The sequence below is a fragment of the Mauremys reevesii genome, linkage group 8 (assembly GCF_016161935.1).
Source record: "Mauremys reevesii isolate NIE-2019 linkage group 8, ASM1616193v1, whole genome shotgun sequence".
Taxonomy (NCBI): domain Eukaryota; kingdom Metazoa; phylum Chordata; order Testudines; family Geoemydidae; genus Mauremys; species Mauremys reevesii.
In genome coordinates this window covers 35,304,482-35,535,904 of record NC_052630.1, presented here as the reverse complement: position 1 = coordinate 35,535,904, position 231,423 = coordinate 35,304,482, and the positions used below count along the sequence as shown (strand labels likewise).

Sequence of the window (231,423 nt, the reverse complement as noted above, 5' to 3'; positions counted from 1 at the left end):
AATCCTTGCAGAGAGGCTAAAGACAGATGGGGCAATAGGGACTGAGCTCCTCCCTCACTCATGGAGCAGGGTTCACCCGCATGGTTCACTGCGCTACCACTGCCCAGAACCACCGAGTTAGCTCTACTCATCAGCATGAAGTTCTCTGCCTTCCATGCCAAAAGATCCCCAAACGCTTGGCCACCCACATAAACACAGCCAGCATTTAACTGCAGCCACCTCTGGGTTGCAACGTATCAGGTTCCTTTCCAGCCCTGACACCTGTGCATTGTGGAGAACCCCGTATTCCAAAACATACCTTCGACCTGAGCGCTTGGCATGGAGCTCACAGAATACATCACTAATCAAACATCCTTAGCCCAGCATTCCTGCAAAGTAACTCGGAATGGTTGAACCCACAATGGGGAAGTCCACAGCATCATTATCTCAGGGCCCCTGGTCTATGTAGGTCCAGAGAGAGGACAAGGCGAACGAATGGCTTGCCAATTACAGAACCAGTTTCTCCTCCCTTGGTTTTCACACCTCAGCTGCTGGAACAGGGCCTCATCCTCCCTGATTGATCTAACCTCGTTATCTCTAGCTTGCTTCTTGCTTGCTTATATATACACACCTGCCCCTGGAAATTTCCACTGCTTGCATCCGAAGAAGTGGGTATTCACCCACGAAAGCTCATGCTGCAAAACTTCTGTTAGTCTATAAGGTGCCACAGGATTCTTTGCTGCTTCTACAGAACCAGACTAACACGGCTACCCCTCTGATACAGATTACACTCTGCGTATTTTCCCATCCCAGCACTAGGTGTCAGTGCAGCACCCCTCTCCTGACATCCCCCTGTGACGATGCAGGAATTCCCTGCCATTCTCTGTGGCTAATTTCTCCTTTGACTCTTTTGAAATCCTCCTGCTCACTCATGGCACTAAGATGCCATCAGTCTGCAGACAGTTTAATTAAACAGCTTTCCGTTTGCAGTCATTACTACAGTCTGATAATTAAGCAGCACTTAATTGACACACCAAAGCTGTACTTCTCTTGCTCTGAAGTTGTGCTTAATTCCCAAGTGCCAGTAGCAGGTGAGAGGTTGTTTTGCTCTTTTCCCGTGCTCCTTCTCCATCTTGGGGTGTATGCCAGCTATCTCCCTGGCTTCTGCTCCACAACTTGTGTCCAAATCCACTGGTGTTTCCATCTTGCTCCTTGTTCTCTCAGCTTTCCTTGCTGCTGCTTGCTGGCAGGCTGTGGTTGGAGGTTCCCCACCTGGTTTGGATGTATCTCCCTAGAGCATTCCCCCTCCCACCTGATTCTGGCCTCCTGTTTCTGCCCAACCCTCAGTTGCTGCCCGAGTGTTTTACCTTTGCTGACTGTAGTGGGGCGGGGCTGAGAGGGGTTTTGCTGTGGTCTCAGCCATTGGTCCATGAACAGGCACCCACACCAAGCTGCCAGACTCCAGGGCGCCAGTCCAAAGAACGATCATTTCTAGCAATTGTGTTGTTAAGGCAACCCAGGGTCCTCCACAAACCACAGCTAGGCTCTGTCCCTGCTCCATGACCCCGCCTCCTGACTTGGCATGGCAGTGACAGGGACCTTCCCATCTCTCCCAGAGAGGCTGGGCCAGCAGCATGGGGCCTTTTTCCTCTCCTGGATGCAGAGTAGCAGCTGGGCCCCATTTCCTCAGGAGCAGTCAGGGTGGCAGCAGAGTCCTTTCCTCATCAGAAAGGCAGAGGTGGCTGCAGGGGGGCCCAGTACTTACACCTTGGCTGCTGTGCTATCTGCTTGAGTGGGTGGGCTGAGCATGCTATACTCTTTCTCTCTTGCCACACACACAGTCCTGAGCAGTGCCCCCAGAGCAGTGAGTCTTAGGCCTGGTCTACACTAGGGTGGGGGTCGAACTAAGGTACGCAACTTCAGCTACGCAAATAGCGTAGCTGAAGTCGAACTACCTTAGTTCGAGTTACTTACCCATCCTCACGGCGCGGGATCGAAGTCCGCGGCTCCCCCGTCGACTCCGCCACCGCTGTTCGCGGTGGTGGAGTTCCGGAGTCGACGGGAGCGCGTTCGGAGTTCGATATATCGCGTCTAGATGAGATGCGATATATCGAACTCCGAGAATTCGATTGCTACCCTTAGAGATAACATCCCACTGACATGCATGGGGGCAGTTCAGCCTCAGAACGATTGTCTCAGGCTTTCTGCAGACTCAGGCAGACGTTGCTGCATCAGTTATGCTTTGGTCACATTTTCAAGCTTTTCTTTGCAACCATGAGGAATAGAAATTTACTTTTTTTGAATGAAAACTGAGATTTGGTGTAATCACATGTCTGCAGGGGCTGGGGCCAGGGGGCCTGGGACAGTTGTGCTGAGGCTGCAATCCAGCTCTCTCTGTAGTTGCTGCTGGACCAAAGGTTCCCAGAGAATATCTATTATAAAACCCACCTTTCACATGCTCATAAATTTTCAAAACAGGCCTCTTTTGGGCTGAGAACCCAGCCTTTTGAGTACCTAGTTATTTGGGATTAAGGCTTTAAATTCAGTTCATAAAGGGCTGGACAGCCAGCAGAGTTCCAGGAGCATTGGCTTGATGTCCTCCTTGCCTGTATTTGCTGGCTAGCAGCTATGCTGCTGCATTCTGTGCGAGCTACAGCCCGGTGCTTAATTTGTAATGAAAGAAGTGCTGGGGCTCAAGCAATTTTTTTACGTTCATAACTGATGTGGCAACCCCGGGGCTCAGCCCTGGCAAGCCCCGGTGCAAATTAAGCCCTGGCTACAGCTGCCTGGAGCATGGCATTCGTCCTCAGATCGAGGGAGTTGCGGTCCCTAGTGAGACTAAATACCATAGCTGAAGTCGACATATCTTATTTTGACCTACCTCCCCTCCTCACGGCGCGGGATCGATGGTTGCGGCTACCGCCGCTCGCTCTGGTGGAGTTCTGGAGTCGATGGGGAGCACGTTCGGGTATCGATATATCGCGTCTAGATGAGACGTGATATATCGATCCCCAATAAATCGATCGCTACCTGCCGATCCGGCGGGTAGTCTGGATGTACCCTAACTATGCAGTTGGGCTCCAGTGCTGCAAAGATTGAAGCATGTGCTTGGAGGCAATGGGATCATTCATGAGTGTAAAGTTAAACCCATAGAAAAGTCTTTGCGGGTTCAGGGCCTCACTTGGTTAAAGGAACTTACAAGCTGTTATTCCTGAGGGAATTCTGCACCAAAAAATTAAAAATTCTGTGCAACCTCCTCCACCGCAAATTCTGCTCACAATATTTTAGAATTCTGCAAAATTTTATTTGTCAAAATAACACTACATAATCACACCATTTTCAATTATTTTGGTTATTTATTTCAAAATACCTGTCAGTAAGTATGTCTGTAACAATACAGACACACACAAAATTTCCCCCAGGAGTAGAGAGTTAAAAAAACCCCTATGACAACCCAGTTCCTGTTTCTCTGCCTCCTCCCCCCCAGAGCCCAGCTGGGAGCCCAGACACTCTCCCAACCCCAGGACCCAGCCCTAACCTCCGAGAGCCCAGCCACAGGCCCCTCCCCCCAACCCAGATACCCACACCCACTTCTCCACAGAGCCCAGCTGTGCCCTCCTCCTAGATACCCACACCCCCTCCCACTCCAGAGCCCAGGGATCCAGAGGGGGAAGCAGCCTGATAGTTGGGTCTGGGCTTGCAGGGAGTTTCCTCCTTGCCTCAGGGCGTGCTGAGAACTGCAGTTGCTGGAAATGCTCCGGCTCCAGCTCCAGCTACCTCCTCCTTTCCCCAGCAGTGTCGTCTATGTGTGCCCCAGGCTCTGCTGGGTCCAGCGGCACCTAGTGGTGACCAGCAGCACTGCAGCCCATTTCTGTGGGTGGAGGGGGGAAAGGAAATTCTGCGTGCACAATATTAATGTCTGCAAAATTCTGAATTGCACGGTAGCGCAGAATTCCCCCAGGAGTGAAGCTGTGCTGTGCAAAAGCTGGGGAACCTGTAAGGTTTGCAATCCAGTTAACCCTGGAGGCAGGAGCTTACAGTGGGGCCCCTTGACGATGAAAATACAAAAGGAGCGCTTAAAGCTGATAAAGTCATTGCGGAGAAACTAAATGGATTCTTTGCTTCAGTCTTCACGGCTGAGGATGTTAGGGAGATTCCCAAACCTGAGCTGGCTTTTGTAGGTGACAAATCTGAGGAACTGTCACAGATTGAAGTATCACTAGAGGAGGTTTTGGAATTAATTGATAAACTCAACATTAACAAGTCACCGGGACCAGATGGCATTCACCCAAGAGTTCTGAAAGAACTCAAATGTGAAGTTGCGGAACTATTAACTAAGGTTTGTAACCTGTCCTTTAAATCGGCTTCGGTACCCAATGACTGGAAGTTAGCTAATGTAAAGCCAATATTTAAAAAGGGCTCTAGGGGTGATCCCGGCAATTACAGACCGGTAAGTCTAACGTCGGTACCGGGCAAATTAGTTGAAACAATAGTAAAGAATAAAATTGTCAGACACATAGAAAAACATAAACTCTTGAGCAATAGTCAACATGGTTTCTGTAAAGGGAAATCGTGTCTTACTAATCTATTAGAGTTCTTTGAAGGGGTCAACAAACATGTGGATAAGGGGGATCCGTGGACATAGTGTACTTAGATTTCCAGAAAGCCTTTGACAAGGTCCTCACCAAAGGCTCTGACGAAAATTAAGCTGTCATGGGATAAAAGGAAAGGTCCTTTCATGGATTGAGAACTGGTTAAAGGACAGGGAACAAAGGGTAGGAATTAATGGTAAATTCTCAGAAAGGAGAGGGGTAACTAGTGGTGTTCCCCAAGGGTCAGTCCTGGGACCAATCCTATTCAATTTATTCATAAATGATCTGGAGAAAGGGGTAAACAGTGAGGTGGCAAAGTTTGCAGATGATACTAAACTACTCAAGATAGTTAAGACCAAAGCAGATTGTGAAGAACTTCAAAAGATCTCACAAAACTAAGTGATTGGGCAACAAAATGGCAAATGAAATTTAATGTGGATAAATGTAAAGTAATGCACATTGGAAAAAATAACCCCAACTATACATACAACATGATGGGGGCTAATTTAGCTACAACGAGTCAGGAAAAAGATCTTGGAGTTATCGTGATAGTTCTCTGAAGATGTCACGCAGTGTGCAGAGGCGGTCAAAAAGCAAACAGGATGTTAGGAATCATTAAAAAGGGGATAGAGAATAAGACTGAGAATATATTATTGCCCTTATATAAATCCATGGTGTGCCCACATCTCGAATACTGTGTACAGATGTGGTCTCCTCACCTCAAAAAAGATATTCTAGCACTAGAAAAGGTTCAGAAAAGAGCAACTAAAATGATTAGGGGTTTAGAGAGGGTCCCATATGAGGAAAGATTAAAGAGGCTAGGACTCTTCAGTTTGGAAAAGAGAAGACTAAGGGGGGACATGATAGAGGTATATAAAATCATGAGTGATGTTGAGAAAGTGGATAAGGAAAAGTTATTTACTTATTCCCATAATACAAGAACTAGGGGTCACCAAATGAAATTAATAGGCAGCAGGTTTAAAACAAATAAAAGGAAGTTCTTCTTCACGCAGCGCACAGTCAACTTGTGGAACTCCTTACCTGAGGAGGTTGTGAAGGCTAGGACTATAACAATGTTTAAAAGGGGACTGGATAAATTCATGGTGGCTAAGTCCATAAATGGCTATTAGCCAGGATGGGTAAGAATGGTGTCCCTAGCCTCTGTTCGTCAGAGGATGGAGATGGATGGCAAGAGAGAGATCACTTGATCATTGCCTGTTAGGTTCACTCCCTCAGGGGCACCTGGCATTGGCCACTGTCGGTAGACAGATACTGGGCTAGATGGACCTTTGGTCTGACCCGGTACGGCCTTTCTTATGTTCTTATTTTCTTATGTACAAACTCTGCTGGGCCACAAACAGAGAAGTCCCTGAGCAAGAGGACTTTGTTAGCTCAGCAGAGTGCACGCCTGCATGGCAAGGAATAGGAAGGCAAACAGAACAGCTCTGGCCATTTTTCTTTTCCCTTTTAAAAGCATCTTGCTGCATTGCCTTTGGTTTTGCTTTTTCACTTCTCCTTTAAAACAAAAACATTCTAGAAAATGAATTGCAAAGAGCTGTGTTAATACAACATTAGGGCTGCGCAGTTGTCACAGACTCACAGATCGTGCCCACTCTTGGCCCTGTGCGGTCCGAGGGGGGGGGTGCCCCTTTCAGTGAGACAGCCCTTCTCGGGGGTCCACTCTCTCCCAGGGTCAGGTCCTCCACCTCCTGGAGCCGCACCTCTCTGAGCCGTAGCACACCTGTTTCTCGCCGTGGGCCCCCTCAGGAAGTCCACGCGCTCTGGACCCCCTGGGCCTCCTCACCCCCGAAGGGGTTGATGCAACCCTGTTCTCTAGACCGGAGTGACTCTCAGCCAGCATAGAACAGGAGGGTTTATTGAGAGTTGAACACAGCACAGGAAACTCTCAGGGCCTCAGGCCTGGCCTCTCACAATAACAGCACATCCCAGTCTCCCTGCATCCAGGTGGACTCTGCCTGCTTCCCCTCGCCAGCCCCGAGGCCCCCTGCTTCCCAGCTGGGCCTCTGATATCCCTGGCCTCAAGCCCCGCCTCTGTCCATTGTCTTCTCTCCAGGTAAACAGGGTCGTAAACAGGAAGGCCTGGGTCTCCTCTCCTCTCAGCTCTCCTCTGGCTGGAACCGGCTGGTCAGGTCACCGGGGTCCTCTCTCGGCAGCCCATTGTCCTCCCACTGGCCAGAACCGGCTGTGTCTCCTGAGATGGGTCTCCAGGTCACCAGGTCACCGGGGTCTCCGTCCTCCAGGCCCTCGGCTGGGGTCCCGAGTCCCTCTCCGGTCCTCTGTAACAACAAACTCCCTCTCCCCTCACCTCGTTAAACCAGTAACACCCAGGGACATTGAGTCCCACCCCCCGTGCATGCAAACTACTGGAAAACACAGAAAACCCCAAGAAAACCCCCCACTTCGTCACAGCAGTCAACATCCCAAGGATCAGGAAATGCAAACGCTAAGGTTCCATCAGCAATTTAATGAGACCCCCCCCCCCTTGCACACGTGGAGTGTTTTCTAGTCCAATTAATTTTAAGCTCAATACCATATATTCCACTTTATGGCCTAGAATGCATACTGTAAAATACTAGGTGTTCATCACAACTGACCGAATGCGACTGTAACCACAGCTTTTGCATTATTTATTTTACCTGCATAATTTTATTATTATTTAAGTACAAACAGGGCTCATTATCAGAGTATTAATGTGATTTTTTTTGCATTTAATTTCTAGTGGACCAGATTTGCTCTTGGTGTAACTACACTGGAATTATACCCTGGATAAGCTGGACCCAGGATGGCTGCAAGCAGCCATGTTGCTAAGTGTGGCAGCCCTGTTGTCTCAGATATAACAGGTCTTTCAGTTCTGTCTGCTTTCTTTTATTTGATCAATAAGCACCAGCTGTGGCGTGGACACCTGACACCACCAGCTCATTTTAGAGAGGCTGCCAAGTGTGGTTATAACTTTTGATCACTGTCAGCTCAGGCTGGATTTGAATTGATGACTAGGAGGAGAAATATTCTAAATCTGAGCTCGGTGGACAACTGGGGGGCATATTGCCAGCTGCAAAACAAGCAAATAAGATGGCTGGATGTATAACAAGGGGTATCAAAAGTGATGATGCTAATAAATTCACTAGAGAAGGCCTTGAGATGTCTCCTTTGGTGCTGGGTACCGTGTTGGCCACTGAGCTTCAGGAGTATTAAAATTGTGATGGCTGAATGTATAGTAGGTACCTACTCTTTGAAATGTTTATTATGGGCTATTGCCTTTTTCTTTCACTGGAGGAGCAAGACCTGATTTTACTGTCTCCAATGAAAATGAAATGCCACCAGCTGCAGGTATAATTGAGCAGGCAAGGTTCAGCATCTTTTCTTGGGGAGGCTACCGGTTTGGTTGCTTTTGCAACCATTGTAAACCAACCAGGTTCACCAGGCAGCTTGTTGCTCTAGCAGTCTGCAGTGTGACTCTTGCTTTGGGCCTGGGAGGTGGTGGGTTCAAATTGTGAGAGAGAGCCTGGCGAGAACAAAATACCTTCAGGAGAGCTGAGGGCTAGTCTCAGCTTTGCCATGGCCTCACAACAGACTGGGTTCCTGACCATGTTATGTGCTGAGCCTACTGACCAATACTGTCCCAGTGCTTCTTTGGGCTCTGCTGTCTATCTCCATCTGTTGTCTCTTGTCTTGTACTTAGATTGGAAGCTGTTGAGGACCGGGTCTTTCTTTTTGTTCTACAACACCTAGCACAAGGGAGGCCTGCTCTGTGACTGGTGCTATGGTAATACAAGAAATAATGTGTAGTTCTGGTATTAATTAATTCGTTGTGTTATTGCCTTGGGATCCAGTCATAGATCAGTGTCCGATTGCATTGTACACACACCCACCAAAAAGAGCTGCCTCAAAAACCTACAGCTAGAGTACAAGACGAGAAACAAGAGGTAAGTACAGCAAACACGGGAAAACAAGGAAACAATACTGCTCCCGTTCCTCCTATCGACTTGTACCTTCTGGCATGGGTAGTGCCACTAACTGTGTGAGGGGGAAAGTACTACTCATTGTGAGTAAAGGGTCAGAATCTGGTCCCCTGACGTTCAGCTGCACTCTCTGTAAAATGGAGATATTGTCTCCTGGCTCATGCAGGGAGCGTGAGGGTTAATTCACTGAGGTTTGTAAGCGCTTGGAGATTCTTGGAGGGCTGTTACTGAAATCCAAAGGTAACAAAGCCTGGGATATTGACGTAAAATAATGTCACCAATGGTTTGTGTCCACCACAGTGTGTAATTGCATTATGACATGTTAATGAACACGACAGCAAGTTGCAGAATAGCCAAGGAACAAGATTAACAGGACTAGCAATAAGCGCTTGTTCTTCGCTTATGCAACAGTTTACCATTGTTTGTGCTAATTGGCATGTGTTCAAACATGATTCCAAACTGTAGTGTAGATGAGCCTTAGAGGGAAGATGGGTCAGAGGAAAGGATTTTCTACCAACGTCTCTTCTTGTTTTCCCACCCACCTCAGGTGTATGCAAATGACACGATCTGCATACATCTAGTGATGTCAGAAACCCCACTTTGTTGTGAGTCAAACCTGGGTATGACATCACCAAAAGATGCCCAGCTGACCTATCAGAAAATGGCTTTTGACAACCAGTTGGGAATAATGAAGGTTTACGAGTGCAAAAGGGAAGTGCATCAGGACCTGGAGAGGAAGCTGCCTGGTGAGGGTAAAACTCAGGGCACAGAACTGAGGTTGAAGAGAGGTCAGACCCGGCTTGAAATCAGAAAAGGGCTTTTTCACCAATGGCCTCATTCACAGGGTGCAGGTATAGCAATAGCAAGGGAATAGTGGGGGAGGAGTTACATGCTGGAATAGACACAAACCTGGCTACCCCTAACATGGGTAGACGTGGCAGGAAGCCAGAGGTGGGATGGGTGGCCCAATCAGTTTATGTACTTTGCCGTACAGACTGTGATGAGAACACATCTAGCATTTTTAAAACTAAGGTCATGATTAAAAGACCTGCTGCTTCTGGGGGTTTCTGCCATACAGGACTTGGAGCCTGAAGAGACGCAGTAGGCTATCTTTGCTATATTCTGCTCATTCACGCTTCTGGGCTGAGAGATTTTTTCTGGGTGTGTTGTTGATGGGCTCTGTTAACGTGATTTTTGTCATTACCCTGAGCTGTCATGCCGAAGGGCAGGCAAGCAGACAGGGTGCTGGAGGTGAGCCTTTTTCACGACAGCTTTGCAAGGCTGCCCTAGCAAATCTTAGTCTGTGTTGCAATGAGCTCCTTGTCTCAATCAATATACTTGGGCTACTAGATGGATTGGAACATAAATGCTGGAGCTGCTAGTGCAGGTGGGGAAACAGTGTGTTTCCTCAGGAAAACTGGTAGAAAATCGTTTCTCTTTGTCATTGGAATGTCAACATATTTTAAACCAAACCTTGTCTATGCCCTTTGCCCCACAATGTCTGCCCACCCTCCTGCCTCTTAGCACCTGCTTGACATTTGGGAAGGCGAACAGGAAAGCATTGTAACTTCAGCATTCACCCAGATTTCAGTAACTTGGTGTCATTTTCCCCAATTTCTCCTGAATTTGGCACAGACACTTCAGCAAGGTCTCCCAGACACGAGCAGGGGGATTGGCTTCTGCAGAGTCCCTGCCCCTAGCCTAACAGGATGTTATGATGAGGCTGTACTCCATGCTGATGCCGGGCTCATGGAATAGGGCATCAGTTTTCCGAGGGCTCTTTTCCCACAGGATTGGGATTTGAGTGCATTAGATGTGGCAGTGCCTTGAGCAGCCTGCAGGGATGATCCCAGTGCTGCTCAGGAGAGTTGTGATGAACCTCTCTTTAGCTCAGCATGCTGCACAGGGGAGCAGCAGCACTTTCTTCCAAACACAGCGGTCCTTTCTCAGTTTGGAATTTGTCCTGGCTCAGGCAGCAAACCCACTGAAAGCAATGGGAGTAAAAACTAGTCCTTTAGTAAACATGTTCCCTGATGGCTAGAGATCAAACAGTAGGTTAATGGGATTTATTGTAACTAGACCTAGTCAAGAAACATTGGCTCCAAAAAGAGTTTGCTGAAAAGCATTTTTCTCTTGGTTTGCATTTTTCAAGTTTTCGATGAACCCCTCCACCCCCCCAAAACTAGACATTTTTCAGTTGTCAAATTTGGGCTTTTTGACTGAAATGGGAAAAATGTCAAATTAAATGGCCACAGGAAATGTCCAGTTTGATGAAAAACCATTGAAAAAAGACAGAGAAATTTTTCAGCCAGCTGTAATTGTAACTCGCAGCCTGTATCGCTCTTGCAAGGCTTGTCAGTCTATCCTCGACGAGTGTAATAACTTACCCATCATGGATCCAAGGCCCAGAAAGGCACTGAGGTTAAACTGACTTCCTCAGCAACTGGTTTGGTCTCTGCGGCAGAACTCCATCCACTCTTGGCAACCAGCAGCCTTGTTGTTGGAAGCCTTATGTCCTCGCAGGACTGTGAGATGGCATCATCATCTGAAATATTTGAATGCTCTTTCTCATAAGCTCACACCTGCTTATGAAGGTAGCTTGTTTCCATGGCTTGCAATCCTTGTCTTATCGTGTTAGACATGCATGTGGGGTTTTCAGGAGCTTCCCTGTTTATTTTGAGCCCTTCTTATTCTTATCTCACTGTTTTATTTGGGATTTCTTTATGTTTTATTGGTTCACTGACTTTCCTGGGCATTGTTATAGTTGAGAATTGTGTGTTCTCAGTGAAAGGTGCTGGGTTCTTAGTCCTGGCGATTGTACTCCTCTCTCTGGCCACAGAACAATGGGCAAGCATCCTTACGTTGCCTTGCCAATGGGCCTCAACACTGACCTGGGCACACCACGTCTAGGGTTGAAATGTTCGGGGCCTCCTTTTGGGGTTGGGAGTGCTGAAAAGGATTCCAATTAGTTCCCATACTGTATCAGTAGCAAATTTGCTTTTTTGGGAAGCAAATACCTGCTCACCGGGGCCCTGATTCAGCAAAGCATGTCAGCATGTGCTTAACTTCAACTGGGTTAACTCTAAAGTATGTATGTGGGTTGGGGGCAAAGGTGACTTTAAGCCACCATTACACCCCTCAGATCCTGGATATAGCTTGGGGTTGGGTTGGTTGCAATATTATCTAAACACAGGCATAAGGAGGCAGTGTTTCCCTAGTGGTTCGAGATGCAAACTTGGATTCCAGACTCCTGGATTCTATTCCCACTCCTGTCACCAACTTACTGTCTGACCTTGGATCATTTACCCACCTCCCTATATCTTAGTTTACCCATGGGTAAAATAGGATTAATACTGGTTAATATTTTAGTGTTTGTCTTAAAATAATTAAAATTTCTACAGAGTTAGATGATCCTGAGATGAAAGAGGTAAAGTATTGTTATAATTTCAGCAGTATAAATGCTCAGAAATGACTAAGATCATCCCATGGAGCAACATTTCCTATGAAAATAATGATCTGCTGTTCAGCCAGGCCAGGGTAGAAATAGACTAGGTCTTGTCTCAGGAATATGCAGAACTGCTTGGCAGTGCCCCAGTCAGGAGAAAGCAGCAAAGAATCCTGTGGCACCTTATAGACTAACAGACGTTTTGCAGCATGAGCTTTCGTGGGTGAATACCCACTTCGTCAGATGCAGCTCATGCTGCAAAACGTCTGTTAGTCTATAAGGTGCCACAGGATTCTTTGCTGCTTTTACAGATCCAGACTAACACGGCTACCCCTGTGATACTTGACACCAGTCAGGAGAGAAAATTCTCTGATCTGTCCTGACTACAAGGGGTTAATATGATACTATGTGCTGTTATGGAGCAGCTTGCAGAATACAGTTAGCTCCTGTACTGACATATATAATAATAATAATCATGGACCTGTGATCAGGGCACCTTCCTTTCAGTCAAACACTGCGATTGCTGGTACCAGCCACAGGTTATAAACTCATTTTGGCAGAAGGCCATAAAACTCCTTCTCGCAGTGAGACATGGAGGCGTCTGGTGTCAGGCTGACACAAACCATTTGACGGGGGAAAGTTCCTCTCCCTGTGGGATTGTATAGGGCTGATCTCTTTAGCGGTATTAGGGGTACACAGAGGGGCTGATAACAGGCATTAATATTTATTGCTGTGGGGTTATTGGGCCTGCTGTTCACCCAAACTCCTTAGCCTGCTTTGGTTATTATCAGCTGAGTGCAACAGGTTTATCAGCAAGTTCAAGCATGTTTGAACTGCAAGGTCTTTCCTGGTGTGTGGAATGTGAAGTTGCTGCAATCTGCCTTTAGCATCATGCTCATCGCTCAAGGTACCGTTAGGCAAAATCCCTCTCTCTGTCCTACCCCTCTGCTTTGGTTTACTGGCTGTTCATGAGGCCCCAGTCCTCTCCCTCGCTCTGCTGGGGCAATGTTTCCACTGTGCAGCGATGGGAGGGGGGCAGGATAGCAGGAGTTCAAGGGGCCTCATGGTACAACCGTGTACAGTAGCTTTCTAGGAGTGGGCTGGGAATGGGCTAGGAGATCCAGCACTGTGGGAATTCTCTGGTACGTTGCTGGCCCATGGGAAACAGGCTGTGGAGTGGTGATAGTGCCATGGTGTGGCATGAGGGGAGCTGTCCTCCTCCTTCCCCTGTGGAGATCCTCAGTGGCCAAGGTTTGGTGTGCAGCATATTGCCACTATGTTCATTGCTCACTGTGTTCATTAGCTTCTCAATGAAGGCCAGGTAGCAACACACTGTGCTATGGAGGAGCAGAGCATGTGCCCCTCATGTATTCATTCCCTCTAGGGCACCAGGCATTGGCCACTGAGGGAAGACTGGATATTGGGCTGCATGGACCTTTGGTCTGACCCAATATGGCCGTTCTTATGTTCTTATGATCAGCCTCCCAGGGCCATCTGTGAGTTTTTGGCTCCTGATGGTTTATTACCACATGTTTCCAGCAGGCACATTCACACTGTTACTATTGCACAAACCACATAATCAAACAGGATAATAACTGCTATTCAGGTGGCTTGTTCTAATCACTTGGACAAAAGGAAATGAGGCAACAAAGTTGTTAGATTTTGTGATAAAGTTTTATTTTATTTTCTCCAGGCTCACTAGCACACACAACCAAAAACCAAACCAGAGACAAGGTGTTTGATACAAAAAAACAAGGCCAAACCAGTTGCTGATGAAGTTTCCTGTCTGAGCAAGGACATGCCTGCAACAGGACAACTGGAAAGGGTCTTCCTTCTTATTGTCACAGGAGATGATATTGTTGTTAATATCCATCCCAAGGTGAGTGTGCTGCTGGGGAGGTCTAGAAAAGCTTGTGAATGAGGTATCCCCTCATCAGGGGGTTGCTGCCTTTTTGAGAAGATCTCTGGCTCTCAAAGGATGCAAGGTGAACACTTCCAGATGGAGTCTCTAATCTGGTGGGAACAGGCTGAGCGTGTCAATAAATGATACAGCTCCGTGCAGAAAGAGTGGTGTTTGGATAATTATAGTAGGTAATTAATTGGATAATAACATGATAACAGAGACTGCTTGCATCCGAAGAAGTGGGTATTCACCCACGAAAGCTCATGCTGCAAAATGTCTGTTAGTCTATAAGGTGCCACAGGATTCTTTGATGATAACAGAGAGTACAAGATAAGCTGCCGTCATTTCCAGCGCACATCCATTATGTGAGGGATAATTACAGTGGTGTGTGCGAGACGCGCCAGTTAAAGGTGTGAGAAGCTGGTTTTCTGATGTTGATCGTTTTGCCAGGCTTAATTTCTCCAGGGGCCATACGGGGTCTTCGTCTTTAAAGAGCATTTGTTGGTAATTGTTTTTCCAGTTGTGTCAAACAATTTAGTTTGGCTCCTTTTTGACATGAAAGGGAAAACGTCTGTCCCGTGGGCTTTGGAAAAGATGTGACTTGGGAAGTTTGGTGGAATGCTAGCGTTTGTCTCAGGCCTGCTCTCAGAGACCCCATCACAAACCTCTTAAGCCTGGTGCTAGGTGGAAAACATTGCAGCTGACCCAAGTCCTCCTTGTCCTGCTCTTTCTCTCATGCCCTTCTCTGTAGTGTCTAGGTGCCACTCACACAGATAAAAGACCCACCCAAATTCTATGCTGGAAAGGGCCCAAAATATCTGCCCCTCACTTGGAATAGCCAGTCCCCAATGCGATCCAGTGAGGTGATTGCTTTGCAGAACTGGCAGTTGCTTGGCTGTTCTGTTGCTCTGCAGGGAATGAATGCACAAGATGGCCACAAGGCAGGTGGGCTACTGTCCCTTGGTCAGGCAAAATGGTCACCAGCTGTGGAGGTGGGGGGAGGAGGGGCCTTCTACTGGGAATGCCTAGTCACCAAGGGTTTCGGCTGGGGGCCGTTGCCTGCAGTGTTCCCTCGGCTGCAGCAGGGAGACACAAATAGAAAGGTGGTATCTGAGATAGCTTGGGTCTAGCCTATGAAAGCTCAGCGCTGTGAATCACACAGGGAGCCAATGGGGCGGCAGGCTGTCCTTGGGCCCTCCTGCTCCTGAACTAGTTACGGTTTCCGTGTCACCTTTTTGGTCAAACCCAAGTAGAACGTGTTGCAATAGTTTGCCCAAGTCACTGGTGCTGAGCAGCATCCATCCTGAGGAATAATTCAAGGCAGCTGGGTTTCCCTGGGACTGACAAGACTTGTTATTATGCTTGATTTTCTCTGTGGCCCAGGAGATAGCTGGGTCATTGTCTGGACAGAGGAAGTATGGGTTGGTCAGAGGGTCCACTGAGAGCAGTTCTGCTGGTGGGATCTAGCAGAGCCTGTTTCAGAGAGGAAGACAGGCCTCTTGGCCTCAGTCAGAGCTATGCCAGAGGAGTCTATGAGCTGCTTGTACCCTAGTCGGTCAGGCTCAGGTTGAGTGTCCCGCCACTGGTGCTCAAATTGTCTGTGCTTACACTTCATCAGACAGTCTAGGTGTCCTGTGGGAGTGATGTGGAGAAGGAAGACATCAGGGGCCCAGTGCCCCAGTTGGGGGGGTGGGTGGAAAATCACTCAGTCCTCATAGAAACAACCTGCTGACTAGGTAGATGCTCAGTGGGCTGGTGATGTCACTGGGGGGAGAATACCAGTGTAGGTGCTCATAGGGGTATCACTGCCTATGGACCATGCAGATTCAGCACTGACTGGAGATTGGCAGTGACAGGCAGCCCCCGGGGTGGTGGTAGCTCCAAAGGCCTCCCTGCCAGAGCATCTCTGATTTGTTGCTCAGCCCCAGGAGGTGTGAAAAGGGGGCAAACAGCCAACCAAAAGGCTCTATTTTGCTAGAGAGTGGGAGCTTCTCGCATCATTGCAAGGCTGGCCCCATCCATCCGGTCACTCACAAAGACGTCACTAGAGTCAGTGACACTGAAGTTGTGACTATGAAAATTGCTGTTTCACTGAATGTCTCAGTGTAAATGTGGACTGCACCATGGGTTGGCAGGGCAGTGTCACATCTGTCAGCCCAGGGACAATGGCAGGTTGTTAGAATTTAGTTCCTGCACAATAGGTATGCTAAAGAGGTTGCCTGAGCAGGGAAACTAGTTCTTCCCAACTTCCCTCAGCATGGGTCTGGGGGTTTGGAAAATGGAAAGTTACCAGCAGCAAAACAAAGAGGCGAAGGTTGTGATGCTAACCTTTTTAAGGACTCATGGGGGAAGACTCAAAGAGATACACAGGGAGTTTTGGACAGAATAGGGGAAGGGGATGGACTGGCGAAGGTCAGAGAAGGCTGGGGGAGAAGGCTCCATGTTTGAAGCCATGTAGTGCAGCCAAGATGCCTGATTCTAGACAACTCTGGTGCCAGCTAGGGTTGCAAACTCTGACTGATGCTATTCTGGGAGATTTTTTTCCCCAACATGATGTAATGTCATTTTTAAAAAATATCCTATTAAAATTTCCTAGATTGCTTTCAATAGTCATTGATGCTGACTCTGGGAGACTCCAGGCCAATCCTAGAGAGTTGGCAACTCTGGTCCCAGCCCAAAGAATGCTTGGGAGTGGTGAGGAAACTGAGGCAGGGAACTGTGAGTTGGGTTTATTATCATATGGATCTGTGTATTCCTTGTGCTTTTCAGGAAAGAGTGATAACACTATTCATGTGCCTGTTGACAAAACCTATGGGTCCAGCCCACCACACAGACAGAGCTCTGGGAGAGGCTCCATTTATGTTCCGGGGGAAGTCTGAGGGGTCAGCACTGATTCCAGGCAGTGGGTAGTGTGATCCATCCCTCACCAGGGGGTTGCCAGAAACAAGGTCTGTATACTGCAAATGTGACCAGGGGCCCTACGACAGCGGCAGTACCTAAACTCTGTTCACACCCTGGAGACTTAAAACACCTGGGAACTCAGCTGCGGGATCCCCTCAGAACAGCCTGGTGAGTGGCCAAGAGGAGGTGCCTGAGTGGAGCTGTGACATCCGGACATGAGTGTTGTGCTGGTTTCCAAGGGCCCTGCCTGACATGTCAGGGCTGTACTGGTTCCTGGGGCCCGGACACGTCAGCGTTCATTTCCAGAGGCAAAACACTCCCAACATTTTATTGTGTGCTGGGTAGATGTGGGAAATGTTATAGACAGGAAAGTGTCCAAATTTCCCCAGACTTGGGACCCTTAGCTCAGGCCAAACGAAGGGTGTTGCTTCCTGTAAAAAAAATCATTGCAGGAGAAGGGCCTCCAGGCAGAATTTTTATTCCCCTCCAAATAATGGGTCAAACCTGTAAAGAGAGTTTATTTGTACTGGGATCATGAATCAGCAGGAAAAATTGTGGGTGAGTTTGCCAAATGGAGGGCGACCAGAGGCAGTCTTGAGCACCAAATCGTTGCTGCCTTGAGCAAGCGGTACTCCGCCAACACCATAGGGACGGCCCCCGCGTACTTTGTACATTTAGTCCTGGGACACTGGGTACTTACTATGGGCACATAATATCACGCTCAGACTCATACCAAAGGCATTGCTAAGCCAGAACTCAATTGCCATCTCAAGCAGAGATGTTTATTCAACTGTACTCAGACAATATTGCTTGTGAAGTGTTTGCCATTTTCATCAATACCTAGTTTCTTCTAGTTACATGTTGTTCTTGTGCTGTTACTTGTTCTCCAAGGAGTGTCTTCCCGGAGAGTGAGAGCAAATGCATTGCACATGTGGAAAACATACAAATTTGGGTGGATAGCATCTTTACAGTTTTTGTGGGGGCCTTTCTGAGCACTGGCTACAAATGGCTAAACGTTTGGGCATTAAATGTTTCTCGGTGAAAGAAATATGTTAACTTGAAAAGTCGATGGTTCCTCATTGGCACAGTTAGATGATCTCCCAGTTAGAGTATCTGCGGGACACCACACGCAGGCCGGAATAAATACATTGAGGACATGTCAGGTAATATGCATTTGATTTTCTGAACAGGCGACATGTTAAAACAATGGACCAGATTCTGTTCCCAATGACACCCATGTGACTCACTGCAGAATTTAGCCTGATTGTTAATCGATATAATAAAATTCCAGGATTGTCATCCGTTTGTGCACCACTCTGAAGCCTAGACTGTTGGTTGAGTCAGGGTGAAGTGGTGGAGATACCTGCAAGCATTGCTGAGAGCTCTTTTTGTTCAGAATAGCCCCAGGTTCAATCACCACTGGGATTCACAGTTTGTTCCCATTGAATTTTTATGTTCTCAGCCATGTTGACTTTACAAGTTACACCATACAGTGTACAGCTGCAGTAAGACATGTATCTATACCATACAAAGTGTCACCATTGTGATATCAGAGGTAACGTGACCAATTGCCACCTTACTCTACAGCTAATTTGCATGCAATAATTTCATGGTTATTTGAGGGAAACTGAACAGATGGTGGATGCGATAGCACAGGCTTTCAGCTGCTAGGTACTTATTAAAAGGGATGATTTACCAGCGGTTACTCCTGTTCCCCTTCCTGGCATTGCTTCCACAGTCACACTGTAGGTATGCCGTGCCTAGCCACGAGGCCGCAGACCTGCTTTTGAGCAATATTTGCAAGCTAGTGAGTGCATACAGTTCTCCTGAGCCTGATGTTCCATGGTTTGATGGAGACAGGGAGAGGTCTGTTTGGTGGCCACTCCAGCTAGTGGATAGAGAGGAGCTGAGAGGCACTCAGAGGGCGTGGGCATCCTCGGTCTATGGCAAGCTGGGGCTGGGGGAGTTGTGTATGTTCCTTAATTGCCAACTACTGCAGAGGAATGGTGCCATGGCTGCGAATCCTCCAGCAGGACCCTATGGAGGCACTATCAGGAAAGAGAACATGAAGGTAGATGTGGTTTAGGGTGACCAGATGTCCGGATTTTATAGGGACAGTCCTGATATTTGGGGCTTTTTCTTATATAGGCTCCTCTTACCCCCCACCCCCGTCCCTATTTTTCACACTTGCTGTCTGGTCATCCTAGTGTGGTTTATAGTCTGAAATGCTGTGATCATTCTGTAGACATGATTCACTGCCTGGATCCAGAGCCAACCTTCTGCCACAAAGCCATGGCCCTCTCTGATTTAATGGACCCCTGAAAAACCCAGCTAGTCTCAGCTTTCACTTTCTCTTTTGGAAGGAAGGTTTCAGTCCATGTCCTGGTGCCAACAGGCTTGAAACAGAAAGCTGGTCACAGGGTTGAAAGTCTGAGCCTATGAATTCTCCTCAACGTTGCTAACACTCCCTGTACAGTAAGCGAGGGCTGGCCTCCAGGACCTGTAAAAAGACCCCACTGTTTTGGGGGTAAGGGGCACGCCATTGGCATGTCTGGAGTGCAGTGAAGCAAGGTTTCTGCTGATGGTATTAAGCTAGTTTGCTGCCTGGGTGTTCATTGTGAGAACTATGTAGCTAAAGTTTGCAAAGAGCCAGTTGCCCCAGAAAGCACTAAAGGTACAAACGGCTACACTGCAGTTAGACCCCCGTGGCGGGCCCCCGCCAGTTGACTCGGGCTCACATGGCTCCGACTAAAGTAGGGTGACCAGACAGCAAATGTGAAAAATTGTGATGGGGGTGGGGGGTAATAGGAGTCTATATAAGATAAAGACCCCAAAATCGGGACTGTCCCTATAAAATCGGGACATCTGGTCACCCTAGACTAAAGGGCTGTTTAATTGCAATGTAGATGTTCTGGCTTGGGAGGCAGCCCAAACTCTTGGACCTTCCCGCCTTGCAGGGTCCTAGAGCCCAGGCTCCAGCCCGAGCCTGAACGTCTACACTGCAGTTTAACAGCCCTGCAAGCCTGAGCCCCGCAAGCCCATGCCAGCTGGCAAGGGTCAGCCATTGGAGTCTAACTGCAGTGGAGCCCTGCCCTTAGAGATCAGACTCCAAGGCAGATGGAAGCTGTCCGTACCATGGAAGCTTTATCAGCCTCCAGAACTCATGTGTGTGTGGACAGTGGCTCCCAGACCCCTGCCCATCCTTTCATGTGAAAATCAGTTAAATTCTGGGGGGACCTGAAGGATTCTCACACTGAGCCTCCCTCAGGCTGGCTTAGTTGTGATCAGAGTGGGTGGGAGTCGATTACATTTGGAGATAACGGACTAAAAATAGCTTTGCAGGGCTGGGCCATATTCGCTTCAGTGAGCTAAGGATCAAAAAGTCACTAAAATAATAATTCTAAAAAAGACCCAGCCAGCTTTCTCCAGTGTTCTGGTATCCAGGAGCGTTTGAGGGCTGGCTCTGTGCGTTGCCCCTCTGCTGACTGTGTGGAGAGGAGCTGTAGAATGGTGGCTGGGACTATGAGATCAGCCCAGAGAAGGAAGCAGAAACAGCACGTGCTTCTGTCACTATACACTGACCTCCATCTTCTGCCTGTGTTGAGGTTACTTCATGAGGCAATATGGCAATGAGTCAATGCCTGTTAGGAGTGCCGTTCATCAGCTGATGATGCTGAGAGTTTTTATTTTTGTGACAGGGCAGACTTATGTCGCCATCGGTAATAATAATTTATATTTATGCCGTGCCTTTCATCTCTGCAGGTCCCAAAGCCCTTTAAAACCTGGAATGTGTGGAACCCCTTGACCAATAATGGTGTGGAATGTAGCAACTGTGATCACCAGGAAGTGAAGACAAAAACTGGATCAAAGCTAAAGAAGCAGGGGAGGGGGGTTAAGGAAACAGAACCAAAGATGGAATCTGGCCAGGGAACCTACACTAAGAGCCCCATTACTGCAAAAGTGCCCTGTTGATCTCTGACCGCACGTGATCCATGACCTTGGATTAATCTGTCAGGGGGAACACAGCAGAGTGCCCGCTAGTACCCGTTGGGGCATTACTTCAGCACTGAGAGGGCCACTTACTGGGTCGTCAGTACCAATTCTTGCAGCCCCCTGCAGGTCTCCCTGCAAGTGCCCAACCCTGGATAACCAGACAGTTTCCAAGACAAGATGACCTGTCTTTTTGCACCATGGTAACCACCTTAAAGCTGTTAAGAACCCGTGTGAGGCTTCTCTGCAAGGACACTGAGGGATGGTAGGAGAGGGACTGAACCTACCGCAGGGACCTGGTGTCACTGAAGGAACCAATGGCAGCAAGCGGGCACCGTGGTTTAAAGCTTGCCTTGGTAGCTGCTTCAAGAGGACAGCTCGAGTTACCCAACCTGGCAGCGAGTTGGCAGTACGTGGGCACTTGTCCTGCCCATCGGGTAGATCTAAGTGCGGAGCTACCCGCATGGCTCAGAATAGCCTTGATTGGCTTAATTGTTGTTGTTATAATTCCTGGTATGCCATGCACAGCAGCAGGGGGCTGGGAATGGGATGTTCATTTCTGATCCATGCTACACCTTAGAGCAAGAAATGACACCATGTGTTTGGCTGAATGTTTCTGGAAGACCGTCGTGTCCAGCTGGTTGGTTGGGCTTTGGGCTGCTAGCTGTAGCAGTGAAACTACAGGCTCTGCCTCCTCCAGCCACTAGCCAAGCAGCAAGACAGAGAATACAGGGAACAACAGGCGGCGCCATTTCACTGCTTCCTCCTCCGGTGTCTTGCAGCCATGATTACTCACTGATCCCCACATTAAACCCTTCCAGCCAGCCAAGACGATTCTAAGCTGCTTTATTTGGCCGATGCACAGACCAGCTCTTAGGTTTTCATGCCAGCACCTTCTATTGTTATTAATTGCTATATGTATTGTGGTAGTGCCTATGGGCCCCTCTCAGGAGCTGGGCCCCATTTTTCTGTCTGTGGGAAAAGTGAAGCAACTGTTTAAAGTGCTGCGAGCTCCTTAGATGGTGCATTGCCTGGTGTTTGGCAGTAGTGCCAGGGAATACACTGAACCTGAACAGCCTTCTGGCGCTGGCTGGCACTTACACACCTGCTCTTGGGAGCCTCTCCAGATTTCACTTCAAATACTAATTGCATCTGTGGTTCGGCCAAGCTTTGTGTTAACTCTTCCCGTGCAGTTTTTATGCATATGCATTCGCTGGTGCTAGACTGGCCCTGCTCCACTGAGCTGAACTGGCTCCTCAAAGAACCCGAGCAGGTAGGATGCAGAATGCTCTGTGACTTCCAAGGAGCTTTTCAGGGGCATGGGGTGGCCTGGTGCATGAGGACAGGGTGCACGCTGGAGAAGAGTAGCAAGGAGAGACGTGGTGGATAGATAGATAGATGGGTCTGTATGGGATGGATGGATAGATAGAATGCTTTTGAGGAAGAGGAGAACTCATTGTTAGGTCCCTCATGATGCGGAAGAGACTTCATTTCCCTTGGTGTTTCTCTGCATCTCAAAGCATAAAGTATAGCATATTGTACATTTAGATTCTAAACTCTTGGATCAAGGACCATTTCTTTGTTGTATGTTTGTACAGTGTATAGCAAAATGGGACTCTGGTCTCTAGTCCGTACAGTAAATAATAATATATTTTTATTGATAAATTATGTACGGTGTGGAGTTTGGCAAAATTTTTCTAATAGTTTTTCAGTCCCCATGAGCTGTAAATTAATGTAACAATGAATCCACTGAAATTCCCAGAAATGTGAAAAAAAGAGCAAAACTAATGGCAAATACATACAGTGGCTTTCTCCCCCCATCCGCCAAGGGTAACTGATAAATTCTCTGCTGCAGGAACTACAAGGAAAAACATAGTGACGTGGCTTCCAGCATTATCTTGGAGCATAACAGGGAACAGATTCTTGGCCTACATTTTGAGAGGGGGACTGGATCTCTCTCTCTGCAGGGTAACCTGTGAGGAATGCCCCTCTTAGCCTGGTTAAAGCCGTGTGCTTAAGGCCCCTATTTATATGGGGCTGAACAGGTCACTATGAGGATGAATTCCTTGCCCTAAAGAGCTCACAGTCTAAATGGATATATATATGGGCTTTATCTGCAGCAAGGCAGATTCAGGTTAGATATTAGGAAAAGCTTTCTAATTCTAAGGGTAGTTAAGCTCTGGAACAGGCTTCCAAGGGAGGTTGTGGAATCGCCATCTCTGGAGGTTTTTAAGAATAGGTTGGACAAATAACTGCCAGGGATAGTCTAGGCTTACTTGGTCCTGACTCAGTGCAGGGGGCTGGACTTGATGATCTCTCAAGCTCTCTTTCATAATTCTATAATATAGATGGATGCAACAACTATGGTTGGTGGGAGTGCTGAATGCCTCTCATAGCTTGGTTAATAAATAATAATAATAAATAAATAACTAGCTCTTATATAGCACTTTTCCTCCATAGATCTCAAATTGTTTTACAAAGGAGGTCCGAATTATTATCCCCATTTCACAGATGGGGAAACTGAGGCACAGAGGGGGACGTGCTCATTTCTTAAAGTGCTGGAACTGTGTTAAAGTCCTTTCCAGATCATCTGTAGGTGCGCTGGTGGGTGGGCTGCCCTTGACAGAAATACTTACAGATTAAAAAGAACACAGGTGTGAAGGCTCCTGAGAAATGCCGTAGGAAAGGCATAAAGGAAAGCAATTCTTCAGGGTGAAGGAAGAAAAAGAAACAGTGAGAGCTGCTTAAGGGCTTGAAAGGCAGAAAAAGGTAGTTCCTAGAAAGTGAAAAGTCCCTTCAGAAAGACTTGTCTCAGACTTCTTCCAAGTAACACGAGGGCGGCAAACTTAGAAACTTTATTTTGTTCAGTGTGCAGGACAAGACACCCCAGTGTGATGGGGCAGACGGGTCCCACACTGCCAAGGAGAGACTTAATGAGAATTGTGGCCTCAGCTGGCCTCACCCTGCTACCCGGGCAGCAGCTGTCAGGCAGAGAGAGAGGAGATAAAAGGAGGATAGCTGGCCCAGTTCAGGACTGGCCGGGAAGGAAAGCAGAGATCTGCTTCTCCTGGTGTGAGAGAAGCATGGTTTCAGCCCCGAGACAGACTTAGCTTGCTGGTTGAATAAGCCTCCTGGTGGAAGAGACGACCGGGCGCTGGGAGGCCAGCTGAAGTACTGTTCATTTGACAACCCTGTTTTGACTTGTGGATTTTCCTGATTTCTTTTGGACCTTAGCCTTCTGGAAGGGGTAGGACTGAAGTGCACCTTGGATGGAATGCAAAAGCTCAGCTACATTGGACCTCCAAGAGACAACCACCTACCAGTGGAGCCTTGTGATTGGCTGAATTGTGCCTGGTTGGGCCACAAGAGGGTGCTGCAGAAGCAAATCCTATCACACCTGGTCAAGAAGGAAGCCTGGATGGAGCTATGGCAAGCCCACTCCGGAGGGAGGAAAGGACACTCTAGTGATGGCTGAATTGTGTGATGAGAACCTTGACTGGCCTAAGGATAACAGAGAGCAGGGGAGGCCCAGAGAACTGAATGCTGAAGCTGATGTGGGGGAACTCTGCTCCAGTGCTATATGAAGGGCAGGTTGCTTGGATAAATCAATTACATGAGTTGCATCCCAGGGGAGAGGCCTTGATGCCGTGCCATTAGGTGGCATCTCCTCTGTTGCTTCCCAGAGATGTTTTTGCAGGGGCAAAGACAATATGCATGGAGAGCAGCTCAGTCATGGGAGGCGGGGTTCCCAGGATGGATGTATTGAGCCTAGAGGTGCTCCAGCTGATTTGTCACTCTAAGGGGTACCTTTCTCAGCCATGGCTCTAGCTTACCTCTAGATGTGCAGACCCCAGGCCACTGTTCTGGAGTTATTGATCCTACAGCTCTGGGTTGAGATGCTTTTTGTGGGATAGAGAACTGGAGTTAGGGTTAGATTCTAAGGGCAGAAGAGACACGCCATGGGATCTGAGCTCCTGTATCACATAGGCCATAGGACTTCCCTGAATTAATTCCTGTCTGAACTACAGCTATGCTTCAGACAAACATCCAATCTTGATTAAAAAATTGCCTATGATGTAGCTCCACCGTATTCCAACCGTGTTCCAATGGTTACTTATCCTCACTGTTAAAAATTTGTGCATATTTTCCAGTCTGAATTTGTCTAACAAACTTCCAGCCATTGGATCATGTTAGACCTTTTCCTGCTAGACTGACAAGCTCATCATCAAAAATTTGTTCCCCATGTAGGTACTTACAGGCTGTAATCAAGTCACCCCTTAACCTTCTCTTAGACTCAAGGAGCTCAATCACTCTAAGGAATGTTTTCTAATCATTCTCAGAGCTCTTCTCTGGTCCGTCTCCAGTTTATCCATGCCCTTCTTGAATTGTGGGCACCAGAACTAGACAGAGGATTCCAGCCATGGCCACACCATTGCCAAATGCAGAGGTACAATAACCTCTCTGCTTCTACTCGAGATTGCCCTGTTTATACATGCAAGGATCCCTGTAACAGGATAGTTTGTCCCATGAGCTGAAGAGCCTGGGGCTAAGCCAACCCGGTTTACATGGTGAGCCCCACCTCAGAGGAATGAGGGGCTTCTAGTACCAAAGGAGCATGAGGTGCAGTGAAGGGGGAAGCTCAGGGAATTGCAGCGATGCCTGTAGACACTGGCAGGGAGTAAGAAGTCTCCTGAATCAGCAGGGCCAAAGCAGAAGCAGGAGAGCGTGAGGAAAGCTCTCCAGGCAGGGCAGCCCGGGAGAGTCTGCAGTAGCCCTCCGGGAAAGGCCTGTGGAGAAGGACAAACTCCAGGCAGGAGGTGCCGGGGAGTAGGAAGTCCCTCGGGGAGGAGGGTCTGTGCCCAGCTGCAGCGTCAATGGAGATGGCTGCCCATGAGGCAGTTGGATTAACCCCTTTGACCCCGCCATCATACTGGGAGATCATGTTTAGCTGATTATCCTCCATGGCCCCAAGGTGGGTTCCCTTTCCACAGCCTTGCCATGGTGCCGTGAATGCTAATGTGGAGTAGGCTGGCCATCCTCATGATGCCTCGCTGACCACGGTGCTGTAGGTTTACTGATATTAGGAGCCCGTCTTGGGTCCATGCTGGAGAGTAGGCTGGGTTTGCTGCACTAAGGTGCGATATCTTTTGCCCTCCTTTCACACCTGAGCCATGTGGCAGACAAGCAGAGACCATGTGCTAAGAGAATGGTTCCCCTAGCAGTTTAAGTGTCTCCTCAGCAGCAGCAGGAAGCCTACCTCCTCCAAGTAGTCTTTTGGGCTGGGAGTTTCAAAGGAGCCTAGGGAAGTTTGATGCTCAGCTCCCATTGAGTGCCAATTAGATTTGGGCACCTAACTCCCCTAGGTTCCTTTGCAAACCCCAAGAAAGAGCCATGGATCAGTACCTCGAGAGCACCAGCAGCACTCAGTCCTGCTCTCTGAGGTGTTATCCCAGGAAGTGAGTTGGGTTCTCACAACATGATCCTAGGTAGAATTTCGAGGCTCTTATATTACAGCGTTCTGCAATCAGGACTGTTTCCCATCTGTGGGATTTTTCTTGTGTTCTTTGTTTTTTGCTCCCCCATTTGTGCCCCTGCAGCTACTCGGGATCCTTGTAGCCCTCTTGGGCACTGTGCCTTTGTCTTTTGGAGAGGGGCTCGAGAACCTTCCACAAAACATTTTCATGTGAAATTATGAATCATAGACCCGTCCCCAACAAACAGGCAGCAGCCCCCTTCCCTGCGTGCTAGGGCTCAGTGCATTCAGGCTGCAGCCCTGCAGGAGAGAGCTGTCAGACCACCATACCAGGGAGGGATGCGAGAGGCATGTTGTACGGAGCTTTGACTGTGGTCAGTCACTTTGGCCCAGATTTTTAAAGCTATTTAGGTGTTGCTGTGCGTAGCATCGCCAACACCTTACTGATTTAGGAGCTAAAATCTCATTTTCAAAAGGGATTTAGGCACTGTACCATGCCACTGCTGACTTAGGGCCTGATACAGCCTAGATGTTATGGCCCTGACAAAAAGCATGCAGCTGGCCTGCTCTGACAGGTTTCGTCAGTGCTGTGTTTTTATGCTTCTCCTGACCAAACCTTGCCCACTTTGTGGGGCTCTCCAGACACAAACGCAGACAAGATGTGGGTTTGGAGATCTGCCCATAGCTCCTGTTTGGTGCAGAGGCTGCAGTCAGGCTCTTTAGTTAATTAATGATGACAGATTCTGGAAATCAATCAGGTCAATCTGAGGAATTGTGCTCAGGTCTCAGGAAATCCTGTGGTTTTCATATTGGTAACTCTCAGGGGAAGATCGTGCATCCTACCTGATGTTGGGCAGTATTCAGGGGCGGCTCTAGACATTTCGCCGCCCCAAGCAGGGCAGCATGCCGCGGGGGGCGCTCTGCCGGTCACCGGGAGGGCAGCAGGCGGCTCCGGTGGACCTCCCGCAGGCGTGCCTGCGGAGGGTCCACTGGTCCCGCGGCTTTGGTGGAGCCGCCCCCAGCGGCATGCTGCCCCAAGCATGTGCTTGGCGTGCTGGGGCCTGGAGCCGCCCCTGGCAGTATTTTATTACTCTTACTATTGATTTCAGTGATACTTCTTGAGGAGTAAGGTGCTACTCAGCGTGAGTAAGGGTGGCACAATCCAGCCTTGGATGAGTAATGAATTGGTTTTCCAATGCACCTGTTAAAATGGCTCCGTAACGACTTTAGAATCGGTTTGTCTTTGTGTTTTAAATACCTCACCCACCCCACAAAAATCTATAAGAATGCTAAGCTACAAACCTATCATGAATGCTGATGAACTGAATGTGCCATAAAAGGGAAACATGCCCAGGTTAAAAGAGGCATTCTCTCCTCGATGCATCAGCATTGTATGCTAGCAGCTCCCATAAATGCCAATGCAGGAATCCCTGAGCGAAGGATTTGCTGGGTATTGAAAGGCTGTTTGTTCATTGGACAAAAGTGCATTAGTAGAGAGCTAACTGCAGTGGGAATGACTGGCAAATCCAGCTTGGAAATGCAGTTTGCAGAAAAGATTCAGGGAGCTACCTGTATGCTCTTCTGCATCAGTTTGGTTCCTGTGTGTGGATAATTGAAATATGAATGGAAGGAACATGAAACAAAAAATAGGTAAGGGAAAGAAAGGTCCCAGCGCATGAATAACCCATTTATTATAGCACTAAGTGGAGAGGAATGTTACTTGCTAATATCAATGCACAGATGGGGAATACATTCAGCAATATTCATTATTGTGCTGGGTCTGACACTTCATTGCTATTTGAGGACTTTCCAGTCCACTCAAACTTTTTGTTGCTATCAGCAATCTCAATGTGACTTTTAAAGGATAGATTTCCTGAGATAGGCAAGCACCAGGTCACCGTAATTTTATCACAGAGGAAACTGGAGATGAAAGGTTTTTCTCATTTCACGCTCCTGGATTTCTCTGCCTGAGGAGAAGCGCTCCATTGTCGTCAGTGCAGACATTTGACAAAGAGGTCAAGTTTACGGCTTTGGGGGGATGTCCGCCCCCCCGCCCCCAGCTCTGATAGCAGCTCTGGCTCCTCCTTTGCCTTAACTCCCCAATGCTAAGTGTTTTCTCTCTTCTAGCATCCTGTAACACTGCTTCTTGTGGTAGTAACAAGCCTTCAGCTTGGCTGTTTATGGCAAGAGGGGTCATTCAGTGTTTACTTTGTACATAATGATCAAGCAGAGTGAAGAGGCAGCTTCCTGACTCTTATTTACATTGCCCTGGCCACTGGGGGGAAATAAAAAGGCAAATCTCCGGAGAGGTTCTTTTCGGAAGGGCAACATTCCCAGACACAAAAGGCCCAATCCCGCAACAGGATGGGCTGAAAGTTGCGCCCTGGCCATGGCAAAGTGCACAGGCAGCAGCAGAGGGACACATACACTTTTCTGAGCGAGCAGGCAAACCGGATGGAACCTGTGCTGCTAGGCACAAGCTCCTGCTTGCTTTTTCTAGAGAAGGGAACACTTCTTTGATTTCACAGCCCTCCCCAGGCCCTGTCCTGCTGCCCCGCCCCCTTCCCAAGCAGCGAGTTTCACTCTAGGTGACCTGATGGGAGATGGCAATGGACTGGATTGTTTGAGCGTTAGCTGGCTAAGCGATCCCCTGGCAACCGGCTGCTTTTGTCTCTGAGGTTCAGAGAGGTAGCGTGAGTTGCGCACTCGGTCACTGACAGGTCTTGGTTGACAGCTCCCTTCTTGTTTTGTAAAAATTGGTTGCTAGTTGAGACATGACGAAGTTTTGAAAGAGGGAATTTTGTTTCTTGTACAGTTTCCTGCGAAAGGTCACAGTGCCGCCCACGGTGCCACTCCAGGAAAATAAACACACACAGCTGCTGCAGCTGCGACTGACGCACATCAGGCAGTTTGAAAGCATGCAGGGTCACCAAGGAGCTCCAGGGATGGGATCTACATAGAGCTCTGGGGGGATCTTTATAGAGCACTGACTCTATATGAGATCACTATGGTGTCAGGTCCAGACAGGATTGCTACATAGTGCCAGCTCTGTACGGGATAGGTGTAAGGTGCTGTTGCTAAGCGGGATCAGCTCTGTGAGAGATTGCTAGAGAGTGCCAGCTTTCTGCAATGCAAACTTCCATGAACACAGCCTCAGAGCTGAGAAATGCCCAAATCAGGGAGTTAAAAAGCTCTGCTCTTCCTGTCACTTGTACCAGTTTCACATCATCCTTGCACAGGGTTCAGCCCTAAATGTGCAACCTGTCTGAGTTAGCATTCGGCTAGGAACACTGGCTTTGGCTAGCACATATTTCAGCTTTAACATTGTGTTCATGAAATATTTTGTATTTAATTCCCCTAATTTTGGTTTAATGAAAGAAAGAGTGAGCAAGTAAAAGGGAATTGGGGTGTGTGTGGGGAAAAGAAATAGAAAAGAAAGGCCTGGGGCTTGCAGCCATAAACAGCTGCATCAGCATGGAGACTGTATCATCCCTCCATCCCTATAGTTCTGTGGGCCTGTTTCTCAACTTTTGCACTCTTTTACACCGGTGTAATACAATTGACTTCAGTGGAGTTACTGCTGGCTTATGCCACTGTAACGGAGAGCAGCATCAGGTCCTAGAGCACTCTGCTACTGCCGTTGTGCTACAGTCCTTGTGCTTCTGTTACAGTTTTGAGCCCACCTGGTACTTTTGTTGTTAAGCTTGGACAGGTTTGATTTTTGTTTGCTGTGGATTCCGGTGGGTAATATTGATGCTCATCTCCAAATAGTTCTTCTAGTTTTTTACTGATTCAGAGCAATGGTTCTCAGGCCCTAGTCTCACTGGAGTGTTGGCCAGTCATGTGGCACTGGCTCTCCTTGTTCTCAGCTGCTCCATTGCATTACAAGACAGCCAAAACGACACTCAGTGCTTTCCTAATTGTCCATTGGCTAGGTAAGGAATTGCTACAGTGGCCAATGAGATATTATGTGATGGTGAATGAAAGAGGAGGTGATCTGCTCCATTGAGGGTAGGTGGGGAAGTGTCTATTCTATGGAACAACCTTTGTAAGGTTCAAGTATTGCAAAGTTTGAGAATGCGTCACTGAAAGGTTTTCACAGTCAGAGAAGGAAAGAAAATACCAGTCCATGTTCCAATAGACTGTAGCAGCTGAGATGAATAACAGATTCAGAAATTACAGCATTAATCCTATTTCATTATATTTGTTTCTTGTAAATTGACAGACAGCAAAGCTAGCTCCAGTTGTTTGTGAGGGCAACGTGTCTTTAATTATCTCTCTCTGTAAATTTGTATCATAAAAGAAATAACTTTCCATGGTTAGTGGAGGGGGAAAAATGACTAAGTAACATCTGAGGCTTGGGCTGCAAGCAGATCCATGTGGGCAGAGCAGTATGCCCACGAAAAGCCTAACTGACTTTAATGAGGCTCTGTATAGGCATAAGGGTATGCCCATGCAGAACAGATGATTGGAGTCTCTGATTACAAGTGACAAAAAGTTAAGAAAATAGTCTCAGAGCCAGGCAAATATATTTTATACCAATTTCCTAGAACTGGAAAGACCTTGAAAGGTTATTGAGTCCAGCCCCCTGCCTTCACTAGCAGGACCAATTTTTGCCCCAAATCCCTAAGTGGCCTCCTCAAGGATTGAACTCACAACCCTGGGTTTAGCAGGCCAATACTCAAACCATTGAGCTATCCCTCCCCCCTCTCTTACTACAAACTGACCTGTGGGGCTGAGACCAAGCCTGTGATGTTCTGGCCAAAACAAGGGTTTTTTGTAGAAAGTCATGAGCAACGGCAAAGGTGATGGAATGTCACCAGCTGAGCTCCATGTTGGTGAAGCAATCTCTGTAGATTGTAAATTCTATGCAGTGTCACTATACTGCAAGTTCTGCTCTGAGTTACTCCCTTGAAAAATCCAGAGTAATTCTGTTGGCTGCACCAGTGTAAACGAGAACAGAATTTGAACTTGTGTCTCTTTGGATAAATACATATTGGAGTCCACAGGTAATTATATTCTATATCTGAACTTATACAACTAGACCTACTGAGTGGATTTTTACAGGGGTGTTACATATCCTTAAAAGCAGGCTTGTAATTGAAAGAATGATGAAACTGACTGTGGAGCAGCGAACTATTAAACTTAGCTTTTAAACAAAGTTTTATATTCTGAATACAAGAAGTTAAAAACATAGGGCCAAATTACTCAGTTTTTACACAGTCCTTACACTGGCAAAATGCCCAGTAAAGTCAGTAGGAGTTTTTCCTCAGTCAGAACCAAGTAAAGGCTTAATAATAAAATAATGGTAATAATAATAATTAATAATAATCTTTTCTGGATTCGGTCCATGGAAAAGAAACCTTTGCTTTGCTCTGCAGGTTTGACTAAGTTAAAACTCTTCCATATGTAAGGTGTTTGTTAACTGTTCAGTCTAAAGGGTTTTGCACCAATGTGAATCAGGGGTAACCCCACTGATGTTAAGAGTGATGTGGTATAAAGAAGTGCAAAATCAGGCTGAAAGGCCGGAATACAAGTTCACATTGTTGGCACTCAAGGCTAGATCTTCAAACTGCTGTGTGGTCGTTGCTCTGAGAATAGCCCGGAATAAATCACGTGCCCAAGTGCCCACATGAATTGCTGGGCACAGAATGGGGCCCATAGAATGTTTTCAGACCACATGGAAATAAGCTGGCTAGATTGACCATAGGAAGAGGTGGTGAGGGGGCAGGGCTCTGGGTATTGTTACTCAGGTGTAGTATTACAAGAATTGTGTGGGCATCTTACACTCAGGCTGGGCATGTTTAGACAAATGAAAACCTTCCATCTGATGACAAATGAAATTCCACAAGTGTGAATATGTTACAGCAAGAGCCTGATCAAATGAACACAACGGCAGTCAACAGAAATGGCCCTACATTTCCCAGGAACACTACTGTCTTTGTTTAAAACTACAATTTTAATGCGCAGTAATGACTGATGGCTTAAGGCGATCTTTATTGTTTGCATTACAGTAGTGCCAGTGGCCACAGCCATGTCAGAGCCATTGTGCTAGGCGCTGTACAGACACGACAGTCCCTGCCCCAGAGACCTTACGGTCTCACTAGCAAAGAGAGACAAAGGTGGGAAGGGAAGCAGCACCCCAGGTTATGCAGCAGGTCAGTGACAGAGATGGGAGGGACAATGTCAGATCATCTGACTCCCAGGCAAGCGTCTTACCCCCTGGCTCATACTGCCTCTTACAAAGCAATAGGTGTTTGCAGTATAATGACAGAACCAAACAGCCAGGAAAGATTGCTTTGGAAAGAAAAACCCTCTGAAACAAGATTGTTTGCTTTTGTTTCCAGAGCCGAGTAAACCATCTTATTAGCATGTAAACACACCTATCACAGGCCCACTGGCCCTTTGAGGCAAGTTGGCCTCAGCCTTGCCCATGATTTAGCAACTGTCCCTCAGCCTCACTGATGAGCTGGTGACACGGGCTAATCAGTGACCCCAGCCAGACATAATGGGGCTTAATTAGAACCAGTTCCAGCTGTGGCAGTGAAGCAGGGTGATAACTATTTAAGTAGAGCCGGGAGCTCAGGAGAGGGAGGAAGATTCTGGAGGCAGGAACAAAGGGGAAGTTCCCCTCGGAAGCGCCTGAGGAAGTCATGCTGGGAGACCTGCAGGGAGCAGAGTAGGCTCCTGGGGAGAGCTCTGAGCTAGGGCCTATGAGGGTAAGGAAGCTGCAGTCCAGCCCAGGAGAGGCAAAGGACCCTTTGTTTCGAGCCGAACCCTGGAAGGGGAATGATCTGTTCTGGGACTTGGCTGAAGGGCTGAGCTAGAGAAGACCCAGTGCGGGAGGCTCGGGAAGAGACTGGCTGGGAGAGGTTACTGTGGCCGAACAAGCGGCTGCCAGAAGGGCTATGAGAAGCACCCTGCCACGCCGTGCCCTGGCAAGAGGGGGCGCCCTAGAGGTGAAGAAGTGCACATACGGCACCTTATCGCATTGACTCCCATCAGGATAGACCAAGAAAAGGGAGCTGGGGAGGGGACAGGAGAGGGTGGGAGTGGACATTGCCATGTTTGATGTGGGTGGGAGACATGCTGGTGAAGATAGGGGGAGAAATTCAATTTAAGCCAAGAAGGCTGCAGGTGTGGCTAGGTTTGTGCACCTCTCTGCACAGGGCTAGATTTCATCCCATGTGATGTCCCAGCACACCAAGGAGCCTGGCTCCCTTTCAGGAACTGATTCTTGAGTCGGCGTCTCTGTTGCGGCATCTCCAAGGAGTCAGAGGGAAGGAATAGTTTGCCGCTCCTTTGCCAGGGTGACTCCCTCCATTAGGAGGATAGAGGCAAGTTCTGTTTTCTGGAGTGTGGGAGGGATGGGACCTTTCTGGGTTCTTCTGGGATCCTTTAGGGAAGGGTAAGGCAAGGGCTGTGAGCAAGCAGTATTTGGGGTAAGGTGTTATGAGATGGTGCTTTTCATGGCCAAGTCCTGCAGAGGGGCTGACAGGTGGCTCAGTGCATTTGCAGCTACTTTTTCCAAGTGGGGAAGATTTCCTGGCAGGGAGGTTTTCGTGGACCTTTCCAGCTGTTCACAGGCCTGGCCTTTTCATAAGGCCACCCATTATCGCTAGATTAGAAGAAGGACCCTTACTAGCTTCAGCAGGTTACATGCCACAGGTCATATTCACTCCCAGGAATGTGTTGGGTTTTCCTGTCCTGCAGTACAAACAAAGCATTGTACGGCAGCCCAAACAGGATCCAGGCTTTACCAGGTAATAGCAACAATGATGCTATTGTAAGGAGGAACAGGAGAGGTATTGGAAGGAGAACCGGTCCCGAAGGCACAACATCCCTTTCCTGCAAACAGCCGCCAGTATGCTCAGCAGGAACAGAGTCCTCCTATGCCCCCGTGCTATGGAGCACAGCTGAGCTGCCCTGTGGATGTAGGAGGCCAGCGCGTCACTGGGAATCATGCTGAGAATTTCACTGCATCCAGGTACTTACAGGTACTTGATCATGGCCCTGACCTGCCCATGCCCATCCCTCTGCACTTTACTAGACATTCCTAGATTATAAAGCCAGAAGGGATCACTGTGGTCTTCTAGTCTGACCTCCTGTATAACAGGCCAGAGACATGCCCAGAATTAATTCCTGTTTGTACCAGAGCAGATCTTTGATTTAAACATTGGCTGTGATGGAGAATCCACCACGACCCTTGGTAAATTGTTTGTTAAAAATGTGTGCCTTATTTCCAGTCTGAATTTGTCTAGTTTTACTGCCAGCCATGGGATCATGTTATACCTTTGTCAGTTACATAGACGAGCCCATTATCAAATGTCTGTTCTGCATGTCGATACTCATAAACTGTGGTCAAGTTACCCCTAACCTTCTCTTTGTTAAACTAAATAGATTGAGCTCTTTGAGCATATCACTGTAAGCCATGTTTTCCAATCCTTTAATCATTCTTGTGGTTCTCCTCTGGACCCTCTCCAACTTGTCATCATCCTTCTTGAACTGCGGACACCAGAACTGGACACAGGATTCCAGTAGTGGTCACACCAGAACCAAACACAGAGGCAAAATAATCTCTCTAATCCTACTGGAGATGGCTGTTTATGTATGCAAGGATCACATTAGCTCTTTTGGTCACAGTGTTGCACTAGAAGCTCATATTCAGCCAGGGCCGCCCAGAGGGGGGGGCAAAGGGGGCAATTTGCCCCGGGCCCCGGGCTCCGCAGGGGCCCCCAAGAGAACAGCGGAGCCTCAGCGCATCAAGCGCCGAGTCTCCGCCAGGGCCCCTGAGCCCCGCCCCGCTCCGAGCTGCGTGGGGAGGGGGCGGGGCTGGGAGCTCCGGGCTGAGCTCAGCTCCCTCCGCTCGGCGTGGAGCTCCCCGACCCTCCCCACGCGGCTCTGAGCGGGGCGGGGCTCAGGCCCCGCCGGCCGCACGCTGCGGCTGTTCCGGCGAGGCGCTGAGACTCCGGGTGAGGAGGGAGCCGGGGGTAAGAGGCTGGGGCCGGGCCGGGGGGGAAGCGGGACCCGCCGCCGAAGCGCAGCCCGGTCTTCGGCGGCGGGGGGCCCCTTCCGTTCCGGGACCCGCCGCCGAAGACCCCGGGCCCCCGGAATCCTCTGGGCGGCCCTGTATTCAGCTGATTATCCATCATGACCCCCACATCTTTTTCAGTCCCTGCTTCCCAGGATAGAGATCTCCCCGCCCCTGTAAATATGGCCTCCATTCTTTGTCCCTAGACTTAACTCATGTTTGCTTGTGGCCAGCTTACCAAGTGATCCAGATCACTCTGTGTCAGGGATTTATTATTTACTACTCCTCAATCTTTGATATTCTGAGACAGTTTGTGCCCTCCAAGTAGCAGAACTGTTCTACTCCCACTGTCACTTGGTGTCTGGGCAGGACGTGGGCCTGTAGCTGGATTGTTTTCACTGGACAGGTGTAGAAGCCAGCCAGTTTTATTTTACTAAGACCTGATCATGGTCTTTCAGGTCAAAGGAGTAGTAGCTTGGGTTGGACCCAGGTAGATATCTAGCTCACTCTTTCCATGAGCAGGCTAAGAAGTGATGACAAATTCAGGCCTTAAAAATGAAGGAAAGCTTCAGTTCGAATTGTCCTGCTTTGGCTATCCCCGCTGGGTTTCTGTTACCAGTCGTTCAAAAGAACCCTGACCATTTCAGAGGTATTGAGAGACAGATGTGCCGCACGCGTTCTCTCAAACAATGAAAGGCCCTGAGTGCCAGCACTGTTATGAACTACAGCTGGGTTTTCCATTCTCTCCTTTCCCCTGCCTAAATTCTCAGAGCAACAGATTTTCCTGTTCCCAGTGCTGCCGACCATCTCTCTCTCTTCACTGCACTCCTTACCCCGTTCCTCACTCTGATTCTCCAGAGGTGGAAAATCAGTATCCATGCAGTAGGCTTTCAGAGGAGTGCTCCTATGGCTTTCCCATCCCTGGAGAGAAGGATGCAGATTCTGGCTGACTTTAAAGGGGCTGATCTCCTATGAATGGCTGGCACTTCTTCACTGCACTCTAGGCCCCACAGCCCTGATGCTTAGTAAAGAACACAGTACAGCTTCAGGGCTATGCAGCTACACTTGGAGCTGGGCACATGGTTCCCAGTTCGCATGGATGTACCTCTGCTAGCTCTGCCAAGCTAGCTCCCTAAAAATAGCAATGTGGCTGTGGTGGCACAGGGGGCGGCTTGGGATGTACCCGTGAGCGTTCCCTGCATACGTATGCAGGTGGCTAGCCCCAGCCTCAGCCCATGCTGCCCCAGCTATGCTGGTACGTCTGAGTTAGGAATCACATCACTAGCTCCATGTGCAGATGGAGCCTATGGCAGGGGCACTGGAACAGGAGGCCATGGTCCTCCCACTTTTTGCCACAGGCCCCGCCCCTGCCCCACCTCTTCCTGCTGAGGCCACGGCCCCCAGCCATGCCAGCAGCTGGAGCCCAGCCAGGGAGCCCAGGCAGTTGCCCGGGTGGCTCTTACCATGGCCGGGCTGTGGCTCCGAGGCCCCGCCCCCCGGCTGGAGCCGAGTCGAGGTAAGAGCCATGCGGGCAGCTGTGGGGAGCCGTGGACGCTCCATCTGCCCTGGGACAGGAGCCTGGGGGGGTGGGAACATTGGCTGGGGGCTGCTCTCGGGCCCCCCCCCCCCACCATGGGGAGGTGGAGAGGTCCTGGCTCCCCGGTTCTGCTCTGGCTTCCAGCTTGGCTGGGGGTGGGGCCTCGGGGAAGAGGTGGGGCAGGAGTGGGTCCACAGAAGATGTGGGGGCCCCTAGCCCCCCCAGTTTGGGGAAGACTCCACTAACCATGGCTTCTGGCTGTCACCAGACTTCAGTTAGCAGCATTCAGTAAATGTGTTAGGTTCCTGCTCACCTCCGAGAAGGAGGTTTTCTACTAGGGAATGATTTCTGGTAAAGGTATCTGATCTGACGAGCTCTTCAGCATTCTCCTTTCCCAGGGTGTTAATGAGCATTGAGGGTGCACACAGTGCCAGGGTCATGCAGTACAGCACTAAGCACTCGGAGAGCACGCAACCCAACAGCCGCCATCCCACAAATATTTGAAAGTAGCCAGACAATTTGACAGCACCAGTCTCTGGACAAGCACTCGTGGCTGCAAATACAAACACATGTGCCCAGAAAACAATAGCTTCCAAACTCTTGTGCTGGCTCCTTACACGCTGAACATAAGGCCGTCCATCACTCAGCAGAGGCACATGGTGCCACATACCACCCTGACCAGATGACGTGCATTGAGAAAGATCAATCAAGCCCCTCAGAGCACAAATTCAAATGCAGATGAAGCGATGCGCAGAGGCAACTTTTCGGGGCTAGCTGGCTAAATGTCACACACTGCACCTGCACCTGGCACAGAACCCCATTACTGGCATGGGCAAACTCTCATTTAGGCAAACGTGTGGAATTTGTATCAGTAATTTAGGGAGCTAATATTGAAAGGCCTCCACGCCCCCCAATTCCCCATATCATTTTTACAGTGAACCCTGAAGTCCCCCCTGGCCCTCCCACTGCCTACCAGCTCTTCATTGTAATGGGTCACTAGAGTAAAGAGAGGCTATGCAGGTCAGCGACAAGGCAGTGGTGACACAGAAGAAGGACAGTGTTGACGTGAAACTCCAGACACAGCAGAAGATTTCAATACAAAAGGGTTTTTCAATTGTTCTAAATCGCTGAACTGGGACCCTCTGTAACCCCTGGATCCTACTCTAAATCTGCTACCTCGCACTGTTGTTTCAATGGCCTATGGTAGATCCAAAGTATAACCCTCAGTGCCCCCTTCACCCCATATGGTGTCATAGTCCTGATTGGCTCTAATTAATTTCCTGGTGTATCAGTCTCCTAGTGAGTATCTCTGGATGCCTGGGGGCTTTGCCCAGGGATCGGCCTGGCTTTGCTTCTCCTGCCTGTGATCAGCACTTCCCAAAAGGTGTGAGTTATCATGGGGAGTCATGCTCCCAAGGAGGATGCTTGGGTCAGATCTGCTGACAGGGGTTTCCTCCCAACATGCTTGGTATATAACCAAGCCTGACCCATCAGCAGGAGCACAGAGCTGCCTGGACACTCACAACTTCCTTCTCTTTCATTTTAAATAGGGAACTACATACTACAACGGGAGGTTTGAGGGAAGAGGGAGACAAGCACCATGAGAGGAGGAGGAGAGGAAGAAAGTGTGAGGAGATGGAGGTATGAGATCAGCGCAGTGTGCTCTGGTTAGCTGGTGTGAGATGTTTAGAGGTCATTGTAGTAGGTGCCTGTGGAACACTCTACCCAGCGAGCCAGGACACTCAGCCACACGGCAAGGGGGAATACGTAGAGATTCATTGCTACTTCCAGTGTGCAGCAAGCGGACCAAGTAAATCTAGCAATAGAGGAAGAAGTGCAGGTACACTAGAGTTCATACACTGCTCTTTCCAGAAAGAGACACTTTGTGAATTACAGGGAAATTCATGATAAATAGCTGCTTATCCTTCTCTCCAACAGCCCGATACATCCTCGTCTCAGACAGTCAGAGCCTTGACTTCACTGTGGTCCCTTTGCGCTTCTCTGGTGGAAGTCACAGATTAGCAATGCTGCCCCAGCATAAGGGAATATCTGGATGGCGTAAAGTCAGCGTAGCTCTTTGAGGCAGGGATGGTCATTTACTAGATGTTTGTACAGCACCCAGCATAATGGGGCCCAATCCAGTTGGCCTCCAGATGCTGCTGCAGTATCAATGCTCAGTAATACATCATCCTGGGCTGGCTCTGACTATCCCCCACTGACATATTGTGCCTTGGGGGCCACTGGCAGCCCGCAGAAGTTAGAGCAGCCTTGAGGCTACTCTAGGTAGCTGGGTGCCAGACCATAAAAGAGAGCCCTTTGTCCCACTTCACCCCCTGTGTTAGGTCCTGTGTTCAGCACAGCTCGGCCAGACACAGGGATCGAGGCCCGACAACCTTTCAGTCCACACAGTCCCCCGGCGCTGCGTCTACACAGATGATAGGAACACCTCAGTCAGCATTCCCCAGCGGTTTGCTTTACTGGCTGGCAGTGTGGAAATAAGTCAGTATTTCCAGGGTGGGGGGGCGAGGGGGGTTGGAGAGGTGTTGCAGAAGGATCTGTAGAGCCTGGGACTCCACACCCCCTTTCCTAGAAGCTTGCTAAACTGTCTAAGTTTTTCCCATGCACAGTTCTCACCCCCTCCTCCAACAGAGCTGGAGCTCACCCTGTGTGCTTTAGGCCAGGCTCCTGCTGAACTGTGTCAGTCAGTATCTGACAAAGATGCCTTTGGAATGGGCATTGCTGCTCTCCAGGATGGGGAGGGTGCCAGGGGCTGTCCCGTGTGCAAACCTCTGACACCACTGCAGTCCCTGTGAGCACCCTGAGGTTCAAGCCTCCCCAGCAGGGATGGAGGCAAAGCTACAGCCCTGCCACACACACCAGCCCACTGCAACGGGGTGCACACGGCACCTTCCTCATGGCAGGCCCAGTGCACAATCTCCCCACTCAGCAGTGTGTGAGGGAGACATGTCACCTGGACTGCTCTTCCTCCTCTCTCTGGGGCTGGGGCTGCGGGATGATCCCCTTTGCCCTGTCTCTGGGGCATAAGCTGGTTTCATTTTCCTGAAGTTTGGGAAGTGCAGTTATAACCGAACCCCACTGTGTTTGCAAAAATCTTTGCGAGGCAAGTGGAATTACATTTCCCCCCTCTCTGCATGTGGACTAATGGAGATGATTCATAAATGACTTCAATAATTCCAGTGGGCAAGCAGATTAGCATCATGTGTGAGAAGCAAAACTAGAAATTTGGACTTCTTAGCATGTCACCAAGAGACAAAATAAAATAAAGAAACCACTTGAACCTTGTGTTTGCTGGTTTTCAATTTCACCATCAGCAAACAGCAACTTTTAATACTATGTATTTCCTGTATATAGCTTTCTTCAGCTAACATAGCCTTTGAGCTAGGTAAGTATTCTCATACTCATCTTATAGATCAGTAAGCATAGGAAGCCTGAAGCCAATATTTTTCAAACTTGGGTGCCTAAAATGAGTCACCTAAATAAGTGACTTGATTTGCAGAAACACTGACTGCTGAGAACTCCCAGTGAAGAAACTGGGAATTGAGCACCTCTGAAAATCAGGTTGCTTGTACATAGGAATGTGGAGTTAGGTGCTGTCTTATGCAGCCTTGGTTGAATATTTTGGCCTAAATGATCTGCACATGGTTACACAGCACATCAGTGGCATAGCTGGGAATAGAATCCAGAAGTCCTGATTGCGAGGTTCGTGCTCTGGGTTATTGCCTCACCACAAAAATCAAAACAAAACAAAAAGTCTGTTTCTGGCTCTGGAAAGATCTTTACTTTTAAAGCTGCAAAGCCTGCACAATTTCGCTAATAAATATTGTTCTTGTGTACAGTGCAGAATGTCTGTCACGCCTGGAGTTTAGTTAATGGTGCTGTGGTCAGTTTCAGTGATTGGACTCATGCCTAGCACAATTGTAAGTAGACTGAGCCATCCCATACGTAGCTTTACATGTTTTTTGTTTGATTGTGTACCTGTATGAATTCCTGGCATTTAATTGTACTCTCTGATAGGGGCAGGTTTGCCGGCATTGGTTAGTGATAGATCATATCAATGCTGGGCTGCTTAATTTCACTTTCTGATCATCAGTCCCCCTTTAAGGTGTCTCACTTTGGGCACCCAACAATAGAGGACCCCAGGATCACTAGTTGCTATTAAATCTCAGCATATATGTGCAGCATGTCCAAGGGTACTAGTACTATGGGAACCTTAACTTGTGTATCTCAAGTTGTGGTGACTTTAAGGGGGACACTCTGGCCCAGGTGCAAGGGGTGCTGAAAACACCCCAGTTTCTCCGTCAAAGAGTTGACAAGGCCAGTGGGTGATCTGTGCTGGAGAGGCGTGTGGCGGTTAGGGCTTTGGGGAGGATCTGTGCTCTGGCCTGCGTAAGCATCCTCGTCGCATGTGCCCCAGCCAATCTGGGCTTGTGCTAATGCTGTCTTTTGCCTTTAATAAAGAAGGAGAACAGCATCCAAAGGGAATGAAACATCATGCTCCAGGGTGTAAGCTGATCAGCTGCTGGGGTCAGAAAGGAATTCAAGCCCCACCCTGCGCATTGTTTTCACTTTTTCCTGTACATTAGAATCTAAAGTATCAGGCATTGACTGCTGTCAGGGAAACAATACCAGATCATGTGCGTACGGACCCATGGCAGCCCAGGGCTCTGAGAGACTATAGTGCAGTTTGAGGCACTACTTAGTGTTTGAATATCTCCCATCCGTCAGGGTTAGCCATTTTCACTGACTCCATGATGGCAGAGCTTGGATGTAAATCACAGAGGTGGGCACTACTTGTCCGTGGAGCTCACTGCCATTAGTGTTTGTGGGGGAGCAGTGCAACACCCCATAGGGCCTTGAGGAGTGCTGCACAGTGTAGTGCAATCTGTGTGTGTGTGGGGGGGGAGGGGATGAGCAGTGCAGTGCAGTGCAGTGCAGTCTATGTGTGGGGGAGTGAGCAGTGCAACACCCCCCTGAGGAGTGCTGTGCAGTGTAGTGCAATCTGTGGGGGGAGGGGGGGAGGGGATGAGCCGTGCAGTGCAGTCTGTGTGTGTTGGGGGGTGAGCAGTGAAGTGCAGTCTATGTGGGGTGGGGGGAGCAGTGCAGTACCCCCATGGGGCTCTGAGGAGTGCAGTGTAGTGCAGTGTAGTCTGTGTGTGCTGTGTGGGGGGGTGAGCAGTGCAGTGCAGTCTATGTTTGGGGGGGAGCAGTGCAGCACCCCCATAGGGCTCTGAAAACTGCAGTGCAATGCCATCTGTATGTGTTGTGGGGATGAGCAGTGCGGTCTATGTGGGGGATGAGCAGTGTACCACCACCATAGGGCCCTGGGGAGTGCACTGTAGTGAAGTGCAGTCTGTGTCTGTTGGGGGAGGGGGAGATGAGCAGTGCAGTGCATTTTATGTGTTTGGGGGGGGGATCAGTGAAGCACTCCCATGGGTCTCTGAGGAGTGCAGTGTAATGCAGTGCGGTCTGTGTGCGTTGGGGGGGTGAGCAGTGCAGTGCAGTCTATGTTTGGGGGGGAGCAGTGCAGCACCCCCATAGGGATCTGAGGAGTGAAGTGCACTCTGTGGGTGTTGCGGAGGTTGGGGGTGAGCAGTGCAGCACCCCAGCACAGCCCTGTTGGAGGAACTGACTGTGGATGGTAAGAGGGGCTTGCACAATAGCTAGGTTCCAGGCGGGGAACTCGGAATCCCATTGCCTGGGGCTCTGTGCGTCCAGCTGTTTGTGACAGGCTCTCTCTGCTAGTGCACACCCCACGCCAGTGACAGGGGAGGCCCCATATCATCCCAGACTAGCTGTATTCATTGTGGGATACCAGTAGCTTTCCCTCAATGGCCACTTTGTTCAGTGCTGCCTGTCAGTGTGATAGGTCCCCTTGTGTAACCCCCAGCACACACCCTGCTTCCCTCTGCCTCTTGCCGTAGGAACAGAGAAAGGGTCCAGGACAATTTTCCGGATCACAGATGAAGCAAATGTTACGGGGCTGCACACAGAGGGCTCCAGAGCATCGTAGCTCTTGTCTCCTTTGCTACAGCGCCATCCATAATTCATTCCCTGTAGCAGCTGCAGAGAAGGGCAGTGAAAGAACCTGATAATGTCTCACTCAGGGAGGAAAATGAGAATTTGGGCTCCATCAATGGAGAGGCCAGACTTTGACAGTGTCGCCTGAGGACTTTTTATCGCAGGCTGTAGCTCGGCTAGACATGGGACCAAGCCCTTAAGTTCAGGGGCGACTGGCTCTGGGAGTTCGGTCTGAGCTGTTCTCTTGCACGAAAGCCCAAAATGCTGAAAGCAGAAGGTGAGCTGCGCTCTGGGAAGTGGCCAGTCTCAGGCATTGTGCAATGGGTTTGGGGGTAACTGCAGCCCTGTGCGGGAAGGAGAGGAAGTTGGTGGAGGTTCGGTTACTCTGGGAAAAGGAGCACATGGGAGGACGAAGAGTGTTTTCAGAGACTCCTTTATTCACTTTCCATGTACCATTTGCCCAGAGTGAAATCTGGAATGCACTGAGGGGTTACGTGTAGCATAGTGGAGGATCAGCGGGGAGGGCTTCTCTCTGGGCGGAAAATCCCCCCTTTGGCTGGGGTTGCTTATTAGCCTGAGTCAGTAGATTGTTTTCCTGGTTTATGATGTGCCAACTATTGTTTATCTTAATTGCCTGGAATATTAACAGGGCCAATATAATCCTACTAGATTAAGGAAAATGATTCCTTCCCTGGAAGGAAAAGACGCTTCAGTAGCAAGGTTGCAAGACAGTACGTCTGCCGTTAGATACTCTTACGAAGCTCAGACAGCTATGGGACTGGGTCAGATTTCTCATTCCTGCTTTGCCCCTGGGACCAGGGAGGGAGAGCACACACACATGCACACGCACGCAGGAGAGGCCAGAGTTCCAGACTCCATCGTAACAGCACTGGTTGGAACGATGAAGGCGGGATGCCGAGTACTTTTGAGCCTTAGCTAGAGAGCTCTTGGTTGTAACCACTGCCTCGGACAAATTCTGGCCGAGTCAACTAGTCTGCCTGCTGGGAAGTACAGGTAGGAGCGTCCACCCTACCAGCCTTTAAATGAGTGTGGTATGCCCAGTGCCCAGTCTCTATGGTCTCCTCACCCCGCTCTGCCTCCCTTTGGGTCCTAGCCAGGAACAGTGCCTCTGCTCACTGGCAGGATGCTGAGCTCCTAGTGGGCAGAGGGCACACCCTGCTAGCACCTGTGCGGAGCCAAGCATGATGGAATTTTATAGTAGGAACATAAGACTTGGAAGAATGCTGTTTGTTGCCTAGGCATCTCACCAGAGCATAATGAGTCCAGGGGTGCGCACAGCTTGCGTGGTTCAGAAATCACATCTGGATAACGGGTGAGTGATTTTCCCCACTGCCTGCTCCTCAGCAACAACGGGCAGGAAAACTGGCAAGCTGAAACTTGTGGATGGGTTTGAGTCATGCTGGAGATTCCAGCACAGCAAACGTGGAATAGAATTCAAACTTCCAAGAGTCTGGTTCTTTTGGGGGGCCAGAGGAGGGCAGGAGGACAGAGGTATTTAACCAGGCCTGTTCTCTCATGATTCCTTCTGCAAGACCCTTATATCTGCTGCTAGAAAAGCCACCAGGTTAGTGTTCAAATCCAACTAAGGTAGCCAAGACACCAGGTGTATCAAGCTAGGCACCCAAAATCAGCTTCCATTCTAGAAAATATTGGCTTTAATGACTGAACTGTGGGAGTGGAAGGAATTTTTATATCCAGATAAGAGCACAAATCCTAGGCACAGAAAAAGCCCATCTGGGCCAACATGCTGATTCTTTTATGGTTTCAACTTAATCCCACCATCCGGCTTTTTTCCCAGATGCCTTAATCCTCTCCCTCCCCAGAAACTAACCCAGGTGTCTCCTGAACACCACTGCGTCAGTTGCCTTCGTCAGCCCTTAGTCCACGTGTTCACTAACTAGAGTGAATGCGAATGGGCTTTGTATGCTGGGGTCTGTCTGATTTACATTTCCCAGCTCCTACCCTCGACTCCTCCTTGGCTTTGGTTACTCTCTGTGGGCTGTCGTTCTATTTCTCTGTTTCGCATTTGGGATAATTTTGCCCTCGTTACTCCCTGCTGGTTTCTGCTCTATTTTCCTAAGCAGCAACTGAGTGCCACTTTATTAGGGTTGGGAGACAGTTGTCAGGAAGCAATGTTCTCTAGCAGAAAGATCAGGCATCCAGGGGTTCTACTCCTTAATTCTGCTACTCTGCCCTTTGTCCTTCAGTCTCCTGACAGGGTATCACAGGTAGGGCCAGCCCTAGACCAAATGGTGCCCCAGGTGAGTAGCGTTTTTGGTGCCCCCCTCCATTTATTAGACTTTTGAATACCTTATTTTGTGTTGCATTTGTAGCCCATTTCACAATTTAGATGCACAATTTGCATGCATGACTTATCCCTGTCAGAGAAGATGAGTAATTTGCACTCTAGGATCTGTAAATCTGTATTTATTCATGCCATATATAAGCCCCGCCCCCTATATACTTGCGAGGGCGTGGCTGACAACATTCGAGGAGGTTCTCAGAAAGTCTGGAAGGTTCCGCGAGATTCTACAAAGGTCCAGAATATTCTAGGAGGTTAGAATCCACATATGGAATACCTGAAACATTTTACTTCAAACATTCTATTTTCCCATTTGTCGCTAACAAGAACAGCAGCAGCCTGAGCCTGGCACCCCCCTCCCCTCCAAGCCCAGCACACCAGGCAGTTGCCGGGATCGTCTGCCCCTGAATCCGGCCCTGATTGCGGGAGTATTGTATGTTGCAAGGCTCACACTGTAAAGTGAGTTAAGATCACAGGTGTCAGGCCTTTGAAAGTGCTGAGTATTATCATCACAAGTTTGTGACAGAGCAAATTCAGGGCTCGATTCCACTCCCGTTTAAGCCAAAGGCAAGGCACCCACTGAGCTCAGTGGGTTAAATTCGCCACAGTGCAGAGGGCCAGCACATGGTGTAATGGGTTCTGCTGGCCCTTGAAGGTCAGAGCTGAACTCTCTGGGGATAGGCTACCCAGTTCCAGGAGTTCTGGGGCTGGCAGGGTATGTCCACACTACAACTGGGAGCGAGCTCATGCTAGCAGAGTTCGAGCTAGCGTGCTGAAAAAGGCAGTGTGGATGTTGTGGCTCGGGCTGCCACTTGCATTTGCAAAGCCACCTGATGCCCAGCTTTGGTGCCCAAGCAGCAACCATCCACACTGCTAGCTTTCAGCGCACTCTCTCGAGCCCCACTAGCTCAAGGCTGTCTACCCAAGCTGGAGCCTGAACATGGCCACAGGCAGCCGGGAACAGCAGAGGAAGAGAGGAAGTGCTTTCCAGGATGACATTGGGGTCTGAAAACTTCAGGCTGGGCTCTCTTTGGTGATGTCTACACTGCAATAAAACACCCATGGCTGGCCTGGGTCATCTGACTGGGGCTTGGGGACAGGGAAAGGGACGTGAAGTCTTTCTTGCTAGTTCAGTATGTTGAGTTTTCCTGCATGTCTCGCTGGAGCCGAGTACAAGCAATTGTAATGGCCTCCTGGGAGAAGCCCACTCAGGGCTGTGGCCTACAGTCCAACGCTTCTGAACCATCTAAGTCTCACACTGCAATTTGACCTTCTAAGTGATGCACAGATATTGTGCTTCTCTGCCCTGGGGTGAATTTCAGCCATTACTTGGGCCCTGAGTTTTATATAGGCATTATTAACTTTACCACTTGTGCTAAATCCTTCTGCTTTTTGGGAAGCTTTGGGGGGTAATCGCTGCATGTCAGGGGCACATACTTAATTTCCCATCTTCAGAGAAGAAGGAAAAGAGAAGCAGAATGTTTCTGTTAAAAACAGAGAGCAGATTGAATGAGGGCCTTTGTTACCTAAATCTCTGGTTATTAAGGGTGAAATGAATGCCAGAGAAGGTCATTACAATTTCATTATAACACAAAAGGAGGAACAAACACTTTATTATGCTAAACAAAAGGGTTATGGGCAAGAGAATAAGGCAGGGAAGCTATTAGCTAGGTTAATTAAAATAGAACAAGATGGTTGAATAATTCCCTGCCTAAGAAAGAATAGAAGAGAAATAATTCATCACCCATGAGGAAAACAAATATGGGGGGGATTTTAGGCCTGTTGTGCTGGAAATTCTGCTCCCTCTGAGCATTTCTTTTTAGACAAGATTATATTCATGCCTATTGAAACATAATTGATTTTCCAGCAATCTCAAATGCAGAAGATGCTCTTTAGTCAGAATGAGTGGTGTAAGAAAGCTAGAAACAGAGGCATAGTTTTAAGGGTCTTAAGGCCAGAGAAGGGACCACCAGATCAGTGTGACCTCCTGTATCGCAAAGGCCACCAACAGCCCTCCCACAGCACCTGCTCACTAAGCCCAACAACCGATGTGAGACCAAAGTATATCAGCCCACAGGACTCTAGACGCTTATATGCCACAGGAGGGACCGAGGCCCCTGCAATGAATCCTGGTAAGTGCATCCATGGGGAGGATGCATGTGGGACTGAATTATTTACCGAGACATCACAAGTGACCCGCACCCACACGTTGCAGAGGAAGGTGAAATCCCCAAGGCCACAGTCTGACCTGGGGGACAATTCCTTCCTGATTCCACCTATGGAGACAGTTAGACCCTGAGCATGTGAGCAAGAACCAGCCAGCCAAGCACCTGAGAGAGACAGAGAGAGAGAATGCTCTGGCCTTCCCCATCCAATGTCCCGTGTCCAGCCATGGCCATTCCTGATGCTTCAGAAGAAGGAGACTAACCCTTCCCCCCCAATATATTGGGGGTGAGGGGGAGAATCCCTTCCTGACCCCTGCAGGTGGCCAGGTGAAACCCTAAAGCATGAGCTTTTTGGCGCACAAGACACAAACTTGAGAAGAGCCCCAGGGCTGTTGAGCTCTGCCTGCCCCGCCCCATCACAAGCAACCTGTCACCCATGTGGTGACTGTTAAATGTTGCAAAAATCCCATTCCCATGAAATCTGAACAATTTGGTGCCATCATATTTATGTCTCTTATCTTTCAGCCCTGTGCAGAATGCCAGCACCATGGCTAGGCATCACTCAATGCACCGATTTAGCCCTCTGGGGTGAATGTTACCCTACATGTCAACATTTGCTTGAACTAATGGCCGCTCTCCACTCTCCACTGTCCATTCTCTTCTCATGGCTAAACAGCTTCAGTCCGAGAGCAGAAACAATGCCATTGAATTGACAGGCTCGATTCTGCTGCCATTGAAGAAGATAGCAAATCTCGCATTGACTGGTGCAGGATCATGCCATCGGCAGCCAGTCTTACCCTGTGAAGACTGAATAATGAATAGGGGAAGTGAATGCTCTATAGGCTGACATTTTTCCACGTCAACTATTTGGCAAATGTTCGTGAGGACTGAATGCGTTTATAGAGACCAAGAGTGGTTCAGGAACATTTCGCAAACAGGAAGAAGACTTCAATTCCTCAGTTAATTTATTTGCAACTTATAATTAATTCATCCAGCTCTAGCTCTAGGCTGGGCAGCCAGGAACCAGTGGCTTTCTGATTGGCTTGAAGAAATGTGTTAGTCTATATAATTTTTATGTAGAATTCCAGAAGAACTCTTTGTGGTTTGCTACAGAAAAGATTTGTTTCAGTTTTGTTAAAATCTCCAGGAAAGAGTAACATATACCATTCTTGTTTTAATATCATCACTGTATGGATGGGGAAAGCTCTTTAAAATAAATACAAAGATCATTCCCTTTCCTTAAGTCTTGACCGAGATTTAGAATTGAATCAAGCAAGCGTTTTTTTTTAAAAGAGTCTGAAATGTTTCTTTCATTTCCTTCTTCTACCGATTTTTTTTAAGCGTCTGAACTTTTGAGTTTTGGCTATGACTGGAAATGGAAATGTCCAAATAAGTTGAGCAAAGCGTTTCATTTGCTATTTCTAGATTGCCAGAAGTCTCACAAGAGACCCCCTGCTTGTGAAATATTCCCTTATGGAAATATCTGCATAGACTTGAAGGAGAGAGGCAAGTCTGAGCTCTTGCACATTGCAGGCCACAGAACCTCACCCACCAACTCCTGCAACAGGTCTGAGAACCTCTGGCTGAGTTACTGAAGTCCTCAACTCTTGATTTAAATACTTCAAGTTCCAGAAAATCCACCACTTACTGTAGTTCAAACCAACAAGCAACCCCATGCCCCATGCTGCAGAATTTAACGTACAAAGATAACCTTTATAGAACAATTAATTCAGCCTATAGAAACTTACATCAGGGATCTCATTCCCTACTAAACCTTTTGAGATTTATTAACATTTCATTATCATATTATAATTATTAATTGTTACAGTTCTTTTTATAGTGCTATAAATGTACATGGCGCTTTATATAGGTTAAAGGTGGACTAGAAATTCTAAATGAAAACTGAGCTAAACCCACATTTTGGCGCTGAATGACTCAAGTAGCCAGACCATGTGGGCTACTCAATAAAGTCATAATCTCTAATTCTTTCAAGTCATAGATTTGTAGATTCCAAGAGTAGAAGGGACTACTGTGATCATCTAGTTTGCCCTCCTGTATAACACAGGCCAGAGAACAGCCTCCAAATAATTCTTAGAGCAGATTTTTTAGAAAAACATCCAAACTTGATTTAAAAACTGTCAGTGATGGCGAATCCACCATGACTCTTGGTAAATTGTTCCAGTGATTAATTACTCACTGTTACAGAATTACACCTTAAGAAGTTCTTTACCCTACATGAAATCCTTTCAAATCCCTTCCCCGGAGCAGTACAGCTATCACCAGGTGATGTATTCTGGGACAGCACAGCTAACTATGGATTGCATGGGTTACAGTGAAGCTTCTGGTAGTAGAGAGATTTCTTCAGTGATCCAGGAGTTACTGAAAGGTTATCAGAGGGGAAGAAATGCAGATGGGAGCTAGAATGTATTTCTGTGCTGAATGCCTCCTTAGCCTGGTTAGGACGAGGCCATTCACAGTTCATTGCAGTGCTAACACAGTTCATTGCAGTGCCAAGGGCCCCATGTTGGGTGCAGTTACATCTGCAGTGTCCCCCCCCCGCCCCCCGTGTATTTCTGCAGTGGGCAAGTTTAGAATATGTGGGCATGGAGTGGGCTGAGTGCAGATCGGATAGGGGCAGGTGTGATGTGTGTGTGTGGAGGGGGTGTTGTATGGGAGGGGTGGGTGGGTGTGAACTGAATCTGACTTGGGACGGGTGGAAAGAATGTGTGGTGTGGGCTAAGTGGGCAATAATTCGCCATACGAATGTGGGCAAAAGTGTGTAACTGCATTTAACACAACACACATTTGTGTTAATTAGCATCTCTGGGGGGGTTTGTTTGCAAATTTGCTGGTGAACCTCAGCTCTGGGGAATCTCATGCATCCAGGAGAGGCTGAGCTCACTTTGCTCTTTGCCACTGGGGGCTTTGACAAAAGATAATTGACTTCCCCAGCCTTACAGTGTATCTCCCATGATCCATGTGCGGATATTTCCCATCCATGCTCACAGGGCTTCTGGGAGGGGTTACACAACATCATATTTTAGGTAGTTGCCTCTAACTCGCATTGTCATGCTCTCTGGACATCTTATGTTTAATTTAAAATGAGCAATTCAACAAGCATGAATTGCCCACATGCCCCTTTGTGCCTCCCGTGCCTGGCTGTGATGGGGACAATGACGTTGTTTGTGGCAAAATTGTGGCTGTAGGTCACACACCCTCCCTGGGCTGCTGCAGAGTCACCTCACTTTGGGGGAGCTGCAGGACCCATCAAGCCTCAGAAAGCCAAAGTAGCTTCTGCAGCAACCTGGTGCCTGGAGGAGTCCTCTGACCATTTGGGATGGGGGGATACAAACCCCACACTGCCAAGGAAGAGGTTAAATAGCTCCTTTGGGCCCAGGTGGCCCCACCCTGCTGCACCTGCAAAGCCTGCACTGGCTGGAGGAGGAGCTTAAAAAGGGAGTGGAGTTGCTCAGTGGCAGGTAGACTTTGGAGGTGAGCTGTCCTGCATGCTGAGCTCCTGGCAAGCACCCCAGAAGCTCCTGCTGCCTGCAATGACCTGACCAAGCCCATACAGAAAGGACCTGTGCTTCTCAGAAGGTGAGAGACTTTGTCTTGGTGTTTAATTCTTTGCTGGACCTGTCTGGAAGAAGTGGTCCTGGGGAGCACCTGCATAGCACTCCAAGGTGCAGGAGGACTCAGCTGCCTACCACTGGACCCTGGATTGGAGCCCAGTGGAGAGGATGGACCTAGATTCCCCCACCACCCCCTAAAGAGCGACAGCTATGGAAGTCTGTCCCTTGGCAGGGAAACTAGTTGGAGAAGACCCTGAAGATACAAAGGTCTGAGACCCCGACCAAAAGGGGATGCCCTGAATCTCTCACGTAACCCCAAAGTCTTCTCCAGTATTGGACTTCTTATATATTCTCTGAAGGGGGTGGACTTGAACATGTGACCTTGCTGGAGGGCTGAGTCACTGAAAGGACGGACCACTGCAGGGCAAAGTGGTAGTAAGAAAGGGGAATGCTTGTGATGGAGACACATACCACACCACCACCTACTCACTAGGTGGCATTGGCTGTGACTGCTTCCCTTTGCTCCATTGCAGAGGATGGGATGGGGCTCTGGCCTCGCCCCCTCCCTTGTTGTGGTGGAGTGCACCCCAAAGAGCGCTAACAGGAAGCAGTACCAACGCTTAGGAGAGTGCAAGGATCTGCAATTGTGCCTGACCTGCGTGCAGAGTGGAGAGTGGGAAGGACCCTTACATCTTCCTCTCTCTACTGCACCCCCCTCCAAAGGACCCTGCGGAGTCTGACTCTAGAGTCATGGAGTCAGTCAGAAGGAACAAATTCCATGGGTTAGTCTCAGGAGCAAGGGCATCCTAGCAGATCTTCATTGCTATGACAGGATGGGGCTGGGGGGGTGGTGGTAAAATCAGACCAACAAGGAGGAGCTTGCTACAAATATGAATACAATATTTTGCAAGGATCTTAATAGCTGCTCTCCTGTTAATATACCTTTGTTCATGGAAACATAATGGTGAGCATATTTAGGGAGAACTTCTATAAGCACTTAGAGGATAATGGCATTGGAAGCAGGTGCCACAGGGTACATGAAAAATAGACCGCAGCAAGCAGCCTATTTCTGCATAATTAAACAATTAGTGGACATGGGGAAAGCAGCAGATAGAATATCACTGGCCTTTAGTGAATAGTGTGATATGGTATAACAGGGATCTTATTTGAGACATCAGTTCAAATTGGTTTGGATACACATCTTGTGACATGGGTCAGGGACTTCTTGATGGATAAATGGGCATAAATGACAGCTGTGTCTAGTAGGGGGCAGGGTGGCATGCAGGTAGAATCTTCCAGGGGGCTGTTCTGGGTCCTGTTTTGATTTATATCTCAGAAGCAATCTAGAGGAGGAAGTAGAAAACATCTTAATTACTTTCTTCAAAGAAATGTTGCAAATGCCTGGCAGAACAGAGAGAAAATTACAAGTGTAGGCAAAGAGGCTGGAGGATGTGCAGAAATTAATAATCTGGGTTTGAAATCTGTGAAGACACAGCTAATACCTTTGGGCAAGAATAATTATGAAAGTAATTCTGTAATGACAGGGAGCTGTTTAGAAAGCAATAGCACTGAGACACACACACCTGGGTGTGAGAGCAGATGACAAGTCAGATAGGAGGTTGTAATGTGTTGTGGTGCTTCTGAGCTGTGCATTCACAGGCATCAGATCATGGAGCCAGACACAGATGATTCCTCTTTACACACTGCTGCTGCGGCTATCCTTGGACCAGTGCTTGGTGAGTGAGCTGCTGAAATGAGACAAATGAGGGAGGGCCCAGAGAAGAAGAGCAAAGGGGATAAAGGGGATGAATGAAATGACTGACCAAGACAGGTGAAATGAGGGAACAGAACATGCACAGCTCAGTTAACAAGTCAAAGAGGCTTCATACTGTCTCTGCTGGTGTAACACCCCTGAAATCAATGGAGCTAGCACCAGAAGGATGTTTGGCCCTTACTATGTACAATTAGCTGAAGGGGAGTTAGGAGAAAGGAGGAAATAAAGAGCTGACGTGCCCATGGGGCTTCATCTCATTCAATGATGTGCTTTGTCGTTCTCACACCTGTTCATTCTGCAGACCGCCTTGTAGGAAGGAAATGTTGTGGATTATCCCTGGTCCCTCACTAATTCATATGACTTCCTGTCACCAACTCATCATCCCGGGATGCCACTCATGGCAGGACTTGGCATTTTGGTGACTCTGCCTCACTCTGCTCCTCAGGATGTCAGTGGTCTGCTACGGTGGTGGTTTGTTCTTCCAGCAGGGTCACACTGTGGTTCCACCTTTTCTGGGGTACCAGTGTCCCGTACAAACAGTGTGCAATACAATGGTGGTAGTGAACATGACTAGGTTCCTCTTTGGCATCACTCTTCTTCCACAGCAGTGGCTCTCAGGGCTGCTCCCTTGAGTCCCTCAGGAAAAACTCAAAAAAAGCCAGACAAAAATATAAACTTAAGAAACTTCCACCCAGGTTCTTCCTGGTGCTCTACTGTTCTGCAGAACGCTGACCCACAGGGCTGAAATCTTGACCCTGTTTCAAAGCCCATCACAGCAGCTAATTCCATTCCTGTCGCTTTTTCACAGTTCTCCCTCTATCTGACTTCTGCCAGGTCCTTCCAGTAGAGAGGGAACTCCAGACCACACTCAAGATATAACAAGGTGGAGCTACCCAGGTTTTGGTCAGTGTGAGGTTATACACCCCAGCATACTTCCTCACTGTGTTCTCGCTCTTCTGGTGAATTGAGGACCATGAGAAATGGCTCCATGGCTCCACTGAGAATCACCTCTCTGCTGTAGCTTCCTCTGAGCGAATAGTTGACCTTGATGTCCTAAATTGTAACTGCTTTGCAGGTGTTCAAGGGTAAAGCTTTTATGAATTTAGGGGAGAAGATGATAATGCTTTGAGGGGATTTTAAATGGGGCTGGATGTGGTCAGCTGTGGGCAAGGCAAGTAGATTTTGCAAGTCCATTTTGGATGGATTGGAGTAAGGGGTGAAGCAAGGGCATGGGCCTTCAGATAGGAGACTGTAACAGTGCCACGGAATGACCAAGGCCCACAGAGTGGAGAAGAATGGACTGATAGACCTTGGGGAGGTTATGGTAGGATTTAGGGACAGTCTCAATGTGGGGGATAAAGGGAAAGAGAGAACTGTCAAAAATGACATTGAGATTCAGGGAGGATGGCAGAGTTGTTGACAGTAATGGAGACGGGTGGAGAAATTGTGGGTGTGGAGGAAAGATGAGTTACGGTGTGAGTGCCCTTTGCATCATATGCAGCAAGTCAGTACAAAACCAATGACTCTGCAATGAATTAGCAAACCTTGTGCTACTGCAGGTATTGTCTTTCCGATAAGATATAAAACTGGTGACCTGGCCAATTTGCAGTCATTAAAGATTCCATGGCAGAGTTTGCATGAGTAGCAGGGTTGTTCATTCTACTGTCCTGGCAAATTCTGATTTGGATTACTATTGTCAACTGACCTAAAATTTCCCTTGTAGAATATTATTTTGTTTTACTCCAGAAATGGCTGCATTTCATGCGGCGATTCACTGTCTGTAGCTTGTTGAAATGGTTTTGGGGATGCATTGAAATGAAACACAAGAACTAGGGGGCACCAAATGAAATTAATAGGCAGCAGGTTTAAAACAAACAAAAAGAAGCATTTTTTCATACAACGCACAGTCAACGTGTGGAACTCCTTGCCAGAGGATGTTGTGAAGGCCAAGACTAACAGGGTTCAAAAAAGAACTAGATAAGTTCTTGTAGGATAGGTCCATCAATGGCTATTAGCCAGGATGGGCAGGGATGGTGTCCCTAGCCTCTGTTTGCCAGAAGCTGGGAATGGGCAACAGGGGATGGATCACTTGATGATTACCTGTTCTGTTCATTCCCTCTGGGGCACTGGCCACTGTCGGAAGACAGGATACTGGGCTAGATGGACCTTTGATCTGACCCAGTATGGCCGTTCTTATGTTCTTAAACAAGCTAGTTGCAAATGTTAAATATCTTTGAAACAAGAGGTGTTGGATAAGGAAAATGCCTTCTGCAAAATATTGTCTAGCCCATCCCCCCATGGCCAATGCAGAACTGTTCCTTCCAGTATTTTGTCCAGGTTTGCTTTAAATATCCCAAGCAACAGAGCTTCTGCCACTTCCCTTAGGGAGTCTGTTCCTGAGCTAATAAGCAGATAAAGGTGACGCACGTGATCTCAAATCGAAATCAAAGGTCAGTTTATGTACGTTTTTTTCCCTATAGCATGTCAGATTCTGTAGTGTGGAGCTAATATAAGACAGAACAGCATGTTACCCTTGACTAGCTGACTAACCCATCTAATCATTCTACATCCCCACAGTGGTGCAGACTCAGTCTTGTCTTTGCTCTTTACAGGCTGCCAGAGTTGTTGCGGGGGGAGATTCATTTTTTTTGCAAAAAATGAATCTTACAAGTTATAGTCTTGTTAGAAATTTAATTAAAAAAACCCAAAGCTCAAGCACTTAAGGTTATGTCACTGTGGAAACCTCCTAGACATTGTGATTTCTCTTCTGCATTTCTTTGCACTGGGCCAAATTCTCACTCATGTGAGCCAATGTTGCATAGCTCTGCAATAACAATGGGACTCGCTGAAATACAACAGGTAGCACCTGCATTCCAGGCTTCTGGCCCCAGAACCACAAGGTATGTGGAACCCATTGAAGTCAGAACCTGAAAATCTGTTTGCCACCCATGACCTAGGTTCTGAGGTGACCAACAGGCAGTCCCTTCTAGGCCTAACCTGTAGCCACCAGCGCATGGGGTCATTTGAAGGCAGAGGCTCTAGGTTGCAGGATGAACCCTCCTTCACCCAGTCCTGCCCACCCCCACTCCATCTCTGCCATTCCCCAGCTAGCTGGACTCAGTTGTCTTTATCCATGTTTGTGCATTGTGGGTACGCGTGCGGGGAGGGTCAGTATGCAGGAAATGAACCTGCTTTCTCTTTGGCTGTGCTGCTTGGTTGCAGTTTCTGACATGTGTCACCACTACAAGTAAGAGCTTCACAATAGCTTATGGGTTGGCGCAAGGCAGTGCACTGCAGAACTCGGCCCAGTAACTTTGGACTCCACCGCTCTGCCTCAAACCACGGCCCTCCTCAAGTGCATGTGAATGTGGGACTGGGCGGCGTGGTAAGAGTATGTTGTGGGGAAGCCAGCTCTGTGGGATGCAGCCACGGCCAGCCGTGTGACTTGCTGGACTCTAAGCAAGAGCGGAACTGCCCGCTGCAATGGAGCACTCAGCTGAGGGGTTGTTTCACTCCCAAGTGGGTCAAGCCTTGCAATGCGGCTGTTGCTTCAGAGTCTGCCCATGAGCCTACACAGGGCCTCAAGCAGCTGCTTACAGCACTCAGATTTAAGACTGGCCCCAAATGCAGGGGAAGGGCCGAGGGAGAGATGCCTTCTTGCTATCACTTAAGTATAAACACTGCTGAAGGTAACTTACCGCCTTCTCTGGAGGAGGCTGTAGCATGCTGGGGCCTTCAGCACTGAAACAGCAACTGCACTGACATATGAAGAAAACGTAAGAATGCATGGAATTTTTTCCAAATGAGAAGTAACCCCCTGGCTTTCAGTTCAGCCTGACTGGTTTTCAGGGTTCTGGGCCAGCAAGGGCTCTTTTTATTTGCTTCATTTAGAAGTAGTTCAGTAATTGCAACGGGGACTAAGTGGAAACACAAAACAAGCAAGATCATTCTGAAGGAAAGCACAAAGCTCTCTAAATGGTGTGAGAAATGAACATGGGAAACTAGAGGGCACACTGAGGGAGAGGAAGACTAAGCCAGTAAGAACTGAGTCCAACTAAATCAATATAAGGTGATTGTCCATGCACATGGGTTGCAACGATTTAACTGAAGCAGTTTCCAAACTGAATTAAACTTGTACAATTTTCACATGTAGACAAGGACTTACTCTCAGGCATTTAGCTTGGAAGAAGGGCCATGGAAAGACTGCCTGTGGCAAGCTGTCGCATAAAGATATAGAGTAAGAGCTACTCCCTGTTTGACACCATAGAGGAATACGGTCCGGCTCTGGTTTTCATACATTTCAGATTTCTACTATATGAGCAGTCCAATACTTGAGATAACAGGGGTTACATCATTCATTGGGCTTGCTGAATGCAGGATTAATGTGGAGAAGCTATTCTAAGGAGAGCTAGTCACACTATTTGTTTTCCTTTTGCTATACATCTGCGGTAGCAAGTACAGCAGGTTTTTAATGAGATTTGATAATATGCTCTCAGCCCTGTATGTTGTAGCACAGACATAGATGGGTATCTAGCTCTATCTCTGTAGAATAAATCATGTCAAGATGGTGGATCTTTTCATTCCTTAAAAATGAAAAGAAGATGCAATTTGAAGTGTCCCGCATCAGCTAGCTGAGCTAGGTTTCCATTATCAATCATCCAAAGGAACCGGCACGATTCTCATAGTTGTCTTTCCACATGTGGCAAGCTTTAGGTTAAGAGCTGCGAGGCATGCAGATGGCAGATATGAGGACGGCAAAATTCCATTTGTGTTCCAAATAGAGATCAGGTGCTTGTCAGATGGAAATTATCTGGGGCCTTACTGAAGAAAATCAATAGCCACATTTTTCTGAATACTCAGAATGGAACCAAAAGATGTGACAGGAGAGTGGGAAAAGTACAAGATTTGTTACTTTCAAATAGATTTCTCCCATTTGCCAGCTTCTATAAAGTAAGCTTAAAGTGTCACCTGCCACTGACAATCCAGCCAGCTACCATCCAGGATTGAGCCACCCATTCTTAGGTAAGATTATTGAGTGAGACAACTCTGAGTACCTAGGTGGCTCAGATCTCCTTGACCCTGGTCCTTCTGGGTTTGGCCTGGAGGCAGCTCTGTCTCAGTACTGCTGATCAGAAGGTGTTGTTCGCCATCTTGCAGATACCAGTGAAGGTTGCTCTTCAGTGGCTTGGCTGCAAGGGTTCTTGTCTGTGGAGTTCTGTAGCCAGGGGCGGCTCCAGGCACCAGCACACCAAGCGTGTGCCTGGGGCGGCCTGCTGGTCGCCGTGTGGGTGGCAATCAGGCTGCCTTCGGCGGTGTTTCTGTGGGAGGTCCGCTGGTCCCGCAGTTTCGGCAGCAATTCAGCCGCGGGTACGCCGAAGGCATGGGACTGGCAGACCTCCCGCAGGCATGCTGCCAAATCTGCGTTACCAGCGGACCTCCTGCAGGCATGTCGCCGAAAGCCGCCCCACTGCCGTGCTTGGGGCGGCAAAATACATAGAGCCGCCCCTGTGTAGAGCTCCAATTTGTCCCCGCTCTGCTTAATATGGAGAAGGAGACATGGGCTATGATATATACTGGTTATTACAGCTCCTTATTTTTCTCTCCTCCAGTCCCGCAGTGCTTGGTAGAGATTGGGTCGTGGATAAATGGTGGCTGGCTGAAGCTCAGTCTAGATAAACCAGAAGTGATGTGGTAGGATTCGGGAAGATATGGCCAGGAAGCATAGCATTGTGCACCTACAGGAAATCCTGCAGATATTTCCCACTGTTGCTAACTTAGGGTTATGCTCCTCAAAAGCCTCAACTGATGGCCCTAGTGTAGGCATGTCATGTAACCTTGCTTAGAGCAAGTTTATTGATATACAGGTGATTTAAGAGCTCAGTGTTGCCTAACTCTGCTCCCATTTAAGTCAATGGTAAAACTTCCACTGATTTCAAAGAGAGCAGAGTTAAGCCAGTGCTGAGCACTTTGGAAAATCCCACCTTCTCTGTTGGAAACACCGGTGGACTATTTACAGTTGCGCCTCCAACATTGCTACCATCAGTGGTGATGCAGTGTGGAGAGTTTGCAAACTGGGGGGAATTTTGGATCACCAGCTGCTTTTAGAAGGTCATAGAGCAGCAATGACCAGGGTCAGCTCTTTTTCATCTCCATCAGACCAGGAGGGTGAGATCACCTGGCAATTAGACGGCTGCAGTGCAGTGCCTTAGAGCAATTCAGGAAGTGAAGCTAGAACAGAATGCAGCAGCTTGAGTCTTAAGTACTCATAGTTTTTCTCCATGACCTGATCCAATGCCCATTGAAATCATCACTGTACAGCCACTGACTTGGGTGGGTGCTATTTCAGAAAGGTGTGTTCTTTCACATGTGAAATACAACACTGGTCCTGGCCACTTGTGGCCATTAAAGCCTGTTGTACTGACCAAATTCCAACTAGTATAATGACATTTTGCCTATAGTACCTACTGGTCAATTCGCCCTTCAGTTTCACTTGTGTAGTGTAGTGTTACAGTGCACTGGTACAGTTCACACCAGAAATGGCTGCATTATAGATATGGGTCAATCTCTCCCTTAGTTAAAGTTAAGATGGCTACAGTAAGTATCATAGACTAGAAAATAAGTACCAAGAACATGACAGGTTAAATAAAAAATCACAACAACTTTTACAAGTAATCATTAAATGACATTTAAACCTAACATTAAGTAACTTGTGAGAACGTAACTACCTTATCTTATCATCTGCATGTTTTAATAATGTACACAGAGACTTGAATTCCTTTGCAGTAAGTATGTTCCATAACACAAATCTAGCCATGTGAGTTCTGAAGTAATATAATGGATGTGTCATTTAGCTTCATTAGAAATGCATTAAGATTGTTCAGGAGGAAAGGTGTTTTATAAGTCCTGATCCTGAAACTGGATCTAGATATGCAGATCCCTGTGCCTGGAGCCCTGTACTGGGACAGGGAACAGCCCATGTGGATGTGATAGTCAGAACTGGTGCCTGAATGTAAGATCAATATCTGCCAAGATACAATTCATATGCATGAGCTATTTCTTATTCATGCCACAGAGTAGATCATTAATACTGCAAGAATGTTTACAAATCTATTTTGTTTTGTGCCACCGATGCTGTTCTTTCACATTTTGCATTTCCCATGGCTAGGACAGTGAGGCTAAGATGGTTACTTTCACTTTTGTTTTTTAGTCACTTTTGCTTTCTGATACCTTGGCTTTCCTGTGTGCTCAGGTGTTGGGTGTACGTTCACACTTGCAGGGCTATGTTAAAATTAAAAAATATCTGTGATTATTCACTGACTTGAAAAAAAATTCAGGAAAACATTTATTGACATAGTCTGCCATCCTCTTCATCAAAACCCCCCTAAAATTTTGCCATATACAGCCTAGATAGTGTCTCTTTAACTGTATTTTAGACCTTGATTTGTCTGAGAGGGACGGGGAAATAAGCACATGTAGCTTATTTTAGAAATTAGAAAAAGCAAAATAAAACAGCCTCTCAGTTCTTCTTTAAGCGATTGTCCACACAGATTCCTCTCTTGGTGCCTATGTGTATGAAGTTGGGTTTTATAACAGGATGGCCTGCCCCTTGAGAGTGTGTCTACAGCACAATGAAACACCCGTGGCTGGCCCATGTCAACTGACTCAGACTCGTGGGGTTCCAGCTGCGGGTCTGTTTAATTGCGGTGCAGACGTTTGGGCACAGAATTCATGGGAGGCAAGGCTTGAGACTTTTCTGCTTGATAAATCAATGTAAGACTTTTCGCACTCTGGGACTTATGGAGAACCCCCAACCCTCTGAGTTGAGACACCACGCTGACCCCACAGGCCACTTCTTATAAATCTCATTTGTCCACCACACCAGCATCAACCCCTGATAGAGGCAAGAAGGAGCACTGTTTCTGGGACCAGGGTAGACACAGATTTATTTCCCCATCTCCAAGCAAAAAGCGTAAGTCCTCTCTCCAGGCACCTTCCACCAAGAATCTGAAAACTGAGTCCCGTTCTGGTACCTCTGTACCGAAAGTGTAAGTCAGCATCAGTGGTTCCTACTGAGAATAAGGACCATGCTGCCACCAGAACCAATAATTCAGCACTGACCCTTGCTCCAGGAGCCTCAGCGCTGAGTGCTTTACATGTGGCACAATTGGCTGCTTTGGGAATGACCAGCTCGGTGGAGGAAGTGCCCCTGGAGTTCAGGACCAAGAGCTTCTTTCCCATGCTTAGTCCCAAAGAAGAGAGGAGGCTAGTGACTCATCCTCAATTTTGGCATCAACGCATTTATTCATCGTTTTGAGTTCTGCATGGTTACCCTGGCTTCTTTAACCCCTTCTTTGGATCCTATGGGCTGGTTCACAGCTCTGTACCTGCAAAATGCATATTTTCACATTTCGATACCTCCAGCACATAAAGTGTCTGATATTTCTGGGAGGAAGGTCAGTCACACTGCCAATACAGAGTCCTGCCCTTTGGCCTCTCCACAGCTCCATGGGCCTTCACCCAGGTTCTGGCCAAGCTCAACCGAAGAGACAAGGAATCTGGATATCCCCCTATCTTGACATCTGGCTAGTTCAGGCAGAAACCCCACAACAAATGACCAACTCACTTCCACTGATGCTAATTCCCTTTGCTTCAGTGACACTCAAGATCAACAGAGAGAGACCCACATGAACCCTCACCTGGAGCAGTGTTAGATTCCAGATCCCTGGTGGCATGCTTTCCTCAACAGAGATATCCGACAATGACAAATCTCATTAGGCAGCTCAAACACCTCCCAGAACACCAGTGAGGACATGCCTCATGCTCATAGTGCACATGGTGGCATGCAGTTAATGTCACACCACATGCCAGATTTCACCTTCGTTCTTTGCAAGGTTATGATCACTATACCGCATGGACCAGTTGGTCACAAATCCTCCAGAAGTCCTGTCTTTAAACTGGTGGACAGAATCTTTCCATGTTTGCAGTGCAATTCTCTTTTCCATGCCCTAGCTAGGAAGACTTTAGGAACAGATGCTTCCACTCAGGGCTGGGGAGTGCATCTCAACCAGCTAGGCTGTCCTACACATCAGCATTCTAGAACTCAGAGCTAAACAGCTGGTGTGCAAGGTTTTTCTGCCTTATCTTCAGGGCTTAACAACCCAAGTTCTGACAGACAAGAGCACACCAATGGACTATATTAACAGACAAGAGGGAGCAGGATCCTCCCTACTCTCTCAAGAAGCCATACATCATTGTGAATAGTGTATCCTTATCACACCACACTGGTAGTTCTCCACCTACCAGGCCTTCAGAACAGCCTGGCAGTCCAACTTAGTAGGGCCTTCTCTAAGAAGTGCCAGTGGTCCTTCAAGGATCCAGTCCTCCACAAAATCTTTTGCAGGTGTGGTTTGCAATGGTACATCTATTTGTGACATGCCACAATGACAACAAGAAATGTCAGAAGTTTAATTCCAGAGTGGGGTGCCAGTCCAGGCTCCCTGAGAGAGAGGCCTACTTTGTTCCTTGGACTCCAGAATTACTGGCTCCCCATTTTGCTCATGGCTGCCTGCTACCTTTGCCATCTATTAATGAAGATAGCCGTGGTGGCGGTGTTAATAGTAGTAACAATAATAACAGCAGCAATTACATATAGTGATGATAGTGCTTACCTCGCCTAGGAATATATGGGAAATCCAGGCCTTCATGGCAGGTCCCTTGTACATGGTCTTTACAAGGACAGAGTCATCTGTAGGCCTCACCTAGAGATTTTACCTCAGGTGGCTTCAGACTTCCCCAAAGATCCGTTTTTTCTCTCCTAAGCCACCCTCTTCCCCAGGTGAAACAAAGCTCTACACATTAGATGTGGGGAGAGCATTGTCCTTTTACTTAGATGGAACTACATTGTTCAAGAGAACACATAGACTGTTGCATTTGCTGAGAGGGTTCTCGGCAACCCGTGTCCACCCAGAGATTGTCCAAGTGGGTCTCAGACTGTATAAGATCTTGCTATGAGTTAGCTAGGAAAGATTTCCCCTGGTCATATATGGGCTCATTCCACTAGGGTTCAGGCAGCTTCAGCTTCCTGTTTGGGTAATGTGCCTGTATCAAAGACATGCTGAGCAGCACCATGGTGCTCGGATCACATGTCTACCACTTGGTATTCCCTAGTGTAAGCTTCCAGATCAGATGCTAGTTTCGGTAGGTCTGGTAGGTCAATATTTAAGTAGGAATCCTCTTGCCCCTGCTAAGCAAACAGGAGCTTTTGCTCAAAGAAGAGAGAACAGTTACTTACCTTATAGTGGCTGCCATCCTTCTCCCCTTTTCCAGAGTCCTGCAGCTATGGGACTTTTTACTGGTAAAGGAACTGAGAGATGGTTGAGGCCATGCCACCCTTTATGCCCTCAGCTATGGGGGACAGAAAAGAGGAAAGAGGGTGCCTACAGTGAAGGCGTTGCCACAACCACCACTGCTACTAAATAATAATCCAGACTGGCATACATGGGGCACAAGCAAACAACAAAAGGAATCCAGATGGACAACACATTGTGAAGAACCACACTTACAACAGGGTAAATAACCATTCTTTCACTTCAAACTACTTGTGGCAAAAGACATGCCAAGTGGAAAATGCAATAGTATTGTTGCTTTGCACTTACGCGGTACTCAAAGGACTTAAAAAGATGGAGAAGTGTCAGCATCACCAGTTTACAGATGTGGAAACCGAGGCAAAGAGAAGCTGACTGACTTTGCTCAGGGTCACATAACAGGCTAGTGCCAGAGCCTGGAATGGCAGAGGGGCTAAATTCTGGGCTGCACTGAGGCTGCTCTGATAGTACAAAGCCGATGCAAGCTGGACTGGAGAACGGTGAGGGCACTCTGCTGGGTGAGGCAAGTAGCCAATGGAAGTATGTGACTACAAGAACCAGGCAGAGGAAAAGACGGGCTAGTGAAGGAGAAATAGAGCTCAGGAACAGGTTTGTTGAGGTGGAAAAGGAAGAAGGGGCACAGCAGGCAGTAACAGAAGGTGGGAGGGCAAGGAAGAAGAGAAGAGCAGCTAGTCCTACAAGAAGAGGGGAAGAGTCAATGGAGATAGAGTTCAGAGCCCCAGGAGGACAAAACTTGCAGACGATTGCAAGTGAGAACACAAGCCAAGAGGACTTGCAGCCAGAAAAAACAGAAGGAGGAAGGCTGAAGAATCACACCAACACCAGGAAGAGGCAGGTCTATGTGATTGGGGACTCCCTATTAAGAAGAACAGACAGACCTGGCACCAGAACTGAGCTGGAGAACAGAAGAATGTGCTGTCTGCTGGGAGCTAAGGTATGGGATGTGGACCTGAGGCTGAAGAGGATCCTACTGGGAGCTGGAAAGACTCCACTGATTGTCCTTTATGTTAGAACAAATGACACAGCTAGATTCTCTCTGGAACACATCAAAGGAGACTGTGTCAGGCTGGGGAAGATGCTTAAGGAAATGGAGGCTCAGGTGATCTTCAGTAGGATTCTACCTGTCCCTGGAGGAGGAGAGTGCAGGTGAGACAAGATTATGATGCTCAGCAGATGGCTCAGGCAGTGGAACTATAAGGAGAGGTTTGGGATGTTAGACTACTGGGAGGCATTCATTGACAGAGGACTGTTCTTATGGGATGGATTCCACGTGAGTAGAGAGGGAAATAGACTTCTGGGATGGAGGTTGGAGCTTTAAGTTAGGAATTTTGGGAAGACAGTGGGGAGATGATTATGGAATCTTCATGTCTGATTCTAACATTGAGTGGGAGGAAAATCAAGTAATGGAGAAAGGAACAACAGAGGATAGGAGAGGAAAGATAGTGCCAACACCAATGACAGTAACAGTTGGGTGGGCGATACTGGCATTAGAATCACTGTACCCAATCGGGCGAGGAATCTGGGTGAAGCCAAGCAGAAACAACAAAGATGTCTGTACCCTAATGCAAGGTGCCCGGGTAACAGAATGGAGGACCCCAAACTACTGGTGCAGGAAGTGAAACCAGATATTATAGGGGTAACAGGAACATGATGGAATAGGAATCATGACTGGAGCATAGGTATTGATGGGTATGTGTTGTTCAGGAAAGGCAGAAATAAAGGTAAAAGTGGTGGAGTGGCATTGCATATTAATGAGGTAGGCTGTAAAGAAATTAGAAATGATAGAATGGATAAAGCAGAATCAGTTGGATCAAAATCACTTTGCTGAAGAAAGCTAACAGAGGCTCTACTGGGGTTGTGCTTGGGGTCTGCGGCAGATCCCCAGGATCTGATTTGGATATGGATAGAGACCTCTTTAATATTTTAAATGAAATAAATACTAATGGGAATTGTGTGATTATGGGAGACTTTAATTTCCCAGATTGGAGAAAAAGTGCTACTAATAATGGTAGGGCCCAGGTATTTCTAGATATAATAGCTGATAGATTTCTTCACCAAATAGTCACTGAAACAACAAGAGGTGATGCAATTTTAGATTTAGTATTGGTAAGTAGCAAGGAACTTATAGAAGAACTGGTTGTAGAGGACAATCTGGGTTCACATGATCATGAGCTAATTCAGGTTAAAATAAATGGAAGGATAAACAAATATACATCCGAAACTAGGGTCCTGGATTTCAAAAGTGTAAATTAAAAAATTAAGGGAAGTAGTTAGGGAAGTGGATTGGACTGAAGAACTCAAGGATCTGAATGTGGAAGAGGCTTGGAATTACTTTAAAGTTGCAGAAGCTACCTCAAGCCTGCATCTTAAGCAAGGGGAAAAAAAACTCACAGGGAAGGATTGCAGTCCAAACTGGGCGAACAAGCCTCTCAAACAGGTGATTAAGAGAGAGCCTACAAGGGATGGAAGATGGGCTGGGTCAGCAAAGAAAGCTACCTCCTGGCAGTCAGACAGTGTAGGAGAGAAGTGAGGACTGCCCAAAGCCAAGCAGAGTTGGACTTTGCAAAGGGAATTAACCAACAGTAAAAGGGTTTTTTTTAGCCATAAAAAGAAAAAGAAAACAAGGAAAGTAGACGTGGGACCACTAATCACTGAGAATGGAGTAGAGATTAAAGATAATCTGGGCATGGCCCAACAGCTAAATGAATACTTTGCCTCAGTTTTTAATAAAGGTAATGAGGAGCTTATGGGAAGCGACAGGGCGCCTAATGGAAACGAGAATATGGAAATATAAATTACCACATCTGAGATGGAAACCAAAGTCAAACAACTTAATAGGGCCAGATTAGGGGGCCTGATAATCTCCATCCCAGAATACTAAAACTGTCATATGAAACTGCAAGGCCAATAGCAAGGATTTTTAATGAATCTGTAAACTGGGGGGTCTTACCATATGACTGGAGAATTGCTACTATAGTACCTATTTTTAAAAAAAGGGGGGAATATTGATCTGGGAAACTACAGGCCTGTTAGTTTCACCTCAATTGTATGCAAGGTCTTGGAACAAATTTTGAAAGAAAAGGAGTTAAGTACATAGAGGCAAAGGGTAGTGAGGATAGAAATACCACATGGTTTTACAAGTGGTAGGCTGCCAGACCAACCCGATCTCTTTCTTTGAGAAGATAATTGATTTTCTTTTAAAAACAAAGGAAATGCAGTAGATCTAATTTACCTGGATGTCAGTAAGGCATTTGATACAGTTTCACATGGGAAATTATTCAATAAATTGGAGAAGATGGGATTTATATGAGACCTGAAAGGTGGATGAGGAACTGGCTAAAGGGGAGACTACAATGGGTCATACTGAGAGGTGAATGGTCAGGCTGGAGGGAGGTCATTAGCAGAGTTCCTCATGGATCAGTCTTGGGACCAATCTTATTTAACATTTTCATTCATGATCTTTTCACCAGAAGTCGGAGTGTGCTAATAACATTTGCGGATGACACAAAGTTGAGAGGCATTGCCAATACGGTGGAGGACTGGAATATCCTACAAGATGATCTGGAGGACATTGGAAACTGGAGTAACAGAAATGGGATGAAATTTAATAGTGCAAAATGCAAGGTCTTGCACTTAAGGACCAACAACAAGAATTTTTGCTATAAGCTTGGGATGATCAGTTGGAAGTGACTGAGGAGGAGGAAGAGCTGGATGTATTGGTGGATCATGGAATGACTATGAGCCGCCAATTTCATGCGGCTGTAAAAAAGATGAATGCCATCCTAGGATACATCAGGCGAGGTATTTCTAGTAGAGACAGGGAAGTGTTATTGACATTATACAAGGCATTGGTGAGACCTCCTCTGGAACACTGTGTGCAGTTCTGGTCTCCCAGGTTTAAGAAAGATGAATTCAAACTGGAACAGGTGCAGAGAAGGGCTACTGGGATGGAAAACCTACCTTCTGAGAGGAGACTTAAGGAGCTTGGCTTGGCTTGTTTATCCTAACCAAACCAAGGCTGAAGGGAGATAAGATTGCTCTCTATAAATACATCAGAGGGATAAACACCAGGGAGAGAGAGGAGTTATTTAAGTTAAGTTTCAATGCTGACACAAGAACAAATGGATATAAACTGACCATCTAAAAGTTTAGGCTTGAAATTAGACAAAGCTTTTTAGCCATCAGAGGAGTGAAGTTCTGGAACAGCCTTCCACAGGCTGGAACAATTTTAATAGTGGGGGTGCTGAGAGCTATTGAACCAAACTGTAAACCCTGTATATGATTCTCATAAACAGATAGTTAAGGGTTAAAGTCTCTTTTACCTGTAAAGGGTTAACAAGCTCAGTAACCTGATGAACACCTGACCAGAGGACCAATCAAGGGACAAGATAATTTCAAATCTCTGGGGAGGGAAGGCTTTGTCTGTGTCCTTTGTTTGGATTGCCGTTCTCTCTTTGGATTTAAGAGAGGCCAGACATATTCTTCAAGTCCTCCAAGGGTTTCCTGAAGTATAACCCTGTATATGATGGAAACCACTTCACACCAGGGGATGCTGCAGCACCCCCCAGCGCCCCTAGTTCCAACACCTATGGCCTTTCAAGGGGAGCAGTGGGGGAAAAAACAACTAACTGGCTTCAAGAGTGAGCTTGATAAGTTTATAGAGAGGATGGTATGATGAGGTTGCCTATAATGGCATGTAACCAATCTGCGACTGCTAGTAGCAATTATCTCCAATGGCCGGTGATGGCACACTAGATGGGGAAGACTCTGAGTTACTACAGTGGATTCTTTCCCAGTGTCTGACTGGTTGGTTTTGTCGACATGCTCAGGGTCTAACTGATCGCCATATTTGGGGTCAGGAAGGAATTTCCCCCTGGGTCAGTTTGGCAGAGACCCTGGTTTGTTTGTTTTTGCCTTCCTTTGCAGCATGGGTCACTTGCAGCTTTAAACAAGCGTAAATGGTGAATTCTCTGTATCTTAAAGTCTTTAAATCACGATTCGAGGACTTCAGTAACTCAGCCAGAGGTTAGGGGTCTATTACAGGAGTGGGTGGGCGAGGTTCTGTGGCCTGCGATGTGTCTGACTGGATGATCACGATGGTCCATTTTTGGCCTTTAAAGTCTGTGAGTCAATGAGATGAGAAATAGATTTAATTGGCTGCCTAGGGATTCTCCTTCTGTAAAGGGAATCCCCAGGAGGTAATGAGGCAGCATATCGGCTCTACATCGCACAGCCTCCTGGTCCTCAGCACAGGGGACACTCTCAAGGGAAAGTGGGGATGATAGGGTATTTCTGCACTCTAGAATGGCCCCTTGGGAGTGTGAAAACCTGAGTGTAAGAGTAGCCTTTGGGTTGCTCTAACTTATGCTGGAAACTGGGCTGGTCCCTGGGCAGTCCCAGGATCCAAGACCAGAAAGGTGGTACACGTAAGGCCACCTTCATCTGCCCATCCTCCCCCATCCTATGCTGGGATAGGGCCCCCCGAGAGAATCTCCTGAGCCCCAGTCCTGTATTGCATACCTGGGAGCCTGCTGCCTTTTGCTTATATTTACACTTTGTTTGATCTCAGACACTGAAAAATAATTGAGCTGAAAATACTTATAGCTGTATACTGCCTTTTTCTGAACTGTTTCTCATTCCCCGCCAGTGGCAGAACTGCAGTGGGAAAATGTAAGCAGCTGGATTTAACATTGTCAAGACAGCTCTGACTGCAGCCAGGTTAAATTAACTCCCTATTTTCCTTGCCCTCCCTCTTTGTCCCTCCCCACTATAATTCACTGCATCTCTTTAGGTGTCTGACAACTGGGGGGGGGGGGAGCAGTAAGCAAATAGTTAAAAGTTTTGCTTCTCCACCCAGTGGTGTGGTGGGTGTTGCCTGTGTCAGGAACAATATAAGAACAGTCGGAAGTTGCAGCTGGCAAGTAAGATTTGGAGTAGCAGTGGTGGGGCATTTAGATCTGGTGGGGACTGTCTTTTCCCTGAGACTTTAAACACTTGATCTGTGCAGAATGTCCGAAAACAAGAGAAAGGGGAGAGGAAAGGGCAAAAAGAACAAAGAAGGGAATAAAAGGGAAAAAGAACCAGACCCAGGAAAAGGTACTTTCAATTTTTAACAAATTTTACTGCAATTAAAAAAAAAATCCCTCTAGCGAGAGAGTACTTGTAGATTGCATGAGTCAACTGAAATAATAAATAGCATCTACCAAGCAAATCTGTCTCCATCTCATTCATATTTCAGGCAGGTAGATATCTTTCTTTATCAAATCCTCTTTATTCCTAACCCCCGCAAGAATTTGGGGCAGTGTGTTCTCTAGAAATAGCAACACTCATGATTTCATATACAGTGGTGACATGATAATTAGAGGTTTTCAGGCTAATAGTTTTTTCTTTTCCTAATGTAAATATCAAAGTCTCTAGTTAGTCAGGGATGGGGGAATAAACCTTGGGATAGATGAACTATCATAGAGCAAATCTGATTTAATTTGCAGCATCATTATTAAAGCAACTGTATTGCATTTCAGCTAAAAGCACGTGTGCTGGAAACCTCCACTCTTGTTATTGGTATCGGATTGTTAATTACAGGCTCTGAAAGATGTGGCTGCTGCTCCCTGAACCTAGCACTGTAATCGCTTAGCTGATGTTGGGTAAACATTCATACTGCGTTTAATTCATACTGTTTTGATGCAGAACAACTGTTTTGTGCTGGAGAAGAACAGAAATTATTTCTGGAAAATACAAATGTTCTGGTGGTGATGTACCAGAGTGGTGTCTCTCTCCCCCTCAGTTATACTGGGGAAAGGATTATTCCTGATGGTTACTTATCTGTTGTTTATCTGGCAATTTATTTGGACAATGCACCAGGTCTATAATGGTTTCGTTTTTTATTAGTGTGGAGAGAAACTAGAAGCTGGACTTTTGTACTGGGGGAAACTTTCAAATGGATTAGATCTAAAGCTGGCTCTCACCTTATGGACCACATTCTGCTCTCCTTCACACTGGGGGAAATTCAGAGTAAGGCCATTGACCTGAACAGACTTGCCTGGGTTTTCCCTGGTGTAACTGACAGTAAAATTTTGTCTCTGCCCTTCCTCATCTTTTTGGTATTGTTCTGTGTCGAGTCTGTGTCTGGGCTGTGTGACCATGTCACAAAGTCAGGATAGTGGGTGTTAGTGTGATGTCAGATGTCCATGGTGACATGTTATGGTGTCATGAACAGAAGGGTCTGTCTTTGCTGTAGGATTAAAGACCAGCTGATCTGGAAGAGAGAAAGTTCTGATTCACAAATAAACAATCTCATGAAGGGGAACTCACCAGAGACAGCTGCTTCGGAGCAATGAGGGTGGGGTGGTGCCTGCCCCATGGGCAACTGGGCAGGGGTGGGGCCTGGGTAGTTGGGCTGTGATAGATGCGGGGGGCGGTGCCTGCCCCCTTAATCATTGGGCTGTGACAGGAGGGGGGGCAGTGTCTGAGTGGTTGGGCTGTGATGGGCGAGAGGGGGGCAATGCCTCCCCCTGGGTAGCTGGGCTGTGATGGGTGGGGTGGTGGTGACTCCCCCTGAGTAGTGACGCGTGGTGGGTAGGTGGGCTGCTGGGGGCGTGCCTGGCCCTTGGGTAGGTGGTGCTGCAGGCAGAGGGGGTGCCTGGCCATTGGGTAGGTGGGCTGCAGGCGGGGTGTGTGTGCCTGGCCCTTAGGTAGGTGGGCTGCTGGCCAGGGGTGCCTGGCACTTGGGTAGGTAGGCTGCAGCAGGTAGGGTGGGGTGGTGCCTCTATTGTTTTTAACCGTCCTGTGGAAAGCTCAGAGTGAGACAGAGGGGAAAGCAAAGAAGAAAAGGGACTCAACCTGGAGAGATTCAGATGCTGCTCTGGGCTTGCCTAGTTCCTTTCAGATGCCCCAGACTTGCCCTCCAGCAGGGTGCATCACTTTCTGTAAAGATGTCTGCACTGCAGTGTATACATTGCACGGCAAGTGGGGTTCTCTGGTGAAAGAGAAACATGCCCCATGTTGTTACTGATCTGACCATGGAGTTGGATGCAGGAAAGTTCTTCCCCTTCCCAAGCTGTCACCATTTAGAGAACCCAGAAATGTCATTTGGAAGACAAAGGAAGACACAGTGCAGCCTGCTAAAAAAAAGGGGGTGGCAAGGGTGGGTGGGGAGTGCTGGACATTTTTTGGCCTGTTTCTTCAGAGGTATTTAGGCTCCTAACTCCCATTGAAATAAGTGGAAGTTAGGCACCTAAATACTTCAGTGTTTCTGGGGTTTGCCCCTCTTTTCCCCACAGGAATATTTCTGAAGGTACCAAATTCAGCTCATCCAGCTCCGGCTCTCACCCAGCATCAGCAAGTTAGGGAGTTGGCCTTTATCAGTCTGTACTGACCAGAAAACTAGTCTTACCTGGTCCAGAAAACTAGGCCTGATTCTCCTCTCATATAGCCCAGCTCGATGGATCCAGGGAAGTTACTCATTCTCCCCAGCGTGAGAGAAGAACTAGGCCTATGGAGGGGCTAGGCTCAATGTTCATGTCCGTGCACCCGTAGCCAAAGCCCCTCACTATACAACCCCAGGAAGGGGAGATGTCGGCAGAGATCAGTGAGGCCTGATGGGATCCAGGGGAACATTCTTTCTGACCACAAATGATGTGACATAGGCAACACAAATGACTTTTCCAGGGCTGTTTCCTCAAAAGAACCTACAGTGCCTGCTGAAGAGAATAGGATGTGAACGGGAGGGTTCTGCTGGGACTGTTGAGTCATCTAAGTTCTTTAGGCAGACGTCTGCAGTCACAGAAATATCATTGTAACTGGGATGGAACCGGTGGTTTTAGTCTTGGAGAGAAGAATGCAGAGCTCCAGGGGAGCTACATGGAATTTTTAAGAATTGCAGCTACACTGCAGATGGCTAGTGCTGCACATGCCACTGGATACTGTAACTCAATGAGTCAGTCAAGCATTGGGCATAAGGAATATGGAGAAGATTAAAACACATTAAAAAACCCCTGGAAAGTAGCCGATTATTTATTCTGGTTCCCATTTATTGAGCACATAGAAACTGATCTTACCTAGCAGGTGACCCAGGTCGATTGAGTCTCTTCTCTAGTTCTGTTAAGTTTGGTTTACCCTCTATAAAACTTATACGCTTGGTTGTCCTTTTCTCCTCTCAAGTGAATGTGCTGCTGGTGGAAGGTGCTAGACTGGCAGCCCTGCAGAATGAAGTCCTCTCTTGACTGTTTCCCTGAGCCATCCTGGGACTGTTTAAAATTCTTAAGGCTGCAGATATCATATAGCATCCCTGTGTCTAGATAACAACAGTCCAACTTCTGTGAGACAGAGACCAACAGAAAGTATCAGGTTCAGCATGCAACGGTAAAAACCTGACTTAGAACAAGTCTAGAGGGAGGTTATTGTTGTGATGTATTTGTTTCTTGTATCTCTTGCAATGTGCTAGGTATTGTTCCTGCCCCGAAGCACTTACAATCCTAAGTCCTGGTCCTGCAAACATGCAGTGTGACAGAGCCATGCTACTCCTACACCTGCGCTGGGTACTAGAGGAAGAATTCAGTGTCCAGGTCTATCAATCCTGGCACTGCTCTCCAGCATGGCAATCACAGAGAAAGCACTAGAGACTAGAGCACCCTCAAACCTATGTAACTTAGGAGAAGAGAATTTTTCAGTACAGCTGTCAACCCACATTGTCTTTAGATCGGCGTAACTGGCGAGCCGACCTCTTGGGGAAGTGCTAGCCTCATTCTGAGGATGAGGAGCCTATATAAGGCACACCCTGCAGTTTCTACTCACTACTTTTGTTGCAGGCTGGAACAAGAGACTTGGGGAATGCACCAGTAGTGCTGAAGGAGTGCAGGTCTGGAGGAAAATTCTTCCCTGGGAGTGGAGCTGAGACTTAGCTAGAAGACTTGACAAAAGGAGTTGAAAGGGGTTTGCGTACCAAAGGACCAGAGATTTAAGCAAGACTCTGGTAAGCAGAGAAGCTGTTGCCAGTCACCCTTCCCCACCGTGACACCTATGTGATGTACCTTGGAGAACAGGGCCAAAGTAATTGGTGACCAGGGGAAAAATCTTCCCAGAGCTGGGAGAACAGATGCCAGAAGAGCCATGATCAGGGAAGCTTAAGCTTGCGTGCAAACCTAGTTGCTAGGATGAACAAGAGGGAGACGAGCTCTGATGCCAGAATGCTGGAGAGCACCTAGGTGCATCGGGGTGCAAGGAAGCCTTTATAGCATCATATACAAGGGGAAGAGAAGCCAAACTTCCAGAGGGGAAGAACCCTGAGAAGTTGGAACCACTGACACTTTGCTAAGGAGATTGTAGGGTAGTTTGCAAGGGAACGACAAGAGAAATTGGAAGTTCCTTGTAGGTTGAATTCCTTAGTAATTCCATGCATTCTCTCTTACCTTTAGCTGGCTGCAAGGAAAATGTTGTGTGTGCACAGAATAGGTTGTTATTCACCATTGGTGATCAGGTAGGGGGCACAGGAATCATGCCATTCTTGTGACCAGCCACTGGTAAGGGTTAACTCTGAAAACCATGGTGTAACGGGAATGAAGGGGAAAAGTTTCCAAAGGTCCCTGCTGAAGAGCATTGCAACAGATGTTCTTCGTATGTGTTTGGCTTTCACAACAGTCAGGATTTGATTGTAATTTCCCTCTGGGAGGTGCTAACATTAAAAGCCATTCTGAGATTAGAGAGAAAGTCTTTGTGAGGCTCTTGCAGGCTATGGTAAAGAACTTCAGGTTATAAAAAACAATAGAAGGGTTAATCTTATTGTCAACATTATGAATCTCCAAAGTATGGAATGGATAATCAGACCCAAGTACAAAGGTGAACTGATGATTCGCTCAGTAATTCTTGAATGATATGATTTACTCTTAATTCTGACGTAGGTAAGAATGCCCTCTTGCTATAAGTGTTATTTTTGGCTAGGCTTAGTTCTAAGCATTTAGTTAAGCTACAGTGAATGCTCTAAGCCTGAAACTGTCCAGTAAAGATGGGAAGAGACAAAAGCAGGATAGATTTCAGGAGCCAGGCCCCTATTTGTTCCTGAAGGAGTAGTACTAAGGATGAAGTCTGTCTGTAGCTCTGTAGACCTATTCTGCTTTTACCTCTTTGCAATTTCACTGGACATTATAAGGGGGGTCAGTGGATTTTTCACCAGGAATGAATTTGGCTCCATATTTATTGAATTTTTAGGGAAAGCCCCAGTCTGATTAAGGGCTAGTGTTTCTTTGTTTGTGTGGAGTTGAAATCCATGCAGGATCCCTGTTTTGTGCGTTTCCTCACTCTCATCCTAAAGTGAAGCTCTGTGTAAAGCACCGTGGTGCCTGAAGAGAAGCTGGAGAAATTATTTCCTAGTGTGCAGTGTCCGAGCCTGGGGCTCCTTCAGCCCTCGCCCCAGCCCCAACTCCAGCTTCTTTGTGCTGCTGAGGCCTTGCAAAGGGACAACTGAGAATCCCCCTCAGTCCTAGAGCCAGCATAGGCAGCCCTAAGCTACTCGCTACTCCTCTCTTGTGTAGGAGTCAGGAAGGGGTGGAGGAGGGGACATGCCAGGGGCAGGAGGGTGGGGAAGAGAGCACAGTGCCCCAGCCAATAATCCTGATCTAGTGCAGCAGTCCACATGAGCCTGCTCTAGCCGACATCACTTAGAACAGCCCTTTGGCTGGCTCAGGACAGGGGGAGCAGAGGGATGGTCTGGAGCCTCTTTTCTCACCTGCTCTCCTCAGCTGCGTGAGTGTGGACTCAGCATAGCTGAGGTGTTTAAACACCCTCCAGGCAGGATTTAGGGGTAACGGGGAGCTGGTTTGGAAGTCTGCTGGTGCAGATGTTTACCTGATGCCTTGCAAGTCTGTACAGAGTGCCCACCTACCGTGCCTTCTGGCAGCTAGTCCATGAGGACCTCTAGGCAGGTCATCCAAAGATGCTATTCAGGCTGTTCCTGCGTTTCAGACAGAAAGTTGGAGGGGATGACAGAACTGGAGAAGGTGTGGCAAGATGGGCTTCCCACATCAGGCCAGGGGAAAATGCTGGCCTTCCAAAAGGGCGGAATAAGGAAACGCATTGTTGTGGGTGAGCCCCATTTCTCTATCCAAGTGGTTCATTCTGGTCAAATACCTGTCAGTGCTGATCTGGACAAACCTTGCAAGGTTCACCCGTCCCCACACAGAAGGCTCTTGACTGTATGTAAGCCTCATTTCTTGGATCTCTTGGTTGGTACAGAGGGCCCATTTTACCCAGAGCTTTTTTTTAGGAAGTTATTACAACTGTAGCGAGAGCACATGGAGCAGCATCTCTTCCCTGAGATGAGGCTGATGTTTATGTTGCTGGTTTTTTTTGGCATGGTTAATAAAAAATACTTGTACTAAACCTAAAAGTAAATATTTAGATAATTAACAAACTGGTAATTATCTTTGGCAGAATCGCTCACCAGTGCTTATAAAGGATCTCTGGGCAGTTATGCCTGGTGAGTAATGGTTCTTCAAGAGATTAGTGGAAGCTTCCTCATGATTTGTTGTACTTTGCATGTGTATAGGCAATGATAGTGAAGTTGAGATGTCTATGGAGCCTTCAATTTAAGGATCTCAAAGCCCTTTACTAGCTCCAGCTGATCCTCACAGCCTCACTAGGGGGACGTAAATTGCACTTGTGACTAAGGACATAATTTAGTCTGCAGAATATTTCACTGGTGATGTGTGGAAAGGAAAGAACCCAGCTTGGTCTCAGATCCCAGGCTGAAACTGCCTGGCTGGTTGTTAGGGAAAAAAATCTTTCTACCTGCTAACTGTTTTGAGACAGAGCAAATATGGAACTCCAGAATGGCCCACAGAGTCATTTTTTGGGACGGAAGTTACTTTAAACTCTGTTAAAATCACACTAAACACAGGTGATGCGAGGGTTTGTTATAAACCGTATATCAAAGCAAGTTTATTACATCATTTGCTAAGGTTTACAGACATTTCAAACACATTTGTGTGTGTGTGTATATCCGGATTAGCATGCTTGTGTAATTTCATTGTAAAATCAGGTTAAAAATAATATGCCAGATTCTCAGTGGATGTAAATTGGCTTAGCTCTGTTGCCTTCAGTGGAAATACGCTGGGTTGGCACCAGCTGAGGATCTGACCCACTGATTTTCAACTGAGGTTCACTCTGAGTTTTGGGGTTCATTTAAATCTGAAGCTTGGTGGGGTGAGTTGAGTGTGTGTACGTGTGTGTGTGCGTGTGTAAAACCTGCTCTGATTGAAACACCAAAGACACAATTGCATGAATCCTGGGCATTGGATACATTTCTAATTGCTGTTAAAGGCAGCAGGTGTCACATGGCTAAACTTTTCTTCCGAGCATACTGCTCTTGGGAGTCCTCTCTCTGTCTCTCTTCCTCCTTCCCCATCCCTCCATGCAAAACCTATGAAACCACTTGTTAGTGGAATCTACTTTCCAAAGCAAAGACTGAAAAGAATCCCCTGTGTCTGACCTGATTTCACGACCTCTCCTGGAACTGTGGCCAGCGGGGTTGAGCCCACAGCCACTGAACTCCAGGGTAAAGTTTCCAGTATCTTTCCCAGGTCTTGCTGAGTCACGTGCATGCTCACCCTCCCTCCTTCCCCTTTAATAACTCTCCCATTGTGAACCATAATGCTACTAATTAGGTGGGCAGCCAGTGACAGCCCCTGGAAGTGTGCTGCTGTGTGTGGGATGTGCCATTCATCTCTGGCTCCCTCTCTGCTGTGACACACACGTGTCATGTTTGCCAAGCACAAAGCCCACTATACCACCAGCAAACAGCTGCCTTCTGCTGCTGGCAACCCTGTGAAACTGCTCAACTCAAAAGGCAGGGCCTGCCAGCTACTGCTTCTAGAGACTGCTGCCTTGGTGCTAGGCAGAGGACCTGGGATGTCAGGGGCTGTAACATTCTCTGGTTTCAGTTGACCTCTTTCTTTTTTTTTACCTGAGAGATATTCCTGAAAAGTCAGCCCATGTGTTTAATATTTCAATGCATAGCTATGGATTGTTTTTAGGCCCTTGCAGCGCATATATAACCCTCCTTCCCACACTGTCAAAATTCACCAATGAGAAAGTTTTGCTGTTGTCCCAAAGCGCTTCTTCTGCTGGCTCAGAAGCATCGGAATGATTCCGTAAACATATGGCCCAACCAGGCTTATTCAGGGAGGGGCAGATGAGCACCTAATGCTGCCCGCTGCGGGCCAGACTGGCAAAAGAGCTCAGCTCTCAACATGCACCAACTTTGAGCACTTTTGAAAATCTGGTGCTACTTGCCAACGATGATGCGAATGTCTCATGAATTTCTTTGCAGCTGGCTGCTTCCATCTTGTAGGTTCTGCACTTGTGTTCAGAGGCCAATCCCCCAATTTCAGCTCCTGTTCCAGAAAACACTGTCAGGGCTGGAGAAGAGGAGAGGCAGGTCTGGGCAAAGGAAGTGGAGGGAAGGATATTCTTGATCCTGGTAGCTAGTGCAGATTGTGTCTATCACTTGCTTAATGCTGTTAGCGTAGAACTCCGGTTTTCGGAAGGCTGCACTGGCTTCCTGCTTCCAGATGCAATACCAGTTGTTGAAAGCTTCATAGAATAAGCTCTATTGTTTTGGTCTTGGCTGCTTGAGAAACAGCCTCCGTGTCTTCAAGATAGTTAAGAGCAGAAGGCTATCTTGCTAACAGGTCCTGGATTTGTAGATCTGGGTATTGCAGGTGGGATGCTACAAATATTGGGAATTTTCTTCCCAGTGCATCCATCAGAAGCAAAGTTTGTTGACCTTCCAAGGATTGTACATGTCTCATCTTCTCATTCAGGTTTTTGCCTGCGGGGTGAGCGTGAGGAATGTGATGAACTTTACTGTGGTGTGGTATTTTGTTTAGCATTTGTCAATAACTGGTTTCAGGTTCCTGTATATGTGCCTAGCGACTGTGTGATAGGCACATTTCATAAATCCTAAAATAAATAAAATGAACTTTCCAGATAGCTGTTGGGTAACAAACAAAGCCAAAACATGCGTCAGGAAAGAGGTTGAAATGTTACAGAGATGCCAGTTATATGACCAGGAAAAAGGGACTCTGCCCAGAAGAGAATTCTTCCTGGATCTAACATGGAATGATGACTGAGTACCAAAATACTGAATTCTGTACAGTAAGGAGTAGGTTCACATAACAGAGCAGGGCAAGGGGGTGAGATTTCAGAATGACAAATTTAGGAGAATTTAGAAATGTAATGAGTAAAATGCGATGGAAGGAAGTATTAAAATCTGTGAGTATGGAAGAAACTATAAAATGCACCAAAATGGAGTTTCATTAGATCAGTTTTTCTCACCCAGAGGTATGTGCACCCTTGGGGGCACGGTGAAGTCTTCCAGGGGTTATATCAACTCATCTAGATGTGTGCCTAGCTTTACAACAGGCTCCATAAAAAGCACTACTGAAGTCAGTACAAACTAAAATTTCATACAGACAATAACTTGTTTATACTGCTCTATATACTATACACACTGATATGCAAGTACAATATTTATATTCCAATTAATTAGTTTTACAATTATATGATAAAAATGAGAAAGTCAGCAATTTTTCAGTAATATTGTGCTGAGACACTTTTGTATTTTTATGTCTGATTTTTGTAAGCAAGGAGCTTTCAAGTGAGGTGTAACTTGGGGGTACGCAAGACAAGTCACATTCCTGCAAGGGGTACAGTTGTCTGGAAAGGTTGAGAACCACTACATTAGATGGTGATTTGCCTGAAAAAGGAGGATGAAAGGAACTAGAATTAGCCAGGATGGCTTTATGAGGAACAGATCAAAGATCAGAAACTAAAACCAAAAACTTGTATGTGAAACTGAAATGGAAGAAAGACAAACCCCCCTAATATGGATAGATTTGTAAGGAAAAATAAGACATCAAATCAAGAAAAAGAAATACCAGAGAGGATCATAGTGCTTTGCGTTTGATAGCCCTGTCCATCTGAGGACCTCAAAGATCAAACATTAATGAATCAAGTCTCATTAACATCCTGTGTGACAGGTTCGGTCACAGAGACCCCCTTGGGACTATCACCTGATATGCTGAAATGACCTCTGAGCCTGTTTTCCCTGCCAGCTTGGGACTCCAGAACCCTGCCTTGTTGAGCCAGACATGCTGGCCTGCTGCAACACAGACTCAGGGGCTGGGCCACACCCCCAAAGCTGCAGACTAACCAAAAACAGCTCAGCAGTTTACCTCTCCAGCACCCAGACACCCAGTTCCCAATGGGTTCCAAACCCCAAATAGATCAGTTTTACTCTGTATAAAGTTTATACAGGGTAAACTCATAAATTGTCCGCCCTCTAGAACACTGATAGAGAGATATGCACAGCTGTTTGCTCCCCCCCAGTTATTAATCACTTACTCTGGGTTTATTAATAAACAGAAGTGATTTTATTAAGTATAAAAAGTAGGATTTAAGTGGTTTCAAGTAATAACAGACAGAACAAAGTAAGTCACCAAGCAAAACAAAGCAAAAACAAGGAAGTCTAAGCCTAATACATTAAGAAACTGATTATAGGTAATATCTCACCCTCAGAGATGTTCCAATAAGCTTCTTTCACAGACTAGACTCCTTCCTAGTCTGGGCCCAAACCTTTCCCCTGGTAAAGCCCTTGTTAGTTCCAGCCCACATCTCAGATGGAAAGTAGGGGCTTTCTCATGACAGGCAGCCTTTATCCTGCTCCACCCCTTTTATAGCTTTTGCACAAGGCAGGAATCTTTTGTCTCTCCTGGTCCCCACCATTCCTTCTAAATGGAAAAGTACCAGATTTAAGATGGATTCCAGTATCATGTGACATGGTCACATGCCCTGTGAGACCCCAGCCGCCATTCTTCCTGGGCTGGCCAACATGTACTCAGAAAGGTATGCAAGTAAACAGGGCCATTTACAGTTAATTGATTCTGAAGCATCCTTAATGGCTTCCACTTAATATGTTTATATCAGTAATACAAGTTTATATCTTATTCTCCTAACTCCAGACATAGAAATAATACATGCAAACAAAGAGGATGAAAACACTCAGTAGATTATAAGCTTTATAATGATAACCTTACAAGAGACCTTTTGCATAAAGCATATTCCAGTTACATCATATTCACAGTCATAAGCATATTTTCATAAAGCATATGGAGTGCAACGTCACAAATACTCGAGAGAATCATAGTGCTTTGCATTTGATAGCCCCATCCATCTGAGGATCTCAAAGAGCAAACATTAATGAATCAAGTCTCATTAACATCCTGTACAATAAATTAGTGTTGCCGTCTCCTTTCTACAGAGGGGAGAGCCCAAGGAGGTTAAATGACCTAGCCCAAGGTCAGACAGGAAGGAGGGAGCAGATTGTGTCCCCTACAGTGTTCCCTATACAGTGTTCCAGAGGCATATAGGGACCCAAAATGTATTGCAACAGGCTAGTGGAGAACTCCTGGTATAGGGAGTGGGCCACAGTGCATGGCAGTAGATGGTTCTCAGGTGCAGTGCACCCCACAAGCAGCCTGGGATGGGCTGTCATAAATTAGCTCAGTGGGGAGCTGCTCTAATTTATGCAGGCGGCTGTTGCAGTCCCTAGAGCGCTCCAGAATCCAGAAGGCACAAAGATGAGCATACTGCCATCTTCGCATCCCAGCCTCCTGCCTGGCTTGCAGCTTCTTGCTGTGTCTCCTGGAGATGCATCACAGACTCAGACCCCAGATGGCTGAGTTGGGAATAGAATCCCTATCCCCTGACTAATAGCTGTGTCCTCTAACCATGAGCATTGGGAGGTCTGTTGATTATAGGGAGGAAGATTAAAATTAATCCTGATACATGACTGAGATCAGGGCTTGAAAAGGCCACTTGCCCTTGGTGACTAAGAAGCTTTTTTGGGCAAGTATTATCAACTTCTGCAAAACCCAAGGTTTCATTTTTTAAAATTACGACTGTCACTCTTCTGGTTGCAAGGTTAACCTTCCTGATGGGATCCGAGGCAGGGCTGCCTTCCTGAGTCTGACAGACAGGAAGCTCCAATGTCTTTGTTGCTGCTCAGAGCTTTCATAAGCTGCCTTGGAGGGAACTGACCAGAGTCTGGTCAGTTTTTGTTGCTGTTAACAGGAACCCTTTGGGCAGAAGAGAAATCAACACGAACAGTAAGGTTACATTTTAAAAAGTGAATGAAAGAGACATCTGTTCAGATCAGTTTTTCACAGCCATCTCTATTCCCAAAGTATGTATTTTGGTTGGTCGGTTGAATTGCTTCACTTGTGATATCTGCCTTGTTCATGCTACTTTTAGAAACTTCTGTGTGGTGTATATACTTTAAGTGCAAACTCACCCCATGTGAGCCCCCACCTCTTACAACGTTTTGACTCCTTTGATTTTTAGTAAGATGCAATTTGTTGTATTTTTAAATCTCATGATTGGCCTTACAATCTCATGACTTTCTGTGGAGCTTGACTCATGATTTTCAAACCATTGGGGCTGGCAATACTGAATCTACCTCATCTCTTCCTTTGTTCTTAGATATATTTGTTCATTCGTTTACTTCATAGTTCTTCTCTTCCCTCTGACATCTTCCTGTGCATGCCCACTCTCCCCTGCACTGATGGGAAAACATTATGCCTCATCTCTCTTGTTCCCCCCAGTCACTTTCTCTCTTCCCTTTCTGCTCTCCCCAAGTTCCTCTTCACTCCTCCAAACCTTTCACCAGCCTCGCCCTCCCTGACTCTCAGATCCCACCCCCTCTTTTCTGCCCCATGCAGTCTTCATCAGCTTGCTGTCCTTGGGAACATCCCTGATTCAGGGAAGCACTTGATCATGTCATTAAGTGCTTTCCTGAACATGGATGCTTTTCTGAATTGAAGCCTTAGAGGGTCATTCTGCTCCCTGAAGCCCTGCAGATGCACACAGCGACCTGGAGGTGGGAAAGGGACTGAGACTAATACAGAAAATGCCAATAGGGGTGCTCTCACCCTGAATGCTGTGCTCCGTGCCGGTTACACTAACCATACAGAGAAACAGAAGGGGTCAAGAGATGAGCAATGAGAATGCTTACAGACCCAAGGAAATTTTGGTATGAGGCCAGAATGAAAAGACTGGAGATGTTTTGAGTAGAGCAGGGTCCTCAAAGTGTGGCTTCTGGACCACTGACCGTCTTTAGAGCTGTTCAAGATGGTATGCAGTGCACTGGCTGGCCACACAGCTGCAGTTCCCACAAGGTTGGTATGTGATTGTGATCTGGAGGAGAGGTGGTCTGTGCTATTAGGAATGCAAAGGCCAATAGCCCACAAAGCCATCTCTCTGTGCTGTTGTGAGCCACAGCCCCAAGTTTAGAGAAGGGACAAATCAGAAGGAACATCATAAAAATGGATGGTGGACAGAAGGTAAATCGGGATATCTTTCTTCACCTCTCCCCTAATGCTGGAGAATAGCACTGAAAAGGAACAAATTTAAAACTGATAATTATTTTTTTTACATAACTATCCTGTGGAACTCTTTGCCATGAGATACAATTGAGGCCAAGAGTTTAATAGGATTCACAAGAGGATTGGACATTATATGAAAAATAACAACACCCATGGATCTATTAATTAGGATAAAAATGTGTAGGGGGAATATAAAGTCTCCGGCATCAAGGCAAACACAACAGCTAACTGGCTGGGGCTAGGAAGAACATTCCCTTAAAAGCAGGTTATTCATACCATTCATTAGAGGATTTCTTGCATCTTCCTCTGAAGTAGCTGATAGTGGCCACTGTCAGAGACAGGATCCCAGTCTAGATGGATGTCTAGTCTGATCCAGCCTGGCCATCCTATGTTCCATAGGCCCTCTCTTCAGCCTGGTAGAGTCTGTCCTCACTTGCTTTCTGTGCCTGCCCTGAGTCTCTCAGGTGACCCTGTTCTTTCCCTGTGGGAGCTGCACAAAGCTCTCCTTGCTGGCATGGCTGGTTTGCTTGGGCACTCCTCAGGGCTCTGGTACCTGGGTGACTCTGCCTCTCAGGCAGAGAAGCAGCCGGTCAACAAATCACGGATTCCTCTGCTGGATTCAGCAAAAACATGCCAATGACCTCTTCTCTCTGAGTCCACTTTAACCTAGACAGCTCTGTGTGGAAGTGACCATGGGTCTCCAAGCCTGTGTCAACTGGAAGGTTTGGAAGATGTCTCCAGTTCAGTTGACCCCAACATTCATGACACAACTTACTGTATTTTTAAAGGTAATTTTGGAAGCTTGGCAATTCCTAACCTACTTGGCACCTTGGAACTCTGCCAAAAAATTCTTCTCTTGGCCTAACTTGAGCACAATCTCATACCAATATCTGGTTCTTATCAAAACTTGGAGAAGTGGGTGAAAATAAGGCTTATTGGTTTCAGCCCTAACCCTGGAATGGTGACTGGTGCCTTCATAATAGTGGCCCATGCATCATTGAGAGAAATATCACTAAAATACAGGAGGAAATGGAGCCATGAGCTATAACCAATATGGGGTTATAGAGAACAAACCGCACCAGAAAAATGCGATGGCTTTTTTGATAAAATGACAAAATAGCTGCATGAAACAAGCTGGAATGCATAGATTTGGATTTTAGCAAAATCGTCTGGTACGATATCTCAGGAAACCTTAACACTCCAAATGAATTCCAGCTGGCAGGAACGCTGTCCCACAAATTGAAAACTGGGTGGAGGCTCGTTAACAGTGGGTCATGATAAATGGCAACGTGTCAAATTTCTGGGGGGAAAGTACAGTCGTGGTACTTGAATGTTGCCAGTTGCGTTACATAATTAAGATTCGCTGCTAGCTAATCTCCGTGGTATTCAAGGTGTTTCCTACGGTAATTAGAGGGAGCCAACAAGGGAATGCTGTGGACACTGAGGTAGTTCATCTTAAGTAAACTTGGCAAGCTTGTCAGTACCTCCTCTGTCACAGGACTGACGTTAGGTCCGTCCAGCTCCCCTTAGAGTGAATGGACAAGCCCCCACTTAATTCAGTGGTGGTTTGATTGTCTTTCTCTGCTAAATAAGGGCCCAAAGGGACATGTCGAGGTTAGAAAAATGAGATTTTTTTTATTCCCTCCCCCCAAATTATAGAATGTGCCTTACAACAACTTTGAAATGCCCCCTTTCCCATGTACCCTAACGGGACAGAGGAGGTTTCAGCCCTAGCCTGTAGCACAGAGTGGGGTTCCCGCCCAGAAGGGCCAGTCAGAAGGCAGCCTTCAGCTATACAGAGGCAGGGCCCCGCTTCACTGAATGGAGCAGCTGAAATAACGACAATTGCATCTAAACAAGGTTTTGGAAGCTTACTTTTTCTCTCTGTATTCTTAATGAGAATGGAAGCTAAATATAGGAATTTCCACTGATTTGTTATTAGGGAACCTTTTTTCATTCAGGTCAATTTCTTGAGGCTCTGTATGTGTGTGTGTGTCCCCCTCTAATGGCTGGTTGCAGGCTGCAGTGAGACCAAGTCATTGATGGAACAATGGCTGTGAATAAAGAATCGGCTTCAGCTCATGTGGCAGAGGCTTATGTATTAGGAGCTTATGTTCCAGTGCTAGACGTGCATCTCATGGGGCACCTTGTTTTGGTGCTAGTACCCCGGGTTGCCTTATCATAGAATCATAGAATTCAAGATCAGAAGGGACCATTATGATCATCTAGTCTGACCTCCTGCAAGATGCAGGCCACATAAGCCGATCCACCCACTCCTGAACTAATTCTCTCCCTTGACTCTGCTGTTGAATGCTCCAAATCATGATTTAAAGACTTCAAGAAGCAGATAATCCACCAGCAAGCGACCCCTGCCCCATGCTTCGGAGGAAGGCGAAAAACCTCCAGGGCCACTGCCAATCTACCCTGGAGGAAAATTCCTTCCCGACCCCAAATATGGCGGTCAGCTGAACCCCGAGCATGTGGGCAAGACTCTCCAGCCAGACCCTCTGGAAGAGGCTAACAATATCCCAACATTGACCCTTTGTACTAAGCCTTATGTATTAGGGCTCTGTGTCCTATCCTGGTCCTGATGAGATCAGCCTCAGCCTGTGACTGTTCCCCATAGTGAGCGTTGGGCCTGCCTACCTAACGGTGTGAAGTGTCAATGGACAGACTCGCGGGCAGCCTGCTATTTTTCAATGATTTGCAGCATGAAACATGTTCGATATAGAACAGTGTGAGTAAGCCAGCCCCTGGCCATATTTCCTGTTCTGTGCTGGTGCCAAGGCACACAGGGCTGGTCCTGCCCTACAGGCAGCCCATGCAGTTATCTAGGGCAACAGGATTGAGGGGGCGGCAGCAAATAAACCTGGCAAAGAAAAAACAACAAAACCCTTCCCCTGCTGCTCCTTGCTCTGCCTCCCTCTGGGTCCTACTGCCCTTCCTGCATCTTGCCTTCCCCTACCACTTCCTAAGCAACCACTATCCAATCCCACCTTCACTAACTCCTCACTGCATCTCCTTCCCTTCACCCTGCAGCAGACTAGACCCAGCAGAGGAGTTAGCTAAACCCTGATTGAGGCGCTCAGCCTTGAAACCCAGGTCAGAGTGCCTGCCCTCCAGCATGGGGGAGACTGGCCACCCTCCACTGGTCTCCAATCCCCTCTGGCAGCAGAAGCTCTTCTCACCTGTTCAAGTGCTTCAGCACCATGCTGAGTCAGGGCCCGGCTGAGTACTAGTGGGCAGTTGTGTGCATGGGCGTGTTTGCATCTGAGGGGCACTGCAGGGAGAGTCTGAATTGTGTGTTACTGTAAGGAGAGTGAGTGAGTGACGGGGTGCACGGAGCAGATGAGAAAAGGAAGGGGTCAGCGAGAAAGAGAAGGAAGGCAAAGTGGAAGGAAAGCAGAGAGGTTGAAAAGGCAGCAGAGAAAGAGAAAGTGGAAGGATTGGGATGGGCAGAGAGAAGCAAAGATGAGAAAGTTCTGCACTGGAGGAAAACCAGTCTGAGATAAAAACAACAAAGGAGGGAGTAAAAGATTCCCCCCAGATCCATTCAGTGGAAGGGAGTGATGGGAAGGAGGAGGGACTACCTCAATGGAGCCGGAGTGAGTTTTAACAAATGTGGCATCAGCAAAAATTGAAATTGAAACTAAATAACCCTATTAAAAGCAGTAAAAGCTGGGACAGGCCAGAGTAGATGGATGTGTATGGCAGGGAGAGAAGGGAGTCAAGTGCATGGCGCTTTACCTAGGGCAGCTAGTGCTGAGGGCGGGCCCTGAAAACAAGCATTTGGTGAGCGTGGGTGGAGCTGTGTGGGAGCAAAAAGAGAACACGAAATGTGAGGCTGAGCACCTGAGAGCATGCTGTGTCAAAGCACTGCCTGATTCAGAACCAGCTCGCCCTCGCCTTCCAGCCCCTGCATGGGGAGGAAGATAGAGAGGGAGGGAGAGAGGGGGCACTGGTGGAATAAGCCATCCTGTTTTGCTGGTGGGAAACTTAGAGCTTGAGATCAACAGTTTCAAACATGGCCTGATGTTTTAGAAGCCTCTGTTCTGGGCTGCCCTGCTTGAAATACACTGAACCTGGGTTTCAGAGGTGCCGAGCCACAGCACTGCCCGTTGACTTCAGCTGGAATTGTGGGTGCTTGGCCTTTGTGCCTCCTTGTCACGGGTATTGCTTTGCTCAGTGGCACCACCCTTGACTTGGTCTCACTGAAAGTCAATGAGACTCAAGAACCAAAGACACTTGGAAAAAGAAGCTTAGGCTTCTGAGCGGAGCAAGGCTTCAATGCCTTTAAAAACCTGGCCATAGGTGTCTTAAACTGGGCACTCAGCTTGAGCTCAGTTGTGACCCACATAAGGTTGGGACTGTTTGGGAGCTGGTGAATCCCTAAATTCTCCTCCAAACAGTGCATAAGGCCAGCGCCTGTGATGGGGCCTTCTGCAGCGGGACACCTTGGAGGAAGTGGCTTTCATTCTTGTGCATGAAAGGGAGAGCCCTGTCTGACGCCTGCCTTTTAGCACTGCTTGTAACCGGGTGGGATGTTATCCAGGTTTCTCTGTATGATGCGTGTTGAGGAGGGTTTCTGCAGTTGCAAATGATTATCCAGTGGGTCCCTTGGAATAATGGAAGGGGGAATGAATCCAGGAATCCAGTTGCATGAGCAGGGTAGTTCTAGCTTGGGTGACACAGCAAGGATGCTAATGGTATAGGGAGAACAATGTGGGAGATTTTCCAAGGCACAAAGGGCAGTTAGGCAATAAGAGTTGGGTCCCATTTGTGCCTTGGAAAATCTCCCCCCTTAGTCTTGGAGAAACACCCAGCCACTAACAATCATAGAAATGTGGGGCTGGAAGGGACCTCGAGAGGTCATCTAGCCCAGCCACCTGCACCGAGGCAGGACCAAGGAGACTCGGACCATCCTGACAGGTGTTTGTCCACCCTTTTCTTAAGAACCTCCAATGATGGGGATTCCACAACCTCCCTTGGTAACTATTCCAGAGCTTAGCGTTAGAACGTTTTCCTAATATCTAACCTACCTCTCCCTTGCTGCAGATTAAGCCCATTACTTCTTGTCCTACTTTCAATGGACATGGAGAACAATTGATCACCCTTCTCTTTATACCAACCCTTAATATATTTGAAGACTGTTATCAAGTTTCCCCTCGGTCATCTTTTCTCAAGACTAAACATGCCGCATAGGTCAGGCTTTCTAAACCTTTTATCATTTTTGTCACTCTCCTCTAGACTCTCTCCAATTTGTCAATATCTTTCTTAAAGTGGGGCTCAAAATTGGACACCAGCTGAGGCCTCACCAGTGCCAAGTAGAGCAGGACAATTACCTCCCATGTCTTAGGGCTAGTCTACACTTACCGTCCAGGTCGACGCGGTGAGTTCGACTTCTCGGAGTTCGAACTATCGCGTCTGCGGAAGCGCCGCGGAAGCGCCGCGGTCGACTCCGGTACTCCACCACTGCAAACGGCGGTGGTGGAGTCGACGGGGGAGCCGCGGAGTTCGACCCCGCCACGTCTGGACGGGTGAGTAGTTCGAATTAGGGTACTTCGAATTCAGCTACGCTATTCCCGTAGCTGAATTTGCGTACCCTAATTCGAACCCCCTTTTTAGTGTAGACCAGGCCTTACATGCTACATTCCTGTTTATAGGTCCCCAAAAGAGAAAGCAAAATCTCATGTTTCAATTCCAAGGCTCAGCTTGAGCAAAAGGTAAAGACTGGAAGACAAGCAGTGAAAGAAGAAGTCCTAGCTCCAAAAATTCCCCACCTGACAAGAAGTACAGAGAAAAGTAATCGGTGCAGGAAAAGAGGAGCACAAGGAAAATGCTCTTCATTTATGAAGATGAACCATAATTTTCCTGCTAGTGCGTGTCATCAGTAAAAGCTGAGATGCAGGGTCTACTAGAAAGAACTAATGCCGAACAACCACCAGTGGTAACATTGGTAAAACTAACAAACTGGGTTGGGTTACAAACCTCAAAAGCGTAAGTCAAAACCACAGAGCAATAACTCGCCCAAGCAGATATGCAATCTCAGAGCAGCAATGGAGTTACCATTCAGAAGGTTTCATACTTGAGTGTGTAGAAGATTGAGCTCTGACCGTGCTGCTTAGAAGTGGCAGAAAACCAGGGAAGGACTAAGAATATTCAGGTCCCTGGCTAAACAGATGACTCAGACCCATACGAATTCCTGGAGAAATGGTTGCTTGGGGCTCTTCAGTTAGATGTGGAAAGTGACCAGTTGTTACAAGAACCTGGGGGCGGGAGATTGGGGGGGGGAAGAGAAGAAAGTTGGTGATGGAAACCATAGGCAAAAGCTTGAATTTAGTAAAGTCCCTGATTTCAGAGCTAGAAAAATATACCGGTGCAGCCAGAATGAAGCATGGCGTGAAATGCAAACACAAGACCATTTCATTCTTTTCTTCCTTGAGTTATTTCTGATACCTTTCGATGTGATCATTGGGGCAGAGGTGAGGGAGGCATGGGAAGGGAGAAGATGAAGGGTCTAGAGTGAATGACTGAAGGGAACAGAGAAAGAGGGGGATGAAGGAACATGATGCCATCTTACTTCTGAATGGCTTCCAGTAGAGTTAGTGGAGGCAAGACATTTAACTGATTTTAAGATGTAGCTGGATAAGTTTAAGAACAGGATTGTGTGATGGGGTTGCCTGAGACAGCAGGGGACTGGACTTCATGTCTCATCCAGTCCTATGTTCTTAGATTATCAGGCCAGAAGGGCTCACTGTGACCATCTAGTCTGACCTCCTCTATAGCATAGGCTAGAGAACTGCTCCCAAATAATTCCTAGAGCAGATCTTCTAGAAAAACATCCAATCTGTAGTTAAAAATGGCTGGTGATGGAGAATACGCCACCACCCTTGGTAAATTGTCTCAGTGGCTATTTATCCTCCTGATAAAGAAAATTGTGCTTTATTTCTAGTCTGAATTTGTCTAGCTTCAACTTCCAGTCATTGGCTCTGGTTATACCTTTCTCTGCTAGACTGAAGAACTCATTCTTTTGTTCCACATGTAGATACTTATAAACTGTGATCAAGTCACCCCTCAGCCTTCTTTTTTCTATTAAGATAAACAGATTAAGTTCCATGAGTCTGTCACTTTTCTAACCTTTTAATCATTCTCATGGCTCTTCTCTGGACCTTCTCCGATTTACGAACATCCTTCTTGAATTGTGGACACCAGAACTGGACACAGGATTCCAATAGCTGTTGCATCAGTGCCAAATACGGAGGTAAAATAACCTCTACTCCTACTAGAGACTTCCCTGTTTATGCATTCAAGGATTGCGTTGGTCCTTTTGGCCACAGCTTCACACTGGGAGCTCATGTTCAGCTGATTATCCACCATGACCCCCAAATCTTTTCAAAGCCACTGCTTCTCAGGCTGGAGTCCCTCATCCTGTAAGTACGGCCTGTGTTCTTTGATACAAGATGTATAACTTTACATTTGGTCATATTAAAACACATATTGTTTCTTGTGCCCAGCTTACCAAGAGATCCAGAATGCTCTTCATTAGTGACCTGTCCTCTTCATTTTATTGACCACTCCCCAATTTTTGTGTCATCTGCAGATTTTATCCGTGATGATTTTATGTTCTGTTCCAGGTCATTGATAAAAATGTTCAATAGAAGATGGCCAAGAACTGATCCTTGTGCAAGTCCTCTAGAACACTCCTGCTTGATGATGATTCCCCATTTACAATTACATTTCGAGACCAGTCAACTAGTTTTTATTCCATTTAATGTGTGCCACGTTAAGTTTGTATTGCTACATTCTTGTGTCCTGACTGGTTGCCCCCCATTACTTCTCCTTAGCTGAATTTTTTTTGATTAATAAAGAATGATTTTGTAGACTCTGGAGATGGAAAGACCCTGGATGAACTCTAATAGGCCATATCCCTGGCACCATTGCAAGGATGTTTCCTTTTGTACAGTTACAAAAGTTTGTCCAATCAGGTTATAAATGCGCCAAGCAATGAGGTTCCACTGCTTCCCCAGGGAGTGTTCAACAGGAAGATGGATCTCATGCTTTGGAAGTTTTCCCAGATAGTTATCTCAGGGGCATAACAGCATTTGGATGCTCTCCCCCATTTCCAGCCACAAAATGCAAAATTCTGCCTTCCTTCCCGTGCCTGCTTCTTTTGCCACCCACTTCAACTGTACCTCTGTTAGTTGGTCTCTATTATTATATTCTCCTTTGTTGGCTTGCACTTGTTACTGGAAAGATCTCTGAGAAGATTACCTACATTTTTCCCCACCTTCATTTGTCTTCCCAGATCCCTGAATTGATCATACTGATTTGAGCAAATAACATTTGCAAGCGTTTGCTCCATCAGAAACTGAATTTGCTTTATGTGCTTCCCTGCCTTTTTTATTCCCTTTCTGTTGATGTTCTAGCAAATGAGATTGCAGAAAGGAATGTTTGTGGAAACAGCAAATTTTAATCGAACGTAAGACATGTTGCTGCAGTGCCTTTAACGGGCTTCCCCTGAAATCCCAGTTGGATTTTAGAGCTACCTTCTTCTGGTGTAACCGTTGAAGGATGATGGTAGTACTGTTGGCTGCTCTTCCACAAGAGTCCATCCCTTCTCCTACTCAACTGGTGCAGATGTTACAAATCTGAGGCTTAGATAGCTGCCACGCTCTGCCTCCCTGACTCTCACAAGTAGCCCCATTCTCTTCAATGGGGAGACCATGTAAGGAAAGCAAGCAGGATTTGGCCTGATGTGTCCTGTCAGTCTAAGATTGTCAGACCAAAGGGAGTTAGACACCCAAATGCCATTAAAATTCAATGGGATTTGGAAGCCTAAGTTGCTTAGGCTCTTTAAAAGTCCTAACTTAAGGGACCATTTTGTTTACATTCCTTTTTCTTTGTTTGGAAGGTAAGTGGAACCCCAAAAGGATGGAGAACAGGCCTTTGGTTGATACTGGAGGACTCTTTTGCCACTGCTTAAAGCATTTCTAAAACGGATAGAGAAACTTTTAATCTTTCTGCTGGAAAATTAGTGAGAACAAGCGAGCCTTTAATGTGAGCCCAGGTCCCTCCTGGGGAGAGCCTGATAAAAAGTGACATGTTTTTTTGGAAATACCTTGTGGTGAACGTGTCACGAATTCTACTAAAGAGCACCCGACTTGAGAGAGAGGCTGAAAAAAGTCTTTGGAATGGAGCCTGAAAGCAGTTGGTACATATCATGGAATTCTATTGTCTGTGGTTTTATAGATTCCTCCTCCCCATCCCCACCCCGCTGATAATGTTAGAAACTGTTAGTTGGGTTTCACTTAGACAGAGGGGTGAGCACTTGCTTCATTTCAGAGGTTGCTGAACATGGATATTTCTAGCTATGAGATCACCTTATGGGCTTGTACAAACCATTGGGGTTGTTCTCAGCCACATAACTTCTGGAGTGATGTTGAAGTCGTTTCAGTTAGGCCACCTTCTTTCCCACCCACCTAACCCTGAAAAATTGCCAGTACAAAGGGCAAACTTGTAAAACTTGTTTTAGGAACCTCATTAGAACACTTAATATTTACTTCTCAGTTACCTCGAAAGGCTGCAAGCCAGTGTGAAAAGAGGAGAACCCTGTGCTGGGCCTTTAATATATGTGAACTGGTCCTGAACACTTCTTAGCCTGTGAGGTGTGCAGGTTGTGCTGTGTCATTACAGTCTTGACTTGACCTACGACCTTCAGGTCACAATAGTACAGGCATTGATAACATATCCATTCTTTGGACAGAGTCCCAACTCTATTTTGACTTATGTTGGTAATGTGAAAAAGCACCCGAAAATCTTGGTGCCTCCCAAAAGAAGATACGGTCCCTGCTCCACAGAGTTTCAAATCTAAGGCCTGGTCTACACCTAAGCTCAGGGATGTGAAAAATTTTGCTTCCTGAGTGCTATAGTTAGTTTGACATAACCCTCAATGTAGATGGCTAGGGTGATGGAGGAATTCTTCTGTCAACCTAGCCATCGTCTCTCGGAGAGGTGGACTAGCTACATAGATGGAAAAAACCCATCCATTGCTGCAGGAAGTGTCTATGCTACAGTGGCACAGCTGCACTGCGGTAGGTGTGGCAGCGGTAGTGTAGACATGGCCTACACGTGACGGACATGAGTGCATGTCAGGCACACAAAAGGGAAAAGAGAAGGACAAGGCTGATGATAATATCCTTCAGTTATGCCGTAAGGCATGTGCACACCCTGATGGCTCCATTATATGTATTCATTTCTGTATGTCCTATAGACGAGATGGGAGTTTTTAGGAGGGGATGAATAATTCAAGGGACTTGGTCGACAAGTGTGGAGTGGACATTCTATGCATATAACACAATGTTGGCTCTTATGTTTGCAAATTTGTCCCTCAATCTGCAGAATTTCCCCGCCCATGCCCACACTCTCTTTCAGTTCCCTGCAAGAGAATATAACTTCTGCAGTTTCTTCTAATTACCAGCACCCTCTAGTGTGCTAGTCTGTGCAGACACCCTTTCCACTAGGAGGATTACTTTTCCCCTTTAATTTACAGCTACCCTGCATATCTCCCCGGTTTTAGTGCTAGCACCTATGCGGCTAACAATGCTGTGAAAGACCAAATGAGGAATTGGATCGGAAGGGCCTGATTCTCCTTTCTGTGTAATACTGGTGCAACTCCAGTGACTTCAGTAGTGACTCTGATTTATGCAGGGGTCAGCAGCCTTTCAGAAGTGTGTGTGCCAAGTATTCATTTATTCACTCTAATTTAAGGTTTTGCATCCCAGTAATACATTTAAATGCTTTTAGAAGGTCTCTTTCTATAAGTCTATAATATATAACTAAACTATTGTTGTATGTAAAGTAAATAAGGTTTTTAAAACGTTTAAGAAGCTTCATTTAAAATTAAATTAAAATGCAGAGCCCCCTGGACCAGTGGCCAGGATCTGGGCAGTGTGAATGCCTACCCCTGTCCTAGTGTAGATTCATAGATTCTAGGACTGGAAGGGACCTCGAGAGGTCATCGAGTCCAGTCCCCTGCCCTCATGGCAGGACCAAATACTGTCTAGACCATCCCTGATAGACATTTATCTAACCTACTCTTAAATATCTCCAGAGATGGAGATTCCACAACCTCCCTAGGCAATTTATTCCAGTGTTTAACCACCCTGACAGTTAGGAACTTTTTCCTAATGTCCAACCTAAACCTCTCTTGATGCAGTTTAAGCCCATTGCTTCTTGTTCTATCCTTAGAGGCTAAGGTGAACAAGTTTTCTCCCTCCTCCTTATGACACCCTTTTAGATACCTGAAAACTGCTATCATGTCCCCTCTCAGTCTTCTCTTTTCCAAACTAAACAAACCCAATTCTTTCAGCCTTCCTTCATAGGTCATGTTCTCTAGACCTTTAATCATTCTTGTTGCACTTCTCTGGACCCTGTCCAATTTCTCCACATCTTTCTTGAAATGCGGTGCCTAGAACTGGACACAATACTCCAGTTGAGGCCTAACCAGCACAGAGTAGAGCGGAAGAATGACTTCTCGTGTCTTGCTCACAACACACCTGTTAATGCATCCCAGAATCATGTTTGCTTTTTTTGCAACCATATCAAAATGCCTTACTAAAGTCTAGGTATACCACATCCACCGCTTCTCCCTTATCCACAAGACTCGTTATCCTATCAAAGAAAGCTATCAGATTGGTTTGACACGATTTGTTCTTTACAAATCCATGCTGGCTATTCCCTATCACCTTACCACCTTCCAAGTGTTTGCAGATGATTTTCTTAATTACTTGCTCCATTATCTTCCCTGGCACAGAAGTTAAACTAACTGGTCTGTAGTTTCCAGGGTTGTTTTTATTTCCCTTTTTATAGATGGGCACTATATTTGCCCTTTTCCAGTCTTTTGGAATCTCTCCCGTCTCCCATGATTTTCCAAAGATAATAGCTAGAGGCTCAGATACCTCCTCTATTAGCTCCTTGAGTATTCTAGGATGCATTTAATCAGGCCCTGGTGACTTGCAGGCATCTAACTTTTCTAAGTGATTTTTAACTAGTTCTTTTTTTATTTTATCTTCTAAACCTACCCCCTTCCCATTAGCATTCACTATGTTAGGCATTCCTTCAGACTTCTCGGTGAAGACCGAAACGAAGTCATTAAGCATCTCTGCCATTTCCAAGTTTCCTGTTACTGTTTCTCCCTCCTCACTGAGCAGTGGGCCTACCCTGTCCTTGGTCTTCCTCTTGCTTCTAATGTATTGATAAAAAGTCTTCTTGTTTCCCTTTATTCCCGTAGCTAGTTTGAGCTCATTTTGTGCCTTTGCCTTTCTAATCTTGCCCCTGCATTCCTGTGTTGTTTGCCTATATTCATCCTTTGTAATCTGTCCTAGTTTCCATTTTTTATCTGACCCCTTTTTATTGTTTAGATCATGCAAGATCTCGTGGTTAAGCCAAGGTGGTCTTTTGCCACATTTTCTATCTTTCCTACCCAGCGGAATAGCTTGCTTTTGGGCCCTTAATAGTGTCCCTTTGAAAAACTGCCAACTCTCCTCAGTTGATTTTCCCCTCAGTCTTGATTCCCATGGGACCTTACCTATCAGCTCTCTGAGCTTACCAAAATCCGCCTTCCTGAAATCCATTGTCTCTATTTTGCTGTACTCCCTTCTACCCTTCCTTAGAATTGCAAACTCTATGATTTCATGATCACTTTCACCCAAGCTGCCTTCTACTTTCAAATTCTCAATGAGTTCCTCCCTATTTGTTAAAATCAAGTCTAGAACAGCTTCCCCCCTAGAAGCTTTTTCAACCTTCTGAAATAAAAAGTTGTCTGCAATGCAGTCCAAGAACTTATTGGATAGTCTGTGTAAGTGAAGGAAGAATCAATTCCCAAAATTTGAAATGTAACATTCAGTTTCAACAAATACAATGACAGAATCCTATGAATAACTGACTAATTGACCATTTAATTCCTAGGTCACATAATGGACTTTATTTGTTTGTTTCAGTAATTTAGGTTGCTTTGATTGTAAACTTCTTGGGGCAGGGATGATAGGCCCCCATGTTTGTACAGCACTAGAGCACAGTGTTAAATGAAGTGTAGCTAAGGCCATAAGGAACCACCGTGATCATCTAGTCTGACCTAATGTATAGCACAGGTCAGAGAACTTCCCCAAATTAATTCCTCTTCGTACCAGAGAAGATCTTTTAGAAAAACATCCAATCTTGATTTAAAAGTTGCTGGTGATGAAGAATCCACCACAGCTCTTGTTGTTTTTCAGTGGGTAATTATCCTCACTGTTAATGTGCAGATTTTTATTTCTAGGCTGAATTTGTCTAGTTTCAACTTCCAGCCATTGGATCTTGTTATACCTTCTTCTGCTAGACTGAAGATCCCCTTATCAAGTTTTTGTTCCCCATGTAGATACTTATAAACTGTGATGGTCACTCCCATCTCTTTGTTAAGCCAAATAGATTGAGCTCCTTGTGTCTGTCAATATAAGGCAGGTCTTCCAACCCTTTAATCATTCTCATGGCTCTTCTCTGAACCTTCTCCAATTTATCAGTGTTCACTTGTGGACATCAGAACTGGACATACTGTTCCAGCAGTGGTCACACCAGTGCCAAATACAGAGGTAATAGAACCTTCCTACTCCGATTTGAGATTTCCCTATTTATACATCCAAGGATTGCATTAATGGACTGTTTCACCAAGTGACCAGTACAGATTCTCTAGTCCCATGCTAGTAGACTTGCAGCCACTCATAGACTTTAAAGACTAGAAGGGACCATCATGATCATCTAGTCTGTTACCCTGCACATTGCAGGCCACAGAACCTCACCCACCCACTCCTGTAATAGACCCCTAACCCCTGGCTGAGTTACTGAAGTCCTCAAATCATGATATAGAGCAGGGATAGGCAACCTATGGCACGGGTGCCGAAGGCGGCACACGAGCTGATTTTCAGCGGCACTCACACTGCCCGGGTTCTGGCCACTGGTCCGGGGGGCTCTGCATTTTAATTTAATTTTAAATGAAGCTTCTTAAACATTCTGAAACCTTATTTACTTTACATACAACAATAGTTTAGTTTATATATTATAGACTTATAGAAAGAGACCTTCTAAAAAGGTTAAAATGTATTATTGGCATGCAAAACCTTAAATTAAAGTGAATAAATGAAGACTCGGCACACTGCTTCTGAAAGGTTGCCGACCCCTGATATAGACACTTCAAGTTACAGAGAATCCACCATTTACTCTAGTTTAAACCTGCAAGTGACCCGAGCCCCATGCGGCAGAGGAAGACGAAACCCTCCCAGAGTCTCTGTCAATTTGACATGGGGGAAAATTTCTACTTGCCCCCAAATATGGTGATCAGTTAGACTCTGAGTATGTGGACAAGACCTACCAGCCAGACACCTCCCTGTCTAGTGCCCCATCTCCAGCCATTGGGAATATTTGCTGCTAGCAGTTGCAGATTGGCTACATGCCATTGTAGGCAGTCCCGTGCCATACCACCCCCTCCATAAACTTATCAAGCTCAGTCTTGAAGCCAGTTACGTTTTTGCCCCCACCTTTGGAAGGCTGTTCCAGAACTTCACTCCTCTGATGGTTAGAAACCTTCATCTAATTACAAACCTAAACTTGTTGATGGCCAGATGACTCTTCAGGATTAGGGTCCTTCAGGGAACCCCTTTAAGGTCATCTGGAAACTGAGCAGTTCATAACATATATCTCTTAGTAATCAAACATAACTTTAATAGAATATATTCCAGAATCAATCACGTACAGACCAGATATTACCTTTAGGAATATGGACATTGTTAGCTATATGGACAGTAGAAATTGCTGCCTTTGTGCTGGATACTATATTGGTTTTAATAAGAACACCATGGATGCTGCTGTCCATCAGATTGCTTACATTTGGCTGCACTTCTCTCCCTCATGTGCTTGGCTGCTGAGGGTCTAACTGGCATGCCTGAACTTGGCATGCACAGGGTCTAATTGATCCCTATATATGGGGATGGGAAGGAATTTCCCCCAGGCCAGATTGGGAGTGACCTGGTTTCTTTTTTTTTCACTTTTATCTGCAGTGTGGGGTGCAGGTCACTTGCAAGGATCATTTGGATACATCTCAGTTAATCCATTCCTGCCATTGCAGGGACCTGGAGCATTGGTGTACCTCGATCCCTCCCATTCTTTGCCTGTGGCACATACTAGTTTAGTCTGTAATACCTGGGTCTAATTTTGGTTGTTGGGTGTATTGTGCAGGTTCTGGATGATGCTGGTGGCCTGTGATATGTAGGTGGTCATATTAGATGATCTGGTGATTCCTTATGGTGTTAGGTTCCTTCTATGATTCTGACTTCCAGATGAATTTCTTGGCAAAACACATTCAAAATTAAATGCATACAATAAAATATGCTGCTGTTATTTTATGCAAACCAACTCCCATTAATTCAGTGCTAAAATAGAGAAACCAAGGACTTGGGTCCAAGATTTTTAGAATTTTGCATGCACGATGCAAAAATGTTCATGCATAATTTGCACATGCATTTGTTGCAGTCATGATTGTTGCATGTGCAAATGGCCAGGTAAACATCCAACTGGTCCTTTGCTTGCACAGGTTTTGCATGTGTATGTACTGTTGTGTGGTAAAAGCACATGCTAATTCTGCATGCACATTTTTGAAATCCTGGTCCCATGGAAGTCAGTAAATGTTTGGCCATTAGCTTCAGTGAGGCCAGGATTTCAACTCAGGGCACTATCTCAAACCAGAAACCTACATAGGAACTTTAATTGTGGTAATATGACTCTTTGAGAGAGACAGGGAGAACCAAAGGATGAGAATGGGAAAGATGGAAAATGCACAACTTATCAACTATTCTTTTTACAGCACTTATGGAGCTCTTGTTTGCTAGGGTAACAAATATCACAGAGTTTGTCATGTTGCTTACATCACCGCGGACCCTTGTTAACTTTTTCTGTTTTCTGATTTGAACTGCCAGGGTTTGACTGACAGTATTAAATAGAGAGCTGAGATCTACAGCTTAGATGGTGTCTGAGGACCAAGAGAGTAAGGATCTAATTTTTGCAAGGCATAGAGCTGCTCCTGTGAGATGCCCAGTGGGGGGCCAGGTCCTCACCACCTCTTTGAGTGATGCCCTTAAGCCCTTGAAATATTCCACATGTCATTGTCCGTGGTATCTCCAGCCCTCCTCACCAGCACTCAATGTCAGCCAGGCCTAAGGAAGCAGTGCTGTCCAATTTTGTAGCAAGGGGCTGGGAGCTGAAACTCCAGAAGTGCCAAATCACATCTTGGAATTACTAAGATAACAGGCGTAGTTTAAGGGAGACCTGGTCATGTGTTAACTAAAAGGCCTAAGGATGAGCACAACAGAGTCTGCCAGTCGTCAACTACTGCCCCAGGAAATTAAAATCGTATGTTGCGGTTTACCTGGCATATGCCCTGCCGACGGCAGCGGAGATCTGAGGAAGCCACTGCTGTTTTCAAAGACAATTGAGTTAAATCCTGTGAGAAAGTCTGGTCATCCTTTTCACATAAATGGGAAATATAAGTTGCCTAAAGCATGATATTTATTACAGACACTGGATTACATTTAATGTTCTCTATTTGAACTCAGAGTCTCTAATTACCCACTGATGGGTTGCAGCAAAATTTGGGAGAAGACTGTGTAAGTTTAATACTGAATGTCTTTTCCACATACATTGTGAGGGTTGGATAGATGTTTACTCCGTGTATGTTGGGTGAGGGGTGTGCTTTGCATCCCCTCCATTTTAGAAGGCATTACTTAAGGACAGTGGTAGTTAACCTTGCAGAGGTGCAGAGTCCTACCCTAAAATTTTGGCATCAAATACCATCATTCACCCCTCTGCAAAGTAACATTCTGCAGCATTTGCAGTATGATGTTGCTTCACTGTAACATGGCATCACATATTGATGAAGTTCTTGAACACATGGGTTCCTCAGCCTAAGGACTGCAGTCCTAATGCAGGGTGTGAACAGGTCTAGTAGGTGGCAACCCCCCTCCTTTTCTTTATGCCCTTCTGTGGTAACAGGGTCATGATATGAAAGAGGTGGTCTGACACAGACATTGCAACAGCACATCAAGGCATCGCACATGACTGTAACTTGTAACTTGCCTCTCCTCTTTACCCATTCTCCTGCCTCTTTGCTGGAAGTCAAGCCAAACCACTTTCTTCCCTAGCTGCTTGGAGAGCTATCATCCTGGCCACCCAGGTCCATCTGCATAGTGCTTCCTGCATTGTTTCTTGTGCATCAGGTGGTGGGGAGAACCTTCCTGTGATCAGTGCTCTCCAGGAGACCAGATGAGAAGAAGAAACTATCGGGACACATGGTGGGGGGTCATGGGCCAAGGTTGTGGGCGCGGGCCGAGGGATGTGCTGGCCGCTGCTTCCTGCAGCCCCCATTGGCCTGAAGCGGCGAACCGCGGCCAGTGGGAGCTGCGATTGGCCGAATCTGCAGAGGCGGCAGGTAAACAAACCGGCCCAGACTGCCAGGGGCTTTCCCTGAACAAGCGGCGGACTAGCTTTGAGAAGACTGTTGTAACTGACGTTGTTTGCCATTGAGTAGGTGATGGGTATGCAAATCTTGGTGTCTTGTTGCTGTACAGGCTTCAGGTGTTAACAATAAATCTGATTTAGAATGCAGAGAATGACAGCTGGAGCATGACCACACATTCAGATGGGTTACAGAACTGGATGTGTGTGTTTTTCATATCTTGGTTGGTTTTGGTGTTAGCTTAGTTCTCTAGGCCTATGTTGGTGGTTGGTTGAGCTATTTAATTTCAGTGACTACAGAATGAGCCTTTCTTCCATGCAGCTTTTGTGGTTCTTCACAGTCTCTTCTCCACCAGGTTTAAAGTATGATTTTTAGGATGTTTTATGGGGAACTTGTCACCTTACTCATAGCTCAAGTAGATTTTGTTGAATTTCTGTGCAAAAAGCCCCACAGGACTAGTCTTAGTGCAGCTAAACCTATTAAGTCCCGAATCCTGGGCCCTTTGAAACTTAACAGCCAAGCTCCCATTCATTAATATACTCATAGCTACTTACACTTACCCACTAGAGCGGGGCAAAAAATGTCAAGAAGGATTTGTGAAATTCATGCAACTAAGTGCCATTAATTTCTTTCACCAGTATTTGCAAGCATCGTATTGTCAACCTCAAGTATCCAAAAATCACGAGATTTCAAAAATAATAAATGTGGGGCTTTTTTATTTGTTTTTTTATTTATTATTATTCCTGGATTTTGAAACTTTCAGATCATATTTTCCAGCTTTTCTCTGCAACCACAGGGGCTAGAAACTTACTTATTTCTTTTAAGTGAAAGCAGAGTCTCACATAATCACTTGATTCCGGGAGCTGGGTGTCACAGGCTCGTCTGAGCCAATTAAGCATCTAGTGAAATGAGCTCACCTAGTCTTACAGAAGTCAAATTAATAGTCAACTCAGGATAGTCCACCTGGGCCTTATATTCCTCAAAGTAAACAAAACTCATTCACTGACTGAAACAAAAAAGTGCAGAATTATCCCAAGAGGCCTGGTCAGGGGCTAAGTTAAGGAGCGAGCCTTTCTTCTCTATCCCTGCTTCACCCATAATTGGCTCCTGGAAGAACTAGCCAGACCTTTTTATACTGCCAGTTGGGCCTTGATTGGTTTCTTACTGTTTCCAGCCTTTCTAGCCAGTGGAGGACTGATACTTATTGGTTCCACCTGCAGCTGATTCTTATTTATTCTCCATGAACCTCTGTAATGGCCAGAAGAATGATTGCAGAAAGCTAAAATCTTGCAAATGTGTGTCCAGACACCCATCACAAAATGGCTTTGATTTACCTCCTCTGTTAATAAAACTTTCAGGTGTTGAATCAAGGAGCAGAAACAGTAGCATAAAAGTTAGGTGAATAGTCATATACCATTAATTTGGAATACTCAAAGATCTAGTTGAAAATTGTTGTGACCAATCCACATCTGTAATATGATGTTCGTTCATCGTTTTCGAAGAAGACCTTAACATCTGTCAGGTTGTGAGCTGTCCACGGTGCGTCCGCAAATGGCTGGTAAGGCCAATACGGGCACGGAATGTTCTGCCACATGTCGGGCAGACATGTGTGGGCACCACTGTTACAACATTTGCAGCTCTGGCTTTACGGAGTGCTCGCTTCTCTTGTGCTAGGGTTATCCTTCTGGCTTCAGATGACTGGCAGCCTTGGTGGATCAGCGTACGCCATGTCGATCGGTCTTGTGCCAGGGTTTCCCAGGAGGTGATGTCGATATCCAGGGACTTAAGAGAGGCTTTCAGCGTATCTTTGTATCGCTTCTTTTGTCCCCTGTGCGATCACTTTCCTTGAAACAGCTCACCATAGAAGAGCTGTTTGGGGATGCGGTGGTCTGGCATCCTTGCAACATGGCCTGTCCAGCGTGTCTGGGCTTTCATAAGCAGAGTGTAAACTGACGGCAGGCCTGCTCTGGAAAGGACTTCTGTGTCAGGCACCTTATCCTGCCACCGAATCCTCAGAAGTCTGCGGAGGCAAGTCATGTGGAAGTGGTTCAATTGCCTAGCATGCCTCCTGTATACAGTCCAGGTCTCACTGGCATACATCAAGGTAGTTAGCACTACTGCTCGGTAGACTTTAAGCTTTGTAGCAAGGCTTATTCCACGGGAGTCCCACACGTTGGTCAGCAGTCCGCCAAATGCAGAGCTTGCCTTGGCTATTCTGCAATTGACCTCGATGTCAATTGTCACTGCGCGGGAGAGGGTGCTGCCAAGGTATGTAAATTGGTCCACTACTTGCAGCTTTTGCCCCTTCACTGTGATGGTGGGCTCTTGGTGTTGGACTTTCGGAGCTGGCTGGTGCATCACTTCGGTTTTCTTTATGTTGATGAGAAGGCCGAAGTTATCACATGCTGCTGCGAATTTGTCCATGCTGGCTTGCATTTCCTGCTCTGATCCAGCATTCAGGGCACAATCGTCAGCAAAAAGGAGGTCTCGTAGCACAATCTCCTTTATCTTGGTGACAGCCTGGAGTCTTCGCAGGTTGAACAGTTTCCCATCAGTCCTGTATCTCAGGCTGACTCCCAAGGAACTGTTCTGAAAGGCGTCTGACAGCATGGCTGAAAACATCATGCTGAACAGGGTCGGTGCCAACACACACCCTTGCTTGATGCCATTTGTGACGGGAAAGGCCTCTGAAGCTTCTCCGTCGTCCAGAACATGAGCCGTCATGCCGTCGTGGAACTGACGTACCATCAGGATGAATCTATCAGGGCACCCAAACTTCGACATGATACGCCACAGACCTTCACGACTGACAGTGTCAAAAGCCTTGGTGAGATCCACAAAGATGGTGTACAGTTCACGATTCTGCTCTTGACACTTCTCTTGGAGCTGTCGGACTGCGAAGATCATGTCCACAGTGCCACGCTCTTTACGAAAGCCGCACTGTGTCTCGGGTAATAGACCCTGTTCCAGGTGGTCAATCAGGCGATTCAGCAACACTCGTGCAAGGATCTTGCCTGCGCTGGAAAGCAATGATATTCCTCTATGATTATCGCAGACTTTTCGATTTCCTTTCCTCTTATAGAGGTGTACGATGGACGCGTCTTTCAATTCCTGAGGAATAGACCCTTGATTCCAGAAGGACTGAAACAGTTGAGTGAGTTTGTCGACAAGCACTGCACCACCATCCTTATAAACTTCTGCTGGGATCGCATCAGATCCTGAGGCCTTGCCACTGGACAGCTGGCTGATGGCCTGTAGGATTTCAGTCTCTGATGGTGGAACGTCCAGGCTGTGGTTGATATCCGCCTGGGGCATTCTATCAATCGCCTCGTTATTAATGGAAGATGGGCGGTTCAGTACGGATTGAAAATGCTCAGCCCAACGCTGTAGAATCAGAGTCTTCTCAGTAATGAGAGTTACACCATCTAAATCCAGTAAAGGAGAGCTCCCTGAGGGCCGAGGTCCGTACAAGGATCTGAGGGCTTCGTAGAACCGTTTGGCATCGTTTCTATCAGCAAACATCTGGATTTCACCTGCCTTGGCACTCAACCAGGAGTCCTGCATCTTGCGAAGCTTGCTCTGTACGGTCCTGCGAGTGTTGTTAAAGGCATTTTTCTTAGCTGATGACAACGGGTCGTTCTGATGAGCACGGTAAAGGCGGTGCTTTTCAGCAAGTAAGGCCTTGATCTCTTCATCGTTTTCATCAAACCAGTCCTGCTGTTTCCTGTGTGAAGGTCCAAGAACCTTTAGTGCAGAAGAGTGCACAATATTCCGGAAGCGTTCCCAGTCCTTCTCAGCATTTTCCTCTAATTGCAGCTCTAAGAGTTGGTTGTCAAGATCTTCTGCTAGTAAAGCTGCTGTATTGGGGTTCCTCAGTTTACTGATGTTAATCTTTTTCACCACAGCTCTGTTTCCCTGCGGACGTCTCTTTGGCTTGATGTAAAGGCTTAATTTAGAGATGATGAGTCTATGATCAGTCCAACAGTCAGCACTCGGCATGGCCTTAGTCACCCTTACATCCTGTCTGTCTTTCCTCCGCACGATGACATAATCAATGAGATGCCAGTGCTTGGAGCGTGGATGCATCCAGGACGTCTTTTTGCGAGTGGGCAGGCGGAAGATGGTATTGGTAATGATCAGATCATGAGCCACACATGTCTTCAGGAGTAGTAGGCCATTGCTGTTACATTTGCCGATTCCATTTTTTCCAGTGACGCCATCCCAGGCAGAGTGATCAGATCCTACTCTCGCGTTAAAATCGCCAAGTAGAATCAGCCTGTCGGTACGCTTCACGGATGAGAGTAGGGCATCAAGATCTTCATAAAACTTGTCCTTTACTTCATCTGGATTCGTCATTGTGGGTGCGTAAGCGCTGATTAGTATAGCTTGCTTTCCTCTCGGTAGTGGAAGATGCAGTGTCATGAGTCGGTCGTTCACACCCTTGGGAAGACTGGCAAATTTGCGGACAAGTTGATTCTTAACCGCAAAGCCAACTCCAGATTCACGACGTTCGTCACTGCTACGTCCACACCAGAAGAATGTGTAACCACCCCCTATTTCTGTGAGCTGACCTTCGTTGGCTAGACGAGTTTCACACAGGGCCGCAATATCGATGTTAAATCTTGCGAGCTCTCTAGTGACCAGGGCTGTTCTTCTTCTTTCTGGTCAATCTGCTGAGGGGTTATCTTGAAGCATGCGTACGTTCCATGTACCAATAATGAGTGGTGTCACCTTGCGGTTTGTTATTTGAAGTTTTGTTGTTCGACCGCATAAGATGGGATCCCCTCCAGCCGCGGTAAGCTGGCCAGGGTTCTGTGAAGCAAACAATGTTTAGGGCACCTTTTCTAGCCCCTTCCTCTTGCTACGGAGGTGAGCAGTGCGGTCCTAAAAAGGGCTGCTCAGTCACTCCGGTAGACGCCGAATCCAGCTGTTGCTTCGATCAGCAAGAAGACGACCATTAGACCTGAGCCGCCTGTGTGCAGGTCCACGGCTACAGCTCCCAGTGTATCCACACCTGCTGCTTCGTCGCTCGCCCATCGCCACAGGACTTTGAAATTTACGGAAGTTAGGAGATGTCAAGACTTGCGCGTGGATTGGATTAAAGTGAGGGAGAGGTGCGCATAGTCAGCCTCACTCTCTCTTCCCACATCCCATCTTGCTCCAATGGCAGGACAAGAGTCGAGACGGTTGGAGATGGGCTGGGCGCAGTGGTTGACCAGGGCATCTTTCGTGTCTTGCCGTGCTCTTAGCGTACCACATCGCTTGCAGAAACCGCCTTCATGACCGTTGGTCCTATTCTAGAAGGTCTCATCCGTTCAATCCGCCGGAGTCTGTCTTCACAACATCTGTAATATACTTTTACAGGGAATGTCCATCAAATAACTTTGAATACAAATTAATGTGTAGAATTCAAAGTATGTGCGTGAAGAATTATCCCAGTTTTACTTGCAAGCAGTGTTATTCTGCTCTTCCATTTGTACTTGATATTTTCACCTACTGACTGAGGAACAGAGATTTGTTTGTTTTTCCTTGGGACTTAGGGACATTTAACTTGCCTCCATCGTCTCCTTAAATGATTGTCACTGCTCATTTTCTTATGGCATGAAGTTAATGGGTATGACCATCCCAATCTGTGCAGGGGAAAAAAACCCATTCAAAGCATTAAAGAAGGGGAGCACAACTTAAATACGAACATACTTCATACTGTTCCCAATAACTTCTTCAACCATAAGTGGAATTTCATGAAGTACATTGGTTCAAAAAGTGGGAAGCAGGCTGACCTCAAAGCTGTAAATTAATTAAGTTAATGGAGGAAGCTATGACCAAAGAATCTCAATCTATTTATTTTATCCAAAAGGAAACTAAGAAGTGAATTGATCATGGTCTAAAAGTAACTACCGTATATACTTGTTCATAAGCCAAATATTTTTTAGTAAAAAAGGGAAGCACCAGAGAAGGGGGTTGGCTTATGAATGGGTATAGAGAGGGAGAGGTGGGACACAGCCCCTCTCCCCAACAGAGGGAGCAAGGAGAGGCAGCAGAGCCAGAAGGGAAGAAGTGGGGCCAGAATCTCTCCACTTCTGGCCATGCTGCTCTCCCCCCAGCCTCCATAGCAGCTCCAGCTCCGAGGCTGGCAGGCTGCAGCTGGGCCGCTTGGCCCCACCCTCCAGAGCAGGTTGTGGCCACCTGGCCCAGCCCACCGGAGCACGCTGCGGTTGTGCCGCCCGGCCCAGCCCACTGGAACATGCTGCGGCTGTGCCGCCCGGTCTGGCTCTCTGGAGCAGGCTGTGGCCACGCTGCCCAGCCTGCTGGAGCAGCTCCAGCCAGGTCAGAGGCATCCTCACCAGATAAGGTGGGAAGGGATAGGATGGGGAGAGTGGGATTATGGGGGGGTGGTCACAGGGGTTACTCCCCTGACTCCCAGCTTCTCCCTCTGCCCCAAAATTTCCCCGCCAGTTGCTGTCCCGGCCCATCAGGGTAAGCAGCTGGCGCGCCGGGACACTTTGTTTACTTAGGTTTACCTCTGTGTCTGTGGACGCTGGTGGTAAACAAACCATCTCGGACTACCAGCGGCTTATCCTGATGGCCTGGGAGCCAAAGTCTGCTGACCCCTGAATTACAGGGTCGGTTTATGAATGGGTTATAAAAAATTTCCATTTTTATTTATCCATCTTAGGGGGGTTGGCTTATAAATGAACTGGCTTATGATCGAGTATATACAGTACATGGGGAAGAGATTTCTGATGGTAGATAGCTCTTTAATCTGGTAGAGAAAGGTTTAACAAAAACCAATGGTTGGAAGCTGAAGCTAGACAAATTCAGACTAGAAATAAGGGTCACACTTTTAATATTGAGGTTAATTAACCAGTGGAACACCTTCCCTAGAGATATGTTGGATTCTCTATCATTTGCATTCTTTAAATCAAGACTGGATAGCTTTCTAAAAGAGACACTGTAGCTCTAAGATGTTATCAGCTTGATGCAGAAATGACTGTTGGAGATTCTTTGGCCTATGTGATACTGGGCATCAGATTGGATGATGATAATGATCCCTTCTGTCCTTAATCTCTATGAATCTGTACACACACAGACACAAACACACTTCATAAGCCTATTTTTCACAATAACCTTTCACAGTGCAAGTTCTCTATGTACCTGAGTTCTGGGGAGAGAACAGATCTATTTCCCTTTAACATGCATGCATGCTTTTTGGTGTATGATTCACTTCAAAGCAAAGATCAGTAAAACAGAAGGTTTTTTGACTTTGCAAAACCAGAGGTACCCAGGATCCAAGTTCCAGTTTACTGGAACCCCTAAGTTTGAGAAACATGAGGGGGCATTTTCCCCATTTCTAGCTGACATGCAACTCCATAGCCCCGTCACACTCCTCTATCATCCATGCTCTTTGGGATTTTTCCAAGCTTGAGATGAATGTAGCTAGAGTCACAGTGCCTGCCACACTTGAGGAGAGGCCATTCCTGGAGCCCTTCCTCTGAGCAGCTCAGGTGCACCTCCTCTCCTCTGGCGCAGCCCCTCTCCTCAAAAGGATCCTTTACTTCTCCTCTGAATGGAAGGCAGTGAATTGTAAGGCAGGTGTCTAAAACTTTTTCATTCTGTAAACCACCTCTTAACTGAGTGTTAGACCTCAACAGCCATCCACTAGTTAGGGAAGTGGATTGGACTAACATATTTAGGGATCTAAAGGCGGAAGACACCTGGAATTATTTCAGGTTGAAGTTGGGGGAGCTGTCAGAGGCCTGTATCCCGAGAAAGGGAAAACGGTCCTTAGGTAGCAGTTTTAGACCGAGCTGGATGAGCAAGCATCTCAGAGGGGTGATTAAGAAAAAACAGAAAGCGTACAAGGAGTGGAAGATGGGAGGGATCAGCAAAGAAACCTACCTTATTGAGGTCAGAGGGTGTAGGGATGCAGTGAGAAAGGCCAAAAGCCGGGTAGAGATGGACCTTGCGAAGGGAATTAAAACCAATAGTAAAAGGTTTTTTAGCCATATAAATAGGCAGAACACCAAGAAAGAAGAAGTGGGACCACTTAAAACTGTAAACGGAGTGGAGATTAAGGATAAGCTAGGCATGGCACAATATCTAAACGAATATTTTGCCTCGGTCTTTAATGAGGCTAATGAAGGGCTTAGGAATAGTGGCAGAGTGACTGATGGGAATGAAGGTGCAGGGTTGGAAATTACAGTATCCGAGGTAGAAGCCAAACTTGAACAGCTTAACGGTAGTAAATCAGGCGGCCCGGATAATCTTCATCCTAGAATATTAAAGGAATTGGCGAGTGAAATTGCAACCCCACTAGCGATAATTTTTAAAGAATCTCTAAACTCGGGGGTTGTACCATTTGACTGGAGATTAGCTAATATAGTTCCTATTTTCAAGAAGGGGAAAAAAAGTGACCCGGGTAACTACAGGCCTGTTAGTTTAACATCTGTAGTATGTAAAGTCATGGAAAAAATATTAAAGGAGAGAGTAGTTACGGACCTTGAGGTCAATGGCAATTGGGACAAATTACAACATGGTTTTACGAAAGGTAGATCATGCCAAACCAACCTGATCTCCTTCTTTGAGAAATAACAGATTTTTTAGACAAGGGAAATGCGGTGGATCTAATATATCTTGATTTCAGTAAGGCGTTTGATACGGTACCGCATGAAAAATTACTGGTTAAATTGGAAAAGATGGGGATCGAAATGAAAATCCAGAGGTGGATAAGGAACTGGTTAAAGGGGAGACTGCAGCGGGTCATATTGAAAGGTGATCTGTCGGGTTGGAGGGAGGTTACCAGTGGAGTTCCTCAAGGTTCGGTTTTGGGTCTGATCTTATTCAATCTATTTATCACTGACCTTGGAACCAAAAGTAGGAGTGGGCTGATAAAGTTTGCAGATGACACGAAGTTGGGAGGTATTGCCAATTCGGAGAAGGATCGGGATATCCTCCAGGGAGATTTGGATGACCTTGTAAACTGGAGTATTAGTAATAGGATGAAATTCAATAGTGAGAAGTGTAAGGTTATGCATTTAGGGATGACTAACAGGAATTTTAGTTATAAGCTGGGGACGCACCAGTTGGAAGTAACGGAAGAGGAGAAGGACCTCGGAGTCCTGGTTGATCGCAGAATGACTATGAGTCGGCAATGTGATGTGGCCGTTAAAAAAGCTAATGCGGTCTTGGGATGCATTAGGCGAGGTATTTCTAGTTGAGATAAGGAGGTGCTAGTCCCATTATACAAGGCATTGGTGAGACCTCATTTGGAGTACTGTGTGCAGTTTTGGTCTCCCATGTTTAAGAAGGATGAATTCAAACTGGAACAGGTACAAAGAAGGGCCACTAGAATGATCCGAGGAATGGAAAGCCTGTCGTATGAAAGGAGACTTGAGGAGCTCGGTTTGTTTTCCTTAACCAAAAGAAGGTTGAGAGGAGATATGATTGCTCTCTTTAAATATATCAGAGGGATAAATACCAGGGAGGGAGAGGAATTATTTCAGCTCAGTACTAATGTGGACACGAGAACAAATGGATATAAATTGGCAGTCGGGAAGTTTAGGCTTGAAATTAGACGAAGGTTTCTAACCATCAGGGGAGTGCAATACTGGAACAGCCTACCGAGGGAAACAGTGGGGGCGAAGGACCTCTCTGGCTTTAAGATTAAGCTTGATAAGTTTATGGAGGGAATGGTTTGATAGGATAACGTGATTTAGTCAATAGGTCAATAACGTGCGACCACTGGTAATTAGTACCGAGGGTCAATGTTGGGATATTGAAAGTCTTTTTCCTGAGTGTCTGGCTGGAGAGTCTTGCCTGCATGCTCGGGGTTCAGCTGATCGCCATATTTGGGGTCGGGAAGGAATTTTCCTCCAGGGTAGATTGGCAGTGGCCCTGGAGGTTTTTCGCCTTCCTCCGCAGCATGGGGCAGGGGTCGCTTGCTGGAGGATTATCTGCTACTTGAAGTCTTTAAATCAGGATTTGGGGACTTCAACAGCTGAGTCAAGGGAGAGAATTATTTCAGGAGTGGGTGGGTCAGCTTTTGTGGCCTGCATCTTGTGGGAGGTCAGACTAGATGATCATAATGGTCCCTTCTGATCTTAAGTTCTATGATTCTATGATTAGAGTGACCAGACAGCAAGTGTGAAAAATCGGGAAAGGGAGTGGGGGATAATAGGTGCCTAAATGAGAAAAAGACCCCAAAATCGGGACAGTCCCTATAAAATCGGGACATCTGGTCACCCTACTAACGATTGCATAACTTCCTGATGACCAGGGGCGGCTCTAGAAATCGGGCTGCCCCAAGCAGCGCGGTGCGCTGCGCCGCCCTTCCCCGGTCCCGCGGCGGGTCCCCTCTTCCCGCGGCTCCGGTTGAGCTCCCACCGGCATGCCTGCGGCAGGTCCACCGGAGCCCGGGACAAGCGGACCTGCCGCAGTCATGGCTGCGGGAGCTCAACCGGAGCCGCGGGAAGACGGGACCCGCCGCAGTCATGCCTGCGGCAGGTCCGCTCGTCCCGGGCTCCGGTGGACCTGCCGCAGGCATGCCGGCGGGAGCTCCACCGGAGCCAAATGCCGGCCCCCCGGGAAACGGCCGCCCCAAGCGCCTGCTTGGCCCGCTGGTGTCTAGAGCCGCCCCTGCTGATGACCACTACCATGATTGCTGACATGCAGAAATAATTCTAGGGAAGTATTTCATGCATTTTTTTCTCTCTTTCTTCAAAAAGCACAGAACACTTATTGCACTAAATGCACAGCCCGCTCCACAGCAATCTGTTTATCCCCCCTCTCAGCTGCACTGGTCCTCTCTCTCTCTTCCTCTGCACACGTTTCTTTGTCTACGGCTACACTGCACAGCTCCTGCAGCAGCGTATGGGGGATGTGTAGCTATGTGCTGCAGTGAAAAGCAGGCTGCACCCATGCTGCAGTATGTAGCTACCTGTGTCGGAGAGAGGCCTCAGCAGCAGGGAGCTCTCAGAGCCTTTCCCTACTGCCTCCCCACTGCCAGAGTCTTTTCTCACCACTGGAGCTTTCCCTGCAGTGGGTGAATACTCCAGAAGCTGGATGCTGCATTGCTAAAAATAGCAGGGTAGACATGGAAGGTGCTGCTTGGGAATGTACAGAGCTGCGTAGGGTCCATACCCAGGTCCTTACCCAGAGGGTTCTGGCATGTCTCTACTTGCCTAAGCAGTGCCTCACTGTTTACACTGCTATTTACACCCATGCTAGGGGGCATGTCGTGTATGTACTCTACATGCCGCCGAAAGGAGTGTGCAGTGTATATGGACCTTTTGCCACCTGCTCTGTTTCCCTTCCTTTCCTCCTGCACATGTTTTCTTGCTCCACTGGATATACTGGACCAACTCTTCAAACTGATTTGCACCGGCTATCTGCATTGACTACAGTGGAGCTATGAAGATTTACACCAGCTGATTTGGTCCACTACCTGCCTTGCTGTCTTTTTCCTTGCTCTACCTCCACTGGTAGCTGGCAGCTCTGCTGTTGCCTTCAATCTCCAGAGACAGTCTGTTTCACGTTTTCAGCTGCTTTGTCCAACTAATTCACTTTAGGCTGATGTGTTCCAGCTCCACCCATAGTTGAAGGTTTTTTGAACTTTGACCAAGATTGATTCAGCTGTTTGATGCATGCACGCATAAAACAAACACAAAACATCCTTCCCCATGCATTCAGGTGAGATTTTAAACTGTGAATTCCAAGAGAATCTTTAGACTTTTCTGTACATTCAGCATATGTCTCTGTTAGTGTTGTTGTTACTCTGCCTGTTTTCATTTGTATATAATAACCTTCAATAAAGAAAGTATTTAAAAAACCCAACAGTCTAGGATTATTTAGCTTGGTAAGACAAAAGAGGGGAAATATAACAGAGGTCTGTAAAATGATGACTGGCTACTCCTGGGGGAATTCTGTGCCAAAACATTGAAAATTCGGGACCAAAAAATTAAAAATTCTGCACACAATATTTTAAAATTTTGCAAAATTCTGCTTATTTGTCAAAACAGCACAATATAATCATGCTGGTTTCAATTATTTTGTTAATTTAAACTACAATACAATGGATGGAGAATGGGAGAGGGGAGCATTGGAAGAAATCCCCAAATCCCCTCTGTCTAACAGTAATGTGGCTAGAATTGAGCCTTTACTTCTAGTTATTAGTCAACAAATATATGCAGCCATATGCTCAGTGTCACATCATAGGCAACTGAAGAGCAAGTGAGGGCTGGGGATTCAAACTTATATTGGCTACTGAACATCTCCGGAAAGGTCAGTAGCAAACAGTTCATGGAGCACATTTTGATAGGAAATTTTTTCAGTCCAAAAATTTAGACCAGTTCTAATCCCTAAAGCAACATAAGCATGTGTAAGGTCATGCTGTCCTTTACAATAAGGCTCCTTTACACCACTCTGGCAACATAAAGGAGCCTTAACATTTTTACACCTGTTTTATACTTCTGGGGGAATTCACTAAGAACAATGGGAACAATTCATTAAGCAGGCATGCTGCTACATTCTCCTCTGCCTGAGGGGACAGAACCTGCCCCAATCCTATCTCCTCAGAAACACCCCAAAGCCCTGCCCCTCCACACCAAGCATGCTGCACTAGTGAGCAAGAGGGACAGAGTGTGTGTCTCTCACTCGCACAACTGCCCAGCCCCCCCCCCAACAGTGATTTATCTCTCTACTGGCTGCTCCCGGTGCCCAAATCAACCTGCCTGCACTGCTGGGGAGGGGAGCATGACCGCTCTTGCAGCTTCCCTTTGTTTCTCCATCAGAAGTCATTTTTCTGTGGGGAAGCAAAGAAATCGGTGGGGGCCATGAATTCTGCACACATGCAGTGATGCAAAATTCCCCCAGGAGTAACTGGTATAATGAAGCCCATCTGATTTCCTATCTCTTTGTTACTATCCCATAGCACAAGGATAGTGAAATTCAGTGAAATTAAAAGGCAACCAATGTATATTGCATAGTGAAAATACTTTATCTGCAACATATAATTAACAGGTGAACTCACTGCTGCAGGATGTTAAGACAAATATAACTTATTAAGACTTTCTTTTAAAAGGTAAGATTTAAAATAATACATGTTCAAAGAGAACAGACTGCAGTTATAACTGTTAAGACAAAAATTGCAAAGATTGCTGATCCTCATGCTTAGGGCGTAATATAATCCCTGGCTGTGGGTTGTTAAGGGTGATTGGTACAACCTTATCCAATTTTCCAGATGCATAGTTAGTTTATTTCCCTTCTCTGAAGCATCCAGTAAAGGTCACACTCAGAGGCAGGTCTCATACTAGAAGTTGACCTGTCAGGTGTTCCACTTCTTGGGATTTGTAAAGATCTTTCCCAGTTGTCTCTATTCTGTCATGCCTCCACCTGTGGCGCCAGGAACGGATGCCTCTCCCTCTTTAGCCATTTGCACAGGTAGAGTTTTCAGTGTAGGAGCCCCGTTTGGCTGTAATGTAGAATAGCAGAGTGACCACTTGTACCAGCATTTGTTTCCCCCGCTAGGACATGTTTCAGCCTTCCGCTCTTAGCAGCAGAAGAGCTAATGCACAGTACACCTCCAGATTGTACTGGCAGGCACATGAGCACCAGGAAATCTTCGGTGCATGCAGCTAGAGGGGAAGAGAATGACCCCCTACCCCCATTTGCTTCTTCAGTAGTCAAATAGTACAACTCTGAGCAGCAGAGGTTGTGAGATCAACAGTGTGTCTGTCAGCAGCAGCAAAGGTAAAAGAAGATGTCATAGCAAAAAGGTTAGCAGCAGCAATGGCAGAATAAGAAAAATCCACCATGAACTCCCGCCGCTGCGCTGTGTTCAGCCTGGCTTGCCGGTCTGGGAAGCAGAATAAAACCTCATCTCTTTTTTGCACCTGGAGATGCACAGAGCCTGCCTTCGTGCATGAGACAAACGGGAGCTATTGGTCTGGAAATCTGCAGCAGATGTGGGGCAAAGGTGGAAACTGGTGAGCCTGCCCTTCATCTGAAGTCAGAGGCCTGCTTCCTTCCCAGCATATTCAGCTGTGACAATCCACCTATTTGCTTTTTTAAAGACATAATGACACTAACAGTAAGTATTTAGACAAGGATCCAACCTCTGAGTCGCTATAGAATAAATGCAGCTGCAGATCAGATGCTTCTCTTAGAGCCCCAGCAGAGGGAAACTCGACTGTATAACTTCCCGTGCCCTGGGCCCCTTACAGAGGCAAGTTTTCACACTGGTCTGATTTCTCTTTTCACAGCTGTTCCTCCAAAACTGAAGAAACTGAAGAGCCCAAATGTTCACGTTGGGGAAAAAATTTCACTGAAATGTGAGGCTACTGCAGGGAATCCCCAGCCCTCCTACAAGTGGTATAAAGATGGCAAAGAACTGAAGAAGAGCAAGGACATCCGAATAAAATATGGGAATGGCAAGTAAGTATGAAACTTGATTGCTTTGCACGATAATAATTAACAAGTGTCTGGTATAAATGTCATACATTAGACTGCCTCCTGTCAGCCTTCACATATCTGTATCTATTTTTCCTGCACCTGTACCACCTTCTGCAGGGATGCTGTCAGATTTCACAAGCTAAGCACGTTGGTCTGGATTGGTACTTGGATGGGAGACCACCAAAAAATTTCTACAGTGTTGTAGGTGGCATTCTGTTCTTGGAGTTAGTATTAACTGAGGTCCCAAGATGGTGTTTGAGGGCACTGTGCTGCTGGAAGAATAAAACTGACCACTTGCAATCATTTTTACAAGAGTAGCATTATCAACCGCAGGGTCCTGGGCAAATTCCATTTCTGATTTCCTAAATTTGACTTACAGTTTCAATTGGATGTACTATTCCTCTTTATTTCCTGTCCTAAACTGTTGTGTACTACTGCAGTACCTTCCTGAGTAGGAGTTCAATTGGATGTACTATTCCTCTTTACTTCCTGTCCTAAACTGTTGTGTACTACTGCAGTACCTTCCTGAGTAGAAGGGCACCAGGGGTTCCACCAGTACAGCTTCTTTCCTGTGGGGAGAAGGATGGAGGAACTTATGACAGCTAGTGCTGAGAGCTCTCTTGCTGGGCTAGTTTCGCATTAAGCATCACAGAAGTTTTCTGAGTTCCAGCAGTGGAGATTAGTAGGAGCATTGCCAGCAGATTGAGGGAAGTGATTATTCCCCTCCATTCAGCACTGGTGAGGCCACATCTGGAGTATTGCATCTACAGAAAGGATGTGGACAAATTGGAGAGAGTCCAGCAGGGGGCAAAAAGAAAATGATTAGGGGGCTGGGGCACATGACTTATGAGGAGAGGCTGAGGGAACTGGGCTTTAGTCTGCGTAAGAGAAGAGTGAGAGTGGATTTGATAGCAGCCTTCAATTACCTGAAGGGGTGGGGGTTCCAAAGAGGATGGAGCTCAGCTGTTCTCAGTGGTGGCAGATGACAGAACAAGAAGCAATGGTCTTAAGTTGCAGTGGGGGAGGTCTAGGTCTATTTCACTAGGAAGGTGGTGAAGCACTGGAATGGGTTACCTAGAGAGGTGGAGGTTTTCAAGGCCTGGCTTGACGAAGTCTTGGCTGGGATGATTTAGTTGGGGTTGGTCCTGCTTTGAGCAGGGGGTTGGACTAGATGACCTCCTAAGGTTTCTTCCAACCCTAATCTTCTATGATTTGTTTTTTGGCCATCCTTTAGTCAGCTTTTGTTGATGGAGACCCGGAGAGCCAAGCTCCTAAACAAGGAGGACAGGAGCTCCATATCTTCCTCAGAAGAACCCAGGGTATTTCCCTCTCTTGCTCTGGGAATGCATTGAGCTGCAGCTGTCTGAATGTGTGGGATATTTGGAAGGTGTGGGAATTAAATCCTTCCTGCCTTGCCTTTAAATTGCTGCTTCCTTCTCTTATCTAATCCTTCTCAATGCAAAGAGGAAAACTGGCCTCTTGTTCTACCTCTTTTGTCCCCTACACATACAGTAGCTAATTCAGAGACTTCACAGAAGATCCAGCAGCTGTTTTATCCTAGTGTGGCTATAGGTGATGGTGAGGAAACTATCTTCCTAGTTCTGTAGCAGGGGAAGGGATGGGTTTCCACAGGGGTCTCTTTAGACAACACTTGGTACATCTGGGACAAAGGTCTTTTAAAGTGGAGTCAGTGTCGAGCCAGCCAGGAGCAGGTGGAGTTGGGTAGCCAGTGTGAGGATGTGTGTGTTGCAGTCAGTGATGCTTGACATCACTGATCCGCTCCAAGGGCCAGAAGCCTGAGCTGCTCTAAGGCCAGCAGTGTCTATTGCACAGCACCAAGGAGAGTGAGAAGATGAATATTTGGATCCTTCTCCAGTAAAGTGGCCACAGTGACATCCCCCTCTCCACCCAATAAGGGTTTAGTACTGCAGAGGGAAGGGTCATAGTTTCCTGCCCTATATAGATGGAGGCATATCCATGTCAGGAGATATATCAGCTGTCACCAAGGGTGATGAGCCTGGGGACCCTGCCCTCCATTTTGTGCTGCAGGAAAGAATTCTCCTGCCAGGCCACAGTTCTGTCATGTTAGCCTCTATCCCAGTGTCCTGGAGATAAGAGTCTTTCTATGGATGCAAGCCCTGCCCCTGAGCTGCAGTGTATGTAAGTGATGCAGCCTGAGTCTTGTGAATCAGGTGCAAGGCATAGTGTGGACCCAGCCCTTTAAGAAGGAACTGCTCCAGCCCACCTGTGCCCATTAACAGCCTTGATGGGCTCTGCTGGAGGACAGGTGTCCCCCTGCAAAGGGCAGCAGGAAGTTGCAAACTCAGGAAGCTGTAATAGGTAGTGAGGAAAAGTTCTTGTAAGGCAGACCCTGAGCTTGGAGGCACTGCCCCTGCTAGGAGGGCTGGAAGTAGCCTGTTGAGGTAGGAAGAAGACTCTGATGCTAGGGGAATTTGGAACTCAGAGACTGAAGACTAAGCTCCAGGCAGGTAAAACCTGGCAGTGGTGATTCAATTGGGACCCATTTCTGGAAATGAGGACAGAGGACTCCCTACCTAAGGGGAGAGAGACACTGAACTGGGGCTGGGACTTGGAGGGCCAGACTGTGTAGGGACTAAATACACTGGGACCTCCAGGAGGGGAATGTTTTCAATGATCTTTGAACTGCAGGTACAGACTTTAAGAAGCCCCTACAGCAGGGGATATTGGCAGGGTGCTGCAGACTTTGTTTGGGAGGCAGCTGCCCTGCTGTGTGTGTGTGTGTGTACACACACACACACACACACCCCGGAAGGGGCTTCTCTGACCATAGCCACATCCCTGCCTAGCTTGCTGGATAAATACCCACCAGCTTATGCAGGCCAAGGGCAAACTCACTGAGGCAGTAAACTGCCATATTTTTGGATTTCTCTGTGCAGATGCTATAGGTGAAAGGGAGACACTATGGTATGGGCCAGTGAGTGTCTGGTAGCATCTGGGTGTGAGAGGTCTGGAGGTAGTGGGAGCTCTGTGATGAAGAGGGGATATGACGCTGCCTTCCTACCCAAACACTGTGTTTGAACATAACACACACAAGGCCTGTCTGGTAATCAGATCATCTCACTCCCAGCCCTGCCTTCCACCTAGAACCCCTCACAGGTTTACTCTGACATTGCTTTCCAAAACATTCATCATACTGTGGAGAATACTGCTCTCCTTGGGGGGAGAGGTCCTTTAATCCAATGTTTAAATTACCTATATCAGTGGCAATATTTCACAATTCAGAAAAAAGTTCTGTTGATTCTTGTTGGGTCTCTCTTTCCCATTGGTGAAACATGGGGAAGTATTAGACACATTTTATTCTATAAGATAACATAATATCTGTGAAACACCCAGATCATATGGCAATGGGGTACCCAGAAGGGAAGAAGCCCCCATGGTGAATCTGAGGTGGAGGTTTCCTCTCTCACGACAGAAGTACTAGATGGTAATTAATAGTGCAGAGGCTTTTGCTGAGATTGTTCTGGCCATCTTGTCTAACTAGAGCCACAGGACCATGAATAAGGCTCAAAAAGAGAAGAAATCCCAAACTTTGAAGTAGAAGGGCTCTCCTTCCACCAGGTTATAGCCCAGGCTAGTTGCCCCCAAGCTGACAGAAAAATTAGCTTTACTTCAAGACATTGTCTCCTGAGCAGTAAACCAAGTGTGTTCAACAGCACACTGCCACAGTAGAAACAGAAATACTGGGGGAGCCCCGACTCAGCCCAGTAACATCAGAACTAGAGCGAAGATGAGACAGCAGGACAAAGCAAATGTCTACTACAATCCCTATGCTATCGACCCCTTTGCTGTTAATTCTCTGGCCCTGGCTGAGCCAGGGTTGACATGGTGTGGAAGCCACAGCAGGGGCCTAGGTGGGGGCATAACTCATACAGTCTGCATGTGCCCTTGTGCTGGAGAACGCGAAAGGGCAGAGATGTCTGTCTGTTAACTGTGCTTGTTCACAGGAGCGCTGGTCCGAGCAATTGCTGCAGCCAAGTTGTCCTCTCTAGCTTGAGAAAACACAATGCTGTTTTCCCTCGCTGGTTCCTTCACACCAGGACAAGCTCTGAACGTGAGTTGCTCTGCCTGCCCCACTGGTGTGCTGTTAATGCTGAGCTACCGAGACAGGATTAAAGAGACAGGTGAAATGACATAGGAATTGTCTATGGGCAGCCCCATATTTTGAGCCATAGCCTAGATGCCGATGGCTAGGTGTCAGCTCTCTTTCTTCTACTAGGTCTCTTCTGTGGGATCAGTATGGCCAGAACATTGTCAGAGTGAAGAAGGACTTTGAGTCCAAAGACCAGTCCCCAGTGTGTATTGTCCCCCAAAGCAACTGCTGTCTTGGCAAAATGTCCAGGTACATCCACTTAAGGAATAGACTATTCTCTGACTACAAACTAAATCCCTCTTCCACCCTCCTCCTCTACAGGTCAGCTATCAATTTCATTGCAATCAGGCATTCCACAGGCTGGTAAGGACAGGGGATTTCAGTCTCCCTTGGGGTAGATTAGTGTCTAACCCCATCCTTTGCCCTTCCACACCACACAACACCCATGTAAGCCCCAATTTAGACCCCATGTGGAGCCATTCAGCCTTTGTGTACTCTTCTAATCCACGAGTCTCCAGCAAGCCATGAAAACATTTTATACACTCTGCTCTGCATGTCCTGTGTAAGAGAGGAACCCTCCCCCAGCAATCCTATGGTCTGTGCAATAGGCTACCAAACTAGGCAAACTTGTTGTATTATCATTCTGTATTTCATGAGAACTTCAGTGTAAAGATCTTTATCAGCCACCCCTATTGCTTCTGCCATAAGACAGGCTATGCCTTGGGCAAATCTTCACCTTTCTGTGCCTCAGTTTCCCCATGTGTAAAATGGAGATAACTACACTGACCTTTGTAAAGCACTTTGAGGTCTAATGCTTCAAAGCTCTACAGAAGCTAATTGTGGTTTATACATGCATGATAATATTTAGGGGGTCCCATGACACAGGACAACATATCCACCCACATAATTTATTGGACTGAATAGAATGGGGACATTGATTTGTTTATGCAACATCATGGAAGTATTGGATGTAACATATTTTCCATGACATTTTCTCCATATATAATCCTTTACATGACAGAACAACCAACCACTAACCAGGAAGTAACTGTAAAGAGTTGGCAAGAGACAGCAGCTATGGGGAAGTTTTCTCTTCTAAGAAAGCTTGGGAATGTGGCAGCAGAACAACACACCCTGCAGGTGCTGATTCATAAAAATTTGACAATTAGTCATTTTTCAGAGCAGCGTTGACATTTTGTGTATCATGTAACTTCCCAATCCATCCATTTCTGACTTTGTATGTACTGACACAGCTGACAAAGTCTATAAATCTAGGACTGTTTGGTCACTTGGAAGTCTGAAAGTTAATTTTCTGCTGCCATATCCAATGCATAAAAGTGTGAAAAATACTACATCTATCCTTATTATGGCATGTATAGAGTATTCATTTTTAAAATTAGAAATGACTAAAAGAAATCAATTACAACACACTGAACCATTTTACCACCTTACAACGTTGATTACTTACCATTAGAAAAATTTTAATCCTATAGATTTCAAAATCACCCCCAAAATGATTGGTCTCACTCATCACCGATCTTTCTGTGATTAATGTAACATCTCGTTCCTATGGAAAGTTAGAAAGTCCATCAAGAGAGAGCTTTGAATGGATGTATTAACACAATCTAACCATGGCACTGTAATCAGCCCCTCTGTAATTGCATATGCACACAATCTGAGGGCAGATGGTGTTGGCTGTGAATGGACTTGTGTTAACGGGGGTCTAGGATGTTGTGTAGAAATTACCCATGAACGTCCTAGGTAGACACAAAGTACTTATATGGCCCTTGTTACTGTAGTGTCTGAGCACCTCACAAACTTTAATTCATTTATCCTCACAACAGGCCTGTGAGGTAGGGCAGTGCTGTTATCCCTCTTGCACAGATGGGAGAACTGAGGCCCAGAAGGATTATGTGACTTCTCTACGCTCCCCACAGGAGATCTGTTTTGGAGCTGGGACCCCTATGTATCAGGCTAGTACCCTAACCCTTCTCTCAACCAGAGATCTTCTCCTCCCACTGGCTGTAGCATCTTCCTGCCTCTGTCCCTGACCCAAGAGCCCTCTGTCTCCTGCCTGGCACCCTCTGACAGATAGTGAACCTGGCTTGCTGGAAGAAGGTGGTTTCCCACCTGCCCAAAGGGTGCCTGGGTAGCATGGTGATGAGTGCTCGGTAATTCCCATAACAGAAGTAAAAGTGTTAGGAAGAACCAATCCTCTTCCCTCAAGACACTCCTGTCAAGTAACAATGCTGCATTTACTAGTTTCCATGGCACCAAGTTGGCCTGCGGCCAGTGACAGGCCAGAAACATGTTAGGTGATCAAAGCTCTTCCTTCTGGCAGAATAAAAGTCCCAAATCTTAACACACCCCAAAGCAGGAGTTCTGCTATGTCACCAGTGAAGAGTGCACCTGACCTGAAAAGAAACCTCAGGCCCAAGGTGCACCCCAACTCCTCTCCTGACAGACGTCCATCCCAGCACTCTGCTCCTATCCCTGCTTTCTGGCGAGAGAGCCTTCAAAGCACCCTGGGATTTCTGACTTTCCCTTCATGGGGCTGGTTACCTATGCAGAGACAGGGACTTGTCTACCAAAGTGGTAATCAGGCAAACCTTAGGGCTGCTCTAAATGTGCCTGCCCCTTGCTCTAACAAGGAAGATCTCCCCTTTCCCTCATTTGTCACACAGAGGGTGGGACAAAGCTGTTGGCTCAGTTAAATTGCTGATGGCAGGCAGTCGGGATTTTGGCAGTGATTTGGTACTTTCCCTTCTGGCCTTGGCTGAAAGCATGAAACACAGTAGAAACAGCCCTGTTCAAATCCCAGGTGAAGGATCCGGGAGCTCTGTTTGTGTCTGCAAATATCTTGCCCATCACAGCTACAAATACTCCAAAACAGGCCCTAGTGGGAGCAGGAAAGACCCCGAAAGAGAAGACAGGAGGGTAATGTTTTACAGCAATGCTGTCATATTATCCTGTTCATCAACTTATCAAGCTCCATCTTACAGTTAGTTAGGTTCTCTGTCCCCAGTGCTGCTATTGGTGGTAAGCAACCATCAGATGAGGATCTATTCAACTCTGTGCATGTAGCAAGAACCACCATGGCTAAATAGCTGACCCCACTTATACTCTGTGGGAATGTTGGTATCCCAGTGAGGTGGGGTCTCCCATAACCTCCTGGGGCAGAGGATTCAAACCTCTATTGCTCTTTGGAGGGTAATGTTGGGGAGGGAAAATCTTGGGCAAGGAGAACAGGGAAAACCTCTGTTCTTTAAGAAAGCACCAAAGACTAATGCTCCCACAGAGCTGATGGGACCCTCCGTTTCAAGGTCTAATCCAAGAGACCCACTTGTGGTAAGCTACATGATACTCAGTTTGTCTACTTGAGTTAGGCTGAGTGGACCCAGGTATTGCACAGAGTTGGGCTTTTTGGTTTCTTAGAAATCCTACACGTGTCGTGTTACTGTTAGATCATAGATCTAAATCTAATTCTTTGTGATCCTCTTGAAATATCTGATTCTCTATGCAGCAGGGTCCAGTGAATGGAGCACTAGAATGGGAGTCAAGAGACCTGCTCATTGACTTAACCTCCCTGTCCCTCAGTTTTCTCCCCTCTAAAATGGGGGCTCACACCTCACTGTAAAACACTTTGAGATCTAGGGACGAAAAGTCCGATATAAGAGTTAAGTATTGTTAACTGAATAGAGGTGAGTGCTTTTTAAATGGGAGAGACTCTCTATGAAATAGAATGTATTGTACCAAGGAGACTAGCAATTACCTGTAACTCCAAAAGCTCAGATTTCTCATCAATTATCTATCTGCTTTGTTAACTACAAGCACAACCTTCCAGCGCCACAGGGCAGGGGAGTCGTCCTTCTCAATGAGTTCACAGGAGGGAGGGGAAAAATCCTGATTCCTTGCTTCTGAACTGCATGTTCTATCGCTAATTAGGAACAGGCTTGGACAGGCCTGCCTTGCATAGAAAGGAAACCTACCTCTTGGGTGGAAGAAAGTATTGGCTGGTTTTTTATTGCCTGCTAAATTTAAATAACATGCCATTGATAGGAATGTGAAGAGATTACCAGCAAGAAATGAACACAATAGCAAAACCACAGCAGAGTGAGTTAAGCTGTATTCAGATCACCAGAGCAGACCTTCCACTACCAGTGCTGATCAGAGCAGGTGAGATCTTTTCCAAAGCACTGGAAAACAAAGTTAAGATTGAGTTACTCTACTCATGATTCTTTGCCAAACTGTCAAACTCTGACTATTATGGGAGTTTGGGGAGTTCGCATTTGTCTAAGAGCAGAAATTTAGCTTGTATTTCTTCTAACCCTCTGTGGTATTACTCATCACGAGGTCAACCCAGAGAGAGATGTGTATGTGGATCTTCCATTGAAGTCAGTGGGAGCTGGCCAGATCAAACACCTGATGGTCTGCTGGTTCAGGTTGATTTTGTATCCCACTCCTGATCTGTGCTCTTTTCTCTGACATGAAGAGAGATGACTACTTCGAGGTTTGCCCGTCACTGTAGTTAAATGTTTTGGATGTTCAGTTTGGATCTGGTTGACCATTTGGTGAGCTTGTGGGAGGACCGTCCTACTTGCAGTGTCATCAAGCCAACCCTGTTATTACCCTGTGGGGTACCTTCTCCATCCCATTTCTGCACAGTACTCCCAGGAGGCTGAGGCACAAGGATTGAATTCATTGCTCGGGTTAGTGGGTGTTACCCCATTGTCCTGAGCAGAACTGCACCTCTTTACATCAATGGTGAATTTGGCCAGCAGAAAAATGTGCATCTTACTCTGCTAAAAAGAAATTTATTTGAGGTTGTTGCACAAACTAGAAATTACACAGGCAGGTTTAAGAGAAGAGGGAACACAACTAAAGGAGAATTTAAAGGCAGTCCTACTCTAGAGTAAATTGGCATAAATGGCATTGAAGCAACAATTTGGATGACGATGCTATTAATAGGTTGTTGTTAGGGTCTGAGCCTGCAAAAATTTGAACATCTGGGTAACTTTCCCTACATGAGTAATCTCTTTGGGTATGTCTACACTGCATTGTAACTCTGGGTTTGTGGAACACAGCCTTGCACACTTGGTGTTTTCAAGCCTGGGCTTGTGTCCACAGTGCACTGTAAACCTGGTGGACTTGGGTCTCACAGCTGTGTTGATGCTTCCAGACTGCACTAAGCAGACCTTCTCACTCAGGTCTGTGGCTTGAGCTGTGTCCACACTGCAAAATTACAGGGCATGGACCCAGGGGCGGCTCTAGATATTTCGCCACCCCAAGCAGGGTGGCATGCCGCGGGAGGTGCTCTGCCGGTCGCTGGTCCCGCGGGACCAGCGAACCCTCTGCAGGCATGCCTGCGGGAGGTCCACCAGAGCCGCCTGCCGCCCTCCCGGCAACCGGCAGAGCGCCCCCCGCAGCATGTCGCCCCAAGCACGCGCTTGGCGTGCTGGGGTCTGGAGCCGCCCCTGCATGGACCTGTCACAATGGGACTCAAGCTCTGACCCGCCCCCTGCTGCTTGTTACAAGAGTTTGCAATCTGGGGGCAGCTTTAGATAGTCAGAGAGCAGCAATGACCAGGGTCGTCAGCTCTTTTTCATCTCCTTCAGGCCAGGAGGTTGTGATTACCTGGAGATTAGATGACTGCAGTGCAGTGCCGTAGAGCAACTCAGGAAGTGAAGCTAGAACAGAATGAAACAGCTTGAGTCTTAAGTACTGATCGTTTTTTCACTATGACCAGATCCAACGCCCATTGAAATCATCATTGTACATCCGTTGACTTGGGTGGGTGCAATATCACAGAGGCAAGATATTTCAGGTGTGAAATACAAAACTGGTCCTGGCCACTTGTGACCGTTAAAGCTTTTTGTATTGACCAAATTCCAACTAGGGTAATGACATTTTGCCTGTAGTACTTACTGGTCAATTCACCCTGCAGTTTCACTTGGATATTGTTGTGTAGTGTTACAGTGCACTGGTACAGTTCACACCAGAAGTGGCTGCTTGAAAATGAGACGTGAATGCACTGTTAAGCTTCAAACACCAGAAAGCAAATAAAAGGGACACCTGCCCAATTATCTATTAAAAACCTTGTCGTTGTGGTGGAGCCTGACTCATGAGTGTTGAATGCTTGAGGTTGGCAATATTGGAGCTGGCCAGAAGGGCAGGGGGGCAAAAGGCACCTACAGGGCTGGTGGGGTGTCAGGACTGAGCAACTTCAGCTGAGCTTGAGGACTAGCCGGCCCAGCCTCCAGGCAGGTTATTGAGCTCAGCTGGGTTGTGGTAGAACTGCCTGATTGGCTGAGGGCAGCCACGAGAGGCTTGCCTTTAAGCTCAGCAGCAGCAGCTCACTGGCTGCTCAACACTCCGACTACTGCTGTGATCGCTCTTTCTCCTACCTTGCTCCTGTCCTGCTCTGGGCCTGTTCTTGCCTTGCTCCTGATTCCTGGCTTGGGCTCCACCCCTTGGCTCTGGTTTCTGGCCCCCACGTTGAACCATGGAGCTGGACTGCTGGCACCTGGGCTTGCCGGGGGGGGGGTTAGAATCCCACTGTGGATCATGCTACTGCTCCACATTTAGGAATTGGTCAGGATGTGGGGTTCCCAAGCCGGAGATGATGTGGGGTTCACTAAAGCTGCATCCAGAGCATCTGACATAAGGTGCAGTTCTGCTCTCAAATGAGATTAGAAAAATGGCATTATGGTTTTCAATCTTACAATCACTCCTTGGCTGCATGTCAAATGGGCTCAATTTACCAACGGATACGTCCTTCTAGCTGCCCGCCCTGAAAACTCCTCCGAAGAGCTAAGAAATCTAGCTCCCTCCTTTCCATCCTTAATACAGATCCTGCGAGCCCACTGTTTGTCCTTAATCTGTGCCACCCCCAAGGCTCTGCAGCCATGGAGCGCGGTGAACAATCCACCCCTGGCCTCAGAACTGTGCTCCAGAATCTACATTTTCTTTCAAAGGAATTGCTGTTCTAGCCCTCCTGCTTGGGAAGAAAACCTCCCAAATGCGTAAAACATCTATGGGGAAGGGTGACACCAAGTCAATTACATATCAGGCTAAGTCATGCAAGGGAGCCCACCCTGATTGTATTTTCCTGTTAAATACAGTAAAATTAAACTTGATTTTTTTTTTGTTTAAATGTACTTGAAGCCGCCCCAGAATTTCCAGTTTCCTACAGGCATGTGCTGCTGAAACCAGGGACCTTATCTCGGAACTTAGTCCATCTTGTTGGGGAGCACACCGGCCTGTTCAGTAGACTTGCATAGGGGGATAGCATTGGGGGACTGTGGGGTTGCCCAAGTGGCCATGCAGCTGGAACTTATGTATTGGTTGATTATTAACAACTTGGTTAGGATGCATGGCCCAGAAGGGAATCAAGCTCACTCTCCCAGATTCTGCAGGGCAGGGGAAAGTATAATCTTGCTTTGTCCCCCATAACGTCATCCTCTCCAACTCTGGATATGTTGAGAGACCAGAGACATGGAGTGAGAAGTCGCTGTTGTTACACAGCTGCAAATCAGGACAGAGCAGAACTTAATTTGAGGAGGTCCTTAAACCTGCTTCCTTGGAAGAGAGTCAGTGCCGGAAGAGAGTAGGAGAGTGGGCTCAGGGGATGTCCGAGTTGCCTCCTGGGGACCCAGAAGGATGTTAGTGGGAGAAGTAGCCTTGGCAGACAGCTGTCACACAGTTAACATGTGGCAAGGGCAGAATGATGGCCTGGGGGGACAGGAAATAAGGACTCCAACCTGCCCTCCCCGGGGAGAGGATGTTGCTTGTCTAACCACTTCCACATCTCACTTCTCTCTCTTGTTCAGTTTATTTTGTTTCCTGTTTGCTGTCTGTTTTTATCACCTAATCTTGACATACCTAGATTAGGCCCTGGAATACAAAACTGCGTGCTTGGAGTCCTGCATGTTGTTTTCAAACACCCACAGGCGTGTCTGACTTTCAAAACTGTATTCTATAAAAAGTGAATAAAACGTCAGGTTAAGGAATAGGTGGGTTCAAGTTTGTTTCTGAGGATGGAAGCAAATTCAAGGTTGTGACTCATTTCTGAACCAGTTCTCCATTCCTAATGCAATCCAAGTGCTTTCCCATGGCCATATCCTCCACACAATCCATTATACTTCCTTTTGATGGCCTCTTCCATTTGATCTCTCTCATCCTGTTGTCTGCGTTGGAAGATGAATTTCCTTAAGTTCCTCAAATTTAGGGGACTGAGTGCAAATGCAAAATGATACAGCTACTTCAGATTCTTAGAGTGAGTACTGCATAGGACAACAGTTTTCTGCTTAGAGGACAGTTAATGAACTGACCATTCCCAATCTTCTGGCCAGATATTAAACTACTCAGTTTAGGTGAGATACACCCCATGCAGAGGACCAGAACAAGACTATGCACCATTTAGTCCACCCAAATGGGACTGCAAGTGGTACATACATATGCCTTTGTGCTAGCTCTAAGCACAGAGATGAATTTCACTTTCTCTCCATTCATAATGTTATCAAAGCAGAGTGAGATTTAGTTAATATTTAACCATATCATCCCATTTAATGTCCTTTGTAAGAGTCACCTTTATGATTTCCTTTCTAGTATCTCCTGATGGGACTTCTTTTATCTAGCATATTTGATCTATATTTCCATCTCCTGATAGCAAATATAAGGGCCACCTTCAATGTAATCTTCAAATTCACACTATTAGAGGAGAATACAATGAATTCCTTTATGGCCTTCTCTGTATTCACTCAAAGTGCATTATCTCAAAGGCAGAATGTCCAAAACTCCATCTTGGTAGTCTAGTTTTAGGAAACTAATAATAATTGTGATATCTTTATAATTTTATCTAATAATTCTCATCTTGAAGGATCCCAAAGCAGTTTACAGCCTATCAGTATATAGAGCTCAGGCATCAATGCAGACAGCTCTTGGGTGCAGTGTGGTAGCTGTTTAACAGCTTATGGCAACATTACATAAGTAGTTTTATTAGGTGATGAACTGGGGTGGGAGGAAGCTGTTTTCAACTGGAAATAAGGAGGGATTGGATTTAGGGAGGAAAAAAATTGGAATTTGACCTGGACACTGCTGCTAATATTTCTCAGAATTTTTAATGACCAAAATTGGTCTGGATCTTTGTTTTACATCTCATCTAAAAGTCAGGAAAACAGGAGTATGAGTTGAGATCATTGAGTATCCCCAAATATACTATTCACTATGGCTAAGTAATATACAAAGACTACAGAAAATAATCAGTATGTGCCTAAATCATAGGTTCTGAGGGGGGAAAAAACAATAGCATAGAATCTACCCCAGAGTAAGTTTAAAGTCAACGTAGTTACACCAAGGATGAATTAAGATATAACTCTGGCCCTTTTGCTGAATGAAGCCTATATGGAGCCAAGATAACTGCCTTCCTCAAGAAGAATGCAATGGCCTGCCATGAGGGTAACACTCGTGACTAGATCTCAGTGGGAAATGGCTTTCCCATCCTGCAAAAAATGCAAAATATTAGAAAAATGTCCCTATCCCATCTCAGGACAAAAGATCAGAATCTTGGAAACTTTGGAACTCCTTATCCTAAATAATCAGTGTCAGCAATAACCTCACTCACCTATCAGTTTGGCCAAATTTTAATCCATTTAATGTGTGCTGGGATAATTTTATACCTTTCTAGATTTTAATCAAAATATTGTGTGGTACCAAGTCAAAGTATGTTATGTCAATACTATGTCAGTCACACTTTGTAATCACAAAAAAAAAAAAATCTAGTTAGTTGGACAGAATCTATTTTCCATAAACCTGTGTTGATTTGCATTAATTACATTACCTTCCTTTAATTCTTTATTAATCGAGAGACCTATCAACTGCTCCATTATCTTGCCCAGGCCTGATGTCAGACTGAGAGGCCTATAATTATCCACGTCATCTCATTTACCCTTTTAAAAATATTGGCAGACTAACTTTTTTCCAGACTTCTGGAACATCCCCAGTGTTCTAAGTTTTATTGAAAACCAACATTATCAGTCCAGCGAGCTCCTCGGATAACATGAATCTAAGTGATTTAAAAGAGCTATCTGGATGTGTGGACTTAAATGTCTAACTTTAGCAGATGCTGTTTAGCATCCTTCTGAGATACTAGTGGAATGGAAAGAGTGTGAGCATATTCTTTGACTACATCATCACCTTCCTTCCCAATGCAGAACAGAAATATTTATTGAACACATTTACCTTTTCTGCTTTATTATTGATAATTCTACCAATACCATTGATGAGATTCTTTTTGTTCCTAATATACTTAGAGAACTCCATTCTATTGTTTTAAACCCTGCTGGCCATAGGTTTATCCTTGTGTCCCTTTGCTTCCCTTATCAGTTTTCTACAATTGAATATAAGGACATAAGAACGGCCTACTGTGTCAGACCAAAGGTCTATATAGCCCAGTATCCTGTCTTCTGACAGTGGCCAATGCCAGGTGCCCCAGAGGGAATGAACAGAATAGGTAATCAAGTGATCCATACCCTGTCGCCCATTCCCAGCTTCTGGCAAAAAGAGGCTAGGGACACCATCCCTGCCCATCCTGGCTAATAGCCATTGATGGAACTATCCTCCATGAATTTATCTAGTTCTTTTATGAATCCTGTTAGTCTTGGCCTTCACAACATCCTCTGGCAAAAAGTTCCACAGACTGTGCGTTGTGTGAAAAAATACTTCATTTTCTTTGTTTTAAACCTGCTGCCTATTAATTTCATTTGGTGACCCCTTGTTCTTGTGTTATGAGAAGGACTAATCAGCACTTCCTTACGTACTTTCTCCACACCAGTCATGATTTTATAAACCTCAATCATATCCCCCCATAGTCATCTCTTTTACAAGCTGAAAAGTCCCAGTCTTATTAATCGCTCCTCATACGGAAGCCGTTCCATACCCCTAATCATTTTTCTTGCCCCTTTCTGAAACTTTTCCAATTCTAATATATCTTTTTTGACATGGGGTGACCACATCTGCAGGCATTATTCAAGGTGTGGATGTACCATGGATTTATATAGAGACAATGTATTTTCTGTCTTCTTATCGATCCCTTTCTTAATGCTTCCCAACATTCTGTTCACTTTTTTGACTGCCGCTGCACATTGAGTAGATGTTTTTCAGAGTAATATCTACAATGAATCCAAGATCCTTTTCTTGAGTGGTAATAGCTAATTTAGACTCCATCATTTTATATATATAGTTGGGATTGTTTTCCAATGTGCATTACTTTGCATTTATCAACATTGAATTTCATTTGCCATTTTGTTGCCCAGTCACCCAGTTTTGTGAGATCCTTTTGTAGCTCTTCACAGTCTGCCTGGGACTTAACTATCTTGAATAGTTTTGTATCGGCAGATTTTTGCCACCTCAATGTTTACCCCTTTTTCCAGATAATTTATGAATATGTTGACTAGAACTGGCCCCGTACAGACCCATGTGGGACAACACTACTTGCCTCTCTCTTCTTTCTGAAAACCAACCATTTATTCCTACCTTTTGTTTCCTATCTTTTAACCAGTTACTAATCCATGAAAGGACCTTTCCTCTTATCCCATGACAGCTTATTTTGCTTAAGAGCCTTTGGTGAGGGACCTTATCAAAGACTCTGAAAATCTAAGTACACTATATCCAGGAGCGGCGCCAGAGTTTCTGGCGCCCTAGGCAGAATTTGGGGGGCAGCATTTTGTGCGCTCCCCACGGGGCGCGTGGGAGCTTCCGGTTCCACTCCCGTCGCGCCGCTGAAGAAGCACTCTCTGCTGAAATGCTGCAGGTGACAGCGGCAGTCATTGAGCTGCTCAATTGCCTGCCGCTGTTTTCCGTGGCATGTCGGCAGAAGGCCCTTCTTCCGCGGCACGACAGGAGCGGAACCGGAAGCTCCCACGCGCCCCGTGGGGAGCGCACAAAATGCCGCCCCCCGAATCCTGGCACCCTAGGCGACCACCTAGGGTCGCCTAATGGAAGCACCGGCCCTGACTATATCCACTGGATCCCTCTTGTCCACATGCTTGCTGACTCTCTCAAAGAATTCTAGTAGATTGGTGAGACATGATTTCACTTTACAAAAAACATTGCTAGCTTCTGATTAATATTCGTTACTACCAATTTTTCTTTTTTATTTCTTCATTTAATCATTTATACATACAGCTGCCTTCTAAACCAGGTTAGCCTTCTTCCTCGATTGTGGCTTTTAGAGCATCTAGCAAAGTGTTCTTAAATAACTCCTGATTATCATTCATGTTTTTTCTGATTAAATTCTTCCTCCTAGCTGATTGGGCTCATAATTGCTTTCAACACTGTGAAACTGGCCCTTTTAAAAGCACCAAATATCTAATTCTGAGCTGAACCTAATTCTGTTTACACACTCTAAGGGTACGTCCATATTACCCGCCCGGGTCGGCGGGTAGCGATCGACTTCTTGGAGTTCGATATATCGCGTCTCATCTAGACGCAATATATCGAACTCCGAACGCGCTCCCGTCGACTCCGGAACTCCACCACCGCAAACGGCGGTGGCGGAGTCGACGGGGGAGCCGCGGACTTCGATCCCATGGCGTCTGGACGGGTAAGTAGTTCGAACTAAGGCGGTTTGAGTTCAGCAACGCTATTCGCGTAGCTGAACTTGCGTACGTTAGTTTGACACCCCCCCCCACAGTGTAGACCAGGCCTAAATGTGAAGTCATGATTTGATTGCCTTGTACAAAAGTTACCATTAATTTTTAGATCTACAATCAGTTCCTTTTTTTCCTGTCAAGATGAGGTCTAATATAAAATTCCCCAGTGTTGGACGCAGCACTTCTTGAGTTAGGAAATTGTCATCTATAACATTTAGAAATTCACAGGGATGTTTTAGTATTGTCAGCAAGAAACCTTTAGCATGTGTCACTCCAGTTGAAGTCCCCCATGATATCGCTGCTTTTTTCCACTGCGTATTATAGATAGATGCATAAGGAGCCAGTCATCCTGTTCCCTAGTGTCATTGATGGTCTGTAGCGGACACCAGCTGCTACTCCATCTTGTGCTTTATCTGTTGGGACATTGATCCATAAGCGTTTAAGATCATTTTCCTCTGAGTTATCAGTGACTCGGAAACAGGTAATGCCATTTTTGAAATGGAGTGCCATTCCCCCGCCCCTTTTGTCCACTCAATGGGGTATAACCATTGATTTTTAACATTCCAGGTAGAATCAGCACATGAAATGTGTACCTTATTAAACAGAGGATCCTTCCTGAGAATGAGCATGATCTCACCCAGTTCTGATGCTAGCACACTTCTCACTAGCAGCTCCCGAGTTCTTCTCCCATATACCTGTTCCCATGCTAATTAAACTCGGAATGCAGGATAGATGGTAATGTTAGTTGCAACAATGTATCATTTGTTGTTGTTTCCAGGTGCTTGTAGCCATTAGGAACCCAGGGACTCACATGGACTTCAGACCCTGTGTGTTAGCAATACCCAGGGTGTTGCTGATGCCTCTAGTTGCTGGCCTGAGTGAGGCTAAAACCAGCCACATAACTAGCTCAAGTAGAAGAGGCTGGGGTTTGGGGGTTGAGAGCCCTGGATTCAAGTCCCACCACCAGCTGTATGCTGCAAGTTTGTGTTCAACCAGAGCACATTACACAACAGTGCCTACATGGTACTTGAACCCTGTGGAGTTCAGAGTCAATGATTAAGTTTGTTTGCGAGGAAGGGTATAAAACACTCTAATTCATGTTTCCCTCTAGTGGCTGGGTCCGGTGGCTATCACAGTCTGCTCCTAACAGATGTGGGAATACTCACAAAGCTCCAGTAGTCAAGGCCTGTGCTTTTGTTGCTGAAGGACCTGGGTTCAGTCCACCTCAGCTAACTCAGGTTGTCTGTATGTGTCCATTACACATACACAGTGAGATAATTAGCTCTTTAGCTACTGGATTAAAGTATAATGCTAGGCTCAGAGACTGTTGGTTTTATGGTGCGTCAGACAGCACATCCACATCCTCTAGTGCCATTCTCAGGCCTTGGTTCAGTGCTAATTCAGAGAGCAGAGCATCACTTCCTGCATCTCACCAGTACTATTTCCTGTTGTGCTTGCACTTCCTTTGGCAGCGTCCCATCCAAACACTGACCAGACTTAACCCTATGTAGTTTGTGAGCTCAGACAGCATGAGATCAGCACAAGGTGACCCAACCTGTTTGGGACAGGTGGTGGGAAAGGGCTTTAACTTAATAAACATTGTTCATGGTTGAGTAAAAAAAAAAATTCTACTTTATTTTTCAACAGAAAAATTTCCAGGCTGCAGTTCAATAAGGTGAAGCTGGAAGACGCTGGGGAGTATAGCTGTGAAGCCGAGAATGTGCTAGGGAAAGACACAGCAAAAGGCAGCCTTAATGTGAGAAGTGGTAAGTTGAGACACCAGAGACTGTCAGGAGACGGCTATTGCCTTTCTTACACTGGGGGACCATGTTCTGCACATGATCTGTCTTGTGTATTGTTTAATACTTTCAGGATATCAAGTGAAATAATCTCGGGAGATAAAGAAAAATGCAGCCTAAGCATAAATGTTTATCGTCGCCATCTGCCACTGGCAGAGTGGTTGATCTACACTTTAAATAAACTGTAGACTAAATATTATTAAAAAAAACAATTGGAGGCGGTGGTAGTGGAAGTGATGGGTTTATACTTTTTAGAAGCATTTCTGAGAAGCAAAGGAGATGACTAGTTAAGGTATAACTTCTCTAAGGGTGAAATGCTGACTGATTTTCATCCAGTAAAGTCCCTCTCCCTGGGAGTGATGTGTGGGCTAGTGAATGGAGCCTGTGGTGGGTGTCAAAAGGCTTTCTTTTGTTACAGACTCAGCTATGCCACATGATCCTCCTCCTGCTTACTACTGCAAATAATAATACTGCTCAAATATGATTAAGGTGTGTTGCTCCCAGCTTTAATGGGTCTATTTTAGTATTAAGCACTCCTTCGGTAGTGTTTGCAGACCTGGGCCTCTACTTGTAACCTTGGGTAGGTTAATCAGCCTCTCTGTATGTCTTAATTAACCCATCTGCAAAAATAAAAGGTCCCTATCCAGATCTGTAAAGGCCCCCAGATGCAAAATGCTAGTTGTGTGTTAAGCATTGTGTCTGAAGAGAGCCCTCAGGCTCTGCTCTATCTTTTCCATTTAGGAAAAGAATCCAAAGTTAGTTAACTGGACAGCACAGCCTTTTTAAACTGTTTGAACTGCATTCTCAAATCTAGACCCTCATTACAATAGCAACATATGCATGCGCAAGGGGTAACTGCACCTGGAAATCAGACACAGTGTGCATGTATTTTATGGTCTCCACTTAGGCAGCTGTGTTTTGAAAATGTAGCCTTTTTATCAGTCTCAGATGGATGAAATATAAGTCACTGACAATCCTTTCCGCTCAATGAGGATGGAGTCTGCCTGTGTGATTGTACAGCACCTAGCACAACAGAGCTCTGAAATGCAAAGCATAATTATGGCAATTTAATGCTGCTAGTTCCCACAAATTCAGATGGCATCCGCATTATGTAGCGTATAAATATTTCTTCCTACAACAGGTAGGGTATATGAGAGGTGTGTGTTGGTGGAAAGGGCGAAGGGTTTTCATTCATTCCCTGCCTAGCTTGGAGGTTGCATCTCAGACAAATGTCCACAATCTCACCTGGAATGTTCAAGGGCTATTCCGGCCACTGAAAACCAGAAATAACAAATGCAAAGTTCTGGTCTCTCGGCCTAATTCTCTGGGCTGTCCCCTTACTGAGTGGGAGCTGTAGATTCCATGGTGATGGAAGCACTAGAAATACAGAAATACTGATATACCTACTGTAGCGGTATTAATCCACCACCAAAGCTTCCTCATAAGCATACCTTAGCATTTAGCTGCATTAACAGTAACATCTTTACTGTTGCTACTTGCCAGTCATCAGCATTAGTGCAGAATAGCCAGGGGTGAAAGTAACTTAAAGGACTTACTGGTACACTGGAGTCCTGAGCGGGGCGTGGCCTCAACTGGAAGAGGCGTGGCTGGGAGCCCCAGGGCCTTTAAATCACCCTGGAGCTACCAGCTGCAGAGGCGGCTGGGAGCCCCGGGGCTTAGGGGTGAATTACAGGGCCCGGGGCTCTGGTCACTGTGGAGCTCCAGGCCCTTTAAATCACTGCAGGCGCCTTGCCACCGCTACCCTGGGGCGGCAGGGCTTGGGCTAGGGCTGGGATAGTGGTGGCAGGGCTCCAGCAGTGATTTAAAGGGCCAGAGGCTCTGGCCGCTGTGGGGAGCTCCAGGCCCTTGAAATCACCACTGGAGAAGCCGGTCCAGTCCAGCACGGCATACCAGCTCTTGCTGGTACACAGTGTTAAATCCTTGGGGCAGCCGGTGTAGGAAGCAATCACTTGAGGCCAGAGAGCAGGCAGCTAACCAAAACCTCCATTTTTTTTATACAGAGATAGAGAGCAGCTCAGCCAGTTGAAACCGGTTGAGCTAACCCATAATAATCTAACTCAGTTGCCATAGCAACAAAAGCCATGACAACCAAATACACAACACACAGTACCGGACTGTACCAGCTTACTTTCACCTCTGGGAATAAGTGATACTTAGTACAAGGCTTAGGGCTCTAATGGTGATCACTTGTGAAAGGTAAATATAAAGGTGGTGGTCACTGTATTCAATCACAGTCCACCACTACTCTGACCTTGTCAGTCTCCTCTTTGAATCCTTTCATTGGCTCCCTCTGCTTCTGCCCCAAGTCCAAACTTCTTATTCTCCCCCACTGCCTACATCTTTGCTCACCCAGAGTCTCCCGCCTAAGCAGGTACTGCATGCTTCTCCCATTCTCATCTTACTGCCAAATTCTTCCAGCCTGCCCCCTCCAGCTGTCCTTATGCACCAAACAGAGACCCCCTCTTTCTTCAGATCTCTCCTAAGGAACATGTCTTTCAGTAGTACACTTTCCATGATATTTGCTCCTCTTTGAGTCTGCGTCTTCCTCTGGTGGGTAAACTCCACTGTCTTGTCTATTAATTAAATTGTAAGCTCCTTGGGGCAGGTCCTGTGCCTCTCTTTCAGCATGACCCTACTGCATAAATCTCTTTCTTATTCTATAAAGGACATCGATAAATCAGTAAAGAAAGCAGGAAACACAAACACAGCGAAATAGGAAAGAACACGTACGCAAGAAGTTCACACTGAACAGTGGTGGCTGTACGACATAGACAGTCAAAGAAAACCAGGCACAGGTTACCCATGCCCTGATCCTAGGTCTTTGATTCATAGCTCCATCAGAATGGACTTCACCTGAGTAAAGCAAAGAAGAGAAAAGGAAGAAATAGGAATAAAACTCCAATCTGTGAGAACAATCACTATAAAATCCCACGTCTTCTGCAAGGAAAAAAAATCTCAAAATTCTAGATCTTTTTATGGGTGACAAGATGGATGCCAAGTTAACTGATATGATAAAGGTACGGTCTGACCCAGATACCCTTGCATGTGGCTGCTCCATTGCGCAATAAAACAGCATACTGCTGTGGGTTTTTTGTTTTCTATTTTTAATTAAAGGGAGAGTTTAGCTCTGGTGAAAGATACTGGATTGGTACCAGGCACTGAGAGTCATAGGGCTGATCTCAGCTGCTGATCTCCCACACAGGGGTGCAGCCAGTGCTTAAGTTGTAATGAAAGAGGTACTGGGGCTTAAGCAATGATTTAATTTTAAATTTTAAACTTGTTATGACTTTGAATTGGCAATAATACTACCATACATTCAGTCATAAGACGTTTATTTGAAAGAGTTGCCCACCGTCTAAGGTGCCACAAGGACTCGGTTTTTTTGCTGATACAGACTAACACGGCTACCACTGAAAACTGTACTGTACTAGTGTTAGATGTTTACAACCATGCATTCTACATCATATACAAAGTAGTAGCTTGTGCAGAAAAATATTAAAAGCAACTGCAGGAAAAAAAAAAGTCTGAATATATTTGCTAGCTACAGACCTCTCCACCTTTGCCCTGGCTCTCTCCCTAGGGTTGTTACACAATGTTATTCTCACGCCTCCCTTATTCTCTGCCCTGCTGTACCTGCCCCCCAAACACACACACATTCTCCACAACCATTCTTTGTTCAGTTGAAATGACAATAACTGCGGAATTATATTGTACTATTACTTAACAACCAACTATGGTGCTTTGCAGTAACAACTTTTAAATGAGTCACTAAAAATAGTTAACTATGTCTGCTTTGTTTTCTATATTGTTAAGGAACATTGTTAAGAGCAATGAAACATTTGTTCGGTCCATACGAAAATATAATTTAACCAAATTAAAAAAAAAAAAAGATGTAAGACCTTTCTTTACCCTAATCCTGTAGTGTTTGGGAGAAGTGGTGTTGGATACAGCCTTGTACTTTACTTCACCAGAAAATGCCAGCAAGTATATTTGCACCCCCTACTAGAGCTCTGCATGGGACTATTTTTTTAATCCTGCTCCCATCCCATCCTGCAATACCCACTCCTGCATTGTTTGACTTTTTTCCCCGCTCTCGCTATTATGGCAGCAGCAGGACTGGGATCCCTAGGACCTGCAAGGCATATTCCCTACCGTTTTTTTTTTCATTCACTACATTTTTCTGTCCTTCTCTGCCCCAGCTTTGCACCTGAGTGGCTGCACTGCTCGTCCCTCTGTCATTATGACCCTGATGTATACAACTATGTTGAGAATTTTAAGAAAAACACATTTCAGATGAAAAAAAATAGAGATATTTTTGTTCACTTTCCTAACTGATGCAGCAAGCCCAGAGGTGTGATGGCTCAGCCCTGACAAGCCCCAGCACAAATTAAGCACCGGCTGCAGCATTATAAGTGGAGACCTGGATGGACTCCCAAAGCTAGTAATGAGTCTCTTGGGCCAATGGGAGTGTGTCACCCCCTCAGTGGGCACTAGGGTGACCAGATAGAAAGTTTTAAAAATTGGGACAGGGGGTGGGGGTGGGGGGGGGTAATAGGAGCCTATATAAGAAAAAGCCCCAAATATCGGGACTGTCCCTATAAAATTGGGACATCTGGTCACCCTAGTGGGCACTCTGTCCCCTTCTCACCATAAGCCTGCTACAGGCTTGGCTGACAGAGCAGGGTCTCTTAGCTCATGCTCTAGAGCAGGGGTAGGCAACCTATGGCATGCGAGCCGAAGGTGGCATGCGAGCTGATTTTCCATGGCACTCACACTGCCCAGGTCCTGGCCACTGGTCTGGGAGGCTCTGCATTTTAATTTAATTTTAAATGAAGCTTTTTAAATATTTTAAAAACTTTATTTACTTTACATACAACAATAGTTTAGTTATATATTATAGACTTATAGAAAGAGACCTTCTAAAAACGTTAAAATGTATTACTGGCACACGAAACCTTAAATCATAGTGAATAAATGAAGACTCAGCACAGCACTTCTGAAAAGCTGCCGACCCCTGGGCTAGAGGCACATGCGTTTCGATCCATAGGTCTGAGGTTCAATCCCTGCTGCCCACAACCCAGCCAGGGGCACTATAGTTTTTGCCATGTAATTTTTACTCCTCCCCACCACCACTTCTATGTATTTCCATTTGAGAAAGGTGTCCATTCCAAGTTCTAGGAGCCTGGGCTAGGAACTGAACTGGAAATGCAATCCATAACAAAGGCCAAAAATAAATAAGAGCATAAAGGGAGTACCACACCGATGGCATTTTTTAGAGTTACGAGTGGCCAATCAGCAAAAATAAACATCTTCCCCACCCCTTTCCCCTGTCCTCAGTTCTCACTGAACCAAAACTTTCCATCCCTCACATCTGAGCCCTTTATAATGAATGGCCTTTTCAAGGCAACATGTCCAAGCTACTGCAGACCAGGGAGCAGGGAATTCTAAAGTCCCTTGTGTAGCACATGTCCCGTCAGCAGCTTCCTCTCTGATAACCCAGAGGGCTCCAGCACAAGTGCTTCTGCCAAGCACAACCACAGCAGGACCGCATGGAACGAGGCCTCTCTCAGACAAGCAGGCCCATGTAGAACTTTATTGGCTGAGATTAGTCCCTTAAATGCAACCCAGGCAGCCGGTCCATACACAGCCCTAGTGAGAGATGCTCATGAGGAGATATTCCACTTCACAAGCGAGCAGCCGTGCTCTGCACCAGCTCCGGTTTCCAAAGCAAGTACTCACATCGCAACCCCCCCGCTGCAGTTAGCATTCATTTTAAACCCTGTTCTCAGCTGAGGAATCTAGGACAGAATGAAGTCTCTTTGCCATGATACAGGTGGTTCCGACACGCGAAGGTCCAGGTGCACTGTGAGCAGTCTTTCACTGCACCTGCTCTGTGGGCTGAGGGACTTAATTCTCTGGGCTGCCTGTTCAGCACTCTCAGCATTAATTACATACACTGAAGGAAATGAAATATGGAAAAGAGTTTGTATCTTAGAATAAAAAATATTTGAGTTAAATGATGAGTCCATCAAAACGTCTTTCAACAAAAAGTTGGGTTTTTCATTACCCAGAAAGTGCCTAATTGCCATGAAAATGTTCAGTTTTTCATCAGAAAAAGAGAAAATCCCAAAATAAACTTTCAGCTGAAAGTCATTTTCCCCCAATTTTTGGCAGTTTTTGGCTAAAACATTTTTGGTTTTTAGTCAAAAACTTGCAGTTTTCAGTTGCTGAAACAGAAACATTTTCACTTTTTTGGAGGAAAATTAGAATTTTCCAGCCAGCTCCTTCAAGTAATCTACTCTTGAAGTGCCAGTGGCATAGACTGTAGTGACGAGGCCACATCTAAGAGACAGAAATGCCCCCCCTTACCAGATGCATGTGGAGAATCTGAGTTTCAAACCTCTTTTTGCTTCTGTTTGTGTTTTCCTTTAATTGCTCTTTCCCACTGTTCTCTTTCTGCTCATCTTTCAGAGAGGTAAGTGGTGGGCATCCCAGTGCTGCGTCCCCAAGGTGATTTCCCAGAAGTGTCTCCTAGGCCTTGTGGTCCTGACGGTGTCGTCTTTTCCTTTTGCAAATGTTGAGGGAGATAAGGAACTGTGCACTGGATAGTGCTGGTGCCAGCTGGTGACACGTGTCAGCCATCTTGAATATAGTGAATAAGGAATGTGCATGCCTAGAATTTTCCAGTATTCCTTACCCATAGAAAATTTCCATACCAAAGCAAACCACTAGTCTATCTAGTCTGATGTATCTCCTTGGGTAGTGGCTACTATATTGCACAGTTTGCCATTGTGAACGTGAGAAATTCCTTCCTGTCTTCTGCTAACTGATCAGTTTAAGCCCTGCGGCATACATGCTGATCATCTATTGCATTACTTTATCTTGCATAGCTACAAATGTTACTTACAGTCATAAAATTATCCTACCTTTTCTTAAACTCAGTCAGTATTTGTCTCCGTGGCCTCCTGTTGTCCCATCTTTGGTTACTAGTCACCATTATGTCAAGGAAGGAATCCATCATTCTCATCTCTGTGTCAAATTCAGGACTGTATATCCATTTCCTCCTGCTGCTTTTTAAACACAGGGATGATAATAGAGTGAAGCTTCTTACATCTGGTGGATTAACAAAGCAATGCACTGTGCTGGGGCTGCTTTACCTGATTATTCAAATAAGAATGCTGAATAGGCCAACCCCTACAAACACATTTAAAATCCTCCTTGAATATTCTGTACCAACAAATCCCTCAACACCTGTTCTAACACATATCCCTAAAATAGCTAATCCACCATGATCTTCAGCTGCAAATGAATATTTTGTTCACTACTTTCTACCTTAATTTCCCCAGGAACAACGAATGCACCACAAGTCTTACCTGCTTCAGAAACTAAATTAGTTGTAATGGAAGACGAGTGTAAGTACCTTCTCCTCTCCCCCCTCCCCCCCCGATTCTTTCTCTTTATTTATTTTGCTTTTACAACACATTTCACTTTAATATTTTATCACATCCTGGCATATACTTAATCTCCACTTCTGTTTAGTTTCCAAGAAAGGCCTTGATCACTAACTAAATCCTTCAAAGGAAATGTTTGTTTCTGATACCCAAGCTCCAGAGAGAGGAGCAATTAACAAATGTTGGAATCCTAACTTGACAATCAGGGTGCTTTAAAAGTTTTAGCCATACTTTAAGAGATGTAAATTCTTTCAGTGAATAGGTTTTATTTATATAGGTCAGATAAATACTTTATTTTCTATTTTTCAGTTTGTTTTTTATTTTTTCCACAGGGATAAGTAGGAATATAGGAAAGCAAGAAAAAGTACCTTTGTAATACATGCACAGTATGGATAGTAGCAGGCAAATAGAGTTGTACTCCATCACTGTATTTTTATCATACATTTCTAGAGAGCAAGAGCAGATTTACTGATATATTTCATTTGGCTGAATTTTTTTTCGTTCATTTTTATTAGATTAATGTTCTATGTTTTTCACAAAAGGAATAAAAATAGAACTACAAAAGCTAGCCACCAAGCAAATCTATAAAAGCCTGATGTCTGACAGATATATTTATTATACTGTCAGCTCGTTCAGGAGTATAATGCTGTTTCTATAAATGAGTCTCTCTCCCTTTTCAAAGACACCTGACTAACCTAACACAAACAATACACTGGATATCCCATAATGATCTCATCTAAGCTGGCTTCAATGTTTAGAACTATAGAGCAAACAATTTCCACTTCTATAGAATAAGAAGAGGAAGTCCTGCAATTTACAGTGCAGACTGCTGTACCTCTGTGGAGAAGATTTCAGGTCTGGGGCCATAATCTTTTTGGATTCATTGGGAATACTGCTGTGAGGAAAGCCAGTCTCACACTTAATTTTGCAGGATCAGGACTTAGTTTCAGCCCTTAAATCACCTTCTCTCCCTACCAATCTTTTGAGTGTGTTATTTCTAGAACATAACAGCAAGTCATTTATATATGTAAATGATACGTTAAAAACAGTTACATGAAGATTACAAACCAAGGTGATACTACTTGTACATTTCCAAGAAATAGTGACTATCTGCTATGCCTTGCTGTTCACCTAACGCCTGACTGTGTGACCAGATGTAGCAACATGGACCACTTCGCCCGTGGAACTAATATGTAGGATTGGGTCATTTAAGGACTAGATCCTGCATCCCATACTTCTGGTTAGTGCAGTCAGGATCCTGTATCTGTTGTCATTATTAATATAATGTTATATGTGTGCATGGCCCGTGACAGATAAAGAAACGATAGTGTCTCTGCCCTGAAGAACATATAGTCTAAAGGCCTTATCTTGCATGATTTACCCACATGAGTGATCCGAACACAAGTAGCTCTGTTGGGTTGGATTGATAACGGGAGTGAAGTTTTTGGGATAACGCCGTAAATTAAGACGTGACATGACAAAGAAGGTAAGAAATGCTGGGTTGGGGAAAGGCTGAGTTTATAGTGGTTACAATTTTAATGTGGATTCTTTCTGTTTGGAAGGATCCATCTTCTGGCTATTAAACTACCTACCAGTACACACAGAAATTATCATTCTGGTGTACCGGTAGGCATATTGTTAAGGTTTCCTACTAGAAAACTTTAAGCAATTTTCCACCTTCCCACCCCAATGTTTTAAGAAAATAAAAGTCCACATGTATCTAGTTCTGTCCATGCATTTTATAGTATTGAAGTTTTCAAGTATATCAGGTAACAATGTCTGGATATTAGGTTTCCTAATTAGAAAAGCAGTTAGTCTTTAAAAAGGGCTCATTCTCTTAGAGTCCATCCGCTTCTAATTTAATTCTGTGCTTATGCTAAATGCTGCATGAGCAACATCAGGTTAAGATGTGGCAAATTATGGCACCATAAACACAGGCTTCTCCAACAGAATCTGCTGTCAGTTACACCAGTATAAATCCAGAGTAATGATGTGCTTCACTGGAGTCACTCTGGATTTACACTGGTTTAACTGAAAGCTGAATATTATGAATTCTCTGCAATATCAAGCAGAGGGAGAAAGCTTTTATGGGAGTTTTCCCTGTGTAACCACTGGGGAAAATGGGCCTACACACTGTATTCCAACAAGAAAAAGAAAATCAGAAAACTGCTAGGTAGGTAAATTTTCATTCTGTCTGTCTTCTTTCTTTTCCACCCAAGCTTGCAACTGTGTGAAAGTCTCCCTGTTTTGGTAAATGTCACCTCCACTTTGGAAATGATGGCACATTGTTAATTTGAAGCTGGGCTCTGTTTTTTCTTTATTATGGAGAGGTAGGAAACTCTCCATAATTAAGGCAGTAATTGGCTTTTTCCATTACAAGCTTTACTGTGAACCCCATCAAACCTCACCAAAATGAAACAAATCTACCTGAAATTTCTTATGTGGTCACTGAAGACCAGTGCCACATCTGTGTGTTTTAAAGTGTGTGGTAAGTGGAGAAGGTGTTTGTGAGGTGGAAATAGGTAAAATCAGAATTACCTCACTCTTGTAAAATTATGATATATAAACTCTCCATGTTATATATATTAAAAAAAAAAGGCAGCTTAGCTTAGAACCTCTAAATGATCCTTACCTCAGGTTGGTGCTGTTCATTGTTTTGGGGAAGGTTTGTAGATTGTTACCTGCACTTTTCAAACCTGTGAGAACTCCCAGAGGACTCCAGGGAGCTTATATCGTGCTTACTTGTGGTTGTAAAGCCACAGCTCACCAGTAGGGAGCAGTATATGGGGTGCTGTAGCCAAGCACTGCACTACTTTGCCCTTTGTTCAGCAATTCACGCTGATGCAAAGGAAGCATCCGGCTTTATGACTTGGCAGGTGAATTAGACCCAATGCTTGAGAAAGCAGAGGGAGATCATGGCTACTGGTTGAGGTGTGCTGTACTTTTTCAAATTCTAATATATCTTTTTTGAGATGGGGCAACCAAAGCGGCACACAGTATTCAAAGTGTAGGTGTACCATGGATTTACATAGTGTCATCATGATATTTTCTGTCTTATTATCTATCCCTTTTCTAATGGTTTCTAACATTCTGTTAGCATTTTTGTCTGCTGCTGCACAGTAACAGAGAACTACCCACAATTATCCTTTTCATCAGTACTACTGCCTAGGCAGTTATTTCCCATTTTGTAGCTGGGCATTTAATTGTTCCCAAAATGAAGTACTTTGCACTTGTCTTTAAAGTCATAAAAGTATCTGAGCTTCCTTATGCATCATCCTTTGTATTGCTTATTTCAGGGGTGTCTGGAGTTAGGGCTTTTAATCCTAGGCACAACCGGACCCAGACACCAAGATGCTATGTTGCAACTATAGATAGAATATGATTGGTCCAATAGGTATATTAAAGATGAATGGCTGGAAAATGTCACACCTGGAATGGTGTGTGTGAGAAAATGAAAAGTTATCCTTGAGATATATAAGGCAGTTTGTCTAGTGGCTAGAGCAGGGAACTATAACAGCAGGGTGGATTGATTTAAATCAAATTTTGATAATTTAAAACACCAAGCAGAAAACCTTGATTTGAATAATCAAATTTAATCTTATTTTGTATTTATAATTTTTTCTTTTTCTAAAGTTTTTTATTCTCATTGGCTGGTAACCATTAAAACATGTTGTTTTGCAACTAAATATAACCGTTACACTAAATTTGGTGGTACTTTGTGCTATCCAGAAGGACACATTATACCTAAATACATTTATTTAAGCAATTATATAACTTAACTTACATTTATTCAGATTCTTAATTTTTACTTTTTGTATTATGTTGAAAATAGTCAATGATGATTTGTGTCAAACTGTGTTGGAAATTGGAATTTAATTAAAAATTTACAAACAGCATTTTAAAATTTGTTAGCTAAATAAAACTAACAGCTGTGCTGGATACATAAAAAAGTTTATTAAAACATTTTGCATTTAAAACAGTTTTTATTAAACAAAGGAAGTATTCTCTGTAGTTAGTGAACTGAACTGATGGTTTCTGGTCACCGTGTCCATCAAGATTTTAGAACTAGTAGATCTCATCCTCTCACACCTCGTTTTTATTCATAGACCGGAAGAGGAAAACAAGCTTTCCTTCTTTTTCAACTCCCAATTGGTTTTTCAATTTTAAATGAACTAATAATTGAACCGAACTAGTTGAATAAACTGAAATGGAGAAAATATTCTCTCTGCACCTGGACAAGAGGCTACTGCTGTCAAAAGCTGGGTTTAGCGCTTCAGCAAAGTCTGGTGCCGGTGGCTTCACCAGTGACTTCTGCTAATTCAGTTCACAGACTTTCTTTAGAATATTGGCAACAAACACATACAGTTTGAATATTATTATTTAATTTAATTTAATAGATTATAGTAAATTTAGGCCTTATTATGGGTTATTTAAAATGTGAATAGGTTAGTTTTTAAAAAGAAAATCTATTGAATTGAAATTTAAAAATCCAATTTAAATATAAAAATGATTTTTTTGTTATCTTAGAAATTTTTTTTTAAATCAATTCTGACTGGGAGTCAGGAGAGCTGGGTTCTATTTCCAGCTCTGCCATTGGACTGTTGTGACCCTCTCTGGACTTCAGTTTCATCATCTAATAATGCACTTTAAGGTGGCTGGAGGAAATAGGGTTGTCCCTGTCTAATCCAGGGGTCGGCAGCCTTTCCGAAGTGGTGTACCGAGTCTTCATTCATTCACTCTAATTTAAGGTTTCGCATGCCAGTAATACATTTTAACGTTCTTAGAAGGTCTCTTTCTATAAGTCTATAATATATAACTAAACTATTGTTGTATGTAAAGTAAATAAGTTTTTTAAATGTTTAAGAAGCTTCATTTAAAATGAAATAAAATGCAGAGCTCTCCGGACCAGTGGCCAGGACCCAGGCAGTGTGAGTGCCACTGAAAATCAGCTCGCGTGCCATAGGTTGCCAACCCTGGTCTAATTGCACAAACCCAAACACCCATGGCCCGCCCCTTCCCCAAGGCTACACCCCTTTTCTGAGGCCTTGCCCCTTCTCTCTCCAGCCCCCCTCCCTCGGTTGCTCACTCTCTCCCATCCTCACTCACTTTCACTGGGCTGGGTAAGGGGGTTGGGATGTGGGGAGGTTGGGTTCTGGGCTGGGGGGTGGAGCTGAGGGGTTTGGAATGTGGGAGGGGGCTCAGGGCTGGGGCAGGTTGTTGGGGTGTGGGAGGAGGTTTGGGTGTTGGCTCTGGAAGGGAGTTTGGTTGCAGGAGGGGACTGGGGCAGGGATTTGGGGTGAAGAATGGAGTTTGGGTGCAGGAGGGGGCTCAGGGCTGGGGCAGGGGGTTTGGGTGCAGGAGAAGGTGTGGGAGGGAGTTTGGGTGCAGGAGGGGGATCCGGGCTGAGCCTGGGGAAGGGTGTTGGGCTGCAGGAGTGGGTGAGGGGTACAGGCTCCGGGAAGGAGTTTGGGTGTGGGAGGTTTGGCGTGCAGGCTCTAGCCAGGTGACGCTTACCTTGGGTGGCTCCCAGAAGTGGCGGCATGTCCAGCAGTGGCCCCTAGGCTCAGGGGTGGCCAGGCACCACTGCACATTGTCCCCACCTCCAGGCACCACCCCCACAACTCCCATTGGCAGTGATTCCCCATTCCCAGCCAATGGGAGCTGTGGAGTCGGCGCTAGGCGCGGGGGAATTGTGCAGAGACCCCCTGGCCATGCCTCCGCCTAGCAGCCGCAGGGACATGCTGGCTGCTTCTGGGAGCCGCGTGGCGTCAGGGCAGGTAGGGAGCCTGCCTTAGCCCTGCTACACCACTGGACTTCTAGTGGCCTAAAATCTCCCAGATCAGCTTCAGTAGCCTCTGGGAGATCGAGTCCAATTCCAGGAGACTCCCAGCCAAACCGGGAGGGTTGACACCCCTAGGAGGAAAGCATCTATAGAAGTGTAAAGTTGTTAGTGGTATTATAGGGATTCAAGAAGATGGATGCTGTGATGCTGGCAGGTGCTTTTTGGGGCCCGGATGGCAGAGGAGAAAATCGGACAATCTTGTGAGCTTCAAGAGATCACTTGAGAGGTTCTTCTTGAAGCTTGACAAAAATACAAAACATTGCAGCTGCCAGCCATTGAAACAGGCTATTTCATTGAAACAGGCAACCAGGTTATATGGGTTAAGAAACATTTACAATCCCTTCTCTTAAGAAGCCTTAACGGCATAAAATGGACTGAAGTTATGACTGTTCCGCATTATCTGTTGTTTCAAGTGAAGTGTCCTGCGTTCTGTTGTGGACGCCTGTGCCTACACTATGATCCAGGGCCATGGTTCCCCTGCTTGTGTACACATACAGGTGCTAGCTTGCATGGAGCGAGCATGGCTATAAATAGAAGCATATCCATAGTGACAGGGGTAGCGGACACAGGGCTGAGCCGGGCCAAATACAAATGCACCTGAAAACCATGGTGCGTATGCAGCATGGCTCAGCTGTGCCTCTGGTGCCACTGCCTGTGCTACTGCACCTTCACTACTATTTATACTCGTGCTAGCTGTCATTGAGCTTCCACGAGTATGTGTGCAAGGGCAGCAGCAGCAGGGCCCTAGCTCATTGGGCAGGCGTAGCCTGTGTTGCACAGGTGCGTATTTAAATAAACCTGGCTGTCCCTCTGTTGTGCCCTCAAGACCCTTTTGCAAACAAGATGTCATTTCAGTGAGCAACATTTTACTGACGTTCTAAATGTTGGGATATACCCGGATCAATAAAAATGCAGGCACAGAATACTTCCATAATCGGAAATTGTCCCCATCAACTGTCAGCCTAGTGCAGTCTGCTCTGACTCGCATGGTTTGATTTAAGAGGATCAGAAACATTCACAATACTTCAAATAGCAAAACCCCAATGTTAAGGATCAGTTCAGACGTTAAAGCGATACCCTTTTGACGGTATTGCAGTGCCAGTTATAAGACAGCCTTAGACTGAGAAGATGGTAAATATCAGCATAGAAACCCATGCTCTGCTACATCAGTATAAATTCGTTGTCACTTCATGGACATCAATGAGTTAATCCAGAATTACACCAGTGTAAGAGGATAATTTGGCCCAGAGACCTCACTGTACTTCATCTCTGATGGAGGGTTGGGCAAACTAGTTTGAAAGGAACCTCAGATTCTGTGTTTTATCAGTAAGTACATTAGGCATATACAGAGCAAGTGATTTGTATACACTCTCAAACCAGCTGAATTCATCCGTCAAACCTAATGTCTAAATATTGAGAGAGTGAAGTGTCTGTACTCTATGAACCCAGCATTCAATGTTATTTAAAACAAAAAAAAGTGGTGAAAAGCAGGTCTTAACTGGCACGGTTCTCTTGCTCTAATAAACAGTAGCTGTGGTTCATAAAAAATAAAATGCAATATATAGTCCAAACTGCATTAATTAACCCTTTGGAGACTACAGGTATAGTATCTCTATGACCTCCTAAGCATTAATTTGGTTAGCAGCATGCTAAAAATCAGTGGTCATAGGGTTAAATCACATCTGATGTAGGAGCTGTAACATTCTTTCTCAAGTTCCTGTGCATGTGGATCCCACTCATGGGTGTGCTCACACCCTCTGTGCTGCAGTGTGGAAAGTTTTTCTTTAGCAGCGTCCCCTAGGGGTTGCACATGTGACCAGCATGCTCTTGCGTACCCCTTCTTAAGAGCAGGGAGACTCCAACCACCAGCCAGTTCCAACAGTGTGTTGGAACTTCTCTGTGTCCCTCTTAGTTAGATAGTATAATGTAGGATGGATAGCTAGCTTTCACTTCACTAGATTTTTTTATTTTACGGCCTGCTGGCAAGAAGAAAAAAAAGGTAGGTGGTAGTGTTGGAGGACTTTTGGGGCTGTTATGTCTTGGTCATGCTCAATGGGTTTTAAATCTCATTTGTCGAACAGAAGGGTAAATATTCAGGGAGAGACACATAATGTCTATGTGTGAGTTTTTTAGGCATTTGAGAAACGCACACTGGAGTCCAGAGTGTCCTCAAGATTTTCCTTATGGAAAAATCCACGAGAGCAACTTCGAAGAGATTCTGAAAGAACAGGGAACAACCTCTGTTCCTCGAATGCACCACAGATTAGGGAAATCACCCAGAGTTTTAGGGGTTCAAAGAGATCTTTCAGATCTGAAAGGGCCTTGCCTCTGCAAGCTAAGGTCATTTGGGGACAAGATTTATTCAATGCCTTTCAGGTCAGTGTCTAGAATTACTGTATCAGCCAATGCTGGCTATGTATAACTACATGCAATGGGGCAGAATCACAGACTTTTATGATAAACTCCCCTCAGCGTTAGAAGAATTTACTTCCATCTGCTCTAGGATGACCAGACAGCAAATGTGAAAAATTGGGACAGAGGGTGGGGGGTAATAGAAGCCTATTTAAGAAAAAGACCCAAAAATCGGGACTGTCCCTATAAAATCGGGACATCTGGTCACCCTAATCTACTCTGAAGGAATGTTGTTTGCAAAAAATCTCTGCAAGTAGCTTTGGACTCAGTGGATGTGATCTATGGCAACTGGATCTGTTGTCATGAGAAGAGACTGTTGGCTTTCAGTATTGGGCCTGCCTAGGGAAGGCCAGACTATACCAGTGGGACCTCCCCGGGGTGAAAGTAACTTAAAGGACTTACCGGTACTCCAGAGTCCTTAGGAGGGGCGGGGCCTCCACCGGAAGGGGCGGGGCCTCTACCGGAAGGGCGGGGCCTTTAAATCCCCAGGCACTTTAAATCAGGATTTAAAGGGGCTGGGGCTGTGGTAGCAGCAGCTGGAAGCCCCAGGCCCTTTAAATCACCCTCGGAGCTACTAGTTGCAGAGGCGGCTGGGAGCCCCAGGGGTGATATAAAGGGCCAGGGGCTCCAGCTGCCATTACCGCAATGGAGCCCCGGGCACTTTAAATTACCATCAGAGGGGGCTCCTGGCGGCTGCTGCTGCCACCCCGGGGCCCCAGCCTCTGGTGGAGCTTTAAAGGCCCCAGGGCTCTGCTGCAGTAGCAGCAGCCAGGACCCCTGGCTCTTTAAATCACTGCCGGAGCCCCACCACTGCTACCCCAGGGCTCCAGCAGTGGGGCTCAGGTGGTGAATTAAAGGACCCCGGAGGGTAGTGGCAGTGGTAGCCCCAGGACCTTTAAATCGCCACCTGAGACCCGCTGCCGGAGCCCTGGGGTGGCAGTGGCAGCCGGGGGCTTGGGCAGTGATTTAAAGGGCCCAGTGCTCCAACTGCTGCTACCACCCCAGGCCCTTTAAATTGTCCCCTGAGCCCTGGGGTAGTGGCAGTGGGGCTCCGGCGGCTATTTTAAGGGCTGGGGTGGTAGCGGCTGCCGCATCCCCAGACCCTTTAAATAGCCACCGGCAGGGCTTTGGAGTGGAGCCCGGAGCTGGAGCATGGAGCAGTGGAGCTGCAGGTTTTTGCCTGGAGCTGGAGCGGAGCTGGAGCCCAGCTCCAAATCCCTGACCACCGGAGCCATGCCACCGCTACCTCAGGGTTCTGGTGGCAATTTAAAGGACATGGGACAGTAGCTGCGGCAGGAGCCCCGGGCCCTTTAAATTGCCACCCAGGGAAGCCTATCCTCCCTGGTACAGCGCACCAACTCTTGCCGGTATGCCGTACCGGGGCATACCTCTGGACCTCCCTTTCAATGATCAAGATCTTTTTAGTGCTAAGACGGATGACACATTGCATTCTCTAAAGGACTAAGGGTACATCCAGATTATCCGCCGGATCGGTGGGTAGCAATCGATCTATCAGGGATCGATGTATTGTGTCTCGTCTAGATGTGATATATCGATCCCCAAACATGTGCCCGTCGACTCCGGAACTCCACCAGGGCGAGCAGCGGAAGCGGAGTCACCAGGGGAGCTGTGGCCATCGACCCCGCGCCGTGAGGACGGGAGATAAGTCGAAATAATATACATCGACTTCATCTACGCCTATTCCCATAGCTGAAGTTGCGTATCTTACATAGACTCCTCCCACCCCCCAGTGTAGACCAGACCTCAGAGCCACGTTAAGGTTGCTTGGTCTCTACACTCTGTCCTTCAGAAGAAAGCAGTATAGACCTCCAGCTTCTACCAAACAGAGTTCTCAACCTGCCACTTTGACCTGTTTCTTCCATCAGAGACCTTTTGATCAAGGAAGACAGAGATCAAGATTCCAGAAGAGGAAATTGTTTGATCCATCTAATATCTTGGCACCATCTGCTCATCCTCAAAAGAAGCACTTTTGATGCTATGGTTGAGGATACATATACAATCTACTTGAATTTATTCCCCCTCCCCCCTCTTTTTTTAAAGGATTGAGCTGGAATAACCATGGACCAGTGGGTTCTCCAGGTCATCCAGGAGGGTTATATTATAGAATTTCACACCATTCCAGACATATTTCCAAGAATCTGCCAGTTAATTTCAGATCTCATCCTCAGAACCATGTAAGACTCTCCCTAAAACTATTAGGCAACATGGCCTCTTGTACTTATGTAACCACTTTCTACAGGCTCAGAATGAGATCTCTGCCGTCCTGGATCAAATGGGTGTTTTGGCCGAGTGTCTATCCTATAGTGATAAGAATAAAGATAGCACAGCCAGTCCATAGAGTCCTTGAACACAAGCAATATGGCCTGGGAACTCTATTTCAGACTCTAAATCCTGCCAAAATTCCCATCACCGATTTACCCAATAAGGGTGGGGTGCTCATCTAGATCAATTTCAAATGCACAGTGTTTGTTCTATAAATCATATAAATGTACTGGAGCGAAGAGTGATTTGCTTAGCATTCAGGTCTTCCCTTCCACTACTACAGGGTCTGTCAGTTCAAGTGCTGTGGGCAATTGCACAGTGATTGTCTAATATTAAACAAAGAAGGGCAGGCAAGATCAGACCCTCTTTATCAAGAAGCCATAATGCAGTGGAAATGGTGCATTTAGTATCACATCAATATTGTAGCACTTCATCTACCAGGGCAGGCCAGTGTCTGTGCTTCATCTGGACCCTGCATCTTTAAGAGGGGAGGGATAGCTCAGTGGTTTGAGCATTGGCCTGCTAAACGCAGCGTTGTGAGTTCAATCCTTGAGGGGGCCACTTAGGGATCTGGGGCAAAAATCAGTACTTGGTCCTGCTAGTGAAGGCAGGGGGCTGGACTCAATGACCTTTTGAGGCCCCTTCCAGTTCTCTAGGGGTCATCAAATGAAATTAATAGGCAGCAGGTTTAAAACAAATAAAAGGAAGTTCTTCTTCATGCAGCGCAGTCAACTTGTGGAACTCCTTACCTGAGGAGGTTGTGAAGGCTAGGACTATAACAGTGTTTAAAAGAGAACTGGATAAATTCATGGTGGTTAAGTCCATAAATGGCTATTAGCCAGGATGGGTAAGGAATGGTGTCCCTAGCCTCTGTTTGTCAGAGGATGGAGATGGATGGCAGGAGACAGATCACTTGATCATTGCCTGTTAGGTTCACTCCCTCTGGGGCACCTGGCATTGGCCACTGTCGGTAGACAGATACTGGGCTAGATGGACCCTGGTACGGCCATTGTTATGTTCTTTGGACTTGACAGTGTGGAAGGTTTTTGGTTAATAGCCAGGTATAAGGAACATTCATTGTAGGTACAAACAGTCTTTTTGCCGAATAGTAAACTTTCTACTAGAAAAAACATACATGGCAAAATGAAAGAGATTTTCAGCTGGTGTGAAGACAAGAGGATGTGTTCCTACCTGTTCTTCTATTCCACTCATTCTGGGTTACTTTTTATTTAAAACAGTTTAGTTTGTCTTTAAGTTCCATTAATATACATTTAGCATTTTTGGCTTGTCACCCACCAATTACAGGTTTGTCTGCCCTTTCTCATCTAACAGTTGTCAGATTCCTAAAAGGTCTGAATCTCATGTTTCCCCCAGCTAGAAATATACCTCCCTGATGAGACTTGAATTCAGTGCTTTCGTCTCTAATGGAACCGGCTTTTGAACCATTATCACTTTTTTCTAGTCAACACTTGCCTATGAAAGTTGCTTTTTAGAGGCTATTACTTCTGCCCGCAGTTAGCAAAATCCAAGCTCTCATCACCTCCTCCCACTCCCACCCTGGTACACTGTTTTTCATACTGATAGAGTCAAATTTAGACCTCACCCTAAATTCATACCAAAGGTGGTGTCGGACTTTCATATTAACCTGTATATTCAATTGCTGTTTTTCTTTCCTAGACCTCATGCATCTGACATGCAGAGTATGAAGTTTTGATTCTGGAGGAGAAAAGCCCTCTTATACTACCTAAATACAATGAGACCATTTAGGAAGACCCTTAGGTTGTTTGTAGGCTATGGTAGCAGAACTATTGGCAGCCCTCTCTTGACTGAAAGACTGTCGAGAGAGGGTGTATTAGAACTGTTGTGAGCTGTATTAGAACTGACTATGAGGTCAGTAAACTGAAACTTCTTTTGAACATCTTGGCTCATTTTCCTTCAACGGCATGCTGCAGTAGGGCTCCGCCGATGGAAACACATAGGGCAGCTACATGGTTACCAGTTCATGCATTTACTAGGCTTGCATTCATTGGAGGCTTCCTCAAGAGTTAATGCTCAAGTTGGAAGAGCCAGTCCTTCAACCTTTGTTCAGAGAAACTCCGTATCTCCCTCCTCCAAAGAGTTGAACGGCTTGCCAATCACCATGAGCGGAATCCACGTGGACCTGAACTCGTAGAAGAAAGAGCAGTTACTTGACTTACAGTAACTGTGATCCTTGAGCATTGGATCCCATGACCCACCCTCTATCCCCACAGCTCGAAGTCTTATCACTGAGGCTTTGGGTGGTAAAGGATGTGGCTGGCGGTTGGGGTTGCCCCACCCTTTATGCTTTCAGGAGGAGAAGCTTGAGAGCACGCAGAGCGCATGTGTGACCCCCTAGGGGACATTGGAAGCTTTTTCTCTGGCAAATTCCTGTGCAGAGAGTGTGAGGTATTTGAACATCTCAAATAATCAGTTACTGTAGGTTAAGCAACCATTCTTTTTCCTGCAGAATTGTTAGCTACTTTTTCAAGCATGTAGTTTGTGCAAGGGGAAGCTGGTAGTACCATGCTTAAGTCAATATGAAAGCAAGCAAACAATTGATTTTTCAATTCGGGGGCCAAACCAAAAATTCTGAAAAAATAATTGATCTGTATCTAACCAAAACTGATTTCTTTCTCCTCGAGGAAATAAAAAATTGAAGGAAAAAAAGGGTCAAAATGAAATATTTTGAATGTTGATTTGAATTGACATTTCAGTCTCAAATGTTTCAGAATGACATTTTTGAAATGGTTCATTTTAATATTTTCAAAATGGGACATTTTGATATTTTTTTCTTTTTTTTTTATAACCAAAACTATTTGTCAAGTTTGATCCAAATTTGCAAATAGTTTCAGTGCCCCCCAAAGTGCATATTTTTGGGCTAATTTACTATTACCCCCCCTCCCCCATTAAAAATCACTCCTTTCTAGTCAGTATTCTTACTTTAGAACACAGACAATTTTTGATTATTCTCTTCTGCTACTCCTGAATGTAGTGTATTTGGATTCCTAGATAATTCAATAAATAGAGCTCTGTTCATATATGTCCAAAATACCACAATTTGAGCTGGGCAGGAAATGGTTTCCCAGCCCACAAATGCTTTTGAGAGTTTACCATCCCCAATTGGGATGAAAAGCTGAAATCTCAAAAAAATTCATGAACCAAAACCCAGGTGAATTAAAATGTTTTTTGTGTTTCCATTTCAAGGTTTTTTTCTTTGTAACCATTTGTCATTCTAATTATTTAATTGAAAATTTCCCAACCAGCTCCAGCAACAACGTTCTGTTTGCTACATAATGTTAGTTTTTTTAAATTAAACCCTGAATATGTATAATTGATGTTGTTCTTATTGACGGGGCAAATAATAGCACTGGTAAATGCTGGTCTCTAGCTCTTTCCAAATCTCATTTGAAAATACATCCTTCCTCCCTGCTGCCCTGCCACCTCTTCATTTCCCTCTCCTTTCATTGCTGGCTTTGTATCTAAATGGAGGTTTCTTGGGGCAGATGGGGAGGGTGCTGCCTGCGTTGCTTTGAATCAGATACATTACTGCTGTCAGTCGGCTCGAAGTGGAGCTTTGTGTCCATTCGGCATGCGTGCGTTCAGATCTCACCTGCCTGCTGGCGAAGGCGTTCACTTGTATTGATTCTTCATCTTTCATTTCACCACTTTTTTCCGTAATTGACATCACGACTCCATGGAGCATTTTGGGACGCAGCTCATATGTGAATGGTGCTGCTGTGTAAACCTTCTCCTATCCCCTTATTTTAAGTGAAGCATCCTACCACCTGAATTGCAGCCACTACTGCCATAAATTGTTCCCTCCATTATTCAGACTTCCAGTATTCTGAATATTTTTGATGTCTCACAAAGCATTTTGGATAAAGAGGGTTGTACTGGGTACCAAATAAGGGCTTTATCCTGTGAAGTGAATCAATGGGAGTTAGGGGTGCTCCGCACCTGGGGGATCAGGCCTGAAAGTTGTATTGTGCTGTATGGTCCATTGCAGTGGAATGGTTCTGAAATTTCCATTCTGGATCATCTGGTGTAATTGTGAGGTGTTCAGAACAGAGTTAGAAAAGGAATGTAATGGGGAAACATTCATGGCTACAAATAATCTAATTTCTGCACTTGAGACGTGTTTCAGCTGTTGCTGATATTAGTGGCAAAACTGCCTTTGACTTCAATAGTTTTACATAATCACTCATCAAATGGCCCAAGATGGCTGGAGATATAAATACAAATGTATTTGCTTGTAAATCTCTGAATTATCCTGCCAGGCCAGAATGTGACAGAAATGCGATCCTCGTTTAAGGAGGAGATATCCTACCAACCGAAATCCCCCCTACATTTTCAGTTGGCTAAGTTATTCCTCACACTGACAACTCAGTTAATTGTTCTGTACTGTGGTGTGTGCTGCTGAACAGATGCTACATTTTACTCCAGCAGTGGCTGCATTTCGGAGATAGATGAAGTGATGCCAGTGAATAGCACGGGGTGTATATCAGTTTTATTGGGCTCTTTAGCATAATGCAAACATAAAACATGATTTTTAAAAAAATAACAAGGCAGTGTTAGAAAAACTACCTAATCATGCATTTTTAAGACAGGAATAGCTCTACTAAAAGATCTGCTTCTTAGTTTCACAATACGCAACTTTTAACCAATCATAAAAGATATACCAGTATTTTATTTCTGTTTCATTTTGTTTAAAGAACAGTGTATATTTAAAATCAGATTAAAATCACATAGAATCCATGTTAGAGTCCATGTTGTGCCCTATTCTAAGGGCACTATCTGAATTTTCCATATCTTTTGACCCTTCCTTAATGCTATATATATATATATATATATATATATAAACTCTGCCTTTTTATATTGAGTGATATATGTGCTTTCTACTGTAGGTGGCTATGGATTCTGTGCTCCATTATTATTTTCCTCTCTCTGTTCTTCACCCTCTTTGTTTACTATGGAACGCGTACTCCAGAGCATATAGTTTCCCTGTATGATTTATGATGTCTGACTTTGCCAAAAGAGTGCCATGGAGCTGCTTGCTAATAATTGACAAATGACTTGGTTGTGCAGACTGATGGCCTTGTTCTGCCTTTGCACTGTAGGTTTGTACTAAGGTTTTGGGAGAAGGCTGCTCAGACCTGACTCAGCTGCTCTAGTTTTAGTTTGAAAGGAGATGTCTGAGCTTTTCCATTTGTGACTCGGTAGATGGAAATCTTTCTTCTGCGTCAGAACTGAACCAATGTCCCTTCTTTGGCTAGGGGTGCTGTGCTGCCACAGGAGCCCTCTCCTAGATGTGACATAAAATGTACAGTGGTGACTTTAAAAATTCCAAAGTGATTTGGACACACAATTCTCATTGATTTTAATGGGAATGGGGCATCAAATCCCCCAAAGCAGCTTGGAAAATCTGTCATAGTCACTAAAGATCCCATGGCATTTTTTTCAAGAGCAGGGTTAACCCCAGAGTCATAGCCGAATAACATTCTGCCTCCCTTAGAACCATTCCTTGTTTAATTTATATGCTCGTTGCTCTCCATTCTAAACTGCTTGCTTCCACTATATGCGGTTAAAGAGCTGCTATGTTGCACCCTAGAGTTGACTGCATTTCTCTGCTTGGTGAAGTGATTCCTCTGTATAGAAACAAACAAAAACCAACCAAACAAACAAAAAACCAACACACACACACACAACCACCTTTGGGATGCATGGAGCTGTCTGCTGGAAAACATACAGGTTATTGGTAAGAAAAAGTTGAAGAAAGCCAACTCGAAAAGCAGCCCTTATGAGATGTGCAGTGTAGAAATAGCATTGCTGAGAGCATAGCCCAAGCAGTGCCGTGGCACAGCTGACAATGAAATGATTTGTGTTGCCTAAGCAAATAGCAAACAATGGGTGTCAAAATGCACCACTTCATTATATATAATTGAGAAAGTAAAATGTGAGGGTAACAGTCTGGGTCACAGGTGGCTGAGGCAGTGGATCTGATCAGCTTAATGAGCACAGAGAGAGAGAGAGACTCCATACAAAGCCGGATCCACCAGCAGGGGTCCTTGTAGAAGTAAGAGTTGCAGAACAAACCATGTCAGTTGTTCTCGTGCTAGGATTACATTTGTGAAAACATCCCACTTATTTGAGGGGATCACCAAAATGACAGGATTTTGGGAGTCCGCTGTTACTTGTAGCTGTTGTGTTGGTTCACCTCATATCCCCTGGGGGTGAAGTCAGGAAGTAGGAATATGAGGTCTTTTGCCACCGGGTTGTTGTCAGATGTTTGGCTCCATGCGTGTGTTCTTTCTGCATGTGCACCAGCTCTGGCTAGATAGCCCGTACAGCAGGCGCCAGTCAACTGACCAATAAGGTCACAGAACTTAGTTTAATAGTGAAGGCACCTGGCCAGGTTTATTGCTAATGCCCAGGGCTGGCGCAACCCATTAGGCGACCTAGGTGGTCACCTAGGGCACTAACATTTGGGGGGCGGCGACTGTGGCGGCTGGATGTTCGGTCGCCACAGTCGTCGGTATTTCGGGGGCGGGACCTTCCGCCGTCTCCAGGGGTGCCATTTCGGGGGCGGGACCTTCCGCTGCCTAGGGCGCCAAAAAGGCTGCCGGCGCTCCTGCTAATGCCCCAGCTCAATGGTTACAGGTCACACTAACACATGTATGCCCATGACAATGGACAACTCAGTCAGTGGTGGGATTTTCCACTGTCCCGTAGGCCAGACGAAAGCTTAAAGTAAGATAGCCCAACATTTATAGACTGAGACAAACAGTCTGGGATTAAACAATTTGTGTATCAGCTTGTGTGTTTCATGACATGTTTGTTACTTCCCCTTGTTCTTTCCTCCTGATGTTTCAGACAACGTTCCTATTCACCACCTGTCTTTGTACTTTTATTGCTGATGTTTCAGACAAAATATCACTATTCATCTCTCTTGTCAAACCATTTTATTGTGTGCTAGGTTGGGGTGTTCTTGTGCTGGCCTGCTGGAATGTGTTTACATATTCAGTGTGTTTTAGCAAAGCTAGCAATACCATTGCTGAGTTTGTGTACCGGACACTGACTTGCAGGCAAGCAGCTGCTTTTGACAGGGCCTGACTGTTGCTCACAGCTTAACCTTTGCTGACTTAGGTTCAGGCCTCAGGCCCCAGGCCCATGCTTCAGGCTCTCTTTCTACTACATGGGTCACTGACTTCACTACAGCCCATGGGATTAGTTATCACCTGATAGCTGCTTGGTGACCTGTTGGAAAAGAGTTGGAGGTTCCAGTTCAGCCCTTATGGAAAGTGCTATAAAATGTAACAGACAATAACCGTTCTGTGAGTTTTTTCACTATCTCTAGAAATCAACAGACAATTTGATTCCTTCTGTAGAATAGGACAGTTAAAAAGGCAACAAGAAATACCATATTCTCTACTACATTCTGTAGGGTTTTGCAGTAATTTCTGAGAGAATCTCACTAAATTGCTGTAGAACGCTGTTGCTTTCAACTTTCTTTAATTTTAGAGGACTTTTCCATATGGGAATTCCCAGCTGGGAGAAGTATCCCCAACTCAGAAAGCATCAACACTACCTTTTTTGGTAGTCTCATTAGAGAAGCCAAAGCTGCATGACCATGAATACTGATTATCGTTCCATCAATAGAGGCCGCCCCTCTAGGGCAGAGTTCAGGTAGATTTATGGGCTTGTACTGCCACTGTGCTGTCCCTTTTCTGGGAACAAATGGTGGAAATCAGTTTCTAGGCCATGGAGAACTACTTTTTTATGGAATCACAGAAAGCCACCAAATAATGTCTGTGTCATCCCACAGACTGCATAGTGATTGGATACTGATCCAGTGCACGTACAGCCACTCGGCATCAGCATCATATCACAGCTACTTTGTGACTCTGCAACGCAATGCAACACATTCTCCCTCTGTTCTTCGTCTGTGACCTCCTCTCTGGTGATGAGGGTGAAAGATTGGGCATGAGGGTGGGTGTGCACTTTTTAATCTCATTTGCCCTCCTGGGTTGATGAGGAGTGAGGAAACGATTTTTTTTCTTACTCCTCATCTCTGGTTCCTGGCTGCTGGAAGGGATGTTTGCACAGAACTCTCACTCCACCCCCTCACACTTTGTATGCAAGGCGTAATGCTGTGATTGGAGCATGAAGAGTGTCACTCAAACCCCACAGACTCCACGAGAGCTGCATGTAGGTCTAAAGCAGGGGTAGGCAACCTATGGCACGCGTGTCAATTTTCAGTGGCACTCACACTGCCCGGGTCCTGGCCATCGGTCCGGGGGCTCTGCATTTTAATTTAATTTTAAATGAAGTTTTTTAAACATTTTAAAAACCTTATTTACTTTACATACAACAATAGTTTAGTTATATATTATAAACTTATAGAAAGAGACCTTCTAAAAACGTTAAAATGTATTACTGGCACGCGAAACCTTAAATCAGAGTGAATAAATGAAGACTCGGCACAGCACTTCTGAAAAGTTGCTGACCCCTGGTCTAAAGCCACAGCTTGAGGATTGTTGCTCCTGGGGCGTCTGCTCAGGCAACCAAATCAACTGAACCCCACTTAAGGGAGCAGACTTGCAAGGCAAAGGAAGTAACAGTATATTCTCTTGTGTCTTTCCTGCAGTAGCGACCACACTCTCCTCCTGGTCAGGACACGCCAGAAAATGCAACGAAACAGCCAAATCCTATTGCGTCAACGGCGGGGTGTGCTACTACATCGAGGGGATCAATCAGCTGTCTTGCAAGTGAGTGAGGGTCGTGCGTGTTTTGACACACAAGTAGCCTAGAATGGAATCGGGGATGGTTGTGCAATTGCAGAAGGAGAGATGTCTCTTGGAAGGTTCCCTGGCGATCGTGCTGGTTAAGCTGCGCAGATTTAGCAAAAGGGTGTTTTTTGTTGGCATTGCCTTATCCCTAGGGCCCTACCAAATTCACAGCTGTGAAAAACGTGTCACAGAGCATAAAATAAGCCCTCCCCTGTGAAATCTAGCTATTGGATGGAAGAGAGAGAGGCAGGGCTGGGATGCCCCAGCCAGGGGCTCCTACCATTCCCCTGGCTCCAGCTGCTAGTCCCCAGGCTGGGAAGGAACGGGACTAGCTCTTCCTCCTCACAGCTGCAGAGCTTCCTGAAGAAGGGAGAGGTACCCAGTAGTAGGTCTGATTCCCCCCTCTTTCCCCCGAAAGCAGCTGTGCAGGGGAAGAGCAAGTCCTGTCCCTCCCCAGCTCAGCGGGGACTAGCAGCTAGGAGCCCCCAGATGGGGCACTCCCAGCCGAAGGAGGGAGATCAGACCCACCTCTGGGAACCTCTTGCAGCTGCAGGAAGTTCACAAAAGTGAGGGTGGCAATCCCGTGACCCCACCTCCCTTTGGGTTGGGACCCCCAGGGTTACAACACTGTGAAATTTCAGGTGTAAACCTTTGAAAACGTGAAATTGACTAATTTTCAAATCCTATGGCTGTGAACTTGACCAGAAAGAGGGCTGTGAATTTGGTAGGGCCCTACTTATCCCCAAGTACCGTAGGTCACTTCTACTGAAACTTCCTTTAAGGATATGTTTATGCTGGAAGTTTGAAAAGATGTTTTCTCTCTTCCCCCTTCCCTCACGGCTGCAGGGAAGAGTGGGATCTGCATTTCCCTGTGCAACTCTCCCCAACCTAGGTCAAGGTTCAGCGTCAGAGTCACCGTCCTCCCAGTTAAGAATGGATGGGGCCTTCCTCGGAGCATGCAAATCTCACTCTCACTTCTCAACCAGAGGGGACCCTGATGAGTGACTAGGCTGACCAGATAGCAAGTGTCAAAAATCGGGACGGGGGTGGGGGGTAATAGGTGCCTATGTGAGAAAAAGACCCAAAAATCGGGACTGTCCCTACAAAATCGGGACATCTGGTCACCCTCTGAGTGACTCAAAGCCCTCCCACCTCCCCCTGTCCCTTAGGGGCCTTCTCGTCCCTCCCACAGCCCGGTAGGCTAAAGAATGAGGCTTGTGAGTGAGTCTCCCATGTGGCATTTAGAACTCTAGCGCCACACCAAACTTGGTTTATAAAGGGGCTTCTTGGGCGTCAGTGAAAGGGAATCAAGTGTTGTGTTTACTGTGTTCCTTTTTATATTAGGACCTACAAAAAGCTTAGGGAGCCATAGAAAGTCAACAATCGACATGGAACTTCCTTGAAGGGGTGGAGAGAAAGTGCATGGTTTAGGGGATTGGTAATCTGCCATGAGAGTCTTTCACCTCTAGATCACTGTTTCAAACCTAGACAATGCCAGCAGTAACCCAAAGCTAATACCATCTCGTGGCTTCACATTGGCAGCCGATGTGAAACATGGGTTGAGGGGCTCAGTCTAACGGCCAGCATCAGAAGTCTGCACCGCAGAAATAACCAAGACAGTCCACAGTCTAGAACAGAAAAGGCCTTGGAGATTAAACTGCCGTAACCCTTTGAAGTGGTCTCAAAGTTGGGGACCACCCGCAAGGCAGGGAGTGAGAGGTTTGCTCTTTTATTGAGTATGTTGTATCAACTCTGTGCACGAGTTCTGTAGAAGACTAAATCTCCATGACTTTCTATCCAGCCCCTGCTACGTTGTAACATGAAGTAAACATGGCAATTTCTCAGATCTGTTTCAGTCAGGGATAGGCCAACAAGTCTGGATTCAAGTAAGTACTTGAACTGACTAAACTACAAACTATTTTGGAAAGTTAACAAAGTTTGGTTAAGTTTTGTGTGTGTTTATTTCTACCCTATTTTGCATGCTTTGGCACTCCTTTGTTTGGCAGGGATCACAAGCAAAGAGCTGATATTCAGCCAAAGAGCCTGTTTTCCCCTTGTTTATGACCCTGCGGTGAAAAGCTTGGATGGATACTTGATCCAGTGAGCTCAAATCTTTCCATGTGAGCAAAGTACCAGTAGCCCTTTTATATCATGGGCTTGATTTTCAGAGGTACGGAGTGCTTCAGCTCCCACTGACTTCAGCTGGAATCGTGTGGGCTCAGCACCTCATAATATCAGGCCCTTTTAGCCTTAGCATTCCCTGGAGGAAATGCGGGAGAAGCCATAAAATGCCTTACAAGATTATTGTGCAGCACATACCTTATTCTGGATCAGGTTTGGAAATGAAGTGTAACAATAGTCTCTGTCTTGTCACAGGATATAGAGATTGGCCCCAACCACAAGTCTGGATCCAAACACCCCTCAAACGTTGAGAAAGTTCAGCTCTGTGGCTGGATCCAAGGGTTGTGGCTTGGAACTACATCTGAACAATGAGCTGAGCCAAAACCTTAGATTTGAATGCCCTCCTGCTTTGGGAAAGCTTGAATCCAGATCTGAATTTGGCAAATTGGGCCTATTTCTATTTTTATATGGAGTGAAATACATATTGAAACTTAATAGACAGTTCTCTGCACCCGCAGCTTGCTTAGCTTTACAGGCCAGATCCTTAGCTGGTGTAAATTGGCATAGCTTGTTTCATCTCAGTGACGCTATATCTGTTTTCATCAGCTGTGAATCTGGCTCAAAATCAATATGCAGCTGTTATGACTGAACACATTTTATTGTTTATGAACTTCCATCCATGACATGCCCATCTGAGGTGATCTTCTAGCTCCTGGCATGTTCCCAGTTTGGACTTTAATGGTGCCAGTTTGGGCACCCTGAAAATCCCATTTGGAAGGAGGGGAACAAGATTCCCTCCCTCCCCCCTTCACATCACTGGTGCAGGAGCAGTGCAGAGGAAAGCTTTACTGGTCTGAAAGCATTTGGACTGGTCTTGCCAAAGCGGTCCTAGCCTAGTCATGAAAGAGTACATCTTACAGTTAGGACATTGTGATTGCTGTCTCATGGAGTTTTTTTCCTAACTTGAATCTCATCATGATTTTAGCAGCCGAAGCCTCACGAACCACTAGAAATAGACATAAATACTAGAGAGATGATACCCTTTAAAAGCTGCAGGTTTTGTTTTCAGATGGTATGATGCATTGGTTTGCATCTCTAATGAGTCTCAACTTCTTGGCTGCTAAAAGTGTGCTGGGATTGAAGTGTGTGTGTGTGTGTGTATGGGGGGGGGGGCAAAGCACTGATCAGAATGAAGTGATTTCTAAGGTCCAAACTATCATTGTTCACCTGCCAGAGCTTGAAAAGAAAGCCCTGTACTCCTGGAACCCCAGGTTTCCTACACTGTAACACCTTCATTTCTGATCCGGATGTCCTCAGAGATACTGGACATTAAATCTGCTGCTGGTTGCTTGGTCTAGCAGGGATTTTTAAACACTGATCAGGGACTGAATATGGCAGGTTTTGGGTTTCAGGCCAGTGTCATTTACAGTCCCTGGGGAACTGGAGGCACAACCACTAGCTCTCTATAACTAGTGTGACATTTGAATTTAAACATATGCATTGAGTTTCAGATAGTTTAACTCAGAACATTTTATTTTTTTCTTGTAAAATGAGGCATTCTTAGTGTAGGTGGTTGGTGACTGACAGATAAACTGACTTCCACTACAGCATAGCAAAAGATTAGACTACGGAGCAGATACTTTCAGAATATGCTTGTATGCTGACTATCAAGACAGTTTGATTAGTTGCAGAAATGTACAAAGCTGGTTCCAGGTGAGGGAGAAAATAACAAGTTCAGAGAAGAATTCAGAAAGGGAAGGTTGGGTGGGAGTGAGGTGAGGAATAAATGGTTTGATCCATACTTCTTAGCCTTTCCACATTACATTATGGGTCCTGTCCCTGTCCCCAAATCCACCCCCATCTCTACAGAAACAGAGTTGTAGGGCATTGGTCCTTTCATTGTGCAGCCTGTTAAAATACTTTTGAATCACAGCAGACTGTTTATGACACTTAAAATGTAAAAATTAAAATTGCCCAACATTAAAAAATGCACTAGAATCAAAGCCCCAGATGGGAACACACAAAGACTTTAGAGTGGTAAATGTTGTGGATTGGGCCCGCCTCTCCATAAAACATACCAGGTGGTGCAGTGAAAAAATGTTGATTAAAAACGTGTAGAAACCTCATTTCAAACCCAGTCTTTGTTCCTCTTTATCACTGGCAATGAATCCATGTTTGGATTCTAAGACCTTCTTCTGGGCTGTATTATTTTCCCTTAGCAGTCTGGAAAGCAGATTCTGGCTCCTGCACCAGCATGGTGTTATCTATCGGCTTTTTCAATATTCCCCTTCTGAGATTCAACAGTAAGGAAATATGACTTGGGAACATTCCGCTTGTCCACCATGTGTTTTATATCTCCTTAGTCACTTTACTGGAACATATTTAATTATTTAGAGTGGTCCACAAACACAGGAGATTCTTTCTGTGGATGTTATCTCGGCAAAAGAGCCAGTAGGCATCTGAAATTAATTCCTCTCCTGAAGTCGCTTCATGCCTGAGATGGCGCAGATATTTTCCATATGAAAGAGAGAGTGGCCCATGGTTTTGATTGAACTTTTGTAGCAGGGTCATCAGCAAATTGCTCCTTCCAGCCACCAAAAACCTGGGGAGGAAAATGCAATGAAATTTTTGCCTGGAAAACCACATTTCAGTACAGTTCAACATTGAAAAAAAAAATCTAGACTTGGGTTACTAGAAATACATGCCCTGGAATTTCTAATCTGTGGCAGACCTCTCCATAGATTTTTTGAGTCTTTGCAGAGTGTTTGCATAATTTAGGCTTTAATGTAAAAAAAAAAATCTACACATTTTGGTTGCAAAGAAAACCTGCTTATGCCCCAGGCAGTGCTGCCATCCTGAACCTGCAAACAGACCTCCTGAAATTAAATCTTAGAGAGGTGTGACAGGCCCCAGGTATATTGCAGCTTGTAGGCATATAAACTAAAAAGGACTATAGCACTATATATATATATATAGAGAGAGAGAGAGAGAGAGAATTGACCCAACAGCACTAATAAAATGAAGAGCCTCTGACCCTGGGGGAAGTGGGGGTGGGAAGAATCATAGTTTAAGCCCCAGATCATCCTGCTAGGAAAAGTCTTAGAAATGGGCCTTATAGCTTCCCCCAGAGGTAAAAATAATCCTCAAACTCAATTCCAGAGTCCTTAAGAACACCTGCAGTCAGTCAGACAAATCTCCAGCCTCAACTAGAGGATCCCAGCACATATCAGCTGCTGGGCTGGAACATGGTGATGGGCCCTGATCACTGGGTATGGATGAACTGTGCTTGGCTGAGTACATGAGAGGGGAGAGGTCAAAGGTGGCTGTATTCATGCACTCCTGTGGTCTTGGGGACAGCCATGGATTTCTTCAGCTCCTTGGCACAAGCTAGAGCAGTCTTAGGGTTGCTCAAATTGGTGTTGGCTATCAGATCCTTAGACTCCATTGCACCACTTGGAGATCACCAATGCACAATAGTGCACCACCCATGCTCTCTTACACTTTAGGATTGCCAACATGGTAATAATTAAAAACCAGATGCTCCAGCAGGAGTACCGGAACCTCCCCCAGTCTTGCCTCTTCTCTCTGAGGCCCCACCCCTGCCCTGCCTATTTCCCCACAAAGCCCCACCCCTGCCCTGCCTCTTCGCATGAGGCCCCACCCTGCCTCTTCCCCCCTGAGGCCACATATTCCATCCACGCCTCTTCTCTCCTGTCATTCACTGCTTTTCCCCTCCCACCCCACCCCCGGGTCAGAAGGGACTCGCCTATGGAGCTGGGGCTGGGAGCTGCAGCCACCCAATGCAGATAGGTGGCGGCGGCCCTGGCTGAGCGGGGGCTGCAGCGGGTGATGACCCACAGCCTCCCCTGCCTGCAGGAACCAGACATTGGGTGTCTGGTCAGTAGATCTGACTGGACACTGTCAGAGCCCCTTTTTAACCAGACTTTCTGGTCAAAAACTGGGCACCAGGCCACTCTATTACCTTTCCATGTACTGGCACGCACTCTCTGCTGTGAGTTGGAGGGTCACACTAAGCCAAGATTCCCCTACAGTGGACTACTCAGCTGCCCAGTTAAGGCAGTTTTGTGCAAATAACCAATTTTGCAGTTTGGTGGCCAGACTGAAAGATTGAAAAACAAACAAAAAACTTGTTTCAGGTTGACCTAAAATGAAATGTAAAAACAAATGTTTTGGGAACCAAACAAGCTGATTGAATTTCGTGTTGGGTTGAACGAAGTGTTTTTTTTGCTTTGGTGTAAAATTTAAAAAAAAGTTGTTTCTAAGGGAAAGTCTAACTCTTGCTAAACAAAACATTTTGCCTTTTTTGCATTTTTTTTCATCTGAAGCAATTAATTGAATTTGATACAGATGCACTAAATGTTTTGATCAACCTGAATCTGCATTTTTTGGCAAGAAAATAATTTAATCCAATTTTTTTGACCCAGCTCTAGTTATCAGTGTTGTAGAAAGTGTCTGTAACATGGGTGAGGACCTGGTACTGAGCTTCTAAATTACATGGGACCAGAAACCATCAATTGTTTTGCAGAACCAAAATTATGAAAGATCATTTTTTCAAGAATCAGCTTGCAAGATTTAAAGCTGCCAATAAATGAACATTCTAACCCTTGTTTTGGCCCTCATCATAGAATTATGGGAGAGGAAAAGTCTAGAGGTTTGGACGATCACAAACTGAAAATGAAAGATGGCGGAGGTGGGGAAAGATCTTAAAAAGAGGGAAGTGTGTGACATAAATAGTCAATTTGATTGAAAACTACTCAAAATGTACATAAATAATTTGCTTTAAAAAAACAAGCATTTTCTATGTCTTTTGAGTCAGGTTGCTTCAAAATTCCACAGAGTCCCATTTATATTTTCCTAATAAATCCACACACTATGGGAGAAAAAATCCACAGAATTTTGCAACATTTCATGGACACCCCCAGCCCTTACGCCACGCATAGTACCACCTTTGCTGTGTCAAGCTGATATTTTGCACCCCCGGTCTCCCCACCATCACAGCTGCCTCGCTTAGCATTACAGTTCATCTTCTTCACAGTGTCAGGATCCATGGAGTGCTTCTCAATCAACTTAATAATGTGACCGGGTCAAGAAAATGATAAGTTGTGCTCTGCTGGGAAAGTGACATGAGACACCTTCAGTTAGTCTTTGTTCAAGTGCTCCCCTTTCTCTGCAATCGCTGATTTGTTTCTTTCCCAGCACCCTGTTCTGTATTTTGCTGCGGCTTCTCCAACAATTCCTACCTCAGAGCTTCAGGAGAAGCCAATATTTTATTTATATTTTATTTATTTTTGATTTATTAAGTGTTTCTCTCAATATTCCTGAGTGCAGGGTCAGATTTATAAAATCCACAATGACAGAGTTATAGCTACACCATCCTCCCTCCACCCCAGGCATGCAAATTATGGTGCAAACAACTTGCCATTTATTTTTCATTATTCCCCTCTTTTAAAAAGCTTCGATCATCCCATCAGGAGGGAGGGGGGCAGAGGCAATGCCATGCGATGTAGCTGACCAGTCACATACCACAAACAACAAGCAGTGAAAAGGTGATAGTTGACATGCACGGCAAGAACAATAAATACATTGGCAGAGTTCAGGGTCTGTTTGTGAACAATTTGCAAACAGATAGAAGGGCTAACTTGTGTAGATAATTTATTTGCAATGAATAATTCGGCCAGGTATAGAATTCAGTCTCTTTCCTACTCCGTGCATGGCCTCTCTGCTGACCAGGGGGCTAGTAGTCTGAGCTGTGGTGGTTTGGTTATGGAATCCTAGAAACGTAGGGCTGGAAGGAACATTCAGAGGAGACCGGCTCCAGCCCCCGGAGCTGAGGCAGGACCAAGGATGCCTAGAGTGGACACACATACCTATGTGGACACACATCCACTAGGAACGAGACTGATGCCTACTACCTCCTATCACATAGGTCATCAAATAGCCATTGGATGCTAATCTGGGCTGGGTAGAAACTGGTGAGCTAGAGGTGAAAATCCCCATCTCCCATCCAAATCCCTTTGCCAGCCAGTCCTGGTCTGTCTACAATGCAAACAGTCAAGAGTGAGATGAAATGGCGCTGTGTCCAGGCTGATTTGGGGCAGTTACACTTTTTGGTTCTTTTGCTGAGGTGCTTTAGTTCCTGATGCTGTGGGGTATGTTCCGCTCCCCACCCCTCCCGTCGTGCTCCCGGGGAACCTGGTTAATGAGCAGCAGAGTCTATAAAACCCTTTTAAAGAAACAGCCTGGAACTCTACCCTACTGCAGCTGAAGCCAATGGGAGCTGTGCCGTTGTCTTCAGTGGGCCTGGAAGTGGGCCAGCTGCAGTTCGGCCCTTATTGTACAGCGGGTGCCTTGATAAGGCCTTGGCATTTGCTCATGCTGCTTTCTCCGCTTCTCGGCGGCTGTTTTGTGGAGCACAGCCTGTCGGAGAGCTCAGTGCATGATTCTCTGGGACTGGTTGGGGGATAATGACAGAACAATGCTCTTTTTCAGCCCTCTGCACAAGTAAGCAGCATGCCTGAAACAGTTCTCCATTCACTTATTTAAGTGCCAGGTGTCCTTTTGCTACATTTTCTCCATATCCTCGTAAATTAAACCACCTTCATTTTCATGCTCTTCTTAGTGACAGATTATGTTCTATTCTGAGGAGTTTCCCAACTGGGTATTGTGATCTTAATTAAAGAAACAATGCAGAGAGCAAAGGGAATGTGCCAGCAGTTAGAGTCTGGTATCACCTGAAAGCGGGCAGGTAAAACTGACACACAGGGATGGTCTGCACTGGGAACTTCCATCGCCATAGCTACATCTCTCAGATGTGTGAAAAATCCACCCCCTGAAAGGCAGCTATACACCCTAACCCCACTGTAGATGACCCTAGGCTGCTGGAATAATTCTACTGCCTCTCAGGGAGGTGAATTATCTACGCCGAAGGGAGTACCCCTCCTGTCGGTGCAGGTAGGTCTACACGGAAGTGCTGCAGCTGTAGCATTTCATGTGTATACAAGCCCATAAAGATCCCTCTCAGAGCCACGTTATAGCAGTGTGCAGAGATTAGGTTGTATCTGCTTTGAAACAGGGACCAGAGGCTCCCTCACTCCATGTGGGTGTGCGAGGGGCCTTCCCTCCCGCAATGTATGCTCTGAGTGAGGGACAAGGACAGTGGTAGTCCCGCTGTTTGGGGGAGCGCAGAGGTCCGCTCTGGTCACCCTGTGGGGGTGTAGATCATGCTGAAGGGGGAAGGGCAGGGGCAGGCCAGTGATGCCAATCCCCTACCAAACTGGCGCATGGAGCTGGCCAGGCACAGAGAGGAACTGAGTTAAAAGATGGTGGCCCCTGAGTGCTCCCCAGGTGGATCAGGGAGTGGGGCAAGACATTGTTCTCCCCACAGGTTGGTGCAGCTCTGCACCATTCCTAACATAGGCCTATGCCTACCCCCCATGCCATGCGGGGCCTGCGGTGGTACCAGCCCATAGCTGAGAGTAAGACTGGGAACAAGGGAGATGCTAGTTGTGGAAACACCCTACCCCCCAGCTGGGCCACGCAGGAGCTTTGGAACTTAATGGGGTGCACACAGCTCTGAGAGAGACCTGGGACAGCCAGCAAAGGCTTTGCAGGCAAAGCCCAGCTGAAGGCTGGTCACATGCACACAGCAATGGCAGCCTTCTGGAATGTCAGCCTTCTGCACATTCTGTATGTAAGACAACATGCTTTGTCACTAACAATGCCCGACCCCAGAGGTTACCAAATCCCTGCAGCATGTGCTGGCTCCCAGGGAAAGAGCACGCTGCTTCCCATCTCACCCCCTCCTTCCACGTGGAGCGAGAGACACCACGTTTCTCATTGTTCTGCGGTATACTTCCCAGATTCCTAGATTCCAAGGCCAGACGGGACCATTGTGACCATCTAGTCTGACCCCCTATATAACACAGGCCAGAGACCTGCCCCGGAATAATCCCTACAGCATGTGTTTTAGCAGAACATCCAATCTTGATTTAAAAATTGTCAGTGATGGAGAATCCACTTTAACCCTTGCTAATTGTTCCAAGGGTTAATTACCCTCCCTGTTAAACATTTATGCTGTATTTCCAGTTAGATCTGTAGGCCCATATCCTCAAGGGTTGGAGAATCTGGGCTGTAACCTGTTGGAGGACAATACTAAGGAAATTATATCCCTCTTCATACATTTAGTGCAGCAGGGACTAAAGGGAGCCCTGGCTGGAGATGGTGTCAGATATTGCACACTATCCAGATGTAGCCTTATAGCTCAGGAAGCTCGCCTCTAAAATCAGTGAGCTAATGAACGCAGAATGCATGTGGTGTGACGTGTGACGGGGCCTCAGTAAATTGCCACACCCAGCAGAGGCTCAGTTGTGCGACTGCATTAAGGATGGGTAAACTTCGAGAAGTTGGAGGTTTTGTGATCTCGCAAACTAGTTTTGGCATTCACAAAACTTGCTCCGGTTCACAAGGTTTTCTGTCCTATTGCTTCAAACCTGGTATTTTTCCACCAATGATTCAATATAAGTAAAAAATAAAAGCCCACATTTTTCTAGATAATGGGGAGCCTGTGGTATGTACCACATTAAGCATGGACTTTCTGCCCTCGACTGCTAGGCTCTTAGCAGTGAGACCTGGAGATGGTGTATACAGTAGCTGTTATTGCATTAGTATTTCCCTGTGTATCCTTTTTCACAGACGCTATATATTTATTTTGCTGCTTAATTTCTTTCCAATTTCTTCCGCTGGGATTTATTCCCTCTGCCCCTCTCCTGTCATTTTTCAATTTTTCCGGAGTGGGATGCAAATACAATAATGTTCTAGTTCTGGCCCAGTACCTGCAAATAGGCTTGCCAGACTTTGAATTCTCTGGGGCGGTGACTTTCTTTTTTTATACAGTAGAATCTCAGAGTTATGGACACCTCGGGAATGGAGGTTGTTTCTAACTCTGAAATGTTCTATAACCCTGAACAAGACATTACGGACTTCAGCCATGGGGGAGTTGGGACTGCAGCTGCAGGGTGGGGTGGGGTCACGGTTCCAAGCGGGGGGTCAGGGCTTCTGACCGTAGGGGCCATGGGAGCTCTGGGCGGGGGGCTCTGGGCTTTTGCCCCACGAGAGCACCAGGGATCAGGGCTTTAGACCTTGGCGGAGTGCTGAGGCTTGGGGCTTCAGCCTCATGGCTCCACTCCTGGCGTCAGCCTCGTGGTGGGGCTGGGGCTCGGGGCTCCCCAATGCTCTGCTCCCGGTTTCAGCCAGGGGTAGGGATGCACCGGGGCTCTAGCTATAGGGGGGAGCCCTGGGGCCAGAAACCGGTGCCCCTCTTGTAGCTAAAGCCCCGAGCCCCAGTGACCCCCGTGGAGCTGAAGCCAAGAACGGAGCTATGGGGCTGAATCCCCAAGCCCTGGCAACCCCCACGGGGCTGAAGCCAGGAATGGAGTCGTGAGGCTGAAGCCCTGAGCTCCAGCGCTTCCCCAGGTCTAAAGCCCAAGAGTCAGATGTCCCGAGCCCCCTCCACTTGGCGCCCCAACCGCCCCAACATCCCATGGCTGAAGCCATGAGCCCCAGGGTTAAAGCCCCAAGGCAGTACAGTGTTTGCTTTTTGTTTTTTGTGTCTGCTGCTGCCTGATGGATAACTTCTGGTTTCACATGGTGTCCGGTTGACCGGTAAGTCCATAACTCTGGTGTTCGTATCTTTGAGGTTCTACTGTATGTTTCTATAGTGATTGCCTAACACAGAGGATCCCAGCCTGTGTGAGGACTTTAGGTGCTATGACAAAATAAATGTTAAATTCAGTGGCAAAAAACTGTTAACACAGAGTGAAGCTTGCTTGGAGGTGGGTCATCCCCTTGCAGAATGCTGAGTTCAGTAAAACTCGAACATCTGAAAACCAGGAAATGCACAGTTAAGGTTGCCCATGAAACCTTAACTCTGCCCTTTTCCAGCACAGTCCCAGTACACCCTGTTAACACACACACTTTTTGTCTGCCCATGCCCCGTTGCTGAAATGTACAAGCTCTTCACCTCCTTTTATAGCCCACTCACTCTGACCCACAGGATTCCATTGAACACTGTTAAAGGACAAAAAGAAAAAAAAAGTTGCCCATGCCACCTTCCTTCTGCCCTTTTCAAGTAATGTCTCAATATGCACATAGCACCCGCTCACACTGGCCCTGAGCACTGTATGATTCAGGAGGTTCCAGATCCTTGCGTACACTCTCACACAGCCAATTCCCCAGAAGAAATGCCACATGTATACAGTTTAAGAAACACTTCACTTGAAGACAGTAGAGGGAAGATGGCGTGGGCAACTTGCATAACATAAGAACGGCCGTACTGGGTCAGACCAAAGGTCATCTAGCCCAGTATCCTGTCATCCAACAGTGACTAATGCCAGGTGCTCCAGAGGGAATGAACAGAACAGGTAATCATCAAGTGATCCATCCCTTGTCCCCCATTCCCAGCTTCTGGCAAACAGAGGCTAGGGACACCATCCCTGCCCATCCTGGCTAATAGCCATTGATGGAACTATCCTCCGTGAACTTCCTTTTCTTTGTTTTAAACCTGCTGCCTATTAATTTCATTTGGTGACCCCCTACTTATAAGAAGGAGTAAATAACACTTCCTTATTTACTTTCTCCACACCAGTCATCATTTTATAGACCTCTATCATTACCCCCCGCCCACCCCCAGTCATCTCCTTTACAAGCTGAAAAGTCCCAGTCTTATTAATCTCTCCTCATATGGAAGTTGTTTCATATCCCTAATCATTTTTGTTGCCCTTTTCTGAACCTTTTCTAACTCCAATATATCTTTTTTGACATGGGGTGACCACATCCACATGCAGTATTCAAGATGTGGATCAACCATGGATTTATACAGAGGCAATATGATATTTTCTGTCTTATTATCTAAACCTTTCTTAATGATTCCCAACTTTCTGTTCGCTTTTTTGACTTCTCCCCACCCCCTTTTTTTTGTGTGTGTGGTGGGTGAAAATGAATGGGTTGTAAAAGGAGGCAAAGGGTTGTATATTTCAGCAACTGAGGGGTTAGCAGTGTAAAGGTGTGTGCATGTTAACAACACGTATTGGGGCATTGCTGAAAGAGGGCAGAGTTAAGGTTGCACGGATAACCTTAACTGTGAAATTTCCTCATTTTCAGATGTTTGCTTGACTCAGCAGTCTTCAAGGGGATGACCGACCACCAACCAATCTTAAAAAAAAAAAAGCAGAGTTGCCATTGAATTTCCTAGGAAAAATTTCCAGGAAAAGCTTGGTTAGTAGTCATTTAGGCAGTTGTTTATATCATGTCCCACAGTTAGCATATTGAGCCAGCTCCCCCAACCCCTACCCTACACACACACACACATCAGCTGTGCCCACCAGTTGTGCTTCAGCATGCCTCTCAAGCTATGCCCCTGACCCATTCAGTGTGTTTCCCCACCTCCAGCCTGGCCCCCTCCCCACTACTGTAACTAGGCCTCCCCACCGCAATTAGGGACTGCATCTCCCTGAACTCTTCACTCTTTGGTATACAAACATTTCTAGTGCCTCCCTTCTCCTATAACCCAACTCACGTGCAGTGCCTGAAGCAAAGTGGAATAGTGTTCGGTTGCAAAGGTGTTGGGGTGCACTGGCAGAGCTGGCAGTGCAGGGGGATTGAGGTGCACTGGCAGAGCTGGGGGGTGCAAAGGTGTTGGGGTGCACTGACAGAGCTGGAGATTCAGGGAGGGTTGGGGTGCACTGGCAGAGCTGGGGTACAGGGGTTGAGGTGCACTGGCAGAGCTAGGAGTGTACGGGGGTTGGGGTGCATTGGCAGAGCTGAGAGTACAGAGGGGTTGGGGTCCACTGGCTGAGCTGGGGGTACATGGGGTTGGGGTGCACTGGCAGAGCTGGGGATGCAGGGAGGGTTGGGGTGCACTGGCAGAGCTGGGAGTGCAGGGGATTGGGGTGCACTGGCAGAGCTGAAGGTGCAGGGAGGTTGGGGTGCACTGCAGAGTTGGTGGTCTGGGGGTTGGGGTGCACTGGGAGAGTTGGGGTGCACTGGCACTGCTGGAGGTGCAGGGGGGTTGGAGTGCACTGGCAGAGCTGTGGTTTCAGGGGCTTGGGGTGCACTGGCAGTGCTAGGGTGTAGGGAATTGGGGTGCACTGGCAGAGTTGGGGGCATGGGGGTTGGGGTGCACTGGCAGAGCTGTGTTTTCAGGGGGTTGGGGTGCACTGGCAGAGTTGAGGGTGCAGGGGGTTGGGGTGAACTGGCAGAACTGGGGGTGCAGGGGGGTTGGGGTGCACTGGCGGAGCTGAGGGTTGCCATGCCTCCCACACATGAGTCCATAATCTTTCTTGCCTCTCCTACCATCTATCCCTGTTTATCCCACTCCATAACCTCCCTCCCCTCGCTGCAGCCCAAACGCCCTCTGCTTCTCCTTCCCCACTCCTCCCTCCCCTAACAGCCCTCCCTTCCCCATAAGGAGTCACATGTCTGCTTCCCCCTCCCCCACCCAAAGACTGGTTCCATTTCCACAAAATAAAATTGCCAGCTGTGATCCACAAATTCCTGCCACCTTCAGCCATTCAGTCCAAAACTCTGTCTGGGGGGCTCTGATTAACTTACCCATAGTTCCCTTAATGAAAGGCTGAGTTCACAGCAATCCAGAGGGCTGGGATTCATCCAGGCATTACTATCTCCCTGGTTAGCATTACAAGGCAGCAAAAGGGAACCATTGGGGGCAGGGGCGGGGTCTCAGGGGAAGGGGGTGGGTGGGGCCTCAGGAGGAAGGGGTGGAGCGGCGGAGTGGGGCCAAGGTTAGGGCACCGCTGTCCCTCAGTTCTAGGGAGCTTCTGGAACTCCTACCCTCATCTTCCTGCCAGTAGGACATCTGTGGACATACTTTATGTAGACTCCAAGTGTCTGAACATTGAGATACACTGACATCTGCATGGGAGTCAGGCATTTCACCACTGGCCTAACCAAACTGGCACATGGCACTATTTTGATTTGACTTCACCGCAGACTCTGCTGCTCCTGACAGCAGATTTTGGAGGCCATGGCTACACTACAGAGCTTACCGTGGGGCAGCTGCACCGATACACCTGCGCTGCTGTAGTGCTGCTAATGCAGATGCTCTAAGTCAACCGGAGAGAGCTCTCCCATTGCTTAATCACTCCAAGCCCCGCAAGCGGCGGTAGCTAAGGCGACAGGAGAAGCTCTCCTGCTGACATAGCACTGTCCACACCAGCGCTTAGGTCGGTGTAACTTATGGCACTCGGGGGTGTGTGTGTGGCTTATTTACACCCCTGTGCGGCATAGCTTATACTGATGTAAGCTGTAGCATAGCCATAGCCTACGTCTAGTGTCATCATGTTCAAACATGCCACGATATTCCTCCCGATAGCACCACTTTCAGAACAGGTTGTGTGACTGTGAATTGACTCCTCTGGGAACCTGAGACAATGACACAGTAATGTACCTGGGATTGCCTTACCCATTGGAAGTTACCAGGAAGTGGAGTTTTTCCAGCCAGGGGCTAGTAGCAGCATTTGCAAATTATTAGCAATAGTAAAATAGCATTAGTAATAGTAAAAATATCCTAACCAATAATGAGTAGGGAGCTCGGTCTGTTTAGTTGATCAAAGAGCAGATTGAGATTCACTTGATTACAGTGTATAAGGAGCAAATATTGGGTACTAAAGGGCTCATTGAGCTAGCACAGAAAGCTAGAACGGGAAGTTTAAGCCAAACACATTCCAGTTAGAAACAAGGAGTGAATTTCTAACAGAGGGTGATCAGCCCTGGAACAAACTACCAAGGACAGCAGTGAATATTCCATCTCTTGAAGTCTTCAAATCAAGACCAGCCTGGACTGTCAATCACATGTTAATGGGCTCAGTACAGGGGTATCTGGGTGACCTGTATTACACAAGTCAGACTAGATGATCTGTTGGGCCTTTCTGGCCCAAAAATCTATGAATAATATTTTGCACGTCTATACTGGCTTTAGTTTAAGGTTCACAAAGCATGTTACAAACACTGAACTGCCTAGCTTCCTAGCAGAGTCTGAATGTATAACGGGAGACTCTCAGCTGCCCCAGAGCGCCACACAGCACATTCAGGAGTGAGTGGGACAAGGTTGGCTGTAAGCTGTCTTTGGATGCCCTGTTAGAGGGGAGTCCTCCAGCTCAGAGGTGTCTGCATTCCCCTTCTGGGTAATCGCAGCAGTGTGGATGGGGAACCATGCAGCCCTAGTCTGCACAGCCCTCCCTCACACAGATGGGAAACCTGGTCTGGCCCCCTCCTCATTCACAAGCACATACATGTTTGTGTTTCCAAAAAGGGAGGGAAATGTTACAATCAAAAAGAAAAAACAACATCCTCTCCATTTCTAAAGCGTTCAGGGGAACATTCCACTTTCTAACCTCTCCCTCCTTTTCAAAACAGGTAAATGTAGGACCAAAGCAAGTTGACAGTGTTCCTTTCAACAAGTAAACACAAGAAATTGAAACGCAGCCCTTTTCTTTTCTTGTACTGAATTGCCACTGAATTATTTGTATATTCATAGTGTATTCCTAAAGCATACACTTGGCAAGAAAAAACAATTCTATTTACCCCTGAGCAACAGTACAGAGTTAATCTGTCAACATGTGTTTGAACTAAAATGCTTTGATCATGCTAAACGTTGCATATCGTTAAAAAATAAACAATTCCTTCCCTCTCCCCTGTAATTTATCTGTAGAATGGTAGAAAGTACTAGTGTGAATTTGACGGAGGGAAGATGTCTGTTTTCTATGGAGTATGGAGCTGCCAGTAATTCAGTCAGCATTATATAAAAATTAGCATGCCCCTCTGCAGCTAGTAGATCACATTCATCCCTGGCAGCGGCGGCTCCAGGCACCAGTGCTCCAAGTGCGTGCCTAGGCTGGCAAGCGGCAGGGGGCGGCCTGCCAGTCCCTGCGAGGGCGGCAGTCAAGCAGCCTTCGGCAGCATGCCTGCGAGAGGTCTGCCGATCCCGCGGATTCGGCGGTGGGTAGGCCGAATCCACGGGACCGGGGACCTCCCGCAGGCATGCCGCCGCAGGCAGCCTGCCTGCTGTGCTTGGGGCGGCAAAAAAGCTAGAGCCACCCCTGATCCCTGGTGTAACTTCAGTGAAGTCAGCAAAGTTATGCTGCAGAGGAATTTGGAGTCTAATTCCCTTTTCCTGTGTGAGCCAAAAATGCTGATGCTACTATGATTATGACAGTAGGTCTACCCATGAATCACAGAAAAATTACACATAAGAACTAGAGTGCTGACCGTAATCTAATCATCCTTGAGGTCAGGTTGAATGTAGACATTCAAAAATATATCAAGACAACTGAAACTTTGATGGGGCATATATAATGGAGTGGGAGAGAAACAGGAAACAGCCCCAGTCTCAAACTTCCAACTTTCCTGTTTTAAATGAAATGTATCTCTCGGTCTCTGATCTGTTGGCTGATAGAGATCTAGCCGTCACTGTAGGGCCAACAGTTCTTTTCAATCTAATGACTACTAGGATCTCCCCAGGATGAGAGTCCGGGGCAAACTATTCTGGTGGGGGGTTGACAATGGGAGGCTCTAAAGTAGAGATACTCAGATCTCAGTGGGTCAGGAGTCAAATTAGCAATCAACATTACCCAAAAGAGCCACAGTCGTGTGACTTCATTGCTTCATTTACTATTATCTCTATATCTGTATTATTGTCACCACAAAATGACTGACCAAGTATCATTATTTTATCAACTACAGTTGGTTAGTAACATAGTAAAAGCATCCTGATTGGTTAGTAATTAAATCACACAGTGTTTTAATATCATGTGCTGCAAAGAACCACGGGAGACACATTAAAGAGCCATTTGCAGCTCCCGAGCCTCAGGCTGAGTATTGCAGCTCTAGAGTGTGTAATGTACAAAGACTGCTGCCAGCCAGAGCCCAGCTGACTGAATAGGAGGTAACCCTGGCCATTGTGATATCACCAAAGGGTAGGCGGACTGTGCCAGGAGAGGGAGTTGGGTGATGAAAGAGCTCATTTGGGGTCAGAGAGAGAGGTCTGTGGGTTAGACAGAGGGAGTGGAGAGTCAGGGACAGGTACGGACAGTGTTGGGGAACTACCTGGTTAGGCTAGTAGAAAGGGTGGAGAAGGAGAACGAGGAAGAAAGGAGCCTTCATCGGTTTTGGAGAATCATTTGAATTGTTCAGGGTTAAACCTCCAAACTCCAACTTTTTGAGGTTCATTCCTATGGGTCAAGTTAAAAGAACCTTCTGACAAAGCAACTTTTCCATCCTTTTGGACTGGCCTTGCCAACAACATGCTACATGCATCAGTGCTAAATGTCATGGTTCCAGTGCCTCCCATGTGTTACTCTGCCCCTGAACACTGAACCCCAATAACTAGACACACTCAGGCATCTTGTCCAGACGTATCACTGGTTTGCAGCTTCCTGTGCCACAAAGCAAAATCTCGACCCTGTTACACCACTGTAATGATTGGAGTGGAGTTCCTGTGGATTTGCACTTGTGTAACTGATGGCTGAATATGGCCTTGTGCTTGCAGATCATCCTGGTGCAGTAAGAGTGACCGTGGGAGTCATGAGACCCCTGCATCTGAGCAGAGTCTTGGGGCTTCTTCCAGTGCAGCTTTATTGTCTATCCCTTACCATGGAAAACGATTGAGAATGCTCTGTCCATAACCCCAACACAACAGTTTCCCTGGCAGAGTGCTGGAGCTTCCTGCAGCGCCTCTGGGGAATAACAGCATTAGATGGAGTAGGACACTTGCTGTGCACCACTTCCAAATAGCTCTATCACCCTGTGGTATTTGCTGCCAGTCTATGTACGTAGTGACATTAACGCTAGTCTCCGAGAAGGTTGCTCGATAGCACAGAGCCTGCCTACCCCTCTTGTCAGGTGGCGGCTGGTAGAGGTGATTAGCAGTCGGCAGGTGAGTAGGAAGGTGACCGGCCTAGAATGAAAGGATGGGTTTGCTGACACCTGGCTGCAAAAAGAACAGAATATTGACATAAAGGAAGCCTGATTAAACAAAGCAGAGATTAAATGCAGGAACTGTACATAAAGCTTTTAACTTTATTTTTCCATTCATCACTATGCACTTTTATTTCTAACCATAGCCTCAAGGATGCTGCCAGATTTGTTCTGTGATTTGTCCCCTTTTCCTCCTCCAGATGTCCAAATGGATTCTTCGGACAGAGATGTTTGGAAAAACTGCCTTTGCGATTGTACATGCCAGATCCTAAGCAAAGTATGTTTGAAGACAAAAAATGCACCACACTACTTAAATCTCCTGGGCACAGCACAGCACTGGACTTAGAGTGGTCTAGCCAGGGGTGTGTTTTGATATAATGTTTGGGTTAGGGTTTAGGGAAACAGGTAAGGGATCAGGCTGAAAGCAAATCATAGGAATCGTGGAAGGGATCTGAGGTGGCATCAGGAGGGGCCACATTTCAGTCCACTTTGATATCATTTTGCTATCTTGTTTCTCTCTTTCTGGTTTTCTTTCTTTCGTTAGGTGTCCGATCGAATTCACCGGGGACCGGTGTGAGCACTTCGCAATGGTCAGCTTCTCCAGTATGTCTCTTTCTACTTCTCTTTCTCCCTGATTATCGTAGCACTGTGTGACATCTTTAAAGCAGGTTCTTCCATTCCTTTGGGCCCCGTTCTCCTCTTTTTATGCCTGCCTAGCTCTGGCTGACATTAATGGGAGCTAAGTGAGTGCTGCTAAGAGGAAAATGAAAGCCCTCACTGTCTCACAATCATTTTGAATGGTCCTTGCTTTCACTTGTAATCAAACGTAATGTAGGATTTTACAGTTTGCTCTTTTCATGCAAAATCCAAATAAGCAAAGATTTTCAAGTGTGCTGTGGAGAACGGGTTGAGTGATAAGAAACTTCTCTTAACATTATTATCACACGAGGAACTGCTTTGCACAATACACAGGAATCCTTTCCTGAACTTTGAAAGTGGGATCTGCGAGTTTGTACCAATTTGGGAATCATAGGTAGGGTTGGGCTGAAGACCACCAATTACTTCAGAAGAATGGCCATACTGGGTCAGATCAGTGGGCCATCTAGCCCAATATCCTGTCTTCTGACACTACCTCCGACGCAGGGCAGTGCCTGACTTAGATGACTGAGTTCTTCATTTTTACTAGGTCCTTGATTAGACAAACTCCCTTTGTATCCATGTCAGCAGGAGTTTGTAGTGGGAGTGTAAAACTCAGGGGGAAATTCTGATCTCAGTGTAAATCAGGAGTAACACCATTGAAGCCATTGGGCTTGCTCTGGATTTACACCAGCGTAACTAAGAATCCAGCCCCAGGTAAGGACAACATGCGTTAGCCTTTTCAAATGGACAATTATGCAACCTTTACACTGAGTAGTAGTACATATGCGAGTAGCCCCCTTGACTTCAGTGAGACTGCTTGTGTGAGTAAGTACTATGCAGAGTGAATAAAAGTTGCAGAATCAGGCCGTTAATTAGCAGAATACACTCAGTTAAACAAAATATGAAAGGATTTGTTGTGTCCAGTGACAAAGTGTGTGCTCTCTATGCGATCCTGGCTGCCCGGCTTACAGTTGTGTCCCAAGCTCTAGCAGCTCAGCCAGTCTTTCAGAATTTGTGCATTTATGAGGTTTGTGAACATGGGTTGGGAGCTTCTAAAATGTTTGCCCAGATATTTCTCCTTAGCTTTTGTCATTGTTTTGCTGCTTTGCAAAATGTACACCAGGTACAATATAAGTGTTTAGGACATTGCGCAGGATGTATTTTTAAAACTTGCTCAGTTCATCCGGTTATTTGCCCCTAATTTTCATCAAAGGGAGCCTTATAGCTAAAGAACACCAGATCCTTCTAAGTGAAACGATCCAGAGAGGTCACCATTGCAATGTCATTATTTGCCAACAGTCACCACATACCTGGTGGTATCTAAGATCTGTCCTTACAAATTCATAGAGCACTAATAATAGTAGATATCAGTGGTAACTATGTAGTAGCAGCTGGGAAATGTTAACTTTATAATAGTTTCTACTGCATGCACAAACAAGTTGCAATGGGCTTTGTCAATGAGGATTTGGCTAGAGATGAGTGGAAATTGGATTTCTGTCCCATGGAAAATGTTGCTGTTTTAACATTTTTGTTTTTTTCCAAATCAGGATGCAAAGTTTAAATATCAAATTTTTGCTCAGAACAAAACATTCCAAAAAAATTAAATGTGGAAATGGCACAATGATATTTCTGAATCAGAACATTGTGTGAACTGACTCAAAATGTTTCATTTTGTGCTAGTTCAACATTAAGCTGCATTTCCCAATAGTGGCATATTGACGTGTGGGAGTTATAGTTCAGATAGGACTCCTCTATTCCCTCCTATGGGCTCCCTGGCCAGGCCACATTTACTATGATGCACCCACAGCCACGTGACTCCCATCATGGTCAGGGAGAGGCATCATAATTTTTGCAAAGAAGTTTTGCCACTTGCAATAAAAATAGCTTTTTGATTAAAACAATGAGTTCTTATCAGTGAGAAGTTCCTTTTGTTTTGTCAGAACATTCATGGGAAGAACAAACTATGCTTTGATTTTTTTGCAAGACTAAAAATTTGATTTTTTCATTGGTGGTGAGAATTTTTTATTATATTCATGGTTTAAAATGACAGTCAACTTTAAAATCACATATTACAATCAAACCCATTTCTTGACCAACATCAGTTAATCACTCACTGATTATTAAATGTCCAGGTTACCTTTCACTAATTATTTGTTTACTTTTACATTTGTCTCAGCTTCAATAATAATAATCGGAGAAGTGAGATTCACCTTTATTTATGGCTGGTTTCATTTCCAGGTTTGCAGTGCTGCAATGTTTGGATTGCAAACATGGCAGAGGAATGTGTATTTGGTTTCAAATTTTTCCAAATGGAAGATTTAAAGGAAAAAAATAACATTTCTCTTGGGTTTTTCTATTTGTTTGGGTTTGTTTTACAAAATCTAAATATAGGGCCCAATAAAAGTTAGCACTGCCCCTTTAATTATCTTTCCACTTCATGCTATGCATGTGATGACAGATCAAAAACTGAAACAGATTCAGACGGATCCAGGAAAAATTTCCAGGGAAAATAAAAAAACTTGCCTTGTGATTCATAGTCCAAGCACATAGTCAATGAGTAACAAATCATTAAATAAAATAATGAATCATTATGACCACTCTAACACCTTATTAAATGCTTATTATTTTTTTTAGATGCTCTTAGCCTGACTGGAGCCTCTGTGTGCTACTGTAATATAAATATTAAATAATCATTGATACTGATGGCAAGGCATAATCCAAATGCTGAGGCTGATTCTTTGCAAACTGATATAAATTCAGGACACTAGCTTGACATGATTAGACCCTTCTGCTGCACTGAGGCCAGAGACTGAGGCGGATGTACCCAGGGTTCCATCGAGCCAGGTGTAGAGTGCTTCCCAAGAGTGACTGCATCCTGGCTGGGCTAAACCCTGGAGTCCATACTCTGTATTTACTCAGACCTTGCTCAGGTAAAACTTCCATTGACCTCAGTGGATGCAGGATCATACTATCTATTTGCCAGATAGCACTGGAGGTTTGTTCTTCTCTGCTTGTCAAAAGAATCTGTTCCCAGACTCTGCTATGGAGAAGCTGAAATAATTGGATGATTTCTCCCCCATAGAAAGATTTTCCACTTTGCTCTTATGATCATGTGATTCAGTGGCTATTGCAAGTCCCTGGTGCTAGTTTTGGTCCTTCTGCAGTACCTCCAGAAGCTGTTGTCATGAGAAATTCTAATGATATTTGCTGCTATGTGACAATACAGTTAAAATGTTGAAATTCAGTTTTTCTCTGGATCATGCTTATACTATTTCAGTTTTTCATTTGCTGGTGGGGGGATTTTTTCCAGGTCAGTACAGAGAAATTCTGAAATTAGCACTATTGGAAGAAATCTGGAGATTCTTAACTCTGTTTTGATTTAGCCCTTACTCTGGTGAATGGCAACTGATGTCAGCTGGTGTTTGCCTGAGTAAAATTTGAGTAAGGGAGCGCCTAAAGTTGATCATGTTTAAACAAGTGGGATAGAGGTGTTTGCTGCATAGATACCAACAGGACTGTGACCTACATTAGAAAGACATTTAAATAGTTTTAATTTAGATTGAAGGAGAATAAACAATGAATTTAAAATGCATACAGAATATAATTAAATATGTAAAAGAGAAATGTACCTTTGATATTTTAGAATCCTATTAAATGAAAAGAAATAGTCTAGGCTTATCTCCACTGTTTATGAATCATCAAATCATCTTGTGAAAGTATTTTTCATTTCACACTCTTCATGTTTATATATAATTATGTCTCTGCACAATTATAATTACAGATGTATATAATATATATACAGCAATAGGGATATTATCATCATCATATAGATTGCAAGCCAAGAATGTTGAAACATTCAGCAATAATCATATCCTCTGCCAGCTTCTAAAAGTCATATCACATAGCCGTGATGTAATCAGAGGACTGTGAGGGTCACAGCATAAATATGACTTAAAGTGTAAAACCTCAGTAAAACAGAATGACTTTGGCAGCATTTTAACCAATAAAAATGTAATGTGCAAATGAAGAAAAGTTAGCTTTCCTGATTGGCTAAGTTGACTTTAATGTCACAGTCTTACCACCTATTATGCCTGCTCTCTCCCCATCCCACTGTTCATAACAATAGCTAAATCAAACTGTAAGTTTAAAAGAATTACACTATTTGTGTTCCATGTTTGTAATTTTTCAGTGTTTCTTTATTAAGCCCCTGCTGTATCTTGAGGTGTCAACAGGCTTCGTCTCATGCATATCAGCATCCTTTTATATCTTTGCATAGTCTTATAGTGCAGTTACCTCCCTCCCTCCCTTTAGCCCTTTGACTGTATATGGTACAGTGACTGGACTGGAAGTTTACAATACAGAACTATCATTCTGTAGCCTGAAAAAGTGATAACTGTTGCAGCACAATGACTCAGTGTTACCCACAGAGTCTCTTTTGCAATGCAGGGGACAACTGTTTCCCATAGAAAATTTAAAACTCCAGTGTGTGTCCCAAATTCTGCCCTCAGGTATAATTATCCACCTCTCGTTGACACCAGTAAGAGTTGTCGATCTGTATTTGGCCCCAAACATGGGCCTCGTCCAAAGGCCTTTGAAGTGAATGGAAGTTTTTCCTTTGAATTCAATGGGCTTTGGCTGAATCCCCATATGCTTACATAGGACTATTTTAAAACTGTTTTAAATCCTTGTTTTAAGCATACTACAGTTTCAATTATACTGTGCTTAGGTGCTTAGGTGCCCAGCTCTAGCTCAGATCACAGGACTACATATATGCACTACATATACATCAAAATATTTTTATTTACTTAGATTTCCACAGTCTTTTGCTTCTGTTTTCCTGCAGTATGACACTGTAGCCTGAAATGGAGCAAAAGAGCTAGATCGAGACTCAACAACATAATTTGCTAACAAAACATTGCAGCTGCATCGCACTGACTGCACAATCCCTACTCCATAAAACCATTCCATTGGTTCTCATACAGATTGTTACCATATAATCCTGTTCCATACCGAGCCATGTCTTTGGATGTAATGTTGATCTTTCCTGGCTGAGGAAGCCTCTTAAAGCCATAGCTGCAGCAGCTATTGTCTCTTCAGTAGAGTCTTCTCTCTCTTTTCCTGACTGAGCTGTCACAGCACAATTAGCCAGATCTCATGGTTTTCAGTTTTATTAGCATCACTAACTGGGGCACAGTGTCCAACCCCAGGTTCCAGTTCTATTAGTTGCGCAGATTGTTATAAACTTTCCTAAGACATCTGGCCAGCACAGAGGGACCTAGCCATGTGATGATGTGAAGTGATATAGGGACAAAGCACAACCAGGTGGTCAGTGATCTCAGCTTGTAGGTGGACCTTTAACAACCTGTCTCCACTGGGAGCCCGTACTTCATAAGGCTTTCATTAGCCTTTTCACTTACGTTATAGCACATACTCCCATACACTGCTGGAAGTTCACACTGCACTTACTGTCTGGGACAACTTGAGAGTGCTAAGTCGACAGAATATGGCATCTTAATAGGAGTTCACGTGCTAAGGTCATGGGAGTTATAGATGTGAAGATAAATTCTCAGGTGCAGGTTTAGTCCAACACTTGATTTATTGAAATATGCCATTGCCTGATATTCTGTGATATCTTGAACAGTGGGGCATTGTCTTTTTGTTGGCATTAAGGTGACTACATGTTCCTAAGCCTAGGCAGGTCTCAGGGGCAAAACCCAGTAAGTCAAAACACACTGCCACTGTGTCTTCCCAAAATTTAAGACAAAATTGCTTCCCAAAAGGAAGACTGAGTTAATCTAACCAATCCCATCTTCTCCTAACCTCTCAGGTTATATTTCTCTTCCTCTTGAGTGCTTCACCCTTCATGGACTCTCCAGCAAAACCAAATTAATGTTGCTAATATTCTTGCAGCTGCGGGTATGTTGCTGCTAAATAAATATTAGCAATAAAATCCTGAACTCATCGCTGAACACATCACAGGTTCAGGGTAACTGCACCTGTATTTCCCTCTTCATAGTCCACTCCAGGAGTGTCCAGTCAGGTCTCCAGCCATCAGCTGTCTCTGGGCAGGGACCCTTGTCCCACTCCCTTCTGACTGGGGGTTTTAAGGCTGCACAGCTCCCTGCCTTACACTGTGATATCCCCAGCAAGCCAGTCTGCCAATGCCTGTGCATTTCTTTCTCTCTGAGGGCTATGACCAACATATTGCCAGCAGTTACAAATTACCACCCAGCTCTTTCTAAGCAAGCACATTTATTCTTAAGGTTAAAGCATTATGGAGAATACATCATAAAAACAATAAACAGATTTAAACACACACACACCTTACAAGAAGCCACCTTCCAATCTTATGGGGCCCTCATAGGCCAGTCTTTCCAACCCTTCCACAAGGGTTGAGGCCCCTCTTGGACAGAAGAACCTGTCTGTTTTTTGAATCAGAAAGAAACCCTGTGTCAATTCAAACTCAGCCTTTTAGACTCAGTGACTCACCTGAATCGCCTCCCACTGTTTTTAATTCCTGGCGGAGCTGAGGTGACCCTCCCCCATGGAGTAGAACGCAATCATACATCAACCATTCTGACATTTAATAAATGGTCCCCAAAGATACTGCATGGGGTTGCAATATCTGTCTCAGAACATTTACTGGATTTTCTTTGGGAAGTCTGAGTTTTCCTGGGTTGGATTCTCATCTCCCAGGGAAACCCTAAGAGTTGTGATTTCTGCATTTGTGATCAGGTCTTAGGCTCCTCTCATTCACCCTGGTGTAATGAGGGAGTTATTATATTGAAGTCAAGGAGTAATGATAGTAAAACCAGTGTATGGGAGAGGAAAATCGGGTCTTGTCTTTCCTTAGTGAAGGAGCTAAACCCCTAGTGGTCCTTCCCAAAAGACTACACTGTTTAATACTGAATCTAGAGTTAAAGGCAGCAGCAAAGCTCTTCAAAATACTTGGCAAGTTTCCCTCCAGTTATGCTTCAACAATAAAATGTCTCAGCCACATGAGGGACTATTTTGTTTTCAACTTCAGCAATACCTGTTCTTGGATGTGATGTTGTTACCATGATAACTCTGGTTGACCTGGGGAATTTTATCGGTGGATCTCACGAGAGCATCCTTGCTGGGACTTGGGGACAGTCTTTACCTTCCTTTCTCTGCACACGTATATGCTTGTGTCACAGGGCTGGTGCCAAAACCACTGCTCTTGCAAAGATGACTTTCTGAAGAATCTTAGGGCTAGTTTAGACTAGAAGTGCTACAGTTGCACCAATGCATCTGCACCTCTGTAGTGTGTCTGGTGAAGACGCTCTGGATGTCAATGGGAGAGAGCTCTGCTGTCTGCATAATAAAACCTTCTCTGTGAGAGGCAGTAGCTATGTCAGTGGGAGAAGCTCTTCCACCAACATAGCGTTGTCCACACCAGTGCTTAGGTCAGTGTAACTTAGTCAGTCGAGGGGTGGCTTATTCACACCCCTGAGCAACATAAGTTATACCAACATAGGTGGTGGTGTGTTCAACCAAGCCGTTAGTCAGTAACAATATTGGTCACCATTTCTTGAGATCAGATCTGTCCTCCTCCATTTTATACAACAATATCCTAAGGGACTGGGAGAGCCCTCCTTTTCAACCATCCCCTGAAAAGATTGCCAGAGCTCTGGTCAACAGGTCTCCAAGGGTTTTGTAAAACACAGAGATAATTCCCTCACATCCTGGTGAACTGGAGACATTGGAAAAATTAGTGCTATAAACAACACCTCTTCCAGTGAAGACAGTTCAGGGATCAGCATGTTAACTCAAATGTCTATATTTAAATTTTATCCAGTTGTGGAACAGTTTAGAATTTTGTGACACAGTGTAGAATTCTGCCGGATCCATTTATGTTTTTTTTCCTCTGAGTCCTGAAAGTTCACCTCAAGTTTGCTATTCATTCTTTTCCTGTTCATCTTGCTGTTGATTTTTCTAAGTGTGTATGCTGCTTTGTTTTCTGCTTAATGATGATATTAAAGTTGACATCTATGACTTAGAATGGAGCTAATTTACATTAATTTCTGACTTAACCTAGTATAGTCCCCATTTTTCTTCCAGATTTTGTACTTAGCGTTTTTTAAAAATGTAATTTTGATTAGTCATTTGGTGTCTTCCCACCAGTCTGCAGAGAAATCATACATCAGCATCGTCTAATCCTTAGAGAGAGAATAAACTTTGCCCTGAATTTTGTAGTCCCATAGGAGCTCATTATTCAGGCTCTTTTTCTAAGTGGAGAGATATGTATTTATTGCTCAGTGCTCAGTATAGTGACATGAAAATGTGGAATGGAAAAGATTTACTTGAGCAGTCAATGTTGTGGAGTTAGTGTATATCCCAACAATTTTGCCTTTGGTGGAACCTTTTATGAAAATGTATCCTGGATTTCTAGGGGTATGTGAGCTATATGCATCTGTTAGATTCTGCTCAATGTGAACATTTGAAGCATGGCCATCCTATGTGAAGGTATGTAACTTAACGTTGTTGTACAAGTTTCCCTTTCTGTAGTTGAAATCACCTCTGCAGATGTGGACTCTAGAAAGTACTATTGAGACCTGGTGGAACTGTGTGTTGAAGACAGTTTTGCCCTATCTGTTATAGCAGCAAAATCATTTTTATCCCAAGGTGAGAAGGGGCCAGGGATGACCCAGCACCATCATAAGGTTCCTTTCCATAGACAAGACAGGGTGGCCTCCTCACTGATCACTCTTTCCTGGGAAAACTGCCTTCCTAGAGGATCTTCTGAATCAGAAGCAATTTCCACCTGCAGCCCCGGTGTCAGACACCACATCCTTATTACAGGTCTCGATGAATTTCTCAGCTTTGTGCAGTTGCTCCAGAATGTAGGGATGTCTACCATGATTGACCTGGAAACAAGCTGGATACAGCATTGCATATTCCCACACTAGCTCTGCTAACAGGCATCTAATCTTCCCCAAAGCTCTCCTCCTTTTCAGTTGATTAGTACTATCTTCCAGAAATAGGGCCATCCAGATTTATCCATGGAGATTGACCTTGTTTGTAGGATGATCAGTTGTAATAATAAATACCGTAGATTTAATAGCAGCTTCCAGTTAATGGCAACATATTTCCAGGACCCAGTCTTTTGAGTAAGCACAGCTGAGTGCTTCAGCTGTGTGCCATGGCTTCCAACATGTGAACCTAGCTTTCACTGATAAAGTTTGGGTCCTGGGGGGCCTACGTGAGCTTGGTGCTAAGCAAGTGAGAGTAGCTGAGAGGTTTGTTGTCTCAAAGTCTGTTGTCTCGTGTATTCAGAGGAACAGCCGGAACATCTCACAGGAGCACAGCAAACTGAGGCTGCAAGTGCCAATGTGAGGGAAAGGAGTCAGATGCTGGTGAAGCCCTATGGCTCTGGTTTCAGCGTAGGCTTGGCCAAGGTGCTTGACCAGTATTTCTCAAACTGGGGACGCCGCTTGTGTAGGGAAAGCCCCTGGCAAGCCGGGCTGGTTTGTTTACCTGCCCCATCTGCAGGTCTGGCCGATCGCTGCTCCCACTGGCTGTGGTTTGCTGCTGCAGGCCAATGGGAGCTGCTGGAAGCGGTGGCCAGTAAGTCCCTGGGCCTGCGCCACTTCCAGCAGCTCCCATTGGCCTGGAGCAGTGAACCACAGCCAGTGGGAGCCGTGATCGGCCGGACCTGCAGACGCGGCAAGTAAACAAACTGGCCTGGCCCGCCAGGGGCTTTCCCTACACAAGCGGCGACCCCAGTTTGAGAAACCCTGTGCTTGACTCTCTGGGATGATGCTGAAACAGAAAGCAAGTTAGCTGGTGGCAGAGCAAGGGAAGGACTTTACCTCTTCAGATGGCTGGCTCAGTCAGCTGGCACAAGGTGGTTCAGCATCAGGAGCAGGTGAGAAACAAGACACTGACCTTCCGACAGCTTCTGAATGGCGGGAAGTCAGCCTACTCAGCGTTCTAGAACAGTACCGGCCACGTGGCATCCGCAGTGCAGTTGGGTCTTCTCTCTTCTGCCAGGGCTTTCCTGATCCACCTCGTCATGCTGAAAGAAGGGTGTAAAGGAGGGAAAAAAGCTATGGATTGCATATCATTACAGTGTTGTGCAAACATGGATGGGATGGAGAAACAGCCTCTGATGGTGATTGGAAAGCACAAGCGCCTTCGTTGTTTCCCTAAAGAGCACTGAAATCTGCCTGCGATCTACAGAAACTCAACCAATGCATGGATGTCAAGTGTGCTGTTTGAGGAGTGGCTTAATAACTGGAACAGGAAACTGCAGCTACAAGACTGATACATGTGCCACTTAATTGACAATTGCTTGGGTCATTCAGCTAACGTAGAGCTGTCGCACGTCGTGTTAAAATTCTTGCCTCTGAACACAACTTCAGTCATACAGCCAATGAACATGTGTCATTAAAAATGTCAAAGATCACTGCTGTGCTTGTCTTAATGCATGGGTTATTGCCTCTCTGGATACTGACCCACATCTGTGAGCAGTGGATGTTGCCAAAAAACCCAGATCTGATTAACTTCATCTTGCTAGGGAGTCAGAGGCCTCTGTTCTCCTCAGACTGTTCTAAACCACTTCAAAAGGGAGGGTTTTTCACCAACCGAAAATGGTGGACACTGATGTGCTGGCCAGTGCTTCTGTTCCTGAAAACCCAACCGCAGAGGAATTGGAGGCCACTGTTGAGTCTGACAGTCATCTGGAGATAGAAGGGGAGCTTTCTTGTGCTAAACTCCTGGAGACAGCAGTGGCTGAAAATCCCCACCAGGCTGATGAGGCACCAGAGGACAGTGCCTCTGATAATGAACCCAAAGAGCATCCCCCCACAGATCAACTACGTGCCGGGGACATTTTTGGCAGGATATGCCAGAGTCATGGCTTTGAGAATGGTTCTGAGGCTGCATGCAAACCTGAGAAAGATTTGCAGGTGGAGGTGGCAACATGTAGAACGCAGAGAACATTGCACAAATTTTGTTCTTAAAAAACATTTTTACTTGTATAATTTTTTGTGTTTGTTAATCTTTTGCTGCTTTAATTTGTGTAACACATAAGGAGCACTCAGTACAGCACTGTTCAGCATATGGAGACATTGTACTGTGAGTGTTTGATAAGTTTTCTCTGGGGTTTTTTAAAAGCTTTTGCTTCAGACAGTACTGTAGAGTGGTGTTCCACTTTACACTATTTCTTGTGACACACCACAAACTCCTACATTTGCTCTAAGGATTGTGGTACATCATGTGTCCATTACTGTGTGCCATGTTTGGTTTTCTTCATACTGAAAGTTAATAAATAGTTTCACAACTAGTGTACTGTACAATGCATCATTGTTCTGTGCTCATTTTTCTATGTATCCCCCCCTGAAAAAAAGTTGCTTATTGGCAACTTCCAGATAATAGCAGCTTTTAACTGGGAACCGAGAGGTTGCGATTAAGCAGAATCCACTGTGTCTCTTAGGGCCCAGTGTATCCCCTTTTGAAATCAAGGGGATTCCTACCTAAAGTGAGGGGTCTTCATGTTAAAGATATGCTTGATCCTCTCGGAGCAGATATGATTTGGACTCACACTCTGTGCTGGTTTTATGCATTTGAGGCGAAATTCACTCCCATGCACTACATAAGTCCTCAATATAGGGCTTTAATGGGTCTTCAGTGGTACATACACCTGAATTTCACCCTTTCTATGCACACCACTTAATTTATTCAACAATTTATTTCCTATGTGATAACCAGGATATAGGGAGAAGAATAAAGGGCAGAACATTTACTTCTGTTTGATACAGACCTGGATCACAGAAAGTATGTTCTCATAAAAAGAACAAACTTGTGTACCCTTTTCATTGTCCTTCCTCTTTTTCCTCCTCTATCTCTTATTCATCTGAATTCAACAACAACATTGTAACACTTTAAATTCCACAATCATCACGCATCTACCCTTTGGTGATATGATAACTGCTGACCACTTAATTGTAGGGTAATTACTGTGGCATGTTGTGGCTCGGTAATTACAGGGAGTTAGTGGTTTATCATAATAACAGGGTTATTTCTCAGTCCTGAACTACAGTGCAGGTTACACATTGGGACCTACTAAGGTTAATTACATAGTAATCACAGGAGCCTGCTAATATGCTTTGCAGTACCAGCAAAAACCTGCTATGTTTTTTTTATTAATAAGGTACTGAGCAAGCTAAGTTGCTATGCAATTAATGAAAAGTTATGGGCTAATTGAACCCTGGGATTTGAAGTATTACCCATCATTCCATTCTCTTCAGCGCATCATCTCCTTTCCTCATGTTTCTATGGGGAGAGCATGGATTGTTCTCCAGACTTTTTGGAGCAAAGTTGAACTTTTGTGGAATGAGAGTTGACTTTATCATCAAGAATTTTATGTGCCTGCCCTCAGATTTTTTCCATCTGGTTTACTTTCTCAGACCCGTTGGGCTGCGGAGGCCAGTTCCACTCAGGCAACCCAAAGCTGCTTTGAAGAGGATAATTTATGAGAGCACTGACCACCTGACCTTTGCTTTTTAGGTGCTCTGGGGGCCCGGGGAGCTACGGTAAAGATACCTTCCCAGAAATCTACAATTCCATGATGGCCATCTTGTCTTGAATTGTTATTCACATGGAGATGCCTGCCTGACATTTTTAAAGCAAAACGTGGCCAGAAAATCAACAGGGATTGTATAACCATAGGTCTGCCATTCTTATACCCACCCCACCTGCAGAGAAAATACCCAGCGAAGCTCAACTGTGATGTCACAATAGACAAAGAAAGCGCTTCCAACAGTAGTTTTCCAGCCAATGCTATTTTAGTATATTATTGTTTTAGTTAAAGGAATAATCTCTCAATTTAAAAACATTTACTCTGAACAAACGCCTTTCCTTACCCGAGATATTGCTAATGACACCACAAAACAGTGATAGCACTTACAATCAAATTAGTTCTTTGCTATTTGTATGCTTTATGTCCTCTGGGTGAGATTCATCCCTGGGTAGGGGGCCAGCACAAGGCATGTGTGTTACTTAATTCCCACTCAACTCCTATTCTAAGAAGTGAAGTGGTGATCCAATGATGAATATTGCTGTACTGTAGCATTCAGGCTTGTCTACACTGGAAATTTACACATTATGATGCAGATCAGGGCCATGTATCATCTTCTAGGCATTTGATTCAGTAAGGTTTTCTCTTTTTTCATTTGCATCCCATATTCCATGGCTGTTTCCTCCAATTTTTCTGCTCTGGAGCATCGTAGAAGGTAGAAACATACATTTTAAATTCTAGCATTCCTTCTTCACATCTGTTCGCTGCCCTTTCCCATTGCGGCTCCAATGTGGGGGAAATGCCCAGCCCATCCACACAGATTATCACTTACCAGCGCCATCATCTCCCGTGTATTTCAGCACTGCTCAGGCTAGTGTATTTACTGTCTGACACAGCTGCAGCGATATAAGCTTGTGTAGAGCTTGCTTCCTGTTTCCAGTGACTCCGTGGGAACAGAAGCAGGCCCTTATTATTGTTTATTGTGATACTAAGGTAGTAAGAGAAGACACACTGTCTGATTGTAAAATCACTGGCCTGGGATTGACGAGAACTTGCCTCTGTTTTTTGGGTGTGACATTGACTTGCTGGGTGACCTTTGGCATGTCACTTAGACCAAAATTTGCAAACTTGGGTGCCGAAAGGCATGCACCTAAATCCATAGTTGGGCACCTAAATACAAGTGGTTTGACTTTAAAAGGAGCTGTGGGTGCTTAGTATCTCTGAAAATGCAGTATTTTGGTTCCAAATATTGACCGAGGGGCCTAAGTTTGAGAACTCAAGTGTGAAAATTTTGGTCTTCACCTTTTCTAGCTTCAATTTTTCCTTCTATAAAATAAGTGGCTGTGAGGCTTAATTCCTTAAGGTAACTCCTTTAAACTGCGTGTCTGCAAGCTGAGGTGGAAACGAATGCCCTGCAGGTTGAAAAATGGCTGCAGGTGCACTGTAATGCCCAAAGCCCCAGGCTGAGGAGGGGTGTTAGACACCTCTGTTGTGACCAAAAGTAGAGAACAGGATGCAAAATGCAAAACCTTTACTTCTCTAACATGCACAGGGGGAGCTATTTGCACATACACAGACATCCCAAATTGTCCCCAGCTGTGCATATACAGTTTGCCTTGTCTTCCACGGGAGGCTGGTTCATTGGGTACCTTGTTCTCTCCTCACAGCCCTCTTACAGTCCACCCAGCTCTGGAGTAGATTAGGGAAATTACTGAAGAGAAGTCATCATTTCTCCACAGAAGAGTGCTTCTTGAAGTCACTTTCTCAGAACAAGGGAATATTGCTTTTCTGCTCAATCTGCATGGAATTACACCAGGCATGAACTGAGTCTCAATGGTGGGATTTTTCAAGAGTTTAGGGGAGTTAGGTACCAAACTGCCACTGAATTTCAGTGACAGTTGGTTTCTAAGGGCCAGATTGTCAAAGGCACTTAGGTGCCTAAAGATGTTGGAATGTACAAAAAAGTGTCCAAGTGAGGTAGATGTCTAAGTCCTAGTGCTTAAGCCTTTTGTAAAAAACACCTATCGCATCTTTAGGCACCTAATTATCTTTAAGATCCCAGCCCTCATGTGCCCATACGTTTTATTAAGTCCTGTATTCATGCTGCTGCTTCAATGACCTTCTGTGAGGATGTTTAGCTCGTAGAGTGATGTGATCTTGGCCAATAGCAGAGCTGGAGCAGTAAGAGCAGCAGACAACTTGGATCCATTAAATTGAAAAAACTTCCCTCGGTTTTTACACTGTCTGTCCCTCTGTATATATATCAACTTTTTACTTTCATTCTGAACGTTGTTGGGCAGCTCAGGGTTGAAATTATTTTTATTTTCACATCTACTTTTCCCTGTAGTTGTGTTTCCTGAAATGTGATAGACACAAAAAAGTATGAGAGCCAGGAAATATGCCCCCAAATCCTTCACTGAATATGAAATTAGTTCAAATGTCTCAGATACAAGGTTTTTGCCATAAATGTGCAGTACCTTCAGTCTCCCTCTCTGAGATTGTTAACAAATGCCATGCTGGTGAATGCATATTGGTGCGGAACACTGTTGACCATGTGCCAGTAGAAAAGTAATGGTATAAAGGTACTTTAGATCAGCTGATTCTGTCTCAGCTAACTGGACTGCATTTGATTACCCAACAATGTAATAGCTGTGCATTTGTATAGTACATATTGCAAAAACATAACTATGTGAATGCCTAGTTAATGTTAAACATTTAAATTGAAAAAAGCCAGGAAATGTTTGTTTGGTAGCAATATTAACTCAAGCACATATAGAAGGCCCCAGTGAAAATGTAATTACGGCTCACGGTATTAATTCCCCAGTGTAAATTCTAGGTATGGAGAATGCCAAAAACACTGGAGAAGTATGAAATATCAGATACGGTAGATGTTGTTTTTTTAATTATGACTACTGTGTTGGGTATAATAAATTATGTATTAAAGCGAAAATTTTCAGGAAGGTTCAGCCACCACAATTAGGACCAGATTTTCAAAAAGCTCCAAACCCAACATCTGGCTATAATTGTCACAATGGGATCTTCTGAGTGCTGAAAAAATGGCTCCAACTGCGGATGCTCAGCCAATGAAAATCTGGCAGTGCGTACTTTTGAATAACCTGGGCCTATGTACCCTAAGTAGTTATCAAAATGATTGTATGTGTAATTGTAGAGGGGTGCAGACTCACCCCTGCAGCGCCTCCTGCTGGTTATCCTCACGAATTAGCTTCCAGCGTCCAGAACGCCCTCTGCTGGCCAGTGATCCACCTTACCGCTGGCCTCCATGTCCCTCCCAGGACCCCAGTGCCCCTTTTACCAGGTGCTGCCTCCTGGCAGTACCCCCACAGTTCTGGGTCTCCCCCTCCCAGGGGAACCCCCACTCACCATCTCCACTTCGCCTCAGTCTTGGCTACTGCCCAGTCTCCATCTAGCCCTCGTTCACTGGGGAGACTGCAGTATAAGCCACTCATCACAGGCAAAGGGGTTCAGACCTGCTGCCTCTACCTCCCCACCGGCTGCCCCGTTGCAACCCTGCACCTGTTCGGCCTATAGTCAGGCCTGCAGCCTGGGGCTTTCCAGGCTGGAGCTCCCAGCTCTTCTGGCCCTTCCCTAGCCCTGCTCCCAATCTAGGTGTCTTGCTTAGGTCCCTGCAGCCAGGCCCTTCTCCCTCTACAAGCAGAGGGAGAATTACTGAGCTTTTGGCTCACAGCCTCTTATAGGGGCCAGCTGGGCCTGACTGAGGCATGGCTACAGCGGAGTCTACTTTCCCCAATCAGCCCAGGCTTCTTGCCACAGCCCTCTCCTGGGCTGTTTCAAGCCCCACAGGGCAGGAGCGGGTAACCACCCCGCTACAGTAATATAGGCAAATTATTGGCATTATGAGAACTATGCATTTCCTACGTTTAAATATACAATGCCTAAGTACTTAATGCTACCTTATATATATATAAAATTGTATTCAATGGCTAAAATGCAAAGTGCCTAAGTGACTAAGCCCCAGATATTTAAAGATATTTAGGCATCTAAGAATGCCAGTAGGTGCCTAATAGGGTTTATTGACTTGTTTAAGAAGGTTAGGCACCTAAATCTCATTGACATCAACAAGATTTGAGTACCTAACATGCTTAGGAACTCTTGAAATCCCACTAGGTGCATAGATGTATCTTTAGATGTCTAAATACCTTTGAAAATCTGGCTCTCAGTTTCACATGCATGGCCTTTCCAATGTACCCGGGGGTGCTTGACCCCTGGTTTTGCCTCCAACCCTGCCCCTCCTTCTGTACTCAATGACTGGAAGATAGCTAATGCAATGCCAATATTTAAAAAGGGCTCTAGAGGTGATCCTGGCAATTACAGACCGGTAAGTCTAACGTCAGTACCGGGCAAATTAGTTGAAACAATAGTAAAGAATAAAATTGTCAGACACATAGAAGAACATAACTTGTTGAGCAAAAGTCAACATGGTTTCTGTAAAGGGAAATCATGTCTCACTAATCTATTAGAGTTCTTTGAAGGGGTCAACAAACACGTGGACAAGGGGGATCCAGTGGACATAGTGTACTTAGATTTCCAGAAAGCCTTTGACAAGGTTCCTCACCAAAGGCTCTTATGTAAATTAAGTAGTAATGGGATAAAAGGGAAGATCCTTTTATGGATTGAGAACTGGTTAAAAGACAGGGAACAAAGGGTAGGAATAAATGGTAAATTTTCAGAATGGAGAGGGGTAACTAGTGGTGTTCCCCAAGGGTCAGTTCTAGGACCAATCCATAAATGATCTGGAGAAAGGGGTAAACAGCGAGGTGGCAAAGTTTGCAGACGATAGTTAAGATAGTTAAGACCAAAGCCGACTGTGAAGAACTTAAAAAAAGATCTCACAAAACTAAGGGCAACAAAATGGCAAATGAAATTTAGTGTGGATAAATGAAAAGTAATGCACATTGGAAAAAATAACCCCAACTATATATACAATATGATGGGGGTTAATTTATCTACAACTAATCAGGAAAGAGATCTTGGAGTCATCGTGGATAGTTCTTTGAAGACGTCCACCCAGTGTGCAGCAGCAGTCAAAAAAGCAAACGGGATGTTAGGAATCATTAAAAAAGGGATAGAGAATTAGACAGAGAATATCTTATTGCCCTTATATAAATCCATGGTATGCCCACATCTTGAATACTGCGTACAGATGTGGTCTCTTCATCTCAAAAAAGATATACTGGTATTAGAAAAAGTTCAGAAAAGGGCAACTAAAATGATTAGGGGTTTGGAATGGGTCCCACATGAGGAGAGATTAAAGAGGCTAGGACTTTTCAGCTTGGAAAAGAGGAGACTAAAGGGGGACATGATCGAGGTATATAAAATAATGAGTGGTGTGAAGAAAGTGAATAAGGAAAAGTTATTTACTTGTTCCCATAGTATAAGAACTAGGGGCCACCAAATGAAATTAATGGGCAGCAGGTTTAAAACAAATAAAAGGAAGTTCTTCTTCACACAGCGCTACCCTGAAACCTTCTTCACACAGCGCACAGTCAACCTGTGGAACTCCTTGCCTGAGGAGGTTGTGAAGGCTAGGACTATAAGAACTAGATAAATTCATGGAGGTTAAGTCCATTAATGGCTATGAGCTAGGATGGGTAAGGAATGGTGTCCCTAGCCTCTGTTTGTCGAGGGTGGAGATGGATGGCAGGAGAGAGATCACTTGATCATTACTTGGTAGGTTCACTCCCTCTGGGGCACCTGGCATTGGTCACTGTCAGTAGACAGGATACTGAGATGGATGGACCTTTGGTCTGACCCAGTATGGCCATTCTTATGTTCTTCTCTGCCTCTTCCCGCCCTCACCCTGCCTCTTCCTCCCCCTACTCCACCTCGACCCCACCTCTTCCCGCCCCGTTCTGCCTCCTCCCCTGAGCGCGCGCCACACCCTCACTCCTCCCCCAAATGGCACACCATGAAATATAAATATGTATATATAACATGGGTGGGTGGGTGTGTACACCACATATGTGGAGGCGTTACCCATGGGATAAATAGCAGAACCATGTGATAAATTGCAAAGCCGTAAGGTAAATATTTTTCATTAACATCGGTGCACTTCAATTGCTCTTTGCCTGCTAATTCTCTTTCAGGTACACATTGTAACATTCTGAAACCCGATCAATTTCAAACATACACCTATTTTATTTAAAAGAATTTGACCTGCTCTTGAAATGTTTCCTCCTTAGCTCCCCAAATATGGTATTTCTTTGCAGATGTACACCTGTCTGAGGCCCAGGACAGGGGAAATTCCACATTTAAGAAAGTAGGGAATGATTCTCAGGCAGTTTAATTTAATTATGGGCGACACAGGTTATGATGCCTGTAGTTAAAATTGCTTATAACTTGCTATTCTAACACACTGTTTTCAGTTGCTTATAATTTACCACACTGAAATGTGAAACCATTTATATACATATAAAGAGCTAGCTGAAAAATAAAAATAGTTCACAAAACTTTCAAGAACTTCCAAGATGGTTTCATTCCTTTGCTTTTTGAAACAGGTTGATTTTCATTTTGTGAAATTTTTTACTGAAATTTCTTAAGGCAACATGTATCAATTTACAAATAGATTTTTTTAAAAAGCATTCTACTATAGGACCTAACTGACCAATCAAAACTGACAATGAAGAAGAAAACCCTTTGCATGAAATCAAAAACTCAAGATCAAACCCTGAGAACAGTAAATGAAAGTGGATACATAAAACCTGAAATGACAAGTGAAAACTTTTGAGATACAAATTTTTTGCTAAAATTTCTGCAAACTGGGGAAATATTGTGAAAATATTTGTAATCACATCCATCTGAAGCTGCTCAGACGTTTGGAATGTTAGAATAAGTCATGAGATGAATTACTGGGTAAAGCAACTGACCTAGACAATGATGCATTTATCAGATGGCTCCATAACTTAGCACATTTTATATATATATTGACAAGATAGAAAACGGAAATAAAGTAAATCTAGAACCAGGGTTTACATGATAAACAAAAGGTTTGGAAGAATACGTTCGTTGGGTCCGTTTCTCTCCTGCTCTTCCATCTTGTGTTGTCATTTATACCTGTGCAAAGTAGTTGTGAAATGCTACCAGATGGCAGGGTTTGGCCAGGTATAATGGAACAGGTCCTCAAGGAATCAATCCTGAACCACTTAAAGGAGGGGAAACTGATCAGGAACAGTCAGCATGGATTCACCAAGGGCAAGTCATGCCTGACTAACCTAATTGCCTTCTATGATGAGATAACTGGCTCTGTGGATGAGGGGAAAGCAGTGGATGTACTATTTCTGGACTTTAGCAAAGCTTTTGATACAGTCTCCCACAGTATTCTTGCCAGCAAGTTAAAGAAGTCTGGGCTGGATGAATGGACGGTAAGGTGGATAGAAAACTGGCTAGATGGTCGGGCTCAACGGGTAGTGATCAATGGTTCCATGTCTAGTTGGCAGCCGGTATCAAGTGGAGTGCCCCAAGGGTCAGTGCTAGGGCCGGTTTTATTCAATATCTTCATTAACGATCTGGAGGATGGTGTGGACTGCACCCTTAGCAAGTTTGCAGATGACACTAAACTGGGAGGAGTGGTTGATACGCTGGAGGGTAGGGATAGGATACAGAGGGACCTAGACAAATTAGAGGATTGGGCCAAAAGAAATATGATGAGGTTCAACATGGACAAGTGCAGAGTCCTGCACTTAGGACGGAAGAATCCCATGCACTGCTACAGACTAGGGACTGAATGGTTGGGCAGCAGTTCTGCAGAAAAGGACCTAGGGGTTACGGTGGACGAAAAGCTGAATATGAGTCAACAGTGTGCCCTTGTTGCCAAGAAGGCTAATGGCATTTTGGGTTGTATAAGTAGGGGCATTTCCAGCAGATCGAGGGATGTGATCATTCCCCTCTACTCAGCACTGGTGAGGCCTCATTTGGAGTACTGTGTCCAGTTTTGGGCCCCACACTACAAGAAGGATGTGGATAAATTGGAGAGAGTCCAGCGGAGGGCAACAAAAATGATTAGGGGGCTAGAGCACATGACTTATGAGGAGAGGCTGAGGGAACTGGGATTGTTTAGTCTGCAGAAGAGAAGAATGAGGGGGGGATTTGATAGCTGCTTTCAACTACCTGAAGGGGGGTTCCAAAGAGGATGGATCTAGACTGTTCTCAGTGGTAGAAGATGACAGAACAAGGAGTAATGGTCTCAAGTTGCAGAGGGGGAGGTTTAGGTTGGACATTAGGAAAAACTTTTTCACTAGTAGGGTGGTGAAGAACTGGAATGGGTTACCTGGGGAGGTGGTGGAATCTCCTTCCTTAGAGGTTTTTAAGGTCAGGCTTGACAAAGCCCTGGCTGGGATGATTTAGTTGGGTTTGGTCCTGCTTTGAGCAGGGGGTTGGACTAGATGACCTCCTGAGGTCCCTTCCAACCCTGAGATTCTATGATTCTATGACTCAAAATGCAAATCAGGGAAGAATGAGGCTCTGCGGTAAGGAAATGGCAAAATACTCAAAAATGGTGCATAAAAGAGGAACCTACTTTAGATGAGACTATTACTGTAGTCCATGAGGGTTAGTGCTAATCCCTCAAAGTTCAGTACAGTCGCAGAGAAAAACTTGTCTTTCTCTACCACAAAACTGGCTACTGTGGAAATTGGAGCATAATAACATTCACATCCAAAAATTAGGAATGATCATGTTTTGTGTATGGTGGCCTCTGCTTTATATGCAACGATGTATATACAAGGTCTGAATGTTCATGCAGGCAAAACTGCTGTGGATGCATATAGGTGTTTTCTGCATATAAGGCTGAACCATCAACACCCGTTGGGTGTTATAATATACAGAAACTCTCAGCTAATTTGAATATTTTTAGTTTAACTGAATTGTTGGTCTATTAAGTAAACTGTATTTCTCTCGGCAATATCTCTCCAACATAAATTGCTTTCTTATTTTTAACTAATTTGAAGTTTCAATGATATATGATCAGATTTTTGTTTAATTCAGCACTACTCCTGTTCTTTCTAATGAAAGCAAGGTCGCAGTGTATGTCAAAGGTTGAAGAGTATAAATGTCAAAGAAACTTTGAGAACAGTTCTGATTTTTAGATTCACAGGGATTGTTGTCTTGCACAAGCAGCTACATATTTGCATAATTAATTACATACAGCACATACACAATAAACTACACCCCTGTAAGAGCTACTATAGCCAATAGACGTGCACACTCAACATGCATGTCAGTGGATTTTAAAAGCCGTGTTGCAGGATGCACCTGTGTATCAGAGATCAGACTTCAGATTATGTGCACAGAAGTCTCCTCATTAATTAAGGATAATAGATTGTATCTTTTTGCTTGGTACTGTTTGAAGGCCTGCACATCCGGAAAGGCTTGTGAAACTGACGAGTGCCTACTCCGGGCGTGCAAGTTCAGGAGACAGTTTTACAAGATCCTTGCAGCAGCTATGTATGCTGTCCTTTCTGGTGTCAGGATATGTCTCTCAACTGTGTACGTTTATTCCAGCTAAAAGCTGAATTCCATCTCAGGAACTAACAGACATGTCTCATCTCTAGAGAATTCATGATTATCTACCATTGCTATCTCTTTGAACATTTCTTTACATGGAGCAATACCTCTTGTGGGAATTAAAAACATATTAATGCATACGTTGTGTTCCTAGTTACTGCTACTGAGACAATGAATAGGAAAAGCTAACCTGCTTTAACCACGCAGTGTGTATATATTTTGTATATTTAGAGATCTCTGACAGACCTGATTTTCTTTCTTGCTTTCTTTCTTTCTCTTCCTTGTCCTCTTTCTGCATTGGCAGAGCATCTTGGATTTGAATTAAAGGGTATGGAACAACCATTCATTTGTTAATCAGAAGCCATTCAGAGCTGCCCACAGTCCTTAACATTACGGCTTTAATGGGATGATTAAAAAATCAGCTGTTCTGCTCTTTTTACTGGCACACAGAAAGATATTTGGATCAAAAAAACCCAAATGTGAACCTATAAAAATACACATGTATTTGTAGCAGCACGTTTTTCTTTGTCATGATAAGAAGCACTATGTGCAAGGCATTACTGGAATACTAAATTGTTATATGTCTCCTCACTGCAAATCTTTTTTCTGTATTTAACTTGAAGAGCTGCAGTTTGTGTTAGTTGGAAAGGTAACCAGCAAGTGTAGCTTGGTAATGGACAAATATTCCAGTAACAGAAAGTCTAGAATTTAGGCCACTGGGGAACAAGAATTCTGCGTGATTCTGCAATCATTCTGCATGTAGATCTCCCACTGAAATCCAGGAGAGTGCAGTGGGGGATTGGGGTCAAAGTCATGCTTTTCTCACAAAACATGTGCTTGGTTTGAAAGAAATTGGTTTCAAGAGGTAAATCAATTAAAGTCAGCTGAATTACCCAGGAAGCGTAGTGAAGTCAATTGGGAAGTGTCTTTCCATTGACTTCATTGAACATTGATCTGGCTCAAGGAATATAAGCTAAAGTTTTCAAAAGCACCTTAGGCCCAGTCCCTCAAAGGTATTAAAGGATCTGAGTCTTAGTGACTTACATGCTTTTGAAAATTTTACCATTAGATAATTTTAGGAGCAGAAAAACCTCATTTGGCCAAACACATGGCTCCTTTCTAGTTGACCATAATGCCGCTCTTTTGTCCTGCATCCTTCTTAAAACTCTCTCTACAGAAGTACAGTGCAGGGGTCTCTTGAGTTCACATTTTGTGCTGCAGTCATCTTCCCTTGTACTGCATCCCCTCTCATTTGTTTTGTGTGTGTGGCATAGTTCTGGCAGAGTTCTCTGTTTACCCCTATTTTTTACATTGCAATTTGCTCAGTGTGCAAAACCATAAAGAGCCAAGGCCCACAGTCCTTATTCAGGACCATGCCATATTTCTGTATTGAAGGAGCTGGCGTAAAAATGGATGGCATCATATTGCCTCAAGTTCTTACTCAGTCAAAACTCCCAGTGCAGTTTTGGTTGGTTAAGACAGCAGGATTTGGCCAGCTGACTATGCTGATGCCTCTTTGCAAACCTCTCTCACATTCCTCCAGGGGCCATATTATTCTCACAGTTGCACCCATGTAACCACATTGGGGTTATGCTTGGGTAACTGAGAGCAGAATTTGGTTTAAATTTCCAGTAAAAGCTACCTCCATTCTGTAAACACTTCCTTTATCACTTCCTGCAGATCCCTGAGACCTGCTGTTGCCTTGTGTTGCATCCTTTCTAAGTGAATGCCTTCCTTTGAGCAATATGGTGCCCAGCTGTGCACACAGAGATCCACAGGGGATCTGATAAGTGCCCTGAACTGTTTTTCCCTCTGCTCATATATCTTTAGTCCCGATTCAGTGCAGCCAGAGAGATATGTTAGCTAGCACAGAGCAGACCTACATGATTAAGACACTTTAATTCCATTTGATGGGCTCACTGTGGCATGAGCCACTCACCTCTGGCGTCCGGGGACTAAAGTCTTTTCTCAGCTATCCAGTGCAAATCACTAGACACTAGCGTAATGAGAGTGGGCTTTGTCTCCTAAGGACCCAAATCCTTTCTTCCTCAGGGTCTGGTCCTGGGTGCTCCCAACTCCCACTGGTTTGAATGGAAATGGTGGGACTGGGGATCTTGCAAAAGAGGGTCAGCACCCATTTAGATCGGGCTCCCAGTGCAAAGGGGTTTGGTGGTTTCAGCACAGCCCCCAGTGGATATTTGTCCACCTTTCCAAACTGCCACAACACTGAGCAGAATTCGGCACAGGTAGTAGCCTCTGCTCCAGAGTAGCCCAGAACCAGCCTGCCAGGACTGATTCACATCCTCCCAGCAGGCAGTTCTGTGCTACAGAAAGTGAGTTCATTTTGGAGAAGGAATTACAGAGAAACTGGTGCTGCTATTACAAATACACTTTTAAATAACATTTAGAATTGAGGATTTTTGACATCCCTTTTTAGTTTACTTCTTTCTTGTTTTCCTTGTCCATTCCCAGTCTCATTATTAGGCAATAAACATTAATAAGCTGTCTTCTCTACTTCATCCATTCTTCACTTTCCATGTGTTTGCTGTAGTACCCATGACTGGAACTGTGACTGTGTCTGCATTACTTGACATTAAATGATTTGTCCATGATGTCATTGTTTTAGAATGATGATGATGACTATTATTTATTATTTGTATAGCATCATAGGTGTGAATGGCACTTCGGAGACAAAAGTTGACTGGCCCTACCACAAAGATCTTGTAATATAAATTAAACATAAAATCACTCTATATATATTTACATTATTTTCTTTCTGTCACTGTCCCAGTGAGTTTATGTAACACGAAGGGATTATGTTATCAGCCATCAATTTAATGAGACTTTGTGGAGCCAACTTAGATTGTTTTCAACAGTCATGCATTGAGTTGTGCTGCACGGTGAGGTTGGGATTTGATCCATGGGGAAAAGGGTTGCAGTATAGATGAAAGTTTTGGGGAAAAAACTAACTCATTTGGTAGTTTTGCCTCCTCTACCACTATCCCTCCTTTTTTCCATTAAATAAAAGGCAGGGTTTGCATCTGAAAAAAATAACATTTTTGCAGCAAAAACTGTGAATAGTGAAAATTCTCTATGAAAGTATCATTTCACCTGGTTTCAAGGTAGAATCGGATCACTTCCCCCCTCCCCCTGCTATGAACAAATATGTTCACCCAGCAGAACAAATCTTGAACAGATTCATCCACAAGCAATAAAAATCACATCTAGCTGCTTTGGCAAATTTGTCTTAAATCTCTTAAAACCCAGGCTCGGCCTTTGCACATGCAATACTCCACAACCATGATCAAATGGAGAACAGATTGCTTGCTGTCTGTATGGAATTCATAACACCAACCGTGAAAAAGAGACTGTCAGAACTTTCTGAGCTGCTCCCAAATAGCGTTAACTTTATACTAAGATCCACAAAAGTATCTTGTTAAGCCAGCCATAATTTTTTAGAGCTGACTAAAATCTAAATGAATTTGCTGTTTATATGTTCCAGGAAAAAATGTTTTTTTCAAAATTAAATTGTAAAAATGTGATTACGTCAACTAAAATTGGTTCACAAAATCTACTGAAGGGAGGTTTATATTGCATTTTTGAGATTGGGGCAGCCGTTCCTGACAGATCAAAAGAGTAATGTTTCCTGTTTGTGAGGTGAGTAATGCCTGAGGCCTGTAGAGCACTGCTCACCTCAGCAAAATGAAATCATGCTTCTTGCCTATTTTAGCTGTCCCTGTTGTTTTTGTGCTGGTACCACCAGTTGTGACAGTACAGTAGCTCCTCCTTCTCCATTAGTCACACTGGAGTTACAGACACTGACAGTGAAAATCTCCCAATCTTTGGTCCCCTCCAGTCAGGTCATGACCCCTCTTGTATTTCTCAAGTTTGATGACCTCCCAAGATGGAATGTACATTTGCATTAATGATTCTAACAACAACATGATTGAACTGGAGAACTTGGAACATTTGACTGAGTGAAAGGGGCTATACTGATGAAATCCAGGCGTGGAAAGATGTGGCTCTCCCCTTCCATGCTTCTACCAGTACAGAATATGCACCGCGTTCCCCACCAGGCAAAAATACAGGGAAGGAGAAAGCAAAAAAGCTGAGTTAAACGTCCCAATCCAAATGTGAGTTCTTCCCAAAAGAGGACATATGAAGATTTGACGTAACGGGGAGGTCAGAGAACATCAGATCAGACTGCATGCTCCAACAACCAACAACAAATCAGTATGGTCTGCATCACAAGTGAAACCAATCAACCTTTGTGCAAAGGGTCAGCACAGAACCTCAGCACCATTTAGGTCCCACCTTAACCCCTTAGGGCTAGTGAAGAAGGTTTGGGCTGGCCTTCTGCATACGGGTAAATTTTATCCCAGTTGAGGAGGAACTTGATGAATTGCTTCTCAGAGGACACGCTACCCTAACCCAGTATCGGCCAAGGAAAGCACATGGAGGCACCAAAGCTTGGGAGATTCTTGATGTCATCGTCTCTAATGAATGTTGAAGGAAGATGCCTGTAGTGGTGGAACTAGGATGCAGAAAGGACAGAATAGGTAAGAAATTCTCTATTCCTGTCACCTGTAATAATGACTATGCTAAAAGTCTCCTCTCTGGCCTACAGTGTGAATATCTGTGTATGCTGCATTCATTCCCTACCCAGAACCCATGTTCAGTTCAGCGGAAGCTTAACATGCAGGACATGTGCAGCCTGTGTCATAGAGGTTCACAGTGCAGAGCAGAGTGAATGGAGATTTCCCCCGCTTTTTGGATCACTGCTTTAGAACGAATATTCACAGTGGGCAAAATGAAATATTTCGGATTTATTTTTACACGTTGATAAAAAGAAACAAAACCAGGTGGATTTTGACACTCTCTGGCTTCTCAAGTAACTGCTGCTGCTTTTCTCCTGTTTAGACCTTCAGAAAGAGAATAATCTTTTCTATATTAGGTACTTCCAAAAGTGGTGGGCTAAGACAGGCTCAAATCCCAAATTATTTTCTCTTAGCTTTTTTTAAAATACTTTTTATCCTACTACCAGGACATGACTCTAGCATTCCTAGCACCTGATGCCATTCTTACTTTCCTTCTGCTTTTACCTCCTATAGCTTTGCAGTTGCTGGGGATACCAGATATAGTGTAGTGAGGGCACTTAGTGTCTCCTGGTGGAACATTCCACCCTAACAACTTCAGCAGGGTTTTTCTTGCCGAATTTCTATGAGAAAATGTTCTAGAGAATGCTAATTAATTAAACCCCAACAACCCAGAATGCTGTATAAATAAAACATGCTATTGGGGCATATTGACTTATTCATGGTACAAGTCTTTTTTTGGTTCTCCCTCCTCTTGGGCTCACAAGATGATATAGTGGGCCAAATTCTTCTCTCAGTTATTCAGTTGGAAATCCAGTTACTCTATTGATTTCAGTGGATCTGCACCCATGTAACTGGGGGCAGAGCTTGGCCTACTGTATTCACACAAGAAGAATAAATGCCTCTAGCCATGTGATTGGTTGACGATATTTGGGTTGAACTGATTTGAGGCAATCTGAATCTTAGCTTTTCCCCTGACTCCATCCTGAACAGTTTTACGGGCCTGATCAGTGTGGATAAATTACTTCTCTCCAAGAGTGTGCTGTTAATCTGTTGCAAGTGACTGATTTCATTGGCACTGAAAAGTCTTCCATTACAAATAACTATGGATCTCTCCTGCTCGTTACAGCCATATCTTAATAGAAACACTAGATCACTGATGAAGTTCAGTTTAATTTCACAAGTGTATGTGAGTTGTACAGTGTGGTTGAGACCATGCAGTGTCCCATGATACAACTCATTCCTGGAACACAGTTGCCAAGAGGATTAACTGAAATGAATCTGTGTTACTGTTTGGGTTGAAAAATTAATAAGATTACTTCCCAGGATTTCATTAAAAAATACACTGCTGTTATTGGTTACTGGATTTTCAATACTCTGTCCCCTCCCTGTCTTCCAATAGCCAAACCACCTCTCCTCCATGCCCACCCAACCTTTGATTATTTAAAAGTTTTTCTTTTCAGCATCTGTGTGCTTTTGTGCATTGGATGTTATGATTTCTGGAATAACTCTAGGACCCATAGCATGCAGTTGCTTCAAGAAAAAAAAGCAGTCCTGAGTCCAGCTGGACCTTGTGATGGGGCCATCAAACGATCAGTGTATATATGTGAGAGGATGGGTGTGACAATTGGAGTCCAGACACTCCAAAGGGAGAACAGAGGTTCTGAACCCCAAAGAATAAGCAATTGAATCAACTGGTTGTATCTGATGTTACTGTGTTACAAAATGTGTTGTGTCAGGTCTTTTATGAAAGCTTGTAATGTTCTGGCAATATTCTGTAATATTTTTATCCCCATCAGGTCTCTGTTGTGTGTGGAGTGTGTGTGGCAAAGTGAACTGATAGCTGGGTGCTGGTTTCACTCCATTGGGGGTGACGAACTAGAGGGGAAAAATACAAGTATTGGGTAGTTAAGAACTTGGGGAGACAGATTTGGGGGGACTTGGCACTGAAGGGCTGTTGAGGTCACCCTGTCAGGGGTTACTAGGCTGGTGGAAGCCAGGGTGAAAACATACACTCATAGGCTGGCTACTGGTGTCAGAGCTCTGAGCCATGTCAGCCTAGCGTTAGGCTCCCCAGGTTACAGGGCAGGTGGTGACTGAACCCCTTACTGGTCCTGGTGGTGACCAAAACATTGCAGTGGTGTAGCTGGCAGGATTTGAACCTGTGTGGGGAATCTCTTAGTAGCCAGCCTACAAGCATAAGGGTGACCTCAACATCCCCTTCTGGTCCCAAGTCCCCCCGAATCCATCTCAGGTTACGCAGAAAACAAATATAAAGGCACAGTCTCAGGCTCTACATGTCTGTAATAGCTAATTTCCCTTTTCTAATACAAGTTACCTATTCCACTGAACAGTTTCCCAGGATGCTCTCTGACCAAGATGTGCACTTCACTTAGATGCTGGTCTTCAGTTTTTGGGTGTCCTTCACTTCAAATCCCCTCTCTTTTAAGGGTTTGCAGTCTTTTTGTCTTTCTCTCAGACTATGGTGATTCATGGAGGGGAAATTCCTCCTCTCCTAGGCTGGGTCTACATTAAAAAATTATATCGACCCAGCCATGTCACTCAGAGGTGTGAAAAATCCACACCCCAAGCTACGTAGTTAAGCTGACCTAGCTCCCAGTGTAGACAGCGGTAGGTCAATGCAAGAATTCTTCCATCGACCTAGCTACCACATCTCAGGGACATGGGTTAGCTACAGTGACCAGAGAACCCCTCCCATCATTGCTAGGGTGACCAGACAGCAAGTGTGAAAAATCAGGATGGAGGTGGGGGGTAATAGGCACCCCCGAATATTGGGACTGTCCCTATAAAATCCGGACAGCTGGTCACCCTTGTCATTGCAGGGGGTGGTTACACTGAAGCAGTACAGCTGTCCCACTCTAGTGGTTTAAGTGTAGACTTAGCCTCAGTTTTCAAAGACTGGGGTTTGTTTGTTTTTTAATTTCAAGTTGTTTCAGTATTTTCCCATTCATGCTAATGGTCCACCATTGTCTCTTCCTGGCTGGATAATGGACGGGTACTTGAAGTAAGTTCTGTGTAAACAACTGGTTTAGGAGGAGCCCATCCCTGTTGTGAGGTGTGCTTGAAATTGTAGTTCTGGTCATGAGCATACTAGTCTAGATTCATAATTACATACATTTCTAATCTTAGTCTGTCTATGTATCTCCTAAGGACCATCAAGTTAGAACATCACAAGCTTTCATAAAGACCTGACTTGACATATTTGTATACACAATAACATTGTATACAACCAGTTGGTTCAGTTGCTTATTCTTTGGGGTTCAGATGCTCCTTTCTCCCCTTGGAGTGTCTGGACCCTGATTGTCTCAGTGGGTATGGTCAGGGTCCTGTTTATTGGATTAGCAAGGCACCTGGGGAATCTGCTGGAAAGTAAAACGAAGAGTTGTGAGGCTATTGGAGATCATGGACTAGAGGTCACAGAGCTGTTATAGGGGAGGAGAGGGGACATTGATAAGTTTGCTGGGGTGCAGAAGGGAGGGATTACTGGGCAGAAGGAGGAAGCCATGAGAAGAGGAGGAGAGAATGGTAGGAGATCTCAATGTGTTTGGGGAGGTTTGGGATAATCATCCAAGCATTTGGGTGCTTATCAGAACTGGACCATGGAACACTTTGAGATCTGCTGATGACTAGTCTATATCGGTTGGATTCTGCTGCTATTTGTGTGTTCAGAACACATTATTTTCACTGGAGTATATCTTTAATTAGTATATTTTTCTAACCTTTGCAGAAGCTGAAGAGCTCTATCAGAAGAGAGTTTTAACCATCACTGGGATCTGCGTTGCATTGCTTGTGGTTGGAATAGTATGTGTGGTCGCTTACTGTAAAACCAAGTGAGTACAGGCAAACAAGTGAAATCTAACAGCAATATTCAAGCTTTGGGTTCGCACTTCTAGCTATGGCACTTACTGACCTAAGATAATACTCAAAGGAGATGCTGTACTGTGCTTTTCACTTACAGCAGAGAACATGCAAGGTCTAATAGGGCAGGGGAGTGGAAGTCAAAACTCTCTCTATACCTGACCCTGTTTAGAGCTCGTGGGGGTACCAGATTATGCGGGATATTCTGCATTTCAGCTGAATCAACCCCATTTTGCTAAGTCAGGCAATGTCCTGTGGATGAGAGAACAAGACTCCCTGTAGCAATGGGAAAAATCCATTAGGCTGGGACCTAGGTGACCATGACTTCTGGTCTCACTTCCGCTGACGCTTGCTTATATTTCAGTGAAGTTCATAACAATTACTGTTGAGCAAGGCTTCATAAGCTTTCCTAGAAGACAATCAAATGTATTTCCCTCCATTTTACAAATAAGTTAACTGAGAGGTTGCAGGAGGTCATTGCAGGCAAAACTGGGCGTAGAACACAGGTCTCTAATATGCAAACCCAAGTCTCATTCAAAACCACACTGCCTTGCCTAATTAATATGCCAGATCTATGTGCCTGGCTGGCCTTCTCTAACCAAACACCGCTCTAACCACTAGCCACACTTCTCTCCCAGAGCGGGCAACAGAACCCAGTATTTCTAATTCCCAGCATTCTGCTGCTGTCTAGAAAATGGCTGTACAACCGTTAGCAAAGTGTGTGCACCTCGGTCCCCCTTCAGTTGCTGCTCCTCACAGAAGATAACAGTCACTCCTTTAGCTCAGGTGTAGAGGTCTGAAGGTCCAGGGATCAGACCTCACTGACAGCCCACGTAGTGAGTTCTCGTGGTTGCACACAGCTGAAAGTTGAAGCTAGAGGCTGGAAGCTGAACCTAGACAAATTCAAACTGGAAGTGAGGTGTAAAATGTTACCAGTGAGGGTAATCAACCATTGGAATAATTGACCAAGGGTCATGGGGGATTCTCCATCACTGTCAATTTTTAAATCCAGATTGGATGTTTTTATAAAAGATCTGCTCTAGGAATTATTTTGGGGAAGTACTCTGGCCTGTGTTATATAGACAGTTGGACTAAGATGACCACCATGGTCCATTTTGGAATCTACGAAACTGTGAATTTTCTTTTTAAAAACGACTAGTTTATTTAATTCACAGAGGGAGGAAATGTCTTTAAAAGTGAGTTTCACCATTATAACCTGTCCGTTATGGTGCCACGTGTAACAAAACCCAGGTGTTCCACCTTGCAACCATTTGTCACACATTGGCTTGTATTACACAGTGGTAGGCTTGAAGGTGGAGAGTTATCCCTTTGACTCTGATTTGCTGTGAGGCCTCTATAGGGAACTCATGTAACTTCTCCGTAGCTTAGTTTTTGCCATCAGAAAATGGGGATAATAATACCTCTCTGCCTTGCAGGAGGTGTGTGAGGCTTAATCAGTTTGAGAGTCTCAGCGAAAAGGACAAAACAATCTTATTATTAATACAGATATTCCCTTGGTTACTGAAGGTTTCAAACACACATCTCTCATTTGCCCATGTAGAAATAATGGAGCAAACCCTGAAGTTCTAAGTCAGTTTTCACGGCATCTACACTGTGGAAAAAATCCTACCCCACTGAGTGTGCACGATGTCCCTAAGAGGGTGAGAAGGAAATGAGAACATGTCCCTGCTGATCTGCTGCAATGGCTGGGTTAGCTGGGCCTGGGCAATGTGGGAATCAGTTGTGCCCTGACACGCATCCTGATGATCTTCCTGGGTGGGTGCATCCCCATACCATGCCTTACTGTGGGCTGTGCCTTAAAGTCATATGTGGCTCTAGCCCTCTGTAAAGGCTTCAGAAGTTAGCTCAAGGGTGTTATACTTAGAATTTTGACCATGTTTCTCCCAGCTGTGGTGTTGGCCCAGGATATGCAGTGGAGACAAGCTAAATGGATGCTAGAAGGTGGAGGCTCTGTTCCGAAACCATGCTGCAAGGGTTAACCCAGGCAAGCAGGCAGCTGCTTTCTGTAGATCAGCAGCTGGTCACTGTACATCCAGTATCACCTTGTTGTGAGCAGCCACCAGGCCACACTTCACCTTACTGACTCATCAGACACCTGCGCAATGCTCGTTCTTCTAGACCTTGTTTAAACAGGCAAAAATAGGACCCATAGATCACCAGCACTGGAGCTCCAGGGGTGAGAAATGGAGTGTAGACAGGACACAGTAAGTTCCTGAGCTGCCCTGTCTTCATCTCAGTGTCTACCATGCTGCCACTGGTGGAACTGCATCAGAAGGCACCCAGAGTGAATTTCACTTCCTGCTTTTGCCAGCATAGATGCAGCCTGCTCACCTGGAGAGACAGCGTTCAGTCCATATCTAAGCATGGGCTTCTCACGTTGGCCATGTCTGCAATGACAACATTGCCCTCCATTAGTGGGAGCAATGGGAGAAGCATCAGCAAAGGCAGACCACGTACATTTTTGCCATCATGTCATCTAGTAAGCCTAGATGATATGATGGATTAAAACTTCAGTGGCTTTCAGTGCCCGTCTATAGTATAGTATATATAGTATAGTGTTTCCACCATTGCTTCCGCTAGAGGAGCTGTGCAGTGCAGACAGCCCTTGAGTGCTTAGATTTGTAATTGGGACCAAGCTGCCAAGTTTGATCCAAACTTTCCCAAATACCACCTGACTTCAGAACAGCCATTTTGGTTTGGGCCCATCTCTGCTTACGTGCTTCAGAAAACCTCAAACGTTGCAGAAAGATCCCAACGTTGTGGAACATTGTCTTGTGCTCATGATTTTCCACTGCCCCTGGCTACAGTGTGCTGAAAGTGTCTCCGAGACATGAATTTGAAGCATGGCCTTGTCCTCCTTATTGTCTCTCTCCCCTACAGGGCTTTGGGTATGAAGAGTCCAAGGAGATTTTAGAATTCTAAGTAAACCCTATGAATCCATTTCTCCTTTGTGCATTTTTAGAAAACAACGAAAACAAATGCATAACCATTTACGGCAAAATATGTGTCCCGCCCATCCGAACCGGAGCCTTGCCAACGGCCCCAGTCACCCCCAGCTGGATCCGGAGGAAATTCAGATGGCTGATGTAAGTGGCTTTTCTATAAGGCAGTGCAGAAGTGTATTCAATGCCTTTTTTCAGCCAGTGATTTCGTTTAGCTGTAACATTAAGAATTTGACATTAAAAGCTGAAATTGAATGAAAATTTGTTTTTTTTTCCAATGGAAAACCATTTGGGTTGGGGTCAGGACAGAAATGTATGAACTAATCATATTTAATTCTCTACCACTCTGTGAAATGCTCCTGGTATTTCCTGTTCATTGATGATATCCCAGAATGCATCATTCTGGACCACTACAAATACCATGGACTACATGGCTGGTGGGGGTGAGGCTGTTAGGTGTGCATGGCACTTTACCTATGGCCTTATTCTGCCTCTGTTGCTTCTAATCAGTAGCACTTTGCTGAAGGTAGTAAGTCCCTTTGGGGTGCTCAGATGCCACGCTGATGGACACAGTTTAAGACCATAGGCTCTGCTCCAGCAAAGCATTGAAGCACATGCTCAGTTTAACGTATGTGGATAGTTCCATTAAATTCAATGGGACTATGAATGTGATTATATTGATTTGGGGCATTTGAAAAAAAAATGAAAGTGGGAGGAAATCAGATCCATGATGAGTAAAGACACAGGACGGGATTCTTTCCTGTGCCAGCGCTCCAGCATTTTCTAACTTTTGAGTGTTCAGCTTTGCAACCTTTGCATTGTATTAACATTTTTTTTGTATGTGATAATTTATATGTTGTCCCATGTATAATGGGCCAATTCTTGTTGGCTCCTGGAGGGGTTATAATGGGTCCCTTGTCAGCTGCACATGTGCCAAGCACAGACAGAGAAGTTGGGAGCTAAGTAGATAGACAGGCATGAATTCAGACAGAAACAGAATCTTTAAAAAAGCAGCAATAGTGCCTTTTCAGGCTGCGGCCCCACACAAAACCTTGCAAAATCTATTTATGCTGTGAGTAGGAATAATCCATGCAAGAACTGTGGTTGACCACTGCCAGATCAGGGACCACATTGGTATAAATATTCATAGAATCATAGAATATTAAGGTTGGAAGAGACCTCAGGAGGTCATCTAGTCCAACCCCATGCTCAAAGCAGGACCCACACCAACTAAATCATCCCAGCCAAGGCTTTGTCAAGCCGGGCTTTAAAAGCCTCTAATAATGGAGATTCCATCACTTCCCTAGGTAACTCATTCCAGTGCTTCACCATCCTCCTAGTGAAATAGTGTTTCCTAATATCCAACCTGGACCTCTCCCATTGCAACTTGAGACCATTGCATCTTGTTCTGTCATCTACCACCACTGAGAACAGCCTAGCTCCATCCTCTTTGGAATCCCTCTTCAGGTAGTTGAAGGCTGCTATCAAATCCCCCCTCACTCTTTTCTTCTGCAGACTAAATAACCCCAGTTCCCTCAGCCTCTCCTTGTAAGTCATGTGCCCCTGCCCCCTAATAATTTTCATTGCCCTCCACTGGACTCTCTCCAATTTGTCCACATCCCTTCTGTAGTGAGGGGACCAAAACTAGATGCAATACTCCAGGTGTGGCCTCACCAGTGCCTAATAGAGGGGAATAATCACTTCCCTCGATCTGCTGGCAATGCTCCTACTAATACAGCCCAATATGCTGTTGGTCTTCTTGGCAACAAGGGCACACTGCTGACTCATATCCAGCTTCTAGTCCACTGTAATCCCCAGGTCCTTTTCTGCAGAAGAAGCTTTGCAAAGCTAAGCTTTGCTTAGTCTACAGACTAAGCACCATGTCTCCAAGACCCTCAACGTTCATCAATGCCCTTTCATAGTTCCCATGTAGCAGCCTCTCCTTGATATATTGAAGAGCCCAGAACAGAGCCACAGAAAAGCCACTATTTTTTAACCTTCTGGGCAGCTGCTGTTCTTCTCAGCTCTTTAAACTGGACATAGATACATGCGATCATGTGCTTGTTACATGATTTGATATATAAACTCATAGACATTAAGGTCAGAAGGGACCATCATGATCAGGGGTTCTCAACCTTTTTCTTTCTGAGGCCCATCCCAACATGGTATAAAAACTCCACAGCCCACCTGTGCCACAATTGTTTTTCTGCATATAAAAACCAGGGTGGTGTTAAGGGGTAGCAAGCAGGGCAATTGCCCGGGACCCCACACCACAGGCGGCATGTAGAGCTAAGTTGCTCAGGCTTCTGCTTCAACCCCAGGTGGCAGGGCTCAGGGCCCTAGACTTCAGCCCTATGCGGTGGGGCTTCGTCTTTCTGCCGTGGGTCCCAGCAAGTGTAGTGCTGGCCCAGCCTGGCAGACCCCCTGAAACCTGCTCGTGGCCCCCCAAGGGGCCCCGATCCCTGGTTGAGAACCACTGATCATGATAATCTAGTCTGAGCTCCTGCATGTCACAGACCACAGAACCTTGCCCACCCACTCCTGTGATAGACCTCTAACTTCAGGCTGAGTTACTGAAGTTCTCAAATTAAGTTACCGAGAATCCACCATCTTCACTAGTTTAAACCTGCAAGTGACCCAGGCCCCAGGCTGCAGAGGAAGGCAACCCCCCTCAGTCAATCAATGAGCAGTTGCCTGATATTTGGGACTCTCTTTATTACAGTATATTTCTAAAAACGTTTCTGCCACTGACCATGTGATACGGAGGGAAACAGAGACGACGTTTTCAGGAAGTCATTCCTGCTCCCCATCTCACCATTGCTCCACAGCTAGTCCAACTTCAAGCCAGAGGTGAGTGTGCCATTCCCCCCCCTCATATATACACACACATCCATCCTGTCCCTGCAAGAATATCTCAAGAGTGTAGCAAGAAAAACATTTCTTAAGTCAGAGCAAATACTAAATGTTTTTCCTTTCACCTGCTTGTTCACTGTTCATGAGTGTTTGCAATATTCTGTCACTTTGAGTGACACAGAGAAAATAGATACATGAGAGAAAAACACTGAAGATTATTCTACATGTAGTTTGATTTTGTGATAGTTTTGGAGAAAATTCTTTTTAGCTGTGGGGTTTGGAACATATATAACTAAAATTTTCAAAAGTACCTAAGGAAAAAATTTTCAGATGCTCCTAAGTTCCATTTACAAAAAGGATATAGGGCCAGCTTTTTAAAGGTATTTAGGTGCCTAAAGATGCAAAATGGACTTTTCCAAAGTGCACATTAGGTGCTCTCCAATTTGCATCATTATGCACCTAAATACCTGTAAAAGTCTGGCCATTAGGTGAATAGTCACTTTTGAAGATGGGACATAGGCTCCTAAGATACTTAGTCGCTTTTGAAAACCTTACCCTTTATCTCATTTGCATACTGCTATCCTCATTCCTAAAATACTTTAGGAGGTACTAGAGCTGCAAAATTTGGATTCAGATCCAAGTTTTGACGAACCCAAATTTCAGAGGTATTCAGGGGGCATTTACAAAATACAGATCTGGATCCAGATTCAGATCTGAGGAGCCCTGCAATGTCAAGAGTGTTTGGATTCTAGAGTTTCATTTGGGGCTCTTGTGGTTTCCATTTTTAAATGTCAGGATTCTAACCTATGATCTCAAAACTATGAACTATGGCCTTATGGTGACCTTGTCATGGCAAATATGTCCTTTCGCCGCTAGCCGCAAATGTGCTTTGTATGTCTGCACATGGATAGTTGCTCCTGAAGCTGACTACTGTAAAGCATTTAGAGCTAAACTTTGCACAGGGAAAACTATGATGTACCTTCACAATCTACACAAACAGGAAGTTGTACACAGAACAGTTAAATGTATCTGCACATACATTAATCCTGAAGCACACACAGATGTGTATTTTTCACAGGCAGTCGCCTGCATATTTTATATATACTAATGCATATTTTACTAGTGTTTAGAAATATTCTCCTATACATACCCGTGATGTATAAGAAGAGAGGGCTATAATTTTTTTAAACATTTAGGTCTAGACTTTTAAAATTGGGGTCCGATTTAGCAGGTGCAATTTTGCATCAACAAAAAACTTGTTCCTGCAACTTGTTGCAGGCAAAAAAATGTTGGTGCAGATGCTTGTGTTTGCACTTTGCACCTATGTAGGTCATTCTGAGGCTGGCTTGAAAATCTGAGTCTCAGTATCTTGTGCAATGTTAGGTCATCAGTGAAATAGCAATAGTTTTTGTTAATAGAACAAGGTCAAGGTGGAAGAAACAGCGCATCCATGTAGCTGAGCCTTTCACCTTTTTGAAGGGCATTTCCAATTCTGAATTAATGTTTTCCATTTTTATAGTGTCCAGAAAAACCCTGAGTTGCATCTTCAAATGCCCTGGAGAAGGGCTAAGAGTTGATGAACCCTTTCTCTTTGTGGGTGCTCTGTTTCTTCCCCTTTGATGGTTCCAGTGAATACTGTGCTTATTCCAGTAACTGAAGTCGGTTCTTTGAAGGTGCACTCAACATTAAAACACGATAATAAAATGACACTGTGAGGTCCATATTTATATCCCATCAGTGAATTGCACCAGACGAGATATGTTCATCTGCAAGGCCAAAGATGTCAGGTCTGATTCTGATCTCACTTACAGCAATTGTCCACCAGTGTTACTTTAGTGTTTGGTAGGTGTTAATGAATCCTTTGCATTCCAAGTGTTCGGAGAAAAAGGACCAGAAGGCAAAATGTTGTCGTCTTTAGAAGACATTCTCTTACATAAGTTACACTAGCAGTGTGGCTATTCTGTTATTCAGTCCTCAAAACTTGGTGATTTAGACCTAATATTTTTCAGGTATTGTGCATTCATGCGATGCACACACAAATTGCACAATAGACACGTGCAATCCTGAGTTGTGTGTGCAAAAGTATATGTGCATGCACAACCCCAATTTATATGGTCTCATTAAGTGTTTTTCATTCACTTCACAATAGTTAAGCCTTCTGACGGGCAGGTACCTATTGGGTTTACAAAGTGCCTAACTCCCATCAAAAGTCAGTGGGAGTTAGGTGCCTAACTCACTTAGGCGTTTGTAAATCTCTCAAGGCACCAAAATACTATCATGAATTGGTGCTTGATATCTAAAACGCTGTCTTTCTGAATAAACTGCACTGAGCAAATGTTTTTGAAGACACACCCAGAGCAGTTCAGTTGAATGTGAAGCTACCATTTCACTCCTCCTCTTTCCTAACCAGAACACCATAGTAGGCCTGGGTTTAACCATAATTAACAAGTTCTTTGGATCAGGACTGTTTTCCTGCTCTGGAATCCCTGTGTACCCCACCTAATTCTCTGCTGGCAACTTCATTAACTCCAATTGTCTGATCTGCACATGCCATAAGGCAGTCAGGCATCTGTTTGTCCTCCCCTGTGCCCACAAGCAGTTTCACCCAAATTCTCTGTGGACAAAACAAGTGAAGGCCAGGTTTTGAAAACTGGCCCCCCAGTTAAACACATTGCTTTTAGAAAGAGATGCAAAGTGGATACAGAGTGTGGATTTCTAACCTTCCTTCAGAATGGCTCCGAGCCACAGACTGCCTGAAGGAACAGGTGTGGTGTAGCAGGGCATGGCAGAAGTTTTCCCTGACTATTGTTGATCTGTGGTTTGCTCCGCAGGCAGGAAAGCCACACATGGAGCTTGGACCGCACGGAGAGCCTGACTTCTGATTCGCAGTCTGGTATGATGCTCTCTTCAGTGGGAACCAGTAAATGCAACAGCCCTGCCTGCGTCGAGGCCCGCACCCGGCGAGGAGCTGCGTATTGCATTGAGGACTCGAGAAGACCCACGATGCAATACAGGGATTCTGTGGATTCGCTGCGAGACTCGCCACACAGCGAGAGGTCAGCCCTCACTGCTTTGTGCCATCAGCTCTGCGGCTGATGACTCTGTTATCGGTTACTAGGGTTCGCTGGTGGAAGTGAAGAACAGTAGAGAGGGGCATCCAGACCAGATCCATATTGGACATAAGATACTTCACCAGAACAGTGCTTCATTTGGGCTGGTGTCCTGTCTTTGAGAATGGCCCATAGCAAAAGCTTCAGACACAGATGCAAAACCTCTCGCAATTGACAATTATGCAATAGCCTGCCCCTGGTGGAAATTTCTCCCTACCACCAAGCAGTTCATGTTGCTGTATGGTATTCCCTGAAGCATCAGACCTTTTCTCTCTTATACATTTTAAGTGTAAATAAGAGCGAATGTTTGACAGCATCAGGGTGACTTCTGGGGACAGGTTGGGGCGTAGATCTTCTCTCAGTCCATGACCGAGGACTCCAAGCTTGCTGACCACCTGTGGCACGGGGAATAGAATTCCTCTCCCAAAAGAGAAGCCCCAATCCTGTGAGCGACAGAAACTGCTCCAATAGCTTAGTACAAAGAACCTGCAGCCTTGAGCAGCTCTGACACATTCCAGCCAGTAAAGAGCAGCGCTACAAGTGTGCATCAGCCCCTGCTGTGCATGGCCTAGGGATGGAAAAGTAGCTGATGATCCAGGCAGGGAACTAATCTAAGTGAAGATGAAGTAGAGAGGAGGGGTGATCGATTTCAGGGATTTCCCCCAGCCCGGCCCCCAAATGCTGCTGCAGCAGTATGACGGGGCTGGCCGTGGGAGAATACTCCCAGGATAGGCACTGCATCAGACTGTCATGGAGACCTCTCCAGCCCTGTCTTAGGGAGCACGCTGGGGCTGGGAGGAGTGTGTCAGAGGTGGGAGGGAGAAGAGCTGTGGGGATTCTAGCCAGTGCTGCTGCCATAGGCAGCCAGGGAAGTCCTGCCTCCATTGCGCACTAGCCCTTAGATCAGCCTGGAATAAGGCAGAGCCTCCTTTCTTGGCCCACATCTGAGTGTGCTGCACCTCCAGAGAGCCCCAGTTGCACCTTGAATATGGACAACATGGTGAGGGTTTGTGGCTGGGGGAAGGATCAGGCTGTACCAAATACACCATGTCCAGCGCAGCAGATGAGACACAGACAGTGCAGGAGAGAAGGCAAGGGGGGCAGAGTACAGCAGTGCCGTATGCAAGTGCCACAAGCCTGGGGGCAAACAAGATGAACTGGACAAGCTGCGTGCAGGATTGATGGCCCCACTGGCGTTGTGGAACCAATGGGAGACAGTCAGGAAAGCTGGCCTATTGACTCTGAAGGCCATGCTCTTCAGAGGAGGAGAAAGCCAGACACATGCCTGTGCTAGGGGACAGGGGAGTCACCTTCTAGTGAAATCTAGATGGCAAGAGAAGAAAACGACAGCATGGACACTCTGGGTCCTGATATGTGAGAAAGGAAATAACAGTGCCCAACAAGTCTCTGGCCCAGGTCAAAGCAGAGTAAAAGCAAAGACCAGGCCCTTAGCCAAGAGATAGTGGAGACAGGAAAGGTACTGGACCTGGTGCTTAGCATCCTGGTGGTTTGCAATACCAAGATGTCTGAGGTAGATGCAGCCAAACCAGGGGGCATCAACGGAGATTTAACATAAATTCCACTGAAGTGTGTAGTGAAACCTGTTCATAAAGGCCACCAAAGGGAAGCACTGTATTAGTGCTGGTTACAATAGGTGACCACAGAAAGCAGCATGGTTAATATGGAGGAACACTCATGGGGCTAAGACTACCTGGCTGTTAAGACCGGGGAGGGTGGCTAGCTGGGGCCTCTCAGCATAGATCCCACTCACTGTGCCTCTTGTTTGGCAAGGTGGAGAATACAGTGAGAGGCATGATCACTTGCACTTGGTATTAACCAATTAAGAGTCATAGAGCTGAGCATAGGGGAGAGCCAGTGGGGAAAGGATCTCTCGGGGCTTAAGCTCCTAAGGAAGGGGAGCATGGGAAGCTGGAATCATAGGGCGTTTTACTGTGACACATCTAATAGTTGGAAACCGAGGCAGTTAGTAGGAAGAGGCCCCACAGAGTGAGGTACCAAGGGAAAGGTGGAAATAAAAAGTACAGTGCTGGGTGTTGAGCAGTTCTTCCCACCACGCAGAGCGCACAGGATCACAGACAGACTCCTGTGCTGAAGAAGTGTGTCATTTATTTGCTGCTTCACTGAGTGATCGGTCCATCAATCCAGTGCACAGCATAGAGTTAAATGCAGGCGACCCCCATATTTGGGTGCTCACCTTAAATACTGTTACAAAGTTATTCATTTTATATTGTATAAACACCTTTCTGCCTACCACGAAGATTAGTTTGCCAACTCGGTTGTTACCTGATTGGATTGCTGACCCAGTTGTTTATCTGATCCGATTGCGGGCTCAGCTTTTCACCTGGCTGTTCTCTTTCCTTGCCAGACAAGCAGGCATCTTTTCATGTACATCCCACATATTCCATCCTAAAATATACATCCTACATATTCCATCCTACACCGGGGGACCCGAGAGTAAAAAGCACAAATGCAAATGTGTGATTTCAAAGGGAAATCCAGAACAAGAAAGCAAGCCAGTGACTAAAAGAAGACCTTACAAAGGACTTGAAAATTGAACTTTGCAGGGGCAGGAAGTGAGGTGGGATCTTCTAGAAATCAAATAAGAGAGAGAATGAAATTCACAGATTTACAGATTCCAAGACAAGCAGGGACCATGATGATGATCTAGTCTGAGCTCCTGTATAGCACAGGTCAGAGATTTCATTCCTGCTTCAAGCCCAGAAACCTGTGGCTGAAGCAGACAGATAGAACTTGATCTAGATATCCCATGTGAGGGAGAATTTACCACATTCCTTGATAAGGGAGAGAGGGTGTGTTTGGATGTATGAGAGAGAGGGAAGGAGTCAATGGAAATAAGATTTCTACAAACATATCTAGGAAAAGAGGGAAGGGAAGTGGAGGAGCTCTGTCAAGGGAGGAGGAAAACTCAATCCAGAAGAGTGCTGGGATGGTTATAGGACCAGGGCCGGCTCCAGGCACCAGCCCAGCAAGCAGGTGCTTGGGGCGGCCAACGGAGAGGGGCGGCACGTCCAGCTCTTCAGTGGCAATTCGGCGGCGGGTCCCTCACTCCCTCTCAGAGCAAAGGACCTGCCACTGAAGACTGAAGCAGGAGCGGTAGAGCTGCAGATCATGATCACGGCTTTTTTTTTTTTTTTTCCTGCTTGGGGCGGCAAAACCCTGGAGCCGGCCCTGTATAGGACTGGGGAAAATCTGAGTCATTGTTCTAAGGCTTTGTCTGGATTCAGTGTGTGGGTCTCTTTCTTTCTGTCTTTCTCTCTCCTCCATCCCCTCTACTTATCCCAGATGTCTGCACCTTTACAGAGGTAACTGACCCGATTCCATTGCCTCTTTCCTGAAGCCCTGATCTCTGTCTCAGAGCTCTCCCCACAATCCCCACCTGCTGTATTTCAGCACGTCTCCCTCCCTTCGGCCCCATTGCTCCTTTCACGATCTCTAGGCTGACCTCGCTGCTGCTCTCAGCCGCCTCGTCCCTTCCACACACACCCCCACCCCTGGCTTCTCTCCTTTCAGTTGATTCTATCAACCCTTTCATTTCTCACAACTCCTCTCTTGATTCCTGTGCCTCCCTCTCCTGATGCTCTGTCTGCCCTTTAATCTCCTCCCTCTGCATCTGCTGGTTCTGTGCCTGCAGCCACGCTGCTGAGTGCCCTTGGGTAATGTCCTAGGCCTGCACTGAGCTCCTCCATGTCAGTTCTTTTTAGTGCTTCCAAAGCGTGGCATCTCTTCTCCTCCTCCTGCTCCCTTCGGACACCTCACCCTCCTCTGCCCAGCAGCTTGCCAGTATTTCCCAACCGCCCATAAGAACTCTCCCCTGCCTCTGACCCTTCCACCTCTAACTCCACCCTTTCCTTCTTCACGCCACTCTGGGCTTCCCAGGCCTGACTGTGACTCTGCATCCAAACCCTCCACCCCATTGCTTCCCATCTCTTGTCCTCCTCCCCTGCTCTTTATCTCTAGCTCTATGACTCCTTTCCATCTGCCCACCCGCACCAACTGTCTCCCAGCCTGGAAATAAACTCCTTGGGATGGAATTGTCTCTCTACCTACCATCTTAGCTCCACGACCCTCCTCCACTGGCTTTCTGGGTTTTACCACCCCTCCCTACCTGCCTGGGTTCTGTCTTCCGCTCTCCCTCAGACCCTGAAGGCAGAGGATCTTGATCTCTCCTGCTAAGTATCATTAAGGACCTGGTGAAGGAAATGGAATGTGTGGAGAGACTCTTCCCTGATGTCCTCACGAGTTCTCATCCCACAGAGGAAACTGCAGAACCTATTAGAATTGGACAAAGGGCAAATGTGAAGCAAACCCAGTGATGGCACAGCTGGGTGTTCCATTGCAGATCCTAGCAAAGTTGAGGAGGTTCAGTATCCAAATGAAACTGCTGGGAAAAGGGAACTTCAGCGGGGGGAAATTTTCAGACAACGTTCCTTTTTCACTGAAAAATGCAGATGCAGGTTGACCAAAATGTTTTCAAATTCACGGAATTGTTACAGTCAAACAAAAAAAAAATTCTGAAAAAATCAAAACGTTTCAACTTTCTTTGTGAATTTTACTTCAATTTGATTCACGAAAGAAGTTAAAAAAGCTAAGAAATCCCTCAGAAACCAAACAAAACCTTTCATTTGATCCAAAGCTGGATTTTTTTTTTTTACTTTTTCGGTTTGCTGATTTTTTCTCCCATTCTTCGGGCTGGCCACTGACCTGAAAAATTGGTTATTTGCCCAGCTCTGCTAGCTACTGGCTACCACGGCACAGATCATCCAGGTGATCAGAGCCCCCCCGTAGAACTATAGATGCTGTGGACCAAAGCAGCACAGCAGCTGACATTTACCTTGATTTCTCTAAAGCTGTTATTATAGCCCCACCCCCCAGAATGTAGAGAGGAATGCCAGCGAGGGCCAAGACTGGCAGGCAGGCTGTAGGCACTACGAGCAAACAGGGCACCCTCAGAACAGGGAAAGCATCAACAGGAGCCAGGCTCCAGGTCTGTGCTACTAAACATTCACTGTAGTCCCTGTGGAATGATCAGGGGCAGGACGTGAGCTCTCCCTGAGTCAGGACCAGATTCTGCCTCTAGGAAGCAGGGGTGCGGTGCACAGGGGCAGCCCAGAAGCAGGGGCTCAGCGGGACTCAGCCCCTGTTTCTCCTGGGGGGCTTTTTGGGAGCATACACCAGAGCAGTGGCTCCACCAACCTACGGGAGAGTACAATGTGCACTCTCCTCTGTGTTCAGCTAACAGGTGTGGTGGTGGCCATGGAGGGGGACAGAACCATGCCCCTCCACCCTGCCCACTTGTGGGCAGCTAGCACCCATGTGGGCACTCACAGGGAGCGAGGTGGTCCCCATTGCTAGGTGAGGAGGGCATCACCTTTCATCCTCCCCAGCCCCATCCCAACAGGGTTTGGTCATCATCTGTGCAGCCAGCCCCAAGCTTGGAGGGCTAATGAGCAGCAGAAGAGCTCTCCAAGCCGCACGAGTGATGTGGCAGGCTGGAAGAGCCAGGCAGCTCTAAATTCGATGAGATTTAGGATAGCTAAATGCAAGGTGAGGCACCGAGGGAGATCCCATAATCAGCCCAAATAGAAACAGGAGGCTGCTGCTTAGAAAGCAGCCGTGCGGTCAGAGAGCCCTGCAGGTTAGAGCGGAGGTTATTGAAGATGAGCTCACGCTCTAATGCTCTTGCTAACAGAGCAAATGAAATCCTGAGTGCGTGTCTATAAATAGAGGGATCTCTCCTAAGCCAAAGGAGGTAATAAGGGTGTTTTATACAGCCATGGTGTGAGTGTGCTAAGTATATTGTGTGCACTTTGGGACCCTGTGTTAGAGAAAAGCCATTGCAGAGCTAGAGGGAGGGCAGAGAAAGGCACTCGAGGGTTTCACAGAGGATGAGAGCCTGGGATGGTGCTGGTGGAAGGGCAGATACCAGGAACGTTGCACAAAACATATGTGTTGGTAAAGCAGGAAAGGGATTGCCCTGGCACAGAGGGAAGGGGGGAGCCAGAGGACAGGTCTGGAACTAAGGGCCTGATCCAAAGCCCATCAGTTTTGATGGAGAAGGCCCCAGAGTGGATCGTGTGAGTATAAAGGGCCAGGTTGTGGCTATGCAGGGAGCATAGCAGAGGCGACCTGTCCTGGTGCGAGCTCTCTGAGGCATTGCCTCCTAGAGCACAGGGAGGGGGTGGCTCTGCACCCTTTGAAGCAGGGTGGCATCAGCGTGTCTGGGCACTAGGTGTGCCAGAGAGGCTGATTCTTCTGGCAGCACTAGACTGGCATAGTCCAGGGTTATGGACTGTGATTGTCCCTGGGCAAGGGCACAGGTGTGAGGGAGGGCATGCTGCCCTTTCCTCTTCTCTGTGCACTCGACCAGGAGGGTGATCGGGCAATGGATGTAACTGCTGAATGAGGCAAATACGTGAGATGAAATGCTAGACATTGGCATTGTATGTCTCTAGGGATCTTTTGCAACCCAGCCATCTAGGGCTTTCTCATCTAAGAGCAGGAGTACAGGAAAAGCCCAGAGAGAAGAGAGAGGCTCCTGGTGGGGTCCCATCTCCTCTGTACCAATTTGTTACTCTATGTCCCTCCTCTCTGTGATGATCGGCTTATGTTCCAACCCTCCTCCTCCACTGTACCTCTCGTGAGCTCTGTGGCATCACACTGGTGAAAGGGCTGCAGGACAGACCCAGCATGCACCTCTTTTGTGCATATCATTTAAAGGAGCTGTGTGAGCGTCAAAAAGCTACAAACCTATGCACCTCAGGAGAACTTACTGTCTTTGAGTTGTGCTATAAACAAGCAAACAAACACTGCTCTGTTCTGTGTCACCCAAATATACATTCATCCTGGGCCATTTACATACAACTCTGTGTCACCTGAATGTATAGTCATCCTGGGCCATTTACATACAACTCTGTGTCACTTGAATGTAGAGTCATATTAGGGCCATTTACTTAGAATATAAAAGTGGTATCTATAAAATGGCCCCTTCAAAGGCCAAGCACAAAATCTAATATAACCCCACAAATCAGCCACTGCTTGGAGGGAGATCAAAGAATAATCCCCTCCCACCCACCTCATCCTCTCCCAGCCAGTTCCTCAAGCCACTGTTATGAGCACCTTGCAATGCACCCAGGATGTTAACAAATGCTGGGCTTGATCCTCCAAGGTGCTGAGTACCCCACATTGCATTGCGTTGTGTTGCATTGGTAACAGAGGCACTCTTCTCTTTGGCTCTTGAGTGGGCCAGCCCTTCAGCATGGGTTAGAAGCTGCAGTTTTGCTGGAGGTGGTATCTTTTGGAGGAGCATTAAAAGTAACATTCTAATTGTTTCTGGTCCTAAAGATCCCATGGCGCTTTTTGCAAGAGGAGGGTTTTGCGCTCCAGTGTTGTGGGCAAATTTCACCTTTGTTAATTAAATTTACCTATCTAAATTCTCACTGTTGCTTCAACTGGATGTTATCCTTCGCTTCCTAAACTGTCGTGCAGTGTGTCTGGCATTGTGAGATGGATGGTGCATCTTACCTCGGAGGTGGCTAGATTTCACTGGTGGATGTCATAACCCCTGTGTTAGCTTCACCCTAGTATAGACACTCAGAGCATCCAGTTTTCACATGCAGGTAACTCAAGCTGCTGCACAAGATGCTGGCATAAGACCATAGGGTGCACCGTACCAGATGGGACCAACAGTGCAATGGGTCTATTGTCCTGTGAGCAACAGTGGACAGCACCAGGTAGTACAGAGGAAGGTGTAAACCCCCATGCTGAACGAATATGTACTCACATGCCCATTGGGCTAGTGGGTGACTTCAGGTGTCCAAATGGAGGGCCTGTATGGCCTGTAATAGGGCAACCACTTTTGGAAATAGGCCTTATAGTCTGTAAAATGACTTGGGACTTGGTTCTTCTGGGTGAAATTTAAAGCATGAGGGCGCGGGTGTGTCAGTTACTGTGTGAGGGGTGTGTGCGCATCAGTTACTGTGTGTGGGCATGGGTGTGTCAGTTACTGTGTGGGTGTGTGTGTGCGCATCAGTTACCATGTGAGGGCACGGGTGCATCAGTTACTGTGTGTGGGCATGGGTGTGTCAGTTACTGTGTGGGTGTGCGTGTGCGCATCAGTTACCATGTGAGGGCACGGGTGCATCAGTTACTGTGTGTGGGCATGGGTGTGTCAGTTACTGTGTGTGGATGTGGGTGCATGAGTTATCATGTGAGGTCGCGGGTGTGTCAGTTATTGTGTGAGGGGCGTGGGTGCATCAGTTACTGTGTGTGAACATGGGTGCATCAGTTACCCTGTGAGAGTGCGGGTGTGTCAGTTACTATGTGAGGGCGCGGGTGCATCAGTTACTATGTGAGGGCGCGGGTGCATCAGTTACCATGTGTGGGGTGTGGGTGTGTCGATTACTATGCAAGGGTGTGATTATGTTAGCTATTTGACCCTGGTAGTTTGGCCCTCAGGGTCAGATATTCAAATGGGAAGAATAATACCTGGAAAGCTCTTGTCAATCAGGATCCTAATGTAGTTGTTTCTGTTTTCAGGTATGTGTCTGCTCTGACAACACCAGCACGTCTGTCTCCTGTTGACTTCCATTACTCACTTGCTGCACAGGTACCTACCTTCGAGATCACCTCCCCCAATTCTGCTCACGCGGTGTCCCTTCCACCTGCGGCACCCATTAGCTTCCGAGTGGAAGAGCAGCAGCCTTTACTGCGACGCTATCAGGTGCCCTTCCAGGATATGCAGAGATATGACAGTTACTACCAAAGGAAGAGCTACTTGAATGAGAGCATGGGGAGCCTGCCTTCGAGCCCCTTCCGCATCACGGAGGATGACGAGTATGAAACGACACAAGAGTACATCCCAGCACTAGAACAACCAAAGAAAACAGCTAGCAACAACAGGCGGTGGAAAAGATCTAAACTCAACGGGCAGGTCTCACACAGACCCCGGACGGTCAGAGACTCCTTCTCAGGAAGTAGTGCTTCATATAGCGAGTCTGATGAGGAGCTCATGGCGGAGAGCACCCCGTTCTTAAGCATTCAAAACACTGAGGCAATGAACACAGATTCGCCGCCGCTGTATCGGCCAGGAGACAGCAGGACTTACTATTCCTTCGAGAGACAAAGCGCACAGTTGGAGAGCGGGCAAAGCAGATCGACACACACGAGACCCAAACAGGACTCGGCTCCTCTTTAGAAGCCACACAAACTCACGCACCCACAAACACACCTGTATCGAAAAGGAGGAAAGATATTTTTATTTTGTATAAAAGAGGAAAAAATATAACAAATCAAATGTTTTATTTTCATTTTAGCAAAGTTGTCTTATAATAGCTAACAGCAAAGACTTTTTTATAGGGAATCTCTATTTATATGTAACATCTTGACTTACAGCTTCCGAGAGAAAAAAAAACACAAAACAAAATAAATAAATAATAATAAAAAAAAGATGGGCCAATTTTTGACAACTTAAAAATAGAAAAAAAATCGTGGTGCCTTTTTTTGCTGTATGCTAATGCCAGAGTCCATGCTGAGGATTACGTTTCAGTAGCATTCTTAAGATCATAGGTTGTAGTTCAAGACAACTTACCATGTTAAGGGCACTTTCCCATTTGAAAAAACAGCACCCTCCACTTTGCCCCATCTCTGGATGTTTATGATCTCGTTCTTTAAAACATTGTTATAACACACAAATGACATGTGTATGTATGTTCTCATGAATACCTCCTAAGGGGAATCCATCTTGCCCACTCAAATAGTTGTAGTTTTGCTTATTTCAGGGTGGGGAATTACATACCAGAATGCAGAAGTAATGGGTTTTTTTTGCAACATAGGTAGGAAGAGGGGAAAAAAGCATACAGTAGCAACAACCCTTACAATATATTTGTTGACCGTGTTACTTGTGGGGTCCCAAGTAAATTTCACTCATTTTGGCACAGTTTTGTGACGTTGTCGTCAAATGAATAAAACGTTTACATGGATGTGGTAAAATATTATGTATTTATATATGGTTGAATCCACTTTATTGGTGCAGACCCTGATGGGAAGGGAAACAGCCCATTGCAGCAGTTACAGACAAGCACTCTCGACTGATCAATTGTTTTAAAAGATGGCATTACAGTATTACAAGAAACAATGTGAAGCTTAGACAGGGTTACATATTGGCCATGATAGTACGGAAGAGTAGAGCAAAGGACATGGAGAAGTTAGTGACAGCACGACCACCAGTATAGCCCTGCTAGTTGCTGTGAATCAGCTACAAATAGTGTTGAGTGTGCTCCATATGCAATTAATCCCTGTTTAAAGTCACTGCAATGCATCCCCAGGACCCTGCCCCTGGCCAATGAAATAGGCAGGCAATGTAGCAGGAAAGCCAGTCAGTGGATTCTTCTGTATCCATGTGCCGTATATTGTAAAGAAAGTTGTTATTGTAATGTGCCAGTGTTAACATAATAACTTGCTATCAAAGATGGACATCATGTTTAGGGCAGCCCTGGCCCCTGGACCCGTGGCTCAAAGAGACAGTGCTGTGTGTCCAAGAAGCGGAACATTCACATGTGAAAGTGCCCCTCCTTTCAGTTCATTGCAGCAACCCTGTTTACATTGTAGCCTGACTTATTTCTTTTTATATTTTCACTTCTGCATGTCCTTTGCATTTCAGATACTGTAGATTGGATGCATGGTGAAGCTGTGACTGAGAAGATAATACAACAATTGACAGTTTATTTCATTTAACTTTTAGCAATAAAGTAACTAAACCCTCTATTCCTCACCCACAATGGGGTCAGATGGAAACTCTGCTAATTAGTCATAAGATGATTGTATACATTTGCTCTGGATTGTCTGAATGTCTGAACTCTTGACTGTTTAACACTTGAACATTTTTATATTATAAATAAAATAAGAAATAATTAACGTTTCCAGCATTAATCTTAATCAGTGATCAGATTGGTGGTGGGAAGAGTGGTGTTACACAATCCCAAACTCCACCCACAGTCTGAAGCTTCATCCAGAGTCCTAAACTCCACTTACATCCCAGAGTAGCTGGATGTTGGAGCTAAAATTCTCAGTATCAAACTAGCTGAAAGAGACATTTCAACTTCCACCATTACGCTTCAGAGTTAACATCTCATTGAGGTGAATGGAAGGGGACGGTCAGTCCACGCTTTTCTCAGAGCTATTGTTGCATTCTGTGTTTGCAGACCGAGTGAGACAGCACTGCATCAAGGCACATTTGGAAGGTTTCCTTTGCAACCGTAAGGCTTAGAAACATGACTCCAATATCAGGCCCAGGGCATCTTAGGATGGACACATTAAAAAAGGAGGAATGCAAAATCAGAGGCCACTTTTGAAAACGTTGGCCTTTCATTTCAAATGGGTTTTTTTTTTTCGTTTTTTTTTTAAAGACAGCTGACATTCTGCCACTGCTGAAGGGGCCGATGGGAAGGTGTCAGTATGAAAAGTCAACTCCCAGACTTGTTTGCAGGCTGACAAGCAGCCTATGGCCATTGTTTATGGGAAGCTACACAGTGGTCTTAACACCTCGCAGCGCTTTGTAACAGACCATAATCCTGGTGGATTTTTCTCCTTCTAAACCCCGGATTGTGTTTACAACTGATTAGCTTCAGGCATGAGGTGTTGATGAAAATGATTGCCACAGGGTTGAAATACAGCTCTGGAATCTTGGCATCTTGGCTACACCGGCTTTGTCTCAGCCCCATTGTCACAGCGCTGTGGGGACAATGAAATGGGTGCACGCCATGGGGAGAGAGCATGAGGCCCAAACAGCCTGCGGCTAGCCTTGGTGCATGTGGGGGTGGGGGGGAGGGAGCATAGAAGGAACTTGTGTATCCCATGCAAATGCCTGGCAGAGGCACCGTCCAGCACTCGGGGCCCAGAGCCATGCTGGCAGAGCCATGCATTAGCCTGTGGTGAGGGAACTACCATCCAGCCCCACACAAGCCCATGGCTGGTTCAGCGTGCACCCCTCCCACACACTGGACAGCACGGGTAATGATTGTGTCTCACTGCAGCACTGGCCCTCCCGGAGCTCTGCCTCTGCCCCGCGGGCAAGGCTGGATGTCAAAGGCACAGCCAGCACCAGAGAATGAAGGCAAAAGCGCCCCCTGGTGGCCGTGACTGAGGCACAGCATCTCAAAGATATGCAGGGGCCTGACAGTTTGAGGTTCTGGACCTGAGTGACTCTCAAAGAAGGAGTGCAAATGGGGTCA

The 231,423-nt window shown here is 45.7% G+C and overlaps 1 protein-coding gene and 1 long non-coding RNA gene across 12 annotated transcripts; both read left to right on the top strand.

The window, feature by feature from the left end:
- The first annotated feature begins 9,245 nt into the window (after positions 1–9,245).
- LOC120370583 lies at positions 9,246–21,619 on the top strand. The gene is made up of 2 exons (XR_005583817.1): positions 9,246–9,402; positions 20,563–21,619. It is a non-coding gene; the product is annotated as an uncharacterized LOC120370583 (long non-coding RNA).
- A 29,236-nt stretch (positions 21,620–50,855) lies between these two features.
- Positions 50,856–230,063, top strand: NRG2 (neuregulin 2). 11 transcript variants are annotated; one of them, XM_039485544.1, is made up of 12 exons: positions 50,856–51,712; positions 114,317–114,488; positions 132,936–133,054; positions 140,455–140,520; positions 159,762–159,882; positions 179,235–179,311; positions 210,098–210,200; positions 213,212–213,335; positions 215,914–216,041; positions 218,876–219,100; positions 227,732–227,801; positions 229,854–230,063. In XM_039485544.1, the coding sequence occupies exons 1-12, from the start codon at positions 51,709–51,711 to the stop codon at positions 229,860–229,862; spliced, it is 1,218 nt and encodes a 405-aa protein (XP_039341478.1). In that variant the 5' UTR covers positions 50,856–51,708; the 3' UTR covers positions 229,863–230,063. The 11 variants fall into 11 exon arrangements, with proteins under 11 accessions (XP_039341478.1, XP_039341468.1, XP_039341467.1 ...); XM_039485536.1 differs by lacking the exons at positions 50,856–51,712; positions 114,317–114,488; positions 229,854–230,063 and adding exons at positions 118,605–118,669; positions 118,765–118,887; positions 119,660–119,778 and having other exon boundaries at positions 227,732–229,822; XM_039485534.1 differs by lacking the exons at positions 179,235–179,311; positions 229,854–230,063 and adding an exon at positions 179,579–179,637 and having other exon boundaries at positions 227,732–229,822.
- The last annotated feature ends 1,360 nt before the right edge of the window (positions 230,064–231,423 follow it).

What these genes read in the sequence shown, in the direction of transcription:
- NRG2 (XM_039485533.1), top strand. An exon ending in ATAAAATATGGGAATGGCAA is followed by an intron (nt 114,489 to 132,935) that starts GTAAGTATGAAA and finishes ATTTTTCAACAG; the next exon opens with AAAAATTTCCAGGCTGCAGT. An exon ending in CAGCCTTAATGTGAGAAGTG is followed by an intron (nt 133,055 to 140,454) that starts GTAAGTTGAGAC and finishes TAATTTCCCCAG; the next exon opens with GAACAACGAATGCACCACAA.